Consider the following 288,358-nt stretch of genomic DNA (forward strand, 5'->3'; position numbering starts at 1 on the left):
CAACAGCTCTCTGGAGCCTTCTGGTTTCTGATTCTGGCATCTCACAGCAGAAACCAGAGCACAGTCACTGCTCTTCAACACATAAAAACAGCAGCATGAACTGTTGTAAACAAAGCTTAACCCACAGAGAAAAAAGACCATTTAATAAGAACATACTGGCAAAAATCTGTCTTAAAAAGAAGTTGAAACCAGGTAGTAAATTCATTAGTGGAATGGGGACCGCAACACAGTTGTCTGCAATTGTAACAGATTTGAAGATTCACAACGTGACATTTTGCATGTGATCTTTAATGTTCAAACAGTAACAACTGCTACTTTTAAATTAGGGTTACAATACCCAAAACTTTCAGTGGAGAGGCATTGCAACAGCTGAGATGCAGAAACATATTTCTTCCAAAAGCAAAAGGTTTTTAACTGAGGACTGCAAACACCTAGCCACTTGTGTAACTCTGCCTAAGTATGATGCAGTTCAGGTTCTTCTACAAACATGTCAGTTTTAGTGTTTGGGGGGCGCAAAGGCTTTGCAATCAACACCTGAAGAGAAAAAGAAGTAGGAAAGAGAAGAGTACAGGAAAGATGGGCAGTGATGGAGCTCTTGTCTTGTGTGCTCGGGTGCAGAAACTTGTAAAGATGTAAAACTGATATGAAAACCTCACACAAGACTGGTATGCTTTTATGACCATAAGCCTCCCTTACAATCAAGTTGATGAGTGGTAAATATTCACCAGCTTGGGAGCTGGCAGGATGATCACAACATCAAGTCTCCTGTGCACCACTGCTATTCAAGGTGCCTGCAATGCAAATACTTGCTCACCTACATCACAGATGAGCATCATCTCTGGGATTCATAGGAGGGGAATGACTTAATTTGGAATTTCTCTTTATAGAGAAGCTTAGAGGCAGCACAGGGTATGGAGAAGAGCACCCTTTTCGGAGGCAAATTGTAGGTAGGTAAGATCTGAGCTATAGCTTATTTGCTTAGTAGGGTAACTCCTGAAGTCCCACCCTGCATTTGAATCAGATAAGCCACTGCATCCATTCCTGTTGAGACACATGAGCTGGGGCTCAGTCAAAACAGACACAAGTGATTCTCTCAGGATCCGTGGAGACTGAATCATCCTACTGTGCTATATGCCATCTTTCATGGCACCATGCTATTAGCCCCTCAAAGATCAGTTCTTACGTAACTGAATGACAGGGAAAGGGAGAAGAAAAATCTTGCTGTACTAAGAAATCCTCCAAGGGACTTCTATGGCAGCAGAAACCTTGGGATGGGACAGACCTGCAAGATCTGAGAGATGGTGCAGAGCAGAGGGGACAGATAACCTGAGGGGAGAGGAACACCACAACTCACAAGGAACGTACAGCATTGCATGTTGACCCCATTCCATCTTCTAGCAGAGTTCTCTTACACATCTGGAGATTCCACCTTCTTAGCCTGGCTTTCTGTGCAGAAGGGTAAGTTGACCCGAGTAGGTATATCAGGATTTGACTTGCCAGGCTCCTCAGGATGAAAAGCTTGTTTCTGTCTTATTTTGATACAACCCAGGCAGTTATACTTAGTATGCGAACTCAGGGAGGGGAAAAAATTATTTACCCATTCTAAATACACGCATTCAGCATTGCCATGTAATTAATTTTTTTCTATAGTAGGTGACTGGTTTCATTAACATCACTGTTTCAAAAAGAAGTGTACCATAAATACATAAGAATTTTAGTGCTCATGAAAAAATACCTTTCATCCTTAGAGACTGAAATCTTTTGCCTCCAGAATTACAGCAGGGGCAACAGAGGTGATGACAGCACAGATTCATCTCTGCCACCCCAACCATATGTCTAACCCAGTCCTGACTGCAAGACAGCCCTTCTGGAGTCACAGTCAGGTGAGCTCTAGGAAGAATCAGGTTAGGTTCCTCCTCTTCGTCCCATCTTTGACCACATTGCTGAGGAACAAGATGAAGATAACACAACTAAATCTCACTAAGCCACATTACAGCTGTCAAATGTCACTAAGTATCCTATACTGGACATACTGGATTTGATTACTGTTACACAGAGACTTGAGCGTCTGTAAGAAGTTCTAGGCTTGCCTGCAGGCCATTTATTATATGGATAGGACAATCTGCTTCTGTGGTTAGCTAAAGGAAGAACCTCCAAAATATGAAAACAAACTGTCAGGATTTTGCAACAATGTATACAAGAGTCTTTTAAATAGAATACACAGTGGTCAGATTTTATACACTAAGTTCTTAAAGTAAAAAAAAAAACAACCTCCACATAGACAGATGTGTCAAGAGCTGGGGGTTGATCCAGGCAGAAGTTTGTCATTAAATAAATGCAGACAAACCAACAAACAGAACATCAACAGGAAAACCAACAAAATCAGCACAGTCGTCGTCTGCATGTCTCCAGGCTGGGCCTGCTCCAGTCCAGGTTAGCAAAGTCCAAACACAGGCTTGTGAACCAGGGCATGTACTTGCACCTTTCATTTTTCAAGACAGTGCCCACGTGTGTGCGTGGGGAGCAGATCAGGTAGAGAGCACACCTGTCTCGCTAGGGGTACCTGGACTGCGCTCCTGCCAGCAGTCCTCCTTTGAGTCACCTCCCATTCTCTCTGCCACAGCATCTTTGTGCGAAGACAGAAGGAACGAGCATGGGCAAAGCCACTGCTGATAGTCCTCAAAAGATCTTGCACTCGTTAATGGAGAAGAGCTTCCGCCTGTTCTGCCTCTTGGCTTGATTGACTGCTGTCCGCACAGCGTACTCAAACACCTGCTGCACGCCCCGGTTGCTGAGGGCAGAGCACTCCAAATAGCCTTTGGCTCGCACGTCCTGGGCAAGCCGCTTCCCATCTATCGGGCTGATGCAGGAGGAACTGTAGGGCCCTGTGTCACGCTGGTCAGTCTGAGTACCCACCACCAAAACAGGAATGCGGGGCAAATGGCTACGGATCTCACCGATCCATTTGTTCCTCAGGTTCAGAAAGGAATTGTGGTTTGCCACCGAGTAGCACATTAATACCACATCTGCCTGTTGGTATGAGAGGGGGCGAATGCCTTTGAAGGCATCACTGCCGGATGTGTCCCAAAGACCTAGGCTAATCTGTGTACCATCCATGAAGACATCCACGCCAGTGTTCTCATACACGGTGGGTCTGTAGTCATCTGGAAAAGTCTCAGAAGTGAAACGTACCAAGAGAGATGTTTTCCCCACTGCAGAGTCTCCCACCAGCACACACTTGATTGAATCCAGCATTTTGTTAATGCCCAGGGCCAAGAGCACCGTCTCCGTGCAGCAGGAGTGAGATGGAGAGATGCAGTGGTCTCAGAGGCTTTCTAGATAACTTCCATTTGGTGAGAAACCATTCAAATCTCTTTACTTCTCAAGACTTGATTGTGCCGCTTGAGTCTAAAATCCCCTTTTCTCCCACACGGCTCTGTGGTGCTGTCGATTTTAATTCTTCAGTGAGTCAAATGATGTTTCTAGAAGAGTAAAAATAAAATGTAACATTTATAACCCACAGAGAACAAACAATTCTTCAAGATAAAGATGCCCAGACACGTCTTTGGACAGCCATGGGGAGTACCCCACATCGAGGATGCTGAACCTTACCGCTCCCTCTCAGCCGGCTGCGTGTGCAACAGCCATTCACGTAAAGAACATTCTTGCTGCTCCACAGGGGCTAACAGTCCTATTGTCTCTGTCACTCTCCACTGATGCCAACTATTTTTTCCCTCTAATTGTCTAAAAACCTAATCAAATCAATTTAACTTTGGTATAACTGCTACTAACCTGTTTTCAGTGAGACATTTCCTGCCTCCAGCTTCCACCAAGACTGACAGAATCCTGAATTCCTCTCAACTAATCGGTCCAAATTCCCTTGAAAATGTACACATGCTGTCTAGAGGTAGTCAAGAGAAAAAAAGCCATTCACTAACCAACCAGACTATTGCAGCAATCCTATAATGAACAGTAACACAGAACCACTTGTGACAACGAGGAAGCAAAAACTTTAAGTGTGAGTCTCAAGCAACACGAACCTTAACAGTTTTCAAAAGCAATGAAGGCTTCACAGCAAAACTACAAAAAAGTTCAAATTTTTTCTTATTAATCACTTTCAACAAGCAAGAAGCACAAGCCAGAGAAAGCTATGCCACCAGTGCTTACTCCAAACAATTTTGTTCGAAGGGGACACAGCTGTCCTGACATTTACTCTGTTGTAAAACTGAACTGAGAGTGCCTCTTCAGACTATGTAATTGCTTTTGAGTTCTTGCCAGCATTCAGTCAAATTTTCCTATTTTGAAAGCATTTCCCCACTAGCTGTGTGCAAGATTCACTGCTCGCACAGGGCAACACACAAGATGCTATGAAAATCAGTAACTGCAAAACTGAAGGCAAATTAGTTCTGCTCAATAAAAGTAACTAAGAGACATATTACAGCATGATTCCAAAATGTTGTGTGTATATTATACAAATAATATAATTCTGTCTCCTTCATATATGAAAAGAGAAGTCACAGCTTGAGGTTATTTGCCCAGAATTAAGTGATGGCCACAAAAAGCATATATTCTATGTTACCATAATGTTCTTCAGTTTCACCACCCTACACCCCCACCCCCCATATTTCTAGTACACTCACAGCTCTGGCTTACTCCACAAAAGGGAATAACAAAGGAAGAGAAAAGCACTATACAAGCTTAAAGAGAACATTCTACAGGCACTGACAACTGCTGCTGGCAACTCCCCTGCTTTCCTTTTGCAGTGAGGCAGCATCCTACCTCCTCTCATGCTGCCGGCACACCTGCATCTCTCCCACCCGATGCACCAGCTGAAAGAAGATGTGTCAGCGGCTTGGCCAGAGCCTGTTGTTTTATAGAGGTGGCACCAAGCCTGTGGGCAGTCCTCGTGTGTACTTGAGTTACGGGTATCTAGAGGAGTCATTGCAACAGATGGTGCTTCCTGGTCTGCCAGCGCGGCTGTGCTCTCACCATCTCAGCTCGTTTCTAGGAAGTGGGATGGAGGCTGAGGCCGCTTCGTGGCATTCCTGGCTGCCGGGAAACAAGCTGCTCCATTAATTTAAGATTTGGTGGCAGCAACTGGAAATTTGCTTTTAAACATTCAGTAGGTCTCTCCTTCTCCGTTCCCCAAACAAGCTCTCAGGGGAATTAAACAGGGTATTTACAAAATACATCTATGAAAAATTCAAAAAGTATATGCAGGATACACAGTCCGATTACTTAAATGCATCGTCATCTTTCCTTCAGCGTATTCTACTTCAAAATTGTGTCAGCAGCACAGTTTGAAAACACCACAATTCACCACAAACCAGTGGTGTATGATTCAGACAAATCCTGCATGCTCCCAGGAGAAAGTTAGCAAGTATCAAGTCTCCTTTTCAGAATAAACATTTCTTTGGTGTAAATAGTCCTTAATGCCTTCAGGCTCACTATTTCATGTATATTTGAACATGGAGGGGAAGTAAGGATGTCCGAAGCATGACTTTTGCCAGAACAGAAAAAGACAGATGGTACTCAGCTTGGTGATCACCAGGTCTTATTATGTTGGCTATCTTGAAAGAAAGTAAATAAATCATTAAAGACTGAAAAAGAAATTAAGGACTAGTGAATATGACTAGCCAACACACACACAATAACAAAAGCTGAAATATTCCACCATGACAGTGGAGAATTGTTTTCAAAGCAAATTATGTTGTTCTACAATTCATTAATGAATAAAAATTAACGGTATATAACAAGGTCCATATTCTGGTCCTGTGGGTAGATTGCAGTCAGTGGTCCTGATCTTACTTTTGTTCACAGCCATGTGGAGTTCATGTGCCTCCATATATAGCTGGGACTACATATGTGAATACTGAAGATGTATTTTTAATTATGCACATAACCTGTCCCTGCTGCAGCCTGAGGGTAAGAGCTGTATCATTGTATTAAGATAATTATGCAAGTTCACCTCAATTAATGTAAAATTATTTAGATTAAACATCAATAGAAAACAATGTCCTTTAAAAGACAGGCCAGTACTGGGCACTTTTACACCTCAGTATACATCCAGTTGTGTAAATATTTGCAAAAGCTTTGGTTTCTTTCTCTCCTATTATATGCTATCATCTTGATCTGACAGTACAGCATGGCACGCTCATTAAAAGACTACACAAAATCTTCTGATCACAGATGGTTCAGTGCAAGCTGCCAGTGGTTTCTTTTTCCAAAAAAATATTTGCTTTTCCGAATTTCACTAACTTTATGAAGTCCATTTTGGATCTGGAATTCCAGATATAAACCTGTATCTTCTTTTACACTACTTTGGTTTATGTTTTAATCACTGGTAACAATAGAAGATTTTATTTGAATAATAATATTATAAAAGCTCTAACCTTATTAAGTATAAGATTATATGTCTAGTTCTGATACAATCATTCTGAATAGTGACCTTTAATAAACTTTGGGATTAACCTCAAAGAAAATTCTTGCACAGTATTAGATAGAGCGCTGCGTTTTCAACTGTATCACGTTGTCTGTGTAACTAATGGAACATTTATTTTCTTGTTCCCTCTGTTCATGAGAAGCCATACAACAGCCGCTCTCTGGGCACTGCCTGTCCTGCACCTCAGCAATCTCATGCAAGTAAATGCCTCACACTAGATCATGGCTGAATGTGACGCTGTTACCAGCCTGTAATGCAAGGGGATGGGAGGAGGAATGCAGCAGCACTAAACTCTTTGCAGATGGAGGATTCCCATGAATATGTGGAGGAAACCCATGAAAAACTAATCTAGTATTTGTTGAAACAATTCTACTAACAAAGGGAAGCAGGACTGCTTGTATCAGAGGAGGTAAGTTTATCAACTGAACCAAACAGGATTTTCACTTATGCCAGGAATGTCTTTGGCATCTACTATAAGATCACTGTGAGCATGGCTCACTAGGACTAAACATCTGCAGGGGATGAACAGTGTCTTACGATAGGGGAAAATAAACTCAGGAACGTCTAATTTCAAAACCTGTCTCGGATATTGATAGTGCACCCTCAGTTAAGATGGGATTTGAAAGGAATTAGCTCATACGTAAACAAACCATGCAGGCTTTTTAAATCAGGCAGTCACAAAGTGCTTCAGAGCGTTCAAGCAATTAACATGCTAACTATTATTGCCATTATCCGGTCCCTACCACAATTACATCTCAGTGCAGTTCCTGTTGATATCAGGATAAGAGCAAGCTAATTTTTCAGTTTGAGCACTGTGTATACTAGCTCTTGAAGAGACCTGACATTGAGAGGAAATAAGAATATTTATGCTAATAAAAAAAGTTCAGAACCACTGGAGGGACTTCCACTTGCTGGGCAGTGCATATATTTTCTTTGCCTGCCTACATTACACCAGTAAGTCCCACCTCACGCAGAGGTGGGGTCTGCAAAACAGTGCCTGCAGTTCTTCTTGGTTGTGTTGATTGTAATCGCTGCTCTTTCTAACTGCACCACAGACACATAAAAACTCTCCATGCATCTCTTAGAGGCTGTCAGGGAGAGGAAGGAGACATGGAAACTACACCCAATGACCGGAACAGTGTGCAGCTTTACACCTTCAACTCTGTGGGTGCAGTCAGCACTGCAGGGCACAGACAGGGCCTAGGAACAACTCCTGCGAACAAAAGGAGAGGGAAGAGGAGGAGAAGGAAGACCGACAAGAAATCAAGACGGGGCAGAGGTGCTGTTGCCTGGTTAGGGGCAGCACCCAGAAGATGCAGCAGGGAGAAAACTGGCCTCTGTCATGGAGACACCATGGCCATTGTGGATCCAGTCTGGATGCTCAGCTAGATCACCAGGTTGCCAAGTCCATGCCACCTTGTTTTCAACTCTGTGGATGAGTTGTACTTGCTCCATTCAGACACAAACCTCCAGGACTGCTGCACGAGCCTTTGCTGCCACAGCACAGGGCTCCTGAAAACAAATACATCGGCCGTAGTCCATCTGGAGACTGCAGCTGGTCTGCAAGAAAATGGCCCCTCGCTGCGAAGTTTCCTGTCACGTGTTCATTAAGCTGATGCTCTGATATTTGCCTTAGCTGCTTCCGGGTTTTTAAACTCATTTTAAGATGGTTTTGATCTACAGCACCAAGTGGCCCTGTCTTGCCAGTCTAGGAAACAGCCTCCCACTGCCTCAGACAGTGTCAGTGTTTCAGTCTGCAGGGGCATTCAGTGCTGGTACCACTGCCGTGAAGGAGAACTGGCTCACAGCCCATACCTCTGCCAGGTGCTGCATCTTTTCCCCAAACTGCTCCACCAAAAAATCTGCATTCAACTCATTCACTTTCCAAGCATGCTACCACAGGGGACATCTTTATCCTCTGGCCCAAGAGCAAGATGGCAGGTTATTTCAGATTCAGCCGTCTGGTATATTTACAATACTGATGGATTAATTGCCAGATGATCTCTCAACGTGTTTTTATATTTTCAAGAATTAAGAGGATGCCTAGAAGTTTGGATGCATGCTTTTATAAGGTATTTTATCCTTAAGAACAATCATACCTGCAATAGCTTCCTAAAATTAGAAAAGCAAACAACACTTAATGAACCCATATTTTCAAAGCCAGGATGTCTTGTCATCTCAAAGACAATCTTCTTCCAGCATTTAAAAAAACTGCAGACATAACAACATAGAAACTTGTCTTTCAATCCCTTATTTACAGAACTGAAATCCTGTTCTTGTTTTAAAATTTCAGTGCTTTGCTTTGAAAAAACCACAAAACTAAATTATTTTTTTGAATTTCTAATTTATGAAGTATAAAGAAAATGGAAAACCACTTTCATAGAAGCATTTGCAAAGTATCACTTCTGGATCAAGACAAGAAAATTTAAACCTTAGTTTCCTTCTTTGGCAGTTTTAACAACTGAAATTGAAGAAAAGGATTTATGATCAAATATTCAGTCATCCTGCCAACCTTATTATTAGCAACGGAACTCAAGTCATCAGATTTAAAGGAAATTCCCTCATATTGAGACTGTGGAATCTTGCTATAAAGTAACAACTAATACAGACCAATGTTATTTACAAGATGAAATGAGATGTGAAGTCCTAGTAAAGGGATGAAAGCTTTCTGTATAAGAAAATACATATTTACACATGCTTACGCACTGCACATACACATAAAGCAGTATAATGCAATATCTTAAATAAAAAGTTGCTAGTTTATTACTTTGGTAATAGTATCTACAATGAATATATATAAGCAATGGATAATGGCATGTCAAAAGATCTATTCAATTTACTACAGTCACTGAGAACTATTTAACTCTCATTTTAATCATCTGATTAGGTAAAAGAAATATTTAGCTACAAGAACCCTTTAGCTGTGACTAATCACACCTTGATCCAGCTACTTACAAATTAAACATGAACACAAATCATTAGAACCGCTCCAAAACCTAACAAAAAGTCTGTAGGACTGTCATGCATTGATCCTAAATTCAATAGAAGTCAATGAGATCTTGCAGTGCTAAGTACCTGCTTCAAAATTCAGGCCATGAGTCTGAAGCCATTTTTCTCCACATGCTTATGGCATGACGTGGTAAATTACAGACTATGTGGTATTCGCGGCACTATGGGTCATTTTCAAAAGTGACCCATTTTCAGTATAAATGTCGCATCCTCTCCAAATTAAAATTTGGGTAAATCGAGTGTAGGAAAGCAACAGCTCATGTGCTGTTCTCAGTCTGATCCAGTATCTTCCAAAGTCAGCAGCATGTCATGCCCAAAGCTTGTGCTTACAGAGCATTTCCCTTCTGCAAGATACTGGGTATGTCACCTTTATTTCCCACCCTGCCCTGTGGTAATTTTTCTTCTCTGCTCTTAAACAGAAAAGAATTTCTCCTTGAATCTCACCACAGATGCAACCATACATGGAGCAGCTGGTGTGCAAATGCCACACGTGTGTATGTTCAAGCACAGAAGTTCATCAACCATCTGTCTGCGTTCCCTCGTAGTCTCTGGTTTTGTACACACATCCATACACACACACACACATATATATATATACGTATATATATATATATATTCATCACTGACACAGAACTGCTTTTGGGTCCAGATGGTGATACAAATACACTTGCAGATGAACATGGATGAAGTGCTACGCACTGACTATAGTGCTATCACATGTACCTATGCAAGGTCGCTCTGCCTATCAGAATGGACTCACAATTAAAAAGCAAATTTCCACCAAAGTCTAACTGCACTGTAGCCAAACAGAAGGACTGGTATTACAAAATGCATTATATTTAAGTAACTGACTTCAATGAGACTACTCTGTGTGTAGAATTATTCACATGTGGAAATGTTTGCAGCCTTGGGCCCCAAACCACCTCAAACTTTTGATGCCACATCCTCTTTTAACACAGTTCACCTTTCTTGAAGTTTGAGACAAACCAAAAAGGCACTTAAAACATATTTTTGTGGATTTTTTTTTTTACAGGTTTAACTCTTCAAAACCTCCCCAGAGTTTTTTTGGCTGACAAATTGCAAAGTACTCTTTTATTTACAGCCTTCAATAATGATTGTGTTCCAGGAAGCCTAGCCCTTTCTCTGTTTTTGTCTAGGCTTTTTTTTTAACCATCTGCAGATACAGGTATAATCATCATGAAGTATCAATTTCCCTTTCATACACAACTAATACTTTTTAGTTTTAAATAAGCATTTGTAATTTCTTGCAGAATGATGCATTATTTACTAGAATGAATGCATAGAAGTGTATATGCATGTACACACAAAAAATTATTGAAAATAAATCAGCATAGATTTAAAAACAACTATTTCAATAATGAATCTTTAAATTAATGTACAAAAAATGTGACATCCATATGTACATGCATGTGTGTTTGTATGTCTAGATACATATAAAGACGTGTGTATATGTATATATTCATCCATTTGCAAAAGACTTTGCTACAGATTGCTATAAAAAACAGATACATATTCAGGGCAAGATATCTTACCATCATTTGAAAACCTGCATATATAATTTGTGTCAAAGAATGGGTGCATTATTAAAATTACCATGGTCTTTAAATTACTTTATTTCTACATTATGGGTATGATGTGTATTTGCATACACATGAGCAGAAATGACTGCTGTGCTAAATCTGCATTTGCAATAACCTAGGTATATAACTGATAAACAAAGTCTTACACATATAAATAAATTACATAGTCACACATTGTAAACAATTATATTTCTACTGTGTATGCAGCTGTTCAATTTTTTAGATGCATCTTTACAATATGTTATGAAGATTTATTATTAAGAAGATGCATGGATTTAGATTAAATCTCACAGATGCATAACATGGTAAAATGTTAAAACTAACAATCCAGCAACTCCATGTATGCACTTGCATTTGCAGGCAAAAGGGCTTCCTCTTTCAGAGCCTGTGTCAAGCCCACCCCAGTGGAGAGGGCTGACTTCTGCGTGGTTCGGCTCTAACCTGGGGTAGGACTGCACTCCCCTCCTTTGTTTGCACAGTACCTGATCTTCTTGACTGGGTCCCTTAAAACACTACCAAGTAATCAATATTAAGTGTAGCTAAAAGCTAATATATGAAGAATACAGGTGATACAACACCCTTCTCTGTGCTAAAAAAATTGTTCTACCATTTCTCCACTGCCCTCCATAGATCCCTATTTCAGAGGTATATTCAGGTTTGACTTTGCTCTGGTTTTATAAAATGCCTACCGCAAAATAAGGAGATTGTCAAGCCCAGATCTTCTCCCCCTGAGTTCAGGGGGAGGAGAAGGAGGTTCTCCATGTTCATTAAGTTATATATTTACTTAAGTTTTATTTCAGTGGGAGTTAAAAGGCGGATGAGGAAAATATTGGTTAGAATGTAATGAGCCAGTGTTTGATAAAAGATTATTTTTGCATGTTTTGCAATAAGAATAAAATTTGTTGAATGTATAGGTGTTTTGTGCAGCAAATAATGATGTTTTCGTTGATCAAGCAATTCACATGTAATTGTAGTGACTTCTTGCTAAAAAATACTGTTGTTTTTTTTTATTTGGGAAGAATGCATACTTGTTTCATGTCACTTGTTTCATGTTCAGTTTTGCTGTGATGAATATTAAACCTTGCATTACTGAGCAAAGCTAGTAAAGTAGCACAACAAATAATTTGGTTGGTTGTTTTATAATGCTGAGAAACTGGCTGATAATTTTAGCTTTTCCCCTTAGAATTGCCAGCAATAAAAAGCTTTTTCTTGCCTCTGTAGGCATTAGACTGTTTAAAATCACAGTCTAGATTTCAGCCAGAGAGAAACTGCCATCAGTTAAGTTTATTCTTACATTTTGTGTGTGCATGAACGTACATTAAAATGTTAAAAATTTGGAGAGCTCACTTGGAAATAATTTCAATCACTTTGCAAGAAGAGTGTGTGATACAAAACATACGATTACCATAGTTTTTCCTGCATTTGTTGATTTAAGGTCTTTATCCTTTCGATTTTTTTTAAAAATTAGAAAAGGAGTTGCCTTCCACAATCTATCGCACAACTCAGTTCATGCACTGTATCTGGCACAAGGATAAAATAAGAGTTAATATGTATTTACAAGACAGGTAGGAAAATATTTTTTCTCTCTATGTAGCCTCCCTAGAATTCCTTAATTCCTTGTATTAAATTAAATTAAACATAATAAATGGGCATGCGTACTTGCCTACATCAAATTGCCTATGTCCTCTGCACAGCTGTGATTAAAGCTCCATTTCAAATGAAAGTGCTGTCAAGATTTCTGGGTTTTTTTCTGGAATTAGCACAAGTTATACCTGGTGGTTCAGATTTTGCATTGACTTCTATCTTACACCAACCATATGCCTGAGCAAAATAGGTATTTCAGGACCTGTTTTCCTTTACTTTTCTCCAATTCTGGTATAACCTTAATCTCTTGTCATTTTTATATAAAACATATAATACTGCAGACAGCACTGGCTCATATGGAATAGCTTAAGAGGAGAAAAGCCTCTACTCCTTACCACCAAAGGTAATATATAAATCCTTCTCACTCATTCTTCAGCTTGGTATTTTGAAGAGCCATTTCAGATACTTAAAGCTGACACCTATTTGGCTTTCAGGTGGTTTAAAGATCATGCAAATCCCCACACTACGGTAAATCTTAATGCAAAGTTTCTGGTTTTTTAGTGGGAAGCATAGAAAGTTTTCCTTGATTTTCTTGATTTTTACATATTTTGCATTAAGATCATCACACATACAAAAAGAGAGATATTTCAGGAGAGCTATGTTTGAACATTCCAAGAACATTTCCCGTGCTTTATTTTTGATTGAAACTCGGAGATATTTTGCCCAACAGCTTTTCATCCAGAATAAAAACTCCACTGAAATATACATGAATTTAAAAAACTGCATTTAAACTGATGGAAACAAAAGAAATCACACGCGGCATTTTAAAGACAAGTTTTATAATTATTTTTCTAATGAGAAAAACGCAAGCACACAGATAATGAGAGGAAGTTAATAGATAATTCAGTATGTCATTACTTCAATAACTTTCAACTCTAAAGACTTTACCAATTTTTAAAGACAGTCATTTAATGAAAAAATAAAAAAGGCAAGCTGCAAACTCTGTGTCCACTGGCATGACTATCAGCAAAAGGAAATGGTTTTCTTGCAAAAATGAGAGGTTTCATACTCTAATGACCACATGCACAGGAGACAACCAAAACAGACTCCTAACTCCATAGGGGTCTTGGTCTCACACTTCTATATTAGGAGAGCCAGTCTCATCTGTAGTTTGACATAAACCGGGATAACCTGCAAAAGCAACTCACTGTCACTCATGAGGAAAAGAGGTATCACCAAATGGTACAACAGCCTCAAACGGGGCAAGTGTCAGTTATTGAGATTGTTATTCCACACTCACACTGGTGTGTTACAAGTGGCACCATGCACAGTACGTAACCACAGCCCTTCGTGCCAGCTTCTGCCAGGAGAGGTGATTCATTCGCTTTCCGGCACATGCTGGGTCTTTCCTGTACGATAGGTGACCATGGCCCCCTGTTAGGGAAACCCCCAAACCATAGCAGAATCCTCATGTGGTTTCCAGCGGGTTCAGGTAAAGAAAAGCATGCCAAATTCAGACCCACCCTCATCCCTTAGGAATTCACACTACTTTTTGGCTTCTGTAACCAAAAACCAAATGTGATTCCTTGTGCAAAAGAACTGTGACGGAGACACGGCAGCAAGCCATTGTGCAGGGTGGGAAAGATCAAAGAATCTGCAACAAACACCAGGCACAGCCACAAGCGGGGCTAGGCACAAGCAAATACTCCTGTACTCGCTCTGCGAGGAACACATGCACACAGTAAGTGTTCAGACCGCGTTCCCAGCTATCCTTCAGCTGCTGTGCCAGCCGTGACGGCGATCCTCCATCACAGCCTCCAGCAGAATGTGACTGCTGGGACCGATGCTCCCTACTACTTTGGCAGCTGCTCATTTTAGACCCAATACATCAAGGTTTTGTACCCATGACTTCCAGTACTCACGCTTACTGCTGCATTACAGAAGTTTTGCTGGCTCCCCTTCTACTGTAGACTGACGCTTTTGGTGGATTAGGAAGGTTTTCCAGTTCTTCACTGACATAAGAATTGAAGCACAACTAAATTCTGCTATGCGCATATGAAATGTATTATGGAGAAGAGCTAACGGTAGGTTACAGCCTACAAATTCTGTTGTTACATCCCATTGGTGTATTTGTGCGATCCTGTCCAGTATTTTAAAACCATAATGCTTTAATAGTGGGCTTGAGACAGCTGCAGACAACTTTATTTCTTAATTACTGCACTGGGGTTATCCCAAGACATTTTTCAGCTGTAAGCTGTGCTTATAGCATGGAAACATTTGAAAACTGATTTAATAAAACTACACGCCACTGGCCAAAAAGTGAGAATCTAATTCAGAAATTATGTTAAGCCGTGTAGCGTGATGCCTGAAACGTCACATTAAGACTTTGAAAAAGGCAAGTTTCACAGTTACTTCTTTTATTTCTTTTCCATAATCAAAAGCATTATAAAAACCCTGCAATTTTTCAAGTTATGGTCAATGCCAAATCAAATTAATCACTTGAATGTTGCATGGAGTAACATTCAACCGCTTCTTAATGAAAACTACAGAATCACAGCACCAACATTTTACAAAGAAAACTGGGGGTGTTTCCTTTAGAGAGAGGAGGTATTTTTCATTGAAAATCCTTTTCATTCAAAGCTCCCAACCCAGCTATTGCTATGCATCTAGAGCTGCACAGCAAAAGTAAGAGGAGAAACAGCAGAAGCTCTTCTCCCTGCCTGGACGTCCTCTCAACTGGTTATCAGAAAGTGTCACCGAGAAAAGCTCCTCGGGAGCTTCTGCTAGTGTAGATTGACTGCTCTGCAAGACAGGCCAGAGGCACAGCCTGCAAGACCGCCACCACAATTTCTGCTCGTTTTCTATGCGCTCTGGGTATACTGCAAAGCATCCACTTACAGCTTTAAGGATTTATATGGCTTGTCCCTCACTGTATGAGAGATTGCCTCCCTGATATCACTGGCACTGCCAGCTGTTACCAGCTGATGTGACTTCAGCATCAGTCTCTCAGTTCCTGGGTTAATGCAGCAGGGAGTGTGCTTTCATCCCCAAATTAACACTCACAGTGAAGCAGCTGAGCCAGAATCTGTTAAACTTCTACATATAAACACTTCCTTGAGAAAGCTGGTCACCCAGCTGGAAAAGCATTTTTAGTAGCTATCTGGAAGTATAGCTCCAACTTCATGGTTTTACTGTGCTGTGTGTTGATACAGGGACTGTCCTCTGATATAGGCAATCATGTGAGGCCTGATGCTCTTCTGCCATGAGACCATCTCACACTGCTTTGGCATGGTGAAATTCCCTTAAAATGGGATTAAATGACAGCAATTTACAGCCACTTTGCACTGCCAATGGACTATGAATTTGTGTCTTGCTATACATGAAAATCAAGTCCATTTTTAAAATTTTAATTCTTTGCTCTGGAACTTAGTAAGTACAGATCACTTATAAAACCAAGAATCTCTATACATACAAAACTACCGTTTTTCCTGGTTTGCAGTACCTAATCTAGTGAATATAAGGCTTGGTATTATGCCCTAGCAAGGCCTGCTCCCTCAGCTTTGTAGGAACCAAAGATGGGGCTTTTCTACCCTGCGGTTACTGCCCCAGTCTCAAACGTGGCATTCACATCGAGTCTGTACCCACTTTCTCTGGACTTGCATGATACATCTTCAGATCTGTCTATGAAAAATGAGACTAAAACCCATTCTAAAGTTGAGTAAGTATACGTGTATGTTTTTTTCTACTGGAACATTTGTAAACACCCACTGATGTAAATGGGGTTTGGAAATATGAAATACAAAGCAGTACAATGCAATGCACTATCCCACCTTATTCTGACAGCAGCAGCAGCAGACAGGCCTGTACTGATACCAAAAAAACGCTGACAGATGTGCCCAGTAACACCTAACTAATTTCACGTACCCTACCTTTTTCCTCTGCAAGTATTTTCTTCAGGATAAATCCCATGTTAAAGCTGGCCTCCTCCAGATGCCAGGCCCCACTCCCACCCCACCCATAGGCAGAAACACAGCTGAAAGAAGTTAGAAAATCTTAAAGCCACATTCAGATTTTTTGCAGGGACCCATGTCAGAGGGATGGTTTCAGCCTGAATGTGTTTCCTCCTCATTCACCTTTTAGATTAACTGCCTCTGTCTGGCAATGTGACAAGACCATACCACCACCACTAGAGCATTGTAAGATGCAGGTTTGGTAAGCAGAATCTAGAAATGGTTGTGCACAGATACGCACACATGCACACAAACACATACTGCTCTCTGAGGGTTTCCCACACCATGAGCATGCCATGGTTGGCTCAGAAAGCAGCGGAGAAGAAGCCATGGGGGTGAGATGAAAGCAAAGAATTACAGCCATGCCCATTTAGATGGCAAACAGCCCTTCCATCTCAGAAGGTGGCAGAGACGTTTGGTAGACCTAGTGGAGCCAGACAGCTGCTGGAGCCAGAGCCCGTGACAGATATGTTGGCAAATTAAAAATACTTTGAATCTCACTTCAATCCTAACAACCTAAATTTCACCTTTCTCAAAGTCTCACAATAAAATCTTCACTTAATTTGCTTGGGAACATTTAAGATGAAGCAGAACAGTTTTCTCATAACCATGATGTACTTCGCAAATGGGGAAGAAAGCCATCCTTTGAGGTGTTGCAGGTTTACACATGCCTATCTTTCCTGGGTTCATAGTTTATACGACAGCAAAGGGGGTCAGAATCAGACCCGCCATCTTCAGAGTAATTCCCATATTATCTCTTTTTTCTTACATCAGTTAACGTGGAAAATACTGGTGTGGTGCAGCCCATCACACCCCTCTTCCTACTTTTATACACGGCCTTTTTATACTGAAGTGGAAACAAGCTCTGGAACAAATAAAAATCCAGGAGATACACAACCTGGGGCAGGATTAAATCAGTGTTTAACAGGATATCACAGTATTTAACAGATGGTATTAAAAGTTAAATTGATTATGTGAATCAATTTCCCAAATTTATTAATAAAACTAAAACTAAAGGTACTGAATTTGATTCAGAATATCAATTCACGTTAAGACTTCTAGAAAAAACAGAAAATGCAGAGAACTCACCAGATGTAGGAAGCTGAAAGCGGCTGTTGGAAATAAACGTTATGGAAGACAACTATTCTAGACGAGATAGGGGAAGAAAAAAAGTGGCGTTCTCTGTTCTTGGCTTTTTCAGATGGACTTCTTTTTAGCAGATTAGAACAATTTTATTATTGAGAAGAAAAAAAAAAACCCAACCAAACGAAAAACCAACCCACAACTCAATAGGTAACCAGAGACCACTGCACAAACAGGCCAAAGGAGTCCTGGCGACTGGGTCTAGCTCACCCGGAGGCAGCAGTAACAGCAGACCCAGATAGTGTGACGAGGAACAGCCGAGTGGTTTAGGGTAAGTCAGCTTCCTGGTGAGCGCTCCTCAGCCCTGCCTGTGTGGGTTTTGTTGTGGGCTGGTGTATGAGTGCATATGTCTCTCTCTCTTCGGTGACTATGAGAGCAAATGTAAAAACCTTGAAGATGGGGGAGGGGAGCAAAACATGCAGGCTGCAGAAAGCTTTCCCTCTGCAGTTTGCCGCTCTTACAGCCACCTCCTCTCTGCTGCAGTGGCTAATGGCATAGTGCAGCCCGGCAGCACCTATATGTGCTAGAAAAGGAGCAGATGGACAACGGCCTGGCAGTGCTACATGTAATTCACATTCCAGTAGCATGAACAAGACTTGGGATATTTTTATACAAGCTGTAATATGGCCCTGCCTTTAAAAAAAAAGAGAGCATACACGTTTAGTTGATCTTGTACAAAACCCAAGGCAGGGACTTTTGGGCTGATTCAGCATTGGTTTATAGGGATCTGTTGTAATTCACTGAGGATTCCCCAGTAGCTTAGTTAGGATTGACCTGTATCATTTTACTAGCATGCACGTCCCTTCTTCTGCCAGCACAAGGAGGCTGAGCAAGAGAAGGGACCACAGGCACGGAGACTCCCACCTTTCCCAGTATAGACAATTTGAGCTAGCCAGATTCTCATCACTTCCAGCTTTCCTACTACAACACTGAAAGGAAAGCTCTGATGATAGTTTCAGGATTTCAAACCCCAGGTCTATGGTCTATACCCCAGGAGCTGTAAGCACAAGAGATTGTCCGCTTTTGATGATCAGGCAATCAGACTGCAGGGAGTACATTCCTGTCCCATACTCCTGAAGCAGCCCAGGAGCCCTGGCACAGCAGGAGAGCTGCCCCAGAGCCAAACACCAAGGGCCCTGATAAACAGCTCAGCGGGATGTCTGTTCCTCAGTCAGAGGCATGAGCAGTGGGCTCCCCTGAAGCCTTGAAAGGGGCCCCAGAGGCAGAGAAATGGAACCCAAGTCCTCTTCAGAAAATATTTCAGGCTCGGTGAAGCCATTTCAGAACACCTCTAGCCACAAAGCTGTAGGGCTGGGCTGCCTGATCCAGATCTAAAGCCATGCATTTTTGTTCCTTGCATGATGGGAACTCTCTAAAGACAGCTAATGAATTTGTCCACATTAACATTATGACAGCACAATCCATCCCAGGATAAAGTCACATCACTTCCAAGAATGATTTAAAAAGAACAAAATAAGGCAAAAAGGACACAAAAAGATAATTTATGTTAGATGAAAGGCAAACATAAAAAATAGAAATAGCTGCTGAAAAAATATAACCTGTGTAAACCACTGTAAACCTTCTGATACGATGCTTGAAGAACAGCGCTGCACAGTTAGGCTGGGGAATCAATTTGTTTCTTTTCCCTATGAAATGAAATTAATTCAGTTAATTATCAACAGGCATGAAGATAAGGAAGGGTGGCTTACAGAAGGTATTTTTGGAATACTATCTTCTTAAAAGCTTCGGTTTACCTTTCAGTTTGAGACAAGATTTTGGATAAGGGGCTTCAGTGCATCATCAGTTTAAGTGAGAACTTGTGTTACTTAATTTTCACATTAAACGCCTATTCTGTTTTTAACCAGGTTTGGGTTTCCCAATACCAGTGCATGCAATCAGGCAATAAGTTTCCATTGCGATTATGGTAATCAGACACCCAAACATTCTGAAATGTTTCCACCTGAATGCTGTGGCTTGTCAGAAGTAGAGAAATAAATACCGTTCACAAATTATGTTGATATAAAAGTCTTCAGTAACCATCACCCGTTTTAGGTCTGCTACAGATAGCAGCTGCTTACAAACGCAGCTAGCCTTTTCTGTTTTGTGCTGCAGACTAATCCAGATGTGAGGCCATCTGGCTAAGCAGTTTGCATTTTGGATAAAGAGCGCATCCATCTATAAAATACTTCACAAACAACTTTTGAATCAAGTGAACTCAGCAAAAAAACCAAGACAGTAGAAGAAGAAACATGTCCTAACATGTCTTGATTGACATCCATTTCCCTCCTCTGTGCTTCCTAGAGCATCTTGATCCAATAACTTCCCAAAAATGGTTGAACATGAGATTTATTTTTGTTTCTTCCATTCTTTTGGGGTTTTTTGAATGAAAGTTTGATACCTTTCTTAGGAATGCACATGCTTCATGACTTCACTTCATAGTGACCTGGAACTCCATGAAGACACCTTCAGCTGCAAACTTTCTGTACAACACATAGGCAATTCCAGAGTTAGGTGTAATGTTGCAGCCTGACACATTTCTCTTGATCCTTGGGTGTTGCTTTTTTCTTTCTTACTGCAGTTTTTCTGCTCCTTTTCACCTCTTCATGCTGTGCAATGAAGGGGAACATCTGGCTGTGAGAGAATATTGTTAATACATTAAAAAATTCATTGCTTCTCCTTTTTTTTAAGCTCAGTATGAGTCATTATCTGGGACTTTCAGAAACAAACACTTTGTTGTGGAAAATATTTATGGGGTAGAGTGGAGGGTTGCAAATTATTTTTGCATTGAAAATAAATTGACAGCAAAAAATAGTCTTAAACCCCAAGTAACTCAGGATTTATGACCAATCATGTAAAAATAATATTATCCAGGGTTTGTCATGTAAAGACATGGGCTGGTTTACAATGAAAGGTCACATTTGTTTCTTAATCCACTGATTTCTGCCTCACTTGGAGAAATCAGCAGGCTGCTGATGTTAGGAAGGGATATGAGATCAAGGAAGGAAGCTGTCCCCCCTGCCTGATTTCCTTTTGTTCTTAGATTTGCTCTGATTCTGGTCAAATAGTATGGTATGTGCAATGCTCAGGAAGTAAACCATGACACTCTTGATACACATTGCATTCAGCCCTACAGGCCTGTCTTCTGTTCTAGATGATCATTATATTATACAAAATAAAGCTAATTGTTGCTTACGTCTAGGCACTGCACCAGAGGTATAAACAACACATGAAGTATGCTTATTTTGTTAAAAGAGAGACTAATATTTTTTTTGTTAACATTTTCAAAAGGAACCAGGAAAAATTTATACGGTCAGGATGCCAGCTGTGTGTCAGGAAAACTGGGATGTGGCTCTTTGCTTTCCCTTGGGTTCTTGGGCAATACAGGGGAAACGAGGTAGATTGCCCAGGGTTCAGCCTGGGGGCGAGAGCATTCCCTTCCCAGGCATAGATACTTCAGAGAAAGGGAAGCATCCTCACAGCATGGTGGAGAGCATTGCTGAAGGCTCTAAAGCAGGCCAGGCACAGCAACTTCTGAAGCATTACTCATTGTCAAAGAACTAAATCTGAAAGAGGAAATGAAAATACAGTTTAAGAAGCAGTTCCTATATGGATTTTGGTAGAACTCTCACACTATTAATTACTTTGCCTTGATGAATTTAGGCTATGGTTCTTCAGCAAGCTGACACAGTGGTTAAACACCTCTTGGTATTGGTATTGCAGTGGCACAAACAGAAGCATCTGATGATAAAACAGAATCCAAAACCTAGCATGATGCAGGTTCCTGATACATTGTGTGGGAAGAACTAGAGGTCCTCAGAGGGTGAGTCAAAGCCCTCCAGCATACTGAGGCTGGAGCATGCCTGACAGAGAAGCCTAAATGCACGAGCATGCCTGAAACGTCACCTCCTCCCCATAGATTCTCCTGCCTCCCTCCTGAGTTACAAGGTTCAACCCTCAACTTGGCTTATCTTGAGCCCCTTCGCCAGGCTTGCCTCTTCCCTGAGACATGCCAAAGGAGCCAACACAGCTCTGGCACAGAGGGATTGGTGATATGCTGCAGGCAGGGAGCCAGGGCCACAGCTGCAGATCCCCACTGCTGTGAGCATGGGCTCCACGACAGCTAGGTACCACCTCCAGCCACCTTTTCTGCTGGTTGCCATCCTGCACCTGGCAGGGCCATTAGGAGGCAGAGGGGCAGCCACAGCCCAGGCACTGCTTGCATACCTAGCAGGTAGAGCTGACCAAGGAGCACGTCCATCCACCCTGCAAAAGCAGATCCGTCCCCCCTGTAATGTGGAAATGGAGCTGCCTCCAGTGACATGCTTGCCTATGCTTCAGGTGGCCACAGAGCAGTCCTCCAGCTACCCCTGCCCCAGGGGGTTTGGCCCTGGGCCACCCAGTCTCTGGGTGCAAAGGGTGCTGAGATGGGCACAGAGCACTGACTGACTCAGCCCTAGGCTCGCCTGAGCAGCACGGACCTCTCAGGCCCAAAACACAGAACCCTGAGTTGTGCAAACAACGACCAAACTTGGGGTTGGTGCTAACATTTGGGTGTGGGCATCTGTGTTTATCCAGCCTCTTCTCAAGACTGATATAGCCCTGCTCCGTACATTAAACCCATACACTTGTGCAGACGAGGCAGGCAGAGATTTCCTCACTTTCTGAGACCACAGCCTTCTGCAGTCTTAACTACTCCTCACTGCTTTTGTGTTTTCCTGCTGTGTATGGGTTACTGATTAGCTATTTCTCTGGAACAGAGATCAGGTTGTCCGCAAAGTATGCTGTGTGACAAAACTAACATTTACACACTTCTTTTTTCTTGGTATCTGACAAGCAGAAACCAGTGTGCTAACTTCCTAGCGCAATTCCTCCCGTGACGCCAGTGCAGCACTGTCGGTCAGGACAATGTATGGGAAGTGCTTTCCTCCAGGGCAATATGAAAACTTACTTCCCTTTTCTCGAAAGGAAGCACACTTAGGAACTGCACTGCAGGTTACTTAATTCCCCCAGCTCTCATTCTGAGACAGTCTAGCATAAAAGCAGTCACACCGCTGAGAAGAAATTAAATTTTCTCCCCCAAAATCAGGTATTAATTCCCAAAACACCCACCCACCCAACTGAGGGAACAAGAGTTCCTCTGCCTTTGCCTACTGTTGGGTTTTTTTGCCGGAGCTCTTGGGAGGTGTTCGCAGCCTCAAGGAGCCCAGGGTGGCCGTGCTGCCCTGGAGCTGGCAGGGAGAGGGCAAGAGCACACAGGCAGGCTGGCTGCGGCCGGGAGGCAGAGACCAGGGCTGCAGGGCAGGCAGAGGGGAGTCAGGCAGGAGCCGGCAGGGAGGGCAGGGGGCAGCAGGGCCAGCAGGGAGGGCAGGGGCCGGCAGGCAGGGCAGGCCCCACTAGCAGCCCTGGGGTCCGAGGGGCAGCCCTTTCCTGCCGGCAAACACTTCCACACTCACAGCGTGCAAGCGCACATCTGCTTCTGTACATCGTCTGACTTTCGCAATTTTCTCTCTCCCCACGGACATCCACACTTCCTTCCCCCATCTGGATTTAATGCAAAAATAATCCCAGTGCCTTTGCTGAAACCACGGAGGAGGCTCCAGTGGTTTCTTTGTGAAATCGCACATAACCTGAGGCTGCTCCATGGCTTCAGGGCCAGGTCAGCTCCCACCCTCGTCCCCAGCCTCGCCCAGGGGTCAGGGCAGCCCAGGTGCTCCCAGCGCTGCTCTTCCCCAGGCAAGGAAATGCTGACGGAGGCCAGAAGCACTGAGGAAACGCAGGTTCCTCCTTTCATTCTGCCTAGGAGGGCAGAGACCCGAGCTCTGCCACAGCAGGGAAGTGGCGGAGGAAGCAGCTTTTCTCACCAGCCCCACCGCAATGCAGCCCCAGGCCAGGCCCCGCCACCTGCCCGCCTGGGGGTCCCCCTTCCCTGCTTCCCCAGCAGCCCCCTGAGCACCGCACCCCAGGAATCCACAGCTCAGGGCAGCTGGGCTCCTGCGCCCCGGGGAACCACCAGCAACACCAGTGCCCAGCACGCACCTCACCAACCTCCCTGGGCACCCACCCACAGCGAGCAGGGCCAGGAGCTGCCCCCTGCCCTCTCCCCAGGGGCTGCTCCAGCCCCAGCCCCGCTCCAGGCACAGCCTCCTTATTTCTGCCGTCTGTACATCAGCCTCGTCGGGGAAAGAAATGCCAGCACAAACTGGGCCTCCTGCCCCAGCAAAGCCAGAAGCCATCAGAGTTCCTCATGGGAAAATCAACAAAATGAAGGCAGCAGCTGTTTCTATTTTGAAAATACGCTTTTCCCCACTTCCTCCTGTTTTGAAGAAGGAGATGGGGATAGTCACAACCATGCAGCCTCAGGTTCCCTGCTTCACCGGCCAGTTTCTCCTTTCTAGTGCATGAACATGGAGATGTTTCCCCAGAAGAAGCCTCAGAGCAGAAGCCTGACATAGATGCCCTGAGTCACTCCCCAGGGGTCTCTGGTGGAAGCCCCCCCTGTCAGCCAGGGCGTACCATCCCTCCAGAGACATTCTGTTCTCTCTGCAGTATATCATGTTAGCCGCTTTACGTGACTATCTTGAAAAATGCCAGAAAGCTGAAGCTCCCAGTCACCTGTGGCTTGCCTATATGGCACTGCAAGACAGTGAAAGGGGATAATCTGGAAAGGCAAGAAGGACACATAAGCAAAAGAGACTACTTTTACCCTGACTTAGAGGTGGGAATCCAAAGCAGTGCCTTGAGAGTTGGCCAACATAGAGCAAACACTGTTACACAGAGCTCCCACAGCCCGACTTGACAGGATTCCATTTACAAACCAAATTGATTAAACGTCTGGCACAGGCAGAGACTTCCCATTGCAGGATGCAATCCTGTCCAGTGTGTACAACCAGCCATGGATCTGTAAGAAGGAAGTGCGTCCTTCTTACAGAGAGTTACCCTCAAGATAACACAAAAATAATAATGATCCATACAGTTGCTTACCAAGCTTGTAGAAAGAACAATCATCATAGCAGCACTGCCACACTCAGATGTCCTACTGCCCAAAGAAGTTTGCAGATATCACATCCTGATCACACAGAGGAAATGCAACAGCATTTAGTATTCTTACTATTATTTCAGCACTCCCAGAGTCATGTAAGACATCTCCTGAACCGTATGAAAAAACGTTCCCTACTCACAAGGAGTACATAAATCTAGTTTTAGACCCAACACCATGACAGAGGACACAAAACAGCTTAGGACAATAGGCAGGAAAGCAAGATGGTGGCTTTTATCCTGTGCTACCCTTCAGTCCTTTCTGTTTCTGCAGCTTGGGTTAAGAGCAGAAGGGTCCCCGGCCGTGGGGACCTCTGGTGGCACTGGGGATACACGGCTGCCTTTTCCAAACCCTGAAGTGGCAGGGATTGCCTACATGTCCATCGTGGAATGGATGCCAAAAGCTCCATTTGTTCACCAAGAAGCTATCAAAACTGCAAGTCCTCCCCACCCCCAAGGTCTGCGACCCAGCTTTTGTCTCAGTCAAGACAAAGATCTGTAGCATACTTAAAGTATGAAAGCTACATAAATAAAAGTTAAAAGAAAACCCAAAACCTGAACACGGTACAAAACAAGTCGCTCACAGGATGTTGTGCCCTATCTACTACACTTAATTCAGCAAGACCGCTGAATGGTGCATCCCAGCAGCTGCTTTGATACGCTGGTTTGGATATATCAGCATGGCTCTGCTGGAGCTGAGGGAAATGTGCTGCCCCATCTGTGCATGGTACCTTACTACATGGTCCTGCAGCACCCCAGGGTCTCCTGAACACCTCTGCCATCACACACCACCTTTCCCTATCAGCTTTTGCAAGTCCCTTCTAGTGCTTGCCAGCCTCCCAGTTCACAGGCATGCCCCTGCTCTGTGCCACAACCCATCCTGCGGCATAAAGCCCCTCACGCTGCAATAGGCCTTTCCTCTTCGTCACAGCAGTCTCTGGGTACGGGTCTGAATCCAGTAGCCAGGCTTCCCACAGCTCTTTCAGGGCCTGTGACTGCACCTGGCAACGTGCCCCCTCAGATGTGGCCCACCCACATGCCTCCATAGATCTTCCCCACAAGATTCTTACAGCTTACAGAGTATGTCCATGCCCCGTAGATTCCCTCCCCGTCTCCCTGATGTATGGTGTATTTTCCATTGAGGTGTGGGAGAGAAAGGCTGAAGACCTGATTCAGTGTTCCAAGGGCTCTCCAGCACTCAGGGCCTAACAGGGCAGACCAGCCCAGGAGGAGGTAAAGACTCCTGGATCCTCTGAAGGTCCTAACTGTCATTCAGGACAAAGACAGGCCCTGTTTATGGGAAAGACTCTCCGGGCTAATCCTCAAGACAGCACCTCCCAGCTCCATACCATGTAGAAGCCACTCAGCTTATAGGAATAAAGGAACTTTATCTCCTGACCTATCCCACAAAATTAATGGTGGCAACTAATGAGAAGCCACTGCTAGCCCAGCCAGGCCCCATGATGCAGAAAGTCAAGCAACATCAAGAGGGTCCTTCCCCATGAGGGTTTTCAAGAAGATTCTGTGCCACCAGCAACACCCACAGTAGCACAGGACTTCACCAAACAGCACAATGCCTTTGTGCCAGTCTCCAAGCATCCAGACAACTGAAATACAAAAAACACCACAAGGCAGCTAAAGGAGAACCCCCAGAATTATCGATCTCAAATCTGAGTGCAAAACTGAACTCGTCTTGCCCATCTTTAGCACAGAGCAGCAAGTATATTTTGAAAACAAACTCTACCCCACCCATCTATAAAGAAGGAAAAAACGTTACCAAAACAATACTCCAAATACAGTATTCTCTCTCTGAGGAAGAAATGAACAGCACGTGATGTGTAATAACATCCTTTAGTGGGTGTCAGAGAAACAGCAGCGCTGGTAGAGGGCACAGTAAAAGCTGCCGCCGCAATCACTCTATGACATTGGCAAGGGCACCACCTATTGTCAAGCTGCCCAACGCATTCCACCAGCCGACTTTCATGATTTGGGCTGAAAATTTCTGTTGCCTCAAGCAGTATTTTTATTTTACCACACTTGACTTTTCAGCCTTAAAGTTCAAATAATTTCCATAAGTAAGGACAGACTAAAATACTCTGTTTCTCGTATTTAAATAGGAAGAAGGACTCCTAGAAATCCCCAGAGTGCCGTCAGGGAGCAAACTCCCAGCTACAAGCAGACAGGAGCCCAGAGCTAGCCCAGCACACAGAGGAAATAAGGGCGTGAACTGGAATAGAAGCTGGTGAATCAGGATGGACTGCTCCAGGAAAGGCAGGAGTTAGGCTGGGTCTTTCCACACCTGCGAACTGCTGTCCTGCCTCCAGAGAGAAGCCAAGTCCAGTAGCAGTACCTCCACTTCATAACACGGCAATTTGAGAGACTGATCGCTAAGCTGGATGTTGAGCCACACAGCCAGAGCAGGGAGTCCTGCCAATTCTGTGGTCCAGTAGCTGTGGCTCAGAATCAGCCATGTCAGATCTAAGCCAGCATCTGCCAAGCTTTCATGTGCTCCCAAAACCCGTTTTCTCTGCTCTCCTGAACAGCTTATTAGTTATAGAGCTTTGCTGTGCAAATGCACAAACCCGGCTTGTTTCTGCAGTCCACCCATGCCACAAGGCAACGAAGTCATAGGAATGAAAGGCAGTTATCCTCAACCTGAGCTAACAAAATAAGCTGGACTCTAGCCAGCATTTTGCTCTCACATGTCTTTCCACACTTCAGGAACATGGCACAGGAGTATCTGCACTTCATCTGCATAGAGCAGGCTTGGGAAAAGCCAGGCTTACTAGCTCTGAATCCACAATAACAGCAACTATGCTTCCTCAGGATCCGACCTGCCACTGCCCCTAACCTAAGGAGTCTTGCTACATGAGGTTTCCCCAGAACGCTTCCCTCCCCCAAACTTTCATCCTTACAGTGGTCACACCTGCCCCTCCCTTTGACATACACCACTGCCCTCACTCTCCCACAAAATAAGCTAGGCCTGAACAGCATCTCTTCACCCTCTTCAGACCAAACACCCCACACAGCCCCCCCGAAACTATGACCCTCATTTTCAGTGATGTGGGCATTCAGCTTTCACTTGCAACATTTAAAATCAGGCCACAAATCTGTTCCTTTTTACACCTGCAGATGGTATCCTGAAGTCATAAAATCACAGAATCATTTATTTAGGTTGGAAAAGACCTTTAAGATCATCAAGGCAAGTGGCTTTCATGCAGAACCCCAGACTACTATTTGACAAAATTTGATTCAAGCTGAAATGTAGTCATCCAAGGAAAGACAGAAGCCTATTAACTGTGGCAAAAATCCTTTATTAAACTAGATTTTGTAAACTCCTTTTCACATTAGAAATTTTAAATGCAAATTACAAAACTGTATTTCATTAAAAAATGAAAGTTATAGTTAACAGCAAAATTACAACTTCATACAGATTAAAAAAATCTTTTTATTTTAATTTAAAAATAGACACTGATATCTTCCAATGTACTGGTCCTAACAGCTTTTACAGCTGGTAGCTGCAATGCTAGCTCTCTTCACATGCATATTCACATACAGTCATTTAAACCTCTGCACAGTTTATTTAGCTAAAATAGCATGAACAGTTGGGCTTTGGTTGGGTTTTCTGTGAGGGTTTTTTAAGAGAACATGATACCTTGGGAATTGTGGTAAGTCAATGAACTCTTCTTTGTTATGGTGTTCATACTCTGTCCTCTCCCCAGCTCTGCAAAGAGGGCAATATTCTGGAAATGTGAATTGCATTTGAAGACGTAAGCATCAGTAATGTAAAGTCTATGTATAATTTCACATATTACATTTATGATGATCCTTCTTTGCCATTATAAACAATGAAATTATTCTCGTCTACCCAACATATTTTGTGGCAAGATTAAATAACAATTCAGTTACATTTCATGTCCTCAAGTAAAAACTTCTACAATGTGTTCTGCTAAGCATGTAAAGATCTTTCCTGATGTCGTACGTGTTCACAACAGTGATATTCCAGATGTTCTAGGTTATGACTAGAGCATTTGGACATTGTTTAAACAGGGATTCCCAAGTCACAACGGTTTCCAACAGCCACAAAAAAATGCCAGTTAAACTTTGCCTGAGATGTCCCTTCAACAGACCTACAAAAACATCAAGTTGAATAAAATTGTACCACGTACTATTAAAAGCAAAAGCCAAAGTCACTGAAGTATTTTCAAGATATCTTGAAATATTTTTTTTAAAAATCGCTTTTGCCCTACTACTTTCACAATCAGCTGAAATATATTTTTAAACACATACTTAGGAAAACAACTGTCTTCATTGCACCTCTCAGCCTTTTTTTTTTCTTTACTGTAAGATTACTCATTAATGCCAGCACAAGCATTAAATTTTGTATTAATAAAAGATAATTTTCCTAAATTAAAAATTGGGGTAGATGTTAAAACGTTTTGTAAAAAAGAAACGAAAAGTCACATATTAAAGGCTACTAGTCACCACAACCACACGCTGTTGAAGAATAGAATAAAAAGTGGTACACAAAAGTAGGTATTGAACAGTCACACATTATTTCAGAGTGCTGGTGGCAATACTGCTAAGTGTTACTTTAATTAAAAGTATACGATGATACAGAATTTACACAGTACCTCAGGATTCTCACTGATGTAACTGTAAAAGACATCAGAAAGGCTGCAATTTCTGCAATGTAACCTACTTTGAAATACCATTTTGAAACAATTATACTTGATAGAATTCATCCCACTATATATTATAAAAAAGTCAAAGAAATACAAGAAGTCCAGTGGGTTCTTTCTGGACAGTTTGGCAAGTAGCTGAAGGCATGGAGGTCCCTATTAATAAAAGTCTACTTTCTTTCTCTCTGTGGACTGATCTGCTGCATTCTGTACCCAGCTCAGCACAGCTTCTAAGCACATGCTTAAGATTCTATAGAAGGAGAAAATATAATGAGCTCAGCTTTTTTCAAGTTGGAACTTCCATGCCTCACCTTGAGTTGCTGAAGCTGACAGAGGTTCTGCCGCTAACTTCAATACCGGCAAGAATGGTTCTGCCTATGTTACAATTTTAAGTCACTGTCTTCCATCAAAGTTCAGCCTCTAATCAAAACAATTTCTACTAGGCGAATGATCAACCTATAGCCAGATAGGCTATTCAGAGTACCTTAGTGAACCTCAACCTGCACCCAAAAGGACAACGGAGAGAGGGAGAGAGAGTACTCCAAATTGGTCTTAAGCTATGTAATCCTCTGGTGACTTTGACGGACTGAAGAAAACAAACTCTCCTAAGTAATGGGTGGGGCTGAGGTTTTGCCCTGAACATTTTTTATGCATTTATCCAAACTGGACCAAGAGAAAAAACAGTATGGAAGGACACTGAACCTCGGTGGGAACAGCTTCTTTTCGGAAGTCCTAGCCCTCTTCCCGAGTCTGCTTATGCACTTTTAATGGTTGTCTTTTGAACTGAAATCTAAGCTGTCTTTGTCCATGTTGGGAATGGTGTGAAGGTCCCCTCCCGAAACAACCAGAAGAGTTGGTACTTCCCTGTTTACAAGCACATCACTGTAGGGCTTGGGCACCGAGCAGCTCAACGCAACACTTCTGAGCATACACCGAGACCTTTTCTGGGCAACTCAGCCACCCAGACCAACCAACAGGGACTACACTGTAAAGAGCTGCACCTCCATTTGTTATGAACAGTAGCCCTAAGGAAAACCTGTTCAGTGGTCCAAAAGAAAGATCCTAGCCCCGCTGAGGCAATTCTAGCACCTGCAGCCCTGGCCAGCTGATAGTCTGGAACTGCTGCCTCAATCCAAGTGCCCAAATAACATCTCAGACCATTTTAGGCACTGTCACAGAGGATGGAGCATGGGCCTCACCACACAGGACACTGTGTGCCGACAGAAACAGCTCTGCTAGTGCTGTTTGGGGAGCACAGATGTTTTTGCATTTCACTCACTGGTTACCAGAACAGCCAAGAGAGGAAGAAAATAACACAAGACATAATTCAGATGAACTAAGTATCCACAAAAAATAACCTTATTATGACAGCCCACCATTCCAGTAAGAGTCCCTTTGATTATTCAAGCCATTCTTCCACTGGAATTCACCATGTACAGATCATTGTATCTATTGAAGCATGACAAACTCATTCTTAAGGCTACCATACATTGCATTCACTGTGTTGCAGTAAATATGGATATTCAGGAAATATGTCTTTCAGTTTGTCAGCAACTTATACAGACACATTTTCAAGTGAAACCTATTTCTGTGCACAGCTTTTCTCACAGAAGTTCCTCGCTTATTGCTACACATGCACATAAATGGCAGAACTTGCACTCACATATGGGTTCATATGCAAATTCTATGTGCATGTTGAGCCTGGATAAAATTTACTGCAAAAGTGGTTTAAAATGAAGAAACCAATACTGTCCCATTAAGCCCTGACCTATTAATATTATTCCTAATACACAATTCTTATCAGTTCTGAAAAAGCCTTACAACAAAAATGTGTATGCCTTTCAAGAGGCAAAGATGTAAATGAAAGTAATAACGCAATCTAGAAGATATTTCTATTAAAAAACTGTTCTGATTGCTTACTGGAAACATCTGACAAAGTACAGATGTTTATATTTCATTGAGGGGGGTGTCATTCGGGATTTCCCCCCCCCCGCACACAAGTATTTCTAGATGCTGATGCAACACCACCACCACCAGAATAACTTCTGTACTCCCAAGATCTTCCAGTTAGGCAATTGCTACTGTAGTATCAGCATTCGCTTTCATGTTAAAAATACATTTTAAATGTCTCATAGACAATCATATTTTCTACAAGGAAATCACCACGTTTAATACACACAGAATGAAGACACATCACTACTGGACACCTGTAAAGTGAAACAGTACTCAATTTGCTCCATTTAAAAAGCCGTAAAGGAAGAAACACTTTTAATCTGGTAGATATTGAAAAAAGTAAGGGAATTTCCTGCAAAATCACAGTATTAACTATGTGTAAGTAGCGACTGAACTACAGCACTGTTATTTTTCCCTTTAACAGGTCACAGTAAGTCTGCAAAATTACCACACAGCTGGTCTTGATGCACAGTCCCTTATATGCAACTTCCATCATTATCAGGAGAAATATAGAATGGAATAAGGACAATTGAACTGGTCGACCCATCACAAAATAACCCCTAAAAAGACATCAAACTTTTGAAGAAACCTGGAAAAATTTAGCACTCAGTTGTAACTGGATTTGAAATATCAGTAGTTGCCGAAGTCCCATCTTTACTGTGCCCTTCTGAAGGGTTTAGCGCAAAGCTCTGAATCACAAGATAATTTCTTACAAGTACTATGTTTTAAAAGCACAAAATCCACAGCAATTGATGTGTGAGGGTCAAAATACATAGACTGGGTATGCTGAAAAGATAGTTATATTTAAAAATTGTACCTTAACTTCCCTTTAAAACATCATATACTGCTCAGCAGAATTCTTAATCTGCATTTCTGAGACTTCAAATCCTGTGTCTTCTTTTGCAGGTTCAAAAAAGGATCCACTCCACACAAAAATTTTCTTGGAAACACACTGACAAAAGCACTTGCTGTAAATTCGAGATCATTTCTAATAAAATATCATCCTTTAAAACAATTACAAAATACTATTGCAGTTGTTCAAAAAGTTTTTAGCTGTAATCGACACCTCAGTTGCTACATTCTTCTTCTCTTCTCAACAACCCTTCAATTCAGCATGACTTTCAGGCAGCCTGGTTTTATTTCTGTGAACCTGCGATAGAAGAAAAGATGAAGCTTCAACATGAAAGCTACATACAATGCCATCTCCTCCTTCAACCCTCATCAAACATATTGAAAGTGATAAGGTTCTCAGTCAAGTATGTGTGCATGTGAGAATCATGGAAATCAGCATCATGTCCTTTGGATGCAACAGTGAAGGAGGATTTTACAAGGTCTGGACAGGCGAAGAGCTGGAAACAGCAGGAACTACAAAAGAAGATTCAAGGCGTGGGTGGAAAAAAAAAAAAAGCTGTCCAATATTCTTGGGTTATATTCATTCTGCTCCTCTTTTCCTGCTCCCCTTTCATTCCCTCTTTCAAAACAGACTTTCTCCCTTGTCTTCTGCAGAAAGTAAAAAGGAAACAGGAAGGGAAATCTTCACTATTTCCAAGTCCCACTTTCGCAGTCACCTTCATACACTCCTTTAAAGAAAAAGCAGCAAACACACTGATGCTAGCCCAGACTTGCTAAATTACTGTCCCACATAAGAAGCTGAGTGCTAAAGCAGGTATTAGAGACCAATAAAAAGCAGGATTAACAACTTTTCACAGTAAAGCTGGTGACCTTGAGTGGAAATATGTAATTAAACTGTGTAAGCTAAGTTTAATTCATAGTGTTTTCATCTATCTCAGAGGAAAGGACCTAATATTTAATAGGTGCCCCATGTAAGATGGTATTGTGTCACACAATTGCATTGGATTTATGAAACAGCAGAACTACTTTAATCTGAAACAGCAGACCTGCCTTAATCTGTTTAGTAGTTTAACAGTACTCTAGAACTAACTTAAATTTTCAGTTAATTAAACACGGGTTAAGAAAAAATGTATCAGTAACAAAAATCTAAACTCACCTGAAGTTGTGGTTTGTGAGGTATCTGATAGCTGCTGGTCTGATGCGAGCAACTCCTCCCTGACTATGGCTTCCTCTTCCCGTGATCACACAGAGATATGGTTTACCACCAGTCTGCTGGTACTCTGTAACAGCACGGATCATAACGGTTAAAATTTTCCCTCAGCAGAGACTTCACATTCAGTACAACCTTTCCAACCATTCTTCTGAAAACTCTCACTAGTGATTTAGAACATTGCTTTCCATGTTGGCTATGCATCTTTTACATAAACATAGACATTTTTCCCCTCTTCTGAAAAAGATATTCTGAAAAAAATATAATCAAGCTTTTTAAAACTATATTGCTTGCAATATGCATGTTGCGATGATCACAAAATCCTTCTAATTTCATAGCAGCTTCACTGTTTCTATCATCTAATCTTCACTTGGAATTTACATCCTGTGATGTCAATTAAAATGAGAAAATAAAGAGGTGGGTGTAATTTAGGTAAATTTTAAGTGACACTTCTTTCTGCTGTTTCATGCTTCATCTTAAATTAATGTGAATATAAGAAATAACGTTCTATTGGATAAAGAAAAGAAGAAGGAAAATATAAATCCACACAGTTTTTGACATTTAAATCACACTTATTTGGACTAACTTCTGCTATGTTGGAACACGTGAATCAACAGATGAACATTATCACATGAGCTTTAGTAGGGTGTCTAGCCCTAATAACAAAAGAAAATGCTCTTCTCCCAGAGATCACAGAAACCTAAATTGACTAAGAGTTTGAAAAAGGATGAAAAATATAAATTAAACTGGATTCTACAACAAGCCAAGATTTGTCAGTTCAAGATTATCAGTTCACATGGCATCTTTCCTCAGCTACCTACCCCCGCTCCTTGCTTAACTTTATTTGGGTTTTATATTAGTTTACTGTTAGTTCTGCCAGCACTAAGTGCCCACTATTGATCCCTTTGTCATGTACGCCACTGAAATTAATTTTTTTTTTTAGATTTAGGTGAATGGGCTGAACAGAGAGCCCCTACCATCATTCCAAGACTCCTGATGCAAGCGCAGCTCAGGAAATTTAGCTCTAAAAAGCATTGGGTTACAGCTTAAAGTATACAAACATCATCTTAGGAAAAGCACAAGATAATTAAATTGCATTATCTCTGATGTATACTGAAAGAAAAGGATTATTGAAGGCTCTGCTGAACACTTTTGTTTCTACTGTGTGGAGTAGCTGTTTCAAAAAACTAGGTTTGTGCAGTGGTACCTTGCGTAAGAAATATTTCTTATAAAAGCATTCCCAGTATGCTTAAATTTATAAGGTAAACTAATAACACAGAAAATGTATCTTTTTACAGCAAGAACACTCATGAAGTATTTGAACACTCCACTGGGAGAAAAAACAGGCCCTCAAGCAAAACTGCACAAAATGACATTTATGGAAGCAGTAGTATCCTGATCTCAAGAGATCCTGCTGACAAATTGATACAGAAGTTACTGATAGCTCAAATCACACGCTTTCATGTCAAAGTTGAAGACAATATAATCATCGTGGTTAGAATTCCAGGATAATGATTCTTCTTTAAAGATTAAAAAAGCAACATAGTTCTGACAAAGCAATGCAAAGATGACACTAATGTCTGCATTACCACCTCTGTTAAAATGCCAGGAAGGATTGATCAAGTCTTCAGTAAAGAAAAATAAAAGTAAAGGATAAATGAGAAGGAAAAAGAAGATATACAAAGAAGCATGGGGGAGGGGGGCAGGGCGCAAGACAGAGAACAAAATGAATCATTGTCATGTCAAAGAAAAACAATTCCATGGAGGAACTTTGAAAATAAAAACAATAAAAAAGCCAGTGGTTTTCCCATGTTATTAAATTACATTCAGTCCATCCGATATTGCCATGTATTGTGATTTCTTATTAGAAAATTAGGAGAATAACTTTTAGGGGGCAAGAATTACTAGCTTAATCCTACCTTCACTTTTTTCATGCAGCACTCTGGACAACTGATTCACAGCTTCATCCACATGGAGACCATGCAGATCCAACACATTCATAGGCAACAAGGAAGTATTTACTTTCTCAAAGATTTGCACAGCAGCAGCATGGTTGGCTTCCTTCATCTTCTGCTCATGAAGGCGACCCTTTATTCATAAGCACAGCAACTATTACATACCAAGACATAATCTAACATATATAACATAATCCACACTGGTCACTGGGTTCAAAATGACAGTACTGGCAAGGTGCTTTTAGCTCACAGTTTGAAGTAGTAAAATTTATAATCATGACAGAACTTCTGGAAGAGGCTCAGCGAGACCTATTCACAAGGAAATTTCAAGAAATCTGTTCTTAAGAAACTACTCAAAGCTGGCACAAAGAAGAAATTATAACAAAAGCTTTACAAGAAAGAAAAAAAGGCAGAAAAGGCACAAAACCATAAGGTCTGTACATAAGCTAAAAAGTTAAAACTCCATGCTGATTTTCAGACTTATTATCCTAAGAACAGAATTCTACCTTCTGCAAGTACTTGCCAAAAATTTAATGAAACGTTGTCAGAGAAACTTCCCATCAGCCCAGGAAAAACCTGCTAGGTGTTACAGTTGAGGTTAATTCTTCTGAACCTATTCCCTAAAAATCAGACAAGCCAATGGCAAACACTTTTTTTTTTTTTTTTTAAATAGTTGCCCATTATCTCTGCTAGTATTTTTGACAGACCTTTTATGACTGACAAGGTCAGTACAGTCCCTATTGGAATTAGGAGCAAAGAGAAGTACAGGGTTATTCACATTACGCAGTGAACAAACACCAGCTATTTCCCATGAACCTTGCAGTGATAGCACCTGAGGGACTGAAACAACAAATCATGTCTTTGAAGATCTGCAGGCACATTCTGAAAAGGAATGGAAGACTTAACTCCAGGTATTGGACTGACAAGGGCTCAAGAGAATAGAAGTGACAGTCTGTCTTACACTTTCTTAAAATGGCTCATCTGAAGTGTGTTAGTGTCAGACCAGAGACACCAGCCCCGTAAGTCTCACTTGCAGAGGATTCCCAAGACAGGCTAAGGCCACCAAGCACAAAGTATTTTTCATTAATAAAGATAGCTTAGCCTTTCTATTACCTAAAATAAAATATATCATAAATTTCCAGATTGTACTCATTGTTATGGCTAAAAACAAAAGCAAGACAGTAAGTAAGAAATTAGATTGCTATTTAAAATCATGCAGGCCTTTGTTTAGAATCTCTCCAAACTTCAAGAATATATAAATCAAGGACATGAGGAGTTCATTACTGTCCTGGTTTTGGACAAGGACAATAAAGACCAATAATATTTCCTACATGCATAGTCACAGTCTAAACATTTAGAGTGATACGTTACACCAATTGTGTGAAAGCTTTTTTAAGATAGTAAGCAAATTTGAGTGATTCATTCTTATATTTATGTTCTCTCAAAATGCAATTCATAATCTAGAATTAAATGCTTCTATAACGTGAATTCTAACCAAAATTTTGTATGTTATTAGATCAGGGAAAAGCGACAGCCTTTGAAGATATTTGTAACAGAAATTTTTAAGAGTAAATGGAAGGATCTTCTGTGAAAGCACCAAAAAAACAATGTACAGGAATGGTTACAAGAACAGTTGATACTTATAATCAAGAACATGATCAACAGCAACAACCAACAGTAACTAAGCCGGTATACACAGAGAAATGTGCTAGAATCAAGACCAGAGAGTCTGTGCCCCAAGGCCAGAGCACGCAAGACTGATCAGCAACAGATCTATGCTCCAAAACCAGATGGATGGCGATAAGCATGGCATAGAATACTACACCTTGTTTATCTCAACTCAAGGCAGACTGTAGCCATACAGTCAGAATGAGGAAGCAAAGACCGCAGGCAGCCATCTTGCCCAAGACTCATGGAGGATGAAGCAAACAAGATTCTGAAGCAAAAGATCACATCTTAATACCTGTCTCACTCCTAAAAAGTACAAAGGACACGTCTAAAAACACTTCATCACCAGTTAAGAGGAAACCATGGGACATATGGTGGATTCAAAAATTGATGTTTGCTGCAGTCCATGTCACATGAGTGAGCCTGGCCAGACCACACGGACACAATTCTTGGTGCTTCACAAATATGTGGATGTGGGAGTAAGATCTATGAGAAAATGACTGCGTGTGACTGAGCACTGTATCGCCTTTCATGAGGTCTCGCACTGAATTTGGTTACATTAGTTTCCTGTATCAGTACCATTACTAGTGAAAGGGAGTTTGGTTCTGAGGTGATACTCAATATAAGGCTTACACAGGGAACAATAATTAAGCAAATTTATCAACTCTAGTAGGCACAATGTTTTTCTTATCGCTTCCAATTCAGTATTTAAGTACCTCTCTAAATTCAGGCAAAAAGCACAACATGTGCATTCACCTACCTGATGTGCATAAAATACTGCCACAGGCTTCATACCCATGCGGTAGGCCTCCCCAGCCTTTTTCAAACATTCCTGTCTCTTTTGCTGGTGACAAAAAGCTTCTGCTCTTAAATCATCATATTGTGGATACTCAAATTCTTGAAATATTTCACTCAGAGGATCATCCTCTTCCTTACTTTTTTTCACCTGTAGGAATTTGCAATGTTGAAACTAAGTATGAATTGTAGGATGCATTCATTAACATAGCTTTGGATATGTTTGGAACTAATATTTAAAAAAAAAAAAAACCAAACATAAAAATACCTTTTTCTCCCGGTTCTTTGCAGCACTGTAGGAAGAAACAATTTCATTTTGCTGAATACTTTCTTGAGCTATAACTGTTTTTACAGGATCTGCCTCCAGAACACAGTTCAGAAACTGCTCAGTTTGTTCTAAAGAGTAGCTGTAAAGGATAAGTAAAATCTGTGACTTTACAAATAGATTAATAGCTGCTACATTTATTAAAATTCATATTACAAACCTTGATATTGTTACAAAAAGAGATGACAATGGAAATAAAGCACTGGAATGGAATTTTCCACCTTACTACAGAAAGGCTTGCAGACCTACTGGCCTGCATTACTGGCATCTACATACATACAGTCTTGGTTGACTGAAACATAATTCAGGGGCACTTGAATATTAAATGGACAATGAAATACTAAAGTAAATTGCATCCTACCTTAATCAAACAGACCTTAGTTTAGAAGCAAGCACTGCTTTTTGGGCTGGATAAATTACCTCATCTCAAATCTTCTCTAGCCAGGCTTAGACAGTACAAACTGGTTTAAAACTAGCTCAGTTTTCTGAAACCATTATGCAGGAAAATCCTTGTATTTCCAGAAAGATTTGTTAATTAATTTAATGAAATGAGAATAGAACATCAATTGCCATCAGATTTCTAATAAGCCCTTTCTTCTTTCTTTTTCTTGCTGTTCAGTAAGCACACAAGAGGAAGACTGATCAAAAGTAAAGATAGATTTTGGGAAAGGAAACACTATGACAAGAATTTAGAATGTGAAAAACAAGAGATGGTGAAATGTTTGAGCTATAGAAATGGATGAAGAACATATTTTAAACATCCCATAAGGAAGAGTTTTGATAACCAGAACAAGCAGAAAGACTGACAAGCAGATGTGAAAACTCACATATAGAGACAGACATTCAATTGACCAAGGATGAAAAAAGAATTTTCTCTTGGAAAAAAAATTTCAGTTCTCAGGAACTTGGATTTAAGGTGATAGCTACATAAGCCAGAAATACAATGCAGAACATAGAGAATGTCAGCAGGAAGAGATGGAGAGATGGTTCATTCCTTCAAAGCTGCTGTAGTAACCAGCAAAGTACTCACAGCTACCATCAGGTAATAGTAGTTTTCCTCTTAGGCAAACGCCATTTTCTGTGAACCCACTATTACCACTCCCACTAATTTCTTCTACTTCACTTAAAACACAGCTCTAGATCAAATATGCAGTTCCACTGACAGTCAGTCAGAGGTCAACAGCCAGAGACATCCTTCTAATGAGAAACCCGTCTACTCCAAAAAAAAAAAAAAGTCTACACAGAATTTTTATACCCTTTTTTGGCTTTTAAGACCAGCTAGTTTTGCCTTTATTTATATCTACAAAAAGTGTGCCTGTTTGGAAAAAGCCATTCTTTATCAGTATCTTAAGACAGTAAATGTACACTGTAGAGTATTACTGAGTACCGTTTTTACAAAGAACTTCAAAGATTTCTTACTTGTTGTCCTTGAAGACATCCATTAAGAAATTTTGATTAATAGTTGGAAACATCTCAAAAAGTTGTTTCTCCTTTAGTTTAGCAGCACAGTCTTTTCTAGCCATAGAAGAAATACGATTCTACCCAGAAGACAAAGGAAAAGTATTACACGTTCTTGATTAGAACAAAACACAGGAACAGTGGAGCCAATGCAACTTTTCTGTTATTTGTTAAGATTTAAAAAGTATCTACTCGGCAGGTATGCACCCACAGCAATGACAATATGCCAATATCAACCTGCCTCACTGATTTATGAGAATAAAGTAGGGACAGGTGAGTTGTTTTATACACCACTGCAGTACTCTGCGGTGATTTGAAGTGACTCAGCTGGAACTCCCTCATAACTTGGAAAAAGCAACAAATTTTTTTATGAGGAACTGCAGTTTTGGAATGCATTTCCTGCTAGTCTATATAGTCCAATGCTAAGCTTGTGCAAAGTCCACCTCTCTATATTGCAGGCCTAGGGCTGAAACAACATTTTATTATTAAACAGCATAGGCAATTTTGTGTTGGTGTATCTGCAGTTGTACTGTAATAAATATTCCTATTTGTGAAGTCATGCTGAGAAGAAAACATAATTATAGCCCAGAATAAATCAGACTGATCATTCCAACACTCAGATTTAAAAAAAAAAAAAAAAGTAGTGGCCAAAAGAAAGCCAAGCTCCACGAATCCAAACTGAAAATAAAGCTGCAGACATCACAGTTGTTATTATCAGTAAGCCACATACATGCAGTTCAAGGAAAGAATGGCTTGTGGATTCTTTCTAAGTACAGGCTAATCCATCCAACTTTCTATACAAGTACAAACAAAGCTCCTCTTTTTTAGGACAGCTACTTATCAAAGACAATTACAAGTAAAAATGCCTGTTCCGAAAAACTGCCGGCAGCAGAGGGCAGTGTTATGTACACACCAACCAGACGGGGTATGGGAACTGTATGAAAGATACAGAATTAACAAAAATCTTTTTTAAAGTTACTGTTTTCTGACAAGTGGGTACAGAAACCTGTTTGAGATTAACCTCAAGTACTTCTTTTAATGTCTCATCTGTTAGGAATGTTGAGGGTTCTCCTTACAAAAAATATTGAAATGAATTCAATCCACTGCTAAACAAACAAGGCATGGAGCTAATTAGGAACTTTTTTGATATCACTTTCCCAGTAGATCCTTGTTTTCAGTAAGCAATCAAAAAAAAAAAAATTCAACCAAACACAAATGCTAACCTGTATAGTGAAATGCACCATGATCTGTTTGTGAAACAATAAAAATATTACATTTTAAAATTAGATTTACATTTTTAAAACAGAAACATCTACCACAAGCAAACTCCTGTATCACAGTAATCAACAATACTACTTTGCATGCATTTGTCTCTACGAATTCAGGCTGTAATCAGCAGCACAAAGCCGAGTCACCAGATAAGACATAGCCTGTTTCATTAACAGTTAAAAAATACAAACTACATAAAAAACTGATGCTATCCATACCAGGTCTTGTTTCTCCTGCATAGCTTTTTCTTCGGAAATTATTTGTCTGAGAGAAACTTTCTGAATCTGAGCATTCCAGTGATCCATAAAAGGAAAAACATCTGATGATGCTGGTTTTTTAGTCTGTATGTCATTACATGAGCCTGAAGCTCCACTCATTTTTTTCTTCTGTATTTTACTGTTTGCATTCTGAGATAACAGCATTTCCGAGTCGTCTGTATTTATCTGTTGAATCACAGTAGGACCTTCAAAATCAATAAAAATGAGGTGACAAATAAAACTATTATTATCTTATTTATGCAAGTGAAGACAAAATAATTAAGGTAAGTTTTTCAACCTAGATAGTTTGGGCATTGTTAAAACAATATTATTAATGCTAAAACAGAAAACAACACACTGTTTTCATCTTCCTCACTTTTATTTTCTGAAAACTATCTTGTCATCTTTATCTGTTTTTTAGAACAAAAGCAAAACCATCACACTCACCAAATTTTCAACTGCCAAGACATATCTTACAGCTGTAAACTACTTGCACATACATTAGGTGGGGAGGTTTGTTTACTTTTTTAAGGGAATTATTGACTCATGAGTTTACATGTTTACCTGCCTTTCCTCTACGCTTAAGGACAGATGCTTAACAATCCGTTTACGCTACAAGTTAATACTAACAGCACTGTTTGGTCATGCGAGTGGAGAGTTTGCAATCCAAGTCTTCACCCAGGTCCCATGCAAGAGTAGTGGGGTTCTGCTGTAAAGGGACATTTCTTCTGGGAGCTGAATGAAAACTGGATTGCCAAAGGTTTTAACACATTTTAAACAAAGCATACATCTTCCTGCCAAATCAGTTCTTCTGACAAGGACAAACAGTGTGTGAATGTTGTATTCCTCACCTCCTTCCCTCACCTACAAAAACCTGACTCTACTAGTAATTCTCTGGCTCCACCTTTTCTTGCCACAGAGATTACAGAAGTCCCACCGAACAGCAATCTGATCCAGTCAGGACTTTCTTTTTAAGTTCTCTGAAGTAGACAAAATGACAGGCTTTTTGCTTGCATCTACCTGGGACCAGTGATTCTGCTTATAATTAACTTTCCCACACACACCCCTCCATAAGAGAACAGTAAATAGAACCAAGGACAATAAGTAAAAGCTTAGCTTAATAAATTAATCCATCATTTTTTAATAGAATATTTGCAACTTCTGAAGTTTCAAAGAAATATTTTTTATAACAAAAATTAAGTATTTTTACAGTTAAGAGAAAACTTTAACATACCTGCTGCAAACAACTTAGATGATTCATCTCTCCTCTGACGCTTCTAAAAAAATAGTAAACCACCATATTATAAGCAAGCTATAAATTTTGCAGTGAGACTTCCTAAGTGTTATCTTCTAAGTAAACCAGCTTCAAAATAATGTCTCACAGTATTTCTCAAAGATTGGATATTTAAAAATAAATATATTTAAGAAAAATAATTATGAAGTGAAGTTAAGAAGATAAAACTATCTTTCCAAAAACAGATCAAACCAGAGGAACCTGCCCCACTGCTAAGATTTCATAACCTTAATTAAATAAACCAAACACAAATTTGGCCGAAAAGCATTCAGTTTCATAAGGGTATGAAGGAACGGAGGTTAGAGAACTCTTCTCAACAAATGTACATGGAAATGTTTTGAATACATAATTATTCATAAAGAACTCTTCTTACGTGTCTAGAAGTCAATAATGATTTTTGGCCAGTGGAATTTTTGATTAATCTTGTAGTGAAATTGTGCATAATGATCCTTCTTTTTTAAGAATCTTGGTTGCATGATGAGACATTCATGACATGCAGTTTCTTCATCCCTTAAACTGTCTCTCAACAGAGCTGATGATTATGACACACTGATATACTCCAAATATTTCATAAACTGCTCTTGTATTTTATCATTCTTCTTGCAAAGATACTTATATCTTACACATTTAGACCAACACATAAGGAGACAAATACTCTGACAAAGTGCAAGCATGCCACACCACATATGTAAGCAAGAAATCTACTAACCAGAATAGATTCTTTCCATTTTTCATGAATCACTTTTGCCAAATTCAGATCAATATGAACCACACAATCCTCAACAGTTAGTGATCCTTAGGGAAGAAAGAAAATATATTCATAAAGGGTTCCATTAAAACTTATCTATGCAAAAAAAAGTACAGTAGCCTAGACTTATTAATTTGAATTTTGGTGATTTTGCATGAACTGTCATGCCTAAGAAAAACTTGAGCAATTTCCAAATTAAAAAAATAAAAAAATCATTCCACACAGAACTCATTAATCTGGTGTTCAAAAACTCAGAAAATACAGGAAAAAACAAGTACCATTAATTGTATCTTGTTGAAATATGACTACCTGAACAACTACAGGCTTTGTTCTCTTTTCCATTTTTCTAGCAGAACCTTCTTTTACAAACCCACTGTTAATTTACAATTTCATTTGTGAAACTGTGATTCCCCCCATTTTATTACAACCCACATGCAACTGCTTTTATGTAACACAACATACTTGCCACTGCCCAAACAGAAGTCACATCCCTCCTTTCAAACACACAAACACAGAGAAGCAAACTCCAAGTATCCCCTCTAATGAAAGGAAAGGTCAGGAATTATCAAGGTGTCATAAGGGTACATCTAAAAGATCTTTCTGATACTGTTTCTCACCCTTTCAAAAATAAAAAGGTAAGTACATATGTATCAAATAAAAAGGCAGGGCATATGTCAGACACAATGAAACACCCTTCTGCTATCAAAAACAAACTTTTTTTTTGGAGGAGGAGGAGGTAGGCATGGAAGTAAAGAGGCCAGCAGTCAAACCCACCCATAAATCAGGGTTTCACATCAGGTAATCTTCAGGAGAAAAGAGAAAAATGGGGGGAAAAAAAAGGGGGAGGGGGGGTAGAGAACAAGCAAGCTATATATCCTTTGTGTTTTCTTTTCCTCCTTTTTCTAAGAGTCTTTAACTTTTGTGATACACGTTCAAGCTACTTATGGCTTCCTTCATCATACTCTCTCAGCAGACTAGTCTGTTTTCATCTCCTAAGTATAGCCACACTTCTCTCTAAACCATTCATCTTCTCCTTTCCTAATTTAACTAATGCCTAAAGGTTTCTTTCTTTTTCCCTAACCAGTCAAAAATTTCACCTTCCTCACTACCTTAACATCCCTTCAGAGTCTGAATATAGGCTCAAAGGCCTGTTGCTCAAATTGCAAACAAGCCAATATATTTTCTTATGGTTTTAAAGTATTTGCATGTACAAAAAGACAAAGGCAGAATGTAGCACTACTGCATTTATATTTTATGGCATGCTTAGTTCAGTTCCATTTTTGGATTAACAACAGCAAACAACAGTATCACGAGGAGTTGTGCAAATCTGTTCCCTAAAAATCAAGCAGGAACGGAAAGAAGCACAGGCAAAGGAATAAAGGTTTTCTTACCCAAACTGAGTTTTTTCATAAAAATATGGATATAATTATGCTTGTACCTGCATCAATGCCAACAGGCCCAAATATTTCTTTCAGTTGAAGTGCCAGTTCAGGAGGTAATGTTAGTTCTAGGCAATCTATATTGAAGGCTGCATGTGATGCTGGTATACAGCTTTGTGTCTTGGCTTTAGCTTCATCCCAGCTTGGAGTTTCAACTTCTCCTTTACCACACACCTTCCCGGAACTCCCCTGGGTTTCTTTATCCACCTCCAGTTCTTTGTCATTCCTAGGACCGACCAAAGGTGCATGATCCATTTCCAGTAAGGAAGCAGTCACTTGTTCTGCACTGCTCACTGAAGGGTTACTGCCACTTTCGTTATTTAATACAAATTTCAGATTAGTAGAAGTTGTGCTAGGATCATGAGGCAAAGTCACAGGTATACAGAAACCTGCATCAAGTTGTGAGACTGATGGCTTATTTATAGTTTCTTCAACAGGACTCTCAGACTCTATCTTCTGCTTTCCTGAAACAGACAGCTCAATGACTACTGCTGCTGAGCTGCCTGCATCAGTTCTAGGGGCTGCATCTCCAGAATTCAGTTCTGACAAATCATTCCATGAAGCAGCAGTCAACGAGTCACAGACATCATTGTCTGTCACAGTTGCCATGGTAGCATTTTCTGCAGTGCTCAGTGATGAGCTCTTGTCTTCTGAAGGCTCAGAGATACAACCAGCCCCAATTCTTTGTGGCATTTGTTGGCAGTCTTTGAGATTCTCACCATACTTTGTACTTGCCTTGGAATCAAGGTCTGCGACAACTGGCCCAGCTTCTCTAACTTGAAAGCATTCAGCATCAACATCTTTGCATAACTTTTCATCAGAGTCTAACAGCAGACCTGTGGCCCAGACTATGTCTTTGTTACATCTTTCATACAGATCTTTCAGAGCTTCAAATGGAACAGACTCAAAGAGCTTACATAGCATATTTAGCTTTTCAGACTCATCAATATTGGTAAATTCACTTTCTTCCACTAATGTACTTTTATCATACATAACTCGATAGGGTATTTTTTCCTGAGAATTTGAGGCATTATCTATACCTTTCGGTTTGAAGCCATCAAGCCTGCCATGCAATACTTTGGCAGTCTCAGGAAAAAACATTTTCTTTTCTAATCTCCACAGAAGAGCAAAGTCCTGTGATTCAGTCTGCGAATAACGACTACATAAGCATGCATCCTGATTCTTTTCTGCTGCATTAAGTATAGAGAAGTGTTCCTCTTCTTTGGGCTGGGGCAAATTGTTGTTTGTAAAAGTGAGTGCTAATTTGTGATGTTTCCTCATTCTTTTACTTTGCTGGGGTTTTTTCTCACCTATTGTTTCACTAGCTACTGTTTCAGATTGGTACATATGCAAACTTGTATCTGGTTGCTCTGCGGTATTCATAGGTGTCCCACGAAGCACATCTACAGTCTCAAGAGCATTTCTATTAATGTCACCTTCAGTACTTCGACCTTCATCGGACTGATTTAGACTTGTCTTTCTCACTCTCCTTGACCTTTGTTGTCTCTGTTCTAATGAGCCTGACACAGGCCAATGTCCTACCATTTGCAGTTCCAGAGTAACTTTATCTGAACTAACAGAGGAACAGCTAGAGGCTAGATTTTCTTCTTCATGTTCTTTTTCAACAGTACAGGTCCCAGGCACACCCACTTGCTCTTTACCTAACTCAGGATGCTGCTGACTGGAAGTTTTATGTTCTTTATCACTCTTCAGAGAAGATTTTTCTAGTCTTCTAGCTCTTTTGACTCTCTGTCCCATTGTTTGTTCTACAGGCCAGTCACCCAGAAAGTTTAGTAGTTCTGGTTTTCCTGACGTGTCAAAAGCTGAACTGCTTGGTTCCACTGTGTTACTACTTTGTGTTGATTTTGGTTCCATACATATTTCATGAGACTCTTCAGCTTCAGCTTGAACGTTGAGAATGTTATCACTGTGCTCCTCAATTCCTCCTGTATGCAAGCACACTGTCTCTTTAGTTGAGTTCACATCAATCTCATCCACTTGTGTTTCCGTATTTTTTTCTGGTTTTTCCCCCTTTTCTTCTTTCTTCTTCAAGGGCAGTTCTTTTTCTATACAACCTGACAAATAATCATCCAGGTCATCTAGAACAGTGCTGTTCTCAGAATTGTGTTCCACTGAGTTATTTTCTGTTTCTTTTTCCTCTTTCTGAAAACATTCAGAATCACAGTTACTTTCTAATGTTAAAGAAGTCCTGGGAAAAGTTTTATTATCTTCAGCTAATTCAAGAGGCTCCACATCAGAAACTAAAGAGTTTTCTTCCTTTACCTCAGAACGTGCCTCTCTCTTTCTGAAAGACAAATTGGAATGAAAGATAAACCCATTTCAAACCTTCTTTAAGCACTTGTCCACATTTTTTATTTTAGCTTGGCTATTTAATATTTTCAAATTACAGACCAGAAACCATCTTTTAGGACACTAATCATCCAGCTGGAGAACTTCAGTGAGAGGAAAACAAATTTAAGACAAGTTAGCTCTAACCTCAACACTCCTTTATAAAAAATGAGCTAAGCAAAGCAGAACTTTCCTTGCTAAGTATCCATTTTTTACTTCAGCATATGGCTAAGAATACTTTCTCAGGCATCTATTTTCCCCCATTCCCAGCATTCAGTTATGTACCGAAGGACTCTGCTGCTGGACATTTCCTCCTTCAGATCAGCAAATGTGGTAAATATGCTTCTATTTAATGACTGTTGCTCTCTCCTGATGGCTCAATGCTAAAGTCAGTCTAGAAAACAGCTAGGAGAATGTGTGCCATTTCTTTTCATACCATTTCTCACAACCAACTACATTCCATTATCAATGCCCACCTCATTTCAAATACATTAAGCATGCAAAAACCAAATTAAATAGCAACAACAATAAAATCTGATTTTCTATGCATTATTATAATGCATATACAGCATTGTTCAGATTAGCCACTACCAAATAGTTGTGTATACAAACAAAATAAATCTAGACAAGTCTAAATTAAATATACTGGAGAGCAAGTAGATAACTCATTACTACTGCATGAAGAATCCACCTTCTACCACAAAGACATCATCTAACACCAACACACAAACTCAGAAAAAGCAATGTGCTTGTATTTGGGACTACATTCTTCTGAAAAGCATTTCATAAATTTTAGAAGCTTTTTATCTACAACATACACCCAACAGCACATTTCTAAGGTAAGAGAAAGTCAATGAAGATTTTCTTATTGTAAAGTAACACACAGACACACTAGAAGGTTTTCAAAAAACATTGGAAAGTTGACAAGATCCCTTGACTGCTTATTTCTAGAAATCCTGAAATTCTTAAAAATGAAAAATTAAGAACACTAGGTAGTGTATTTCTTTTTATTATTTAACTGATTTTTATAATGCATTCATCACTGTTCAACATTATTATCCAGGTTCTATTGCTATGAGGTTTGAATTTTTAGCCTTTTATTTAAGACTACAAAGCTAGTAAAAGAATCTAACCTATGGCTTTCCTCCTGACAAGGACCTTCACTCCAGCCAGCAGCTTCCGATTTGTCTGGGACTGAAGAACCCAATATTGAACTAACAGTAAGGCAGCATTCGTATCGTTCCAACATACTTCTGATCTTTTCTTTAGATACACCATGAATGTTTCGCCTATGAATTTAAAAAAAAAAAAAGCAAACATCGAAAAAGAAACATTTCAGATTTGTATTTTACAGTGAGAATACACATTCTCTAAAAGAGAATAATTTAGTAAGTTTACAGGAAGACTAACCAGAGAATTCAGGGGGCCAGGGCAAAAGCTGTCAAACAGCAGTTCTTTGCCTGCCAGTGCACTAAGGCATTCCAAACAGGTTATCTCAGACAAATTGCTGCTCCACTTGACTTCTCCACCCCACCTGGTGGCCCTATTCTGCAATAGGATGTTTTCCTTAAAACTAAAATCTAAAACTACCAATAATGCATCTTCTTCAAATAACTACCAGAAACACACCACATCAAATCCTGACAGTGATGCAGGATATTAAACCAGGTATGGAAGATTTCTGAATTCAGTCTTCCTCCTCTGGTTTTGCCAAACTAAGAACTCCTCAAGCCTTGAGGAAAACCTATTTGCCTATTTGGATACACTTTGGCTAGAAATTTTCACTGACGCTGTTAAACACCGACTAGTAGTACACTCTGCAGCAGTTCCATCCAGAACAAGTGGATCCTTCTAAGGATGGCAAAACAGAAATTGAAGGAGAAAATGTTTAAGTTCTATTTTAGGAAAGAAAATCCTCTTCCTTACCTCACTTGAAAAGTGGCCAACCTTAAGTTAAGCATGCAAATTCAGATGAAAACAGATATTTTGAATACAAATTAGGAATACAAAATAACTTACGTTCAAAGTGACCTCCAGAGGCCACATACTCTGAGGAGGTACGGCTAAAGCACATTCTCTAGAGATTGTCAAATTTTGAATATCCCTAATGACTAGAAGTCTACAAACTCTCTGGGCAAACCCTTTCAGTGCCTGACCACCCTCAAAGTAAGTTTTGGGGGTTTATTTTATGTAATCAAAATATACAAAGTTCCAACTTGCTTATGTTTGTTTTGTCCTATCCCTCCACAATTCTCAGAAGAGATCTTTTTAGTCTTCTCTATAATCTCTCAAAAGGTAGCTGAAGACAACAATACGATCCTTCCTTAAGAGTTCTCTTCTTAAGTCTGAACAAACTACTGTTGATCAATTCAGTATCATCTGCAAATCTGCTGAGAGTTCACTGTGTCCCAACACCCAAGTCATAAAAAGGACATTAAACAGTAGTGGCCCTTAGTATCCATCCTAGAGAGACATCAGCCTCCTCTTCTTCGACTTTGAACCACACTGATCATACCCTTTGAAATGGCATCCAGCCGATCTTCTAGGTACCTTATTATTCCCTTACACAAGGTTTACATCTTGCCTATTTTGGCTTTAAGTAATGGCTCTATGACTGTGTAAAAGGTTCTGCTAAAGAAAAGGTAAACAGTGAGGGAGAAGCACAGGGGTTTGTCCCTCTCAGGCCATGAGATGCTGATTGCCTCACACTCAGTCATAGTAGAAACATTCCAAGTAGGGCAACAGACCATCCAGATGCAAAACTAGCCACAACCTGACAGCATTTTTGCAACCTCAGGAACCCAAAGAGTCACTGTACCTTAAATGCAAAGTAACTGCAATCATGAAAACATCACATAGTATCTATTTCTAATAGTATCTTTTGTATGTAATTAGAATAAAGTGACAGGGAAAAAAAATCTCATAATACATATAAAATCCCACAAAAGTTAATACTGTAGGGAAAAACATTATTAAAAAGCTACTTACTATCACAGAAATCTTGACTGATATCTTGCTACTTCACCAGCCACTGTACTGATACCTTTTTAAAAATCACAGTTTATAGACTGTGAAAGATACACAATCTAATATGAAATTTTCCTTCACATTCTTACCTTTCAAGTTCTTTTGGTTTAAACTTCCACCAAGTGTCTGGTTCTCGAAACATGACTTTATATTTGAACTGCTGAGCCTGAATAAAACAGATTAAAAAACAGAACAAGCCATTTCACCCATTTCATATTTCTATGAAAAAGCACACCTATATAGCCTGCTTCTTTTAATGCTGGTGGGGTTTTTTTATTTTTCATAACCAATTAAACATTGAAGTAACATACTTCCGTTCAGTGTTTCGTTTGTGATTATATAAATGGAGATTTTTAAAAACATGTATGTTTTTGTATTTACTGTAAAATTAATGTGTGCCATGATCACAGAAAAAAAGTCACTGTGTCATCCCTTTAAATGTTCGGCATTCTTGACTCAGAGAAGGTAGAACATCTCCTCTTCCCAAGTACAGTACGCATGTGCCTCTTTTCTCAAGACAGAGAAAAGCTCACTGCTTACATTCAGAGCTAACCAGATGCGAGCCAGTTCCAAAACAAGCAACTCAGTTCCATTAACACAGCTACTGTGGACAGCCTTCCTGCCACATGGGGAACTTGACAGGGTTGCAAGTAGCTGGTCCTTATATGGTCCAGTCTCATCATGACAGAAAAGGAGCCCGAAGTCTAATCAGGAGAAACACTGTGAGTACCGTGCCATTTCTCTCCATTCCTGTTTTCAGGAAAAATTCTTACCACCTTACCAAACCCTGCACTTCCTGGAAGAACTTTTATTGTATCTTTATTTCAGTATACAGCAAAATCAAAAATTAAATTGTGAAAGAACTGTTAATCTGACAATTGTTAATAAATGCAAGAATAATAAAATAAAAAAAATATTAATAAAAATTATCTGTGTTAAGACCCACTGTTCAGTATCCATTACCACATGCAGCACATGTAGAGCATCTGCAGTTCTACGTACGACACACTGATTTATTTCTATACTATGGTAGGAGAAATTCCAGATGTACTTTATAATATTACTTCCAAAATATTATTAAATATTATTTCTGTTAATCAAACAATGCAACTCTATAAGCATAAAAAATACTAAAACTACCAACCAAAATGGCGAATGATCAACAGCAAAGTAAGAGCTAGAGTCTAAAAGTGCTGATGCCCATTTCAAAACTATTAAGCTAGAAGCTGAGAAGCTCCAGAAAACTGAAGTATGAGAAATCTGTAACAGTTCACCAAGTTCTTTCAATCATTGAATGTAACTTCTGAAGTTAAGCATGGATTGCATTTACTTAGTACTAAATAAAAGCAGATCACTTTTAGTCACTAAATAAAAGCACTACACTACTAAAATAAAATAGTGCAGGTGTATTATATTGATTACATCACTTCAATAAAATTTAAGTAAATCTGCATAACTTCAAGCAAGCTAGAAACATTTGATAACTCTAGCCCTCCAGCTGGTCAGCTGGTATCTGTCTCTGTCATATTTAGGATGAAATTAAGACTGAGTTTTCAAGTTTCATGGAGCATCAAGCATCACTCTTATTAATTAGTGCTGATTATATTTTAACAGTAGCTTATAATTTGACTGATCATATAAAAGAGGAACATAATTCAGTTTCCCCAACGATATTTATTTTTGCTCCCAAGTGCAAAGCACTTGGCTTTATCAGTTGGAAATTAGGCCAGGTCAATACTCAAGGAGTGCACAGAATATGACACTGGGTAATATGATTCCATGTACTGTTTTGGGTTTTTTTTAATCTTCAGACTTCCTGGTGGAATAACAGCTAGACTGAGAAAGACAATCTCATTTTAAAACATATGTTGCTGCCATGCTGGTCAATAATCCCTTTTACATTGATCAAATTGTAATACTAACCAAAGAAACATAAGGCTTCATCTCCCATGCTTGTATGTTTGTGTTGTCTATTATTATAGGAGAGATTCTCATTTCAAATGCTTCTTTGGCTGAAAGACACACATGTACAAAAGAATGTGATGTAGTTAATTTCATTATAATAGGGTGGAAACATAACATTTATACTAATTCTCTAAATTTGTAGTATTTTTTAAAGTAGACAGTCCATAATGATTAACCACTGTGTAAAGAACTCTTGCCACAGCTTGATCTGTTTTGAGGCCCTCTTTTTATTTTAGAAATCCCAACCACCCCCCGGTAAAGCTACTGAGATATGGCATTAATTCTTTTGAATTAACGTATGTATGATAGTCAAGGAATGAAAATGCAAATGTAAAATGCACCAAGATGACTAATCAATCAGTAAATTAAACTACAAAAAAAAAAGCTACATGATCACCTTAAAGTGGACTTCTTTGTTGCATACAAAATTCTTGGCTTTATAACAGTCTTAAGATTAGTCCACTCTGTAAACTGCATAAAATATGAAAAATCAAAATAATTATTGTAATTTAAATACACAGTAATGAAAAGTTTAGAATCACTAGCTTTGAGATGCAGCACCATGTTTCTGTAGATATGTTACAATGCATCTGAACAATCAAAGTTATTGTTGAATCACACATTTGTTATTAACACATTTCTCCACTGGTTCAAAATTTGACAGTAGAAAAGTGATCATGGTTCAAATTCAGCAACTAAAAGCTTAAAAAAAAAAGTTGTGCTATGGTGAGCTTAACAGAAGTCACTATCAAAAAATACACCGATTATGGAAAGGGAAAAAAAATATTATTGTTTTCCTCCTATAATTTTGTTTTAAATTTGCCAACAATTTAGTGCTCAAGAGAAAAAAAAATAACCAAGAGCAGGAAAATATCTGTGTAAGTATTATTTGTATCAACATCCTTGTTACTTATCACATATGCATATATAATGGCTCATCTCAAAAGAAAAATTTCTGGGAGATGGTATAGATTACCACTCCAGAAATGGGACACAACCCAAAATACATACCATGACAAAATCTGAAGACAAGGACACTGGGATTTTTAATTGCAAAATACACAATGGACAGATGACTTCTGAGTTTGTGCTCATACTCTTTTTACACACATGTATTAAAAAATACTTCTATGATGGGATAAATGCTTGTCCTGTGACACAGGCATTACAAGACAGGCAGCCTTTTAAACAGCACACAAGCATTGAACTGTAAATAAGCAAGCTAATCCCTTATTTATTTCTCACCTCGCTTCCTGTTCCAGTCATGCGCTTCCCCTAAGCAATCAGGATCATAATGGTATTGTCCATGTTTATAGAAGTAATCATCAGTACTAAGAATGATTCCGCCTGGGTTATCCTCAAGCAACGCTCTGTGAAAGATCAAGAAGTACATAGTTTTTTCGCCCATTCTCCCCAGCCCTGATACCTGCTACCATACAAAAATGCATTTAGACTCTGGCACAAAACCATGACTATTTGGAATGGAAGCAGAAAATTTAGGTAAAGGAAAAAATATCACCCTCCAGGGAAAGATGATCTATAGTAATTTCCCTCCTTTTCCAAAGGCTGAGGATATCTAGGGGAAAGAGCTGACAGAAGTTCCCTACAAGTCTCATTTCAGAACAAGGGAGGTATTTCTCCATCTACATCTAGTGACATACTTTCACACTGACAAATACACATACGGTCTTAACTGCACCAAATATTTCAAGTGCCAGTCAAAGGAGTCTATGTTCAATCTAGGCTTTTGGAGAGTTGGAAAAGAAACCAAAAACTCAACCCAAGCCACTCCATGTGTACTACTTACACAAAAGAATTCCAACAGTAGAAGGGGAATTTCTGCCTACAAAGTAACTGACATAGCTCTACCCACTCCGTTGGAAGGAAACACCCAAAATGAGCAGGGACTGGAAGAACACAGCACACCTAATACTACTGCAGTGATCCTCTGCTGACATAAACCCCTTCAGTCAGGAACAGAAGTTAAAGCTAACCCCTCCTATTTCAATTTCCACTAGAGGTCGAAGAGGTGCAAGCAACTCAGGCCTCTGCAATTATTGTTACTCATCATGCTGCATGTACCACATAGCTGGTAATTAGGGTGTAAGCACAACTATTTACACATGTCAGAAAATTGCCTCTGCCTGCACTAAATCCTTTACACAATTAAGCAATTTCTTTTAGAAGCTCACAATATAGATGTTCTACCTTGCCAAATATGATTTTCCTGATCCTGGAACACCTCTGAGAAGAACAAGTACTTGACCTATAAGGTGCATCTTTTTTCTCATCATGTGACAAACAGGTGGCTGCTGTGCTTGCAAGAGGTTCAATTTTGAGTTTCTATCTTGATTTCCCCATACCTTCAGAGAAGGGTTGCTATCCCAGGCATTTGAAACCACTGGAGAGGAAAAACAAAGTCCTCTTTCCAATGTCCTATAGTCTGAAACACGTCTCCACTGCCCTGGACTGACAGCCACAGGAGTTACAAAACTGTGACTTCCACTGGATGGATAAAACACAGGAGCCATGAGATTCCAGTGTTGTTGAGGCTGACATGACAGTGTAGAAAAATTTAAGTTACAACCCTGCTGAGTTTGCTGAAAATCTGAAGGTTTTGATGTTTTGAAACTGGATGTTTCAGGAGAGACATACACCTCCGGTGGAGAACTGCTCTGGTGACTGTTAAAAGCAGTCACTATCACTTCATGCTGTTCCATGCACCCTGAATTAGGATTTCCAGTGGCAGTTACTCCCAGTTCCAGAGGTTTTTGTGAAGACTGACCAGAAGCAGCAGTCACACTTTTTTGATCCAAAACAGTATCTTGTGTCTGATCAGGACTTCCATATGATACTTCTCCATTCAATTGTTTATAGACTTTTGAAGCTACACCATGCTGAACTTGTATTTCTGAAAAATCAGAATCTTCCAAGATCTGTGCAGAAGTGTCTGATGCAGCTGGTGAGCTTGTCTGGACACTCAGCTGACTCACTGGTGGCTGAGAGCAGCAGAAGTTTTCTGAAACCTCATTATTTGTCCCTGTTTGCTGTGGAAAAAGTAGGGCATTGCAACCTGAATCAGATTTTTCCCACTCAGGAAATTGATTAAAGCCATCGTGTTCCACAGAGTGCTTATGTACTATTTGGTCATTTGTAGGATTAGGCAATTCATCACTCGAGCTGTATCTCTGAAAGGCATTTTCTATTAAGGAATCCAGTTCTTCAGTCAGCTGCACATCAGGTGACAGGACCTTTTCTATTGCTTCTTCAGAATTATTTTGTTCTCCAGTACTTTCCCCCATTGTTTCATTTCCAACAGATCTTTGCTGATTAACGAGAGCTAGCGATGATGCTACTGAATCAAAACCCAAGGTTTTTGAAGATGCTACTCCTTTGGCATGAGTGGACAGCTCTAGCAGATAATCCATAGCGTTTTCTACTGTTGAATAAGGTAAAAAGAATAAAGCATGGACAACTGAACAAACACAAGCTGATAAATACTCGTTAATGTAAAAAAAAATGCGTTTACATCACAACTAGCGAAACAACCAAAAGACAGTTCACCAATTCATCTTTTAACGCACCTGCAACTCCTTTGATCTGTTTCTCATCAGAAGTAAAGGCAGAACTCAATACAAACATATTGCAAAATAATAACCTAATAAGCATAAAAATTACTAAGGAAACAAGTGTCTAAAAATTATTACATATAACTGGAAAAAATACCAGAACTGGGTGTTTAAATGGATACTTATTTCTAACCAATCTCATATAGGTGAAATAGTGTAAAATGAACTGAAAAAGTCTGCTACTGAGGACTAAAGAGATAAAAGTATGCAAAATACATGCATTATGGCTAGGTCCAATTGAAAATGTCGTATCTAATATAGCCAGAAAAATGCAGTATCTGTATTAATTCTTTGTAAAGCCACTAAATGGAGTATAGGTTGCCTGCGATCAACATGAACAAAATGAAGACTTGGCACAAGTACCATCTGAGGCCTAAAACTAAGCTTCTGTTTTCCTAAAAGACAGTGTAGCAGGAAGCCTAAGTCCAATTCTTTCTGCACATGTTAAATAAAATCTTCCTTGTCCTTCCATCTTCCCTGCTATATGACAGCAATTTATTACTACTCATATGAAAAGATGCTAATCTTTCAAATTTTAAACTACTGTTAATAGTACATAATAATGAACTCAGTGTGTTTACTGAATTCTCCAGTAACCTTCTACATAAATCTGTTACTTTGATAAATATAAATCTTATTGAGTTCAAAGCACGAATCAGCAATTCCATCAATTTCAATTTTAAAAGGAACAACAATCACAGAAACATGAGAGCTATTACATTATAAACTCCATACAATTTAAGGTAAAAACGGCAATAACAGCAGTCCTTTTAATGGCTACCTAGCTTTCATACATATTAAAAAAATGCCAAACTCTGCCCTCTTTGCAAACATTCTTAGAAAAATCTCAGCTAATTACACCTGATCATATAAACACAGATTGATTAAAATGCTCTATATGTGACTTATTCCCCTGCTAAATAACTCCTCGGATGTTTCTATCCAGCATCTCATCCATTACTTTTATTACAAGCAAATGAACTTATATACAGAACTTTAAAACTACAAAAGCATAGGAAGGACCGGGCACAGACATGAGAACAGTCCACCAGGAGAGGTAGATAGGTAGTTTGGCAGAATACAGGGGAAGAAACATAGTCCTAGCAAGGCTACAGAGAATTCAACATGACAAACACAATTTATCCTACAAAAACTAATCCTCAGTGGAGATGACAAGATTACAGAGCAAAACAGAAAGTAAAACAAAAGCTCAACTCAAGTATTTAAGGAATTACTGATACGTATTATTGATACACCAGAAGGCTGCACTGCCATTCAGCGAGACCTGGGCAGGGTAGAGAGGAGCCTAATGAAGTTCAACAGGGGCGAGTGTAAGGTCCTTCATCTAGGAAGGAATAACCCCATGTGCCAGTACAGGCTAGGGATTGACCTGCTGGAAGGCAGTTCTGCAGAGAAGGACCTGGGAGTTCTGGGGGACAGCAAGTTGCCCATGAGCCAGCAGTGTGCCCTGGTGGCCAAGGAGGCCAGTGGGGTCCTGGGGGGCATTAGGAGGAGCATGGCCAGCAGGTCGAGGGAGGTGATTCTGCCCCTCTGCTCTGCCCTGGTGAGGCCACACCTGGAGTGCTGTATCCAGTTCTCAGCTCCCCAGTCCAACAGAGACAGGGAATGGCTGGAGAGGGTCCAGCAGAAGACTATGAAGATGATCAGGGGACTGGAACATCTCCCTGGTGAGGAAAGGCTGAGACTGCTGGGCCTGTGTAGTTTAGAGAAGGGAAGACTGAGAGGGGATCTTACCAGTGCATACAAATATCTTAAGGGTGAATGTCAGGATGATGGGGCCAGGCTCTTTTCAGTGGTGCCCAGGGGCAATGGGCACAAACTGCAGCAACAGAAGTTCCATCTGAGTAGAGGAAGAACTTCTTTACTTTGAAGGTGACAGAACACTGGAACAGGCTGCCCAGAGAAGGTGTGGAGTCTCCTTCTCTGGAGACATCCAAAACCCACCTGGATGCAACTGTGCAACCTGCTTTAGGAGAATGTGCTTTAGCAGGGGGCTGGACTAGATGATCTCCAGAGGTCCCTTCCAACCCTGACTATGCTGTAATTCTGTGAAAAGCAAATTTTGCCAGGACCAGTGTCCATTATCTTAAAAAATTGTGATCTAGAACATAAAATACCCCTCCTGCAGAACAGTTAACACATCTAGGAGATACAGACACTAATCACAAAAAAAAGATTCTCACAACTCTACCGCTGCCTGCTCTGTGTCACTGAATAAGCCACTTAAACTGTACCTCCATTTATGGAGCACAGTGCTACTGCAAATTACCAGCCTCACCAAAACACTGTCAAACCTGAAGAATCTTGCATGGAAAGAGCTATAAAATTTCAAAATATTATGACTCACCTACTCATTAAAAGCTCAACTCACAAATATGCTTGCAACACCCACACCAACTTTTCTGGAGTCACCCTAGTTAAAAGCTGTCTGCGCATGGAACACAACTGTAATGCCAACTGTACCTTATTTACCTTTAAAATCACATTCAGACAGAACCATATAAACCACACTGGGATCTAGGTCAGAAAACATTTCCGACATGCTGTTGAAGAGCTCTTCCTTATTGACACTATGCACTGCTTGTGACACTGAGTGGCTAGAGTCCCCTTGGGATACAGCAACAGCAGTTCTGTCAGAACTGCCAATCTTCCGAGAAGGACTTCCACCAGTTTTCCTTTTCCGTGGCATTTTGTTTTCTAAAAATCAGCTTGCTTTTTGTTTGAGTTTGTTGACATGAGGCTGAGACCACCAAGCTCAGAAATCACAAAAACCCTCTTGTAACCGGGCTGCACATAACAGAAATAGCAGACCTGGGAAAAAAAGAGAACAGAGAAATTTTCGTAAAATACACAGTCACATTTCCACATCTCCTATTTAGATAGCTAAAAAGATCAAAAAAAATACATAAGCATCCAGGAAAACATTTTCTAGAAGGCTGCCTTTCTTCTTTTTAAATGGCTGAGAGCTAAATAGCAGCCTTATTTCCCAACTAACTAGATACTGAATCTGTGTCTGGAAGAGAGAACAAATAAAATGGAGTTTAAAAGAAAAATCCAGAAAAGTAAAGGAATCAATGCAAGGCTGCCAGTTCACAAATACTCCTCTGCTAACACCTACTGATGACCAGTTAACATTATGGAACACTTATATTTTTAAAATTCAGATTTCTTTCTCCTCTTATATAAGTACTGGAAAATAGACATCTCCAAATCTTCCAGAAGTTCTTCATGACTTTCCCACCCCCATGATTTTTTTCAAGAATAAACAGCTGGGGTTCTTCAACATTCAAACACTGGCACAGGTTGCTCAGAGAAGCTGTGGAGTTTCCAACCATGCAGATTCTCAAAACCTGACTGAACATGACTCTGAACAGCCTGTTTCAGGTGACCCTGCTTGAGTAGGTGAGTTGAACCACATGACTTCCGAAAGTGTGTTCCGACCTCAGCATATGTGGGGATTTTTTTAATTGTTAAAAACACCTTACAGCTTTAAGCACCATTAAACAGGAAAAGACTTCTGTCCACCACCCCCACCTTCTGCCATAAAGCCTTTGAATACATCTAGTTAAAACATTATGGAATCTGTAACAACTGCAATTACTGCATTAATCTTGTATAGAAAAGGAAAGTAATTATTAATTGAAGTACAAGCACAGAGTATGGCATGGTCTCACTTTTTTCTTTATATCAAATAACACAAAAGCTCTGTTGTGTTCTAGTGATGCTCATAATAAACTAATTTATAATTTTTACAAATAATAATTCAGAGGACTAGCAAACCCTGCTAACGCTCAGAATCTGGTTAATTACAGCACAGAGTCACTATGTAGCGATAAAGTTACTGTGTAGGTCATAAAATACTATATAAAGATTATTTTGCCAGTGATGACCAATTCAACTTGTGCAGATAAATCAACAGCAACACTTCCAAGTTCACTTAGTTCTTCCCTCCTTGTATCACTGGCACAAAAATGATGATGCCAGATCAGACAGCACTTCTCCATTATTCTCTAGCGACCTCGTCCAGCAACGACGAAAAGTATCGTTTAGAAGAGGGTGGACTGCTACGTTCCCAAGTCATAGATATTTACCTAAGAAGAACAGACAATTCCAGGATCCCAGAAGTTCCTACCATATGTATATAGACCTTAAACAGACAAATGAGACAGAAGTCTGAACAATGAAGTAGTAAAGGAAGTCTGAAATGTGCAAGGAAAACAGAACACAGGAAAAGGAAGAGGTCAACTTCCAAAAACAAAGGAGAAATGACAGTGGAACATGCTAGTTAGCTAGGCTGAGCTGGGACAATTGCAGCTGTTTTTTCCATTATACTTTTTTTGGTTCACCTCTCTGATTAGACATCCTTACACCATTCTTCACTGTCACAAAAGAAGTATTCAAGCAAAAAAATTTTTAAAAAATTATAGCAAGTCACATTTTCCAAACTTGAATTTCTAATTGATTCATCCTCCAGCCAGAAAAGAAAGGTTGAGACTTCACTTCACACAATGTGTCAGTGCTAAAAAATGCGATTGTTCCTCAACTAAAACAAATTCAGTGACAAAAAAAAATTCCTGCAAGGAAGGTATTCATGCACCTTGACATTACTGAGCACCAAGAGACTTTAAGCAGAACACTCCAAGTGTTGTCAATGTTTTAATCCAGCTCTCTTACAACAATCAATCCCGTAAGGACCTCCTGCTGAAAACACATGCTCTGTAGCTGTGATTTTAACAATCAATTGCCTTACACTGGGAAGGTCATATGTTATAGTGAAGTATTTCCTGCATTAGCCTGTGTATCCCACTGTATATTAGGATACTTTAACGACCTAGTGAAGCCACACACTTGTGTGTCTGCATGAATCTCAGTCAGTGAATTTACAGTACATTGCTTCAGGATTATTGAGGCCTAAACTGCTTGTTGCAATTAATCACAAAAGGAAAAAGAAGGCAGAAGAGAAAAAGACATCAGTCACCTCAGAACTTACACACAGGTCAAAACCTTGGTGACTCCTGCTACATCCATGTGTGCTACGGCAATGCACAGATCCACATTTTGTTCCATCTTTCCAACTAAAGCTTTAGTAAAATTGTAGAAACTGTTAAACCTACCAAAAACATAGGTCAGCATTGCCCAGGATTTCATTTAAACAAGGTATTTACTATGGCCAGTGTTGTAGACAGATATTTTCACAGAATCTCCTTTATCTATCACAATATTTTCAATGAAACTCCAGGACAGATTCCTGGGCGGTATCTTCCGTTGATATTACCAAGCACAATGGAAGTATACAAAAATAGATGCCTGCACACATACAAAGCAAACTGTACTGTATTACATAAGAGAAAACACTGACACGCTCAACTGAAAGGAGTAATTTTCACTTGCTTTTAGGAGCATGCCTTGAACTTTACCGGCGATTTTATCTAGGGACTTGCCTTTTCAGGTATTCAAGTTTCTCTTTTTGAAAATCAGTTTACTGTGAAAGAGGAAATAATTTTGACTAGCCAGACCTGCACACCAGCTATATTCATTGGCTCTGGACAACATAAATTAATCAGTCTGTAGTTTGCTGTGGATGAGGGTTGTTCCCCCCGCCCCCCAGATGAAAATGGAGTTGTAATAACATAATGATTTATAAGAGCAGCGCTGTGCTGAACACACTGAAAGGGAATTCTAGACAATTAGCCAGAGGCTGCAATATACTCGGAGGTTCACTAGTGAGTTCTGGGTACTGCCGTTCGACACACATGCAATTAAGAGCCAACAGCTGTTTCATTTCAGCACTGATGAAAAACAATACTCCTGTGGCAGTCTCAACTTCACCTTTAAAAACAATGCAAAACAAAATCCATGAGCACCTCCTGACTCATAATTCTTCAGAAATACACATCTCCAGACATTAAGGATCTCCTCCCAATGTAATTCAACTGCCACATACAAGCACATGTACAAAAATCTGCCCGCATGAAAACTACCTTCCAAATTAAGCAATCTTACAAATAAAAGAGATATTAAGCTACCAGCATTCTCTACAAAATAAGATAATTTTCAAACCCTACCAACCTAGAAAAGAAAAAGCAGACTTGTCAGATCAGGGTACTTTAATGTCATCATCTTTCTAGCTGACCAGACTTTATTCCTGATAGATTATGAGCCTCAGATGTTGCCTGTTTCTGTACTGCTACCCCTAAGAAGCTGGATACATGCATCACAGACATTCTGCAGGCAGAGATCAGCATCCATTACAGGCAAGCCAGTCTTTACAGAAGGCTTTACAGAAACAGGCAGGCACTGACAAAATCAACCTAATATAACACATTTTTCTTTTCTGTTTGACAGACAGAACAATGAAGTGTAGAGAAGTGGCCGACCTGGCACAGCAAGAGGATGGACCAAGACCTCAAGTTTCAATCCCAGCTTCTTACTAACAATATTCAAAACTTTCCTTTCCAGTGAAAGGAAAACCAATTGTTTCATAAACTAGTTGTAAGACTATGTTTATAATTCCCTAGCAGAAAGAAACATGACCAATGTTTCTAATAAATGCAAAGTGTCCGTCAATTATACAGATGAGGAAAAATATGCAAGTTCCCACCCACTCACCCTCAACTTTTGAACTCTTATACCTAAAGTGATAAACTAACTGAGGCAGCATTACAGGCTTAGGAAAATATACATGAAAATTTTTCCATAAATCATGGAGTGAATTTACATCACTGTACTTACTGCAAAGGAATTCCCTTGCAGACACCTTTCCAAAAGGTTCCATTTTATTTTCATTAATACAACTGTCCGTAGAATAAATTAATCCAACATAGCAGGAATGTAATGGTCATCCTGGTCAGACTCCTCAACATTAAGGGGAAAAAGTGTAAATAAAAAACCCCTCCAGGCTCTAACACAGGCAAAGCAAACTGTAACTTTAAATGTAACTTGAACATAATTGTAAGTTGTCTTTAGAAAAATTCGAAGTGTACTCTTTCATATGACACAATCTAAAGAATTCAAAAAATACAAACGATCCAAACAAAAAACCACAGGGGAAAAAAAAAATCCCCTAGACCCTCAAAACTAAATCTGCTGGTTTTAATAAGATTTCATTTATGTTAGGAAATAGCTGCTAACATAGACTTGTCATACATAAGCCATCATATTGCTAACCACTACTGTTATATCAGCAAATTTGCTGTGAAAAATTATCCTAGAACTCTGAAGAACTAAAAAAACAAATGCATTTTCTAAAATTAAGCTAAAAGGCATAAGTCACGTTTATGCTGAAGCTACATCAAATTTGTCCAGCTAAACATCTTATTTTCCAAAGCTAGAAACTCCCCCCTGGTTTCTAAGAACTGCTATATACTGTTGTATTTTTACAAGAACAGACAAAACCAAAAGCTAACAGACAAAGATAAAACAGTATCAGGCACCATCTTACTGTTCTAACATTTCTGGAAAAACAGTAAGTCTCAGGCTTGAGACATCCATTGCTGTTTCATTTTCAGCGTAACATGAAAATGTATATGCAGTTTCTGAATAAACATCTAATGAAGGCCTGTCACATCTCCTACATCTTTTACACTAGGGTGTCTTCTTAGAAACCACACATGGTAGCTTGGCATTTTCAAGATGCATCAAAATTCTCGAGTAGAGTGGACTGACTGCAAGTCCTATTACACATATGAACTCAAGCATAGGAAGAGAAGGAAACAGGTAGTATTCAAGAAGAGACAGAACACAGAATAAAGGAAGAAATAAAGGAAGAAATATTCTAAACTTTTTAAGTGAGTTAGTTGATATTGAGGTCAGCAACAAAGCTCTTCAAATCAGAGCTACTGCACTGGGAAACAATCAGCAGTAAACATAATTTTCCAAAGTCCTTATGAGAACTTATTTTTTAAGCAAACAGACCAGAAACATATTCTAACTACAATTCAAGGTTTACTAAAAGCATTCAGCAGCACAGGAATTCCTGGCTGAACTGTGATCAAGTTCAAATGACAAATAAGTTAATAAACATTACTTCTTTTCCTTCTTTAAGGACAAAGGAAGTCTCCAGCCTTGACACAATGTAACATTCAACCAATATCACCAAAGCTGCCTGATTTATATGTATTCTCAGATTCCTCTGATCAATTTAAAGAAGTTAATGCCATAGATACAGAAGAGGTTGGTTTAAGGGTTGGGGTTTTTTTATTTTGGTTGGGGTTTGGAATTTTTAAACATATTTTTAATTTCAAACTACATAAAATATTTAGAATATAATGTTCATTTGAATCTTCTGGCTTTTAAAACACACACACACACATATACTGACATGCTGGAGAGACTGGGAAAAAAAGCACCTGTATTTGTAATTCAAATAAAATAGTAATGGCATAGAACTTACATTTTCAGCTTCACCGAGTTGCCCCGCAATGGGTGCCTTCTCATCTTTCCGAAACCACCACTGATGGCACATCTATTAAAGATATGCTGTTAAAAAATACAACACACTCTTCTGTCAGGAAACCATATTTTCAAACATACAAATCAGATGTCAGCAGAAGTGGATGCTCCCTCCTGACAAAGAAATGATCAGAACACAAATTAAAATTGATGTTTTACACCACACAACTTTAAGCAAGTTTTAACACCGAGTAATACACATAATTGGTTTTAGTACATTAAGTACAGCTGACATTTTACTGACAAAGTACCCAACACGCCAAGTTGAGCTCAAATGTAAGTTTTCCTGAGGATAAGAATACCTACTTGATTTCAACTACTGATTTCTCATCCAAAAAAGCTGACTTACATCAGGTAAAGAAATAACATAATGGCAGCAAAATTAGTTAGGAATAAAAGTAAGCTTCCTCACTTGTCATCCCACTTGGTTCTTCACCACAGTTCTTAACCATCTTGAAAAGGTCTACATATCCATGCTGGTCAAGAAAAGATTCGTTCCATCACGTGGGGAATTAGGCAAATAAAACCTGGTACATCAAAATCAGAATATGTTACTTACACCACTAATTTGCAATGTCTTACTGATGCTAAAAAACTGCAGTGCTGTTCACTGAAGTGGCTACTAACTCCTAATCCACTGCATACATACCAAAGAAGTTAGGTCTATTCAAAGCCTGACTTAATTCTAATGTACGTACTAGTCTAGAGCTCACTTTCCTGAAAACAGTCTTGTGCTTTGAATCCTGTTAAAATAAACTGGGGGGAAAAAATCCAAACCCACATACATATGTGGGCATACACACCTAAATCAGGTAAAGAACTTGGAACAAATATTCTGTAGCACTCCTAACATGGCACGTTGATGGCTCAATTACTTCATAGCAGTCCTCACAAGAGACTGAGAAACCAGTCTCCTACTTTTCATCTAACCTCATTCCACTGCTCCAAAGCATTAAGAATTGCCATCAAAACTGCAGAGCACATCACGTAAGCAAGAACTTCAAGATGAGAATCCAAATTTACAAAGTAAAGGACAGATTGCAGGCAGAGAATGCTATCTACCCCACTCTCAACCATGTTGCTTCACAGAAAACACACCAGAAAAGGCTGAAAAGCCATTCAGAAGTTTTATAGAACATTTAACCTCTGAATATAAATTCAACCTAGAACACAACAGAAATGCTGAAGTGTACCTGATAACACTGTAATGCTACATTACTTCCACTGCTCAGATTTCTGCTTTCCGAATCAGGCTCTACTAACACACACGAAAATACAAAGGTTATTTCCAGATTTGCTCACTTGCACTTTGAAGTCTCATAAATGGAACAAAACAATTAAGTATTTAAATACAAGCACAAGAGAAAAAAAGCAGCCAAAAAAATCAAACAGACCCAATCATTGCACTCTCTAGCTGTATTTACAAAACAAGAAGCTTTTCTTTCTGGACATCTGAGCCCCCTCTCTAAAAAACAGAAGGTAAAAAAGGGAAGAAAAAAGGAAATGGCTTCCAGCAGATTTTTCTCAATAAGCGTTAAGAGTAGCAAAGGAGACAGTTTGGGAGCCTTTTGCATTTTTCCATTTCTGCCAGCAGTCAGCAACTGAACAGGCCACCTAAATGCTCTGTTATTTAATGTGAAAATCTATACCCAGCTAGAGACAAAGTGCTTTTAAAAACATTTCAAGCAGCTTTTCTGCTTTTTTGCTTCATCCACTCTGCTATTCCCACTGATTGTTCCAAGGGCTTTGGCTTTTTCAACAATTTTAACTAAGGTCCTCTTTTTCACATCAAATTCCATCAAAGTGCAAGTCACTGACATATATGTCTCAATACACTTGCTTTAGGCAATCTGTTCTGCCAGGAGTTTTTTCCACTTTTGTGATTTTTAAGCCTTGTGTATGGCCTGGACCAGAGACAGATTCTTTTGAAGCAGCTGCAAAAAATAAATCTTGCTTTGAGTACAAAACAAAAACTTTGTCCAAATACACACACAGTTCAAGAGTACAAAACCAGCACAAACTCCTCCAAAGTAGATGCTTAGTAAGTAAATAAAACTTTTAGGAACATCAGAGCCCTATTCGCTAGGAATGACTCAAAAGCTCTTCTCCACATGCCACATCACAAGTCAACCTGCAGTGACAGTCAGGTGGTGTTTTACAGGTGACAGAAGCTGTCAAACTCCACAACACAAGGTTTCCTTTTAAGCCAGGAAGCTGCTCTTGCTAGGGGCCCTCCATTCAGGTGAGCACAAGCTCCCAGACAGGCAGATCTCCTGCAGCATACACAAGATTAAAGCAGAAAGGCAGTAGTAGGGAGCCACCAGTAAGCGCATTCTCCAGCACCAGCTCTGCTTGATAAGTACTACTTTCGTACTCGGTTTCCTTTTGCTGTGTCCTGAAGGTCAAAGCTTGGGACGCAGCAAGAAAGTAAGCGGCACTGGGATTATGGAGTGTGCAAACACACAGCCCAACAAGCTAGAAAAATCAACAAGCAGCTGTTTTCCTTGTTTAGGTAGAGAGGGTTGTTGCTTGTATTTGGGGTTTTTTGCAGCAAATAATATGAGTATCTGCAAAATGTCTTACCAGCCCTAAGAGAGCTTAGACATACCACATCCTTTTATAGCTTCTCTCCCACGTTCTTTAGTAGCCTCGCATACAGCTCACAGCCCTACTTGAGCATGCTGAACTAAAGGTTACACATGCCCATGCCCGCGCCAAACTCAGCTTTGAGGAGAGGTCTTCCAGGAAACAGAACACGCAGGCTACCTGGGCTGTCTGTCCCCAGTGCAGACTCCACACAGCTGCTTCACTGTGACCTATGTCCAGCCCCCAGAGCAATGTAACAGGCTGCAATGAAGAAGACCAGATTTGTGGTTATGGTGGTCCTTCCACAATCAGTACTACTGCTTAAGATTGTATTCCCACTCCACATTCTAAAACAGCTAGAGAGAGAGATTTGGAAAGAGAAAAAGAGAATTCCTGCCAGCTGGAGCTGTGACTTGCCCACACCATGTTTCTAGAGACCCTGTCCAAAAGTCAGCCTGAAGGGCAGTGAATAAAAGTAACACATCTCTGCAGAATTACAGTTCCTTAGCACAACAGTATTTCTTTTCACATACTCCCCAGATGAACTTTCATACCTCACTCTGAAAAAAACCCATAAAGAAAGCTGTGCCTGTCAAGACTTGGTGCCTCTGTGAGTTGCTGGAAATAGCTTGTAATCTTTTATAAACGGCAACTCTGGCAATATCTAGCTAAGAAGCTATGATATAGTCTAATGCACAAAATATTCGAGGCTTATAAAAAAAAGGAAAATAAAACATTACAAAGCTGAGCAAGACTGTCCTAACAAGGTTAATTTTCATACTGCTGTATTACTGTTTTCTGTTTCTTCAGAATTTTGGGGTGGGTTTTTTTCTGTGACTGAGATGAGACCTGGCCAAAGGATGAGCATTTATTTGAGTTCTTGGAAAGCCAGCAAAAGGACAGCAGCAAGGGTGAGGACTGGTTCCATCAAGATGAGATACTGTAAAAGAGGACTATTACTGAAGATCACAGGTGATGCTTATTATCATGGACACACACACGCAGGCAGCATTATGGAGGAAAGAAAAGCAGAACATTAAAACAACACCTATTTAGCGTTTTCTGCACTGGCAGCAGTTAGGGCTAGCAATAAATGCAAATGCTACCTTCCCAAATATTGGTTTGCTTTAGCTGTTGATGCAAATGAAGACAGGTTTACTTTTTTCTTAAAGATGACGCTGCAACTCTAACACGACTGGGCTGCAATGCTACCAGATCTTGGTTCTGGAGCTTCCACATAACAAAGGCTTCTCAGCTGCACACCTTTCCCTTGTGTGTGATAGAACAATTCAAAGCAGCACTGTCTGGCCAGCTTTCAGCAGTATAATCTCCTCCTACCTGAAGGTCTGCTTAAGACCTTCAAGTCCCTGATGCATATACAGTGCTGCACTCTGGTGATCCCCAGCTGCCACTTCGCTCCAAACAGCCTTACAGTTCTCAGTTCTGTGACTCTGAATGAAGGTTTGCTGCACACTGCAACAAAGCTGAAGCACAAGAATCTTTTCAACTGCAGCATGGGCTCAAATACAGAAACAAAATGAAGATGCATTCAGGTTTGCAGAAAGCACTCGCAAGAACAGGAGACTGAAGAGAAATCATGACTACCAGAGCATCGGACCTGAAGGTGCGCTGGAACATAAAGCAGATTTTTCACCATGGTGCTATCTATCAAGTAGTGAGCTCAGAGCAGTAGTGGCCACATCAGGAAGCTGAGTCGTCAGGTTGAAAAGAGACATAAAGCAGTTTGTGAACTTTGCTGATTGTCCACATACAAGAGCAACATGAGAACCGCTCCAGAATTTCCCAAACAGGAACACAGTACGACATAATACACTTCACCAACTTACACCAATTCAAGTTGCATTATACAATTATAATTTTAAAAAGAATGCAAGAAACCATATTACATAAAGAAAGCAAGACAGGAATGAGCTTATTTATGTAGACATCCCAAATATGGGGGGGGGGGTGTGGGGGGGCAGGGAATCACATATCAGGGCCTATGCTGGAAACTACATTGCACAGACCTACCAGGCCAAACTTCATATGTTCAAGTGCACTTACACTGCTGAAGCCACTAAACCAGCTGAACACAGCGCACACACAGCCATTACACAGCTATTAACAAGATAATAAATATTTTGAGCTTAAGGTAAACCACAGATAGATGGATGACCTCATCCTGATCTATGTACTCCAAGCTTACAGCCTTCAAATGACTGTCATTACTTACTTGACACAGACTTAAACCTGTCATTTACCTTCAGAAGGTAGTTCACATGACTTCACCTCCTAATAGTGTAAAAAACATGAGCAAGGTCCACTTAAATAGTTTTAAATGGTGATTTAACACAGGCAATTTTTGAGATGGAACACAGATCAGTTACATAAACCAACCCACTGGTAGATTAAAAAACCCAGTGGAATCATGAGTGAAAAACTTAACCTTTTCCATAATGATGGCTGTATTCAGGAGAAAATATCAGTGTATAACTTTATTTTCTGAGAGGCAATGTGACAGCTAATTAACACCCCATTGACATTTTTATAGTAGCAGAGCCTCTATAAGAAAAACAAAGGCAACAACTTCCTAAAACTCAAGGACTAAAAATTCAGAAACTTTTACCAGAGCTGAATTCACATGCATCAGAACTCTGTTTAAAATAATAATTAGACCAATTACACTGGCCATTTAGCATATACTACAGATCAGTACACAGGTAGGAGTGAAAGACAAGAGACCACACAACACCTTGGAACTAGAACCCTCCGAAGTCCCTATTACAGCATATTTATACACTAATTCAAGACAACATAATGCTCTTTTATGTGACAATCCATCTATATCACTAAAGTGAAACAGCTGTACAGCTGTAAGCATACCAGGGATGTTTCCTAATACCATGTCTAGGCTAACAGTTTTATCAGGTACTACTGCACTTTCACATTCCTTAACACACAGATCCTTACTTCCCTCTACATCAGTGCCTTCCCCTGCTGAAATGCCTTAATATCAATAAAAGACAGGAAAGAGTTCTTTAAAAAAAAAAAAAAAAAGAAAGAAAAAAAAGAAAAAAGTAAACAAGACCACCAAAAAAAAATACAACTCCACAGTTAAAACCAAAACAAAAGCTCAACAGGGGAAAGCCGACAAGGAATTAAATTATAGGCTTAATAAATTAAAGGATTTCTAAGGTGTGCTTTGATGCTGTTGAACTTCCTTCACAAGCTCTTCACATAATCCATAGGAACAGAAACTAATGCAGCTGCAAAGTGCTGCAAACACACGACAAGCAAGCCCTGCCCTTGCCGTGGTGACTCTACCCAGCTAAATCAGGGATAAAACTCTCATGCTTACAAATGTATACCATACTTCAATTTTTCTGCATTTCTGTAATTTGCTTCAGGTTCATCTCAACCTTTGGCTCTCCAATCACATCCCAAGATGTATTAGCTAAAGCTTTTATTGCAGTGAAGGTGAAATGGATGAAAAGCCACCTGATGATCTTCTCTGTTCTTTACCTCAAATACCCAAAATACTTCTGGAAGTTTTTTTAAGTTCCATATGAATTATTCTCATCTTTTCACAAGGTCCTACTGAAAGACCTGAGATGCATGCTAAACTTTATCAAGATGCTGTATAAAAACGTTTTAAGTGTCTCTTAAGAATCGAACTGTTCTTAGTCATTTAGAACAAGAGTTAAGAGAAGTAATAATAAATATGGGGAAGTGACTCCTTTGAAGTCAGCCTCCTCTTAGGTCCCAGTGACCTTATGGCACCTGATCAGCAGAACTCCAGATCGTGTCCAAAGCACGTGTCAATACTACCCTACGGACACAAATAACCACACCATAAACATGTTTCAGCAAGTTCACAACTGTTCAAAACGAACCCCTTAAAAGTACAAACATTTTTTTCATTTCTTTTTGCACGGAGTGAACTTATATCGCGGAGCTTCGCGAGATGCTTTTAAGGCTGACGGCCGCTCCACATCACTTGCTGGGGACAAACGGGCGAGGCATTCCCACCGACCCGCCAGCCCCGACCTCGCCTCCAGCAGCCGGTGCCGCCGCACAGGCCGCGGCTGCCGGCGGGGCAGGGCAGGCCGGGCCGCGGCCCTCCCAGGCTGCTCCAGCCGTGGGCCCACAGGAAGGCCCCTGCGCAGGGCAGTCCCGAGCGGCGGCCTCAGTCCGGCGGCGCAGGGACCCACGGGCCGCCAGCGAGGAGGCTGCCCCGGCCCCTTCCCCGCGCAGGGCGGCTGCTAGCGGGGGCCCAACACCCGCGGCGAGCCCCCGGCTGGCGGGCGGGCCCCGCCGCGCAGCACCCGCCCCGCTGCCTCCCCTCCCACCCGCTGGCAACTCCTCTACAGTGACGCTTAAGGACGGGCCCCTCAGCGCCACCAGGCCCGCCGCGACGCGGGTACGCATCCAGGGGTGCCTCCGCGCAGCCACCAGCGCGGGAAGGCTGCCCGCAGCCGCCGGGGGAGCCGGCTGCCTCCCCGCCCCCGAGATGGCGGAGGCCGCGGCGAACAGCGCCGGGCCCCGCGCCCTATCGGGAGCAGGGGGAGGGCGAGACTCCTCCCTGGTCCCGCCGCTCCGCGCCAGACCCCGCCGGCCTTTACCTCCCGCCGCTCGGCTCGCTCGCTTCCGCCGCCGGCGGACGCAGGGTCTGGAGAGCTGCGCGGCGGCGGGGGAGGCTCCGGGGGAGCGCGCGCTGCGGCGACACAGTGCCGCTCTCCGTCCGGCCGGGGAAGGACAGCCCGGGAGGAGGCTCCGCGCCGCGCCGCCCCCCACACGGCCGGGGCCCACAGCGCCGCCCTGGCCGCTCCCGCCTCTGCGCGCCTCGCCCGGCTGCACCGCCGCCGCCGCCGCGGGGACCGGGCCTGCGGGGGGCGGAGGCAGCGGCCGCTCCCCGCCTCGGGTGTCCCGCGCGGCTGAGGCGGGAGGGCGGGAACTGCTGGCGGGGCTCTGCCTCAGGCCTCCTGCGGGGTATCGCCGGGCCCGGCCCCCCGGCAAAGGGGCCGCTTCGGAAGGAAAGGGAGAGGAAACGCGGGAGCGGGGCAGGGGCGGGGGCTGCCGCCTCCCACCAGCCGAGGGCCGGCTGAGGGCAGCTCAGCTCCCCGGGGGACGGCCCTCGCCGCCTGTCCCAGTGTTTACCGGTACAAGCTGACTGCCGGTACAGCTCCGCGCGTTCACCTTCGGGAAGGGCGACTGCTCTGCCGGTACGGGAAGCCCCGGGTGGCACGGCAGAGCCTGCCTGTAGGGGGCATATCGGTGGTGACAGGGCGTCGGCGAGTTCAGCAAACAACTGCCCATGGCGGAGGCCAAGAAAAGCCAAGTGACAGGTTTCAAACTTGTAACAAAAAGGACAAATGTCTCATTTCGTGTGCGGCTGCCCGGTTTTACTAAGCAATTTCTAACTCGCAGCAGAAGAGAGGGCTCCTGCAATCCAGAATGATGCAGTGGATCTGCGGGCTGATGCGGGAGGAGAAACCCCTGCGGCGGGCAGAGGAGTTTTTTGGGAAGCCGAGTTGAGCCTGGCGAGACCTGGCATCAGCGATTGCTGTGGAGGTTGTGAGCTGCAACTGAAGAATCAGGGAGCAGCTGGTTAGGAGAGGGCTTCGCTATCTGCAACAAGCAGTGGACATTTGATGGAGATGTGCAATGGAACATTATGGAAAGATGGAAGGGAGACATGCTCCTGACAGACTGAGATGCTGATAAGTAGTTCTTAAATTAGAACTGCTGTGAAGCCACCATGATGGGAACTAGGTACCTGAATGAGTTTTGCATTTATCAACAAACACAAGAAAGCTCTTAAAAGTAAAAACATAAAAAAAAAAAAAGCCAACCCAGCACTCGAGGAGGTTCTACTGGGAAGCTTTTCTGTAATTTTATAGAAGTGTGCTGATCTCAGAAATGTCACTGTTAAGTAACGGGCATTAAAGTGTATTTGGAAAATTACCGATGACATTTACCCATTACCAATTTCTAAGAATAGGTCTTCATTACATAGCCCATAGGCATCCTTGTCAGCTCTGTCTCCCTGCCTGTCCTAGCAAGATAATAAGCAGGGCCTTCACTTCTTCACACTTGTTCATTCGATTCCCAGAAGGAAATGGGTGCCTTCCTACGCCCCATTGTCTTGAGATACCTCCTTGCCATCTGTATTCAACCGTCTCCCCTTAGGGCACAATGCCTCAGGAGAACGGTGGCTGGAGGTGTCCCGTTGTGATTTTCCTAGCGAACAGAATCAACGACACTCCTGTGAAAGGGGAGAAGCATTTCCCCCCGAGGGGAGTAAGGTTGTCTCCTAGCCCTAAGGTCCCTCACATTGTGTTTCATCCCCATTAAAGAACGAGGCGGCACCCCCGACCTTCATTTGTCCGTCATTCTCCTTCAGAGAGGGAAACGAGAAGTGGCCTTCAGCAGCCTACTAAAGCGCTGCCTATTTGGCACCTAATCTTAAATGCTTCGCAAGAACAACCAAGAAGTCACGGACAGCTTTGTGCCTCAGTCACTCGTAGTCCCACTGCAGCTTCTTTCTGGGTCCTGGAGAGTCCTTCCCTCAGCCACCAGGGCCAACCTGTTTCCATTAGAGATGCAGCTTTAGAATTGATGTCAATAAAGAATAAGTAAGTGCAAAAATTACAGCGAGTTTTAAGGTGAATTAACTATGCGTGGGTAGCTCACTGTAGCTGTTCTGTGAAAGCTGCAGAAGGGTGCTCAGACTAGTTTCTCTAGAGCTTGTAGGGATCACAGTCTCAAAGTGTTGCCTATTTGGTAGCACAGCAACAGGAAGGTAAATAGGTTTTATATGTAGAATTGTATATATTTTGCAGTAAAAGTAACTTTAGAAGTTTTGAAATTAGTATTCAAAGCATTTAATGTTTTATGAATTAAATTGATTTAGGCATTGCTAATTTGCTTGTCGCTTTGCTGGTTTAGTGCTTATCTTGTAGTTCTATCGTATGCAATGTTTAAATAAACAAGGACAAACATTTACATTTCTAACACAATACATAAAACGTATACATACTTATCCACAGGATGTGCTGGCAAGTGTCAAAAAAACTGTTTCTGGCCACGACTTACAAAAGGAAAAGAAATAATTACTCAATACACTGAAACTGTACATGTCCAAAAATCTGGAGGAAAAGCCTTGATCAGAATTTGTGTGTGCATGTGGTGTCAAGTGATGCTTTCACTCATGTACCAGGAACTGTTTCCTTACTTCATGTGCTCAGTGTCTGGACAAGTATAAGAAACAAAATCGTTTTTCTTTAAGGGTGTGATGCTGGTAATGTGTTAATCATAGGTTTGGAAAAATAGGTCATGTAAATTCCAGTCTAATGACTGCATCTTTATATTTTTAAGGTTGCCAAAAAAGAGGAAGAGAGAGGTTTTCATTACACTTAAGTCTGATAGCCTCCATTAAACTGCACTGCTACTGGGGTGTTGCTGCTGGCACTTGATGCATGAAACTATGTTCTTTGCCAGTTGTACATATTACAGTATTTGACACCATGAAAATGCCAGACTAATTTGGGTACTGGCAGATTTCTCACTACCACAGTTAATGCTTTAAATAGGGATTTTGGTATCTAGATAATTATAATCACTGTAATAGAGGTTCTTTCAAGTATGTGTGGTTTTGGGGGGGGGGGGTTTGAGTACTCACATAACTTTTTCAAATATAACACAATAACCACTTATTATCTGCTACTGTTTTGGGGTGGGTTTTTTTCATTCTTTTGTCTCTCCTTATGTCTACAAGTTGGCTTGCTTTTACTTGGAGTGGTTTGAACCTATAGCATGTAATCTGTGCTGTTTGGCTCAAGTGTTTAGTCTGGTCTTCTCTGAATGCTTTAACAACAGATTTTCCATTTTAGCTTCTACAATGCTACCTTCTCAAAGTGGAAAAAAGACTTTACCGTGTTGTTGCTTATTAATGCATATTTAATGCATATTGCATTAAAATAGTATTATTACCAGAGTTGGGCCATAAAAAAAAGGACGTCAGTCCCTTTTAATGTTTCTTATTATATACAGCTTAAGTCTGCTCAGCAAATTGTGATTTCCTTTCTTATATGCTCAATTTGTCTTTGAGGGTCTACAGTTAAAAAGATTAGATCACATTTTGATTTGCAGGAACAATTTGCAGCTAAACTTATGGTTTAATGAACATTCTGGTGTGGCAAGAAGATATATTTAATTTTGTCCATTTTACAGACTTCTACTTACAGTAACATGTTGAATATACAATAATAAATACTGTAGGAAAATGCCTGAGAAATTAGGGTGCGTTAAAAATTCATGCCTGCCTGTAGTAAATCTTTACAGTATCTTAACAGAAACTTGAGATACAGTTTTTATCATTATTCAGAATTTTAGTTTGGGCCATTAATATATACAGTCAAAGCCCAAAATTATCATGAGTTTTTCCTTCCTTCAGAGAGGAGAGATGAAAAGAGCTCTCATCTAGTTCCTGCAGAAACCATTTTCATAAAACTTGATTCAGTCCCTCCATGCTATAACCTTTCACTTCCTAACGAGACTGCAACATTCTGTTGCCACCTTCAGGTTTCATTTACCATTGGGGGAAATAAAAAGTGTTAGCTTTTCCCTTTTTTTTATTTTTTAATAGATTTACCTTAATGCTGATTTAAGATGTTTAACTTCACTTCTTCAAATGACTGTGTCTCCAGTTAATATTACTTTGTCCGTGATATTGGAGTTTGTGTTCCTACAAAAGATAACTCTTCCCCCAGCCAGAATTTGATTTCCGAAGTAAAAATTTAATTCCTTAAGTTAAAAAAAAAAAAAAAAAGCGGGGGCAGGGGGGGAAGGAAGGATAGAAATGTTAGAAAAATAAATGTTTGCACACTAACTCACATAACTGTCTCTTTCTTCCACCCCTCTCCAGATTAGTCAAATGCACGGTGATTTGTGGTGGTTTAGCTCCATAAAGGAACTCCACATCTGGCTTCTATACTTGAAATATATTGATCTTCTGTTCCATATAGCTATTGGTTCTGTAGAAACAGTATCACTGCAGTAATGCTAGTTAGTGCATATGTGCATTTTTTCATTCCAAATAGTACACCTTTATTACAACTAAATTAAAATAATGTCTTAATTCCCTTTATGCAGAGTTCTATTTCAGCATTATTTTAAATGGGGAAAAAGTAGTATTTAGATGCAGCAAAAATCTATCTCATGGAGCATTTTTTGCCCACTTAAGACAACAGCAAAAATTCTGCTGATTTCAATAGGATCACATTTTCAGGTGAGCAAGTCACTAATTCCAGCATTACCACTAATGAATTGAGAAGTTACTTAAGAAATCAGTACTTTGATTTGCCAATGTGTCAGTAAACTATCAAAGTAGTTTATAAGGTTACTGCTGAAAGTTAATAGTTCTAATTTTTTTAATTCTCATTTAAAGGCATTCTTAAGCAGCGTATTACTAATCTTCATTTAAAGTACTTGTATTTCAGTGAGATGCTCCAGATACATTACAAAACAGTTATAACATTTCCTTATTATACCTATTATACTAAACATCACCAGAATATACAAACTACAAATATGACTGGGTTTTTGGAAAGCAGATGCAGAGGGATGATGACAATTACTGCCGTAATCTAAGAAGTAAAGAATTCTACTTAATTGTGTCTTCTCAGCAGGCAAAGAATGAGGTCATACTTGTATAGCTGACAGAAGCCTCATTGCTACAAGGCCCTTCTGAATTTGGAATAGGCTCACACTTCAGTTTTGATTTGTGATGAATCTAATTCCTTTATTGGATGTTCTCTGCTATGCTGTTTTTATCAATCTGATACGTCAATTTTCATGGATATCAAAAATCCATCCTGATCTGTTTAAAATGCAGAAAGGAAAAACAAATTATGTTTAATATGCCTCCTTGGCATGCGATAAAAAGTATTAAGCTGACTTCAATTGTAACTGTCATGGTTTTATCTGTTGAATACACTGCCTCTGTTTTTAAAAAAAACTGCAATGATCCTATCCCATGGCAAATTTAATATCAGAGATGTTAGAGATCAGTGTATTTAAGACATGGTGTAAGAACAAGGCTAGTGGAAAAACTGCATTATCTGTATTATTGTAAAAATGTCAGATTTAATTTATATCACTGCAGTAATTAGACCAAGCTTAAGAGAAAAAAAATGAATCATGTTTGACACTTCTGTAACTTTTACCACCACCAAAATGAAATCGACAGCTATGGGGGATCCACTTTATACGTCAGTTAGCTGACATCACTTCTGAAACAAAATGCAACAGCTGTTTAACTACAACATGCAATACCACAGAGTAGGTTAATGGTTACTATCTAGTTTAAATTGTAGGACCTCTGTAAGCAGGATGCTGTTATCTGAACTGGAATTTCAAGAGGATGTGAAGGTTTACTTACTGTTTTTAAAAAAACAGTTGTTGTAAGCTGATCAGTAAAGAGGACATTTCCAAGGAACGGTATCATTAATGGCCTCCATTCATTGGTAAAGCCAGGGCTGTAAGAACAAAACTGCCCCAGGACTGAAAATCTCCAGGTTTCTAATGTGCAAGGTAACTGCCTTCAGGCAGTTGTTGTTAAGAACAGCTGCAGAAGAAATTGTAACTGTGATTGATTTTGAACTGGGCTAAAATTTTCTAGGTTAAGACAGAACTAACATCATTCAAGAATCTGCAGTGAGTCTTCAGCGTTTTATTTTCTTTGGCAAGCTTCTCCTGGGATATCTTACCTAGAGTCAAATCCCTCACATAAGTGATAGGTACTGAATCTGAATCATCCTGTGTTAAGACTTCGTCTTCACTAAGGAAAAAATTGAGCAGAGGCTGAAAGAGAAAAAAGTTCGTTTCTTTTAATTGGAACAATATAACATGTATTAGACACTTAAAATAAACTTATGTTCCTACCTGTTTAATGTCACCATGACAGCATGTAAAAAGTACAAATTACCTTACTCGTATCAGGATTTTATCACATTAAGGTATTCTGTATCACCTAAAGTAATTGTTTTCCTTAGAACAAAACAGATGCATTTCCTCAAATATATTAATTCCCAAGTTTACTTAACGTGACCAAGTCATGCTGAGATGCAGAATTGAACACTCAAAACCAAAAATTTATTGAAGAAGTCAGTCTGACATAAAAAAAAGGAAAAAAACCTATCGGTTATTCTTTTCTTTTGACTATGTAATACTATTTCAAATAAAAATTTGGCTTTTAGTTTATATATTTTCAAATTGTACGGGGTTTGTGATGTTAAAGGTTATCAGTCCATTTCATTTTACTAAAATACTGGAGGCAGCGGGGAAATAATTACAACTTTTCAGTGATTCTAAATAAAACCCAATACTTCCATTGTACTGGAAGTTTTTAGGATGCCTACTGTTTGCTCTGATTTAGAAATTTTAAAATGTTAAAACATTGGACTTTGCCGCAGAATGGAATTTCTAAGTAAATCTAATGTTAAGTATGAGCCAAATTTTAGGCAAGTTTCAATCATCTATTAATGTCACTTGAATGAACAAATGCTTTTACCTGACAAGACAGACTCTACTCTATTGTCTGTACAATTCATTTACCAGAAGTTAATTGCTTGCCAATCATAACTGATTTACAAATCCATTTACCTCACAATGACTGGCCTTCAATTAACAGATGATTAAAACAATGTAAAAATCTATTTTATTTCTTTCCCCAAAGAGTTTCATAGAGGTCTTATCTCCAAGTACATATCCTATCCAGACCTCCAAAATTTTACCGAATTTTCTAATACCACAACTCAATGGTTTCAAAATTCTATTATATATACGTATCTTGCAGGTATCCTGCTTAGTGTCCATTTTCCTCAGTCACCATTTGCTACACAAAAGCTGGGTAGCTACAGCAACCCCTGTGCTTGACGTCTGTCGCAAACATCTGCAAATTACTCCAAATGCTTATAAAAATAGATTAGGGAACTTACTGTGGTTTAAACTCACTAGCACTGATTTATGAATTAAATTTCACGAACCAGTTTCTGAACTTGAATCACTTGTATACTGCGTGTCTTATGTTAAAACAAGAAGCCAAGGAGATAGGGGAAGGGAGCAGGGACTGATGTGCATTTAAAAACAGTTGTATAGACTACCTCTTTTTTTTTTTTTTTTAATAAAGGAAATCCTTTCTTCAGTATGTTATTCTTTGTAACTGTCATGATAGAACCTAATTATTGAGATACGAAACCAACTCCATGGGTATTTGGTCGCTGCTGAATGGCAAATAAGGCTGCCTTTTGCTTTCCTGTAAATTGTGACTCCCCCCCACCCTTAAAATCCACCTATCACTTCTACTTTTTAACATTTCACACCCTCTGTCACTGGAAATGGGGCTACATTCCTTCCCAGTGAATAACACCAGCAACAAAAGAAACTCAAACTTAGAAAGCTGCAGGCAGCAAAGGACCATCTCACAGTTTCAGAGAAAAAATGACAGTCACTCCTTGTAATAGAACAGTCTATAGTTTCTGATTTGTTTGAAGACTAGGTGAAAACTAGTTAGCTGGACCTGCCAAATTTATGACAATTCCAAGTTCAGAGAACTAGAGACTCGGATCTTAATACAAGCTCCACTCCACCCTGCCCTAGCTCCTGACATTCAAATTGGTATCTGTAACCAGATTTAGCTCACACACACAATTCAGGATGGAGCTGAGATAATGTAATTTGGATCTGAGACCATCTACAATAGATGACTTAAAAAACCCAACCCAAACAAAAACCTGAAAACAGTTGATACAACCAGCAGGAAAACATGTTTAAGCTTTCTTCAAATAGATGGTCAAACACTGAACTCTTTCAATTACTTTATTCCTCTGTTTACATTTTCCAAAATCCAGAAGAAAGAACACACTAACTTCAAAGAACACTGAAATGGGAGTAATTAATATTTTCAATTTCTGAGGTATGATTTCTTCTTCTGTACAGTGGTGATGGTTAGGAGAGAACAATGTATACCTCAAAATCAAGTAAGTATTTTATCTTTACATCAGTGTTATGAACTTGCCTATTTCCCAGGTACAAAAAATACACTATATGTACTACACAGTACTGAAGAGTAGAAAATGAAAAAGTTAAATACTCAGCAAAACAAATTGCCAATTTTTCCCTCATTCATACACATGTTGGTAATTATTTTCCTCAACAGCATTAAACAGTTTGTGACTGATGACCCTTAAAGGCAAATGTTTTTGGGCTCTCCTAATTGTTGCTGGTTATACATCTACTTTTCAAATTCAGCAGTGATCAAAGATGCATACAAGTAAATCCCTATCTGGATTATGTTTAAACCTAAGGACTGAATTAGAAAACAAACAACATCCATAATGTAAGCTTGTTTCATTTACCTTTCAACACTCTACACTGTCAGGTTTACCCCTTTGTGGATGGCAAGTTGTGTCTCTCCCAAGTGCAACTGCAGACACTGTCACATACATGTTCTTCCCCAGGCTCAGCAAGAAGACATTTACTAACTATGACAGCATCAAAACACAAGGCAGAACATGTGCATGCGGAAACAAAAGCTCCCAATATATTTTGATGTAGCTCTCCAGTTGACCTGGAACTCCCCTTCAAATGTAAACAGGGGGCAAAAGAAATACACAACAATCTCCTTTTTAACTTTGAACTTTAAAACCATGCTGTTTTTAAAAAATCTTCTTGCAAGTGTGTTCAGCTAGTTTCAGAAAAGATTATTTTTGTACCTTCCGAATAAGCAAAGCCAAAACCAAATTCAAAAGGAGCCTTAATATTAAGTAAATAAGAACTGCAGGTGTAACTAGTTTTAAGATATATAACAGAACATACAATCATATTGTTCTCAGAATTTGATTTCTCCAGTTCAGCTTGATTTTGGAAAAACTGTACTTATGATCACAAATAGATATTTAAAATATCCTTGCAATTCATTCAGGGCTATGTCTTTCACCTTCTTTTACTCTGCAATTTTTGCTTGCTTACGTGAAACTCCCTACATTCTCAACCAGCTGCAGATTCTCTACTACGTATTCATTTTTGCTCCTCCCATTTCTCCTGTTCATTCATACATTTCTTGTGTTCCCATTTCTCATATCTGACAACAGACCAAGGGACAAACCTTTTAAAAAGGAGCAGAGAGACAAACACCAAAATAAGGATTTGGTAAGACAGACGAAGTATTATTGCAAATTTGCTTAAATTCAGGAAACTATAAAGCCCTTGGGTTTTTTTTATTTACGTCAGTGTGTACTTCCTTTAGTATTATTTCTTCCTTGCTCTATGAAGCTGCTACCTTAGGGGATTTAAGGATTTATTGCTACATAATTTTTTTCTCCCCTAGAAGTAATATTGTTCTGTTCTCTCTTACTATATTCAGAATCTGAAAGACTTGTCGACATATTTTTTCATTTACATCTTTTTTACTATGAAGCTGTGTGAGAGAACATAATAGTTACAGTTTTTGAAGAAGGATACAAGCCTAACAGAGCGCATCCAGGCAGTGTCAAGCTAAAGGATACTGAAAATGAGTGAAAAAAATGGTTCACTCAAGTTTTCTTCTCCATGTGCTGGATTAGAGGTAGCTGCTGAGCAGATCTTAAAGGAAGTTTAAAAAATATTGATTAAACATTGATCAATGGTATTCTGTAAGCAAAAACTGAGTAGATCTAAAGTAGTGACTTAAAATGTTCACACGTTGGCTCAAAAGTCTTTGTCTTTTTAATAGTCTCAGATAAAGGAAGTTTACTATTTTAGCATGCTGTGCTTCCCTGAAAATACAAAGTATTAGGTATAAGTGTTCAGTGTCTGGAAGATAAAAGGAACAGTACAGAGATGTACTTAAGAAAGCAAGTGTTTATGTGCTTGATACAGTGTAGTTATAGTCTATTACACAGAGTACACATGAGCTGCCTTGCCAAATTCAGATAGGATATAAATAGTGGTATTAGATGTTGGTGAAATTGTAAGTGGATATGTATCAGTCTACTTTACAAGCAGTAATCCCTCTGCTGGCATTTAATATCATCACCTTCAGTGAACACTTTACCGTCATGGACTTTTTTATATTCCATCATGGAGAATTTTGGTTAGAAATCTGAGTATTGTGAACACATCTTTTGTATTACTAAGCACATTTATCAAGACTATGGATTTCTTATTTCTGTATTTGCTCTTGCCTTGTCTAGCCTACTTCTGACTTTGTTTACTCAATACCTGATATCCTGTCCTCTCTTCAGACACCAATTCATTGTCTGCTTTGCTAAATACCCATTCAAGTACTGGTTCAAATAACCTTAGTTATCTTCTCTGCTGCCAGGTACCTTCAATATAAGAAAACCATCCACTGATACTAAGTATTCCCTGTTGTTGGTTCTTGGATCACTATGTTCTCAGTGTGCTCCTCCGTCATGCTGGCTGATGACCTGCATGGATGCAAACGCCCAGTGCATTAATTGAAGCAGAATCATAAGGATGAAGTGACTGGAACTGCAACAATCCAAAGAAGTAATTTTATTTTTTTTTTTAAATTTAAATGCAAATTGTTCTTTACAAGGGTTTGACATTCCAATTTTGATATTCAAGTTCCCAAATGGTGTAGTGGTGTAATGTTTTAATGATTATCCCCTCAAGCCATTCATAAAACACATTGATCATTAGTTGCTTTCCTAGCAACATAAACCTGTATGATCAACATATTTCCTGACTTTGTTCAAAGGCAAACTGTAATGATTCTATTGCTCACAGAGTCATACCCAAACACTTTGATGCTTCCCTGAGTTTGATAAATCCAACCCCTTTTTAAGCCTCTGAGTAGTACACCACATACCTATCCATCATCGTGAAATGATCCCATCATTACAGTACAGCTCTGAAACTGCACAGCCATTCATCAAACACCTTTCTTTGACCATAATGGTAAATTCCAAGTTCATATTAATTTGTAAAGTTTCATATCATTCTTTTCTTTACTGTGAGCAGCAGACATTATATCTGTGAAAGAATTAGGAACAGCATCATCATAAATACGATCAATACTTTTCTCGAAGGAGTCTCTTAATCAGAATTTGTTAGTACCACACATGTTCTCACTTTTTAACAGATCACAGAACAGGTCTCATCTAATGGGGCAGAGGGAAAGACTCTGGTCATACTGTCTCCCTTCCAGTAGGTAGCTGCCATGGGCTAAATATATTACCAAACTTTCCCAGTTTCCGCCGTGGTATTTCCTCTAAGCAGTCCCACATACTCAGTAGTTCCCCAAATCTGCCTTGTTATTTGAAAAAATACCAAGCAAACATAAAAAGCCATATGTACTATTATAACTACAGGTAACTGCAGATTTCCTTGTAGCCTGGCTCAGGGAAAAAAAAATCTAGGAAGGACTTTACAGAATGGAAAAGCTGAATTTGAAAGGGACTCCTTTTAACTGACCTACCATTGACAACATAATGCTTTTTGTCACAACTGCTTCTGCTGTACAGCAAGTATTAGAGAACCACTAAAAGGCTAATGAAAAATATAGGCTATTCTTGAGTGTGCCATAAATAAAATAACTTCACTTAATTAATAAAAATAGAATATAAGCTAACTTCATGCTTAATAGTCTAGCTACAGAGACTGTTCATAAATTCAGTTACCTGGGATCAAATTTATCCAGTCACAACCCACCCAATAGAAACTGGAAAAATTTGAAAAATAACTGATCCATCCATAGCTTCCCTATAAAAGCCTGAAAAAAACATTTCACCTCAAAAGTAGCAAGATTTGCCTGGTAAAACGTTTAATTTCTGCTGTAGCAACTTATGAATGTGACTTCTGAGAAATTATTGATAGTGACAGAAAGAAAATTGAAGCTTTTGAGATGTGGTGCAAGCAAAGTCTCTTGCATATCTCCTGGACAGAAAAGATGATAAATGCTCATATTAAATATATTACTGGAGAAAAGTAGACTTGGTTGTCAGAAATGAATAGGTGTAAATGTATGTGCTTTGGACACATCAGGAGTAGAGATGGAAATAACCTTGAGAATGTACTTATGGAGTGAATGTTGACAAGCCATCATAATAGAGAGCAGCTAGGAAGGAGTGGGATAGATAACACACAGTAGGCTGCTGTGACTTTAGTTTCTGAATGCTCAAAACTAGCAAGAGATCAAGGAGGCTTCTAAAAATCCTATGAAATCACCAATGTGCAGGTGCCAATAAATTAATTTTACTTCACTTGCAAGCACAGAAAACAAATGCAATTGTTCTGTCAATACAGTATTTTACAAATTACAAGTGTATTTGCAAGTATATATTTTTTCACAATGGCTTAAATATATTGACAATGACAATCCTTGTCATTTCTGAACATGCCTTGATACCACAAAAGCCCAGTGGCAAGTATAACTGTCTCTGCAAGTATAGCTGTCTCTGAAGAATAGCCACAAGCAGGTTGAAAGCTGGTGGGTAAGAATTAGAGACGGAGGCAACAAAGGGAACCTTGTGCCTGATCAAGGGGAGCCTATTGACAAAGGCTTCTTACTCCAGCTTCAGGAGGCATCGTGCTCACAGGCTCTCATCCTGCTGCAGGACTTCAACTACCCCGACATCCACTGGAAAATAGCATGCCAATCTGTTGGTAACCCAGAGGCTCCTGGAATGCCTTGAGGATTACTTCTTAAGCCAGGTAATAAACTGCCCTACCAGAAAGGATGCAATACTGGACCTGATGGTCACCAATGCAAGTGAGCTAATCGGTGATGCCAAGATTAGAGGCAGCCTGGGCTGCAGTGATCATGCCCTGGTGGAGTTTGCAGTCCTGAGGGATATGGGTCAGGCAAAGCCAGAACCATGAATTTTTGGAAAGCAACCTTCCAACCATTCAAGGAATTAGTCAATACGACCCCCTGGGAAACTGCCCTCAGGGACAAGGGAGCAGAACAGAGCTGTCAGATCTTTAAGGACACTTTCCACAAAGCGCAAGAGTTCTTGATCCCCAGGTGTAAGATATCAGGCAGGGAAGGCAAGAGACTGGCATGGCTGAATCCAGACCTGCTGGTCAAACTGAAAGGCAAGAAGGGAATGTGTAGACAGTGGAAGCAGGGTCAGGTATCCTGGAAAAAGTATAGGGACGCTGCCCAGTTGTGTAGGGATAGGCTCAGGAAGGCCAAGGTGCAGATGGACCTGAACTTGGCAAGGGATGCAAAGAATAAGAAGAGCTTCTACAGGTATGGCAGCCACAAAAGCAAGGTCAAAGAAAGTGTACCTCCCTGATGAGCAAGACTGGCAAGCTGTTAACAACAAACAAGAAGAAGGCTGAAGTACTCAGCAACTTTACTGCCACAGTCTTCACTGGCAACCTCTCTTCTCACACCTCTTGAGTGGATGGACTGTAAGACAGGGACTGGGGGAGCAAAGTCCCTCCCACTGTGAGAGAAGATCAGTTTCGTGACCACCCAAGTAAGTAACCTGAACATACATACATCTATGGGACCTGATTGATGAGATGCATCCCAGAGCCCTGAGGGAATTGGTTGATGTAGTTGCCAAGCCACTCTCCATGATATTTGAAAAGTCATGGCAGTCAGGTGAAATCCCTGGTGACTGGAAAAAGCGATGCATTGCACCCATTTTTAAAAAAAGTAGAAAGGAGGACCCTGAGAACTACTGACCTGTCAACCTCACATCTGTACCTGCAAAGGTCATGGAACCGATCTTCCTAGAAGCTATGCTAAGGCACACGTAGGACAGAGACGTGATTTGAGACAACCAGCATGGCCTCACCAAGGGCAAGTGATCCCTGACCAACCTCACGGCATGGCGTTCTATGATGGAGTGAAAATAGTGACCAGCAGGTTGAAGGAGGTGATTCTCCCCCTTTACTCTGCTCTCATGAGACCCCACCTGGAGCACTGTGTTCAGCTCTGGGCCCCTCCAACTTAAGAAGGACACGGACCTGTTGGAATGAGTCCAGAGGAGGGCCACAAAGGTGATCAGAGGGCTGGAGCACCTCTCCTATGAAGACAGGCTGGGAGACTTGGGGTTGTTCAGCCTGGAGAAGGGAAGGCCTTGGAGAGACCTTATTGTGGCCTTCCGGTACCTAAAGGGGGCTTATAACAAAGGTGGGGACACACTTTTTAGCAGGGTCTGTAGCGATAGGACAAGGGGTGATAGTTTTAAACTGAAAGAAGGTAGATTTAGATCAGACGTAAGGAAGGAATACTCCGTGATGAGGGCGATGAGACACTGGAATAGGTTTCCCAGAGAGGTGGTAGATGCCCCATCCCTGGAAACTTTCAAGGTCAGGTTAGATGAGCAACCTGATCTAGTTGGAGATGTCCCTGCTCACTGCAGGGCGGCTGGACTATATGACCTTTAAAGGTCCTTTCCACCCCAAACTATTCTACAATTCTATGACAACTAACCCTATCTCCAAACATTACTCAGAATAATGACATTTTCGGACAGCACAGGAGAAAGCCCTCCTTACCAAAACCAGAGCAAAATAATATTTAGCGAGATTATGTCTAGGGATCAGTTTCAAAGGAGTGTATCACCCATATAGTGTTTGGTCCTTCCCTTTATTCAGAACTGGTAATACTCCATGAAAGGTCAGCAAGCTGTGGGACTCCTGTCTTTGAAGGAAGTACTTCGTGTCTCCACCTGATTGTCTTCTTGAGGTAATACAAGTCCTCCACCCTCTTACAGGTTTTGCTTTGTCAATGTAGGACATGGGAGAAACATGTAAGTCCCTGGTTTTGGGACAAAACACACTTCTTGGTGTATTCTTAGATGAGAGTAATTTCACTGCCAACACTCTCTGGCATGGGACACTTCTGGAGCTTTTTATGGCAATGCACATTGTGAAGAAACCCATTTTTGTCCTACATTAACTTACAACAGATGTAAAGTACATCAATTCTTTTATAAAAATAGGTAGTTAAAACAATTAGGTGCTGTTGTCAAAGATATGTTACACTGCAAAGTTTTAATTAGAAACCTCAGGGATATCCCTGAAGATCCAGTGCAGCAAACTTAATATATTTTTAACTGAAGGAGCCAAGTGCAACTGCATGGGTGAGAGAATCAACAAAGAGGAGAGACAACCAGAAACAAGGAGTAATACCAAAGTCAAAAAGTTGAGAGAAAACTTCCGTGCAAAACTGAAGACTAGGAATTATTTTCCAGTGTTTGGTTATTACTGAGTTCAGAAGAACTGGTGTATTGCAGGGAAAAATGTGTATCATTGTCAAAATAAATAGGCTTTCATAATGAGGAAAAAAAAAGCATTCATGATTAGGAAGCAACTGGCGAGAAAGCAACCTGCTAGGTACCAAAAATGGCTAAATGCTAGAGCTGAAAACAAGTAATTAAGCTTCCCCCCCCCCCCCCCGACCTGTTTTGAGTGTGACTTAAAAAATTCAATAGCGAAGGACCACGCTCCACCACCTGGTTCTGCAAAGCAGACGCTTTCAAGAGCATAGCTATTATTAGGAAGACAAGTGCTTTCCTAACCCACCAGATAGGATTTCTTACTTGTCTGCCCAGCTGACTGACAGATATGACATATTCTGCAGTTCCTGACACACTGTTGTGTCTTAATACAACTATTTAGTTCTTGGTCATTACTACTATCCATGCTTACAGTACTAACAAAGACCTTAGGGCAACCATTAAGCTGTTCCTGAAAACATGTGTGCATAGCTTAATTTAATCAACATGAATTAAAGGATTTTCTGTGCTTAAAGGAATCACTCCATACTCTCTTCTGCCTCACCTGAAAGCCATTTTGTTCTGAAAACCTTGTGCTGTGTTATTTCCTCTACTAGTAAACTCACCACATTCTCCTTTTCTTGGCATTTTCCTCTAACCTCTCCTGATATGATGCAGAGAAAGCAGCACCCTGCAAGCCTGCCTCACAAGAGTGTTCAGCACCCTTTATTTCAGTCTGCTTATAAATTACATTTGTAATGGTAATCTAATATATATTAAGAAACAAACAAATAACAAACAGATTGGAGTAAATACATTCCAATAAAAACAATGGGAGTAAAAGTAAATAAATTCCAACAGAAATCTGTCCTGGTAGGAACTCAATAAGATCTGAGCAAAGACTAAAGGACTGGGTCTTATTATTAGACAGAGCCATCCATTAAAACTCAAGGGATCATGTGAACCTGGCTACAGCTGTACAAGAAGCAGAGTTCAAGTCAGATCTCAGCTGCCTGCTTAAATTAGAAGGGTGAAGGTCAAACAAGCAAAGGCAACAAACCAGACACTCGCAGCTGTAATCATATCTGCAAGCAGATTTCAGGACTATTCAGATTAAGAGTACCACAGGTCAGATTATCTGAAGCTTTTATGTTAGCACATTCTGAAAATGCCACAAATATATTCAAGCTAATTGGCAGTTAAGTGTTCATTCATACATCCCTTAATTGGGTGTGATATCAGAACCACACGTTTTGTTTTAGCCCTTTAGAATTTCAAATGGTGTAGAAGTACAAATCCTGCTGCTCCTCTTCTGAGAGATGGGACCATTGCCTAATCATCCCATGATTACAGAATTTGCACCTACTCTCTCAACCACTTTGCGGATCGCAATTTGTCCAAGACTCATTCAAAACACCATATATCTGAGTAACAGTGTCCAAATTAATGGCTATCCTGAAAGTGCTCTGACAGTTTTATACCAATACGCTGGCAAAATACTCCTGCTGTGGGCCTAGAGTGCATCTGTAAGGTTATGTTGATACCAGAACTTACAGTCAGACAGCAAATTATAGCAGGAATTGAACAGCCTACCAGCAGAGACTGCACCTACGTTTAATGGCTAAGGACTCCCAACAACATTGACACTGAGGAGTGGTCAAAGTTTCCATAGTGCTGACTAATCACTACCTGTGAAAGCAGAAATCTATGTGAACCTCTCCTAGATACTCAGCTTTCTACTGATGTATTTCAGGACTTTTTCTGTATTATGCTGCAGATACAAGTTCCCAAGGATTAAAAATCTGTGAACACTACTCCACAGTAATTTCTAACTTCACTATTTATCTGAAGTCTGCAAGAAGAGAAAGTTATCTTGGTCTACAATCATGAGTACTCCAGTGTAGGGCTTCACAAACAACTTGCTCACAATGAAATACAATTTTAATTGAATGAGCAAACTGGCTGGCACTTTCAAGTGAAAACTTCGAACTGTCACATCTAACTATGAGTTAGTTTCAATGTACAAATACCTTAGAATGCAAGAGTTACTCTTCTGGAGAAAATAAAAGTGACTACAAGTGCATACTAGAGGCTCTGTACTGTGTTTGTCATTAGACTAAAAGCCAGTTGTGGGAGTGCAGCCCTTTACCTCTTCATTCTTATTCCTACTTCATGACTTGTTGTATAAAAATTTCTAGGTAAAGATGGTGTCTGTGAAAAACTTGTAACCACAAGATTACAAGAAAATATTATGACATCGTAGGTCCTATTAATGATATACATAAAATACTGCTTTTCACTAACAATGAAATAATACTTGAAAATAAACAAAAACCAGGAAGTTCAGAGACTTAGGTGAAATTTCTAGAATATAACACCCGTAGCAATACTTCAATTCTGCCCAAAGAGAAGTCTGCCTAACATCTTCCTAGCTTTATGCTTGGGTCATAAAAAACCTCAGGAAAGGTCACTTTAGATTTATTTCTTGCATCATTTTTACTAACTTACATTCTCTCTTTTTCTGTTTTAATTGAAGACCACTCATATAGATGTTTGATACATACTTTCTTTTTTTAGTTACAGAATAATCTTCTAGGATTTGCTTCTGATTTATTGTGTTAATACAAGTGTATTAAAAATAGGGAATCTATCCCAGATTAGTTGTTTATATTAGTCATCTGATTTGGGAAGCAAAGTACCTAATATAACAAGTGTAAAGTTAAAACCTCCAAATTCATTAAAATACAGTAGTTCTGATAGTACATATTATTTAGCGACAGAGTTGATAGCTAGTCTGGTACTTCAGCTCTAAGGCAAATCTAAATGGCCACTGAAGTTTGGATTAGGAAAAGGATTAAATGCTTGATGTTGGCCTTATTTGTTTATTAAATCAGCACAACCTTGTTAAAATTGAACTGTGTATCCCACTTTTACAGTCACCTGTCCATTGAGAACACCCCAATCCATCGATCCTTATGCCTGGACAGAATCATTTTATCTAAGCCTGGACACAGAACCTGATTTAAATGCTTTGTCTGGGAACACCCTTCTGGGTTTCCAAATCAATATCAGATACCCTGAGTGTTTCTTGCAACTCTCAGCCTATAACCCTTCTGAGCGGGTTTCACAGAGGCTATGGAGGTTCAAGGCTTTAAGTCCCCTAGGACAACACTGCAGTGAGACAAGGAACACAGGTGCAGGAGAGCAATTTCTTACCCACGTGCTATTACACCAGAAGTAGCACCAGAGAACTCCTCAGTCTTTGTGTGTTTTCCTCCCACACTTTGTAAATCTGGAATTTGGCATACTTCACCATAATCTGATTTACCCCTTTCCATCCCCTCAGCCTCCTGCATCTCTACTGGGTGACTGGCAGGCCATGCCAGCCCCCCTGCTGGGCCCCTGCAAGGCCCATCACACATGCACAGCTCCTATGGAAAAACCCATCCCTCCATGCAGATTGGTCCCAGCCTCCTGCCTTTAATTTGGCTCTATAGAAAATTTGTTAAGAGATTTTCAAAACTGAGACAAATGATGCTTTTAGCTGGTTCGAGTAACCAAGAATAGTCAGCTGATCATCCTAAATTAGTCTTCATCAGTTAAAAGTCATCTTCTTTCAGTTGTCATGCACCTTCTCTGAGCAGGGCGAGCATCTGGAAAACACATTATAGCCACCTATACTCAGACATGCAGGGCACATAATGCAGATTCAAAACAGACAGATATATCCCACTTTGCTACTGACTTTCCAGACATACCCCATCTCTTCGAAATATGGAAGATTATTAAATTACAAATACATTTTGCACGAAAGGATTTCCTGAGCTGGCTAGCGAGGACTCCCTCAGTCTGCATGTTCAAGCTTCTCCTGAAGATTTATAACTAAATTAACGTTTGAGAAACGCATCTGCCAACAACGAGGAAGAAAAATTTGGACGTCGAGGCCGCTCTCGCTCTTCCCCCACCGCCTGCCTGCAGCAAGGCCGCCCGCCCCTGCCCGCCACAGCGCCCGTGCCACCCCGCACACCGCTGCCCCCGTGTCCCGATGTACCACGCCGGCCAGGCCTCGCCACCCGGTGGGACCAGGCAGACGAGACCAGCGCAGCCATGAGCAGCCCGGCTCCGTGAAAAAGCACAAACATGCCGCTCCCCCTCCCGCACACGGCGCTGCCGCCCTGCAGCCGGGAACCCGGCGGCCCCCTCCCCGGCGCCATCCCGGCAGCCGGCCTCACGCCGCCCAGGCATCGCCCTCGCAGCCGGCCGGCGCCCGCTCCGCCGCCCAGGAGCAGCGCCCCACGGGGTCGGCGCTGGGCCGGAGAGCGGCCCTCAGGCCGCCGCCCGCCCGGCCCGGCCGCTCCGGGGGTTTTGGCGCCAAGCGGGAGGCAGCGCTGCTGCGGCCGTGCCCGGCACTGCCCGCCGCCGCCCTGCGAGGAGCTCGGCGAGGTTAGAGACTTACTGGCCGGCCTCGCCCCTGCCCCGGGGCTGGGGCTGGGGGATCCTGGCTGGGCGGCGCTGCGGGCCCGGCCCCAGGCCCGAGGGCGGGCGGGCAAGGGGAGGGGGGCGGCGCGGAGCCTCCTCCCGGGCTGTTCTTCCCCGGCCGGACGGAGAGCGGCACTGTGTCCCCGCGGCGCACGCTCCGCCGGAGCCTCCCCCTTCTCCCCAGCCACCGCCGCCGCTGCCGCCACCGAGCAGCTTCCCCCTCCCCCCACCCCTCCCCGACCAGGAGCCGCCGCCGCACCGCGGAGCAGGGAGGCGGCGGGAGCAGCGAGGGCAGCGGCCGGCGGGGGTGGCGGAGAAGCAGCGAGGACCACCCGGCACGGAGGCTACTCAATGCTGCACCTTCCGGAGCTGCATGAGGTAAAGGCGGCTCCGGGTCCCGCTTCCCTCCGTCCCCGCTCCCCCCCTTTCCGTCGCCCGCGGCCGGCGGGGGTGTGTGCGCGGAGCCGGGGGGTTGGGGGGCTCTTTGTGGGCCCGGCCGGGTGCGGGGCGGCGGAGCGAGGAGGGGCTGCGGGGCGAGGGGCTGAGGGGACATGAAGTTGCGGGAACAAATGGAAAGTGGAGAGTGGCCTGGCCCCCTCCCCGGGGGGGCTCCCGCCGCCGCGGGGGGGCCGGGCGGGGGGCTCGGCGCCGGGCGGGGGGGGCCGGCGGGGGTGTTTTGTTTGCGCTCGCCGCCGCCTCCCTCCCTCCCTCCCCCCTCTCCTGTTGGTTTCTCTGCCTCCTGATAGTTTTGAGGCCTAACTGTTTAGGCCTCGTCTCCCGGCTCCGGGGCCGGCGTGCCGGCTCCGGGGCCCTCCCCGGGGCCGGGAATCGCACCGCCTGGCCCCCCTTCGGGGCGTAGCGGGCCCTCGGCCCCGGGGCATCCTTCGATCGAGCCCGAAATTTCGTCGTAAAACCGTCAGCTCCGAACTATTGGTGTTGGGCTGGAGCAGCCCCGCAATGAAAGGAGGCGCCGGAGGGGAATGGAGGGGCTGGAGTTGCGGGGGGTGGCGGCGGCGGCGGTCAGGGCCTCGCTCCAGCGCGCCTGGGGCGGGAGGATGCGGCGGGGGCAGCGGCGGGGGGCGCAGCCGGCGGGGTGATCAGCGGGGCCTTCTGCGAATTGAGGGTGAGAAATGGAAAAAGAGGGTTAGAAAGTCGTTTCCATTCTGCTGAACTTTTGTTTTCTGACCGATAGAGGCCGGTAGAGGACTGTGGAGAAGGAAAGTTTATAACCAGCAGCACCAGGATGGACTTCCCTGCTACCCAACCAAAACCTGCTGCCGATGGTAAAATCATCTACTATCCTCCTGGAGTGAAGGAGATTACGGATAAAATTACCAACGATGAGGTGGTTAAACGGTTAAAGGTGAGCAATCCTGATCACCACCCCCTTCCCTGCAACTTTTGCTTCTTAAGAGAAACATTTCATCACTGGAAATGAGAATTTCCAGGGTTTCCTTGTCACAGTTGAAATGTCTCCTTCTTACCTGCAGATCCTGCTTTTCTATAAAAGAGGAGTAATTTTTGTAATTCGTGGCAGTACTTCTGTGAGCTCCCTCAAAGCCAGAGTTGATATGTTAAACTGCTAATTTGTACGTGAAATACATCCACAGTTTTGGGGAGGGTCTGAAGTGGAATCATAAGTAATAATTGCAGGATATGTTACTGATAATTTTTGTTGGTAAGCTCGAAGGCTTTTGGGGGTTCCAGCGCCTTGAGCAAACGTAGTTGAGCGGCAGAAACAAGTAGAGCTAGCTAAGGGTGTTCTTGACTGAAAAGATAGCACTGTTTACAAACAGCAAAGATGAATTTCTGGAGTGTGTAGGTTAATTTTGAAATTGTTTAATATGTAAAACCTGCCTCAGATTTTGCAATTTGATATAACACATAGAGTTTCTTTCCTATTCAGTATAACTGGTGCTTGGTAAAGTTACTAAATTTTCCTAAGCAAAAGGGACAGTTACAAAAACATCTTTGCTTGCTTGACAGCATCCTGGGGGACTGTGAGGCTTACCTCTGTGTTTTATTGGGGTTTTATTCCTTTTTTCCACTGGAAACATGAAATACTACAGTGATACAGTAGCATTATTTCTTAACTCTATGCTGAAACCAGAGAAGTTGAGCATCGATCAAATATTGGCACAGCTGGTTTGTTAACGCCATGGTCTTTGGACCAGAAAGTTGTTGTAACCTAGGATTTGGTCCTGTGCCCAGGTGAAGATGTAGTAATAATTTTTCAGAGATTGGAATAATTCTCTCATCTGTTGATCTGTGTCCCATCACAACAGTGACCCCGCAAAGACTGAAAAATAGAAATCACAGTCTTGTATAGTCAGTACATCGAAAAAATCTCTTACCTATAAATGTGAAGAGAATATAGGCTTTGTGCTTTGCTTTCAAAGCAACAAAGCACATGTCAGTTGTTTCTTTGAAAATGAGCCTTGTTGTCCAATTACAGTTTTGCGAATTATTGAATGGACAAGTCCAGTCTAGTATTTTCGAAACTCCAGTGGAATATTGCCAGTTACAGGAGAAGATCCTAGAGTTTTGATTGTTTGGACAGAGACCTTGAATAAAAGTCCGTGTGGAACGGGGAGGAGTGCAGTTTTGAGGTGCTCATTGAAACAGGTATATTATTTTGTCCCTGTTGGAGAACTTGCAGTGGTGAGCTATGCCATTCTTAGATAACAGACATGTTTTGCTGAATTCATGTGTGTGTGTTGGACATAATTTTCAGGCTAAAAGCAGATTTTTTAATGAACTACTGTTAAGGAATTCAGACGACCTTAAGACCATAGGCAAACTTTAAATGGGAACAAATATTTTGCTAGTGGACCTACCATCACTGAAACAACAGAGAAAGATTTTTCTTATCTTACTGGTACTGCTTAATCTGAGTTTGAGGATTTTTTTTGGTCAGATATTAACTTCACTGAAGCATCAAGAAAATTGGAAGTATTGTACAGTTTCGAACTAAACCAACAAGTATTTTACTCTTTATGTTTTTGTATAGACATATATAATCTTTATTTATGAAATCCATGCTTTTTATCTAATCTTATCATATATATAATATATATACCTATATATATCATATAATACATACTTGATCTATGAAACCAAATTCATTCTGGCATGTGGAATATTATGATGATGCAGTGCTTGGGATGGAAATGCTTGGAAAAGTTTTGTTCACTTAAAAGTTAAGTTTCCACAACTTTAAATATGACTGAGTGATAAAAGCCACCTTTAGCAGAATGTACAAATTCAGGCATGAATCAGCCCTTGAAACTAGTGGGTTTGCCACCTTCTTGGCCATGCGTGATCTAAAGATGCTCTGTGTGTCTTACAGAAGATGCGTGTGTAACTTGGTGTTTTGGCCACCAGGCTTTGGGTCATGTCCTGCAAATTTTTGTACTTTTAGCTTATTGAAGTCATGGTCAACTTAATTGGTTACAAATTTGTGTCCTTATTAGCAACTTTTCTGATACCGCATCTGTATTTTTGTGTCCAAACCTCTTCTTGTAATGAAGGCTTTTCATATTATTGGAACTTGAGACATTCTGGGCACCTGTCCCAGAGTGCCTGAGCAGCAGCTTTTGTGCCAAGGACTTTTAAAAAGAATGTTTTTCTATCCTTTCCCTCTTTCTGCTTGGGGTTGTGGGTAATAAAATGTAGGCCAGATTCTTTTACAGTGTTTTGATATATCTGTATGGTAACATTAGCACTGTCCTGAAAATGGAAGAGTACTGAGGGTGACGTAGAAAGGAAAAGCCTCTGGATTGCATATGTATAATGAATGAAACACCAGTTCAGGTGCTTTAATGGAGTCAAAGGGGATTTCTGGTGTGTTAGATTACATTGATGGGTTGATGCCTTCTTAGAGTGGGACAGTATGTGATGTATAATTTCAGCTATTGAAGAAGTGATTTTAACTGGTTTGCTATGGTTGGGGACAAGTGGCAGTTTAATAGATCCAAGTAAGTTTAATCTAATTGTGCAGCTAGCATGTAGCAGAGTTGAGGCTTACTGTACTTTGACTAGAAAATAATTTTTTTTTTGCTTGTTTTTTGTTTCTCTGTACAGTGCATCTTTTCAAGTAATGTAGTGATTGGTTTCAGGACAGTCAGATGGTTGTCAATTTAGTAAGGCTTGTGGGGAGAGGTAATAACTTTTATTTAAACAGGTGACAGAAGTGGAAAACAACAAACAATTCTAAGGCACCAAGTAGTCCTTTAGTTCCAAAATCTATCCAGCAACTAAATACAAGTTGAGAACAATTGTATTAGCAATATGTTTTTTCCTGTAAGATAGTTGAAGGAAGTTTTAGAAACTCATAGAGAAGCTTTGCAGCAAAGTGGATACTGACTATTAACATTTTTTTCAAATTGACTGTATTTTACTGCCTTGTCAAATTCCAGACTTGTATACTGTTGTCAGTAAACTATTACATCTCAGATACCACTTTCTTTGTCACAAGAGAATATTTTGATGTCATTGATGTAGAACCTTGTAATAATTATTAATAAGATCAATAGTAGTGTACTTAATTGTCAGGTATGCTAAAAATAGCTCCACGAATCCAAAATGCATAGAGACTGACTTTCTCAGAGACTTGACTTTGTAGGCAAAACCAGAACTGAAAAGAAGTGGCTTGCTCTGCTGCTTGTCCCAGCCTCTGTTGTGTACCTTATCTACAAGCATTTGCTTTGCTGCGTGCCAAAATGGATGGGTAAACAGATCTGGGTTAAAACTTAGGAGGAAAAAGACCCCAAAAGCCAGACCTATGTTAATTTTAGTCTGAATAATTTTTGCCTGATTTATCCTGAGAGTTCACAAATACTTGTGCCAGCACAGCGGGGGAAAAGCAACTTCCTTTTGTGGCACTCCTGCCTTAGAGTGTTGAAGGAACTTCAGAGTCAATTTGAACATAAAAGTTTGCAAATGTTGACTTCTGAGATAGAGATGAGGACTTCTGTATGTTTCTGCAAAACCACCTCACCTGCTAGATATTTTTTTTTTTTTAGTAAAAGAAATAATGCATCATGACAAGTTCAGGTATAGCTTTGTACCAACAACTATACAGTTTGGTAAAGTGTATGACAAGTCTGTAGAAAAAAAGAAAACATTTACGGTGCAGCATTTTCTTTTACCTATAGATATCGGTGTAAGCAGCACTAATCCATAAAATCTGTAAAAAGCACATTTAATCAGACACTAAAGATACAAAAGTACCCCACCCCACCCCCAGGAAAAAGGGTGTTTCTGAAACCTTCCAAAGGAAAAGGAGTGATAAACTAGTTGCAACATAGAGATTTTTAACAAAGGTTTAAGACAGTGTAAAACCCTGTTTTTGTGAAATTAAGAGTTTCATAGGTTAGAATTTATTGAGGGCAATGTAGTTCTTTATCAAAGCTGGGGTTAGTATTCTGGGTTTTTCGGGGGGGGGGGAGGTGCAGGGCGGGCAGGGTGCTTGTGTTAGTTTTGGGGAGTGATTTTTCTTTTGTTTCTCAGCCAGTCCAGCACTCTTGTTGCTTTTCCCATGGTGATAGTCTGGCAAGGCATTTTCTGTGAAAGTTTCTTTTGATTTCCACATATACCTTTCTACCCTCTCTCCCCAGTTTTCCCCCTGCCACCCAACCCCAAGGCCTAGCTTGTGATCACCTGGAGAAGACACACTCTTGGTGTGTCTTGAGATTTTCCTTATCTTGTCCCGTGGCATTTCTTAGGTTTTGGCTATGTATTAGTGCCAGAGAGAAACAAACACTTGCTTTCCTTCTTCCCATTGTCTTTTTGCATATTGCTCTGGTTATTAAATGTTGGCCTCTTTGTTGCTGGGCCTGTTGCATCTTTGTCTTTGGAAGATTATCCTCATGTCACTAGAAATAGTTAATGCTAATAATTTATCATATTACACACAGGTGAGTTTTAAGCATCTGTTATATAATGGTAAAATTGAGAAAGGTTGGTTGTATTTTCTACTTAAATGTTTTGGAGTAGGCTGGAGGTATGTGAGAGGGAAGAAAAGGTTGCTCTTCGCTCATCCTGATACTTTTGCAGAAATTAATGGATGTTCTCTGAGATTGTGTAGTTAGATGCACCTTTGATGTGACCTGGCTATGCTTAGGTAGTTATTTAGAACAGAACTAAAAAATACAGATTTATTATCCTGGAGAAGAAAATCTATGTGTGAGGGGAAAGGTGTACATATTAAGTATGTTGGATTGTACTAGTTAATAAATACAATTTGCTGGCAAGACTTGGTGACATGGGTATTTTCATGGGTGAAACCTCTGACTTGCATGTACTTACATGCTTATATTTAAAAATTCTAATCAGTTTTGTGGAGGTCATATAGCCAGGTTACAGAAGTGATCCACAGTTAATTATTCTAACAATTCTAAAACTTCCATTAATTGTATTTAACTGCAGACTGCCGTTTAGTGTTCTTGAGCTTTGCTGGCCACATAAGCCTAAAGCCAAATTTCTAATTTGATTTTGCTCATAGTTTAATCTTTTTAATTAGTTTGACTCTTGCAACAATCAAGTTTTCCATTAACTGGGACAGGCCGCTAGTCAAAGAAGAAATCTTGTCCTGTTTTTTTTTTTTTCAATGGAACATAGCTGTTTGCTTTGTAAATGTCCCAATTTCATTAATCTTTAGAGAAATAGACCATGTAAGCTCACCCAGTTCACCCAGATGTTACTGAATTTCAAATTGACTGATGATGAGACCCTTTTGGTTTTGTATCTGATTTTAACAAAATTTTATTTTGTTACAAGTGCATCAGTAATTAACATACAATTTCACATGTATGATACTATTTTAATGGTTTCCCAGCAACAATAAGATAAATATATAGTGAAATAAAAGAAGTCCCAATTTGAAAGGGGGAAAAAACAGAGGTTGCTAAACCAGGAATGATAACTTCTGATGACTGACCACCAAAATGGATGAGTTCAGAAGTCCTTATGCCCTTGTTTATTCCATCATAAACCTGAAATAATTAGTTTTATTCTTGTGCTAATGCTTTTTTGTGAGGTGAGTACATCATGTTAATTGCAGTTCAAAAGATCGGGAACTGAAGAGCCACTGAAAAGGAAAAAACCAAACCCAAACACAAAAAAAGACAAGCTGGCTTCATATGCCTGATCTGGCATTTCTAAAATGTGACTTGTGCATTCTGCTACACTTTACATGTTCAGACCACAAGTTCCTATAGAAACTTTTGTAATAGGTGGAGGCTAGGGTGAGAGTCTTCAGACTAAACTTTTAAAACACGGCATAGAATATTCCTTTCCTGCAATATTTCCCTTCAGTTACAGTCTTCCAGCTTCAATAAATAAGAAAGATGGCCTTTGAGTAATACGCTCCTCTACCAAATAACCTTGATTAACTTCAGAGCAAGTCCTTTCTGTGGACTGAACCAAGTAATGGCTTCAGGTTTTTGGTTGAGGTTGGGTTTTGTGTGTTTTGTTTTTGTTTGTTTGTTTGTTTGTTTTTTAAGGAGAGGGAGGAAAGGAGGGTATGTAATCACTTACCAAATACTGTAACGTCAGGATTGAGCAGGTTGACTAGAGATTTGAGAATTATAGGATTATACTTGGAAAAGAGGTGAATAAGATAAAAGCATATAAAATAATAAATGACAGCAGATGAGGAATTTCTGATTTTGCCCCCCTCTCCTGAAGAAAGAGCATTCATTGAAATTGAAACTTAAGCAGTTGTTAAAGGTTACATATTTCTCAGAGTCATACTGGAAGGTTGCAGCAGACCACAGCTGAATTGATTTTTGATGTTGTCTTTAGTATAAGTGACATACTTCGATATGTCACTTCAGGTGGGTGTGCCTGTCAGTATGTATTTTTATGGTATAATGTGGGAGACTTTTTGTGTATTCAGATATTTTAAATAAAGTTTGGTTGCAAAATCCTTGACACATCAGTGCATTTTTATGAGAAGTTTGTATGCCTAAGTTTGCAAAACAGCAGGAGCCGTAGCTGTGCTCGGAGACTCATAAATGAAGTGTTAATCTCACAACAGTGCTATGAAATGAAAAAAAAAATATCCCTTGGTTTGCAGACAGTAATGTGGAGATGATTGATGGGAAGGGGTATGAAACATCATCTGAGGTTACTTTTCTTCCTTGTCCACTTGTGAATCAATTAATATTATTTTGCTTAATGCCTATGTGCATCTTTTGCTACCAGAAAGAAAATCAGACAAAATAAATAGCAGGTAATTCATTCACAGTACACATTATAGCCATTTTAGTAGTTACAGAAACCAAACTTTTGTCTAGTCCACAATCTATGTTAAACATTCTTCATATATGATTTTTTTTTTTAGACTGCAATATCTTTTTAATCACTATTGTTACCTAGAAATCTAAACCACATGCCTATTATTGGTGTCATTCAAAGCAATGTGTGTTTGCTGGCTCTGCAGCTGCAGTAAACTAATGAACTGTATTCCCACTGCTGTGCTGACATCAGAATTTGGCTGTTGCAAAGATGTCTTAAGCATGATGAAGTACTGTTAAAGGTAAACAAAGATGAAATTGGCACAAAGTATGTTCCTGCTTAGAAATGAAGGTTGAAAATTTTGTGGTACCTAGGTAGCATGGGATATCCTATACATATGTTTTATTTATGTGAGACAGATGATACATACTTATCTGATGGAGCTGTCAGAGCTGCAGTGTTAGGATCAGTTTTGCAGCCATGGTGTGGAGAAAAATCCATTCAAATTAACTGTGAAGACTGCTCAGCCTTTTTAATGTCTTAGTTATTCTCCAGTGAGTTCCCATTTCTTTCCAGTTGTTCAGTTATATTACCTAATCTTAATGGTACTCTGTTGTCTTACATGAATAGAGCCTGTCACCTTTTGCTGAAACACTGTTTGGTAGTCATTAGCAATTATAGGCCTTACACTGTTTTAGTGTTGCATTCTAATACCTCATGGTAGAAAGTATGACATCTGTCTCCAGGAGATTTATCAAAACTTTCCAAACTGTTGAAGCAGAGAAAAAGTTTTGTACTGGCAGAATGCATTCATAAGCATTAAAGAGACATATGCCTTTTTGATTTAAAAATACTTTTTTAAACTGATACAGACACTGAAGATGAAAGAGAAGGAGAAAGAACATTTTAAAAGAAGTTTGCATAAATAAAATATTTCTGGAGTCTTCCCTCACCCCTTTCTTTGCTTGGCTACAGCACCTGAAAAATGCACATTTGTGTCGTTTTTTTTTTTTTAAAAAAGTAGTTATGTTGCTGTTCAGTAGAATTAGCATTTGCTTTGCAGTCATTAAAGAATACCATTTCCTCTGCAGTTGTACTCTCTGCTTTCTTACGGCCTTCTATGGAAATAACCTGATTGACCATCAGGGAATAGCTTCAGATCTGCAGGAGATCTGCACATTTACAATATTATTTTTTTTACATTGTATAACTTACAATCTTTGAACTGTTCTATCACCACATCTAACACAAGAGATGAACTTCAAACTTGTTGTTATTATGAAAATCTCATTACTGTAGTTTTAAGTGCCTGAGAATCAGCCTCTCAAAAATTGAAAGAAAACATATTTGTGTTTTTCATTTTGTATATGTGATAGTGCTTTGTCTGGGCAAATGTGTTTAGCTTGCTTTTCTAATGAAAAAAGGTTTTATCTGGTCAGCCGCTCAAATTTCTTTGCTGCTGATCTTTCTTGAAGTTACTTTAGTTCAGAACTTGCTGACAGTAGGGCAAGGGTTTCAGAGATGCAAGATTTGTCTAATTGGTGCGAAGCAGAATAAGAGACATCAGAGTTCTGTTTATAGAAAGGAAAATGGACCAGCACTGTTAAACATTTCAAAAGGCAGCAGCCCTTATGCTAGCTGGAATAAATTCAACTAATTCTGACATGGGTGTTTCGAATGCTATAGGGAATGTGCTGCCCACCCACCCCACCCGCCCTGCTCCAGCTCTCCAGGCACGGCACCCAGAAGGAGGTGGGCAGGTAGTGCAGGAGGATGAGAGTGAGGAGTGCAGAAGGGAGTGAGTTGGCAGCGCTCTTAGAGAACGGTGATGGGCAACAGATTTGTTGGAAACCAGCCATCATTAATTTTGCTGCTTATGGTAAAATTCATTTCATATAGCAGCAGTAAATGAGGTGAAAAGCTAAAATAAAGCACACAAACTTTTAAATACTTTCTCAACCCACAGACTAGTAGAGGGCTGTGCATGGTATTTGAAAATATTACTATTTTTTTAACTTTAAAGTGGTGGGGGTTTAATAGCTACAAAGGATTCCTACGTTCCTTGATCATCTTGATGGAAACTGCTTATGTGATGCACTAGTAGCTAAAAATCTCAAAAGATGATCACTAGGTTCTTTAGTTAATGTTTTCTATAGTATTTTTCTTAAATAATTTTGTTTTTTCTGTTTATTTTGGCTGCTTAGAATCATGATGATGGTACAAATGCTGAAGCAAAATCTGTGTAGTGAAAACTTAGTTGAACTTAGCAGGTGCCCAGTATAAAGAAAATGTGCAGTTTGAGCCTTATGATGATGCCATAGTGTGGATGTGAAAAGTTTTTTAAAATATGTTGTTCTTTTGGAAAAAAACCGAAACTGATTGACGTTACTGGTGTTACCAATGTGATGAAAGGAAAATACTGTTTGATATTTCCCCTTAAAACTACCTTCAGATGGATTTGAGTAGTCAAAGTAGGGTAAATCCTGTTGTTTTGATACAATTTTGTGTTTTAATTGTGTTCTCTTCTGTTACTATTTGAAAATATATGCATGTACTTAATTATCCAAAATGCAATAATGGTTCTCTGTAGTAAACTCATTATTGAATTTTAATCAAACCATAGTCGTAATTTAGTAAGGAATTACTGGAAATTAAATTCTGAGGAATATAAGAATTGTTACCTTCATGTGATTTAAAATAAAAAAAAAATGCTTGGTCACTTAACTCACACACTCTGACTGTGGTGCCTTTCTCTAGGCTTTAGTCCTGATGTCCTAGTCAGTCAGAAAGGATATAATTTTTCTTTAAAAACTTTGTTTACATGAAACAGTGGAGAAGAATCATTCAGAAATTTTGTCCCTTCATTCGTACAGTTGTGCAACATATTGTAGAATAAATGAAGAAAAGTTTAATTCTTAAGCTGTTGCAGTAATAAGAACGAAACAAAGTAAACTTGATACTTTTGATGGTAGAAACAGAATTCAGCAATCTGGGGGGAGGTGGAGAAGGTTGCCCTCCGTGTTTGTTTTTGGACCACTGGCTCGCTCTGAGCTCTGAATTACCGCACAGTTAACATTCATTCACTTACAAAGCAAAACAAAGAAATGCAAGGCAACTTTAAAGCTTTTTGCTGAAAATACATGTTTATTTAAATACCTTATTCAGTCATCCTTTGTAAATGTAATTGGCATGTGTCACTATTTCTGAAAAACTTCTAATCCTTCTCTAAAGTTCCCACTTCTGCTATCACCAGTAAAATTCCAGTGGCAAGAAAGGAAGTATTTGCTTGTGTGAAGTCAGTAAATGAGGGTCTAGTAGTTGCATTTGTGAACTGTTAGTGACAGTTTTTTTCTTTAAAAATGTATGTAGAATATGAAAGTAGGCATAACTCTGAAGTCTAAGGGAAATTGGGAAATCTGGAAATAAGATTTCAGCTCTGTACCAGTTGGAACTGGTAGTCTAGACTGCTGTAAAATCAGGAGAGTTCTGCTTTAGGAAATGGGAGGGTTCATCAAGTACAAAACCTGTATCTTTGTAGAATATATACACATCGGTACAACCGGCAGTAGGTCAGTAGAAAGCCTAATAAGTTGTAAAGTCTTTTTGAACTGGGAGTGAAAACAAAGGCTGTGTTTCTAAATCTCAGCTGAGAAAGCAGGGATGGTGCGTTATGCTTTCCAAAATTAACGCTTTTTCAGTCCTAGCCTTTGTTTCCCTTTTAAAGGTTAAAACACCTTCAGTCAGATTGAAAAGTAAAAAGGCTGCCATTTAATTTTGTTTCATTTTGAAAGCTTTACGTATTGTTCTTAGTTTAGCTTCTTGAGCACATTGGACCATCCTGGTCTCAGTTGAATTTGCTAAGCAGATTAGAGCATAGTCATCCTAGAGTAGCAGCTCTGTGTGCCACTCCATTTCTGATGCTAAAATTGGATTTTGATACTCAGATACACAGGTGAGGATGGAGTTCTCCACTCTATTTTATCTGGCAATGAAGCTGGTTTGAGAGACTTCTTCAGGGACTCTTACACTGTCTCTGCCTCCTGAGAAATCATACTGTGGAGCTGTGCCCTAATTTGCACTGTCTTGAGACTCTTCAGAGTCATTCTGACTTTAGCCTGTACGTGGGTTGTGAGGACTTCCAGTTTCTGTATACTCTCTGATTGAACGCCTGTCAACACTTTGGTTAAAAGCCTAGCATCATGCAACATCATAAAATTAATTTTAAAACTAGCCTCAAAATTTTAGAAATAAGAAAAATACTAATTGTTAGCATTTTTGGAGGATTTGTTTAGAGTTTTCCCGCTGCTTTTCATCATCTTTGTCAATCTTCTGCTTGAAAACAGAACTATGGGCAAAAATAATTTCATCAGGAAAGGTGAAAAGGTGGCTTGGTAAGTAATGGAAGGTTAGTTCTGCAGAGAATTGGGAGTCAGTTTAGTAATCTGACCTGACCCACGTAGCAGGTATTTTAACATAGTCAGAAGCAAGTTAGTTTATTTAAACATTAAAAAATGCAAGTCCTTTTTATGGAGTGCCAGAATTGTGTTTTGGAAACTTGTCATCCTGACGCCATTGTACCTGACTACTTCTGCGGAAGGAAACAATTATCTTCACTGCTGCCGCCATTGCTGTTGAGGGAGAATAATGATTCAAAGCTGTTTGTCTTAACTGAGTTGGGAACACTCTCAAAGTCATTGAAACAAAGTTTGATAAGAGTAAGAGGAGAAAAGTAAAAAATGGAGGCACATGGTGATTGTAGGCAAGGAGGGGAACGGTAGTATGGTTGGAAAGGATGGAGTTGCTACACAGTAGCTGGAGGATTGCTGGGAATCAAAAGCTGGTGTGCTTCACCCTACTGCAATGTGTGGAAGCACATGCACCAAAACCAGCACTTTGAGCCAGTGAAGTACTCTTGCTTGCTTGTGGGCCATCTTTTTACACACACCAGCCCAGGTGTGTCTGTGGCCTGCAGGATACTGGATTGTGGAAGTGATCCTATTAAAAAACTTTTTTTCCCCCCCCAGGTTAGTTTTCATTTGGATCAATGTGACTTATGCAGACTCACCTACTACCCCCTCCTTCTGTTGGCAGAAGCTGTATGGTGGTCATGGGGTAGTAGAACCGTTACTTGCTGTGAGCTTAATTTGGAACACTGTATTCATTGAGTTTGACCTTATTAAAACAACTTAAAGATCCACTAAACTGCACTCTTTAAGATTGGGCTGAGGCAGTCCCACCCTCCTCTGTGCATTTATATAGCCGTGTAGTGGGCTGGGTCAAGAAGCGGATCTGTCTGAAAAGTAACGTGGCCAGAAAAAGGGATTTCTCAGTAACATCACTCATCAGTTGCATGCGTGCTGGAGTAATAGACAGACAGGTCTGACAGATTTGGGTTGACCCTAAGAAACACTACAAACCCCTACCCCAGTTTGGTGAAGCAGTATCTGTGTACAAAATTGTGTCCCATGTTTCTTAGATCTGCAAATGTACGTGCAGTGAATGATGTGCTACACTTACACGTCTGAAAAAGAAACTAAGGTACACAGGAGAATGTTCTCTGGCTGGAAACAATTGAAATCAGTGCCATGTTTATACGCAAATGCATGGATTGTGCTGGTGCCAGTAATTTTGAAGTAATGTGGATGTTGTAGAATCCACAATGAATTTTCTAATGCTTTAGCTGATAGCTGCTGTAATGGATCATCCCATTCATCCTAATACGTGATTGCTTTCATTGGACTTCAGAATTGGTGTGATAATAGTGAGAGGTACTTATGTACACTTCTTTCTCTAGGAATGTTTGATTTCCTCTTTTTTTTCCCCTTACTGTCATTCCCATTTGTGCAAAAGAAAAAATTTGAAGTTTCCGTGTTTTTCAGGCCTCTGTAAGCCTGATGGCTCACAGTTCTGTACCAGTATTATCATTAGAGATGTGGTGTTTGATGTTTAGACTGGTCTTTTCCTGTTTTGAAGTCCAAACTACTGAGTCTTGTGCTGTGACTTGAACTAGAGTAGGCAGTACAGGCCAGTGCTTGCAAACAGATTTGTCTTCATGCCAGCTTTCATTCTTATTTTTTTCCCCTCCTAATGCCTGCTGTAGTTGATTGTTCTTTATACAACAAGTTGTGCTAACTTAAGGATGTGTATCTGTCTATAGGGGAATATGTGTGTGCATACCTACACATATATGGAAATGAGTCTTATTTTCAGGTAATCACACATTCACAAAAAATTGTACTACTCAGCAGATGGGCATCATAAATGGCTTTCTCCGCTACCCCCCACCAAGCATGGACTGATAAAATGCAAGCGGTAGAATCTTTTTTTGTGTTATCCCAAAGCCAGCATTATTAACACTCCGCAGGGCTCATAGCAGGAGCAGACCATGAGTTTGCTGTTTCACATGAAGCTCTTCCAGAATTATTCAGAGAAAGTGAAAAATCTTCTTCTTTAAGTGTTACTGTTTAACTCGTATTTCATACACTTCAGGGCCTGAGAATTGTGCAGAATATATTGTTAAGGATTCCTTGATAGGCCAGAAATCTGGCTACTGTTGAAAAATGTTTGAATGTAATTTTGTTTATTTGAAGAGACAGTGTTTACCAGGCAGTAGCTTGCTCTTCTGTGGTGGTGTATGCATTGAAATTCTGTAGTTGTCAAACTTCAGCCAACCTTATTCCCAATCAATGAGAAATTTGCCCATAGTAATTTGTATATGGAAACTTCTGTGAAAATAGCTGCATGGGAATATTGCCAGAAACTGCTGGATGAATTTGTATGGATGATTTTGATTATACAAATCCTCACTTTGAAATAATTCGATTTCAACTCATGTATTGAGTGTGTGGGTTTGTGGCTTCTTGTTTTTAGTTGTTCCATTCTGTAGTATTATTAAATTAAACCTTTATTTGTAATGTTCAATTCGGAAACCTTCAAAATAATGTTTAAGGAATGAATCTATGGCACCGATCAGTAGTATATTGGGATTCCTGGGGTTTGGTCTTTTTGTTTGTAAATAAATTCTGGAGACCTTAAGTGAGTCTTCATTCAAAATCTCTCATTATCTTTCAAGTCTTTGATGGTATATGAAAAAAGATTGTGAGTAACTGATACCGTTCTTGGCCAATGGGTCAAATGTTCAGAGGCTTGACCAAGACAAGAGAAGCTTGGGTGCATTGATTCTATATAATAATGATGTTGCAAAGGGAAGCTAGATGGAGGCTTAATACCAATTTTACTGTAAACTGACTTTGCAGTTTCTTAATTCAGAGCAGAATACATGCAAAGCTGTCATACTGAAAATGAGGGAGGAAGATGTTCTGGTTTTCCTGGGCTTCTCTGAGATCGCTGACTAGGAGATACTGCTTTCTCACCCAAGAGAAGTGATAAGCATACAGGATACAAAATGCTTCACTTAGAAGAGTGTATTCAGTTATGGAAAACTACTGTGTCTACTACTTGGCCTCTCAATACCTGACTCTCCCAAGAATCACTTGTCTTCTGAAGTCCTCCTTTTGACATCTGAAAGCAGCTCCTAAAGCAAATTCAAACAAATGTTGTAGATGCAGTGTCAACTGTGTGCAGGTGGCTGCTACCTGATTTGAATGTTACCCCTTGATTTTGCCACTATCCTGTGTGTGAACAGAGTGAGCTCTGGGAAAAGACATAGGCTTAGTTAAAGTTGAGCAAGGCACTGCTCTCAGGTGACCATCAGGAAGCATTTTTCTCCATCCTTCAGTTTCCTTTGCTGGATGTTTCCCTTTAGCACTTCTTTTTGGTCCTTAGTACAGGGCAGTGCTTAACCACTAGTGAGGAAAGTGCCAGTAGTAGCATCTGGGAGTAACAGCTTCTGGCCTCTCTGCTTAGCTAGGAATTTCAGCCCTATCCAAATTACACTTATTTACTCTGCTCTCAACATCTGGAACAGGATTGTATGATTAATTTTACCATGAATGTGTCAGTATTTTGGGACTGTCTAATACAAATACTGAAGCATTTTCCTCAATAGAAGTTACTTGGGCAGCAACTTGTTCTTGTCTCCTCCTACGCTAATTTCCCATGAAGTTCATAGTCAAGTAGTAGGTCTCAGCCCTTTTCTTTAAGGTGCTAAATGGCTTCAGCTTAATGCCTGAATTTTAGGCACTAAAGATTAGAGCTCTTCTCTCCTGGCATAAATCTTAGCCAACAACATTTTTAGGATGTTCAATGAACTCCTGCAGCTATTGAAGGCTGTTGCAAATCTCTAAAATCTGTAGGCCAAAGTGCACTTCTGAAGTCTTCCTTTCTTGCTATGAATATGCATTGTGGAGTGTTTTGATTTCAAACTACAAAAACACCACCACCGATTCAATCAGAATAAAATACGGCACTGTTACATTTTTCTTTTCAGGATGGAAAGGTGAGAGAACAAACATATCTAGATACGTTCCACAGGTTTTTTTGGTAAACCATTTCAGTATGCTGCTGACCTGCATGCTCTGATCTGAGGGAGATTTAAAAAAAAACTAAACCAAAACACAGAAAACCCCCAGAAGAACAACCTACAGAAGATGAATGAAACTGAGTTTCATCCTGTTTTGGCATTTGAAAGTAAAAGCAATGGAACTTCATCTATTTTAAGTCTTGTGTATGCAAGCCTAAGACAAACATAAGAACTTTATACGGGATTCAGAAACAGAAGGCAGTAACTATATAGTCTAGAAAGCTTTTAGTTAAAAGTTAAATTTTGTGCTTACGTAATGTCCCACGTATGCTTAAGAAGAATGAAGTGGTCTATTTTGACAATCACCTGGTCAACTAGTTGTCATTCTCCTGCAGAATTTGTATGTGGGAGAGATCTGTTGTGTCCTTCTATAGATAACACTTCCCCTCCTTTTTCCCATTTTCCCAATCATTCTTTTTAATATTTTTTTTTATATTTTTAGCTGCTTTTTAAATCTTCAGCATATGCATGTGGACTGCTGTTCTGAGGTCACTGCAGGTGAGCAAGTGAAGTTGAATCTTTGGTCTATTTTTGAGTCAGAGAAACAAAAACAAAGATAATTTTTAAACCAACAAGCCATTATTTTTGCTTGTGGCTTCAGGCCACTTCAGTGCAGTACTCTTGATCATGTGTGTGCTTTATGTGTTCTGGGCAGTCATAATTTTTTAGGCTGAGGCTTGCTGTCTTCTCTGTAAGCTTTTCAGGTTTGTCTTTGGCACTGTCTCTTCATTTCAGATGCAGACATTTGTGAAATGACCAAATCCTCTGCCAGTGGGTACCAAATTGATGTTCATCCTTGGGGTAGGTTAGTATTGTTTCAGGTGTCTGATCTTATAAAGGGAATCAGATTCATCTTCCAGCTATTTCAAGTGAGGACAAAATTTATTCAGTGTTGCAGTGTATGCACTGTCTTGAGACAGGGCTATTGTTGTATTGGTAGATTTATTGAATAAGTTTAAATAACTGTACTGTGAGACTCTTAGAAACTGTAAGATTTATTGGGTAACAGAATACTTTAATGAAGTATTAAACTAGGTATTAAAGTAATTTTAGGGGCATAACCTCAAGAAGTGGATTGACTTTTACATTGTTCTGTACTCTTGGGGCTGAAATTTCTCAGATTTTGTCATGAAGAGGCTGAGTGATTTTTCTAGATGAACATGACAAAGCATTTTGCAAATACAGAGCTGCTGTGCCTCAAGTGCTTTTTTAAGAATGCCAGACCTTCAAAAATTTTCTGTGATTTCTCTTTTAGGCATTCTTTATGAGAATGTTGCTGGCAGCTATTTAAATGATACTTAGTGCTTGGAGGTTCCTGATTTCAGCAACATAGTTTAGTGAAGTGTTATTTTCATCTAAATTCAGCATGGTTAATTTTGAGACTGAATTTATATAGTGTATTTAAATAAATAAAATAAACATATAAATAGTGTATATTTTAATAAAAATGGTATACAAGGACTTTTCAGCCTGTAACTTTGAGAAGTCTGCCTGATTTGAGTTCTTCCTTGCATAGTTATATATTTGGATTTTTTTTGCTGAAACTCCCATGTGTTTTCTTAGATAATGGAATCGTTACGCTAATTAGAAAACTTCAAAATAAAGCAGAAGTGAATGTAAAGGTTAAAATGTGAAAATGCTGCACAGTGCACGTCATGTGAGTAGACTCACCAAGAATGGTCTGGGGAGTCTGTCTAATGGTGAATACCTGATGTCTGTGGTAGGAATGGTCATACCATGAAGTCTTCATCTGCAATCTGTTTCTTGCAAAGAAAGGAAATTGCAGTGTACTGTCTGATATTTGTGGCATCCGTATTTCACTAATAAAAGTTTTAGTATAAGAAGTCTACTTACTGGGACTTCTTAAAACAAGTCAGACGTGTTTTGAAAACATTCTAAAAAACAACAAAAAATGCCTTGCATTAACACTTTATCTGATATATTGCCTGCTTCTTCCCTTAGCAACATCAGTAGCTATAAAACTGTGTGATTACATATGTGGAATGTTGAGGGACAGGAACGGCAGATACAGGCATACTCTAGTTATCCACAGGGCAAGAATTCGATGGAACTGATAGAAAAAATAATTGCAGAACTCTCGGTTACTTAAAGCTCATAAAATATTAGAGGAGAATTCCCAGACAAGACTTCATTAGCCTGAAATCAGAGTAACTGCAGGAAATCAACAAAGCCACCACAGCTGGTGGTGACAGAGGTGACATGTTATCCTTTAAAATAGTATTGCTACTGCAGAAAGCTATAGTAGAGCTCTGTAAAAGCAGTAATTTGATCTTTTTCTTTAATTAGGTAAAAAAAGTCTTTGTTTTGGAAATAGAATACGTAATTTGGATGGGGAATAATTTTTTATCAACTCAGTGTTGCTATATGGCTTGGAAATATTACTAGAATGTTTAGCAAAGTTAGAGTCAAGTGAAAACATAGTCTGGTGACTGGTGATTGTGTGTAAATATCAAGATTCAACAAATAAAAATGGATATGAGACATACAGATGAATGGGGAAAAGTCTGGGATTTTTCTATCTTCCTTTCTTTTCCTCAGTATCCTCCCTTTGCCTCTTCCATTTTTATTTTTTCTTGGACAAACAATGCATCTCACTCCCATACCCAGATTGGACAAATCTACGTTCTTGTGTGAAATACTGTATCATAAAATGAACAGTAAAAACATTAAAAATTGCATTTTAAATAATGTCATGTAAAGTTCTCCAAAATGCTTTCTGTGAATAATATATTCAATTTGAAATATTTCCACACTTTTAATACTGATTTCTTATGACGGTATGATTAATTATAATGGTCATATTATAAGTTGAATTTATTGAAGACTTTTCATATTGTTCTTTGCTACCTGCATTATAATAAAATACATAGGCTTGTCATATTCATTTTCCAGGCTTATTTTTCAGAAACTGAATATCCTACACATAATCATTATGTCTTTAGCATCATCCTGTTGCTGAGCACTGTGTATTTGACTTCCATATCCTTACATCAGCAATATTGGTGCCTTTTGTTCTCATTTAAAAGAGAACTTTAAAAATGGAAAACTGCTTTAAAATATTTTTTCATTCTTTTAACACATATCAGAAATCAGTCTTTATTACTAGGGATACTTGTCATTATTCAAAGTAAAATAATTTAAACTTATTAAATGAATTCTACCAATACAGTACTTTTCATGCACAAGCATTGAACAAGACATGATTTTCTTCTTCCTTATTAAAGAATTAAATAAGATTTATAGCCAGGAAACACTCCAGATATGTTTCAGGTCCAGTTTTCCATGCACCAGTTTTTTTCCTGTGCTTTAAGAATTTCCAGAAACTTTTTTTTAATTGGGCTACTTAAAAGTAAAAGGAAATCACCAACCACACACAGAGTAAGCAATGTCTGCATTTTGCCTTCAGTCCATTCTAGAGTGCCCTATTTTTGATCCTGGTAGCTGCCTAAAGAGATAACTTCTTTGGTGTGTGTTAATAATAGAGAAATTAGCGCTCAACAGGTAGCAAAATGTTCTGGTAAAACAGTGCCTCATTGGAGAAAGGTAATTTGTCTGAATAGAAATTCTTTGTGGAAGTGTGTCTGGTTTGGTAGGTGTGGTAGCTGCTATGCCACCAGCTTCTGGCTGGAGTTTGTGGCGGTGAGATGAACAGGATGTCCATGTTGGCCACTGCCTCTGGGGAGCAGGTTCTGATTTGATGTGCCATTGGTTAGGGTTTTTTTGTTATTGTTGCTGATTTGTAGTATTAGTTTTGATTGTGAAACATTAAAACTTTTTACAGTTTTACAGTTCTGATTTTGTCCAGCCTTTCATATATGAATGGAAACCCACATCTTCTGCATTCTTGATAATAGCTGTTAATGACAGTCCTGTATTAAGGCTCCAGTAGATGACACACATGTAGACAAAATTTTTCAGTGCAGCTTTATCACTAGATACAGGTTTGTATTGGGGTTTCACATGATTTGCCTCCTAATGTTCGGTCGTAAGGCTCAGCGGAATCTAGCTTCTGAAGAAACCAGAAAATGAATGCCATGGCTGAAATGTGTTTTCTTGTTCACCTTGATACCTTCCTATGCTACTGAGTATGATGGTATTATGTGTAATTGCCAGTCATTGAACAAGTTCCATGAAAGAAATTTTAATTTCTTTCTGCTCTTACTATTGCATACTGTGCAATCGGAGCTAGAGATCAAGGTACAAATACTTTGCATAATTTTCTGCTTCAGTAGGTATGGTGAGTTTTCAACTCACCACACTTTACAAGATTGCTGAAATAGAAAAACTCTTTTCTTAGAATAAAATACTTTTTTTGTGTGTCTCATTTTTTTCATTGTGTTGGAACACAGCAGCAAAGAGTACGATGTGCTTTGTGTGCCGCCTTCTTCTTCTGGATGACTGAGTCAGGGAGACTGTATGGTGTACCACAGGATGCACCTGCACATGGTGTAGAAAAAGACATGGATATAGTCTTTAAAATGTCAGTATTGCTGAAAGCATAGCCCTCTAGTTGTGTTTCAATGTGAAACTCTTAGTACATTATTTTGTTGTGAGAACTGAGCCTAAATATTCACTTGAAAGTGAATCCTTACAGTCAATTCACAGTAGAAATGAAAATGCCATTGTTGTTCTTGTCCAGCGGCACCTTTTCTTTGGAAGAGGAAATGAATCATCACACAGCAGTGAGCTGGTTATAAAGAATCCTCTCTCTCACATCTGGAGGCGATTATCAAAGTATTTGGGAAACTTCATATGGAAACAGAAACTCCTTCACCGTGGGGAATATGCTTTTAAGAATTTTTTGGTTTTGCCCCAGCCATATATAACACTTGCTAGTATACCTAGGGGAAAAGGGCTATTTTATGAAATGCTTCTAACTGATGATGTCTTGAATTATCATTAGAATGTTTAAAGAATAAGCTCTTTTTAGTCCCTCTGCAAATACTCTTTTGTTATGTATCTATGTATGTGGAAGCAAAGTTTATGAGAACTTAGAAGACTTTCAGTGTTTCAATTTATGAGCCTTCTTTAGAGTACTTAAACAATTGTTAGATTTTGGCAGGAAAATTGGAAAGAATATTGTTACAGATCTTTCCAATAATAAAGACTAGATACTGCTGAAGACTGAATTTCTTTAAAAAAATAAAATTAAAACTAGTGCTGTGGCAGCAGACTCAAATCATGGATGTGTAAGAGATGGTGACTAGCATGAGTACAAAGAGATAATGTGCTGATAAATGTATACTGTCTCTTCTCGTTATCTGAGAAGAAATATATGCACATTGTTAAAATGTGTGGTTTGATTCACAGTATTATAGCTCGTGTCATAGAAAAATTGTGTGAAATAGTTTAAAACTAGGATAACAAAAAAAAAAAAAAGATTTCCATATGGTAAGGCCAAACTAGCAATATTTCTTAATGTTTCTTTAAAGCAGTTTTAAAAGGTCTTGGCTTCAGAAGTCAAGTGTTGTCATGCATCAAAAGCTGACTGTAAACAAAAAGTAGATTAAAAAATAATTTCTGTAATGATGAGCCATACAGTGACCTAAGGTTAGATAGTACTCTGCACTCTTGAAAACTTTTTAGCTGTTTGGGAAACAGAAAACAGGGTTAGGTGAGTTGGTTTGGTTGATCACAACCAAGGAAGACTTCACAGAATTCCTATTTAGTCAAATAATTTAAGTGAGTGGCGTGAATCCAGTGGAAGGCTGTAGACTTACTGTCAGTAAAATCAAGGTGAGGGATATAGTGAGAGAAAAAAAACCCTACTTGCCAACTTTAGGAAGTTGTAAAGGACTAAGTCAGGGAAGATCGGTGCATCAGTCTAGGCGGTCAGTGAAATGTTTCACTAAACAGCTTCTGTTCAAAAATCTAACAGAACTTAATGCTGGGTAAAAAGCCCAATGGTAAACACTATGGATGTTATGCATTGGTTGTATAAATTAGGCATGTGTGCTTGTTTGAATACTGTGTGATTGTGCTCTGTGCAGTGTGGCAGTTCCAGTGAACCTTTGCCTCCAAAGGTATGAGATGAGGATGTGATGAGAACAGTAAGAACCTGGAATGCAAAGTAAAAGTGCTGGCTTAGGAAGGCAAGTGGGGAACCCCTGCTGTCTCAGTCATGATACAAAACCAGGAAATATATAATTAAATTAAAACGAATAAATCAATTGATATCATTGCGTACAAGTTCTGGAAATTACTGTAACAGCATGTTTCTGAGATCTTGAATTTGAAATGATCAGCGGTCATATCTTAGGCCAGTTTCTAATGAATAGAGGTAAACATAAATTTTCTGGGGGACCAGTAGGATTTTAATTTAGCTGCCCATGTCAGGTTTCATATGCTTGCCACTATTAAGGTTAAGAAATTGTGTTACTATCAGTTTGGTTTTTAAGAGTTCAGGTACTGGAAGGCTAAATTCTTTCCTCCCTGGTCTTGGCCATTGAATTCTATCTACCTTCCATTCTACTGACTCTGGAAGTTTTCATGTCGTCTGTGATCTAACTATGCCTGTCAGAATAAGTCCTGGACAGTTTTCTGAGGTGGTTTTCAGTCAGGTTAGTAAGTTAATGACCCATGGAGTTACTCAACAAGTGTTGAGGCCAGCGTAAAGTAGGCAGTGGCACTGCATGGCTAGATGCATGACAGGGTGAGTAATGGGAAAGGGATAAGGAGGTGGTGGCAGCAGGTAGGTAGTTAAACTGGATCTCCATGTCATGTGGAACCAAAATCATAGGTACTGGGAGAGGTTTTGAACTGTATGATACTGTGACTCCTGGTTGGCAAATAAGTCTGAATTTCTGTCTGTGCTTCCTCCTCCTTCAGTGTTTTTTATCCTGTCAGTGTGTACAGAACTGCAAGAAAGATAGTACTGCAGCCAGCTGGTTTTAAGGGAAGTTCTGTTAAATTCCAGGCCGTTAAAGCCGATAATCTACTTTCTCCTTAATTACAAATTTTAACATCTTCAGAAAAAACCAAAACCACAGCCTGTTTTGGTGGAGTGGGTTGGGCTCTTTTATTTTATTTTAATAGCTTAAAATAGCGACTATTTCCAAAGAGAGGAGAGATGAAAAAGATCTTACATTGTTACAACAGCAGATATGAATGAACTTACAAGATATTCTTACATGAAACATGGTGGTACCTGCTTAAAGACAAAATAGACTTGGCTTTGAAATACCATTTGGCTTGCAGGAAGCAGCACCTTCATATTATTACATATAGCAGTGAAGAAACTGAGGTTGTATAAAAATGGTTTTGAATCTTCCTGATCTTCCTACAACAAAAACTTTAAGTCAATGATACTGTCTAAAATACTCAATTCTGAACAAGAGGTTATATTTTGTCAAAGCTGTACTGATAAGGAAGGGCATGTAGGTTTTTTTTTTTGCACATCACAAATCTGATTTTTCCTATGGGCTTGTTCATGACCAAAGAGTACAAGATCTATCACATGCAGGGATAACAGCATTAGGATTGTCTTTTGCTGGGCAGGAAGGACACAGTTTTACTTCCTTTTGTGCTGTTGTAATCTTAGGAAGTATACTTTTTTTGCAGCCTTTCCTTGCAGCAGTCCATACAAGTTGCTGTAATCAAAATGTCAATGTTACGTGACTGATTTTGTGGGGCAAAGTATTATGCCACTGTTTAAATAGCATGTTCTAATTTGTGCTATAAAAGACGTCTTGGATTAATGCATCTTATTTTTCTCATTTTATAGCCTTTTTGACCCTGTCTGTTGCATTTATGTTACTTGAGGAATCTTCTAGATTTACAGCAGAACTGGAATTCTGCTGTGTGTTAATTACAGAGGTACAACATGTGGGTAATTGTACAACCTGTCTCCCAAATTGGTAACAATACTTGTCCAATTTGATTATGATGCTGTATGTGTGGTGTAGTTATGTTCATTATGGGGTTACTTTAAAATGCGTGCATCAAGGAAGTTACTTCAAATAATTCGTGAACCGCTCAGTATACTGTTTTTATTACAAGTAGTAGTTAGTCTTTCTGCTTTTTCATATGTCAGATTAATTTAACATCTGGAAGATAGTCTCAGAGTTGCTCAATGCAAGTAAAGTAATAGAGAACATGCCATTTTACCAATGTGAAGATAGTGGTAAATTACAAGTCTGTGACTGGCAGTTGTCTGAATCTCCAAAGAAAAGCCCAGTGTAGGTAAGTCCCCAGGAGAAGAACAGCCAGTTAAACAGTTTGCCTAGTCAGAGGGGAATTACTGTACAGGTTACCATTGCTGTTCCTGCATAAGCTTTACATCTCTTGTGATACAGCTGAGTCACATCTAGAAATGCTGATCATTGGCTTCGCTTGGTGAGCAGGGTATAAAGAAGGAAGCAAATAGTCTTTGCCCTGAAGAGCATACAATATGTTTCGTATAATCTTTTGTTCAACTTTTTTTTTTTTCAGAGCCAGTTAACTCTCTCATCAGAGAGTATAGATTAGATAGAATTTGTCGTAGAAATTGGACAATAAAATTTATCTTTCAGGGGTTACTAACAGTGCCAGGAATGGAGTGCTACTTTTTGTTTTACTAATGACAACAGCAAAACTTCACAAAAATGCATCAGCTCCTTTCCAGTTCATTTTTTTTTTCTGTGATTCACATATCATGGAATGGTTTGGGTTGGAAGGGATCTTAAAGATCACCCAAGTTCCAACACCTTCCACTAGACTAGACGATGCTCAAAGACCCATCTGACCTAGCCTTGAACACTTCCAGGGATGGGGCATCCACAACTTCTCTGGGCAACCTGTTCCAGTGTCTCACCATCCTCACAATAAAGTATTTCTTCCTAATATCTAATCAAATATACCTTCTTTTGTTTAAAAGCTGTTACCCCTTGCCTTATCGCTACAGACCCTGCTAAAAAAAGTCTGTCCCCATCTTTCTTATAAGCCCCCTTTAAGCACTGAAAGGCCACAATAAGGTCTCTCCAAGGCCTTCCCTTCTCCAGGATGAACAACCCCAACTCTCTCAGCCTGTCTTCATAGGAGAGGTGCTCCAGTACTCTGATAGCCTTTGTGGCCCTCCTCTGGACTCGTTCCAACAGGTCCATGTCTTTCTTAAGTTGGGGGCCCCCACAGCTGGATGCCATACTCCAGGTGAGATCTCACAAGAGCAGAGTGGAAGAAGAAAATCACCTCCTTCAACTGCTGGTCAGGCTTCTTTTGGTGCAGCCCACGATACTGTTGGCTTTCTGGGTTGCAAGTGCGCATTGCCAGGCTGTGCTGAGCTTCTTACCAACCAGTGCCTCCAAGTCCTTCAAGGCTGCTCCTAATCCAGTCTCCACCCAGCCTGTGTTTGTGCTTGGGATTGCCCTGACCCATGTGCAAGACCTTGCACTTGGCCTTGTTGTGAGGTTTGCTCAGGCCCGCCTGTCAAGGTCCCTCTGGCTGTTAGCACTTCCCTCTAGAGTATCAACCACACCACACAGCTTGGTGGTGTTGGTGGACTTGCTGAGGGTGTACTCGATCCCACTGTCTATGTCACCAACAGATATGTTAAACAGCACCAGTCCCAATGCTGATCCCTGAGGAGCGCCACTCATCATCTGTCTCCACTTGGATGTTGAACCGTTATCTGCACCTCTTTGAGTGTGACCATCCAGCCAGTTCCTTATCCACTGAGTCATCCATCTGTCAAATCCATGTGTCTCCAATTTAGAGACAAGGGTGTCATGTGGGAGAGTGTGAGAAGTGTCACGTGCTTTGCACAATCCAGGTAGATGACATCAGTTGCTCTTCCCTTATCCACCAATGCTGTAACCCCGTTGTAGAAGGCCACCAAATTTGTCAGGCACAGTTTGCTTTCAGTGAAGCTGTGTTGGCTGTTCACCAATCACCTCCTTGTTTTCCGTGTGCCTTAGTATAGATTCCAGAAGGATCTGTTCCATGATCTTGTCAGACACCAAAGTGAGACGGACTGGCCTATAGTTCCCTGCGTTTTCCTTTTCCCCCTTTTTAAAAATGGAGGTGATGTTTCCCTTTTCCAGTCCATGGGAACTTTACCAGATGGCCACGACTTCTCAAATATGGTGAAAAGTGGCTTAGCCACTTCATCCGCCAGTTCCCTCAGGACCCACAGATGCATCTCATCAGGTCCCATGGAATTGTACACCTTAAAGTTCCTTAGATGGTCTCAAACCTGATCTTCTCCTACAGCAGGCAGTTCTTCATTCTCCCAGTCCCTGCCTTTGCCTTCTGTGGCTTGGGTGGTGTGGTTGGAGCACTCCCTGGTGAAGACTGAAGCAAAAAAAGTCGTGAGTACCTCATCCTTTTCCACATCCCAGGTAACCAGGTCACCCTTTTTCCACTGGAGAGGGCTTAAGTTTTTCCCAGTCTTCCTTTTATCACTGATGTACCTATGGAAGCTTTTCTTGTTACCCTTGATGTCCCTGGACAGATTTAATTCAACGAGGTCTTTAGCTTTCCTAACTCAAATATGGCCTTTTCCTCATTTGTACATCTACTTCTTTCTTGCAAAGGCTGATAAATGTGGGCCGTAAAAAGGAGATGGCCACAAAGCAAAACTCCGTGAGAGGATAGTGTTCCAGAGTGTAGGATTCCACGGTCAGAAAGCAGCCCCAGTTCTCAGGTTGGAGATGCTGCTGGCCCATTTCTTGCACGCTTCTACCTGAAGTCTTTTTTCAATGCATACATGACAGACACTCCTGTATTTAAGGCATGTTAAGAGTTATTTTATTTGGCTGTTATTTCGGTAGATTAAGCAAACCAGTCTTGTAAACATTTCCTTACAAGAGAAGGCTTTTGAGACTCCTTTGGTAGCGCCCTTCTGTACCTTTCCCATTTTGAATTCATTATTTTTAATCAGTGAGGGTAATCATATATAAGTGATGTGTTTCAAATCAGCATTTAGTATTTTTAGTGTTTCATGAGTTGTATTGCTGTTTTTTCCTTTCCTTGACTGGAAATACTACTTCTGTCATATCCTGCAATTGCATTTCCATTGTTTTCATGCTCATAGCCTGTTGGCTCATAATCTTTTTACAGTTGCTCAATAAATGTCCATCTTTTCTCCTCTCCTGTTGTTTCCAGCTGATAAGCTCTTAATAGCATAAGTTCTTGGTTTTAAGCACTAAGCATACAACCATTGTAGCCATGATTGATTTTTGGTATTTCTGTTCTTCTCATATAATACCCTGTCCTCTACTGCCCGTCCCTAACTGTTGGTCATTACGTGCCATTCCTACTTCTTTACCACTGTTGTTTATGGAAACAGAAAATAGGGTCAACTATAACATCCTTCTCCACCAATAAATTCATTCAGGTCCAAAAGCTCCTTTTCAGTTGAACACTTTAGGAAGGGGCTACACTGTTGGGCTAAGTTTCATTTCTTCCAATATCCTCAGTTTCCATGTGGCTCAGTGTGATGCTGCTCTTGACACTCAGACAAATTGCCTGTCATGTTCTTTCTTGTCTAGAGTGTTGATTATCTTATCAAAGGAAGTTTATCATGTCAGCAAAGTAATTCCCTTCTTATGTGCTAGCTGTTTTTCTTGACTTCTGTGTTTATTTAGCCTTTCGAAATTAGGTTTGTATTATAAAATTCTGTTGATACTAGCTTGTTGGATGTGTTGGCAGCATCTTCTTTCTTGGTTAGGTTAACATTTGCTAATTTTTAGTCAGTTGGTATCCTCCTTGTTTAATAAGTGTTAGTGTGGAGGTTTTTTTGGTTGTTGTTGGTTTGTGGGGTTTTTGTTTTGTTTTAAAGGAAAGCAAACAAAGCTTGTGTTGCTAAGTTTGTGATTTCATTTGTCAGGTATTTAAAGATTCTGAAATAACAATCATCTGGTCCTTCTGATTTGAGTATTTTGAGATCTTTTATTTTTATTTCTATCGACACAGTAATATCCATTTTTCCATGTTTGTTTGGTGGTTCCAGCTGATAGGTAGGACTATATCTAAGGAAGAAAGACTTTTCATCCTAAATTTGCACCATGTAGAAGTATTTTTTTCCAAATACACATTTTGCTATGTTTTACAATTAGGTCTCAGTCAAAGAATATAATGATTGTTAATAGATAATGGCAAGGGTCATCCATGATACTACTTAAACCGTGTGTGTGTGTGTAAAAGTGCTCTGATGACAAAATTGCAGCATTTGGGTGTACTTGGATTTCAGCCGTCTCTTGGCATCTCTCACTGAGCTATCCAAGATCTTTAAGACTCAGCTGGGCTCACATCAATTTGGGGAAGTTTTACTTCGAAATATCTTTTGTGTTTAATCTTAAAACTGAAGTGAACTTCTAATATTATTCCTATAACAATAAATGGTATCAAATTCTCTCAATTGTTAAATTTCTTCTGTGGATTGCAAGGTGAATTTTTAAATACTTTTAAAAACTTTCCCTAGTCTTCTTTCATGCCATGGGTGGTTAAAGGTTGCTTCTTTGGAATACTATGAATAAGCTGTTGTAAGAGCAGTAAAACATGCAGCCTGCACCCACCTTCCCCGTGCTGTAACTAGCTTGGAGGTTTGTGTTTGTCCTGCCAGCTGCAGCAAGACTTTCCTAGATCTGCTGGCTGCTTTTGAGTATTTTCTTTGTCTACACCAATTACCCTGTCTCTTTGTCTCTGTATAGATCTCCTCCCTTTAATACTGGAATCATCAGTATGTTTCAGCAGTAGCTGTTTCCTGATCTGACAAAACATGGACGTAAATTTATGTGGTCAATAAACGCAAACCAGGATCTGAACAGCAGAAGTTAGTATTCCTGTTCTGAGGTGTAGGTCTTGCACAAGAGCCACATGCAGCTGAGTCACATAAGGGCAAGCTACCATGCTGATTTGCTGTCTTTGAAAACAGGCTGCATGTAAACTGCATGTGAGGTGTGGGCAGACTCTGAACAACGCTTTGGCAACCTCTGGTGTATATTTCAATGCAGTTGAAAGGCTAATGTGCTCGGAAGAAGCTGCAGGTAGAGTAGCCTCACCCACCTGGTTTTGGGCATCTAGTTACACAGAGCTGCTTTCGTGGTCAGCACAGAGAATTCCAGGGCAAAACCGAGCTGATGCCTGTAGGTGTCATTATAGACATCTGTGCTTCCATTCAGTTGTGGCCTGCATTTCTCTCCAGGCGGTGAGAGGGTAGCCCAGAGTGACTGGTTTGCACAGTGCATGTTTTTATGCTGTCGGGTAAACATCTCCCCCAAAGCTTTAAATTCTTGAATTTTCAGTATGTTTTTAATGTACTATAAGAGTGACTTAGCAGTTTTAGTTTAACTGTTCTCACTAGTTTGAATGAAGGTTTTTGCATTTCTGTATAGTCTCCAGTGTTACAGAGCGTTTCGCTTGCATGTTTGCAGAGCCTGGGAGAGTAAAATCTTGGTCTGGTAATTAGAATTTGAAGGTACTATGGTAAAAATGGCAATAATGGAAATTTCAAGAGTAATTTTAACACTTCTTATTTTTGCAAGCTAACCGGAGTACCAGTATGTGATAACATAATGGGGATGCAATAAATCAAAAGCACTGCAGAATGAATTTAATTGGAAATGTGAAATGTGAATAGCTGTATTTGCTAGCAGTTAGTGTTTAAAATGAGTGCTTAGTTGTTCGGAAAACAATGATGTTACATTAATATGTTTAAATAATACTGTTCTGTCTCCTGCTTTTTGCAGAAAGGACAGTAACAATTTTCTGTTAGTCTGTTAGTAAGTTTGTAGGGTTTTATATAAATAAATATTGGTACTGTAAGTAGGGTTGTTTCGACTTGTACAGCAAGTCTTCAGTTAGAAAATCATACAGCAATTCGAAAAAGTAGTGAGTTCCTGTTACTGTTTAATCACTTCTTCCTGCAATAAAAACTGGCTTAGCATGATAATAATTAATAACAAACTCTGAAATAACAATTTGAAACTGCTAGAGGAATACTTATGTAATGGTTGAATCAAAACTTTGAGAAATGGAAGCTCCTTTTAGACCTAAAATGAAAACCTTAATACAAAGAGGAATTGGAGTGGGGTTTTAGTTGTTTTGGGGTTTGGTTTTTGTTGCAATTAGAGCAATAGTAGTTAGGATGGATCAGATGACATGTTAATGTAATCTGCTTTAGTGGAACAAAAGATTTTCTTAGCATGCAGATCCTTGGGAAAAAAAATAATTGTACTAAAATCTGTCTGGCAGTAGCAATACCGGTCTCCTCTCTACAATTGGTGGGTTTTCTGTTTGGGTGTTTTCGTTTTTTTTCTTCCATCAGGTTCAATGAAATGTTAACCACAGTCAAATTTTTGGGGGCTTGCTTGCTTTGTTGTATTCCTTCACTGTTGCATTTACATACATCACTAGTTACATGAATGGTTTCCGGTTTGGGTTTAAAAATAATTTGAAACCTTAAATAATTTGGACCTTTAGTCTTTTTGTATATGTAGAGTTTATTTCAGGCTTTCAGCTTCATTAGCAGATTCTTTTAATAGATAATTTCTAGCTGTCACAATTAATACTAGTATTGCAGTGGTATGGCGAAAAATTTTAACTGTGAAAATCTTTCTGAACCAATTATGAGCAGTTCTTCTGAAGATGTTTTAACTTCTAAATAAGATGTTACCAATATTTATTAGGCATCATGCAACTTGCATACAGCTGCTTTTTTTTTTTTTCTTTCTCCCTGAAACGCCTCTGAAAAAGCTCATAATTTGTAACAGGAAATGTAATGGAGTTATGGGAAATGTACAAAGGGTAGGAATTATGACTACAATACAATTTAAGAAAGATTCTGAGAAGGACTGGATTAAATATGCTTAACTTTACATGTTAATTTTCCTATTGATTCTGTGTATTCCAAGTAACACCAATCCCAGGTGATAAAAACTAACTTCTGTGTCAGATCTTAACACAGAAAATAACTTGCAGTATATCGCCATTTTGTTTCTTTGTGTTATGAACCTATATGTGAACTATAGGCCTAGACCAAGACCTCATTGAGATGCAGTATAAACACGGGGGAAGGAAGGGAAGGTAGTTCATGTCATAGGGGAAACAAGACAACACATGGCTGTGGAGAGAAAGACAGGAGTACCCCAGGAAGTCATGGAGCTGTTATTGATCAGTGTGCAGTACTTCAGGATATGCGGTTCTATTATGAGTAAGTGATTTTATCAAATTTGCAGTGTCTTGTACTTCTAAAGACTCAAGTTGCTCTCTGATGGTTGCTTGATGACTAATTTTTCAGTTGTACTGGGAACAAAAGTACCAGTCCTGTAACTGGTAAAATTTTAAGCAAGTTCTTGACTTTCCAGTGAGTATGAAGAGCCAGACATATATTGCATTTAATATTTGGACATTTTTTCTTTCTTCTATTTTAACAGTTAATCTTATATGTAGATCAGCAGGAATTTGGAAATAATTATTGTAAGTAATCAGTGCCAATAACTGCTTGGCTATAGAGACTTCTCCCAGGCTGTAGGATTTTAGATATAGTTAATTGCATGTATTCAAGAAAAGTATAGAATTATTTTGTTGAACTACGATGGCAACCCAACAAATTTATGGATTTGTACTTAAATGCAAGTCTTTATTAATTCCCTTTCTCAAATCTTGTGTGTCCTGCCACTAGCAAGAATTTAATGTCATGCTTTTAACCATGGAATAGCTCTGTGTAGTTTGTTTATCTATTCCTTTCATTATTTACATTATGCTATAGGTGTACCCCATACACATATTACTTCTATTGCTTTGGTATCTGGGATCCTAGATAAAGATCAAGATAGTATTCTGTTTATTTTTTGCGTGCTGTAGACAAAACGTCATGCACCAAAGACTTTATTATATAACAAAAGACAGCACACAAATACAAGCAGATCTGGGACTATAAAGAAACAATGGAGGAAACATAGATCAGTACGTTAAATCACAGTTACAGCTTGCCAATGGCCCAATTACTGCCCGAATGCTATTTTATAATAGAAATCTCAAGGAGTGCTTTGCATGGAAATAGAATGAGGTTTTATGGATATTTGCTGGCAGTTCTTTCTGAATACAAGAGCAATGTAGGAAAATCCATAAGGCTGGTGTGTTTTCAAACAGGCGAGACGGTGTTAAAGACTAATTTCATTAGTTTAATCCCATAATATCTTAACATTTTGTTAACAAATGGGAGAGTTGCATGAGTTTTCACAGCACCATCCTGCCTTACCTTATATGAATATAAGAATCTGAAAAGAGATCTGAATCTAGGAGGGTGTATTCTGGTTACGAATTTTATGATATGCATAGGGAGAAAGGAGATGGGGCTTATGGGAAAGATCAAAAGGTCACTTACAGTTTATCTATAAAATTGGTAAAATGGCTGGAAGGAACTTTAGTGGGGCAAGTTTACATGGTACAGATGCAGTTTACCATCAGTCTCTAGGTAGTATCCACAGATCTTTTAGTCATTTCTACCCTGTTCTTAAAGCCTTCAGTAACAGTTATCTGAATCCCACGCTGCAGATAAAGGCTGTTATTCCTTATCGTGCCACTACCAGAGAGGGTGTTAATGTGGGGTTTTTGGTTTTGGTGTGGTAGTGGGGGTTTTTGAGTGGTTGAAGTTCTAGTTTTTTGGGTTTTCTTCTCTTTTTGTTGGTTTGTTGTTTTTTTGGTTTGGTTTGGTTGTTTTTTTATGAATAATCTTTTCTTATTGAAAGAATCTGTTTTGTTTTCTTTAATTCTGGTATCTAGGAAGGACAGGTGATGTGTGGTGCTATAACAGACAGGCCTGTGCTGTCAATAGAGGAATGGTTTATTCCTTTCAGCTAGCGCTTCAAAATAGAGTTCAACAATATTTTTAGGGGACCAGGCCAATGCAGGTAGAATTTGGATTTTTATGGGCTGTGGCTGTAAAGTTCTCTTTTATTCTGTTTCTGGGTTTGTTTTTTCTCCGCTCTGTTCCTTTCTTGATTTTTGGTTTTGCTGTAAGGAAATGTACATGAAGGAACGTACATTTGTAGGAACTGAGGAGTTTTAAGTAACATACTGTAGGAAAGGTTCCTGTCAAACATTTATGTTAATTTATAAGATCTACTGAGTTTAAAACTGGGTTCCAAATCTCAGGGAGGATGTAAAGCTGAAAGACAGTGTTTTCATGTTGGAAGCGGGGGCATGCTTAATAATGGAGGAACAACCTTAGTACCAGTTGAATGACACAATAACAAAGGAATTGTGATAAGACTAAGAGATGTGTTTATTAGCTGTGTGGGTTCAGTCTTCTCTTGTGTTTTGATGTTAATATTTTAGTGGTGAAGTTAACCCATCAAGATCTATCATTCTGTATTTTCTCTTACATCTCTTACTGCGTGTGTGTAATAGGTATACTAAATCCTACTGGTATGCAGTATGGCTGTCCTTCAGAGTTTTAACTCCTAAGGATGCTCAAGTGACATGGAGGAACGGGACACTTGATTTTAGCTAAGGTCATACTACGAATCTGTGGTACATCTGGTTCTGTGCTGACATCCTTATCCTTTAACAAACCCTGTTCCAAAAGTTAAACTTGCAACTTCTTTGTTTCTTCACACTAAATTTTCACTTTCAGTTTTGCCAGATAGTTATGTTGAGAAGTTTCAATTAACTGGGACTCTATAATAATTAAAAATAAACACTTTTGGTGGCATTTCGTACGAATTAGTAGTTCATAGCTGCACCAGGAGAAACAAGGAAGCCATGTAGTTGATTTCTTTTTCATTATGTAGGTAAGGCTATAGATGTAGTTTTGACGATACAGAAATAATAGATCTGCAGCATTAGACATATTTTACATCAGGGATTAAATTCTTAATCTGGTGTCTAGTTTGTTTAAACCAGATAAAAGGATTGTGCATATGTAACGTAGTTCTTGAACTCTGTGCCTTGATACAGGCAGAGTGTAAGACTGGACTCCTAGGCTCCTCTCAAGCCTTGGCATAGCTCTTAAAGCAGCTGCATTATACTGGGGCCTGTATGTTAGACAAGATGGCTTGCAGCCCCTCACACTGTCTATACTGAGGCAAGTCTTCACTTTGAAGTGATCTGGGACTGCTTTGATGAAGAGATGCTGCCATCTCCAACCTCATCAGTGTGCAGCAGTTTCTGTGCTGCACCTAAGGTTAAGATTGGCAAAATAAGCAGAGGTGCAAAGCATTTTTCAGTGTCTTAATTTAAAATACCAAATTCAGTAAGCTTTTAAGTATCAGATTAACACTTTTTCTGATGTTTCTCCTACCAAAACAGTTTTAGTACTGTCATTGTGCAGTGGAACGTGTACTGATAGCACTGCATCCATTTAGAAAGTATTGTTCAGTAGCTAGGAATAAAAGTAGAAAGCACTGAAACTAATTTTTTTTTCTCCTGTGTTTTTCAGATGGTGGTAAAAACTTTCATGGATATGGACCAGGACTCAGAGGATGAGAAGCAACAGTATCTCCCATTAGCCTTGCACCTTGCATCTGAATTCTTCCTCAGGAATCCCAATAAAGATGTGCGCCTCCTTGTAGCATGTTGCTTGGCTGATATCTTTCGTATCTATGCTCCTGAAGCTCCATATACTTCCCATGACAAACTTAAGGTAAAAATGCTTTATAAAATAAAGGCTTTCTTTCTACCTCATTCTCTTACTGAGGAAAAAAAGCCACCACCACTCCAAAAAGATAAACAAACCCAAAACCAAACAAAAAAAAGCCAACTGAAAAAAATTTTTTACTCACATTTAGGCTGATATTCAGTTTTATTAAAGAGATGTTGCTTTAGTCCTGTGAGTCAGTATAGTACTTTGAAAGGCCAGAGATGTGTAAAGGAAGTCGATAATTAGTATGTCTTGTTAGTGATAGCTTTGTGTCAGGGCCTAAAAAAGACAGAGTAATGTTCTCATATCATGAGTTTGTAAGTGTGGGTAGATGTCACTACTAAAGGGTTGTATTTTTATTCTCTGCTGAATCAAGCTTGTAAACATTTTATTGTTTTTTGACAGGACATATTCTTGTTTATTACAAGACAATTAAAAGGCTTGGAGGACACGAAGAGCCCTCAATTTAACAGATACTTTTACTTGTTAGAGGTAACACAGTAATTGTAAATTTCAGTATATGATATTTGCTTGTAAGCCTAAGAAATGTAATCAGTCTTTTTCCAGATGAGCCAGTATGTTTGGGAAACTTCTTTTATTCTGTAAATCACACCAAACTCATTAAAGTTCAATGAATTGATTCTTTTAGTAGTTATAATTCTGTTTGCATTTAATAAGTTCATGCAGCCTATAGTTGAGGACATGTTAAAATGATTGGTATTTATTAACATTAAACCTCTTTATCTTACAATTCTGTACGTTGATATTTGTATCATGCACACTTAAGGTTATATTACCTCATCAAGAGAGCATTTCAAATGCTGATTAAAATGCAAATTGCTTATATTGATGATGGGAGAAGCATATAAGATACTTGTTTAAACACATTAGAAAAGCCTACTCTTGACAAGAAGTGTGGGGGTTTTATCAGTGTGCATTTAGGAAAAGTATCTTGTTTGTAAACCTTTTATTGATGTTTAAAACTGCATTGTTTCATAGCATGAAGAAAAAATCTAGAAACACGGAGTTACGATAACAACAGTTTCTGTCAATCTGTTTTGATATACAAGAAATGAGATTATTCTATATTTAGGTTTTTTTCTGGTTGTATATTGCAAAACCCCTTTGTAATAAGATTTCTTTATATGCACAGCAAATATCCAGTCTCCTTCCCCAAAGGATTTACTGTCCTTTATATAATATTTTTCCTTAAATAATAAAAAAAAAAGTAACTAATGTGATTATTTTTATGTGACTTAATATGAAGTTGTAATATCCTGAATATCCTATTTTTGTTTTAGAATTTAGCTTGGGTTAAATCTTACAACATCTGCTTTGAGTTGGAAGATTGCAATGAAATTTTTATTCAGCTTTTTAGGACTCTTTTTTCAGTTATCAAGTAAGTTGAATTGCTTCAATTATATTAAAATGTCAAAATATCATCAGTTTTGGGGGTAGGCTGAATCCTTGCATAATCTACAAATACAGATGTCTGAACAGAACAAGTCTTTATTCCTCCAAACAAGGAGATACAGGGAAAGAAAAATCAGTGCAAATTTCTGAAAATATGGAGGGGTGTGTGTCTAAAAGCAGATGTGTTTTAAAATTTCTTGTCCACGTTACAATGACATACTTCATTTTTGACTCATTTACCTACATTTGCATTTCCATGGTTGTTGTTTTCTTCTTTTTTGATTTGTTTAACTTCTTAAAGCAAAGCTAGCGTGTTCTAGGTTTGTGAAGCTTTCTATAAGAAAGGAAAGGCACAAAATAGTTTGTGAATGTGGAGAGTGTATGGGAGGGCAAGCTGGACAGCTTCAGACATTTTTTCTTAACAGTACTGTTAGTATTCATCAGGTCTGAAAATTAGTATTGATAATATTCTTTATCATCTTAGTAATAGCCACAACCAGAAGGTACAAATGCATATGCTGGATTTGATGAGTTCTATCATCATGGAAGGCGATGGAGTAACTCAGGAGCTGCTGGACTCGATTTTGATTAACCTCATTCCTGCACACAAGGTCTGCAAAATAAAATATTATAGTAGTATACCATTATAACAGTTTTTACTGCCTTTTGCTTGTTGTTTATCTCTCCACACATTTCAGCAGTCACGACTGCTTTTTTTTTTCTCCCCAGCCTTGTAACAGTGGATTGACAATTTCTTTTGGGAATCAATTTGGTGATGTTCATTAGCTGTGTCTAGATTATTTAGTATCAAGAGATTCTGCCTGCTTGCTACCTCAGGAACTCTGTACTGAAACAAAAATAAAGTATTTTCAAGCAAATGTAATAGGAAAACATTATATCTTAAAGGTTGTGGGTTGTTGATTGGTTTGGATTTTGGGTTGTTTGCATTTTTTTCGTTGAAAAGATATTGGGGTTTTATTGGGTGGGGCTGTTTAGGGGTAGTGGTGGTGATTTGTTTGAAAAAAAAAAAAGGGGGGGGGTGGGGGCACAATGACACGGGGGTCACGGGGAAGACTTCCACAAGACTTCTGTGGTGACTTGCTGCTTGCCTCAGCTTGCCAGTAACTCCCTAGTTGTTTCCCCCTGCAGTGTCTTTCCCCCTTAAACTTTCATTTTAATAAAACCAAATTATTACCTGAAGTGTAGTGCTTCCCCCCCCAGCCTTTTTATTTAGTTGCTTTTAGTGCTCCATATTCTTTTATGGGTTCCATAAGCTTTCTGCTCTTTGCAGAGTTCAGCATCCCTTTCGCTCACTTATAAGTGACATGCCCCCCCATCCTGGAGCAGTCTTATGTGAGCCCCTCCTAGCAGATTGGTGCAGTCATGCAGGTGTTGTCTCAGCCTCATCTATGCAGCTACTTCGACAGGTTTTTCAGTCTCCCCCTTTACAGTCAGCTTCGTGAAGTGCCATTGATGCTGTCTGTCCGGTTTCATTGTGTGACTTACTGTCTGGTCACTGGGTCTGCAGTTGAGCTTTTGAACTACCTTTACCGTAATGGCTAAATAAACTGGAAGGCACAACAAAGGCAACTCCCTTAGCTGTGAAATCAGGGGAAGTGAGAGGTAGGCTGCTGTTGGCCTGCATTGACCAAGAAAATTCCTTTGCTAAAACACTTGTGCTTCTTACTGAAAATTGCATGAGCCTACAGTAAATGAACTGTGCTTTGATTACCAAGTATGTGTTTCTGTTTGTTCATGTATTAGTTTAAAATAATGACAAAATTAAGGCAGCTCCATCCATGACTACATAATTAAAGTTAAATTAGCACATAAGAGCAGAGATTATTACTTTGGTTACCTAGAGAGGGGGAATTCATGGAAATGTATAGCACAGGAATGACTAAGCCTTGGCCATTGTCATTTAGCTGTGAGATCTCGGCAATGGGTACATAAAAGTATCTATCATCTGAGGTTAGTTTGCATTCCTTCTGTTGTGACCATGAGATGGGAATATCATTCTGTCAACTCATTTTTATTGACAGCAACGAGATGATGTCTTTTATTAAAACTGCTAACAGGAAGGGAGGGCTCTTATTCAGAACAATGGGAAAAGAGTAGTTTTGAAAACACGCTGTTCTTTGTAAGTTGTTTCTAATCAGTTATAGGCAGTAGAGATCAGGAGTGGAATAGAGGGGTGGAGATGTGTGTCAGGTGCTGGGTGATGCTGTTAACAATGGTGAGCGTTGCTCTGAGGACGCAAAGACCTGGTGTAAACCTTGTACAATGGAACAGTGTGTTGTGACTACTTGGTGTAGGCAAAGTAAAAATGGACATGATCCTTTAGCATTAACATTGTTAGCTTAATCATTTAATTTTACCTAGTGAAGGAAATGCTCAAGCAAGGCTCTGATAGAGGGAGGTAAACTTGGTGTAAATATTAGGTTGTACTGTATATTTATAATCTCTTAGAGGACTGGTGGCCAGTCCTTATGGGTCTTGGCCATCATGACTGAGCAAATAATATGCTGCGGTCACTGCTCAGTGTCAGACTTCGGTCAGTGTTTTGGTCTGCATTAACCTGTTTGTTTCCTATAACAACAAAACTTAAACTACTGTTTTACCATGGTAGTTTTAAAAAACCCCAAAAAACAAGAACCCACAGAAAGTTCTTTTGTCTGCTCTGCCTAGCAGAGTTTGACTGTGGTAATTATGTTCTTTCATGAACAGATCTCCTAGGAAATTCTGTGATTATATTAATTGTTTCTCCTTATGTGTATAAATCAGAAAGCACAGTTTATTTTCTTGTAGAGAACATGTAATAACAATGCTTGTTTGTCTGTGCAAAGCAATTGAATACTAGTCATTCTCTGCTGTGAAATAATAAAAGTATCAGTGTGGCTAGACGATTGCACTTTCGTCTTTGTAAAGGAGCTGAAATACATGGTTTGGATAATGTATTATATTCCTTTCTGGATTTTGGTGGGGTTTTTTGTTTGTTTGAATTATTTTTATTTGTTAGTTTTGTTTTTTAACCTCTTCCATTTGTAAGACAATATTGCAGTAAAAAAGAGCAAAACATACGAGTACCTGGATTTGACATGGAGTCTACCACAGCATCTAAATTATATTCATTTGTATATCCATTTTTAGTAAAGTGGCTTTACTGTACATTGTTCTCTGTGTGTGTGCTAATGTGGCTCTCCTATAGTGAATCCAGGTTTTCAGTGGCAGTGTGGCATTTCATGTTTTGCTCAGACCACATAGGACATCAAACTAGTTCTTTTTGTTGACTTTAAAGCCAGTGATATTTAGTAAATATTTTTCTTCACAATCTATCAAGGTTATTCCTTAAAAACATATATTTCATATATTTAAAATCAGTATTTTCTTATGCATCCTCCACAGTATAACCAATCCAGATCTTCAAGGCTTCTTTTGTCCCTTAAGAGATTGATTAATTGTTTATTGATTAATAGTTGGGGGTTTTTATCAAGATATATGTCTTTTCTAGTTTGTTTTGGTGTTTGGTTCTTCAGGGGTTTTGGGGTTCTGGTTTGATTGTGGGTTTTGGGTTGGGTTTTTTTTTTGTGTATGTATGTGGTGTCGGTTTGGGTTTTGTGTGGTGTATATTTATTTTTTTTAGCGCTGGTGAGCCTGTGTAGGGGAAAAAACCCAACACAATGTCATTGAGAGAAATCTTTGAAACTGTATTGAAGATCCAAATAAAATATATTTTCTGTATGAGGTTGGCAGTCCTCTAGTTTAATACAGGCATACCGGCCAACAAGTTTGGAGAGAAGCTGTGCTGGTTTGATTTTGAGAAGAGTTTATACGTACCAGTCTGTCTTCTTTAATGAGACATCAGTTTAGTGCTGTAGTGACTGAGGAGGTACTTGTTTGAGCCCTTGGCCATTTGTTTTGCTTCACTACCAGTTGATGAACTATCTTTTGGTTTGTCATCTCATTAGCTAAAAGAGCATGAGGGAGTCATTCTCAATGTAGACTTGCCAAATACTGTCTTTCCAAGAATCAGTCATCCTTAGGCTTTAACTGTGTTGTGTCTGCAGTCATTTGTAATTTTCAGGGCAATCAGCTAAAAGACCTGCCTTTTGGGGTTTTTGTGTGTGGCTTTTTCTTCCCCCCCTCCATGCTGCATTAATCCCTAGATGAGATGAGATACTGCATATTGGATTTTGTGCAGATTTGGACAGTCACATTTTTCAGATGTGCAGTTACATTCTTATCTTGCTCAAGGATAATAAAAACGATGTTCAGATTTGTTATGTTGCAATCAAATGTTCATTTGAAAAGTTTGCATCTGACTGTCCAAGTGTAAGTGCTTTTGGTAGGCTATCACAGACCAGACAGTACAGTCCATGGAGAAGTCCGTGCACAGTTTTACCATTTAGAAAAAGCTGACATTTGCTACAAGGTGTACCTTCAATGAGTATGTGAAGGGGAAACAAAACCATATTTAAATAGTAAGTTGGTTTAGTTCATTTTTCAGTGGCAAAATTTGGTGCATATTAATTATCAAAGTGTGGAGGTGTGATGATGTTTCTTCAAGTTTTTTAATGTGATTGCATGGGAAAACTATAGATATGAATACAATGCTAAAGGTAACAATTGGAGTGATAAAGTCTTAGAAGAAGTGATGGTTTTGGGTTCAATTTCTCTTAAGTGTATGGAAAAAAGTTTTAGGATTTTTCTGGGTCTGTAGTTGTGGAATTAACATAACTGAACTTAGCTTTGAAAACAAATAAGTTCATGGTAAAACATATCTTTCTAAATTCATGGTCTTTTAAGGTTGGGAGAGCAAATTAATCTGAAATAGTTTGTATTATTAAAATTTTATTATTATATCTTCTTTATTTCAGAACCTTAATAAACAAGCATTTGATCTTGCAAAAGTCCTGTTGAAAAGGACCGTCCAGACCATTGAACCATGTATTGCCAATGTATGTAAATTAATTAATCCATGTTACCTACAAGTAACAAGTATTCTTTGCACATTTTGTAATGCAGCTACAAGAATAACATTTTCCAAATAGGATATTAGCTTGGTGTTGAAGAAGTATGCAAGGTGTTTCAAATAAGTGAAGAGGAAATTAATTTTTACCCATCTCAGTCTAAAGCTAAGCCTAAATCTAGGCTGTTAAAATAGGTGACTGCCAAAAAAATCCTGTTGCAACAAAAAGAATTGTTAGTGTTTCGTATGTCCAGCAATGAGACAGCCTCATTTCATACCAAGCTTTAGGATGAAGCATTTCAAACAACCAGCTTTTTACTAGATTTTTTTCATCCTAAACTTGTTTTAGTCATAAAGACTAAAAGAAATGAGCTTTTTATAAGGCTTCCTTCTACTAGAATTCCCTTTGTTGAATGTCAGTGTTGTATGTTCTACCTCTTAAAATAGCTACTACAGTCTTGCGGAGGCTGTAGTCTGGTCCATTCTGTTGCCTTTCGTTGGTGCTGAAGCCAATAGAATTCTTGAAAGTCAGAGTAGTTTAAAAAGGGAATTAGGCAAATTCATAAAAGATTAATCAGTGAGTAAAAGCTCAAGAATCTCACTAACAAGTGCTGCTTTCCAATTCCTCTGTTACTTCAAAGTTTTTGCAACTAGTTATAGCTGGAAACAGGATAGTCCATAGAATGACCTTTGAGTTGGTCCTACTTTCTTATTCAAGTGTGTAATAGCTTTGTAGCATTTGCACTGCTCAAATAATACCAATATTAACCCACAGTATCTAATAGGAAGTATATCAAGCTTATTAAAATTTAACAAATCCAAAAGAAATCATTCCTATTTTGGGCTGCTGTGTTTTGGTTTATGTTAGTTTGCTAGCAGCCTTGGTACGTTACTGTCAAATACCACAAGACATATCATAAAGTCATCTGACATTCTTTAAAATTAATTAAAAGTAGAGAAGCTTCCTTTTCAACATTTGATGGCCTTCAGTTTGGATTGTTTTTAAATTATAAGAAAAGTTAAAATGAGATACTAAATTTCTCCCCTCGATTTCTACTGGATGAATATACATTTTAAATTAACAATTGTTTTATTAATTTTTCTGGTGAGATGGTTACTGATATTTTAAATTGTGAAATCACTATGAATTAAGCAATCCTGATGGAAGCAATAGAACTGAACTATGAAGAATGTTTGTTTGTAATTTGTTTGAGACAAAACTAAGGGTGAAATGCTTTGATGTAGTGAAAAAATGTTCATTGAATACCTTCCATTAGAATTAGAATATTAATGATGCTAAATTAAAACACTTTTTTAAAATAGTGTTTGCATTAATGAAGGAAAATCTGCTAAATTATAGTGTTTGTATTCTAGTTTTTTAACCAGGTTCTGGTACTGGGAAAGTCTTCAGTAAGTGACTTATCAGAACACGTATTTGACTTGATACAAGAGCTTTTTGCCATAGATCCTCATTTACTGCTGTCTGTCATGCCACAGCTTGAATTCAAGCTGAAGGTAGGTTACAATGTAGCTTTGGACAAGTAATAAAATTTGTGTGGCTATTAAGAGTGTAGAGGTGTAGAATTTTAAATAAGTGTTCTACTGGAGGGATAAAAATTTCATATTTAACACTTTATTTTAAAGAGAAATGTAGTATTAAAGGAAGGACACTGGAAAGTTGTATACAATTGTGTGCTTTCTGTGCTTGCAAACTTATATTTGCACACAATATATAGTAATTATAATGATAAATTCATATGATCTAATGCAAAAGTTATATGTACTTAGTCTTTGGATTTCACTTGAAATTTATAAAGTAATTAGGCTGTGTTGACTTCTCAAGAAATGCAAGTGAGTCAGCTTTAGTATTGATTTGCAGAATTTTCTGAAATAATGTTTTAATAATAGAGGGATATTTTTTTAATATTTTCTCAGATTTATCATAATCAGCTAACAAGTCAGCTGACTTCTTTTGACTCCTTGGAAATAGCTAACATTCTGATTTGGGGGTTTGGGTTCTTATAAATTAAAAAGCCCTTTGTCTTCCATAAGATTGTAAGTAGACAAAATAAATAATTTTATGCCTGTGCATGTATATGTAGGGTGTGGTGGCAACTAACAAAAATAACCAAGATGTAGGTACTTGGTGAAATTTCTTATATCTTTTATTAGTGCACATGTATTTATAACACCTTAATTGGTGTCTTTTCCACACACATGAAATAGTCTGATGAGTATGTTTTAAAAAAGAAATAAGATCGTTCATTTTTTAATTTGTTAAGGATGTATGTTATTCAAACTACTGTGCGTGAGGTTTTTATTCCTGGAAGAGAAGACGTTTTCAAAGCACAGCCATCTCTTCAATAGCTGTAATATGTTAACTTAATAGGTATTTTTATATTTTTACTCATATTCATCTAATACTCTAATTAGGGAGACTGAGGATATCAGAAATTATTTCAAACTCACTTTTTATTATAACTTATAAAAGCAGAAGGAAAAGGAAGCCAGAAATTATTATTAAGATGTTACAGATAATGATTTACAGTTCCTCTCTCATGTTTTGATTTTTAGAGCAATGATGGAGAAGAACGTTTGGCTGTTGTTCGACTTCTGGCTAAACTCTTTGGCTCCAAAGATTCTGATCTGGCCACACAGAATCGTCCTCTTTGGCAGTGCTTTCTTGGGCGGTAAGAGAAATGGGGATAGAATTCCAAATTTCTATTCTTTTTGTTCTGAATTTACTCATAGTATTACATTTTTCGTTGTGTTTTTAGAGGATGTAGCTGTATTTGAACAAGTTCTTTTGTTAAATCTTCGAAGCGGAGAATTGCATACAGTTAGTTTTTAGAATGAAGAAGCCTGAAGGACTGCTGCTATATTTGTGTCAGCTATGGGAATATAGGTTAGATAGACAACACACTACATAGCAGAAATTACACAAGAGAGATGCTAGCATTGTCTGAAATTTCATATTATTCAGCTATATCTGCAACTATATCTGTTTTATTTGGCATTTACCTCTTTGAATGAAGAGATATTTCCTTTTGAGCAAATACAGGAATAGGACTTTTTTAATAAGTGAATGTTTTAAGATGGCACATGTTATATGGTGATTTATGTTTTTATAGTTTTTTTTATATATACACATATGCATGCACACGGTTGACAGAGTATGGAGAATTATGTTCAAAAGTCAATGGACAAAATCCACTTGGTCAACTTTTCCACCCGTATATAGCGTATTTATCCTTTAATTTTAGTCCTAACTTAATTTCACAGGAAATAACATAAAAATTTGTGTAAGGTACATTATGGAGATAAATTCAAAGCATTTCTATTGTATTATTTTCCATATAAAACTATTCTAATATTTAATGGAACATACTATCAACACATGTTACTACATAGAGAATAATCTTGATTTGCAAGGCTAATTAAAAAATAACATTCATCATCTTCTGTCCCTCTAGGTTCAATGATATCCATGTCCCTGTGAGATTAGAGAGTGTGAAATTCGCCAGTCATTGTTTAATGAACCATCCAGACTTAGCAAAAGACCTCACTGGTGAGATGCTCATACAGGGGTTTAGAATAATTTAAGAAATGAGCAGGGAAGAATGTAATTATTTCTGTACATAGCAGTATAGTTCTAAAATGTATCAAGTCCAGTGCACAATGCTGGATGGAAGAGCTAACTACCGGGTAATAGCTTTCTGCTGAAGACAAGGACTAGTTATTAGAGAGGAGTGCATGGCATTGTGTGGGCTTTGTCAGAGTGAGTCTTTAAGAAGCTACCCATCGCAGAATGAGCTTTAAAGTGATTTCAGATTCTAATGAAACTTTTGGCAAGTAAAAGCAAATATTGGTGCAACATCTTGATTTATTTTTAAAAACAGCGTGTTCTGCAATACTCTCTTCCATTGAGTTTAGAAAATGCTATTGTGCTGATCTAAATGGTGAAGTTTCTTCCTTCACTTCAGCATTAAAATAAACTATGAGTACAATTTCAGGCTTAACTGAAAATACTGTTCTTTTTTTATGCAAGCTAACCTACAGCAATTGTCAGTATTTTTCATTTATTATTTAACTTCTTAGTTCTTTGGGAATGAGAGACTCTGCTCTTCTTATTTCTTCTCACTGTCCCACCCACCCCTTATTTTCAGCTTATAATCAAACTCACCCCTTATAATCAGCTTTATTTCACTTGATTACTTGTTGCAAATGAGATTATTGTAAAAGCTATTCACTTTTATATTCTTCTAATATTTACAGTTATATAATTGTTTTATATTTAACATAGAAAATGCTGGAACAGATGTTTCCTGTAGGCAGTTATATGTAGATATACATGTTATAGATTATATGGCTGTGATATGTGATTGACATTCAGTTGTTTTAACTTTAATAAATCGTAATACATCATATCTACATAAAAAACCCAAGCTTTTCCTGTTTCTGATTGTAACAGAGTATTTGAAGGTTAGATCCCATGACCCAGAAGAAGCCATTCGACATGATGTTATTGTTACAATTATTACTGCGGGCAAGAGAGACCTTTCTTTAGTCAATGACCAGCTGCTTGGCTTTGTAAGGGAAAGAACGCTAGACAAACGGGTAAGTTTTAATTTTATTTTCAGGAATAGCTGCTTCTAAGATAATTTGGTAAAAGTAAAATGAAAAAAACAAAGCCACAGAATCTTAGAGTTGACTATTTAACTAGAATGCTGTGAGGAAAAAGTAATTTTCTTACCAGAACATCTTAATGTAGCTTCCATATTATAGAGGCACCAATCAAGCAATGTCAAGCAAATAAGGTCATTGACTTGTGAGGAACACATTCATATTGTAAGAACATAAGAATTTAGGCCAAAGGTCTCTATAGCCTAATGGTATAATTTTTATAGTGGTCAGGTTTGGCTTCCATTAATGTGTGATTTAAGGGTTTCTTAAATCTGCTTGATTGTGTTCATCATAGCTTTCAATGGAACTTTATTTCCTTAATTTATCAAGTTCTTTCTTGAACTTATTTGTACTTTATAAGCATCCATGGCATCTGCATCAGTAAATTCAAGTTTAATGCATATGTGGAAAAAGTAACTTCACTTGTTTGTTTTAAACTTCGCTGAAAATTTCACTGGATATCTCATAGTTCTTGCTTTATAATAAATATTCTTTGACCCACTTACAATTAGTAAGTATGTATCCTGTGTCTTGTCACTCCTTTGGTTTCTGAGCTAAAGAATCACCTGATTAACTTCCACATAAATTGATTATTGCATGCTTATAATCATTCTTGTCTGGTTATTCTGTATCCTATTAGAACCAAGGTGGCCAGACTCAGCCATGGTGTTCAAGGTGTGCACTATGTTGTGTACATACTTTATGATAATTTTTTTATTATTCTTTAACATTCTCTCTTTTACACTATTTCTGAGCACTGAGCTGACATTTTCAGAAAACATCTGTGTTGACTTCAGTATCTTTCCTGAATAATTTTATATGCTGTGCTGCCTACTGCTATACATGCAGAGTTAATGCAGGTGGAAAAACCCGGCCTTAGTCTGAATTTCTTTCATTTCATATTGTAACAACTCAGTAGCATGACATTTTTCTGTAGTTCTTCATTGTAATGTTAGATCTGACTACCTCAGTAAATTTTATACACACTGTTCAGTTAATTTTCTAATATTTTTTCATATTGTTTTCTTCTGCCTCCATCAGTAAGTTCCCTTTGTTCCCTTCATTGTGAAAAAGTCATTTATTTGCACCCATTGTCCCCTCTCTCTTAATTAATAATTAATTCACAACAGGATTTTTATTTTAAGGTCCTCTGGTATGAGACTGTTGGAAACTTTTTGGATCCTAATGCATTTTATTGATATACTTACAGATCTGCTAAAACTTATTTTTTCTTAGACAAGACTTCCCATTATGTAAAGTGTAATGACTCATTCCCATAACTTCATTTTTCAGCAGTGTCTGCTCTTTGTTGTTGTTACTGTTTTGTTTCAACCTGTTTGCCCATTGAAAATCAGATGTTCTGGTGAGTGGCACTCTGTTCCTCTTGGGATCCTTTGGTTTCTTTCACATTTGCTGTGTTCAGTCTGTTAATTGACAGATTGCAGTCACAGAATAGTTAGTATTTGGTGTACCATTTCTAAATTCCTGTAGAAGTCATGGATGGGATACCACCTGGTCTTGATGATTTTTTCTGCTCATTTTATTTATTTTGTTTTAAAATGTCTTCTAATGGCACTTTAAGAAACCAGACCTCTCTCCTGGAATAAATCTTATCATTCGGCCGTACAAAAGTGTTTGGAGGGCTTCCTGCTTCTGGAGGCTTTGCTGAAGATGTTTAATTAGTATGCTTTTAATAATTTGGTTCTGAAACTTTTGCCGTGCTTCAGCAAGGTTTTACCTTCAACTTGCCAGAGCTTATACTCTTTCCTGTTTATGCTCTATCGGATGTGGCTCCATGCTCTTTGGAGGGTGATGTTTTCATAGCAGACTTCACTGTGCTGTGTAGCCATGTTGATTTTGTTGTTGTTCCTTTTTGAATAGGGGGCATCCTCTCTATAAACTATGTCATCTAGCTAGTTACTTTAATTATTTTAAAAGATTTTTTTTCTTTTTTATGTTCCCCTTTTAAAATAAGAATGTTACTGTCGTGGATTTTGAGAAAAGGATGTCGTCTTTGCACAGAAAGAAATACTGATTTTCAGTATGTTCACTATTATAAAGAAGCTCTTCAATTAGTTGTACCTGCAGCTTGACCTTGCACATTTCTCAGGAATGATTAAGACCACCTTCCTTCTTTTTCAGCCATTCAACAAACATATCCAAAAAGTCATTGATGAGATCTAAAAACTTCTAGTGCAACCACCAGTTTGCACTGGGACTTCCACCTGATCAGAATGGGATGATTGTTACTGTCTTCTGCATGGTGCCTGTTCTCCTTTAGCATGTTGCTGTCAGTAAGAGGCAGTCAGTTGTACAGCTGTAATACTCATTTCTAGGGAGCTAGGGATTTTCAGTTCATACAGCCTTAAACCCAGTGTGGTGTTTCTTAATGTTCCTAATGTGTTTGACTCAGTGATTTCACACCAGTCTTAGGTTTGATGATTGCATTTCAAGGTTAGGTGCCTTTTCAGGCACTCATCAGTGAAGAATAACTTCACCTCTAGATGATATTGTTCTTATAAAAATCTCTGGAGAGAGCTTTAATGAAAATACATCGTCAGGAGAAGTGGAGATAGAGGTTAGACTAGAAATGATGACAACAACAACTTAGCATTTGAAGTAGACCTTAACAATATAGCATGTCTTTGTAAATAGAATTAATGTTATAAACTGAATATCAAGGACATGTAAACTTGCAGTTTGGTTTGGTGTTTTGTTTTTTTTTTTTTACGTTTTTTCTCCCATTTGGGAGAGTTGTATTGATGTGCCCATGTAATTCATGTAATTGCCTTTTATGTTTTCTGTGTAGGATTTTTCAGTTCCAGACATAGTGCATTATACCTATTTTAATAGAGTTCTTTAAAGCAAAAGAATAATTATCTTCTGCTGACTGTATTTACCCCTTGTAGCCAGGTTTCTGTTGGATAAATCTACTGCAAACTCTAAAATGATCGTTGATCCATTTGACTACATCTAATTCTTTTCAAGTCTGTATCAATGAATATACGTATTATTATAAAAAGGATACTTGTCCAACAGGAAAAGGATGAAGTAAAATGTGGATTGTTTAAACACACCGATCTGTCTTTTCTGTCTTGTTTCTTTAACAATGTGAAAATTTAAATAATGCTGTTACGCCATTTATGTGATACGTTTTTTCTCCTGACCATATTCTTACAGTATTAGTAAAGATGGCCTGATGACTTTTCTAGGATAAAATTTCTTGGTTAAAAGACAGTACTACTTGTTTAAAAAAACATCCTTAGCTAACTCTAACTGTATAGGCATTTGTACAATGATTACAGCTATTAAAAAACAAAAAAAACCCAACCCCAAACAAACCTCACCACCACCTGTTGTTTTCAAATCCATTTTTACTGGTCCAGTTGAAAAAGTAAGTCTGGGAAAAAACGCTCCCCAAAAACTGGAATCCAGTCTTTGGTAAGAGTTGTGGTGAGGAATTTTTCATTGGAGCACTGTCTCTAGAGTCTTTCCAGTGTCTTCACTTTTCAGAATAATTAGTTTCAGGAGACATTTAAAAAAAATCTAAAAGTTTTTTTTAATTTTATTTAAAGTTTCTAAAAATGGTTCAGGTACTTTTCCTTTATATTGGAGTAACCTTAAGAATCTGAAAGTTAGAGGAGAGCTTTGACAGCTGACTTCTGCTCCTATTTCTCCCAGCAGCTTTTGTGGTCTAGAGACTTAGTCCCTTCGTGAGAACAGACTTTGAAGTCAAAAACTATAGAATGAGGAGCCATAGGAACAGAGTCCCATGTTCTGTTTCTCTTTATGCATTTTTCTGCAGCTGTTAGTTTTAACACCTCCTCTGTGTGTAGTAAAAACCATTGTGGCTTTTTCCATGTGAAGGAGAAAAATTTTAAGATGTTAATATTCTTAGCTCTATGGAATAGGTTAGCTATTCCAACAGGTAAGGGATTGTCTTGAACTTTCACTAACAGGTTGGTTTTTTTTTTTAACTCAGCCCAGTAATCTTCACTGAAGAAGTTTAATTATAAAGCTAGCTAACCAAGGAAGCCAAGACCATCTAAATTCTTTTGTTAATTAAATCAGGATAGTACCTCTGTTAGCTGTGCTTATTGATCAGCTCCCTTTGAAACTGATCATTACGTTCCCCTTTATTTTCATTTGCCTTCATCTTTTACCTGACTGTATGCTCTTTGAGGTTTAATTCTCACTAGCACCTTACTCTTTTTTTTTTTTTTTTTTTTTTTTTTTTTTTTTTTTTTTTAATCTTGGGGTTTGGGTTTTTTTCCTACCTGTATCGCCTGTTCAGTGACTTGCCTTCATAGAGTATCAAAGCCTTCTGTAAGGGATTCTGTCCAGTGCCTCCCATCTTCTGCCTGAAACTGCCTTTCTGCATGCTCTGACCTCTATACTCTACAGCAGTTTCAGTGGTCGGAAATCTATTGGCAGTCCAAACCTCCTTTCCTTGTAACCCATTGTTAAGTACTCTGCTTTCATTTTAGGCTTAAATTTTCTAGAATCATTTGTGGCAAACATTCTCTGTTGTCTTCTGACAATAGTTTTGCCATCCTTCCTGTCTCATGTAGGAGATCTGATGAAGCTATCACTTGCATTGGAGGTGTATATCTGAACACAGAAAAATACTAATACATTTTCTAAAAATGTTTCTTTTTCAGACCTCTTTTCTTTAAATTGTGTCAACAAATTCCTGTAGAGACGTTAAACAATAACATCTGTTTATATGAACATTTTTTCTTTTGTGAAAACATTATATACTGTCAAAGTCATTACTATCTTGACCTGTTACTTGTGGGTTTTAATATTTAAGAATATGTAACAAAATACAATATCTTTTTTTTAACCTTCTTGATATAAATTACTCAAACAGCTAGTGGTGTCTGAGGCTGTTTTGCTGACGTAAGCCATACTATCTTTTAGATTTTTCTTCTGTTTCAAGAAAAGGAAGTCACTCAATAAAATTAAGAGATTAAATGTGCAATATCTCAGTGTTATTAAAACAAGTCCTCAGTTTAACAAGATTGAAGAAGTTATGTGCCTTGTGAATAATAGTATCTACATTTATGCTCTATAGGGTGAAATTATTTGAGCGGTTTTAGTGCTTGGAATTCAAGGCCAAAATTGGCATCTAGTGTGTTCTTGAAGAAATTCTTTCAGTTTGAATTTCATGCATTTCTTTTAAATGGTGAGGGCATACAAGTTTCTTCTGAGGCTGTCTGTGTAAATCATTCAGAGGGAGACACTATTCTCTCTAAATTATTCATTGGCCTGTTCTGGTATGATTCCTCCCACAAGTCAGTGTAGGAGAGTTTATGGATCTTGTCTTAAAGTGTTTAATAATGGCACGTCCTGTTTACATGAGGGGATACAGTAGTGACCACAGAAAGCAAGAATTAGAAACTGGGAACTCCCCCATCTGTGGATGTTGTAGTCTGGCTTTTTTCTGAATCCCTGGAGTCTTACAGCAATTACTTCGAGGATTTAGCATAAAGGGCCTCTTCCACTGTCCTGGAAAGTGGCCCAGGTTCAAGCCCTAGCAGGTTTAGCTAGGCCTAAGCTCCAGCTCTCCCATTACTAGACAAGGTTGCTATAAGACAGTGTAATGCCGTGGGGAGAAAGAAGGCTGCCACTGCTAGTTGGTGTCTGTCTCCAAATAGGTAAGTCTTCCAAATCCTGGCTCAAGAAGGCGCTTATTCAGGCGTAAGTGTTAAGCTGTACTTGACTTTTTTTTTTATACTGACTAGCTCCCATATTTTCTTAGCTCAGCACAGAGACACAAACAATACTTAATCTGCATAGTACAGGGGAAAAAACCCTTAAAAATTCCATTTAAAGGATCTGAACAGCATTTTTCAGCTTTCAAAGTGTCTAAATATAGGCGGTTGGAATGTGGCTATTTCTTTCACTTGTCTTTCTACTTCTTTACTGTATTTTGTGTATATTTGATATTTATTTACCAAAACCACTTCCCCACCTCCTTTTCCTTTCTTCCTCCTCAAGTGGCGAGTAAGAAAAGAAGCTATGATGGGTCTTGCCCAGCTATACAAGAAGTATTGTCTTCATGCCGAGGCTGGAAAAGATGCTGCAGAGAAAGTGAGCTGGATAAAGGATAAACTTTTGCACATATATTATCAAAATAGCATTGATGACAAGTGAGTCAACCTAAGCCTTCCTAATTTGAGTTGTATAGCGATAAGAGATAATCTGAAAATACATGCTTATCTTGAGAAAGCTGTTATATGACATACTGTATTTGTGGGTTTAAGTATGATATATTCAATTAATAATCATTAAGACATGTAATAAGATATTCAAGATGGTTACATTATGTGTTCATGTATTTATTCTGTTTGATGGAACTAATCTGTGGTGATAGTAGATTGTCAGTAACTGAGTACTGCATAGAAAGAAATTGTCAAATTTTGCATTTACCCATTTCTTGTTTGCCTTTACTACTTTCCAGAGACTGGCATGTTAAAATCCATTATATATGAGCAACGTGCATGTACTGCACCACAGTATATGCACAGACATCTCTTTTTGGTATGCTGTGTAGAAATGGACCGTTTAGGTAGAACAAAAGTTGGAGAGATATCAGGGGTGCTTCCACTGTTGTCTGTCTTTCCTGTTTTGTCACTCAGCCCCTTTAATTTTTGAAATAGCATGTGGCTTAGAGAAAAGTATTTTGGCCAAGCTTCTGGAAGATAGTTTTCAACTCTCACTACTAATTCTTTGTTTTCCTCAAGTCTCCTTGATCTTTTAAGACAGAGTCTATTCAATCCTTTAAACACACAAGCATAGTTCACAATTAGCCAGCTCTGGCCTGTTCTCATTCCATGGTGAGGGAGGAGGATAAAAAGGAACGGTGAATAGCTGACTGAGCCTTGGAGTATTTTCTATTGTGTGCATGGGATAACATTAGTTCTTTCAAACAGGTAGTAGTGCGGTATCACACAATATTCAGGCATGAAGTGGAATAGAACAAACTTTCTCAACACATCTCACTCAGTCACTTGATGTTTTTGATGTTACTTGACTACTGATGTGCACGTCTACTCAAGGCTGAGAGCTTCTAATCATAAGAACTGCCGGTCAGCTGCATACTCTGGGCTGCTTTTTTTTTTTACAACAAATGTATAGGGAATGAAATAAAATAACCAAACCTTAAACACTGCCCTGTTACCCACTGTTGATAAGCTAGCCAGTGACTTTTCTCGCAGGAGAAATACGTGTCCCAGAGGTATTCCCTATTTGTAACTGATGTGGACCAGGGAAGGCATGATACAGTCTCGCCATTTGTATTGACAGCTTTTCTAGAACCTGTATCTGTAGTAGAGACATGGGCTAGAGCAATGTTCATAAATTAGTAAGACAGATGTGATGCCTCCAGTCTCCTAGTATGTTAAACAGAGATGGAGTCACCTGAGATCTGAAGATCCTGTTCCCCAAGCAATATAGTTTTTGGAGTCATCAGAAATAAAATACATGTTTAAAGGGAGAAAGTGAACTTTTCTTCAGTACTAACAGGATGCCTTGAGGTAGTTGTATCCATATTCATGATCATCCTTTTATGTCTCTGCCTTGACATCATGTCTCTTGGAATTTTCTTTGAGCATAAATAAGGTGTGTTTTACCTGTGCTGCCTTCTATGGTCTTTGTACAAGGCACTCACAGAGTACTTACTAGGAATCATAGTGACAAAATCTGTGAATTGAAACGCACAAAATATTTGTCCATAAATAGTAAATTGTATAGCTGAACATTGTGCACAGCTCTCATTGCTATGGATTAAATTAATGTCTGAATGTTCTTTCATTTGGGGGGAGCTATAAATAGATGAACTGTACAGTCATCTTTTTAGTTCTGGTTTTGTATTTTACATAAAACTTAATGTATTGCTGTTTTTTAAAAAAGATAATTAGACAATATTTTTGCTGGTTTGGTTTGCTCTCACTTAGTTTTCCTTTTGCTGCTTTTGTTGTATGTTTTGGTGTTCCTTTGTCTGCACCTTTTTAGTGCTGACTTTTAGCTTCTGTATTAGATGACTGAGTAGTTTCAAATGTTTTGCTTTTTTCTGAAGTAGTACAGTTTTATCTTGACCTTTCCTTTGAGGATACTTCAGGTTTCACTTTTTCTCTTCCTCGAGGTATATTCTTGTATCCTTTCTTCTTTATTTGGGCTTCTTACTCTCTGTATCCCTTTCTGTTATCTATGAGAGTAAACAAAGGGAGATTCTCAGAGCCTAAAGAAAAAAGATCATTTGGATGGTGACAAATAAAGCAATTTTACTCCCTTAGAGGTGAAAATGAAAGGACATGCAAAAGCTCCCAAGAAGCAGTTCTTGCTAATCTTTCTATCAAAGACCACTACTTTTTTCTTCTCTGCTGAAAAATCTAGTTCCAGTGACTTCCAGTATTTCTTGTTCTTTCAGCTTGTCTGAAAAGTATCACCACTTTTGGAACCGTACAGCTTTTATCTATTCTTTTCCTGCAGATTACTGGTAGAGAAAATCTTTGCTCAGTATCTTGTTCCACACAATTTGGAAACAGAAGAGCGAATGAAGTGTTTGTACTATTTGTATGCTAGCTTGGATCCAAATGCTGTCAAGTGAGTATAGTTTGCATTCAGCAAATACTTGACTTCCAACATCTATATTGTCTAACTTGTACTATCAGGATTTCAATAAAAATATAAGTAATTGATGCTTGGCATCATTTGCAAGTAGTGTTTCAAAACGTTTCCCTTTGTATATGCAAACTCTACACATCCATTAGACAAAGACGTTCCTTGATATTTGAGAAGAGTGGTTTTATCTGTTCGTTTTTATCCAGTGATAACAATGCAGAGTTAAAAATGTGCCAGGAATGACTTACAGGTTTGCTCTATATTAAGGTCCACGACGAAGACACCTATAACTAAATTCTGTTTGATAGTGGCCTGTTCTATTTTGAAAATGTTATTTTCAAGATAAGACATGCTCTGGCTGTCCTGCATATGTGAAATTGTTCCAAGTAGAATAGTAAGAGAGGTGATATTCTATAAAAAGAAAAAATGGGTTCCACATTGTTTGGAATTGGTATTTCTAATATTTGGTAGGTTTTGATTGTATCTAGCAGGTGTATTTTAAGACAAATAAATAAACAATCTTGTTTACCAATACATCCAACGTGTTCTTGTCATGAGCAAAATGGTGAGCTTTTCTTTTCTGGTTTTGCACTTTTGCAGAGCACTGAATGAGATGTGGAAGTGCCAGAACATGCTAAGGAGTCACGTACGAGAATTACTAGACTTGCATAAGCAGCCCACTGTACGGTTTTGAAAATATTAATACTTTATCCAGTGGACCTGTTAGACTAATTTACTGGGTGTTTTTAATTCTATATTATTTGTTCAGTATGACTTTATTATTCTGTTGATTTCCATATGTAGACAATGTTCCGTTCTCATTAGGTAAAGTTGCTTTTCAGTAATGCTTAAAGGTTTATATGGCCTCCTTATGTTTACCATTATTTTATAGTACTGGTCAATAAATTTGGAAAAAAAATATTTAAAATTCTAAGGTTTTTATTTAATTTTGACAGGCCTATTTTGTTTCTCATTTTAGAACTTACTTTGAGAATGGAATATATTGTAACATGAAAGCAATGATTTCTTGTTTGTTTGAAAACAAAAGTTTTTAAGTATCTATACTAGATTTAACTTACAAGCATATCTTCAAAATAGCAGAAACTTAGAATGGCATTGCTTTGGGGTTTTGGTGTTGCAGTGGGCTTGGGAGAACTGTTTGGGGTTTTTTTTTGAGGTCTTTTCCCAACAATTGATTTTGATAAATTATGTGAATTAGTGAATTTTTGCAGTTCTTTGATATTGCAAGATTTTTTCCCCCTTTTCCTGTGTGTATAAGCTGCTAATGATACTGTTACACTGTTCTAGTGTTTATTCTTAAAACAAAACCAGAAAATGTAAGATTACAGAGTAGAATGTAGTGCTGCAGAAGAACTTACAGATCAGCTTAAAGGTATATTTTATAAAGGAGATGTGGCTGATTTGTTTGTTTTTGCTGTTGTCCTCAGTCAGAAGCAAACAGTGCTGCCATGTTTGGAAAGCTGATGACCATAGCAAGTAAGTGTTAGTAAGTTCTATAAACAGTTATTACAGCATTCCTGGAAATTGTGTCTTTGTGAATTATGGCATACTGAAGAGGCAAACTTATCTTATGTTAAATTGTGTTTAATCGTACAGAAAATCTTCCCGATCCTGGAAAAGCACAAGATTTTGTGAAGAAATTCAATCAAGTTCTAGGTGATGATGAGAAACTTCGATCTCAGCTTGAACTGTTAATTAGCCCTACGTGTTCTTGTAAACAAGCAGATGTCTGTGTGGTAAGGGAATGGAAAAACAAGCTTTTATACCTTAAATATTTGTGCTTAGAACAGTTATTTGGAGTTAATGGTCTCATTTGATACCTAAATATGGTTATTATATATTTCCAATTTTCATAAAATGACTTTTTGGTTAATCTGTCGTGATTATGGAAAATATAATTTATGATCGTCATCTTGCTTCCTAAGAAAGCATTAGCTTTATTCCTTCCTGAGATTAAGAACATCAAGCATAAAAGTCTAAAAGACTAATACATATTTTTTAGTATTTTATTTCAAGTCTCTCTTATGGTAAGGTTCCTAAACTGCCTTCTGACACTGATGAAATGTCTTCTGAGTACCAGCAGCCAATTTTTCTTCCCAGAATGTTATTTTGAGGTCAGTCTTTCTCTCATCCATTTAACCTCTTCGATGAAAATATGCATCTTAATATCAATTCAGACTTTTCCAGAGACTTACACATTGTGCCAATAATCACAGATTTTTTTTTCTTCATTACGGTCCCAAAATAAAGTAAGCAATTTCATTGACAGAAATCACAATAGAGAGCATCAACAAACAAACAGGCTTCTTGGGTATTGTCTGATGGCACTGCATGAAATTGCCTAGGAAAGGGACCTTCAGACTTAGTTCCTAACCACTTGATGTAGAGAGTATGTCTCCTAAACTAGTAAATTTTGCACTTTGGGAATGCAGTGATGCAATTTCAAGGAGAAGGTTTCTGCCCTCTTCATGAGGACAATTCAGCATAACAGAACAATTTCCTAGTTTGTAGGGTCTGCAGCACCCAACCATTTAGGAGAAGGAAGGTCAAGAAGTCGTTCGTTTTGAGAAATTTTTAGAGATACCTGTTCCAAACAAAAAATATCTTCTTATCCACCTTTTGCTGGGTTAGCAGATGAATGTAATGTTCATGACATTTGGGGCATTCAGAGGGGTAAACCAGATTTTTTTGGATCCAAAACATTCATAGGAAAGTATATAAGCTCTGAACATCTGTAGTAGCCAAGGTAGTGTTGTGCTTCTGCACATCTGCAGTGGTACAGTTTTTCATGCAATTTTTTCATTATTGCTTATGAAATCTCACATATACAAAATGGTTACCTACAGATTTATAAATTATTCTTGTCAATGTAGATACTTCAGTTCTGTCTATGTTGCACTTAGCTCTCCCTTCATTCTTTTTGAATCTGGCCTGAAGAAGCTCTGAAGAACTCTCATAAGAAACCTAAATGCATCTTACATTTAAATACTTTGGTAAAATATGTCTACTTTCAATATAATGTGATAAAGAAAGATTTTGAGATAAAAACAGCCCCCCTTAAAATATGTCTCACTGATTAGGTAGACAATCTCTGTGGTTAAAAGTAGCTGCTAAATTTAGCTTATTCAACATGCTTAAGTAGTAAGTAATATGAGTATAATTCTTGTTTGTATCTAACATTCTTGTAGAGAGAGATAGCCCGGAAACTTGCAAATCCTAAGCAGCCAACAAATCCTTTTCTGGAAATGGTCAAATTTCTTTTGGAAAGAATTGCCCCTGTACATATTGACTCAGAAGCCATTAGGTAAGTTTGAAAGATCATACTAACTCAGGAATAAAGATTACTTAAATGACCAAAGAAGAAGTGTTTTCTTGGGATTTAGATTAGTCTGTCCTAGCACTAAATGTGCTTCTTTTTTTAAAAAATATATTTATGTAGATGTCTTCATTTCCAGCAGTGTAGAGAATGCAGGGGTTTTTTGATACTTCTTTGCAGTGCGGTCTGCAAATGATTTTAAAAATATTGTTCCCAGTGAAACTGCTATTTGTGGGGCTTAAGGTGAAACTTATGATCATTATTTTCACATAGTTAACTGCAACACAGTCTTCCATATAGTAGTTGAATTAATTAACTTCTGTGGGATTGTGCAAGAGAATGTTTGGATTTCTTTTGAGACTTGTCTGGCAACCTAATTACATTCTGAAACTCATGCAACTATGTGTTGATCTCTGCTGCCAACATGGCGGGGTGGGGGTGTGTTTGTTTTGGTTGTGTTTTTTCCTGAAAAATTAATTTTGCAGAAAGCTAAGTCAGAAGGAAAATGAATAATGAAATAGCTTGATTAACCCCCCCACACACACAAACAAACAAGAACTAAACACCACAACACCTCCCCCAACAATGGACTGTTGCTTTCCCTTCATTTGTTGTCAAAAACACATAATCTGGCTCCTATCTCCAGCCTTTAACATTGTACATCGTACCATTCATTTGTTTTTTTCTTTTTGTATCTCTTACTTCAGTGCACTAGTAAAACTAATGAATAAATCCATAGAGGGGACAGCTGATGATGAAGAGGAGGGTGTAAGTCCTGATACTGCTATTCGTGCAGGACTTGAACTTCTCAAGGTAATCTACATTTATGCATCTATAGTTTGTAATAGAAGGGACAAAAGTGGTGTGACTAAGGAATTAATATTAGCAGGGTTTAGTAGTTATTTTTTAGTTAATTACTTTCTTAATGTATAGAAGTGTTTGGTTATTGATACTTAACTTGAGAAAGGAATAATGAAATAATGGTTTTTTGGAAGAACTATGTTTTGAAAAGGGTGCCAAGGGTTGAAATATGCCCATTAAAGTAGAAATTGGTTTCTGCTTGGGGAAGTCATATACAAGAAGGTGCAGAGGGGTAAAGTGAGAGGAAGAGAAATGAGGAAATTAGGAAAGGCATGTTCTTTGGGGCCTGTATGATACTGGAAGGAAAGCAAGCAATAAACTCAAGAGCCAAGCTATGTAGTGGTGATGAGAAATGGCTGGGGGAGAAAGAAGGATTTGAGATAACTGGAAAACATCTGTGGTGGATTTGGCAGCTCACTAATGAGACTTTATTTTCAATATGTTACAAAAGGTCAGTATAAAAATAGGAGGGAATGGAGGGGAAGGTTACATAAAGTGAGAGTTTTCACAACTGTCAGTGAACGAGGTGGAGTTTATGGGGAGATAGTACACCAAATTTGGTAATGGCAACCGTGGTAGAAATAGTTATTCAGAAGTATGCAAAGAAGTAGTGTCTACTAATGTAGCTCAGAAAAAAATCTGCAAAGGTTGAAGATTTTGTTGCTGTGATGTGGATATCTTTGAGAACATTATTTTACACATTGATACTTACAGAAATAGGCAACTGATCAAAGAAACCAGGATAAGAGAAATCCAAAGAATACACAAAATACACACAACTTCTCATTGTTCTGCCTACCTTATGTTATTTGAACTTTACTACACTTAATTTAATTTTGTTTTGGAATAACCTTTTGTTCTGTCTTGTCCTGCCTTGAATCTCTGCACACTTAGTTTCTTTTTGACATTCCTCCTATTTCACAGAATGTGTTATATTTCATTAACTTTAGATTAAAAGGTCAGTAATCTATGTTCAGTTTGTAGACATCTTAACTGACCTTCTTGATTCCCTTTCTGCTAGGGACAGTAGCTTCTGGAGAAATTAAGATTTCAGTTCATTTAAATTAAGTTGAAAAAAGCATTCTTAAGTAGATTGGAATATAAATGAATACTTGTGAATATCAGTTCATTTTAATAAATAATTCTACATATTCAAATAATATAGTATCTTATAAAATATTCCTAGGAGGGGAGGACCTGAAGAACAAAGCACAGGTGAATTTATTTGAAAATGCCTGTATCACCTTCTTCAAAATGCAGTTACTGAATGTAATAATCTCATATGAGCATGTAGTAGCTATTTGTTAAAGGTAATGCTCATAAACAGCCATAATTTTGTTTTTCTGATGATTCCTTTACCGTGAACAAATACACCTTTTGTTTTAATGTGTATCTACAGGTTCTGTCCTTTACACATCCTACCTCGTTCCACTCTGCAGAGACCTATGAGTCTCTGCTGCAGTGCCTCAGGATGGAAGATGATAAGGTAGCTGAGGCAGCCATACAGATTTTCAGAAACACGGGTCACAAAATAGAAACAGACTTGCCACAGATAAGATCGTGAGTGCCTTTCTTTACATGCTGTTTTTCATACCTGGAATTCTGCCTCTTGATAGTTTATTCAATATGTTACTTTTCGAAAGTAAAAAATTACTTTATAGTCTTGTAAATATGAACAGCTTCTCTTCCATAATTTGTATTTCTTCACTACCTTTCTGTCTCTTCATTTTTAAATTCTGTGTTCTTGCAATGTTTGTGTATTTGTTGAAGATGCTAGGTATTTCTTTAAAATCTTCTTACAATAGACACATTAAAAACAACTTGTAGCATGTCTCCCAGGTTACAAAATAAGCAACAGCAAAGATACAGTGAAGATTTAATTCCGTTGGCATCATTTCCACTCATACCTGTCCTTCACACAATTTTTTTATCTTTGTAAGGAACAAAAATATAATCTGTAATGGTTAACAGCTCTGTTTGTTATGAAACAAGTTGGGAAATAAGATCCAAGCAGACATGAATTTCTAACAAAGAATAATGGGCTCTCTCTAAGTCATCATTATGCAATTCATGCTGTAGCTGCTGATTAAAGCTGCGTGATCTACTGAGTATTCACAGACTATTTAAAACCTTGTGGGTAACATCTAAAACCTTAAAATTAGCCTGTTAGTAACTAACTAATCCAGGTTATAGCATGGGTTTCAAGTTCTCATGCATTGAAATACACTCTCAGATACTACCATGCTAAAATGCATACCAGTGTACACCTTAAATTCTCAGTGAATTGAAGATGTAAGCTTAGTGATTCTTCTGGATTTGAATCAGATTTTGGGCAAAAGACAAATGTTACAAGTTCACATATGAGACGCCTTTTAAGATGCTTGTAGGGCGAAGAGAAGGAAAAGCCCAGCAATTCCCATTGTCAGTATGGTTCCTAGTATATCCCAGTTGTCTGCAGTTCACTACGAGAGTTTAGTCAAGACTGTGCACTGCTATGTGTCATCTTCTGTTGAAGGAACGGGTATTGCTGACATTTCTTCCGGCTTCATACCTTACCCAGATACTGCTGAAGTATGGACAGTCTCAAATAACTTAAAAATATAACTGTCAAATGGAGGTCTAGCCCTTGGCATGTTTTGCAAGCAGGTCAGCTTAAAGTTCTGAAAACCAAAACCAGGTCAGTGTTTACACTGATGCAAATAAAAAGTCATCTGAGGACAAGTAGATGTTCCAAATTTCATATATTCAGAAATCTTTATCATACATGAAAGATTTGATAGAATCAGCCAGATAGTTTGTTTCAAGTGACCTGTTTTGTTTTGTTTCTTTTAAACCACTTGTGTGAGCAGGCTGCCTGCTGTCCTTTGAAGTGTTCACCAGCAGTAGCCCAAGTTTTTCCTTGTATAGAAATTGAATTGGTTTGTGCACCAGTTCATGGACAAGGACTGCCAGACTCTAGAGTCTGGTAGGAACATTGGCCATGCTCAAAGATGTAGGCAGGTGAAGGTGCGTACAAACATGTCAGGTTTCACCTTTTTCAGATTTATGTCAGTTGGGGTGTGATGAAGTGTGGTTTGTAACTGATGCACCAGTGCTTGGCAAAGGCCCTTTAACGTACATGTACTTATGCTACAAAAACTGTAGGTTAGGTGTTGAAGCTTACTTTAATGGTAAGTTCTACTGAATTCTTTGCTATTTTGGTTCTTATTTAATCCAGTTTGTGGAATCTTAGCAGGTTTGAGAAGAGACATTATCCTACTTTAGGATACTGTTAACATTTTTCTAGGGGTCTTTGGTTTGGTTTTGGGTTTTGTGTGGCTTTTGAGGGAAATGTTTGAGACTTCATTCTTTCAACCCTGCAAGCTCTTCTTCCACTTCCTGTTCCTGATTTTGATTACGTAGAATGTGTCAATGAAGGCTGGATGCTAAATAATCCATGCAGTGAATGCTGTACTGTTACTGAGCCTTTCAAGAAAGCAAGGAATTTTTTTCAGATGTTTCCATCAGATGCTGTCTAGGCAATTCTGTTTTCTTGTGGCAGTTGTTGGGTCAGTTGCATGGTAAACCTCATGAGTTAGTGTCTCGGGTGATGGCCTCTCAGAGAACAGGCCCACCTTCCAAAGCTCTTTCAGGAGTGGAAGTGAACAGTCTGACTAACCTTGACCTGATCTCTGAAGTGGCTTCTGCCTTGCTCTTTCCTTTGATGGACTCTGATCAGCAGATAGATTTTAGGGGATTCAAATGCAAGAACTCAGAACAAAGCAGTTGTTCACTTGAGTATACATTGCAATTAAAGCCCACAGTTAAAAAAGTAAAGACCTATAAACAGATTGATGTTTAGTGGTTATTCCTAGCTTTCATAGATTTTCTTCAGCCCTGTCACTTCCAAGCTTGGATAACAAGCTCTCATGGTTTAACCCCAGCCGGCAACCCAGCACCATGCAGCCACTTGCTCACTCCCCCCACACCCAGAGGGATGGGGAGAAGAATCAGAAAGGAATGTAAAACTCAAGGGTTGAGATAAGAACAATTTAATAGGTAAAGCGAAAGCTGTGCATGCAGGCAGAGCAAAGCAAGGAATTCATTCAGCACTTCCCATGGGCAGGCAGGTGTTCAGCCATCCCCAGGAGAGCAGGGCTCCATCATGCGTAATGGTTCCTCAGGAAGACAAACGCCATAATGCCAAATGTCCCCCCCTTCCTCCTCCTTCCTCCAGTTTATATACTCGGCATGACGTCATATGGAATGGAATATCCCTTTGGCTAGCTTGGGTCAGCTCTCATGGCTGTGCCCCCTCCCCATTTCCGATGCCCCTCCAACCCTCTCGCTGGCAGGGCCCAAGAAACCCAAAAGTCCTTGATTTAGTATAAATATCACCCAGCAACACCTAAAACCATTGGTGTGCTATCAACATTGTTCTCACATCAGAGCCAAAACACAGCACTGTACTAGCTACTACGAAGAAAACTAACTCTGTCCCAGCTGAAACCAGGACACAAGCCCAGGAGTTTACCCTAGCTGAACCTGTCAGGTTCCCTCCACCTTATATTTGGCTTCCTAAACAGCCTTATTTTGATCGTTATTTTCTTTCATGTTTTATTTTTCCCTGTGGGCTTTTTTCTGCTTAAATGTGTACAGTCAGATGTTCAACAAGTATTACTAAATACAATTCCATCCTGCTTTTCACTTTATGATTATGATCTTTCCTGATCAGACTTCAAAGGAATGCTTGATTTATAAGATGGTGAGGATGGATTTGTTTAGGTGAAGAGCTTTATTTTTTTGTAGACTGCAAATTGCATTTTGAAGTATTTTGTTTAATGTTCACAGAACACTAATTCCGATTTTGCATCAGAAAGCAAAAAGAGGCACTCCTCATCAGGCAAAACAAGCTGTTCACTGTATACATGCCATATTTTCAAATAAAGAAGTGCAACTTGCACAGATCTTTGAGGTATGTCTTGCTTTTTTGTTTTTAAGATTTGTTTCTGCTGTTCTTAATTGATACTAGTAATTAACATTAATTCATACTGTTTATTAACAGATAACAATTTATGAGGTCAGGAAGCCTACAGGTGCATGGTAGTCAAGATAAGTCACAAATTTTACGATAGCAAATTATTAATGCTTGTGCCTTACAGTCATGATTTTTTAATATTCTTGTGTCTGATAGTTAAGGCATTCCTTTTTGTCTACACATAAAAGTTAGGGGAAAATAAGCTAAATACGCTGGAATGATCCACACTGAATCCCATGAGGACACACTTAGCAGATGTTAAATGAGAGATAACGTCCTCTACTTTCAAACTATTAAATTACCATGCTTTAAGGTCATTGTACATACAGTACTTTTTCACTGAGGAAGTTAGTGCAGAATAACTCCTTGACTGTAAGCTCAGACATTAGCTTACTGCTCACTTACTGCTTGCTTAGACAAGTTGTAAAGCAAAAAGTCACCTTATACAGAGCAAAGAGGTTACTACTTTTTACTGTAATCTCTTAAATAATAACACTATTAATCTGCAGTTGTAAAAAATCTTAGGTTCTTAATCTTGGCTGTTGGAACCTATGCATAATTCAGAAGTGTGCAGAGCTTTGAATTAAGCTTACAGAGTTTGATCTGTGCTTAGACTTCTGTGAGAGTGCATGTTCTGTCCTTAATACCAGAATATGATGTGAGAGTGCTGGGTAATAGAGCAGCACGGAATTATCCTGGTGGCTTACATTTTTATTAGCCATCAGAATTTCCCTTCCAAGTGTCTGGTGGTTTACAAGGTTTTTTTACCTGCTATTATTTTCTGCCATTTGCAGTTATGATTCCGGTTTTCACAACTCCTGAATAGAATTGAGTCAGAGTTTTTCCCATGTCTCCGAGGTTTGAATGTGTTTCATTGCTAAAACAGGAAGAGAATATAAAATTTGTTTTGCCCTTAGCTCCTGTGAAATTTTTGGTTGCTCTGTTAATTAGGAAATCACATTCTTTCTCCATTTTGATTTGCTAACTTTATTAATTCTTACGGAAAAACTGAAATTCATCAGCAATCCAGCAGTAAAATTATTTTTAGGTATGCTAGCTTACTTATCTGTAGTTGGATTTTAAATAGGTTTTGGGTTTTTTGTTTTTGCTTCCTCAGCCTCTTAGTAGAAGTTTGAATGCTGATGTACCAGAACAACTTATAACTCCATTAGTCTCATTGGGTCATATTTCTATGTTGGCTCCAGACCAGTTTGCTTCTCCAATGAAATCTGTTGTTGCAAATTTCATTGTGAAAGATCTCCTTATGAATGACAGGGTAAGGCTTTCTTTTTTTAAGTCTTTACTATTCTGTTTGTCTGTTATTAACTCTGTGGGGAATAGAGCTATTTTGTTAAATGAGTCAATAAAGGAATGTTCTAGAAATGGCTAGTACAGTGATAATTGCATTATAAAAGATCTTTGTGTGAAAGAAAGCTTAGTCCGTAGCTTTTTCCATTTTTACTTCTGCTTTTTCTGTATGGGTTGAACCAGTTCTTAAACTCACATGAATGTCTATAGTCAACAGGTGAGAAAAATGGAAAATTGTGGTCTCCAGATGAAGAAGTTTCTCCAGAAGTACTAGCAAAGGTGAATGATCTGCTGTTAGTACTAATGTGTATATTTGAGATTTAAAACTTTCTTTTTTCCAAGTCCTATAATGGGGGGTATTAGAATAAATCCCTTTGAGTACTCTTGACAAGTCTCCTTAGATTATGCAATAATCTGGATTTTTTTGGATTATACATGCAGTTATAAAACTGGTAGAACTATGCATTTTGGTGTCCTCACTTACCAATATTAAATATGCTGAATGTTGAGAAAATTAAGAGATTCAAAAGTTTTAGTTTTCCTTACAGGTAAAGTAATTTGACTTTATTGACTGTAAACAGACTTGAAATAAATGGAAATCCTGATGAATTTTATTCATTCATCTTTATAGGCTATTTACTGTGAATCTGATTATGGCCATTTATAGAAATGTTTATCCAGTTGCTCTTATTTTTAATCATGTAGTAAGTATCCTGCATCTTCTAGATGCACTTGTGGGAAGGCACTGAACCATAGCTGAAATGTCCTGATGTCACAAAGACTGCTACTTCCTTCCGTACTCTGTAAATATTTACTGCTTCATTCCGTTCCTTTAATAGTGTATCAGCTCTAATATATAGGGGTCTGTGGAAATTTCAGTTTGACCGCAGTAGGTTTTAGTGCTGTATCAACTTCAGGAAGTAAGCTCATTGTGGATTTGTTCACATTTGATAGGTGCAAGCAATTAAACTTTTGGTACGCTGGCTGTTGGGTATGAAGAACAACCAGTCAAAATCTGCAAATTCAACGCTCCGGTTATTATCAGCTATGCTCGTCAGTGAAGGAGACTTGACAGAACAGAAGCGAATTAGGTCAGATTTTGTTTCTTTCAGGCTTGCATCAATTTTGTTGTAGAATTTAACAGAATATTAATTCTTTTGGAACTTTTTTTAGAATATTAAGGTAAGCACAGTGTTGGCTAATGGGATGGTAAAACCAGAACTGGTTGGAATTCTTTAATATTAGGAGTGGAATGGCAATATAAAAATATGCTTGATACTCCCTCTTTCTTGTAATTTGCTAACAATCTAACTCAGAACCCTGTAGTTATCTTGATAGTAAAAGACATTTTAGAGAGTAAAAGACCTGCAGGAGTGTCTTTGAAAACAATTGAGTGATGAGATTTAACACACTTAGGAGTTGGGTGATCTTGGGTGAAGCTTCTTCATTCCAAGAGTGAGGTAACCTCATCTTCATTCTGAGTGTGAGGGAAGGGAAGAGAACATCTGTGGCAAAAGTGCTGCTTCCATTTAGACAGTGATACAAAACCAAGAAATTTGACTCTTCTCATTTTGCTATTTTACTGCAATTAAGTTTTTTGTGGGGAAAGCAGAGCACCCTATTTTGACAAATGTGGATGGGTTAATTTAGCTTGATCTGAAGCTATAGAACTGTGGTCTGGTCTGACAGAAAACCCTTAATATCTCGTTGATGTGTAAAAAAAAAAAAAGTGACATGCAAGTAATTTAAGGATAGTTATGTGAGTTGTGGTTTTATTTCTTTTCCATTTTTTATCTCATGTTTGTGTAGTAAATCGGATATGTCTCGACTGCGATTAGCTGCTGGTAGTGCAATAATGAAGCTTGCACAGGAACCCTGTTACCATGAAATAATTACCCCAGAACAGTTCCAGCTCTGTGCACTTGTCATTAATGTAAGTAACTGCATTTGAATTGAAGTGACTCTTAATTGAGTTCAGAGTCCTTACATCTGAGCTTTTGTTGCTGCTACACTGAGTATTTTCTATTCCTCACAGCTTTCAAAAGTTACTGAAATTTCAAATATTTATTTTGCTGCACCTGTTGATATTTTAAAAATGTCTCCTCAAAATTCCACCTTGAATGCCTTTTTTTTTTTTTTTTTTTTTTTTTAAGATCAAGATTTTTATAGTTGCACTCTTATGTTTTGTTTTGCTATAGGATGAGTGCTACCAAGTGAGGCAGATATTTGCCCAGAAGCTGCATAAGGCACTTGTGAAATTACTTCTCCCTTTGGAATATATGGCAATCTTTGCTCTGTGTGCCAAAGATCCTGTGAAAGAGAGAAGAGCACATGCCAGACAGTGCTTGCTCAAAAACATCAGTATACGAAGAGAATATATTAAACAGAATCCTATGGCTAACGGTTAGTATTTCAGTAAAATTGTTAAGAATACAATAGTCAAATAAATTGGAAGGAGTAATCATTAAAACTTAAGCAAATTGCTTTTTGTAAAGAAACACTGTGTAAGTAATTTGTTTCCTCATCTTTGCATTTGACACATTCAAATCTAAATTTACTTAATTTAGCATTAGCATAAACCATAAAATACTTATCTGTACATTGCTGAGAATTACACATGTAAAATACAATGCTGTTATTGTGGTAGTTGTTTTGCTCAAAAAATAAAATTTTGTTTTCTGATATTTTAGGTTTTATAACCTTCTTTCTAAAGTTAGACCAAGTATTTTTGTAGTAGCAGAACTCGTTCATTTATTTTTAATGATTCATTAAAAGTAAAATTTTTAGGAAGAAAATGCAAGTTTAAATTTTACAGTCCGTATTTGAAAAAGTAATACTTTGAAAAAGTGTTTATTGTGATGCAAGTGTGTGTGTAATATAGAGGTTATTTATGATTTTTTTGTTTCTCTAGAAAAATTGCTGTCCTTGCTGCCTGAATATGTGGTACCATATATGATTCACTTACTGGCACATGATCCAGATTTCACAAAACCTCAGGATGTTGATCAGCTTCGTGATGTCAAAGAGTAAGTGTCAAATGATTCTAGAATTCTTACCCTGAGAATTTTTCTGTGCTTGGGAAAAACTCATTAGGAAGAGGAACTCTTTGTTTTATCAGCAATATTTTTCAAAACAGTGATGTTGGAAACGTGTAACACTTTAACCAAGGGAAGAAGACATCAACAACTGCTTAGGAGTATATTCCAAAAGCCCAAATGGTAGCCTGTAGGTCACACCATAGTATACCGATTTCAGTGAGTTGTCTAGGCTTCTTCTAAAGTGAGGTAATGGTTTTAGATTCTTGTATTTGTATATCTGTAGAATTTCCTAACACACTTAAGAAATGCCAAGTAATGTCAGTTCAAATGTTTTGGAACTTACTAAATACAGAGCTTCTCCAAGACTTGAAAACATAATGCCACTGATGCTGGGTCAGAGTCCTGCTTCACTGGAAACGTACTTTTTTCTTTTTTTCAATTCTCTCCTATGCAAGTTTACTAAAATTCATGCTAAGTTTGCTGCTGACTTATCATTTGCACTATACATCTACAGTGCAGGCTTAGTGCTTCTTAATATATTCGACACAGACTATTGTACAGAAGCCTGTCATACAGAAGCTTGTTCTGTACTGTTTCCAGTTTGAGACCATCTTGTATGCCTTACCTATCCATACCTTAAATATAACTTTTGTATTCCTTTGTGTCTTGTCATGAATTCTAAAAAACTGTTAAATTTTAACACTTTTTATGTTAAAGCATCCTCCCTCAGCTTTGGGTTTAGTGTTTTGGTTTTTTCTTGTATTTATTTTTGGTGGAACTGTGAGCTATATTGTTTTGGTATTACGAAGGCATGTGTAACCACATAGTGCAGTATACGTCATCAGAAAAGCAGTTCATTCTTGGCACAAATAGAACAGTTCACATCTTAATTCTTTTTGCACCTTCACCTGTGAGAGTCCAAGTCTGATTCTTTCTCTACATGAAAAACTTAATTTGTTCTGATCTTTGAGTTTACTTGACTTGTACCTGCTCAGAACCTGAAGTCAGCGAAAACTTTTTACCTAATTATCAAGTCTACATTTTGTCCCAGGACTCCCTGTTCCTGGCAACATCTGAAAGCATCCTCCAGTGTGTACTTTATCCAAAATGCATGGAACAAGTTCTGATTCACAGTCGTCAAGTTAATACGTTCTCTCAGAAGTGCTTTCGAGTGCACAGAGCTGTTTTGGACACCCCTTGTATAGCTTTCCTCCCTTGTGTTTGTCACGGGCTGGCTGAGCTAGCTAGAGAGGACTGCTCCAAACAAAGAAATACTCTGTACAGGAATTTTGGCAGGAGTACTTCTCTGAAGACTCTCCTGAGATAAATGCAAAACATTTTTCTCATAAAATGTAATACAGTGTTTCTTTCAAGAGTGCTGAGAGCCATAGTGTTCACTTTAAAGTGTTAACATAGATGCTTGTAAACTTGGAAAAGCAGGCTGGCAGTGTGTTTTGTACTTGTCTCCCTAGTTTGTCTTGGTTTTACGTGTCCCGAGTACATTCACTAAAGTAAATACATGCTTAGCAAGTTCCTTAACCAAAATCTGTGATATTTATTCTTACAAAGCTTTTAAAGTTTGTCCTACAGAGATGTGTTTGGGTTTGGTTTTTGTCTTGGGACAGTGTCTTTTACTTCAGAATTCATATTCCAAAAATACTGAAATGGATACAGAGAATGAACTTACTTTATATGATTGTGTTCCTCTAGGCGCATATCTTTTTTTCTACATGAAATTCCACTGTTGTTCTGGAAAGGTCTTGTCCAGGGTTGGTAATGACTTACTTAATTTGTTGACTTAGTGAAGAAATCAAGCTATTGAAGATGACATATGTTAACTGGAATTACCAGAGTAAAATTTGTCCTCAATAATAATCTTTGGATGACACAGGGTTTTGGAGAAGTTGGGTCAGTGTGGTATGTTATCAGTCCTGCATTCATCCCATTTAAGTTCTCGAGAATAGTGAATAGATGGATGTAAAGATATCTAACAGATTTATTTACTGTAGCTTTTGTAGCTCTTGGGTGCAAGTCAGGATATAGACATCTTACTTTATTTGAACTCTGGGTAACTATTTAAGTGTTTTGACAGAGCACAGCCCTCTCTGAGTTTGAGAGACATGTTCCTTCATCTCTTGCATTACAATCTTTTTAATTTCTATCAGTTAAGAAGATTGGGGCTTTTGTGGACAGGGAATTCTAATGTTCAGTCATCCTGTTTTTCTAGTTTTTTATTAGCCTCTTTCTACAAGGTAATCCCCCTTCCAGAGCTTCAGAATTAAATTAGCTACTGGCAAAGTCTGCATTTCTCAGACCCACCCGTATGTCTTTCCCAACTATTATTTTACCATATTAACGCTGTTGTTGACCCTCTAGCCATGTGGAGCTGTGAAGCTTGATAGCAAGTGGTGGAAAAACTAGTTGTGTTTTATATCATAACTGAAAAGTTCTTAAAACAAACTTTTAGCCATAATATAATGGGTTCTCCCTATAAATAAACTGGATTTAAAGAAAACTGGAAAAGCTGACTATATTATCTCTATCTGTAAGGATTTCTCTTCCTCCCATATGGACATTAGCAAGAATCTGACCTGATCATTTTTGTATGTCCTCTCCTATTTGAATTCCAGTATTAAACCACATACCGTGGGTATCTGTGTTGCCAGCAGTATGATTTGTTCAAGCCCATTTTGAGTGTGGTCATGGTACATTGTTGATAGGATCATAGACATAGCCCAAGGTAGTGATTATAGAATTTCATCTAGATGATGGTAGCACCTGAATTCTTGCTTCTATTCATATTTGGAAGAGTAAAATGTTGATTGGTTGGACAGTGTTTACAGATATAAGTAGCCCATTAATTTGGCAGATTTATTCTGAAGAGTGCAATTAAGACTGTGTGTTAAAGGTCTAGACTGTTTACACATTCAGATCACGCTGTTTATGTCCTCAAATTGATTGTGGTTTCTTAAGAAAAAGTATAGCTGATGAATTTTTTTTTTAAGACATTGCTATATGTGGGAGCTGCAGTATAAAAACTGGGATGTAATTACTTGTGGGTTCATGGCTTTTTAGGTGCCTGTGGTTCATGCTTGAAGTCTTAATGACAAAGAATGAGAACAATAGCCATGCCTTCATGAAAAAGATGGCAGAAAACATCAAGCTCACCCGAGATGCTCAGTCTCCTGATGAGCCAAAGGCCAATGAAGTAAGAAGTGCAGTTCAGATAAGTGTTGGGTGATGGGATGAGGGTTTCACAAGCAGTGGATGAACAGGATTTGCAGGAAATTTGAAAGCAGTAACTCAGAAGTTTTTATGGTCTTTTAGAGTGTTAATTGCGAGCATTGTATGTTGTCAGTCTCATTCTTTAAAAGCCTTGCTGACCTTATCCAGCACACAATACCTAATGAAGTTAATAAACAAAATTTGTTAAATATACCTGTTGCTGCCTGCCTGCCTTTTTTTAACTCCTACTGCCTGGTTTCCCAACGTAAGTATCTTCTGCTGTTGGAGGAGGAAATACTGTATTATGGCTACTGTTAAACCTATTAAGTTTCTAGCAGAGATGGGAAGCTCTTGTTTGGGTAAGAGCTTCTACTGTACAGTATAGGCATGTAAAGTATTACTAGTTTTTATTAAATAGTATCATATGAAAAATGCGGAGTTCTGTATGTATTTGAAGAGTCAACAGTATGGTTAGTGATGTAATTACAAAATATGTCCTTAGTGGTTATTTTAACACATAAATTAAACTTCTTAGAGAACTGCATTCTCTGTACACTGTAAAAACAGAATTCCTAAAGCATGCTTTCCTTTTTTTCTTCAGAAACTTTATACAGTATGTGATGTAGCACTATGTGTAATCAACAGCAAAAGTGCTTTGTGCAATGCAGATTCACCGAAGGACCCTGTATTGCCAACCAAATTTTTTACGCAACCTGAAAAGGTAAATTTATTAATTTAATCTCCAAAGTGAAAAGGGGGAGTACTTTGATTTCTGTAATTGATAGCTGGTTATCTCCCTAACATAATATCATGGAGTGGGAAAATGCATATATTTTATCCTCAGCAATTAAATTCTGTAATGTCAGCTGTATGCTATGCTATCTATGTATTCTGAACATGTGCCAGAAATGTTTGTAACCAGGTGAGAGATAACTAGAATAAATACTGATATTTAGCATGTATCGTTAGATCATTTGGTTGAAGTATTTTACAAGTGCATCTGAATATATGAGAATATATGTATATTCTGACTGTATCTGATTTAGAATGCAAAGCAGACGAAAAAGAAAGAGGAAATATTTTTTTATGTTATGCGTGGTATGTTTATATTTGATAATAGCCATTTGGCTCTTTTGTTTGCTGTACAAGTTGGTCCTATTATTGCCTAGTAAGAGTCTTGGTGAGTGTAGCTCTACTGTCAGTAATGAGGTATACTTCTAAAAAGTGTAAGTGGAACCAAAGTAATTCTCTGAACCAGACCTGATGGTTTTTCTCAGTGTCTTAGACTGTTAATTAACAGCTTTTCCAGAGTCTGTTTAAGCAAAACTTTATTTAATTGTGAAATGGCTGATGCCATGGTAACTGTGAGCTGTTGTCTGTGATAGCTACCTGCATTCAGATACAGTGTTTTGGTTTGTGTAAGCTGTACTAAGAGTGACACAGGTAACAACTTTCAACTTGTTCAGAGAAAAGAGCACCCATTCTCCTCTCCTTGGAATTCCTATTAAAATGATGCAAGTGGAAAAAACAGGGAGGGCAGTTTTGCTTCATTTCAAACGATTTATGTCATTCAATATGGAAAAATGTTAATCCCAACTTCAGGTATGGCATACTGTCATTCATTAATGCTCGTTCAGTAATGGAGGAAATCTCCTCCAAAATACTAGTTTGACATGTATTTATTAGGTTGATTCATTTGTCGGCAGGTTGTATGGTGTGAAATACCTGTAGCACTACAAACTAGTAGCATCTAGTTTGAGAAGTCAGTCATGTATATATAAAAAACTAGCAAGATTGAGAGATCAAACACAACCTTTTCTATTTTATTTTTATACAGGATTTCTGCAATGACAGGAATTACATTTCAGAAGAGACAAGGGTTCTTCTTTTGACAGGAAAGGTACTGTATTTTGACAAGTTACAATTCTTTGAATATTACTTAGGGCTTTTTCAATGTCCTGGACTGCTGTAGTTTAAAAATGGTATTAAGAATTTGTGTAAAATAATCTGTGAATCTTTTATTTGATGGCATAATTAGTGCCTTTAAAATACTACCTGGTGAGTACACAACACCAGGATTGTTACCTATGCACTGAGGCATAGGTTCCTTATTAACTGCATTTTTTCACATAAGTACAGGTTTCTCCATTATTCAGGTAAGTGTGGCATAATGTTACGATGCAGATACTGAATTGTGACAGTGCCAGCATTGGAGGCCTTAAATTTTCAGTCTTAATATTTTTAATATAGCTGTTAATGCTGTTAAATTCAACTGCATACATCTGCATCCTCTTGAATGTCTCATTTTATTTCAGATGTAATTTGGCTGATGCCTTCACAGGGGAGAGAAAATACTAGGGGTTGTTTTTTTTCTTCGCGAGGGGTGGGGTGGGGGTGACAGGCACACCCACAAAAAATAATAAAAACCAGAACCTATTTTTATACCTTTTACCATTAGCTGTCCATTCTTGGGATTCTGAAACTGTCTTTCTTAGGTTCTGGTTAAATTATGTTAGAATGCTTTGTAGTCTAGCTCAAAAAATTAGCAGGTCTTTTTTTCTTGAGCATAGCGAAAGAATGCTGGCTGACCTGTAAAATATAAAAATCCTGAGAACAGTGGAAATCATGGTTTAAATTAAATTTAATGTGCATTTATTCATTTTCATGTTCTGTGTTTTATGAACTGTTACTGCATTCATTTCTGAAGTCTTCAGTTAGGGCATAGTTTGTTCTAATTGTTCATTGTAAGAGTAGAGACAAATGACCACTTTCTAAATAGTCTAAGCATATCATTTGCTTCTTCACACACTGTTTTTTCATTTATACAAGAAGTTTCCATTATCAAAGCAGTTCATACGGGTGAGGTTTGCTCAGTTGGCAGAATCCTGCCTCTCCTTACTTCATGTTCACCGTGTGACACCAGCTTGGATGCTACTCGGTGAGCTGGGTTGGAGTTACGTTAGAGAGGGAGGAGGCAGATGGAAGACAGTCACCTTTAGCAGCAGCCCAGTACCAGACTGGTGCTCTAAATATCCTCAGAAGGTGGTACTGTCTACTGCCGTAATTGTTTCACCTTTGTCAACATTCAAGTACAATGAATGAAGCATTTGAAACAAGTTTAGCTGGGTATGTAAACTTAGTACATTTCTCTTTTGATAAGGCATTCAGCAATGTAGACTAAAGTTATGTCTTAACTAAAAAAATCTTGCTGGTGTAAGACAGGCTTCTCTCCTGAATTCTGTTAAAACAGTTAGATTTGAGGAGGAGGGATGTCCCATACCAAGCTAGTATTATTTATTTAATTTTCAATGTTCTGAGAGGACAAACATTATTCCGCGCTCTAATAGAAGACACAGACACATGCTTCTTTTTTCTGCCTTCTTCCATTTCAGAAAATGCAGATGTGCAAGGATACCCCACTGACTCTGAACAATGGTCCTTTTTTTTGGCTTGATACTGTGTTTTCAGAGGGACCGATACAACACGATTAGGGAGAGCGTGCAAGTCTAGCCATGTTCTGCAGTACATGCCCCTTCTTATTCCCCCAGCATTCATAATTTTTATAATGGGATGCGAGACTCTGCATCTGTGCCTGTTGGTTTTGATATCTGCTTATGGACTTGTTCCCAAATTTATCTGCTCTGGTTTTGAACCTCCCCATGCTCTGCCTTCACAATCTCTTAATGGAGGTAGATGCCAGAAATTTGCAACCTGCTGGCTGCCCTTTCTCTCACAAACACTTTTCTCTCTCCTATTAGCTGTGCCGAATGCTTCCCACTTTTTATAGAATACAGAATCATAGAATCGTTTAGGTTAGGAAAGACCTTTAAGATTATAGAGTCCACCACTAAACCATGTCCCTGAGCACCACATCTATACATCTTTTAAATGCCTCCAGGGATGGTGATGCAACCATTTCTCTGTTCAATGCTTGTCCACCCTTTTGGTGAAGAAATTTTTCCCAATATCCAATCTAAACTTCCCCTGGTGCAACTCGAGGCCATTTCCTTTTGTCCTATCGCTTGTTACTTGGGAGAAGAGACTGACACCCACCTCACCACAGCCTCCTTTCAGGGAGCTGTAGAGAGCAGTAAGGTCTCCCCTGAGTCTCCTCCGCTGCAGACTAAACAATCCCAGCTCCCTCAGCTGCTCCTCATAAGAACTGTTATGTAGTCTCTTCACCAGCTTTGTTGCCCTTCTTTGGACATGCAATAAATTGAGTTACTTGGTAAACTGAGCAAATAGAATATTACAAGAATAATACGTTAAAATAAATGTGCAGTATTAGCACTAGGATGATGCAGCTACTGAACATGTGCTCAGTAACAGGCCATTCCTGTTGAGATCATTGCTTTTTTTCTTTTTATTTGCTAGCCAGATGTTTTCCAGTATCTGTGGTATCTCTCTCCTGCCTGCTCCCTTATAATTTCCACACATGGGGATTACTTTTCTTGTGGGAATGTCTTAATAAGTTAGCTTGGTCTCTGAGGAAATGTAAAATTACGTGAAGAATGTGACACACCAGTTATGAAAACTTCTTTGACTCCTCCCCAGAGACAAAATAAAAAACTTCCTGCTGCCTACCCAGCCTGACCAAATCAGTCAACGAGCACCAGCCGTAGCAAGTTCTAAAATACCATCGCTGTATCAGAGGACCCTAGAATAGATAGTGTTAAATATTTTTACACTAGTTTTCTGTATCAAAGTGTACACATTTCCTAATGTTGTAGTGAACCTAATTCTGCATTACGTTTTGGAAAGCCTTTCCCAGAGGTGCTTTGCTTTGCAGTTATAGGATGTTAGAATCATTGAATATCTCAAGTTGGAAGGGACTCCTAAGGGTCATAAAGTCCAACTCCCTGCTCCTCAGAGGATTACTTAAAACTAAACCATATGACTAAGAACATCTTCCAGATGCTCCTTGAACTCTGACAGGTTTGGTTGTGCAGCCACTTCCCTGGGCACCGTTTCAGTAAGCAATTACCCTCTCAATGAAGAACCTTTTCCCAATGTCCAGTCTGAACTTCGGATGCAGTTTCATACCATTTTCTCATGTCCCGGCTGGTCACCAGAGAGAGAACAGCACCTCCCCCTCCGCTGCCCCCCTTGAGGAGATTGTAGTCTGCGATGAGGTCACCCCTCAGCCTTTTCTTCTCCAGGCTGAACAAACCAAGTGACCTCAGCCATTCCTTGTAAAGTTTGTCCTCAAAGCCTTTCACCATCTTGGTCACCCTCTTTTGGACACACTCTTAATAGTCTGATGTCCTTTTTATATTGAGGCACCCAAAACTGCACATGGTATTCGAGGTGGGGCTGCACCAGTGCAGTGTAGAGTGGGACAGTTACCTCCCTTGACCAGCTGGTTATGCTGTGTTTGATGCACCCCAAGACACAGTTGACCCTTTTGGCTGCCAGGGCACACTGTTGACTCATATTCAACTTGCCATTAACCCAGATCCTCAGATCTCTTTCTGGAGGACTGCTCTCCAGCCTCTCATCCCCCAGTTTGTATGTGTAACCAGGATTACCCTGTCGCAGGTGGAGAATCAGGCACTTGCTCTTGTTAAATTTCATATGATTGGTGATTTTCCAACTCTCTGGTCTATGCAGATACCTCTGTAAGGCTTCTCTACCCTCAAGTGAGTCCACAGCTCCTCCTAGTTTAGTATCATCAGCAAACTTATTTAATGTACATTCAACTCCTGCAGCTAGATCATTTATAAAAATATTAAAAGAGCACTGGCCCTAAAATTGAGCCTTGGGGAACCCCACTGGTGACTGACTACCAGCCTGATGTAACCCCATTTACTATAACCCTTTGAGCCTGACCTGTCAGCCAGTTGCTCACCCAACATACTACGGACTTGTCTAGCTGTGTGCTGGATGAACTGTCCAGAAGGATACTGTGAGAGGCCGTGTCAAAAGCTTTGCTAAAATCCAAAACCACCATGTCTGCTGGTTTCCTTTGGCCAGCTAGATGGGTGACCTTGTCATAAAAGAAAATTAAGTTGGTTAAGCATGACTTTCACGTTGTAAACCTGTGCTGGCTATGACCAATGACTGCATTGTGTCTCAAGTGTTTTTCTGTAACTCCCAGAATAACCTTCTCCATAGTTTTACCAGGCACTGAAATGAGACTGACAGGCCTGTCATTACCAGAGTCTTCCTTCTTACCCTTCTTGAAAACTGGGGAACATTTGCCAGCTTCCAATTGACTGGGACCTCTCCAGACTCCCAAGGCCATTGAAAAAGAATGGAGGGAGGTCCCACAGTGACATCAGCCAGCTCATTCAGTACCCCGGGATGAATCCCATCAGGCCCCATAAATTTATGTGCATCCAGCTGGAGCAGCAAGTCACAAACAAGTTCAGGGTCAGCTGGGAGTTTATCGTCCCCTCAGTCATGGTCTTCCAATGCAGCACTCTGGGGGTCCCAGGGAAGCAATGATGGGCTTCAGTAGCCCCAAGTTTGCTCTCCCCATATGCAGGCTTGAAGTTTTGTTGGCAGTTTTTCTCCTGTTGCCAACAGTTTGAAACTCAACTATTACGTGGTCACTGTGACCAAGAACAGTCACCAATCACCACTTCACAAGTCCTTCTCTGTTCACAAAAAACAAATCTAGGAGGGCATCTTTCCTAGTGGGCTCCCTTAGTACCTACACCAAGAAGTTACCTTCAACATGGTTCAGAAATTTCTTGGACCTGTTTGTCTCCACTGTACGATATTCCCAGCTGATGTCTGGGGTGTTAAAGTCACCCATAAGGACAAGGGCAGTTATCTAGAGAGATCCCTTAATTCCTTGTAGAATAATTCATTGGTGGTGTCATCCTGGCTGGGTGGTTGATGGTAGACTCCCACTACATCATCTGCTTTATTTACTGTCGTCTTCATCCTTACCAAGAGGCTCTCAACTATGTTGAGACTGAAAGAAAATCGCCACATCCTTTCAGTCCTCTAACATTACCAACATTCTGGCTTTTGTTGAGACTTCTAGAGCTGTTGAGTCTTCAAAGCATGAGAGAGAGCAAGGCAATGGGTGAAGTGCTGTTAAATTATAAGAAATAAAAGTAGAGTAGACTGTTTTTTAAGTAGAGATGAGGTCTGTAGCTCTAGACCAATGACGTCATGACTGAGACTGTTAATCGAGAAAAAGTATATTAAAATACTTAAGAAAATATTTTAAAAACTAAATATGTGTCTGAAGTACCTATTTTTTAATATTTAAACATTTTCTTCTAGCCAAAACCAACTGGTGTATTAGGTACGGTAAACAAACCATTATCTGCAACTGGAAGGAGACCATATATTAGAACTACAGGATCAGAGACTGGAAGTAATATCAGTGTAAACTCTGAGCTGAGCTCTTCTGCAGGAAACAGATCACGGTACAGGAGTTTGAAATTTCTTTTGTCGCCTTTTTACTTCATGTTCTGCAGTGTGCTTGCGTGTTTTAGGACAGGACATGCTTTGATGTGCGTGCCTGTGTGTTTGAAGAGTGTCTTATCTACTTCAAAAAAATACAGTAGTTCTCTATAGGTAAAATCTCCATCTTTGCTTTTTGTTTTGTTTTTTTTTTTTAGTAGAAAAACATTCAGTACAGTGTTTAGGTGTGGCCTGTGTGTAATTACATAAAACACAACAGAAGAGACACTATACTGTCTGAAATTTTGGTCATTAACATTCATAATATTTTTACATCAGAAAATGTATCAATTGAAGAGACCAGCCATAATTAATACTAAACAGATTTTTGCAACTCACACATTTTTGATGTATAAATTAGGATTAATCCTAATTGGTAACAAGAAACATTTTTGATGTAGATGAAATATTCTGACCTATTTAATATTAAGAACAAGCTTGCTGAAGAGGACCAGGATCTCAGTGGAGAGATGCAACATATGATTGTAGTATTCGGTCTTTCTTTTAGTAAGTGTCAATTTTGTGTGGATCCAGAGTTTTTAGATTTGTCTTCAGTCTGGAGAAACAGTTTACACTTTCAAATTTTAAGATTGTATAATTTATTTTGGAATTGATTAACTGGCTAAGAGAAAGGGTTGAGGGAAGTAGAGAAAGTCACCTGTCATTGCTACAATTCATAAGGCTGAAGAGCAGCCTAATTCAGTTCAGAATTTGTGTTGTAAGTGTGCATGATACCTGCTGTAATAATCTTGTTTATTTATTTCTTTAACTATTTTGTTTTTAAAATAATTGTATGCTTGTGTAAATTAACATGAAGCTTGAGCATTGCTGGTCTTTATTTTTCTTTGCTACCTTTGCCAGTGTGGGCTTTTTCTATCAGGGAAAAAGAACACAGCCTTGTTTAGAGCATTGGTCTTAAGTTTGCAAAAAGAATCATAATGGCATTGTGTCTGTGATAAGGGATTTGGCTCAGTGACAAGCCAACACCTTTCAGATCTTTCCCAGTTCTCAGAAAGAAGATGTAAGTGTGGACTCGGGCAAATTCAACTCTTTATAATTCAGCCTGTGTTGGTTTTTTTTTATTATTTTTAAAATAATTGCAGACATTTTTCTTCTGCTGTTCTGTATATTTTGGTTTTATTTTGTCTTCAATTATGCTACCAGGGAACAAAGTTCGGATATATCAGAAACTGGAGTCAGTGAAAATGATGAAAATCCTGTAAGGATTATTTCAGTCACACCAGCAAAGACAGAACCTGTGAAAAACAAGGTACGTCTGGGGATTTTATGGACTGTATCTCTAATAAGCTTGGCATTGGACGTTTATTCAGCGTGCATCAGTGCAGGTGGTCTCTGAGGAACTGGTAATGTCTGATTTCATTTCAAGTAGTTATATCACTTTCCTAGCCCAATATTTTCTAGACCATTCTAGACCCATTATTTTCAAAACTACTGTTTATTTTATCCAGAGTAATTAATAGAGCTCACGTGCTCAAAAATAGCACAGGCAAACTGGAAGGGACTTCCTTCTTGTTTTTAAAAGATTCCCACCTTTATTCTGTGTTTTCCAGTATAAATAACAGTAAGGCTGTGATTCAGAGTGAAGGCTGACACCTGTAGCTTTAACTGAAGATACTGCCGGGAAAATTTCAAGCGGTCCTTTAGCATGAAATATGTATCTGACTTTTGGATTGTGTCACAACTGAAGTATTATTTAAACTTTGAGGATTGTTAATGCTTTCCCCCTTTCCATTAGAGACAGAGAAGATCATGCATAAATCATCATGATTTTTCAACTTCTAAAGCATAACAGTTGCATGTAGTTTAACAAAGGTAAATGTGAAGTCCTGCATCTGGGGTAGATTAAACTTAAGCAACAGTACAGTGTGCTGGAATCTGCCTGGCTGGGGTGTAGGCCGGCTGACAAGGACATGGGGGGACCATCACGGTGGACAACCAGTGGAGCATGAATCAGCAGCATGCCTTGGCAGCAGTGAGGGCAAGCTGGGCCCTGGGCTGCAATCAGCAAGAGTATAGCAAGCAGATTGAGGGATGTGATTATTCCACCCTATTTGGCATTCATTAGGCTAACCTGGAATACTGAGTCCAGAATACTGTGTCCTGCCCAGTTCAACACAGATTGAAAAACTGGAGAGAGCTTTGCAGAGGGTGGCCAAGATGATTTAAAGGCTTAGAGGAGTTGTCGTATGAAGAAAGGTTGAAAGACTTGGGTTTCTTCAGCCTATAGGGTAGAAGCCTTGGGGGAATCTAATCAGTCTTTCAATATCTGAAAGGTATTTGTGGAGAAGATTGAAGTACTCTTTTTCTCAAGGCTGCATGGTGACAGGACAGAAGGCTACAGGCAGAAGTTACTTCAGGGGAAATTCCATCTGGATGCAAGCAAAAATTTTTTTTTAAATCTGCATTGTGAGGAAAATTAAAGACTGGAATAGGTTGCTCAGAAAAGTGGTGGAATGTCGCTGTTCACGGCTTGGCTTGTCAGGGGCCCTGGATAACCCGAGGCCCTGCTTTCAACAGAAGGTTTGACCAGATGATTTCCAGAAGTCAGTTCCAACCTAGATGATTCTGTGATTCTAAAATTAAAAATAGATTTTTGTAATGATTGTGGGGATACATAAATGGTTCATGCTGTACATGTTTTAAGAAGTTATGTGTCTACTCAGTCTTTTTTGATTAGGTGAAATCGGAGTAATAAGCAGGTGTTTTGGATTTGTATCATCACATCTCTTTCTTAATCTTTTAAAACACAACATCCATGTGATATTCACACCTGTAAGTTAATGAAGAAGAAAAAAATCTTCCCCGACTTTCAATGTGTGATTCCTTTTTTGGTTCTATTTCCCCAAAGTAGGGTTCTTCTGAAAAGTTAGAGAAGTTAGGCAAAGCATTTATGAAATAAATCTTCAAAAAAGCTTTGTAGTTTACCTGTAAATTTCTTAGGAATAGCTAAAAAAAATAAAATAAAAAAAAAAAAATGTGCATGTATTGAAGTAAAAATCATTTGCTGTACCAGAATCATTACTCTTGCTCCTCAGTTCTCTCCTGTCAGTTGTTAAAGAGGCAGTAAAAAGAGCTTGTCCAGATGAACAGTCATGGAAGTGGCTGAGTTTTATTAGTTTTACTGTAATCTCACTTTTAAGCAACTTTAGATACATTGGGTGCAGATATTAATGTTATACCCAATGTAGAAAATCTTTTTGCAAGGTTGATGTCTGAAATCCCATTTAGTAAAACTTTTTACTAGGTCTAAGACCATGTGATGTATTTTTATAAGAACACATACTGTTTGATAAGGTTATGTTTCTGTCGGAGGGAGGTAACAATTTGAGTTTGCCTTTAGGAATCTCTTTTTTTCTTCACATTCAATATTTTTATTTTCTAGGAGATTAATTCTGATCAGGCTACACAAGGAAACAGCACTGAACGAGGGAAAAAAAGAACAGCAACAGCATCTGGAACTGAGAATATTCATCAAAAAACAGAAGAAAAAAATGTAGATGAAACAGGACCATCACTCGCAGCAAAAACCAGGAGAGGGCGTCCACCCAAACCTGAACCTCAGGGTACCACTGCAAAAAATGAGGAAACAAATAAACCACCTGTCAGGGGAAGGAAAAGGGCAGCAGTCAGTCAAGAAAGTCCAGGGAGTTTAGAGGCAGGTAATGCCAAAGCACCAAAACAGCAAGACACAGCAAAAAAGCCTGCAGCAGCACAGAGGCAAATTGATCTACAAAGGTAAGAATAAATAAATAATAAAATGCATGGGTCAGGTGGGCCTTTCCTGTGTCAAGATAAATCCTGAATTTACAAGTATAGCAGATCTAACATAGTTAAAGGGCACGACTAAACCACAGTGATTTATAAACACCATGGTCCGACATATATTGTGTTGTGTTCTGTTTTTCAAAGTAAGTACCAGGGCAGCTGGAATTGGAGAGATGAATTTACTTGGTCAGAACAGGATAATCTAGCCTGTTTTCACCAAATTGTATTTTACTAGCATGGCTACGTAAAAGAACCAAGAGTTGAAGGTGTTTCGGTGCATTCATTTATGCCAGGTACACTGGAATTTGGGTGCTCTGCTCCGCTTCAGTTCATTTATAATAAAGGCTTGAAAATTGACCATCTTTAATGAACAGAACAAATTGTAATTCCAGCTGTAATTCTTTTCTGATATTTTGGGTTTATGCTTGTTTAATATTAACAGTATTTCAATATATGTTTTAAGTAAATCAAAAGGAGAATTTGGAACTGTGTAAACTACAAAACAGCTCTTGGATGATGATTTATTTTTCTTTAGTGTTTCAGTGTGTTGATTTTATTTGCAATATAAACAAACCACAAATGCACATAAACACTGAGAAATTTGTTTAGCTGAATCTGATACAATAATAATTTTAATGCAGAAGTGTCCAAAATTGTAGAGCTATAAGATAAGGTCAGCAAGCCAGTGTGCTAGAAGGACTCTCAAATGGATTTAAAGGAAGAAAGAATCAGTGAAATGGTCTCTTTCAAGAGATTTTGTAAATTGAAGATCTTGCAGAGAACTTCAATCAAAAAGAATTACCTTTTCCTCTCACAGCAAGATTCGTACACCAGTAAATTGTGCAGTCTTTCAAGACAGTAGTAGTTGTATGCTGCATTGCAATGCTTGTTTTATACATCAGATTTCTTTGAGTCTTCATAACAAATTGCACTATCCATAGCCTTCAATAAGCAACCTGTATCAGATAGCTTCTTGAAAATATGTAATACCTCAGTGTTTCTTGGAAAAAAATACCAAAACATTGTTAACATTTTTCAGAAGCCAGGTGCTTGGAAGTGATGGAGATTCACTGTTGGAGATAGAGTCAAGTCCAGAATATTCCCAAAATGCAATGGATCTTTTTAAGGCCTGTGGGAGCAGCCAGGAAGATACTGAGGATACAGAGATAGCAGAGGGAGGCTTCCTTAAGGTGTAGCAGGCATCTTATATAGGACAATTCTGTTTTTTCTATTGTCGCTTATACAGCAAGGAATCAAAAAAAATGTGTCTGTCTTCCAGAGAAATGTATGTAAAAATAGCCGTGTCTGAAAGGATATTTTTTTTCCTCTTAAGCAGACATGTACAAGTTACTGTAAATATTTGAAAAACATTTGAAGTAGTGCTTGTTCTTAAGTAAGACAGGCTAATTTTATAAACCTGTGTAATTAAATAGTTAATTAGAACAAGTTACCATTCTTACTCTGTTTCAAGTGAAAGCTATGGATAAATGTATTTCTTTATGCTGAAAAAACATTACTCGGTGATGAAATTATTGTTATTCAACTTGTGTATTTCCTAGTTTATCAGGAAGTTGTGCTATACAGTAAGGAAATTCAGAAATATTCAATTAATTATGTAATTGCTGAGTAGATAAAAGATGGAGTGGGAAGAATCACAGTGTAAAGAGTGCAAAAGCTAAAATGTGAACAATATAGGTAGGATTTTGATTCAGAATCAATTGTAATTTCCATGTCCTCACAATTAACTTCTATTTCCTTTTTCCCCCAAAAAAGGTAAAAAGAAAACTTGCTCGAAAAGGGAGGAAATGAAGGCCAAATAAAGGCATGCTCCAAGCTTCTGCAAAAACTAGGATTCAGAAATTTCCTGTACAGGAACTGAAATTACTTCAAAACACAACAGCTTTCAGCTCTGAAACCAGAAGGAAAACTATGCTTCCCTTTCACACAAAATTAATCCTTCTCAATGGAAATGTAAAGCAGAAACTCTTGAGAAAGAGGCTAAAAGCATCTGTACTTATTTCCCCAGAGACTTTTTTTATGAAAAGTCAATAATTAAGCAAATTGCTTAACACTTGGTTCCAGTTCCTGCATTCTGGAGTTTAAAAGTGTATTTACACCATTAATTTCCATGCTGCATTTTTTATTTTAAAGAAAGTCAGAGGAGGTCCTTACACTGACATTGAAAATTCATGATCCTAGAGCCAGGTATTTCCCATGTTTCACAGAAAAAGTAGAAGTCTACTGAATGGATTTTAAACAAGACTAGAGGAAAAAAAAAAAACCCACAAAAAGTCTTTTTGCTTTACTTTTGGAGACTGTTTTATGTATAATTCTTTCTGCCTGCCTACTTTTCTGCAAAAATAAGATGTACAGATTTCAGTTCCCTGCTATGAAAAGTCATGTGGTGGCAATTTTATAAATGTTGCTTTCTGATTTTTATCAGAGTGGGAAAGTAATCATTTAAAATTATTATTAATTCGCAAGTAGACATTTCATTTTTAATTTTCCCTCCGTTTTAGTTTAATATAATTTGCAATAAATGTACATATTGATGTTTGTTTTATAAAAACATATATCACTTTTAAGTGTTTTTACTCCTGCGGTTCTGTTGGAATATTCTAAATTTTACAGGAGTAAAGACAGTCCAGCATTTGATTTTATAATGTTTGTCACCAGATTTTTATTATTGATGTAAAGAAAAAAAAAAATCAATTTTTAAAAATAGTTGGACTTTGGCAGCTTTGTAAGGAAAGTTGGAAATGTTTAGGATTGCTCTCAATTTTAAGCATTGTGCTGATTGGAAGTAAGTCTGTTTTGCATTTTGTCTTCCTGTCCAGGCTCATTTTTTAATGTTTCTTTTAGAAGATTGTTGCATCAATATTATGTTTCCTGGCATTGTTCAGCATAGATACAGTGTACACTTTTATGTACACACGATCATATTTAAGTTTGTTGCATAAAATAAACGCTTCTAGGTGTCATGTGGCAGTCTTTTTTTTTTTTTTTTTTCTTTTTTTTTTCTTTCACAGAAAACTACTTGCTATATCTGTGCATGGTCTTGGGTGTTCATAGATATAGGGTATTGAGCAAAGAAGTTTTAAGATGTTTTACTGCAGACAGTTCCATAGTTTAAAAGATAAGGTTTTTTAGGTGAAGTTACAGTGCTTTATCTCGTGAAGTTACATGGGAAGAAGGAGGTTGGTCAGCAGAGTGAAGGTGAACAGTTCACTTTGTTCCCTGTGCCTCAATTCCCCTTTTCTCTTCTGCAAATTGTTTTGAAATCCCTTGATTCATTGTAGAAGAGCTGGATGCTGTTGACCTCAGTGAAGGATTAGTTGCTCTCCTAAAATGTGTAGGGCGCGGCTGTGTGCTGTTAAACAATGGCTAACTCTATTGAGTGTTTAGTGGTGTTACAGTTATTTTTCCGCTGTAACAGAGAAAACCAGACTCTTCATGAAGCAGTATATGCAACTTTTCTAAAGCAGTCTGTGATGGTTTGACTTGAAGGATTTGAAATGCTTTTGACAAAGGAAGACTGGGAGATTTTAAAAGCATTTAATTACACATCTGTCAGGGTTTTGATTTCTAAAACTGAAATAATTTCACAAGATGGATTTACTGATCATAATGCAGTTTCTTTTTAGTGCTGTGGTCCAGTACTTCCCACACACAAAAGTTACAGTATTCTGGTTTAAACCAATTTTAAAATGTTTTTGTTAAAAGTTTTTAGGTGCTACCTAAAAAAGAAAGTCTCTTTTGGAAATGATCTCTGGTACCTCGTGGTGTGCCTCTAACAATGATTTGAAATCTGGACTTGACAGATCTTGCAAATATTCAGAATTGTTGTGAAAAGCATTGATGTGAAGTGCATAATTGGTGGGGGGGGTTTGTGGGGTGTCCCATTGTGTGTCTTTCCCCCCCGCCCCCCCCCCCCTTTCTTTTTGGATCGGTTTAAACATCAACTTACTCAGGGAATCCTCACAGAATAATTTAGGTTAGAAGGGATTTCTGGAGGTTCAGTGCCATGCTCAGAGTTTTTAGGGGCGCACCTGAGTTACTTCTGTATGTGGATTATCAGTATAGTCAAAGAAAATAAGTACATTCATGTAGCGAGTTATGCTGGGCGTAAATGGCTGTGTACAGAAAGAGCAGAAATGCAGTGTACAGGCTATAGGAGAGGCCTGCTGGCGGTGGCCTGCTGGTTTCTTTTCAGAACTTGCCCCAGATGAGGCTACCTACAGCACTTCCATGCCTATCCCCCACCGCTCCCCCACCAGCGCCCTGAGAGCACCCATGGCACAGCTCAGAGTTATCTCAGGATGGACATCTTTCTGGAAGAACAGTATCCCCTAAGGCCGGGGGTCATTACAGCAGTCTTGCTTGTGCTAGCAAGTAGTTGGAACCGTCAGCCTTTATAACAAATACAGGGAATTGCAGGCATGATTTTTATATATATATAAATTTATGCATTGCTAGTACTTCTTCTTAGGCTTTAAAGATAAGATCTATTAAAAAGTAATCAGTATAAAACCGGAATTGAGGGCAAATTATTCCAGAGAAAGGTGGGTGTTCGTACTTGGCTATATGTGAGGTTTTGAGTATTTTATGTAAGAATGGGAATTCTTTCATTGTAATAAGAAAAGTGGTGCTCAGAGTTTTTCACTTGTTAATGTGTGATAAAGAATAAAAGGAAGCCAGGTGAAACCCAGTCTTTATGGCTTTTTATCCAGTGTAGGATTTAAAGGTGCTGAGGTTTCACATTCTGTTACATAGTTAGAGCTAAGTTCTCACCATCTTTAAGTTCCCATCCTCATAAAAGTGTGGCTTTGTTTCTTAGCAGACATACATTTATTTCTGTTCCTTTGTGTCCTCTGATGCCTGGACTGCACAGCTTTTGTAACAGTAAGACAGGAAGGCGGTTCTGAGAACTTGCTTTGTAACGCACCAAATTAAGCCTTTACCACTTAACAAAATCAAATCTGAATAGTTGTTTTAGACAATTAATGTTCCCTAGAGCAATCTTAAACAGGAAAATAATATGCATTACAAATCTTCTCTGCACGTGCTGACAAGCCTTTAAGTTCTAGAATTGATACTTACCTAAAACATACTTCCAGCCATTAGATACTTGGCATATGTTGTTGAACCAAGTTCAACTTCAGACTGGCATTAGAGTTTCAAGTTAACTGATGGGGCTGTCACAGCTGAACTGGCCTCTCTAAAGATCTGAAAAGATTTGGGATTACCAAGCATTTGCAATACACAGGAAATTTGCTGCTTTAAGAAACCATCCATATGGATCCTAGTTTGCTTGCGTGTGTGCTCCATTACTCTATTGGTTGGTTTGTGCACAGAAATCAAGTCCCAAACGGGCCCTCAAGGAAGTAGCCCAAACTACAGAAGCTGGACGATGGAGCCTACTTGCCAGCCAGGCTGCAGGTGTGCATAGTTGATAACCGAGCTTTAGTCACAGAGTAGCTGGTCTCAGCCCAAGGAATTGTATCTCAGCACGGGAACACATTTGCATAGGGAGCAGCAAAGTGTTAAACGGGAGTTAGCCAAGTCCTTCTGTACAGCAGCACTTGATAGGTCCCGCAAAGCCTTTCACTGCTTACATTTCTGACAAGGAAGGAATCATCCTGCTGGTGACTACTCCAGGTACTTAAACGGTCAGAGGGAAACTCGAATAGTAAGATAAAATATTCCTAAACTTCAAAGGCCAAGAGCAGCTTTCATTCCTTAAAGAGTTTTTTAGCCTGGTGTCCCCTCGATCCATTTGCCTTGGTTCCTGGAAGGTTGCAAACAAGATTGGACTTCCTCAGGAGGAGAACCTGGAAGTCCTGGTGCAGTAGCAGAGGTGATGGCTCACAGCCATCTCCCTTCCCTGCTGCACAGCCCGGGTCAGGAGAGTAGATCCAAAATTTCTTATTCCTGTAGTTTTACCACATGAGAGACGAAAGGGGGTGAGCAACCCAATTTCTCTCTTTGATCTCACACTCTCTGATCTGCTGTTTCTAGAAGAAGGTGGCCAGTCCCATGGCTCACATCAGATTCCTTAGCATCAAGTCACTGGTGACCTGCAGGATGACTGCTTCCACAAACATGAATCACTAGAATACGTTAACATTCCAAGTAGGAACATCTCTCACTCAAGGCAAGTTCCCAGCCTTATTTTCTGTAGTCTGAAAGGAAATGAACAAGTTGTTGGCATTTGCAGATGCTTGTAAAGAAATGAGTGGAACCACAGCAAAAGGTCGTTTCAGGCTGGTTCCAGTTCAGATAACCTCCTCACTCAGGCTGCAAGAGCCAAAGCAGCAGCCGCGCTTACTGCGCCTGAATGCAGCCAGCATCACGTGCTTCAAGGCCACATGAGCGTGTTCCAGCGCCCTGCTGTCACTCGCGGCGCTTGACACAAACTGCACATGAAGAATTACTGGAATGACTGCCTGCAGCAGGCAGCATGTGGTACCATTGCCCTGGAAGAAGAAGTCCTGCCAACCTGACAAGAAGACCTTTCTGACCTGCAACAGAGCATCTGCTCTGTTTTTCTGCCTAGTAAAAGTAATGAAAAACTTTTATCAAGGAACTGTCTGACTGCAATAGCTGGGTGTCGCAAGCCAACAGGAGGAAGAGTCAGGACTCATGGTGACCCCTGTAGCTTTGGCAAGAAATGGTTCTAAGAAGGCGTTCAACTTTGAACCTGGTGGATTCATCACCAGCTGTGCAGCTGGATCCCCAGTCAGCGGAGCTGAGACACTGTGCTGCCCATGGATGAGTCCCGTGTTACCCGATGAGGAGAGGCAGCCAGCAGGAGACACATCCGCTTTTCAGTGTGAGCAAGCTAAGTTGTAGCTTGCTGAAGTCATGCTGGCAGCAGCGTAGTCTGAGCAGCGTGTCAGTTGAGGCAAGAAGCATGACCAAGTAAGTCTTTGTACACCAAGTGTCCTCCTCCCGTGACTAGACTATCAACAGCCACAAGAGCTCAGGGGTGTGTTCATAACACTGCGAGGCTAGCATGCTCCAGAAAAAGAAATACACTTTTTCCTCCTTAAGTTCAGGCATTTAATTCTCCTCTCGCTGCCCTGGAAGCAGATTGATCTATGTTGACCTTGATGCACCAAGGCTTCTGAAGCAAGAGCTGGCAGGTGATCATGGCTGGGTGGCTTTGGTGTCGAGTCTGATTGCTGTAAAGCAGGTGGGTTATCACTGCGTGCTCTAGAAACTCCATAGGCGGTAACCTCATTTCTTACCTTGGCACGACGCTGATGCAACAGCCGGCGTCTGACTGGGCAGTGGGCGCCCAGTCTGGCCCTGTACTCCAAGGGAGGCTGGGATGCTCGGAATACCTTCCTCGGCAGTATGAGTGAAAACTCAAGATACAGTTTGCTTTGTCATATGTTCAGGTGCATCTGCCTCATCTGTCCCGGTGCTGCCCCCAGGCCAGAAACAGGGTGGGCTGATGCTAGCAGCAGAGGTCTGAGCCATCTGTCTTCTCACGGGAGGTTTACTGCCTCCACAGCACGTGCAGGGTGCCCTGCGTGGGCGCTGTGCTGCTCCTGGCTGCCCACAGACAGCTCTTCTCCGCTTCCTGCAAAACTGCCCAGGTAATTCGCGCCATCACCTCTTAGCTGCTTCCTTCCCTGAATCTTCCCAGGAAAGGAGAGAGCGAGCCGTAATCTGCATAAATCGTTCTGGGTGGTGGCAGAAGCCATCACTGTTCATCCTTCCTCATGCCGTTACACCAGGATGGGATCTGGGCAGAGAAGCCACTCTGCAGACGCGGGGAGTGGCCGTGACCACACTAGCTCTGTACCCGTCCTTGGCACCCTTTCCCATCCCCTTTTCTCAGCCTTCTGGCCACAGTACATCGCTTCCCGGCTGGCTGTTCTTCAGGGTCGTCTTTGCTGTATCCGTCCATGCTTGTGTATTGCATCTTCTGCATTACCATCTCACTTCCCTCTACACGAGCTTAGCTCCTAGCACAAAACGATTTGGGGAGAAAGAGGACTCTCTGCTGTGGCTCATTTCTGATGCTTCTGGGGGGGATGCGTTCATAGTTTATCAGGTTCTGCTTCAGTAACAAGATTTTAAACTCTGCTTTTCCCACCAGGACTCTCCATGTTCGGAGTAGGTGTCCTCCCTAATTCAGCACAGGTTACTGCTTTACTTGCTCCCTTCATCAAGTGGGGAGTTGCTTCTCACGGCACACCTGCCACGGACTGCACCCCTGCTGTGAGCCACAGGCAGCTCCTGAGCTGCCTGGGACTCAGTCAACATGCGCTGAATGGCCAAATCTTTTAAATGCTTTCAGGAATTTTCTTGTCATCTGGACTATTACAAGCTATCGCAGGAGATCCGGCATTCCCCCACCCAGCAGCAGTGTATTTTTAATCCCTTCTGGTTGCCACAGCCCCTCACACCATGAGCCCCTCACAGACTGTACATACCCCGGTCATGGTGGCATTCACAGTCCTGTTGTCTCTGGCTTTCCAGGTTTCAAAGGTACCTTCCCGGTAAGATCATCCATCACAGTATATCCATGTGTATAAATACCTAAATGGGCGATTTTCATTCGCAGTGAACACACAGACACCTGTGCTTGGAGGTATATCCCTAGAGAAACGGGTGGTTGATCGATTGATTTGGGTCAGAGTCCTCTGAAATGATGGTGATTGGGTCCATTGAGCGTTACTTGAGCTTGGCCTTCTATATACAAAGTCATGGCCGGAGCTTCACCTCACAGCAGGATCTTTTGCCTCTCATTTTCTGTTCCTGCCGGTCCTGGGAGCTCTCTTGCCATGGCAGTGGTTCCTAACACCAAGTTCAACGTGTCAGTGGTGCTCAGGTCTGGTAAGGACGGCGAGGGAACAAGGCAAGGGCTTTTTTGTATAATCTCCTGCAGCCTTCGGGCACCAACCCTGCCTGTGCACCAACGCAGCAGATGTTACCAAACATCCAAGTAGGATGATGGAGGGAGCTTTGGCCTACTTAAAAAAAAAAAAGAATTAAAACAATATATGTATTTTATTACAGTTCAGGCTGGCAGCAGCTCCTTAATGTCCAAGCTGCTGGCTGCATGGCAGAAGCTGTTGGTGTAGCAGAGCCGAGATGGCAGGACGCTGTCATGGACTGGCACGAGCGGCGCTGCGGGGACGTGTAGCCCGTAGGGGTGAGGCTCAGCCTACAAACAGCTGCATCTTGGTGGGCATCTACCCCCTGGTCTGGGCTGCTGGGGTTTGGGGCTTGTCTGGGCCTGGTGTGGAGCTGGCTGGGGTCACGGTGCTGGAGCAGACCTGTGGCCTCCCTCATCACCTCGCACAGAGGAAGAGCCCCGAGCTGCCTTCACAAATGACTTGAGGCAGGGCAGCACCTAACGCCTGCCGTGCAGCACCATGTGGTTTGTAAGGGCCTAAATGGGCAACTGCTTATTTGCTTAAGCCACTGATGCTCTTGGCAGCGTTTGTAGCCACTTGAATTGCCGGGCACCTGGTTAGACCCTGGTCCTGAACCACCACCTGGTGCTGGGGGCACAAGCCTGACCTGACCCATAGCAGAAATGCGAAGATGTGCCTCTTCCAGGAGAGCAGAGGGCTGGAAGGGACCCTGGGAAGATTTTCCTGTTTCCAAGCCAAACTTACTCCAAACCAATTAATACCAACCTGACATCACGCCTCTTGTGTGTGACCTGGCCACTGAGAAATGCCCATCACTGCAACCACCCGCATTCCTCCCCCGTGCCCTGTTCCCACCGGGGCCTGGGGAAGTTCACACACAGGATTAATTTCTCAAGAGCTGTCTCTTTAACAGTAAAAGCCATAAATGTGAGGGGGTTTCATTCCATTTGAACTGACGGCTTCAAATCATTTAAACCACTTCCTGCACAGATAAACTACCTCGCATCCAACACGGCTTCTCGCCGTGACATGAGAACACGTTGGCCACCGCTGCCAAGGACAGCTGGGACCCACTCCACGGCTGGTGTTCGTTCTTCAGCCTTGCATGCAAAGAAATACAAACCCGTGGTGATGACATGATTTCCAGTGCTTGTTCTTTGTTAAAAAATAATAAGATGCTTACCTACCAGGCTATACCCAACTGCAGCATGAAATGGGACCAGCCGGTTCTAGGCCTCTTTTTTGAAGCAAAATCCACCTTAGAGCGTAACTGGCTCATCCTTTCTTGGGCTGTAAGCAGCCAGGTGTTGCTGCTCTGAGAAAGCCACCCTTGGACCCAGCTCTGCACCCAGGCAGTGGGCATGTGGCTGAAATGGGGACACAGCCAGCTTTGCCCCAAGACAGGCAAGGGCTGCTCCCACAACCCAGCAACATGGCTCCGCCACCAGGAACTGCCCAAACCTCTCAGACAGGATCTGCAGGAGCCTCGGCTGCTTGCCACCTATCATGTTCTCAACATGCCAGCTGAGAAGAGTCATTCTGGGCAAGATGGAGGAAGGGAAGCAACCAGGGCAGGCAAAGCAAGGCGCTGCTGTGCACAGTCCCCGTTCCCACCCGCTGCAGGAGCAGGGGCCCCAAGCCTGTGCCCTGCGCCACGCCTGCAAGCAAAGGCAGCTGCACACCAAGGACTGGGGCTGCTAAAGGATTGGGTGGCTCTCACATCAGCACAAACCAGCTTCTCTCTCACCTTCCCCCCACCCCCAGCAACACCAGGCTCGTTTTTCCCCCCTCACCATCCCAGCCCATGACTCTTTTATTTTACACCAGGCTGTCACAAACCCACCTGAAGACTTCATGTATTTCAACACAAAGCAGCCACCAAGTGAAGCAATGTAATTTATTTGACATTATACCAGACGCGGGTGCTCCAGATCCAGACTTGACCTTAAAACAACTTAAAATCCTGGATTTGCTGTATTGGCAGTATCTGTTACCTGCCTGAGAGCCAAACGTGTCAGTATTACAGCTATTGAAACAGAAAATTAAGTACAGGAGAAGTCGAGCCAGTAAGCACTATCGGTCCATTTCAACTGCGAACTCGCTTCCAGTTTTGGGGTGCCAGAAGAAATGACAACGCTGTCAGCCAACTTTGAGGGTATTTCAGTATACAGGAGCTCTCAGTTACTCACGTCATAGTAACATCTAACTACAAGAAGAAGGGAATATGGATTATTTTTTTTTCCCTCCCTAAATCAACAGGCAGGGTAAGAGAAGCAGCCCTCCCCCCCAGCAGAGCGGCTGGGGCATGCTCCTTCTCCCTCACATCTCTTCGTAAATCAGGTACCACAATGCAACACAGCTCCCGATGACAGTAAATTTAAACAAAACAATCCCCCTTACACGACTGTTTTTAACGCTGTACAACTGTGCATCTGGTAGAGCCTGCCTCAAAACCTGCCCAGGGACACACACACACAGAGGTAGTTGGGACACAGACCTGGAACAGATGATCACAACCAGCTCCACAGCAAACTCACCACTCAGCTCTGGCTGGGCAGACACTGCCGTCTGAACAGCCTTACTCCGTTCCGCTAACACTGACAAACTCCAAACAAGAGAACTGCGCGTACTGGTGGCAAACGAATCCACAGGCGTCATCTCAACCAGGTTGTTCCACAGCTGAGAAAGAGGGCAGTGTTATTACCCAACAGGCTGTCCCCTTCCCAAGTAAGAACCAACTGCAGTTTATACGAAATAGTTTAAAACGCACAAAGATGAAATTAAATGAGTGGTGCTGGAAAACCCATAGAACATTTTTTCCTCTGCAAGTTACTGATTTTTGTATCTTCAGACACAGCTTTGAAAGGAGACACAAGGTGCTGTATATGTACATATATTTCTTAGGTTATCACATAAGGCAGTCCTAGTTGAAATAACGCACGCTTTCATTACACAGCTTATATTTACACATCTTTCTTTTTCAAAATTTTAAGTGTGCATCATGAAAATGATCATCCCTTTCTCCCTTGTTACTGACATGGAGGCAGTATACCCTGTAGTATCAGAACAATTCAAATTACCAGAAATAAAATGAAAACTGTTTTCAGGGAAACATGCATTTATTGTTAAGCATTCCCAGTGAAAATCAACATCTTTTAAAATGTGTTTATTTAAAAAATCATTTGTGTACAAAAGTGTTTGTGTAGTTTTTATTTTCAAGACAAAAAACACTGATGCTGCATTCCAGCCCACCCGCTCCTCCTGTACAGGTAGCCTGATGCTCAGGAACCAAACACTGATGCTGTATTTTTTTTCTTGGTGATTTTTTTTTTTTTCTTTTTAAATTAGAGAAGTCAGAATTTAGGATGGAAAAGGCAAGTGAAAAGCAGGGTTCTTCAACAGTTGACATCAGCATTTGTATGATGACAGCCTCCTTCAGACACCACAACAGAGCACCAGCAGCTGCCGCAAATCGTAAAATGGACAAGTACAGCATTTTCACAGTACATTTCCTCATCTGTGGAGTCATATGTCTTAACTTACATTACCGATGAATGGCTCAGCACCATAAGCAATCGGCTAGCTATTTTGATGCCTACAAAGCAGGTAACAGCAGAGAAGGAACATCACATCACAGTACAGTGCAAATGATTTTCACGAGTTTGTCCAGTGAGAACAAATCTGAAGTCGAGTTGCTACCTACAGAGCACTGCAGCTGGAATAACCAAGCAAGAAGCAAAATGCGTTAACGACAGTTGGTCTTGCGAGTCTAACGATGAATCAGCGTCTTGACACCAATGCCACAAATGGGAACAGCAAGATACATGGTTTGCTGATGGGTCTGGAACAGATCAGAAAACTTATCAAGCAAGAAGGGACTGCCCCTTTGCCTAGCCGTAGGAGAAAGCTGCGCCTGGAAAACGAGGACAGTTAACAGTGGAAGCATCGATATGGTCTTCCCAGAAAAAGCTTTAGGCACCCAACAAGCACCTTGACTCTCATGCTTCGGTTCTGCAGTGCAACAGATGGTACGGTGAAATGCTCTTTTGCTACCTATTGTTGAGCCAACTGCTCATAAAAACCATACAAAACCAACCGCCTGATCACAGATCGGTGGCCGCGCTTATTGAGATGCTTCTCATCAACTCTACCAACAAGACACAGCAGGAGAGGACACCTCACTTTCTTGTTGCATCTGCTCATCAGCCGACATGAAGTAAACCTAACTTTCACTGCTAAATTATTTAACGTTACCCCCTTCGGGCAAGCCTCTGGTCTAAGCACTAGCTTTTGTTGGTATTTAGGAAGCAAGCGAGGGACATGCACACAGGCAGGTTTCCCCTTGAGCTGAAAATGGAACACTTTGCCTTCACAGCGTTATCACCAATGCGGCAAACAAGAACTCTTGCCTGAAACCACGTCTTGACTTCCCACCCCCCCTCCTCTTCCCCCTTCCCCGATTCAATACACAATCTATATGCTCTGAAGTGCCTAGTCTGATTCACAGCTGTTAAGCTTAAATTTGCATAGTTTAAATGTTTCTGTTACCCACACCATGTAACGCAGAATTGGCATTACAAGGTAAGCTTCTTTCTGGCTATTTAATTCATCCTTTCAGACAACAACAAGAGATCCTATATTCCTTACGTAAGTGTTCCAATACAAATTTACTTGGAAAACAGTTAAGTACAATGATAACAAAAAAAAAAACCCCAAGACCTATTCCTACACCACTGGTACCTAATTGCTCAGATAAACACTACCAAACCAATTATAATCAAGGCCCCATGTTCTCTGTGGCAAGCTTTTTTTTTAAAAAAGAAGAAAGTTTGGAATATGCAGAATGAATAGCACTAAGTGCCACATCTTTCCAGAAGGATATGTTCCTAAGTTTTTGTCTCTGAAATGTACCAGTTTGTCATACCGAGAACACAGCTTGTTTGCAGAAGCAACGGGAGGAAGCTGTGAATTTGGCGAGTGGGGGTGGGATACAGTGAGGGCTTTTGGCACTCACGGGAAAACGGAGCCTCTTGGCCACAGGAAAGGGCATTTCTCTACCTTTGAACAAAGCCATGCTTTTCTTTTTGCGGAACTGGACGAGGAACAGTTTCTTGTTCCCACCAACAAACCAAACAAGGGATAAACCACTTTGCTGGATGCATGTTAAAACGTTCAGCAACGAAATCCGATCGATGCTCAGGCAATCAGGTAATCGTCATTGCCAGTATCTTGTTTAGAAAAATGGGGCCATTTAGACTTCAAGATTACTGTCTCGAGCAGTCTTCTTACATGATAAGAGGAAGACAACGCAGGATTTATTTGTACTTAGAAAGCAACTGTACCCATGTTTTAAGTTCCTGTCTTCGGAAAGTGGGAAATGTGCAGCCTGAGTCCACAGCTGGAGGGGACTGCACGACAACCCCACACCTGCGAACGCACAGGGCCCTGAATATAGCAATGTTCAGTCATACAAAAAACAGAACTACCATTTTGTATGTACAAACTCACAATGATAAACAGAACACTAACAGCAAAATTCCTAGGGCTCAGCCCCAGCTGCAGTTAAACTAACCTCGTACAACATTATCCCTATATTCAACTGATAATTACCAAGAATACAAAAACATTCCTTATAAAGGACTTGCATGTCAAAATTCAGAGGGACTTCAGACCACAGATGTCTCCTTAATGCTGGGTCACATTTCCTTCCCAGCTCACTTCTTGAGAAGCTTCCCTCCTGCCAGCACCCGAGCTAGCATTAAGGTATCTGCTACCAAGCACACGGGTGGAGGGCAAAAGCCAACATCCAACATCTATACACAAGGGGAAAGGGCAAGATGAGTGTTTTGCAGTAGAGAAGAAAATGAGGTAACTTCATGAGCGAAGTAAAACTTAACAGGGCACTGTTTCAGAGGTGACCGTGCTCACCTAAGAACCATTTCCTCTTTTCTCCCCCTCCCCCTTTCCCAGCCTCCTTTATCCCTTTCCATACTGTTTGAAAAACCTGCTATTCATAGGAGACTAATCTTACCAAAAGACACATTCAGAAGCCCATAACTGAGAAGTTTGATGTCCCCGACAATGATTTTCCAAGTTCTTTCTTTTGATAAATAGCAGCGAAGAACAAGGGAAAGTAGTCAGCAATTTATAAATTACCACCAGGGTTTAAAAAAAAAAAAAAAAAAAAAGGTGTTGATGTAATCAAGAAGTTCTTAGCCTGTATAACAGAAAAGACAGCGACTTGAGATTAACACAAGTGGCATTTTGCCATAGTTTCCTACCATCCCTGGTTTTCACCTAGCAAACCAGCTGAACAGTAGCAGCTTCTTGTTAAAAAAAAAATATAAATAAATATAAGGAAAGACAAAACAACTCGTTTCCTTTGGCATCATTGCAAATGATCTACACTAACTCAAGAAAACCCAAGAAAACTGACCACTGACTATACCTTAAAAAGCAGTAAGTATAAAGACTAAGCAAATGCATTTAGTATTGCACTGATATGAGTTCAAAGTATTTACTGTCTGTGCCCCGGAGTATTTTAAGTTTGGAAACATCAGACAGAGCAGTACGGGGAACATCCCTGAACTAGCTAGGTCTCTACACCCCTGTTTTCTGGTTCTGTTCCCCTAACACTATGCTCCAGATATTTAACAGATACACTGATGTTCCCGATTTCCTCTAGTATGTTTTATAAAACAGACTGTCTATGAAGCGTGAAACTATTTCAACTTGTACTTCATGGCTACAGAAAAACCCCAGACAGACATATATTTCCCCACCCCGCTAATCCACAGTTTAGGAGAAAACAGAGTCATGGAAAAGATGACTTATACAGTACTCCATTATCCACAACCCCCACACTCTCTAGTCTGAGGATTTCTCTGAACTTCCTTGTCAGATATACTCTCAAAAGTTAGCATCATATTCAAAAAGACATTACAGCTCTCTTTAAATAGATGTACTAGTGTTTGAAGTTGCAAAACTAATAATTTTCAAGCTTTTGCACTCAGGAGGAAATGTCATTTTAATACGAATAAGACGACTGACTGTATGTACAAGCCAAGATAAGATTTCAGTTCTTGTTTATCAGAAACATCAATCCAAAAGAAAGCTAAATTGAGAACACACTTCTACTTCTATGTGCATTTGAAGTATGTACAGTGAAAACACCAACACAGCCTCCATGTGTCAACTAGAGAAAAATGCAAGCAAGGATGAATTTTAAAGTACCTGGTAAACAATCCTTAAATCGAAGCCCAAAATAAAGCTAGAAAACCGCTGCAAAAAACAGCTGATTGCATCATATCAAGTACTCGAAGAAAAAAAATTTTTAATTCTCAGTACACTAGAGTATCAGCTTTTTCCTCCTTCAAACCCAGTGAAATCATATTATCCAGAATGTACTGAAGAACATTTTACATCTATTTAAGACAAAAAAAAAGGAAAGAAAACCAGCTCCATCTTTTTGTGCTATATCGAGGCATACTCTTTATAAGATTGTGTTGTGTAGAAAACATGATAGATGAAAATCATTACTGATAATTCAAAATATATTTTTTAAAAGGGGAGCCTAGACTACTGTAAATGGCACACATAATACCCACAGATGACGGAACATAATTTAGTGAGGATATTCAGCTGTATGATGTAAGGGAGAGGATAATCAGGTTTCCCAATTAATAAGCTAGAAAGAAACCGGTTCTGAATAGGTCACCATTTGGAACTTTGGGTAAGTCTTGAAAATCTTTCAGGAAAAAAGTTACAAGAACAATCGAGTATTTCAATGGTGCTCTCTTCAGCGACCCTACCTAATATGTCTATTAAGTACAAGCATGCAAATATAGGTCAATCCACAGGCACATAGGATCCATGTTAAAAACAGTAAGATAGCTGTGATGAGTGGCACCAACAATTCTGATGATTAACACTCAAAAATGTTGCTTTCTGAATTACTAAATCAAAATCCTGAAGCAAGTTCCTGCTAGTCTTCGTCACACTGCTAAACACTAAAGTAGGCATGTTTTTCCCCCATTATCTTAGCTGAGCTCAAAGAATTTTTACAATATTTAGTAAGAAAAAAAATTAAAGTATTTCCCCTTTTTAAATTTACACAGATGTTTAATTAGCTTTATTTACAGAGCGTTTTTTTTCAGTCTCCAATAGTGCCTAGACAGCATCATCAGGCAAGAGTGCCAGTTTTAAAAGAGAATCTATATAGAATCCTAAAAATAACAGATGGTGATGCTCCTCCAGAAGGGGCAAGCTGGACTACTGAAGCAGCTCTCTCTACATGGCTCAGTTACTCAGGAGTAATTCTGTTGCAGTCTCTACATCCCATGATTTTGAAGACAAGGCCACTATTACTGCATTCTGCAATGAAAAGACAAAAGCAATGATTTTTTTCAGTGTGTGAACCTGCAGCTCTGAGAAGTGGCAAGAAAATTCACAGATTGATCAGAACATTAGTTTACCATTTGCTCAATTTTAACTAAGAAGTTATAGAAAAATTGTTTGCAAAAAGGCAGGGGTAGCTCACAAGATTTACTAATAACATAGTATTTTAAAACTCTGATCCTTAAAAATAATTAGCAAAACAGAATGATTAGACCTACAAAAGGTCACGGATGTAGCAAGTCTTACTTTAGTATACTACTGACTCCTTGTATTTATATACATATACTTGCCCTGCCCCTACTGAAAAATATTGAGGTTATATATACTTACCCTATCAAAGCCCATAGCACAAAGGTTTTCTATTTTTTTGGTGTATTCTGGACTAGAAACTGGTGCTCCAGCATACACATGTGCCCAAAGTCGAGCTGTCTGTTTAAACATTTCTGGATTTTGTTTGTACTACACAAAAGAGAGAAGGGGGAGAAGGAGAAAGTTAAATCAACTCAGCAATCCAACCAAAAAGCAAGATGATGTGGCAGATTGCAATCCATCACTCTTTATACAGTATCTTCAACAGTGTTTCACACTGATCATGCTGCTATTTTTGAAATGAAATTTGGACGTAAGGATTACACATAGAGTAGACCTATGCAAGCGTTTGCCTTAATGCATTTGCCTTTAAGTTAAATCACACACAATAGGTATTTTATGTGTACAATCAGGTACTGCTCTCAATTGCACTGATCAAAAGAAAATTAGCTATGTTTACCACAGCTACTGAAAATTTACATTCAGCATGGCAGAGCACAAATTACCCCTCTGTTAACATCTCCTGAATGTACATAACTGCATACTATTCTAATGTTTTTCTTAATCGCTTGAAAATATGCCCGGTTTTATACACTTCAAGTAGGTCTACAGTTTCTCACTCAGGGCTGACATTTTACTACCAGGCTTCCTCCTGAGAATAAGGATATTGATAGTGTACATGACAAAAGAAGAGCTGAAAAACGGGTGAGCAGGTGCAAAAAGCTAAGAAGCTTCAACTCTTTCCATGCAAGCTATTATTTGCCAGAAAAAAAAAAGACACACGGTACATAAATATTATTTTGCACCAATCCCATCACTAACAAGTAACAGAACAGACCTTATCACAGAGAATTTTCAGCCTGCACCAAGAACTCAAAAGCCAAGAAAGCAGGTCACCTGCCATAAACTGTACTTAAGAAAAGCAAGATGAGTTTCCCATTTTAGCAATTTTCATACATAGTATCAAGCTTTTTTCTATTTTTTTTTTAAAAGACTCTTTCCCTTAATCATTACACTTTTGAAAAACGTAGGTATTGTCATCTCTAGATATATAATAAATTTTAGCACTAAATAATAAGACAAGATATCGGGAAATCTATTATTCAAATATTTAGGTATACTTAAGGACAGAAACAGGGCTGATTATCAAAGCTTTTTATTAATACATGAAAACAACTATTAAGTCTATAAAGCACTGACAAAGTGAAAACAGTACTTTTTACCGTTGTACATTTCATTTTCTCTCTCCTACACATACAACTACACTGCACAGTGTGCTTTGTACACCTCCCACTAATTCTGCTCCAAATGAAGTAATTTGTACATTTACTACCTGTTTATTAATGGCATTAAAACAAACATGGGAGACAATTTATTGTTGGAAATAACTCTGTGTGTTCTAAATACAGCAGTCTGTAATAAATTTCTTTGGTTGTAATGACTAGAAAAGAGGAAGGAGTAAGTTAAGCATCAGTAGCATCCTGACACACTATATTCTACTCTTAAGAGATCTTCCCCCAGTTTTAGTTGTTTATTTTTTAAATATTTTTGAGAACACTGCTAAGCATAAAAAGCAACCAGCTGAAGTGCAAGAATTAGTCATAACTGCATTTTATTCAGAACTAGGTGTCAGTGTTCTATAATTAAAACTCCTTTACTTAGGTACCCGTAAATATCTAGCTTCTCACTGAATTGAGAAAAGCCTAAAGGCACCTTTTACTGATGTCTCTCTGTTAGGAATCTGAGATAGTTAAAATTGCTGTACTTTAAAAAAACCCAGCAACTAACTGAAGTAGTTTTGACACCAGACAGCTGGTGTCTGAAAATGCTGCCGTTATTCAAACAGGAACTCTCCCTGGGATTCAGCCCAAGAGCTTGTAGGACACTGCCATTTACCTGGACAGCTTAGTAGTCTAACACATAGCTTAGTAAACTAACATAATGAAAAATAAGTATGGAGGATAAACAAATTCACAAGGAATTTTTTTTTTGGGTGGTGGTAGTGTTAGAACAAATCTAAACTAAGAAGGATGCCACCACCAAATAAAACACATATGAAGGAACTGGGTGCTTTCATGCAGGTATTTGCAGGGAACAGGAGAAACTGAATTCTCCCCACATCAGCCATGCCACAGTCCCACTGGTCACATACCCTCATGAAGTTCTTTGCCTGAGAAAAAACTCTTTCCAGCTCAAGCGCTCCTAGAGACTGTTATGATTCCCCCACAGAATTCTACCATCAGGGCTAGAAAGGGAAACGCTATTCTTGTTCTTTGTAAAAAGGGAAAAAGTGGTTTTGTTTAATAGCATGTGACAGCAAGTGCATGCATCTGGCAAGAAAAACCAGTGCAGGGACATGCCTGGTGGCCTTGCTGGCCTTTGCAACAATGCTCCCTGCGCAGAGCAATTCAGTCTGACAGCACTGTTCAGGGACATTTGTTCAGAGCAGCCTTACAGTACTGCAGAATCCCACACGCAAGCCCTTCTGTACTTACTACTGACTATAGCAGTAACAAACAGCTCTCCTCCACCCAGTCCTGCAATGGGCTACCTCCGATTTCCGTGTTCCCCTCCAAATCCTAACAGGTTTGATAAACCGCTAACCTATCGTCCCACAGAGATTTTTAGAGGGAAGGAGTACACACTACCCTGAAGGGTCCTGACTTCCAGGATATATAGATGAAACGGATGCTGGAAGAACCTTATACTCGCTTTGTTCTGTTGCTACCAACAGCCTTACTAGCAGTCGATGGGGAAGCCAGGCCTTTACTCTCTCTCTCTCTCTCTCTCCCTCCCTGCACCCCTACCCCCCCTCAAGTACGAAGGAAAAGAACATGCCATACTTGGAATTTTGTTGAAAACTGTTGGACTATTAAGTTATGGAATGACTGTTCCTGTCTTTCATCAACACTTTAAACAGATCCATGTCAGTCCTGGTATGGCATAAGACTCAACTGACATTGTATTACTTTTTACAGGTTATTGCTACTGTCTGAAAAGTAACGATCCCTGTGATTATAGAATTCTACTGATACCAATTCAACCAGTGACTAAAACGGTTATCCCAAGTACTTACAAAGGTAAAATACACAGGATGCTTCATTCAGAGAACAGGCAAAAGTAATTCACGTAAAGCCATTATTCATAAAATTTTGACATTAAACAAATAGAGTGCTCAACAATATTCATATTAATCTGGAAGAGGAGTTACATCCCAAACCAAATCCAATGAACGCCACCAAATTAAAACACATTTTAAACTAATTTAAACAACATTGCTTTTCTTACGCTAGAAGACTTAGATTTTAAGAGGCAAGTTGTACTGGAATTCATTTTACTATGCTGTTATCTCCTGACACTTCTGACAAGCTAAATAAGGAACAAAACTAACAAAATAAACTTCCTGACACTGAAAAATAACTGCTGCTTCCTCTGGAATCCAAACAGTAAAGAGCACAAAACACTGTAGTAACTCACACTTAGTTGTAAAGGAAATTTCCAATGAATTCTTCAAAATCTTTATCTCCCCCAAGGTTTGGGACCTAATTTGAGTTAGCAAAGGTTACAGAAGTGTTACAAATTCACAGCCAACCGAGTATCTTACCTGGTTTGCCACTACTGCATCCTGTGGATCATCTGGTTCTGCAGCTGCCAACAACGCTTGCAGTGATAACAACACCGTCCTTAGAGTCATTGCTGCTGCCCTAAAACAAAAAAATTTCAAAATGACTTTACCAAATCCCAAGCCTGTACTCACCTTTGCTCCTGTACTAGTATCACAGAAGACACAAGAGTATGTGTACAGATTGTAAGTCTAAGAATAGTAACTTTAAACTGCTGCGGCTTATAGGTATTACAATACCACTCCATAGATATATTTAAATAGGGTTTTAAATGAGGACTTTCTTATTAACAATGCTTTTGGACAATACAGTCCTTGACCTACACATTTGACCATGCCCACTGAACAGAATTTTTTTCAGATGAAAAAAAATAATAAAAAGGCAATTCAAGTTGGTGTCATTCTTCCTTACTACCAGTAACAGCACCTTATGTAAGGTCTAGGTACTCAACTGGTAGCCCACGTGTGCTCCCTCTGCTGGCATTCTTCATAGCAAAATAGCATATACAGAAATAGCGACCTGTGTTTTAAATACTTGTAACAGATAAATAATTTTATATACTAGATATCTTCTGCATTGATCAGTTTTAATACGATTTTTTTTTTTTCAACAAAATTCAACCATTTACATAGTGAATTACTACTATAATAAAAGGGTTTGGCTATTACAGAATGTGCAGTTGAAAATATTATCTCAGCTTCCTCTCATTTCAACCTGACATGACTGTCAGAAGCAGGAAAACATCCTGTAGTCATGATGATGCTGTAAAGTCACTCTTTTGCCCCTGTGAAAGAACCCTGTTGAAGGTAGCGTAGTTCTAGAGTTGGAACTTCTAAAGTTCCAAGATCTCATAATTTATCTTGATTTCAGAAGTATACCTAGAGCAAAAGACTTCAATAATATAGTAAAAGTAGAGGTATGAAATTGTTATACACTGTAAATCTGGAAAGCTGTAACATTTTAAATACACAGATTAATTAGATTTTGACCACGAGTACTCTCTCTGATCTACCATTTCAGCAGGCACACACTGGAAACCAAATAAAGACCCCAGTGAATCTGTGAAAGTTCAGTATTTCAGTGGATTTGAAGGAGTTCAGTAGCTCTTAATTGCTGTGGGGAAGGCACAGACAGATGTTCAAGCCAAAACACAGAACTGCTTACTCTGCTTAAGTACTAGTAGAAAGGTAAGTGGGTAAATGTGACATCTTAGGTTTGAGCAAAATGGTTATGGCACATGAAATGTCAGAGGAAAGTTGTGAAATGTAGGCATCCAGTTTCTTACAGACAAACCATTCAAGTTTCAGTCAACAGAAAATGGTTTCTTCTTTTCAGAAGACTGAAAGTAAACACAGGGAGTCTGTTAGAGTAGGTGTGGAACAGTTTGACCAGAACATCCAGATACAAAGGAAACAAGTTTGCAAGTCTATTCCCAGTTTCACATTTCAGAAATATATGTATTTTCCAGTAATTTATGTATTTTCTAGTACCAAGGCATTGTATTGAGATACTCCAGTACAGTATGCAGATGAACAAAGAATAGATGCTTGTAAAACGGAGGTACATCTGTGACACGTCAATATTATATTCCTAGACGATTACATTTACAGCTTTCCTGCTATGCCACTAACTATTCAAATATGGCATTTCTTCCCTAATTGTTTCTAATTCTAGAAGATTTTTTCCTAGAAACTTTTTTTTTAGCTTGATAATCATCACTGAGTTTTAACAGTGCAGTGTTCTACATCAAAACGCAAGTGAGAAACATCCCAAGTGACAGAGATTTTAATTAGCACATATTGTCTCATTCCAACTGCTACATCAGCTTCAAGTCCCTCAAGCTGAACTTTGGAGGCTTAAATCTTCAAAAAACCCTCATGCTTTTAGATCTGAATTCTACATATAATTCTCCTTTTCCAAACCTACTACTTAATAACTAAACTCCACCCTTGCACACCACCCCACCACACCTCCCAAATTTCAGATTCTCTTCCAGTTAAATTTAAGTATTTCAGGTTCCAAGCCAAAGAATGTTTCTTTAAATCACAAAGCTGGGGATTAACTACTAAGATCATATTTAATCAGATGAAGAACACCTAGTCACTGAAACATACCCTCAGTTGTGTGATGACAGCCTGGTTAACACAGTAAACTAAAGAGTAATAAACATCTTGTTTTTCCACACCTAAATCACACACACAAAAACTTCAGTGAAATAACATAGCAATATTTTTGCTTTACATGTACCTATGCTATTTTACTCTCGTAATTTCTGTTCTTTGCAATCCTTATTGGTTTATACAGTCTTGAAATTAATCTATTTAATGTATGCATTGATGACAGTTCACAGTGGTCTCTGCTAATACCAAATGAGTGTAATGCAACATGTTTACTATTTTGGCATTCAGGTGTCACAGAATGCTAAGTCTTTCAGGCATTACTATGCTCAAATGGATTTAACCCTTTTTATTTTTATGCAGTGAATTTGAGGAACTACCACATCAACAATACACACTATAAAAGCTCAAGTATTTTTTCCCAGTTAAGGAATTCTATTATGCTAGTTAGTGGAGTTTTAAAGATAGACTTAACACGAAATATCTATCAGCTATAACTAATACCACAATAACCTTCAAAAAATGCAAGCTGTTCTGCACCTTCTTTTACAGAAATCCTTCTACTTTAGAAACATCTGAAAACACTGCCATTATTTAAAGTAGAGAAGACGACAGGAAAGGGGTTGTGGCCCCTTGCATTGCTTTTACATGCAATTTACTTCCATTTATGCTGTATCTTCTAGGAGTGGAAAAGATACCTTGGGGAGCAGAGGGCATTACTAAGGACCAAATTTGCCATGGATGTCTAGAACACAAGTTCTGTGCTGGCTCTAGCTGGCTCTGGCTTTCCAAGCTGCTAGGCCCTTTCAGCCCTGTTCATCTGTTATGTTTGTAGATTTTTATATATAGCATACTGAGACGTGAACTTCTGTTCTGACATTCCAATTTCAAAATGAGTAGTATAAATAAATACCTCATCCATTTGGATATGCAGATGGCTATATGCTCAGAAAACTCAAAACTCCAAAATAATAAGGTTATAGACAAGCCAAGTTTAGTTACATACGTAGAAAGGTTTAAAAATGTAGTTTACAACTTATTTTCAAGTCCCATGTCTCAAAGTGGCTTTCACATCTCACGCATAAAAAGACAAAGTCTTCACTGGACAGAAATATTTAAAGAAGTAAGCCCTCAAATCATAAAAGAAAACCTGTTACAGCTTCACCTGCTGTCAGTATTGACAAAAGGAAATTAAAGTTTGTGATTAATGGTAAAAAAATCTGACATATTTCATACAACTATTGTATACTCATATAATATTTTCTACCTTTAGGACACCAATTAGTTTTCCACATCAAAGAAAGTAAGAAAGGCTTGTTATTTTCTAAGTAGCTTAGTCTTAAGTTTTCAGACATAAATGAAAATTCCCAGAAGAAACTGGAGGGACAGCTAAAAATAGATTCTCATTTCCCAAGTACCTTAAAAAGCTCTTCTTCCTTCCCATTACCTTATTTTGGGAGAATAAAGTGAATGGAGATGACTGCCCAGAACTACGTGTATAGACACTAGTAAGACAAGACATGTTCCTCATCAGCAAAAAGCAAAACCAATTCTCATCACCAGTTTTGGAGGAGAATCTGGGCTGATAGTGACACAAAACTAAAAACCCAACACATACCCCCAGACAACGTCCTCACAAGCTGAGAAGAATGTGCTGGGGGGGGGGGGGGGGGCGGCGGGAGTGGAAGAGTTGTATTCTCCTTAAAATGAACTTCCAGTGGAAAAATACATGCCTTTAACATTTTCTAGTGCTCCTCAAGGGTTTATTTTTTCTAGAATAGAATCCTGAAAAAAATAGATTTCCAGCTCTTCTCACATTTGAAGTTTATTTCTAGGTGTGGATTTATGTGCAACATCTCATGGAGTTCAACCAATCCCCTTTGGTAACCCAAGCTAGCTGCATGCTTGGGGTTTAGGTTTTTTCTCTCCTCCTTGCCAAAGGCAAGGTTTGGTTTCACTCCTGTCAGACTTCTGTCTAATCTGTTTTTAACTGGAGCCTCACAAGATTTTTTCTGAAAATCTATTTTAGTTGTTTCGCCATGCTGGATATTCTGCATACTAAAATGGCTTTCCAAACTTTCACTGCAGGTTGTATTTGCTTAGACCATCATTCTTTTTACTTCACTTTGGATTTTTCCCATGGTTCCCATCTTCCTTGGAATACAACAGTCAAAGTGAAGACACTACTCCAGTGGAAGCCTGACCAATCATAAATAAAAAGCAGACAGCTTGTATCATGAGTTTTGCAGGTAAAACTTTCTACATCCCAACACCCTATTTGCCTTGCATATGACAGCACAGGCCCCCGTTTTCTCCTAAGGTTTACAATAACCCTTGACTCCCACCCCCATTTCAAAATGCTGCCGCCTAGCCGCTATGCAGGCTTGCAAGTTTGACACCTACAAAATGCGAGGAAAGACCAGTAACATCTACCAGTGAGCTGCGGAGAGCTCACTACAGGGAAGCACTGTCCCTCTGAGAACTTCAAACTAGGAGCCTCCACCCAGAGATCCTATCCAAAACCAAGGCTTTCTATAGGCATTACATTTGTTAAACAGCAAGGGAAACCTGGACTGAACCAGAACAAAGAAAGCTGATAGATGTTTTATTCGCCTACACTTTTTTTTTTTTTTTTTAAGGTAATATCCTGGGGCATTTACATTAAAAAAAGAGCACCCCTAGTTTGGGTTAATATAGTGATAATCTTAAGAAGCACAGCAAGCCAGCTGTACCCAGCATGCCTGAGGTAAGAAATCTCTTACCTTTCAACGAGCTGAAAGAGTCCTAAAGAAGATTATGAAACACTGCCAATTTTTCTTCTTCATATTTAAAGGCTAAGTGATTTTCCATTTAGCATGTTTTTACTTATGTTCTGTACATGTCTATCTGGAAACAACCTTGCCGGTTACTCGGAGAGGTAACCCAGCAGAACAGCAGGAACAGCTGCAGCCAGCACATTGGTGCTCCACTCTGTCAACAAACATGGCTACTGAGAACAGTTTATTATTTAAATACAGTCTGCAATATTTATTCTATTTGTAAAATAACTAAGCTTGTTAATCCAAGAGAAAAGCTCTGGGAACTTGTACCAAAGGTTTATGGAATCTGGAAGAAGGGAGGAAAAGAATAAAGCCTTTGAGTGGAAGCCTGTTGTATAGTTACTATTTACAGGAGAAATACAAGAATGGGCACCCGTTAGGGAAAGAAAAATAATAATAGAATAGCTTTGACATAGTGCTGGGGTGGGGAAGACAGCCTACTCACTGAAGAGTTCCCCCAAACAATACTAATATTCTCTGCATTTTTCTCAAAGCTTTAAGGAAGTTCAGGCTCAAACACCCTGAACAAAAACCAGCAGGTTCAGATACCCAAGAAAATTTTATTACAACAAGCTGGCTGTTGCTTATTATATATCTATTTTTTATATATATATATATATATATAATATATATCTATTAAAAATAATAATCTCTGCATCTCAACTAAAGCTGAAGCATGAATCCTCCAGTACAGCCAGTATGAAAAAGATATTCTTATTAATTTTTATTTTGACTGTGTCACAGTTTAAACCACAGCCTGCAACTAAATACCAAACGGTTGCATGCTCACTCCCCTTGCTCTCCACCCCCTGCCCCAGTGGGGAGAAGAATCAGAAAAAGGTAAAACCTGTGGGTTAAGTAAGAACAGCTTGAAGTAAAGTAAGAAAGAATGAAAAAGGAGACAACAAAAAGAGACACAAATAAAACCCAAGAAAAACAAGTGATGCACAGTACAGTTGCTCACCACCCACTGACCGATGGGTGCCAGTCCCCAAGCAGCGATCAGCAGCCCCTGGCCAACTCCCCCCACTTTATACACCAAGCAAGACATTCTATGGTATGGAATATCCCTTTGGCTAGTTCGGGTCAGCTGTCGCAGCTCTGCTCCCTCCTGGCTTCTTGTGCATCTCCTCAGCGGCAGAGCATGGGAAACTGAAAAGGCCTTGTCTTAAGAGTAAGCACTGCTCAGCAACAACTAAACCATCAGTGTGTTATCAACATTATTCTCACACTAAATCCAAAACACAGCACTGTACCAGCTACTAGGAAGAAAATGAACTCTATCTCAGCCAAAACCAGGACAGACTGTCAAAACCACAAGAGCCAAGACTTTTTTGTAGCCATACACACAGACAAAACACAATCACTTCGTGATCACTGCTCAAGGGATTTATGCAGAACTGCTTTCAAGTAATTTAGTTCTCAGGTTTCAATGAACATCACTAGATATATTTTATATCCAAGTATAAAATTTTGAGACAGAATACTAACCTGGAAGATAAATATAGGCTACGGTAAATGAAACCACATAACAAAAGTCATACCAGATCAGCATAAACAGTACTCCTACAAAATCATACTCCTATTTTAATTCAACCAGCCAACAGTAGCTGTTTTGCAAACAAACCGGCGTAACAGGTATTTACAAATCTAAACGTGATGAAAATCCACAGCTGCAAAGAGTTTCAGCATCAAGCATATAGCGTGGGGAGAAAGAATACCATTAGACTTATAAAAAAAAAGAATCATTTAAAGGCATTACTTTGCAAACTGATAAAACCTCCTGCCAATATGCAGAACAATACCTTAAATACGCTCATTAAAATAGAAAATCATTATCATAGCATGGGTGAGTAGGAAAGGGACTTTTTTGTAAACTGTACAAACACATTAAAATCTTTGTATTTGTATTCACCATATAAATGTGTACTTTATCAGTTTATTAACTCTTTAAGAAATCCCACTAAGTCCCACAGGCCCAAATTCTGTCCCTCAACTCCCACTGACCCCACTGAAAGACATAGATATGCATAGGAATTTGAGAATTACATTTGAACACAGCAACAAGAGCAGCATTATTCAGTTAAGAGCATTACAAGTCAATGAAGCGGCACTTCAGAAACAGAGCTTGTTACTAAAAGATTTGACAAGAGAGACTGTGAAGCTAAATACATTTTCTAAGAACACAGCCATTAGAATATTTCAGAATCGCATTTGCCCCATTTACCTTTCAATACCTGGTGAAATCCATCAAATATTAAATTATCCAGGTTGAGGGGGTGTTGCTTGGGTTCTTTGTTTGCTTTCTAATGAAGCTATCATTTTATTCAAACCACTGTCCAACCTACATATGCAGAAAACTTACACGGTCATGTGGGCATTTCTCAGTGTAAACAGCATATATGGAATAACAATAAACAAACTGTTTAAATAATATTAACCATTCATGTGGCTCAGGAAGTTTTAGGAAGCTACTCATAAAAAAATTCTTATCACAATACTGAAATTCTTCAAACAAGAAAGGATGGAGGTAGCCACAACAGTTTTCTCCAAAGGACCTGAAGCTTTCCAAGCACTTCAACAATGTCAAGTGATTTTCATTTACCATCCTACAATTGAAAAAAACAAAACTTACCAAGAACACCACTAGAAAATGAAGGGATCACTACATTAATAATCATTTGAAAACAGGATTATATTGTATAGGAAGCCTCCCACCACCAGCAACAAATTCTGTGAAATTCTTTTCTTAGAGTTTCCAAATGAAGACAGTGTTTCAAAGGAAATGTTTAACAGTATATAAGTGGCATAATATTCATGCTCCCTGTGCCAGCTGGTTTAAATACACAGAAGGCAAGATCTTGTTCCAATACTCTTATTTTACATACAAATCTTGGTGAGAAAAGGTATTAACTTTTTTTTTTTTGTCAGGCAGAACCAAGACACAGAATTAAGTTATCTGTACAAGATCTAAATTTCAAAGACTACAAGAACACAAGTCAAATGTCCTCTCCTGTTCTTCCTTTCCAAATCTCAATTGTTTAAAAATAATTGAGTTTAGAGTACAATCTCCCAGGAAACCGAACTTGCACAGTTAAAGAGTCATTAATCTCCAGCAGAACTGTAGGGTAGTATGAATAACTAGGTGCAGGTACAAAAGTGCACTGGCTTTACTGATAAAAATCACACCACGTACCATGGCATGTATATTGAAAATTCTACTACCTGAAAGAACATCAAGTGCTCCAAGACTATAAGACAAAACATTCAGTTCCAGAAAAAGGCAACAGCTTACGATTATTATGAAATTGTTTTAGTAATTTACACTATCCTGTGCCACATGATTTGCATAATCTTCTCACTCTGTAGAACATCAATACACTGGATGAGTCACCTTGCAAGACCTCAGCTCAAGCTTTCTGCCCTAGAGTTTCTCTTTCAAACCCAACTGATGTCTGCTTGGCCAATAGCAGTCTTGATGAAGTTGTTGAATTTACAAGCATTTGCAGCTTGTACAGATTAGATAGTGATATTATCTGGTGGGGAATTACAGTCCTATTCTTTTGGGGGAGACATGGAAGAAAATAACAAAGATTAATTCCATTCATGTTAGATACCATGTCTATCATTATAATTGGTGCATAGGACCTTCAAACCACGTGAAGTCAATCCTTGGAAAAACAAATGAACAATGACTTCAGCTGTTACAGTTTGGACATTTACAGGTCTATTCCACAGATTTTGGCTATTAAAACTTTTTCAGTAACAAGTAATCAAAAGACAGCAACTGACCAGCAACTAAAAGTCAAAAGATTTACAGAGGTGCAAATGATCAGTATTATCAGTGACAACCATGAGACAGAATCAGTACAGCCAGTCTCTTCTTCTCCCTTTTCTATTGCTGACCTGTTACCTTTTATACTCCCAGACTCACTTCACACATTGTTTTAGCTCTCTCAGAACTAATTTTATTTGGAAGCAGAAGGCAAGAATGATAATGAAGATAAGCACTTGGGGTTTTTTCTGCTTACACCTCTGGAAGCTGAAAGGACAAAATTCAGAAGGCAGTAAGTAGCATTTGTTAATGGAAAAGAACTACATAAACAACAATAAAAAAATAACTCCTACAAAAACACCCAGAACAACAACAATGAAGTGTTTACCCAAACCCTAGTGTAAACATTTTTGGAAAAGCTCTCTATGCATATAATATCTACTCAGTACTTTCCAAAAATCACCACGCAATCGTTTCATTTGCATCTTTTCAACTCAAAATACTACAGTGAAGTATTGTAAGCTTTAAGAACATCTCAAAAAACAAACACAAAGCGAAAAAGCAACATAAGCTGTTGCTTCCTATCCAGGACACTGGAGTATTTGATTTTGCACATTTAAATCCATATGGAATCTTACCATTGATCTTTCAGAATATCCAAACAAATGGCCCCAGTGACTGAGCTAATATTAGGATGCCATATTTTGGTGATAAACCGCACCTACAAAACAAGACAATTTTAAAAACCAAAAATGGTTATTAAATGCAGTATATTAAGTAAACATTTAAAATACACTATTCCTAATAATGTTATAAATAAATGCTAATTTAGGACATAGCAAGCTAAAAACCAGAAATAAGGCATATGATACCACTTATTTCAGGAGGCTTCAAGTTTGCAAGGCCATTTGTTAGACAGCACCTTACTTTACTCAAAAACATAATGGACATCAAATTCATCCCTAACTGCTTTTACATACACTGTCATATGTGTGTATATCCCTGCATCACACAAAGCTGTTTAGAAATATCCTCCAGTAGTATCAGTGTTTCAACATAAGCAGACTGTCAAATACAGACTTAAAAATGGACTTTCTAGCATTTACAAAGTGAGACAAGTCCCTAAACTCTTAACGTAGGCATGGGATCTCACCGTTCAGCTAAATTGCTGGTAGCTACAGAAGAATTACAAAAAATTTCCTTGGCGGATGCCACCACTTCTACAACAGTCTCATTACCCATACACAGAAACCTCTTCAAACAACTAAACCTTAATTAAGTTACAATTATTCTTCTTTGCTGTTGAAAGTATCAAGTCCTGGCATTCATTCATTGATCATGTGCACATTTTTTCAGTAAAATCAAGTGTATGCATGCTCATAAAGCATAATTAAAATCAGTTTCATTTTGGTTTTTTTTAAAGACAGAGTTAAAAGCAGCATTTTCTTTTAAGAGTCTCAAAACCCAAAGCTGTCCTCTGAAAGGAATATATACACACCTTTAGAAATTTCTCCTTCATTTTCTTCAAACACCTCATTTCAAGTTGCACTTTAACTGCCTTCTAGTGACTTTGACCTATCTCTGTTTCTCATTTCTACCTCCTCAACCCAAAACTCTTCACAAACATCTTACATGCAGCACAGAACTTTCAACTTTGCCCCTGATCTGCAAGCAATTCAGTGCAGAGAACACATTATTTGTCAGGCACTACAGCAAAAGACTGTACATCCAGGGCTATAATAAAATCAGTGCAATCATGGTGTATAAATTGGCAAGACCATAACAGTTTTGCTTTTCAGCACAGAAAATCAGAGATCACCACTCTGAAAAACATAAAAAGCCATGTAAATACTAGGTAATTTCTCATAGTGAATGACGGGTAACAATGGCTGTCAAAGCACATACTGAACGAGATAAAGAAATCCTTCGGATGAAAGGCAGGGCTAGACACAAAGCAAAAAGGCCTCCAATTCAAGACTCCAGACTCAGCAGTACTATGCTACAGTGCACTGAGCTTCTAACAGCTGTCTATAAACTTCAGAAACGGAAACCACCAAACCCTAAAGCAGCAACTAAACCATGGTCCACAGACCCATCTTTCAGCATCTACGAACTGTTTCAGTTCTCCTTATTTTAGCTCCCTCCAGAACACATGCAGATGAAAGAACTGAAACCAACGGACATTTCATTAGGACTTTCTTTCACTCTAGCCTCAAGCAAGTCATTCAAAGGACAAAAGCCAAGGAGCTACGAGCTACTGGCACTTCTCCCTTCCTCCTCTTCTCTAGTTTCTTCCCAGTATTACATACCAGGGTGAAAATAATCAGTATCTAGGACACATTCATAGTTCAAAGACATCTTTCAGGCAAACGGAAAACCAATCAAGAAGCAGCGTCAGACAACTCAGGAGTCTGCTGATTCATCAGAAGCCACTGAAGAGTGCACTAAATCAGGACATGGGAATATACAGTTGCCACTGCACGTGGCTGGAGAGAGCACTGTTCAGATTGATCCATTTAGAATAGAAGCAGAATCACAAGTTTTATACAAACCTTCAATGGAGTTGCAGTAAGACCATTATATTTCTCTATTGGTTCAAGTCACACAACTGTACACCTCACTATTTCATTATTAGTAGAAACTTGGTAGGTTACAGCCAAGACTACTAAATATAAGTTATGGAGCCCAAGAAATTAAAAGAATCAATATTTATTTACTACAGCATTTCTTCAACGATACTGAGGGGGAGGGAAGGCAGTTTTACTTCATGTAGAGACTATGGCTATTTGAAAACTGTATTTCTCTTGCCAAAAGAAATTACTTGAGGGTCAATAATAAGGCACAAGCTCCTCCCCAGAATTTGCCAGTTTGTACTTCTAGGAATAATCAGAGTGTACTTCTGATCGGACACAGCTATTCATTCTGCATTATTTCTACCTAAATAGGACAGCTCCAATGCCTTTCTAGAGAATAAAAGAAAAATGGAACACGGGTACTACAAAGAGGCTATACATGCAAGCAAATCAATAAGAATACTCAAAACCAACTTGTTAGCCAAATTATTCTACTCAAAAAAAGTGTTTACAGTACCTTAGGAGGATTAAACGGATATGTTTCTGGAATTTTTATTTCTAGTTGATACCTCCCACCTGCAAAAGACAACAAGTTAGAAAGTAAAAACAAAAACAACATTACTCAAGCTTAGTCTTTCACGACAATGAATTTTACTTTTCTAAATGGGTAAGTTTTCAAGTAACTCAAATTTACTCAGAAGTATTAGCTAGAAGATACTTCTAAATGTCATACATTTTGTAAATAAATGCATATAAAGTCAATTTAATAAAGCTGTATTTGCTTATGCAAATCAGAATCTGTATTTCTTTGGTATATTATATGTACATTCTCCTACAGTTTCTCATTTCCAGTGTTGTAATTTCCATAATCTATTTCCATAAAATGCATCAAAATGTGAACAAACATCCCCCCAAACAGATGAAGCAACAGGCCACAGAACACTCAGGCTGAACACAGGGTATTATATTATTTTGACTCTCTTCTGATACCTCACACCAATAAATCTCAAAATTACACAACTGAAAATGACTGTATTTCATTTTTCATTTTCTGGAACTCACCATTCAACTAAGTCATTTAAGAAAAGCTCCCATGCTTTGGGGGAGAAAAATAAAATAATGAAGGAGGCTCCAATGTTACTTCTGCTATGTTCTACATTACTGTCTGAAGCAGTTAACTTCTACTCCAACTCTGCAAACACTGACATACTCCTACTATTAATATAGTTTGTAGGATTACAGCATGCAATAAAGGATAGTATGAGCACGGCAGACACAACCACCTTCTACTGCCCTTTTCTAAACTTCTCATTTTTCTCTCCCCATTACAATATTATTACCTGTGTCTATTTCAATTACAGTTTTGTTAACATTCAAGTTTACTATCAATCCTGATGTCTTCTAGAGCAATCTCAAACTATCTCTGCCTGCTTACTGAAAATCATTTGCCAGGCAGTAGTTTAATAACAGAAAGAACACAGTATAACAAAACATTTAACACAATTTAAACTTTTTTACTTAGAAACTGAAAGCAATTCTCACTTCCAATTTTTCTCCTCATCCTACTGCTGTTCTTTGAGAAAGAAACCTTTTCCCTTATTCAATACACTTTGTTACCATTTATAAATTCCTTGAATTAAAGTTGAAGAAGCTGCAAACTATTTCCTTTGGGACTTCAAGAGTGATTTACTCTGTTCAAATCACTCTATACAAAACCAACTCTCAAGTAGCCTCAATAGAGGCAGCAAGTTTCACATGTGGGAAAAACCACTCAAAGGAATACTCTGAACAGTTACAGTCTATGGCACCTTTTAATCTGTGCCAAAACGCACATTAGCAGCTAGTAATAGCTCTCACTTTTAAAGTGTAATTCAGTCTAATACATGACACCTGAAACTGGTTAATATCAGTTTGGCATTTTACACTACCTTCCACAGCTGTTCTTTCCGACTTAAATACTACAGTACTAACTTGAGAAGATATTATAGAAAATACAACAGAAGGCAGGCAAATAAATCCAAATTTGTAATAGTCAATGTTTAAGTTGATGGCTTGTCTGCTTACGGGACAGCACAGGCGAAATATTTTTGAAGATGTACATCAGCAACAGACCTTAAGTAAGTTTGCTTTTCCTTTTGTCTGAATTGAAGCATAATTCAGCAGCATTTTTTCCTAAGAAACAGAACAATTACACTGTTGCTGGATTGCAAAAATTCACCAGTCCCTGTATGATTTTACTGCCCTCCATTTTGTACGGTAATATAAAACCTATCCTTAGCTATTACCATTTCTTCTGCTTACCATGAAAACTTGTCTTTACAAGACAGACTATTACAGCCTTCTGCATAACAGGCTATTCAGCCACCAATTTTTTCCACCTGGAACGCACAAGTCCAAAAGATTTTAAAACTGCAGGGACTACTGTATAAATGTATCATCGTGCACTGAAGTTTACAGTTCAAAATATATGCTTTAAGACAAACTGAATAAATCTGGATATTAATTTCCTTAATACTACATTTAAAATACAAGTGAATAACATTAACTCCTTCATGCCAGTATTTCTGCAGATTTTTTTTTAAAAGGTGTATGCATACGTATGGCTTTTTCATAGCTATTTAATACTTGATTGAATTAAATAGTAATTGCAGAATATCCCTTCTGTACTCCTACTATAACATGTCTCACAACAGAGAGAGAGAGTAGTTTTAACTATTTTCCTTGAAGAAATACCCTATTACAAATTTTACAGTTACTGTGGCTCAAACTTGGCTTGAAATTTATACCATGATTACACATCCACTAATCTAGACTTTCAAAAGGTCCTCTCTCCAGACCTACATGTTTTAACATGGAATGCAGATGTGTTTCCATTTACGTTGTGCCTTGCAATATTCTGATAACTGATCAATATGAGTTGACACCGACAGAAAAATAAAAGCTGTAAAATTTGTCAACAACAGATGGCATTCTTCCTCTCAGTCATAACTCAAACTGAAGTCCTGACATCACCTATAAAAGAATTCTGCAGCAGCAGTTTGTTTTCAGATACCTCACCAACTGTGTTCAACAACAAACAGTAGTGTTCTTTTGCTTCACAATGGCCCTAGAATTCCCTCCTGTGTCACAGAATTGTCTGACCTGAACTACTGCATTAATTAGTTTTTCTTCATAAAGCACTTCCTGCTGTGTCATTGTTCAGACTATAGATGACAGGATTACTGCATTAGTCAAAAAATGTAAGCTACATACACTGCCAAGACCTTCATAATTACATACAGGAATAAATGCATGTAACTATGACACAGAAATATTAACATTCCAAAGTAAATTATTCAAGTGTCAGGAAACACCAGAAACTGGGGTGCTGTAACCTTCATTTTGCTCTTGGTGCATATGCCTTCTAGACTAAAGCAAGCATACGATCATACTATTTTTTCATGGGCTCCCTCCCATAATCACAGTACACGATAGTTTTAGCCCCCCAAAAGGTATATTTACAATATCCTCATCATTAAATGTACTCATATGTAAGTATGCATGCATTTCACATCAACAAACTCCACACTAAATACATACTGCTGATTTTTGTTAGCAGGATATGCTGAATATTGAACACACAGTGCTCAGCTTTTGAAAATTTGGTCCAGCTGAATTATCCAGCATTACACAGAACCCAGTTCTCCAGACAGACGTTCAAATCTTTTTTTACCCTCTTTATGAACTGCTATACAGTTTTTAACTTGACATATGAATACATCTTTCATTTCGAATAACTCAATTTGTTCTCCAAAAAAGGGCCATTTTATTAGCTGAGGTAGTGCTGACCTGGAGGGGGGCAGGGGGGAAGGCAAGCCATACAAACCAACTCGCCTGAGGATTAACTCTGAATGTAAAAAAAAACACCACCACCAAAACCCCACAAAACATCACCCTCCCCCTCACCATTGAAATGTTTCCCAGTATCCAATTAACTTAATTTTGCAATATTTGTATTGTATTTGCAATAATTGTATATAGGACTTGGTTTTACAAGAGCAACTATATTTGCAAAAAAAACCCCAACTGTTACACTTAACAGAATGATCCACTTCCAAACAGGTCACCAGTACAACAATGTATTTCAGATCCATGGCATAGTTCTCCTTCTAAATTGAAGGCACATGTTATAACCAGAAGAAATTACCTTCTTTTAGACATTGTCCTCTGTCAGCTAAACACTACTGGCTGATGAGATGAGGACAGAGATGATGGGGGAAAGTGTAGGGGCACAGGCAGGGACCTGCCGTTACTTGCTGGACAGCAGAGGAACTCTGGGACTCAAGCTCTGGAGGGAAGCATCCTTACCATTACAAATGCTTCTGCTTTTCTGTTCTCTCATTTCCAGGCTAATTTCCTTTCTCCTCAGCTTCTGACACCTTTTTACACCTGCCCAATATTCTCCAGTGTCAATATTCTCTGTGTCAGGCTGTTTACTCATCTTTTATCTGCCCTGGGCCCTGGGAGCGGTGGGGCAACACAGGCACTGGGGAGACTCTCCCTGCTCTCAAGTCCAATGCTGCTGCACCAGCAGCTCCTAGTCCAGAGAAGCAAATTACAAGGGATGTCCTCCTTAGCAAAGGTGCAACAACCAAATTTTTCCATCAGTAGTCACTAACACTTTCAAGTGCATATACACCTACACAACAATTTTCAGATATTTACCCATTTGATGAGAATTTAATTTTCAAAATAATGACAAATGGCACGTGTCTGGTCTCCGGGCAATACTCAGGTCCCAGTCTTGGCTCCAAGGCATAGAGCAACTACAGCAACTGGAAACTTACAAAATTGTTTTCATTTCCAACAAAACAATTTATTTGCCTGTAACACTCCTTGAAACTTTTTTTTACTGGAAGTTCAAAGAGAAAAAGCATAGATCATAGAATGGCTTGAGTTGGAAGGGACCTTTAAAGATCATCCAGTTCCAACCCTCCTGCCAGGGGCAGGGACACCTTCCAGTAGATCAGGTTGCTCAAAGACCCATCCAGCCTGGCCTTGAACACTTCCAGGGATGGGGCATCCACAACTTCTCTGGGCAACCTGTTATAAATCCTCGTTTGTCACCAAGGAACTTCAACAGAAGTTAAAGTAGCCTGCCTGCTCCCTATGTATTACATAAAAGCAGAAAGTTTACAAGTACCAGCACTATTGAGTAATTTGGTGTCTCTGACCAAATAGGCTATATTAGCTTCTGTCAAAGCTTCAATATGTAGTAAGTTATCTTGCTTTTTCCAGACTGAAGAGATGCACAATTACTGATATCAGCTTTAATAAACAAGAAAGCTGATAAGGTGTCATTTTTTTTAAAAGAGCTATAGACATGAAGTTCTCCTATATGGTCATCCTCCCCCAGTATAAATTAAGTATTTGGACCCATGGATGCCTAGAGAGTAATCCCAAATTTAACTTGCAATGGCATCTCTCCTTGAGGAAAAGGCAACATGTTTTTGAATGACCACCACCTTAGATCACAGAAACACATGTACAGTTAACATTAGATTCTAAAGCTCCATTTCCTGATGCTTCATGACTAGGGAGCTTAAACTATCAAGAATGTAAACAAACAACTAGAAGTCAAAATTGTACCAATTACACTGCACAACTTATACCTGTAAATTAACTCTTGATATGGGACAGTCTATCCTACTGTAGAACAGATCCGTCTTCAGGCAACACCAAAGTTGAATTGAGATATTTTTCAAGCTTAGAATTCGTATTAAAAAAAAAAAAAAAAAATCAGACTATTTTAAAACATGTAGGTCTACACTTTTATGCTGTAAATTAATTTTTACAAACAAAGCATCCCAAGACACATGATGCGAAGCGTACAATGACTGCATACACAAAAACATTACTTGCCTTCATATGGTGTGTCCGGAGGTCCTGCTATTTCTCCTCTTAATTCTGTAAAATTCTCATCTACAAGATCTACTTTAATTTGATTTTTGCTCGTCTTAAAAATAAACAGAGAAACAGAGAATCATAAGTAAACATTTGACATACAGAATTCCCCCAAAAATGATATTTTAAATTTTTAGAATAGTTGTTCAAAATAAATAAATAAAAATCTTAAAATATAGTAACCTAAATTAAATAGCTGTCTTCCAGTTGGTTACTTCATGAAAAATAGACTATTTGTGAAACATTTGAAATTTAAATAATATTATTTAATACTATCACTAAAATAAGCAAAGTAACTCAACAATGTAATAGCTAACACTTAAGTTGATTACATTTTTGGAAGACCATGATCTTTCAAATCAGCTATTAATTTTACATATCGTAGACTATAAAATTAAATTGACCAAGTTACACATAGTTTTTTTTTTCTTGTTTAGAGCAATGTAATTAGTAATAGACACGATTGTAATCTTCACTGGAATAAAGACCTCCCCAAATGGAGCATTCACTATTTTTAAACAATATGATGATCTAAACAGAATACTGTAGTCTTGCTTAAGATCATATTTATCTTTAATATTTAGCTGTAAGGTACAATTTATTTATACACTTGAATTTCACTGTCACCTCCTCAACATTTTCACACCCCATATCGACTTGCCTACAAATTAAAAACACTGTATTTTGATACTGAAAAAAACATATGTTTTCCAGAAATCAATTCTCAGAAGTGTTTAGCCAGAGCTACTCATTTCATTGAATTTGCTTTCCAGGTCCAAAGAGCAGCATTAGTGAAATTCCAGGCAGTAACTTTTTTGGTGGGATGAAAAGCAAAATGTCCTTCTAGAAAGATACCATAAAGGTTTTAGAGGTAAGTAATTACAGATTTGTCCATTCTGCTACTTCTGTATACCATGCTCAACTGACTGCAATACAGATTTCCTGAATCCTATGTTATTTTTTTCCAAGAATGCACAGCATCTTCCCAGATCCATTAAAACTCTTTCAACTAGTTCTAAACCAAAGAGCCTTGTGCAGCTGCACTTCTCCCTCAGAGCAAACCTGGTTGCTGACAGTTATGAGAAACAAGTTAAGTCTGATAAAGCTGATGGCTGCCATCAACTGGTTCTTGTATCTACCAATGCTCTGAACTGTGAGGGACACAATTCTCTGAAAAACAGCTAGAAGATTACCTCTATTTCCTTCCTGTAAATGTTCTACAGATTCAGGCTCCGCTACCACCAACACCAAGGATGCTCTTCTTACCAGAGATGCTCACAGATATAAAAAAACCCAAATAAGTAAAGTTTCACCATGCAGAAGATAGTGAACTTCTTCATGAACTACTAATTTACCCGATTAGAAGTTCCACTAAATTAATCTGTAGCAGGTTTACATGGCAAGGTTTTGGTAGCAAGGGGGGCTATAAAGGTGGCTTCCGTGAGAAGATGCCAGAAGCTTCCCCCCATGCCCAACAGAGCCAGTGCCAGCTGGCTCCAAGGCAGATCCTCCACCGCCAAGGCCAAGCCCATCAGTGACAGTGGTAGCCCCTCTGGGATAGCATATTAAAGGGGGGGGTGGGGGGGGGGAGAGAAAGAAAAAATATCTGCACCTGCAGGAAAGAGGAGTGAGACCATGTGAGAGAAACAGCCCTGCAGCCCCCAGCTCAGTGCAGGAGGGCAGGGGCGACTCCAGGTGCCAGAGCAGGGGTTCCCCAGCAGCCCATGGTGAAGCCCACGGCGGGGCAGGCTGTGCCCCTCAGCCCATGGAGGCTAACGGTGGAGCAGATACCCACCTGCAGCCCGGGGAGGGACCCACCCCAGAGCAGGTGGGTACCTGAAGCAGGCTGTGACACGGTGGGAAGCCCGCGCTGGAGCAGGCTCCTGGCAGGACCTGTGGCCCCATGGAGAGAGGAGCCCAGCCTGGAGCAGCATTGCTGGCAGAACCTGTGACCCCATGGGAGACCCCCGCTGGAGCAGTCTGTTCCTGAAGGACTGCACCCCGTAGAAAGGACCCACACTGGAGCAGTGTGTGAAGAACCGCAGCCTGTGGGAAGGACTCACGTGGAGAAGCTCATGGAGAAGCAACTGTCTCCCATGGGAGGGACCCCACACTGGAGTGGGGGAACAGTGTGAGGAGGAAGGAGCAGCAGAAGCAACACGTGATGAACTGACTGTAACCCCCATTCCCCATCCCTCTGTGCTGCTCCAGCGGAGGAGGTGGAGAAATTGGGAATTGAGTTAAGCCCAGGAAGAAGGGAGGGGTGAGGGGAAGGTGTTTTTTCCCCGACTGGAACGGTAATAAATTAAACTAATTTCCCCAAGCCGAATATGTTTTGCCTGTGACTGTTACTTAGTGCCAAGTGATCTCCCTGTCCCTATCTTGACCCACGAGCCTTCCATCATATTTTCTCTCCCCTGTCCAGTTGAGGAAGCGAGTGATAGAGGGGCTTTGGTGGGCACCTGGCATTCATCAAGGGTCAAACCACCACATAATCCAATGGTGATCTGGGAGCTTTTTACATCTATAGTGACACAAATTTGTCTTAAACTTGGGTAAAAATCCTTCAACGCACACAAATGAGACAGCACCTGCAACAGCATAGTTGAGGCCAACTACTGCACTTCAAAGAAAAAAAGATTCAACCATGCTACAAATTAACAATGCACCACACACCTCCAAAATCAACAGCCAGTTTAATAAATACTAAATGTAATGGTTCTGTTTTACTAATTTTAGCTTTTTGTTTTAAGTTCAGCATCAGATCTTGTGTTGTCCTTCATGACAATAGCTAAGACATCAGAGAAAGGAAATTATCCATATAATAGACGAAATTATGTTTAACGTATTTCAGATTTACTTCCTTTCATGCTACTGTTCATGTAAGTTGTCTGACCAGAGAGCAACTACAACACTTTCAAAGCTTTGTTTCCATAAAACTGAGCAGCAGCAGGACAGACTGTCCCAGCAAGACAGCCTCCACCAACAGCCAGGCACTGTAAGAAATCCAAACTGAATCCAAACTCAGTCACTGGGAACACATTCCTTTTGCAAGTTTTCCAACTCCCCTTTTAAGTTTGTTGCGCTCACTATTCCAACCGGCAGCTCATTCCACAACCTCACAATCGGTACAAGCTTTCTAATCTACAATTTAGGTAAAGTTACAATCTAGTTACATCCACCTGTGACAGCATTGTGTCCCAGCTTCAACAAATTTCTTCGCACCCAGTATTTATTCCCCTCACTAAACACATGGTATTCATACAGATCTCCCTTTTCAGATTTAATTTTGCTTTAAACAAGCCGAAATTTTAATCCTGACACACTGGTTATTTTTTTTTTTTTTTTTACATCCCACAATCACCTAACTAGCCCTACATAAGTTAAGATAACGTTTCAGAATCAGTGCCACAAACGCTCTGTTGCACTCACTGAAAATACATCACAAGCAACATAACTTAAGATCAAATTTGCCATCTTCTGTGGCAATGTGACACAAGGCTTAGATGAAGTGACAAAGTCCCAGCAAGGCTTCCTATGGAACTTTTGGCCTCTTCAGTGACTGCACTGTGCTTCCTCAGAGGTACTGTCCCTGTGCATTACCTCATAGCTCACAAAGTAGCACATCAGTCTTATAACCAATACAGTTAACGAGTCACCAAGACTACCTGCTCCAGTAATGCAGGTCTATTCTGGATCTCCTGCTCTCCCTCTGCCAACTTCACCTGGTAACCTCAAAGCTGACAGCAGTTGTTGTTGTTCTTTGCAAATAAACTCCTAACTTTCCATCCTGAGGACTGAAGCAACAGTAAAAGGGATTAATTTCAATGATACAATCTATGGTTAACCCATGCTGCAGCTTGCTTAATTTTCTGCTTAGCATTTTACTTTTCTTCAGTGCCCTGCACACAGTTGTAACAGCCTGGGTATTCACCTTCATATTCAATTTCAATTAGTACCACACGAGCTGTTTTTCATAACAAATCCTTCCTGACTCCACAAATCTGGTAAAACCCAAACAAACAAAAACTCTGTTGCTAAGCTCAGTCTCTTTCAAGAGTCAGTGATCCTGGTTCCTCCATTCGAGTTGACTGCTTTTTTGACTACAGCTATAGCTATCTCCCACTCTTATTTTCTTTGTACAGAACCTTGGGGGGAAATGGCAGGCTATATTACACTGTTTCAGTGTAAAGATTAAATTAATTTCAGGTTCATACTTAAATTCTACCATGTCTTCCACATAACAAATGCATTTTTTTATTTACGTAGCTGACAAACCTTTTGCATGATATTCTGATAGACTTTTCAAGGTGCAACTCAGCTTGACCTTGCCAGTTCTTGCTTTTTCCTTCATCCCTGGAGCAATAACTAATATTTAACTGTAGTGAAATGATTATTCATCCAATTAAATCTGGAGTGTCTTCCTACAGTATTTCCCCTTAATGAGGATCACATAGGATAAAATTACTTAATTTTAGCAGCTTTAACAGAATAAATCCCCAGCCTCCACAGTAATCACCTGAGTGTCTCAAAAACATTACCAACAGCAGAGTTCTCCAAAAGCGTGCCTCTGACACCAATGATCTTAGCACAGAATTTATGAATCAACTTGTGACCTCACAAGTTGATTTTCCCAGAAGCAGTTCTTCTACTAAGACCTCATTATGCTTCCATACCAAGTCTAACATAGCATCACCTCCTGTTGATTCAGTAACAATTTGCTGACTAAATGGCTGGGCTAGCAATTTCTGAAATAGGAGCCATGCCATCACTAGCAGCGTTTATTTCTGTAATCTTAAAAGAAGTCAAATTCTGTAACAATACAATTCCCAGTAGTATTTCTCACCAACATGAAAACACTCCACTGACACCAAAATCCTTTACTAGGAATCTACAAGTCCAACATTACAGAACCTCCAGCAGAACTTCCCACCATCACACCTGAAAATTATTTTGATCAAGACTGATATAAAAAAAAAAGGAGTGTTAATGCAAAGTATTACATAATGCACGATGACATTCCCTCATCTTTCTTTTTTCATATTCCAGTTAGATTATGCATAGCCTTTTTTTCCTTTTTAAATGTATCCCCTGCTTCACACTAGGGGTCTAGTCAAAAGATTTGTCATCTTTTAGATCATCCCAACTGCTGAGACTCTTTCTGCACTGCTATAGTCATGCCTACCTGATTTTATTGTGCCTTGTGGAGATTAAACACAAGCATGGAGATTAAACTAAAAGCATGAGGCAGAAAAGTTGGGGAAAATTCATATAAGGCACTTTCATCCATTACAAAAGCCTTATCTCTAAAAAGAAACCCAAATGAATCAATCCTTCATGAAGAGTCATTCTGTGAGCATCTCCTGAAGACTGGACATTCAATCACATTTATCACAGTAGCTACTGATCAATAGTATTTTGACTTGTCTTTGCCTGCCTCCTCATTGAAAAAAAATATCCAGAATTACACTATCTCATTTTGTATCTTCCTTGTACAGAACACACAACCCACTCCAGAAACTTCCAACAGTAAATTCTGCCACTGTTACGACTTTATCAAACACATCTCCTTCACTTCTACTGAAGTCCTCTTAGAAAGCAGCTCCAGACCTTGTAATATTAGTCTCAGCAGACAACAAGCTCTTCTGTTACTTTTATTCACCATAATCTACAGGCCTTAACACAAAGTCCCTCAGAGAGGCCTACCGCCTTTCTGCAGTTCATTCACCCTTCCTCCTGAACCTTCCATACCATTGCCTCCTCTCTTCTCCAACTGCCTTTTAAAAAACCCTTTTACTTATGTGTCAGTCACGGCTTGTTATTCTCTTCTCTAGTCCAGTACCTCCCACACTGAAAAAATCAAAGTTTTCCTTCACAGAAAATAAAAAGCTAGAAGAGAGCCAACACAAAACTGTAACATATCAACACCACAGGAGCACATTAAGACACGATCATAAAAACTGCACTGTTGTTCTAAACATTTGTTTTCCACATATAAAATACTACTTACTACATTAAAAAAAAATTACATATTCCAAGTTCTATCTTGAGATAAATCTACTTCATGAAGACTGAAGGTACATGAAATGACTAAGTAGGAATTACAGGTGCATTGGAATTTTTTTATGCTAAAAAGCCTCCAAATTCCAGTTATTTTGATAAGTAAGCTGTCAGAAAAAAGTTAACATCAAGTAATCAGCATAAAAATGCCTATTATCAGAGCTGGCAACGTATGGATAGATACCGGTACATTTAACAAAAAATGCAGGAGTAACACATTTCTAATTTTTTTATTATTATTATTACATAGTCAGCAGTTTTTTACATCTATGTTGAACCTCCTCAAGCAGAAGGAAAAAAATGAAACCCCCAAACCCCAAAAGTCCTTCACACTTCTGTGTCATCCATAGCTGCAAAACACATTATAAACTTAAAACCAGATGATGAGGACTTACAAAAAAGAAATTTCAAGTAAGGTTATTGGAGAACTAATCAGCTCTACTTATCCCCCCACAACATTATCTTAACATTAGACCTTTGATCCCTGCATCATAATATTTCTCTAAAGAAATTTAACAGGCCAAATTCTCCACTACACATCCATTAGCATCTATACCATGGTTTACACTGTTGTGGTCAGAAAAAAAAAAAGGAAAGAAATTATGTTTATTAGCAGTATTAATAGCTTTGATTCAGCACATTACTTTCTTAAAAAGAATAAAGTAGTGTCAAAATTAATTATTACTTGTACGTTCTAAGTGTATCTGTCTCACCTTACACATTCAGATGCCACGTGCAAAAATTCCTATCAAGTATCTTTGGGTATAAATGCCAAGATGGTAAACAAAGATTTATAAAAACAAAAAACACCACACACTATACCAAAAAAACCACCCTAGTTTAAATAGAATTAGATTTTGAATTTAAAACCCAATGGTCACTTTTGAATAACTCTGTGCATGCAAAAACAAAAAAAACCAAAAGCAAAACCACCCACAAAATCCTGCTATTCACCACAGCAATTCACTATCTACAGCTGTTGATTTTATAGGTCCTATAACGTGATTTTCCTCCATCTTAAGGGGAACAGTCTGTACCAAGGTACTGCTGTTTTCTGTTAATTTACCTTGGGTTTACAGAAAATAACTCATAGAAAACTCTAGAAACATATGTATACAAAAAACCAGTCAAAATCCAACAGAAAAACCCTGACCTGAAAAGACAATCATAACTGACAAATGATACATACAGATAAACAAGCCCAGCTGCAGTAAGAGCAGCTAAATATTAAAACTCTGTAACCATTGAGGGCTTTAAGACTAGCAACTAACACAGGAAGAAAAACAGTTTTAAGAAGCAACAAAAATGTTAGAAGAACTTTGTAGCGGGTTTACATGGCAAGGTTTTCGTAGCAAGGGGGCTATAAAGGTGGCTTCCGTGAGAAGATGCCAGAAGCTTCCCCCCATGCCCAACAGAGCCAGTGCCAGCTGGCTCCAAGGCAGATCCTCCACCGCCAAGGCCAAGCCCATCAGTGACAGTGGTAGCCCCTCTGGGATAGCATATTAAAGGGGGGGGTGGGGGGGGGGGAGAGAAAGAAAAAATATCTGCACCTGCAGGAAAGAGGAGTGAGACCATGTGAGAGAAACAGCCCTGCAGCCCCCAGCTCAGTGCAGGAGGGCAGGGGCGACTCCAGGTGCCAGAGCAGGGGTTCCCCAGCAGCCCATGGTGAAGCCCACGGCGGGGCAGGCTGTGCCCCTCAGCCCATGGAGGCTAACGGTGGAGCAGATACCCACCTGCAGCCCGGGGAGGGACCCACCCCAGAGCAGGTGGGTACCTGAAGCAGGCTGTGACACGGTGGGAAGCCCGCGCTGGAGCAGGCTCCTGGCAGGACCTGTGGCCCCATGGAGAGAGGAGCCCAGCCTGGAGCAGCATTGCTGGCAGAACCTGTGACCCCATGGGAGACCCCCGCTGGAGCAGTCTGTTCCTGAAGGACTGCACCCCGTAGAAAGGACCCACACTGGAGCAGTGTGTGAAGAACCGCAGCCTGTGGGAAGGACTCACGTGGAGAAGCTCATGGAGAAGTAACTGTCTCCCATGGGAGGGACCCCACACTGGAGTGGGGGAACAGTGTGAGGAGGAAGGAGCAGCAGAAGCAACATGTGATGAACTGACTGTAACCCCCATTCCCCATCCCTCTGTGCTGCTCCAGCGGAGGAGGTGGAGAAATTGGGAATTGAGTTAAGCCCAGGAAGAAGGGAGGGGTGAGGGGAAGGTGTTTTTTCCCCGACTGGAACGGTAATAAATTAAACTAATTTCCCCAAGCCGAATATGTTTTGCCTGTGACTGTTACTTAGTGCCAAGTGATCTCCCTGTCCCTATCTTGACCCACGAGCCTTCCATCATATTTTCTCTCCCCTGTCCAGTTGAGGAAGCGAGTGATAGAGGGGCTTTGGTGGGCACCTGGCATTCATCAAGGGTCAGGTCAAACCACCACAAATGTACATGCCAAGTTTTCAGCAAAGACTAAGGAATTCTTTTGAAAAAGTTCTCCAGATCTTTCTGAACCAAGGACAAAGTCCACTAGTTTGCAAGGGAGGCCATGTGTTTAAAAGCTGATGTTTTCTATCACTAATTATTTCCCAGCCACACCAAGGAAAAAAATATTACTTTTTTATTCATTGTTCTGACAGAATTTTTAATTGATTCCTTTATGAGACAAATGGGCAATAAACACTTTTTAACCTCCCTAAAATATAGCCAAAATTTTGTTACCACTTTAATACAGCTACAATTTACAAATGTAAAGTAGGTACTTTGAACATCCAAACATTTTATACTGATGCTATTAAGGATCAATATTTAATAAGCTAAATTAAGTAAAAAACACTTCACCCTGGTCTGAAACCATGCTAGTGAAATTAAACTGTGGTACTATTAAGTTACTAGTGTCTTCTAAATCTCTTCTTACCTTCCCCCCATTTTATATTCTACCACAACAGTCCTACTCTATACCAAAATCTGGCATGAATATATCTCAAGTGAGTTACAGAAAAAGTTAATTTGCTAGCATAATGAAATCAACAGAACTCGGTTTTTGCCAAAGACCATGAGTACTCTGAGTCAACATAAGTGTTGAGCAGAAAACACCAACCTTTCAGCAGCAGTTTACTACATTAAACAATTACTCAAATTAGTAACTTAAACATCAAGACTAAGTTCATTCTTATCCTATTTATTAACCCTTTGCAAATACGTGGATAATTATTCAAAGAAATTTTGTTTTGTCATAATTATCACCTTATTTTTAACCCTCTCAACTTAGTCCAAGTGATTCAGCTCTCTCCCCTTCACTGGTATGCCAGAAAGGTCCATCCTAACAAAAGCTCACCTCTTAGGCTACTGTTTAAGTCCACTACCAGCCTCTCCGCTCATCTCCATGGCCTTACTTCTTTTCAAACTAACACTCCACCTTCTTAACCCTTTGCTACCCCAAAGCAGTTCAGGATAAGTACATGGCATCCACTTAGCTCACCCTTTTGCAATAAACAGGAAAAAGCAAAAAGGCAGGATATATCACTTTACTAGGAAGCAAAGTGCAGGACGCACTCCAGCTTAAAAGCCAGAATCAAGCGCGTCTCCAGAGCCTGAGCTTTTTATTAAGAAGAGAAGCAGAAATGTCATATAATTGCCACAGTCGTGGCTGTGAAATATATGCACTGCACCATCAGTTGAGATCAGCAGATCACATTTGCTTTTTTTAAAGACAGCGTTCTTGCTGACCATCAAAACATAGAGCAACGCTCATTTGTGGAACCATCAAATATTTGGGGCAGGGCAAGGAGAAGAAAGGAAACAAATCTGTCTAAAGCACATAAAAGAGCAGTTTTCCTAGATACCAAAAGGTCAATACAAAGAAATGCGTTTTCTTAAAAGGCTCTCACATTCTTTGACCCTACTATCAACTTCAGTCTTTAAGTTCTTCCATATTTCACATTCTATTTCACCTCACTGTATTATACATTATCATAATGTATGTTTTCTAGTTATGCATGTTTTATTAAAAATATGTCAGATTATTTTTGCATACCAATTTTTTCATTTAATACATCTTGCTAAGATTCTTTAGAATATCTTAGTAAGAGATGAAACATGCACCAACCTTAAAATTCTCTATCACTACACATGTTTACATACAAGAAAAGTACTGAGAGGGTTTGGTTTCTTCCTGTCAGAACACAGGACATCTCAAATATTAAAACTTTCTTCATTTTGCAAGAGTTAGACCTGGAGCATCACTGAGTTTTAGTAAAACTTTTTTATTTAAGGTATCTAAAAACCTATTCTTGCTAACGTTCAGCCGTTAAAACGTCACTACCAAAAAACATAGGAGACTGTACTTCCACAGCAACTTAAGCCAATGTAACAGCTGTCAACGTCCTACTTTCCTCCCGCGCCTGGCAGAACTAACATAAAGGAGGGGGCAGGATTTTGTGCAAGCATTCATACAACTGCACAGCAAACATAGGAAGTAAAACTACCTTAGTTCTTTCATTTCAACCCAATTCCCCAACCTGATTCACCACACATATTGCAAGTAAGAGAAGAAGCACCAAAGTGAGGAGACCAGGCTGCAGGAGTGTGACACTGCTTCTCGGCACTGCCTTAGGACAACTTAAAAGAATTTTGAAACTTCAGCTCTAGTGTCTGTCTAAACTATTTCTGACAAAATCACTGCGCCAGTCACAGACACGCTGAGATGTAACTGACAGAGGTATGCTGGCATAAGCCCTAAGTGCAGTTATACAATCATTGCTTGTCTCACCAAGGGATAGAGTGGTTAAACTGGTAAAGCTATGCCATGAAAGCTGTGTATATAACAGCAGTCTTACACTGCCATAGTGGCGTAAGGGCTCCTACACAGTCATAGGCTATGTCTAACCATGCAAGATATTTACAGTACCTAGGGGCATTAATCATGGGCAGCAGGTGCCTGACCCTAATCTGAGTGCCACTAGAGATACTCCACATCAGCATGGGCACAGTGCAAGGGACTCAGGTTCTGGGTAACCCTATTCAGGAAAGCCTAAATGAACAAGAAATTTTGCAGAAATGCAAGATGCATTTTTCTTATCTTTTTTTGCAGTTTGTCTGATTCAAACCAACCGAAAACCCCTGCAGATAAAGTATGGTTCAAACTGATTATTAAAGCATACTTTGAGTTAGTCATTCTACATAAACACACAAAACCAACTTGATGCAGACTCTGCAGTCAATTCTCCAAGTCTACCCTACTGAGGTTGCTAGTAATTCTACATATAAAAGGAATCACAGGATTCAGCTCATTTTAAATTGATTATGCTAATTCACTTGCAGTCCCAGCATTTGAAGACTTGCAGAAATAGCTCAGAACACTTTTTCTGTACTAGCTTCCCATATGGACACCCTTATTCCAAAGTGGAAGGGCTTACCTAAACACCCTGAAGGCTCTAAGAGTTTGCAGAAAGGGAGCAAATACAGCACAGGTATCATGATTTGCAACTACCACAGCTACATTGTTTCAGAATAGCCTCCTGTTTACATATATCCTAACATAGCAAAAACCTAAAAAAAACCCCTTCTCACAGTTCACTTTCACCTAAAAATAAAAAGCAATATATATTTGGCTTGAACTAACTACCTATTTAAGTAAAACAGACTAATGCATTTGTGGGTTTGGCTCTCCCCTTCATAAAACACTGCACAAATTTATTTTAGAATCTGAAGTCATGTCACCTTAAACCTTGACTTTGGAAAGTAACTAGACTTATACAATCACTAGTTCATTAGTCTTTCCCAATGAACTGTTGATCTTACTGGCTAATAATGAATAGAAACAATGAAATAATGAACACAAATTAGCTTCCTAAAGGATAGCCCCTATTAGCATCGCAACAGAAGAATGATAGGCAGTATGAGCTCAGCTCTCTTAGACATAAGCATAGCCAAACTGGAGTTACACCATACGACTGACTGAGCTTTATGGCATCCAATAAAGCGTAAGTGCTGAATGAAGCTTCTTCTGTAGTCAGGCATATTCACAACATTGTTCTCCTGTGTGGAGACTTCAAAGACTAGAAAGGACCCATCCATGACCTTAATACAATTATCTCGCAACAAACTAAAATAACAGACACAGATCTGGCCCTCTTAAAAGGTTATTTTTTGCTGCTCACAGAAGTATTTTATTTATTATGCAGATACTATTTTATGAGACACTCATTGCAAGCATATTCAAGTGCTCCCAATTCAAATATTACAAGTATTAATACTGATACAATCTGAAGGGGAACTGCTAAGTAAGACAGGAGTGCAAAAGTGGACTACATCCCTGGAGTACCTTACAGAATGCTATTTCTCAAAATTCAGATACTGCCATAGGAGGACTAAATTGCCTGTTTTCCTTATCTAAATTGCAGCAAAGTTTTACCTCGTTTGTCAGAGATAAAAAGATAGCCTGCATAGTAAAGATAAAGTTTAACCAAAAGCATTTTTACTATGTAATACCAGCAGCAATTATTAGTGTAAAAGTGATGAAGTACAGTAATAACAAAAATCCTTACTAGGATTATGAAACAAGCTAGAAACCATTTAACAGGTGAATAAATTAATAACTACACTAAGTACTTGCACTACTTTAACAAGTTTAATGCAAATGAAAGACTATTAGACAACTCAAGGTCAGACTGTTAACCAGCACTTTCTCGCAGTTATAGTTACAAAAATTTACTATGATGAAATGTTAGCTTTATTTCAGTTTCATACTGAGTAAAGTGAACTAACCTTAGGACTCGTACACTTCTTTCCTATCAAAGCCAAACTCCTGGAAACAAGCACAGAAAAATGAATGGGAGACTGGGAAGATTAAAGGATTGGCTGATTCCTACTGTCCCTTAGGTCCATAAAGAGTTGTGGTCAGAGGGTACCATATGGTAGCTGCAGCCTAACCACTAATCCTAAACTGACTAGCTCAGCCCTGTAACCAGCGACTGCTCTATTTCCTCACGTTTTTAAGAGATTACCAAAACCAACCAAGTGAGCCTGACTCCAACAGAGACCAAGTTTTTTTCTATTTTCCACTTACTCCCAAAATCCTTGGGATTCTGACAACTGCCAAGTAGACTATCCACTAGAAATCTGGATTCAACTGGACACACGTTAACACAAAAAAATGCCATTAACCAAGCACAGGAATAAGCAATAGCTCTTGCCTTCCCTGCACAAATATTCCCACTAGCAATACTTGGCCAACTCACAGGTTTGATCAAATGATCACTAACATTATATGTTAAGTGTTTTGAATCACAGATTTAAATAATATTCATAATACTAGTACTTATTAGTATCTACATAATACCAGTCTTAAAAGTGCAATGATATTATATTCATAGAATTTGAAAAACAGCTACATGGTTCAGATAAACAGGTGTAAAACTACAAGTCAGAAAGACCACGTCAGAAGGAAGAACAATAAGCAGTTTTCTTAGAAGTGCCTAGAAAATGCATTTCCTTTTGAACCAACTATTCTTTAATTACCAAAATAGTGACTTTTGGACAAACTCATTTGAAGACAAAGATCTACAGATGCATTCTGCATTACTTTCCAGTACAATCTAGAAGATATAACCAAACACATCATAAACAGAACTAAGAAAACCAAAGGTGCACAGTAATGGTGTTTCAGTATCCTTTTCACACAATTACAGGGTCTAAACCTTGTCTTGCCTAAGATCGTAGGCATGGCTTGAAATATGTAGTAGATAAAATTCTTTTTGGCAATGTACAAACCATCTCACAACTACTTTAAAGTTAAGGTAATCTTCATATTTCAGAGAAATACAAATTAAAGAAGCATTATGGATCTCATATTTGTCCTACCTTCAGAGTTCCAACCCAGAACCTGTTCAACCTAAAAACCCTGACAGCTTTGCATTTACCAGAAAAACCCAGTCTCTGATTTGAAGAGGAAGAGGATTCACTATTGTTTTATAATAGCAGAAACCTCTGAACTGAAATTAAAATTCTTCGGTTTGTTTACAGGGGAAAGTTTTGCCAGGTATGGCAATAGAGTTGGAGCCTCTGTACATTTTCTTTCACAAGCAGAAAAAACGCAGTAATTAAACAGACTTGTGCTAGAAATACAGAATAATGTAGGAAGAGACAACAGGTGGCCTCTAGTCCCACCTCCTGTTCAAAGTGGGTCCAATAAGAGCAGGTTGCTCAAGAATTTGTTGAGTTTTGAACATCTCCATGGATAGAGATTCCACAGTCTCACTGGTCAACCTGTTTAAATGTTTGACTACTATCATTGTAATTTTTTTTCCAGTGTCTAGTCAGAGTTTTCTACATTCGAGCTTGTGTCTGTTGCCTCTCATGCTGTCCTTGTACACTTCTGAGACAAGCCTGGCTCTTCTCCAGAGCCTCTCATAGGTATTTATGGATGACAGTAAGATGTCCCTTTGAACAGTTCTCTCAACAACTTCAGTTCTCTCACCCTCTCCTCACACATCACAGGCTGCAGCCTGTTAACCCACCTGGTGTTCTGCTGAGCTCACTCCCGTATATCAATGTCCTACACTGCAAAGCCCAGAATTGGGACACAGTACACCAGATACAATCTCATAAGCATGGAATAAAGGTGAAGAATCACTTCTCGCAACCCACTGACTACATTTTTCCTAACGCAACCCAGTACATGATTGGGCTGCTTTGCTACAGAAGCACTGCTGAATCATATTCCACTTGCTCTCCACTAGGTCACACAGGTCTTTTTCTGTTAGTCTGTTGTTTCCAGACAGTCTCCAAGTCTGTATGTACTGACGATGCATGGCATTACTTCCTCACAGATGCAGGACTTGGTATATACCTCTGTTGAACTTCAAAAGGTTCCCACCAGCTCATTCATTTCTCCAGCCTACTAAGATCCCCTTGCACAGCAGCCCTGCACTCCAATGCACTGACACCCCACCACCACTTTTTTATCATATGCAAGCATTCTAAGAGGCAGAACATTATTATATCGGTACCAATATAATAATGTCAGTTTAAAAGTTTATCTTCACACCTTTTTTAACTTTACGCCTTTAAAAGCATGCATACTAGGCATGTTCCAGCTTTATTCGCACTAACAGTCCCAACTGTACTCACTAAACCTCTACTTACTTCAATGAGACCATTCTTACAAATCAAAAGTTAAGCACATGTATCAGCAGAAAATGGACACTTAAAAAAAATTTAAAAAATCTGTTGCCAACTCAGGAGCCACAACAGAAGACATCTCATTCTTATACATCTGCACTGGTTCTACATGATAGATGGGAAAAAAAAACAAGCATCCACAATTTCCAGCAGTCCCTTCCAGTAACACTAGGGCACAATTACTAATAAAAAGTTTCCATCTTCATCAATTCAACTTCCAGCACCCAAGACTGCTTAAATATAAACAAGACAATGTAATGAAGTTTTTCTGAGCCTGAAGATTAAGTGCTTATGGCTTTTCCAAAAAGCAAGAAAATTTCAGGGAAGCCACTTAGCTTCTTACTATGAATTCACACAAATCATAAGACCACTACGGGCAATGATAAAAGCAAAGACCAGAGCCACTCACTAGAACTCTAAAAGCTTAAGAGACGTGGTATGGCAGCCTACCATTACCTTTCCCTTCTCCCTTTCTCCTGTAAATCACAAAGACACATAGCAGACTCCAAAACAAAATACTCACTTCCTTCTTGGAAATAAGTACTTCAAATGATGCCATTAACCTACTGCCTCCACTTGAACGCTATTTTGGTTCAAGCAAGTTACAAGTTTCAACTGCTACTTCAGGTATCTGCTCATGCAGATATTCATATTCTGTAAGTGCTGCTGAGTTTAATTTATTCTCAGCTCTATCTGGGTTTACTACCCATACAAATAAACCTCTGCCTCTTGATATTTGTAAGAGAAGAACATTTTGTGGTAGAGATACCAGCATCTCTCTTCTTGCTAGGAGGAACCTATGTTTCCCAGTGTGTTACCTTCAGTACCAGAGTAGTAGTTTCCCTCTAAGGTATCTATTAGCCTCTGACTTAGAAATGGCCAGAAAACATCTTACATTTCTACATGATAACAGAAATTGGATGGCAAATTAAACATTGAATCCTCCAATGGTAGCATCGTATAATTTCTCTAAAGTGTAACACTGATGCTCTATCAAAATATGAAAACAAGCCACACACTGTTTAACATACCTGATGAGCTACAACCACTTTTCAGTATCAGTCTTTAAGTGACCACACGATTTTTTGACATGCTTCTATTCATTGTTAAATGCCAGAGAAATTATTCCTCTCATAAGATAGCTGACTATAAACAACGATAAGGTAAGAGTTTGGCTATCGATTGCAGCATTCCAGTAACTCTATTCTGAAATAATACCAGCTAACCTTCCAATGCTTCTCCCACTTATCAAAAGTGAGATTACATTCTCCCTCCATCTATTTATTGGTTTCTCCATCACGACGCAGCCTCATACTTTTGTTCAAAATATGTTTTGCGGCTTTAAAATTTCAGCCCATAAAACCAAGAAGATCACAGATTAATGAAATGACAGAACAAGAAAAGAGATTAAGTTCAGCAACTGATGCCTCGCCTAGACTAGGATTTGGAGTATGATCTGATTTAATGTATTGCTTACTCATTTTAGAATTTTAATACAAGCATAGTACAGTACCCTTAACACATATGTAACCAGTCAAGCTACGACCCAGACTAACTTAAAAACTTCATCTTTGTTAAAGATGCAGTACTCAATCCACCTTAGAATTTTAAAACTTTTTCTACACTCAAAAGCAGTAAGTTTTATTTAAATCATACTTTGGAGAGCACTCCTGACAAAGAAATTGTTGTTAGTTTCATCTGTTTAATTCAAATATTAATGAGATCTAAAGTTACAAGACTCCAATTTCTTCTAACTAACTTAAGTTAATGTGTAGGGCTTATAAAACTAGAAATAAGTGGTTTTGCTCTGCTTGCTTTATTATCTTGCTCAAGTATGAAAAGACTTTAAATGCTTTTTCAAAATACACAAGAAACCCCAGGCTCAAAAAAAATTTTAAAAATCAAAAATCCCTCATCTCTTATCGGTAAAGCAGGGAGCAAGATAAGTCTAAAAATCACATTTTAGTGATTTCCCAGAAATGCCATTTAAGTCAAGGAAACAAAGTGCTAAGTAATACGAAAAGTATATTTAGCCATATGAATAGCAAGGATCCATAGCTCCTTATCCATAGCAAGGATAAACACAATTTTCAGAGCTCTTTCTTGTCATGGCTTAACTTTCATCTGGCAACTAATTACAACACAGTCACACGCACATACACACACACACCCGTCCCCCCACAGTGGGATATGGAGGAAAATCAGGAAAAGGTAAAAACTGTGGGTTGAGATAAGAACAGTTTAAAAATTGAAATAAAGTAAATAATAAGAATGAAAATGGAGGCAACAAAAAGAGACAAAAAAACGCCAAGACCGACAAGTGATGCACAGTACAGTTGCTCATCACCTGCTGAACAATGCCCAGCCAGTCGCTGAGCAGCAAGTGGCAGCCCCTGGCCAACTCCCCCCACTTTATATACCAAGCATGATGTTCTGTGGTATGGAGTATCCCTTTGGCTATTTGGGTCAGCTGTCCTGGCTCTGCTCCCTCCTGGCTTCTTGTGCACCGCCTTACCAGCAGAGCATGGGAAACTGAAAAGTCCTTAACTTAGGGTAAGCACTGCTCAGCGACAACTAAACCATCACTGTGTTATCAACATTATTCTCACACTAAATCCAAAACACAGCATATTGTACCAGCTACTAGGAAGAAAAGGAAATCTATCCCAGCTGAAATCAGGACATTTCTTCCCTGATATTTAGAAGTGAAATTTGGTGCTTCCAATACATACTTCAGACGCAGAAGAAATTAATTGCCATCCAGCTGCTCCCTTTCAAAAACATTTCTGGTTCCACCACTCTATTTCAGACCAAAGGCGAGTACTAGAAGACGACAGAGAACAAACTTGCTATGTACTTTTTCCAAGTGTGCCTGCCCCCTCCCCCAGGCATTTGTGCTCATAGAGCATCTGTAGGAAACAGAGGGGCTGCTCTTCATGTTCAGGTGTAGCTCAAAGCATCAACTCGGGCATAACTGAAGTGTAAATAATATGAGCCACTTTGCCTTCAGAGCAGGACTTAAAACTCCTAAATAACAAATTCAGCATCACCATTCATGAAAAAGCCTGGTGTTTTTTTTAAAGAAACAAGGTTTCATATTCATTTTAGTACACAAATCACAGAAGAAAACATTTTTTCCTCTGTGATTTGCAGTACTTATACCTCCATTCACCATCTCACTCCATATGTTTTCATGCTCTGTGATACTGACGCCATAGTCTGACTGCCTTTGAATGTACAAACATTCACAAAAAACCTTTGCAACTTAAGACAACATTCAAGACAGAGGAGTTAGTGTAGTATGTAAACAGCAATTTTATACATACTGTTACATCACTATAACACTTATACATAGCTTGCTGATGGCAGGAAAAAAGAAATATCAAACTCCTCTGTACTGCAATCTTAAAATGCCATAATTTTAGTTTCAAAAGTATTATGGTCTTATTTCTGGGAAGTTTTAGGCAGTTTAAAGGTTATTTCATAAAACTGTATTTCCAACATTCTGTACTGAGCCCTTCAATGCATAGACTAAACAAACAGGAATAGTGAAGACTATGCTCACTAGACCCAACCTTTAGAGTAAGAAAATTTAGCATGGATCTCCCCCAAAACCTACCTAAGTTAAGGTGTCTTTTTTTCCTACATAAAGGGTCTTGAAGCCTTTAGACAGCACTTTCAGATACAGACTTCTGTGTTCCCACAACATCGGCTGTTTATGCAGGATACATGGTCTAGATTTGCTAGGTATAAAGGTATCCACCTAGAAATTTCTCTTAGTCTATTATGTGATCCTATATTCGCTGCGCAATAGCTTGGTGAAATCAGCCTGGGCTCTGAAGGCAGCTGTAAAACAAGGCCCTTACATTTTTCTAGGGCCTAGCTCAAGCTACATACCAACAATGCTGTTAAGCACACACTTCGTTTAAAAGCACATCAACTACTCCTACCCTAAACGTGTTTTCCTTAAGTCATTAGTACCTTTCAAAAATTACCCTCTCAATTTTCTTCCTCTGTGGATATGTCCAGCTTTAAGAGTTACATGTTCGCGTTAATATTTCACAAGCATCCAACCTGCAACATCATCCCAAGTAGGACAACAATGATGACACAACCATTAAAGCCTATCTGGCTGACATCCACCAACTCAGACACAGACACAGCAAAAGCTGTATTGATGCAACCCTGCAAACGCTGCAACGTTTTCCCCCAAACTGACCAGAACTTCTTTAACGCCCCCCTGAGAGCAGTCAGCTGCTCTTACTGACCCCACATACCTCAGGACATACTGTTCAGGAAACAGGTAACATGACTGAAACGAGTGAGGCTTTAAAAGCATCCCCCTGAAGGTGAGTAAGCCTGCAGTGGGGTAAAGGAAGTTCTGCATTAAAGTACCCTAAATAAGGGATTTACTTACAAGCCTTTGGAAGAAAAAAACCATAAAAATTAAAACCATACTCCACAGCCTCAGGCCCCGGCTGGCCGGCGGGGTGAGTTAGAGGGACGGCGTGAGCTCCCGCCCCCCTGCTGCATCACCTCCCGGCCCGCACGGAGCAGCCTCGCCCCGGCGGGGAGGCGCGTGGGCTTGGCCGCGCGCGGGCGGCGGCACTCACGCGCGTGCGGGGGGACGCGGGAGGGCGCGAGGCGGCAGGCCCCACCCCGCCTCGCCGCCTCCGGCCTGGCGGCGCGATCCCGGTTAACAGCCGCCCGCCGCAGGCGGCGGGGACCCTCGCCCGAGGCCGGCCTGCCTGCCTGCCTGCCCGCCCGCCCTCCTCGGGCCGCGCCGGCCGCCGCTGCGCTTCCTGCGCTCGGGCCGCCGGCTCCGCTCCCTCCTCGGGCCGCCGGCGGCTCCCGCTGGGGGAGGGGCTCCGCGGCCCCCTCCTCCCCCCTCCCAGCGGCTGGCGGGTCCCGTCTCCCCGGGAATCGCCATTCCCCTCCCCGAGGCCGTGGGACGGGCCCACCCCCAGCGCGGGGAGGTGGGGCCGAGGGGGAAGCGGGGTCCCCACACAGGCCGGCGGGGCGCCCGCACCTTCCCCCGCTGCCCACAGACACACACACACACACACACATACACACACAAGGGTGGCGGCAGCATGGAGGGGGGAGAGGCTCTGACCTCCTCGCTCTTCAGCACCTCCTTGAACTCCCGCTTGATCCTCTGCACCGCGATGTTAGCCATCTCCGCAGCGGACACCCACTCGCCGCCGCCTCCGAGCCGGGCCCAGCGAGCTCCGCCGCCGCTCTCGCTGGATAACTCCCGGCCCCACCAAAATGGCGCCCGCGCCGAGCATGCGCGCTAGGGCAGGCGGCTCTGCCGCCGCCGCCGCTCAGGAGGGGCCGGCGTGTGTGCGGAGCGGAGCGGGCATCGGTGCTCCCCGACGGTGGGGGTCGAGTGCTGGCCGGTGGGGGTGGCGGCCGGCGCTCTCCGCCTCCTCCTCTCTGCTGCCCCCGAGGGCAGGGTGCTGCCACCACTTGAGGAGGCGCGGGGGTCTCGGTCCGCACGCTGCCCGCCCCGGGAGACACCTGCCTGCCTCCTGCCACTGCTGGCCGTGTCACGGGCCGGGCGGGCTCTCGGGGGCGCCTGGCGAGGACGTGAAGAGAAGCGCCTGCAAGCAGAGCCCTGCCGCTTCCCCCCCGCCGCTGGCGGGCCCCGGGGCCGCGCTGAAGCGGTTGTGCTTTCGTGGCTCCCGCGGGCAGCGCGGCCCCGCCGACCTCCCCGGCCCGGCCCTGTGTCCGCAGCGCGCAGCAGGCGGGAGCCCTGAGGCACCGGGCCGGGGAGGGGGGTGAAGGAGTGCCCTCGGAGTGCTAGGTCGGCAGCTGGCTGGGTCAGGGTGGGGGTCCGAGGTAGCTGGGGCGAAGTCTGAGGTGTCCCTGAGGAAACAGCTGGGTCAAGGAGCAGCTGACATGTCTTCTGGTGAAGTCCCTGAGCAAAAATAGTTGGGGGGTGGGGGGGTGTTGGGTGTTCAGATGTCTTGAGGATCTACTCGACCTGCCCATACAACAGTTCCAATCTATTTTCCCCCCAGCCCTTATGCTCGCCAGAGAAAACTGCAGTTCTTTACACATCTCTGTCCTGGCGCAGCTCCTTGTCCTCTTCCCACCCTCACCCTTCTTTGGAGACGCTGCTGCTTCCTCGCATGGGACTGGGGGCAACTTCAGGCCCAGCAGGCCCAGGAGCAGGCAAGCCTGAGGAGGCAGGGTAAGGAACTGTTTCTTTTTATGGATTCTGCTACAATATTTTAAAAGTAGAGTAAAAGGTGAATGTCAGTCCTGTCTAATAGACTGTTAGATTTTATTACAGAAGAAACAGGGCCAGCCACAGATGTTGCTCCCTCTAGAAAATTGAAATAGGATACCATCCTTGCTAACCTGAGGTATACAAAATACAGTGTGGTATGGAAAAGCACAGATAGATTTTCAGAGGGGAGCATTTACAACCGTTGTTCATTCAGGAACATAGAGGCCTTCAAGACATTAAGGTCTGTAGAAAGATTTTATAGTGCCTGCTAACAGTGCACTGCAGAACAGTGTACAATATAGACATCCTAACAAATGTCTATTTCTCATATGGCTGTCATCTGCAAGTGCTGTTTATTTCTCTCCATCAGTATACACAGCATTTTGACTATTATATACACAGTAAAGAAAGTATAGGCCCAACCGATTAAAAAAATAAAATCTGGCAACTATGTACAGATGCATATAGTCCTTTTTCTGTGTGTGGTTACTCCTCCCCTGTGGTTTGACTGGAAAAAGTCCATTTTCCTGCAGAAATGTTGTAACATGCATCTGTTCATTGAATTAGGTCTTCTTCAGACCAAAACTTGCTTTTAATGCAATGCATAATGCAGTTTTTCAGCTGAGGTTTTCAGTACCTTTTTGAGAAGGACCATTTTGCATTAGGCCTGATTTCTTTTTAATGAATTCAAGTGTGATCTTGGGCCTTCATAATAATTTAGACATCTAAGTCCCACTGATTTGTCTAAAGTTCCTTTTGAGGATGTAGACCGTAACTTCTCTGGGCCTTAGGCTCTCACCTGTAAAATAAGGGTAATAACTCCTCTCTGCCTCTTAGAGCTCATAGATGAAAGTTTATGGTGTGCTGAGCTCCTATTTGTCACTATAGACAAAAATTATAAAAGTAGTACATAAAATCACTGGGTTAAATGCCTCATGTTTTTTCAGACAGCTTGTAGAAAGAAGCTGAGCTACTAATATTCAGATTTTGCTCTGAATGACCTTTATAAAGTGTCAGAATCCTGTGTTCCTGTGCATATGCTTGTATGTTACAGGTAGTAGACATCCAGTAACAGCCATAGTAAAGGGCAATGATTTTGCTTGGTTTGTATCTAGATGCATTTTCATGTGCTCATTTGGATTACAAATACCAGAGTTTGTTACTGCAAAAAGCAAATCAAATTAATATAAATTACTGTATCTCCTTTCCTTAGTATACCCCACTCCTTTCCTTTGTCCTTAAATAGGCATCTTTCACTTACGTCACAGCTGTTTCATATTCAGCATATACTGTGTTAATTTTCGCTTTGGTAAAAGACAGATACAGATAGAAAGGCTTTTGGGGGAGTAGGACAGAGTAGTGGCAAATTTTGCCAGGATTAAAATGCTGCATAAAAATCAGTACCTTATGTAATCAGCATGCTGGGGTTATCATTGTATGCCTTCTATACTGTTTTATGCTTTACTATAGTTTACTGTTTTACAGAAGACTCTGCAGCATTTTAGGCCAGAATAGGACCATAGATAGACTAGCAGTCTTTGAATAGGGGTTTTGGTTTGGTTTAAGGTTTGTTTGTTTTTTTGGTTTGGTTTGGGTTTTTTTTTCTGTTTTGTGTGAAATAGAATCTTTAGAAAAAATGAGAACTTAGCCTCTCTGTGTGATTTCAGCAACTTCCACATCTGACTAAACAATATATTTTATTGTAATATTGTCCTGTGTCTATCCTCTGAATTAAGTTCTTTTTAGTTGTTCACTCTTAGAAAAATTGATCCACAAAATATAAAACTATAGTCTGTTGAACGTAGTCAGCTCACTTTCTGAATTAGAAAATTTTGTAGTATATCTAATTCCAGGAGATAGTTCTTTCATTGATCCCATCATCAATTTAGCCTTATACCAAACAGTTCTTTCAATAGCAGCTTTCACAAACTGGCTGCAAATTGGTCTATATTTTTGCCTGTTGGAGCTGATCATAACTAATAGAGTGGGAGATACAATTCTGGGTATTCATGCATTGTTTAGTGTGTTTGGCATATTGCTTTGAAACACTTCAGGAAGTGAGAGCAAGAAATATGGTGTCTTAAATTATGTTCAAACTATGTAAGATTACTGCATGAGGAAAGTTTATAGGATCAGTGCCTGTAAAGTAAGATCAGTGGCTGTAAGGCCTCAGCCCAAGCTCCCAATATAGAAAGGTTGCCAATATTCACTAGCCAACGCTAGGATAACCAACCATCCTAAACACTATATAATTTCCCATGTAATATGGGAAATATTACCTATCCTACAACCTATATATAGGAAAAGTTCCCCACATTTTCATGGAAAAGTGGCCATTGTTCATGCACAAGTTGTACATGTTGGACTCGCTGTACTTACAATAGAGTCACTGTGTGCGTGGTTCATCTGACTGAGACTGTGGATGCCTCCCTACCCCAAGTATACTGCCTGGGGACGGCAAGATGCTTATGACGGTACCAAGTATGATTAAATTGCTGTTCTTCAAGTTAAGATTCTTGGTGATCTTTTTCCTCATTTCCATATTTTCCTAATTTTATTCTGTTCATATCAATAGGATGTTTTTCTATTGGAATTGCTCAGAGAGAATTTGGAATTATTGAGATTGTTCCCTGCGATTAGAAGAAAATGCCATTTTCAAGACTATAACTTTATAGCATGCTACATTCTGTTCCTCTTTTGCTGCTTTGTGTCTTGCATAACAAGACTTCCCGCCTCCTCATCTTGGCCTCTTTAGTTTAGAAAAATAAAAAATGTCATGCTTGATCTTCTCTCTTTGTTGCTGGAGGATTTCTTATTGGAGGGGAGAGCTGTCTCAAGAGATCTGTATATTGATTCCAAACACTTTAGAAACAGGGGTTGAACCTGTAACATATTTTTAGTTCTTATTTTACTTATTTCATGAGGCATCCATATGAGGATTAACTTTAGATGGTGTGTACTTTGCATTTAAATGTTCATATACTAATTTATAATAATGCTTTATTTAACAAAAATCAGCATAAATAGTATCCATGAAACTAGGTTATTTTAAAATTTAACCCTCATTTTCCACCAAAATTACACCTACAGCTCTCTTTCTGTCATCCCAGCTTTTAACAGAGAGGCCTACATGCCAGAGGTTGTCTTTTTTTATCTGCGTCTCATTTAGCACATTTTGGAGACTACGAATAAATTTAGCCTGCACGTTTATTGTCTGTCATATTGTGTTCTTGTTGTGGCAGCATCTGGATGTCTCAACTCATTCCGAAGATTAGCTTTATCATAAAAATAACTTAACTGGTTGTGCAAGTTGACCGAGTTTTAAGATGTCATCTTAACTTTCCTGTTCCTCCTATATGTGTCCACGTCCGGTTGCGTGGACAGGTGTAAGAGTGCCCTCTCCTGGGTGGAACAGAGCAGATGGGCTCGCTCATGTGAGACGGATCCCCCTATTGAGGAGCTCTTCGCCTTGGAAAGAGTTCATGGCACTGCTACTGCCTTGCCCAGACTTTCCTGTAAAGGTAATGAGGAAGAACTTGTAGGAGTTCTGCAGGCAGAAATACCTAAAACAGTAAAACAGAAATTGTTCGGTGCTCCTGCTAGAGAGAGGGGAGGTATTTGCTCACGATGTCTGCACTTTCCAAACCGTGTTTTTCATGTCATTAGCAGCTTAAATATATATGCTGATAAAGGCAGTAAGTTTGCTAACTAAATTTACATCAGAGTCATCTGAAGTCATTTAGTTTGAATTAATATGATGCAATTCATCTTAGTGGAGTTAGATCAGAAATCAAATCAGCTATTGATTTTACATCAATTATGGCTTAAACAAGATTTAGCAAAGTTTTCACTAAACAATGCATGCGCAGAAATTTTTGGTAGTTTAATAATAACACCCTATTTTTCTTTGCTTGTTAAGGGCTTTTATGAGAAATTGACAGGACACCCTGGACTTTTTATTAATTTGCTGACCTGGCAATGTCTTCTAAATTAGTGTTACATCTGAACCTGATGTTTTTGGTAGGAAAACCTACCATTTAAGTCTGTTAAGCCTGCCTTTAAGTCTGTTAGGAAAATTATTGGTCTTTTTAAACTTCCACGTCTTTGTGGAGGAGCGATTTTCAACTGGTGATATATACACATTGGGGTCTAGGGGCCTTTCTTATGGGTTCATGAGAGGCAAAAAAAAAAAACAAAAAGACAAAAAGCAACTTCAGTTGTGAGATAGTTCTTGTAATTCTGCAGGAGGTCCCAGGTTTATTAATATTCTTAATGTAAAGGCACATACCTTGAAAAAATTTGGCATTAGCAGACTGAAAAATTAATTACAGGGAACTAAAAGCATTTCTTATAAAGGAAAAGGTGTAAAGGTCTGCTTTTTTCTTCCTGTTACAAGAAGAAGATAGCAATCTTTTCGAGGGTCCTTTCAAAATGAAAGTAAGCTGGGAAATACAGAAATAGAATTCACAACCTAACATGGCTATTATTATTAGTTTCATGAGTATTAGACTTAAAAGGGAAGAGAGGCTTTGGCCAATAGTACAAAGCATATAGTCACCATGCTACATTGCTGGTATATTGTTTTCCACTCAGAAACATTTTCTACCCTGAGTGAAGTATTTGAAGTATTTTAAGAATTTTGTATCACCATCTATTAATGTAATAACTTACAGTACATTATCAAATCTATGCAACTTTCATTGATAGGTACAAATGGATAGGTACAAAAGGGACTTAGAGCTGCCTTAAAAGGGCAGCTGGACAGCTCTTCCTGGCCAGCTGGACATCATCTTCTCACGTCCTTAGGATTAAGTAGTAGCTCCTTCTATTTTAAATGACTATAGAGGCTGAAATCAGATTCAAGCAGGTGCTCAGCAAACCTCCGTTTTGTAAACGTCCTCAGGACTGTAGTGTATAGGACCTTGAAGCTGGAAGCTTAAATTTGTTATTCAATGCAGTGGCAGCCAGGGAAGTACCTAAATGCATTGAGTAAGTAAGAGAGAAGATAAAATGGCAGTAATATTTTTGAATGATTGCTTGGGGATGAAGTTAGAGTTTCTCGTTAGGAGAGTTGAGCTTAGAATTAGACCTGGAACAGCAAATTGTTGTGAAGCGTTAACTGAATTTGGGAGTCCAGAATAAATAAAAATAAAGTCACTTTCTGTTAGAGGAAAAGTAAATGCAGTCACAGCCTAATTTCACAGCATTGGTAGTGGTCTTTAATTGCTAAAATATTTTCATATTCCTGACACTGTAGATAACCTAACTGCTGGAAAGCTCATTGTGTACAAAGTGGTCCAACTGACAGCGTGCAGATCAAATTTGGTCTCCAGGATGCTTCTACCTGGCTTCCTGCCTTTTCCTTTGAGGAGACAGGCAACACTTATTCAGGGAGTGTATTTGCAAACTGTCTTCCTACATCACTGCTGTGCCTTCTTGGGAGAAAAGGATGAGACTGGACACCTTTTTCTCTTCATGTATGTAATCTGAGTCATAGAGCCATCAATGCAGGCTGCAGAGGGGTATATGCAGGATCAAGCTGGAGGCGATAGGGCTGTACAGTACGTGTGGTCCCAACTCAAAAGCTTTCCAGCTATAAGAAAATATGGATTAAAGATATGAATAACAACAGTATAATACAAGAATATATATAGTAAAATCAGAAATCTACTAGAATCCAAACCACAGAGAGAACATACTCCAGTATACTTTACATCATCAATTGTTAGGAATCCCTTCAATGGCCTCTCTGTTTCGTAAAGCACAAGATGTTTTAGAATTCTGTGAGGTAGAAAAAGTATAATTCCTTTTAATAAAAAAGAAACCAGGAGCTCTTGAATTCAGCTATTATTGCTTGATCTAGCAATTCTGGGACTCTGAAGCTTTTTGAAACTTCTAACTAGAATTTGAAGTGATTTCCAGTGATGGCCATCTTGCTAAACTACAGTATAATCTGTCATGATGGGCACCAAATCCACAGCTGATGGAAGTCTTTTGGAACTGTCTACAATAAAAATTTACAAAACAGTGAAATTTGTCAGACATCATCCAGAAAGAGCTCAACCATGACAGATGGGTAATTTATCAAGCTGTATGGCTGTTGATACCATCCTAAAATATCTGTATTTTGGAGACTGGAACAATTTTGTATTAGGCAAAGAGCCCCTTTTCTATTTATCTTACTACAGTTAAATAATAATTTAGGGCTAAATCATTAAGTCTAAATCACTAGTCACTGTTTAGACCACAGTCATATAAAAAGTTAATTGAACTGCATTTGTAGTCATAGAAACCATTAAGGACCAATTCAAGAATACAAATTAAGACAAGATGTTGCTGTTTTCCTAACCCAATTGTCTCCAGTTTGGCCATGTGGCTAGAAAGAACGTAGGATCTGGCAAGTTACTAGAGGAGAAGATTAAGGATAAAGCCAGGTTAAACAAACAAGTCTCAAATAGTGTTCTGTTTATGTATTGAGTAATGTACGGTTTCCCTGAACACAGCAGAAGCAAGCAATTTCTCTGGTCTTTGGATCTCTCTCTGGCACACAATGTTTCACGGAAAAGGATCTAGAAAATCCCTACTGTTCTGTGTGTCTTTCTCTTCAGCAGTAGCATATGCCTTTGTTTAGGTGGAAGATCTAGTTTAGAGGTAAGGAGTTTCTTGTCTTGTACCATTTTTCTCAAATGAGGGGTAGCAATTATAGTAGTTTCAGTGAAGTATAACCCATCTCATAAAATACCCTGTTACAGCTTTCCCATCTTCCTGACAGAGTGCAAAAAAGATCACATGGTAAATTGAAAGTTGTTGCCTTTTAAAAGGTAGTATTTTAGACTGTCTCTTTCTTTCTCCAATTAGAGGTTAGTCATGCTGGGAGGTATTCAGTCATGCTGTATGATTGTCTCTCAGGGCTTTGTAGATCCTAACTCTTCGTCCTAGGAATGTTTTGTTGTTACGCTGTTGGTCCCTTCCCCAAACGTACAACAGACGTAAAAGATACTGACACTGAATAAAGTGTATATATTTAGTGTCTTCCTGCACAGATATTTCTAGGTGTCTTACTATCCCTGTATTTTAATATCACCCATCCCAAACAATTTTACTCCCACTGAAACTGTGGTGAAAGTGCTCTGAGCTTTGTTCCTGGGTTCTGTTTTGAGTGGCACAGTCAAGGTTGGAAGGGACCTCTCAAGATCATCTAGTCTACCCCTATTGTTAAAGCAGCATCAGCCAGGGCAGGCTGCCCAGCAGCATCATGTCCATTTGGGTTTTGAATGTCTCTAAGGATGGAGGCACCACAACCTTTCTGGGCAACCTCTGCCACTGCTCAACCACCATCAGAGTAAGGAAATGTTTTCTTATGTTCAGTTGGAATGTTATGTTGTTTCAGTTTGTGCCTAGTGCTCTTGCCTTGTCACTGGGGTCCACTGAGAAGAATCTTAACTCCCTCAGTAGTTTCTCTACAGAGGAGTTGGACTCCTGCTGTAATATGGCAGTGGCTTCAAATCTTTCCATCTTTTTTTCAGTAATTACTTCCAGTTTTAGAGACTACATCTATGTCCAATTTTGACCTTAGTAGCTTAACACAAGCTAACCACGAGAACCCATTTAAACACTGAAAATGTAAATTCACACTCTTGAACACCAAAATGTTTTCCCTTAATATGTGCAGTGGTTTTGCAAAATTTGTAAATTTTGAAATGTAAGTTGAATAATACAGAATTCTTTTTTTTTTTCCTGACCTGACAGTGTTATCAAGTTCTGTAAATCCTAATTTTCTTTCCTATACTAAATCACTTTTAGGGTTTACAGGTCCTGCTCAACAGGTTTGACATACTGCAGCAAACATCCAGCTGCATCATACCACATCCTCAAACAGCAAATGTGCACAAAGCTAAATCCTTTGCATTATGTTCACACACAGATCTTGGCCAGCTGAGAAAGCAGTCACTTCTAGTTCACTTGTCAATACTGGTGTTCTAAGATTCAAAATTAAAAAAACATGGTTAAATGTGCTACAGAAAGCAGAGTATCACTTAGAGTGATAACAGATCAGATTCTTTTCCAACCATTTGATTTATTCTCTGTAGTCCATACAGAGATGCTGCCACGTTTTATGTGATAGAATCCTGATCTCCAAGGACTGGCTGGTATAGTTATGCCTTTTGATACACCTCCTCAGTGATGAGTAAAATACCTTTTCTCTTTGTTCTCTCTTTTTTCTTGGTAAATAATGCCTTGGCTTTTTAAAGGTTGGCTACTTTTAAATTTCAATCACATACTGTGTGCTTAATACCAGCTGCAAAACTGCACATATTCATTTCAGATCAGAGTAATTCCCAGTTCCTGACCAGAAAAGTTTAACTCCTTGCTGCTTCTTAGTTAGATGTAGTAAAGTGTTCCAAAAAACTCTTTTGGGATCTTATTTTCATTTCCTTCTCTCACATTTTCTTCTGTGCTAACATTCATCAAATATACTGGCTTGTATTTTGTGCCTGTGGTTCGTCTATTAGATATGGCTTCTTCTATTAGATGTTCACTTGAAAAGTGAAGAGGGATTCATTTTTATTTCAAGTCTGTGAGAACTGTAACAGTTGAGGGCTCTGACTCATGTTCAGAGACTGAATGCTGTAATGGCTCTGAACATAGAGAGAGGGTGACATGAGATGTGTTTTTCCCAAGTGGCAGCAATTTTCAGATGAATATAGCAATGTTAGCTGCTGGTAAGTTTATGGCTGTGAACTACAGTTGCTTAAGAAGCAGTTCACACTGTTTCTTATCTTTTCTTTGCAAGAAAGCCATCGCAATTGTGCAGCTGCTATTATGGTTTCTGCCCCAGAGGAAAAAAACAATTTGTTATGATTATACCAGTGTCGGTTTGCTTAGACCACATTTTTAGACAGGATTTCCCAAAGTATTTGCAAAACATGTTCCTGACACTGATTGCATAATTATCAATCACAATGGAATTTAGTAGCCCTTTGTCTCGTTAACTTGTAACTTGTGTGGTTACTGAGAACTTATTATTCTAATACTACATATCACAGGTAAATTTCAGCCTAGTTCAGATAGTATATCTTTACCAGTGAGTGTTATCATTAACAATTCAGTGGTTCAGATCTTAATCCTCTATTTTTAAATGTTTTTTGCAAGCCTGATCTTGAGAGGGTCCCAGTTGGCCTGCTTGCATTTCATTGTTACTCTAACTAACTAGTCGATATTCCAGTTAAGTGTAAAAAAGTCCTTGTCATCCCCCAGCTTCAGATTTCCTTCCTCCATTTCCTAGTTTTGGAAACTTCACTGGGCAGCTGTGATCTGGCAGCATTGCAGCAATCCTTTATGATCATTTCCCCTGGACTGTGGCTAATTTATCTCGAAGCCTGTGTTGGTATGTTAATGATTCAGGAGCACAAAAGCCTTCCATAGATCCATTTCAGTAGTGTTTTTTCTTTCTTCTGAGCCATATTTTTTCTGTGAGTCCTGACAGCTTAGGTTGTGGTTGGACGTTCATTAAGCTTGTATCTGTATGTTGACAGAAAATCTGGCAGTATAAATTTGGTTCAGCCGTGATCTCATAACTAAATTTCTGTTAAATTAACCTAAGTACACAATATATTCTTTGTGCCAGCTAATTCACGGGGCTGCTGCCTGCTATCACAAAATGCTTTGCAATTCTCTAATGCTTAGTGAGATGCCAGCCCAGCTGAATTCTAGGAATGTTTGTGAGCAACTTTTCTGAGGACTTGGCTTCTTTTTCCAAAATTAGATCCCTCTTTCCAGAACCCCAGTGTTGGTGCCAAAAGGCCACTCCTACTTTGCTAGTGCAAGGGTAGTTTATAATCTTTCCTTTCCACTTCCTGGATGCCATTTTCAGACTAAGCTGCAGCCATCTTTCAAGTGGCTCTTCAGTACCAAAATTCACAGTAGATTCATGTACTTCTGGGAATAGCGTTATCTACTTATTATGGACTGCATACAAGAAAAGAGGGAGCAGACAGAAAAGGAGTTACATTAAGAGTATTTGCCCCACTTCTAGGTTATTTTTCAGATCTGGTGAAACTGAATTTCAGGTGAAGAACTTGCACTCCAGAAAACAATGCAATGCCTAGTGGCATGAGGTGTGCAGCAAAGATGAGAATAACATCAGCAGAAAGAGAACTTCAGACTGGGAAAAGTAAAGTTCTTGGGTATCTGTAAACAAGCTCATCTGTTATTTGGCAAGTTAGATCACCAACATGACTCCTGCTTTTCCGTTGCCTATCAGGACAGAAAAGGTGAAAGCTAGCAGTGTGATGTGGAGCGTGATGTCTGCCTGTTGCTTTATCAAGTGCCCAATCCACACTACTTTCAGATGACGGATGTAAAGAATGTCATAGTAAGTTCTGCTCAACTCCCACCCTCCTCTTTTGTACATGGTTATTGGTGGAAGGAACATTACCATCCTCTGCCCTTCAAGCAGAGTTGTTTTCATAGTTTTATCTTGGCAGTGGGTGGCACAATTCTTTCTAGTGTGCCAGAATCATGGAATTTACTATTCTGTCCTTGTTACTAGCTTATCTTGAATGCATCTCATGCCTTTGTTCATAAAGTACCCTAAGTCATCACTGTTTTCATCATAGTTTGACTGCCAGAAAGGAGACTTCATAGAGTGAGTCTGAAAACAGCCTCCATAGTAGGATCTCGTTTTGCTGCTGTATCGTGCACTAAATTTTTGAGTGTAATAGGGAGCAGATGGCTGAAGCCTGGGAGTAGGAAGCTGAGATAGAACCAGTGCCTGCTATGGCTTGTTCATTTGCCCGTGGGAACCAGGAGGGCCAAATTCTGAGGAATGCTCTGGCAGAATGTTTTATGCAAAATACCTAGCTACTTTCTGCTTATATATATGTACTTGCTGATTTGAAAGCAGTAAGTTTACACATTGTTTCTCCTGTTCCTGGTCTCTACTTTCTATAGATCCTATTGCCTCCCCCTTTTCCTTGACAGTTCATACTCTGAAGTTTCATCCACAAGGATCAGCCTTTCACAAACCCATCCTTCACTAGGTCCATTGGCTTCCCATATTTCCAAGAATGCCAATGGAAACATATATGTTGAACAAAGAAAAATGATCAGAAAAATAATTGCTATTTTGCTGTCAATAAGGCAATACAAATAATGCAGAATACAATACTGGAAAAAAGCTCAGCTTTTCACTGAGACCAGTTGTGTAAAACTATGTACAGATATGCAGAACTTGGCAGTAACAACATGGGGGAAAGAAACAGGAGTAGGGAGGGGGAGCTGCTTGCTGTGAGTGCCTGCATCTCATCCAGAGGGCTGGCTGGCTGGCCAGATAGTGCTGTCTGCATGCCTCATCAAGGGACAATTTCAAGAGATTACCAGACACGATGCGAGTTTCTGGAAGGGGCAATGTGAGAAATGAGCCAGAAAGATGTGATGCTTTGAGTTTTGAGAAGGGTCCATCTGATTCAAAGTAAGAGAGAAAGATGTCACAGGTCTAGCTGTAAGTGCCATCATTGCATACTGCTTTCTTGTAGATTGCTCAGTCATCATCCCCATGAGCTCCTGCCTCTCCTTTACAGATTCCTTGCAGGTTCATATTATTCCTGACAAGGCATCTGAGACTGCCTGTCCAGCTCACTTAGTCTTGCCCTTCAAGTTCTAGGATTGTTCAAATTCAGTTACTCCAAGAATCAATCGCTCTGAGACTCTTCTTAGTTTCAATAGTTGGCCCAAGTATGCCTGCCATCCTTTTAGCAACAGCAGGCTGTTTGAATTTACCCACAGGCAAGAAAAAACAGAAGTGTTTCATGTTCCTGCCTCAGCTTGACAGGAGGAACCTTCCTCTCCACTACTGTGTGGTTGCCAGTTGTGGTGCTCTCCTATCTTCTTTGAGCCAGGACTAGTGGTAAGCTGTGTCTGTTTGGGGGATTTCAGGATCTCCGATCCATTTTCTAGAACAATGGCTGTGTGCACAGACAGGCAAGTCTGCTTAATGGTGTTGGGAAGCTGCCTCTGCTAGCTTCTAGAATGGCTTGTTCCCTGATGAAGGTTTAGGAGGATGGCCAAGGGAGAGGTGGGAGATGCAGTTAACAGTTGATCGTTCTGCTTATGACCACCCTCTGACACCGTTGTTTTGGATAACTTTGTGTTTGGCCGGGACAGCCCCTCTATACTTCAAGCCTTGATGTTGCTGATATTCTTGCTGCACTCTAAATTCCTGGACAGGCTGTCAAGAAGCCTGTTCTCCCAGGAAGAATTGTAGGGTTGTAGTTTCATATCTCCAAATTAAAGATATTATTTTACCATCCTTAGTGCCTCGCCAGAGGTTCTGCTCCCTGGACTGAGGGAGGCAAGATGGCATGAGCTCTGTGTAGCTTAGCTTTTTTGTGTAATGGCCTGGCTTTGTCTCAGTGCATTGATTCACTTTTCAGTATTGCCACTGTTTAGGCGGGTGCTAACACAAGAGAAAGGGCTGAAACATGGGACAGGAGAGGCAAGATCCTCACCAAGACAGGACTGCATGGGATGGCTAGACAAAGATAGCCTGCCTGCTGCCTCTCAGGAAGTGGAATGGTTATGTCCAGGGCCAGCCCTGAAGGAACAGAATTAGCCTACCTGCGCCTTACAGGGAGAGGTGGCTCTGCACACCAACAATGGCTGGATGTGCAAGGCTGCCAACTGGCAATGCACCCGAGACTCAGCAGAGTAACATAGGCTTGACACCGAAGGCTAGGAAAAAAGCTTTCAGAAAAAAACCCTGTAGCCATGAAAGGAGGCTTGAAAGCCCTGTGACAACAGCAAAGAGTGATGAGAACAGCCAAGCTTGGCCCTGTCTGTGGACCACAGCAGACTGTATGAGGCGCTGGTGCCACGAGGAGGTACTGACTTGTGAGAACTTGTAACTTCCATCCAACCTTCACGTCTCACTGTAATGGCAGCATCAACCCTGTTTTCTGTGGCTCGGAGGAGGTAAGCCACCCCTGGAAATATTGGACAAATTTTCTTCCCTGTGTAATCCCCATGGCATTATGGCATGGTATCACTGTTCCCAGGACAGGATGCGGTCCATCTTTCCCTATGGGAGCATGACACCTTGCTTCTTAGGCTCAGGTGAACCTAGTTGGCTGACATTAGAAGCCTGATCTGAAATTTTCCTTTCTAACTTCATTCCACAGCATCCAAATGCATATTTTGAGAGTTGCTTTAATTGCAGAGTAGTCTTGTGAGTCACGAGCTCGGAAACAGGCTTTGGATTTCTAGGTAAGGAACTATGCTGTGAATTCCTTCTTACTTCGGGGATGATGGGGGTGTGGGGGGGGGGAGTGGGCAAGCAACGTGAGCGACCCTGTTTCTGGCGGGGGTGCAGAGCCCTGACCGCGGGGGCTGTGGCAGACCCACACACACACCAGGTCCCAGGGGAGCTCCTTTCCGTGTGTATTCTCAGCGCTGACCTACGGGGGCTTCGCTGGCAATGCCACCACCCGGCACGCCGGGCTGCCGCGGCCGCGCATCCTCCCGCCCGCGCAGCGCCCGAGAGGGCCGCGGCCGCCCCTGCCCGGCCAGCGGGCCCTGAGGCGGCGCGGCGCAGGCAGCCGCGGGGCTCCGGTGCCGGGCTGGCAGCCGCCCCGCGGAGGGCCGGGCCGGGCCGCGGCAGGGCGTGCGCGGGGGGCGGGGGCGGGAGCCGCGCGGCACCGCCCCGGCCCCGCCGCCGGGAGCCGGCAGATCCGGGTCTCGTGGCGCGGGCTGACGTGTGAGCCGGCCCGAAGCAGCGGGGCCGAGCCGCGGGGCCGCCTCTGCCAGCCCGGCCGCCCTGCCGCTGCCCTGCCGCTGCTCCGCCGCCTCCCACGCCGCGCGGCCCGCCGCAGCCCTCCGCGCCCCGCGACGGCGGCCAGAGCACGGTGAGCGGGGGGAGCCGCGGCCGGGGGCCTCCGCGGCGGCGACGGGGAGGGCGCGGGCCGGCCGCGTCTAGGCAGAGCCGGGCGGGTTTCCGCGGCCACCCCCGCCCGTCCCGGAGCGGGGCGGCCCGCGGGTGGCCACGGCGCGGGCTGCAGGGGTAACTTCGAGCCTGTTGAAGTACGGAAGCGACCCCGCTGCCCGGCGCTTCGCCCGGTGCCCGGAAAGGTAAACACCGGGAGAGCTCGAGCCGTGCCGCTCGTTAATAGGCGGCGCTTTTCTTTTTACAAACCAGTGAAACGTCCGCTCGTCGTCCTCACAGCTGGGCTGGTTTGGGTTTTTCGGGTTGTTGGGGTTTTCAGTGCAAAGTGGCAGTCTTCTCTCGTTTATTGGTAGGTTTTGGGGTTTTTTTAAGGATCTCATTCTGATACTTTGAGCTGAAGGGATTTCGATTTCTCTCTTTAAAGAAGCTGCAAGTGGCATGCTGACCCCAGAGTATGTGCTCCCAGGCTGCTCCCCGCTGTTTGAAAAGCGTGTGCAACTACAGTGGGAGAAATTGAACAATGTCTTGTGAAAGATAATCTCGGGAAAAGGACAACATCATGCTGTCATTAATTTATTAAAGAGAGGATTCTGGCCAGGAACTCTTCGCGTGTGTGCTCCAAGATGTGATTTGTAGCAGATTATAGTGGGGAAGGGGTATAGTGGCCTAAAAGATGACAAGAGATTGTCCATGGTCATTCCTCTGCAGTGGTCACCATGCCAGGTTTCCCAGATGTCTTGCCCTGCAGCTCAGCTGCTGCCTTCCACAGCAGTTCTGAGGCCTCAGCTAAGCACTACTTCTACAAGAATGTGGCACGTGACCTGCATCAAAAACTTTTGTTTCCTGGCAAACACCTGTTTGTCTAGTCAGTCTTCAGAATTGTCTTTTAAATTATAGATTTCTGGGTGTAGGGACTGTTTGTTTGTGTTGTATACTGGCTGAACATCTATGTCTATGAATATAGATAAGTCTTGAAAACAATCTGCAGTTTTTAGAGGTGAGGACATCAAACTTTTTTGGTCTTAATAGCTTATTATGTTAATATTATTAGTGTGTGTACTGGGGAAGGTGCGTATCTGCAGTGAACATTAGTAGGTTACATCTTAGAAGTCTTTACGTGCTTAGCTATTAGATTACTACCCACCTTTACTCATTTCTGTTACTTCCCAAAAGGAGACATCAAGTTAAAAAAAATAAATAATAAAAAAAAAATCTTACTTTTGATTTCATCCTATATATAGTGAGAGTGAATAAATCCTTGGTAATTTCATCTAATTCTTGTGACCTGTCAAGATGAAAGAAATGAAGTTATTGTTGTTGATGATTGATTTAAAAAGGTGACCCTGTCACTGACAACACAGCTTTAAATAGTAGAAGCAGTTGGCAAAATAATAGTGATTGTAATGTTAGCAGTACATTAGTTAGTTCAGTCCTGAGTGGTGTTCCTTCCTCTGCCTCTGAGATGGGCGAGTCCAACCTCTTTGGTTCTTTTTGCCCTGTTTTGTCAAACAGGAGATTTACAACTTTTGCCTAACTCGAGAGTGATATGAATTTCTGTATTTTAAGTAGTTAAGATCATTTTGTATGAGGTGCTAAACAAGTGCAAAGCCATGCTGGATGTGTTACTGGTCATTCCACAAAGTATTGTCACATGTGCTTCTCTGGCAGGCAGGGACATCCCTGACCCACTCGGGACTGTAAACCAAGAGGTTCTGCTTTAGAACTGAGGTGGTGGTAGCAGCTATTCTGTAGCTCTGGGTGGATCTTATTTTAGCCTAGCTGGATGTTACTTTGCTAATTATAGAAACAAATACAATAGACATGGTTCTATGATATTCCTTATACCATGCACGTTGTGACGGTTTTGCAGCACCTTAATCAAACCATAATCAAGTCTGCTAAGTCCGAAGTGCATGACCCAGTTACATGGGCAACGTTCTGCAGTCCATGTTCTTCCCTCATTCTGAGAGAAAACTAAGAATAATATACTTGTTAAAGAAGTAGTCTACGTAAAACCAATTTCAAAATGCATTATGGTTTTAATCACTTTGTAATTATTGTACCTGCTTTCAAAAGGTCAGTATTTGAGTTTAGAGAAAGTTAGTTTTGAACTGACTAATTGTTTTATTATTAACGCCTCAATTTGTACTTTCATATATTTAGACTTCAGAATTAGTGATGTGTGACTGTTATTTGCATAAAAGATGTGTAATAAAACAGAGTTTAGTTTCAGAATTTTCCCTCCTAGGTATTTTAGGTACTTGACATATATTCTTAAAGACCAAATTTTGTCTCTGCTGAAGTTCATCATAGCAGAATTGAGCCTAACAACATCATGAGTCTTCACAGGGCCAGTACAATGAAAACAGCAAGATCCTCTTTATCTTCTTAGAAGTGTGTATGAATGGAGAAGGTGTGCTGTGCCCTGGCGATACCAAGTATCAGATTCTTACTGTGTATGTTTTGAACATTTATCAGATTACTCATCACAACAAATACAAAAATATTTTGACAGATGCATTTAAAAAAATGGATGTCATCTGCCCATATTCTGCTTGGGAAGTAAATCAGAGAGCTTGTGAGCCTGCTTTGCATACATGCTATTACATACATGCTTTGCATGCATGCATTTACATACATGCTGTTACACTTGATGTTAAGCACACTTTCTATTTTAACTTCCTAGGTTATAGATACAATTTATTAATTCATAAAGATATATCTAATTGCTAATGAGGCACTTGATTCTGCAAGACATTGAGTACTTGGTGGAAGATCCAAGTGCTCCCAAGTCCTCTATAAGTACAGAGGAAGCTAAGGAAACTTTGTAAGATTACCCCATAGAGCTAAATCTTGCAATCCTTGTTCAGGTTAAAAAAAAAAAAAAAAAAAAAAAAAAAGTCTTTCCCCAGAACAGCTCCTTCAGCTTCTGTGCCTTGATTCACCTTGAGCTAGCTTCCCCAGTTCCCAAGGAGCCTCATTTGAAGAAAAGACTCTTTAGCTCCTCATTATGAAGGAATACAGTCAGGGATATGAGGAGGATTAGTTTTAGTCTTAGTCTTACTTCTGGTGGACCTTAGGAGCAGTGTGGTCCTATCCTCCTCTTTCCATCTTATCACTTGCTCCACAATATTGACTGGGGCAAGCAGGAGGTCCCTTAGTGCTGCTTGATATGGCTTTTCATGAAACACTTGAAGATGCTTGGAGAGCAGCCTCTGGCATGATTGAGTGGTTGTACATGTGCATGGTTATTAATTGAACAAATACGCTTCAGAGGCTTTAGTCAAAGTATCTAGCTGGTATTTTTACAGATAATGGAGCAAATTAGTCCCATTTGGGTGGAAACAGATAGAATTACACTTGATAAAAGTTTTCCTCATTAAGATTAGTTCTGATTCTTCTGCAGCTTTGCATGCATTAAAAAACATGGCTTTCTGGAGCTAAATATAGTTTCATTCGTACTTTATAAAACTGCTAGACAAATGTCAGACCCAAAGCACTGAGCTCTCCTAGGAAAGAAAAGATTTTATCAGAAGGAACAGAAAAGCTGTACAAAAATGTAGCACCAAACATTTACATGATATAAGCAGCTGCAATGCTTTATTTGTTGAATCTTTTCAAATACAGTCCTCTCTCTAGTAATAGAGCTTTGGTCTTTTTTGTTCATATATTCACATTATATATTTGTATATTTCCAGCTAGTTAATCATGACAGCTTTATTTTTAGCAAGGCAATATTTTTAGAGAACTTGATAAAATAATTTATGTCAGTTTTCATACGTTAAAGAGTTCGTTTAGGGAAAAAACAGCTGTCCAAATGGAATTACATGAAGATATGAAGGAAAGTTGGGCGTTAGCTCTTCAAATAGTTGAACTAAATCAAGTGTGAAACAAAGTTTCCTGGTGCCAGGGGCCTTAGTTTAACAAGAATTCAAGTGCAAGTGGTTACAGCGTTGTTAGAGGCTCATCATTTTCATATCTAGGTGAGACTGATTAGATGGCACCTGTCATTAAGCACCACTATTTGAAAATACTAGATAAAGCTTTTATCAGAGAGCTCCATGAAATACGGAAATATTCTTATACATAGACTTCTCTTGAGCCATGGAGATTGTCAGATGCTTCCAATTTCAAGTTAGTATGTAGAACAAAAGTGTCTAAAGTCGAAAAAGGCCTTCTTTCCTGTGGGAAAACTGTGGAGCTGAAGGTGAGATGTGTGCTGCAAACTAATCCTGATCTTGTGAAATAGTACCATAGATTTTCCTTGTGCAAATTAATGTAATAGATTTTAAAATCTATTGCTAGTAGGTGCAGGGGAGCCTTGTGCAATTTGCATAGCACTTTCCTTCTGATAATCTAAACTAGTCTGGGAGCCTGCTGAATTAGATGGATGTTATTCTCCGGTAAAAACTGGGTCATCTTTTAGCTAAACATATGTAAATAACCAAGCCCAGAAATCCTGTTAATTGCTACAGATTCCCTCTGGTATAAGTACTGATTAAAAATATTATAATTGATAAGCTTCAGACTGTTTACTGCAGGTATGTAGAAAACCTCATTCAACTTCCCTTGAAGTCAAAGACAGGCACCCGCTAGCTTCAGATAAAATTTGATCTGGCCTAAAGGGGTTAGGAGTAGGGCTGCCAGGGAATAGAGCTGCTTTCATCTGAAAATTGAAAATCCTGCTATCTTTCTCAGCATGCTGCTACCCTGCTAAATCTGTTTGCTCAGTGGCAACTTATTAGAAACATATGTCATCTCTGGAGGAAAAAATAATGAAAATATTCCAAAGAATTTCAGTATAATTTTGTGTTTGTATGTGATTGGAGTAACATTAAGGAATAGTGTGTTTTTACAGTTTTAAGGATTTAGTATGATATTTTATAATCCAAACAATTGTGTTCTTAATAAACAAGTCTTAAAAAACTTAATAGCTCATGGTTTAGCGCTACACTTGTTGGCTCAATATAGTGGAAAAACTTTCATTATATTGTTTTGAAACTGTACATTTTTGTAAAGAAGTGAATAAGATAAGTTTTTAATGTTTATTTTTGCAAAGAGATGAAATGTCTAAAAGTCTCCAAATGGTTGACCCTTCAAAGAAATTACTTCAAAATAATGAGTTATTGCAGGCCACCTGAGCTGTGGTAACTGTCTGGATGCTCACGTGTAGCTCAGGGCAGCTCTGAAGTGGCTCAGTTTAACCTTTTTCTCTTATGGGCTAAGCAAAGTCGTGTTCGCTCACTGTTCCCATGGGCTAAGAGTGTGTGTGTGGACTGTTGCCACAGCTCAGCTGGTATGCAGTGGTTTTGTTACACCATGGTATTTTGTTCATGAGTTTGTTCTGAGTTTCACTGGGCAAACTTTAAAGTTGGATCTACTTCGAGCTTTCAGGCTGCTTTGGTACATTTGAGCATTTTAATCGTAATTTTGATTCATAATTCTTGGAATCTGTTTTATGGATAGGTTACATAGTTTGTTATGGGGACGTATTCTTTTTCCGTACTTAATCTTTTGAAGTAAATTATTAGTTTTGTATTATGAAGCCCAAAAGTTAAGTGCAAAACATCTCTGGGGTGGGGTAACCAACAGCAACGTTGGTTTCCCTGTTCTGCTTGCATGGGGAGGCTAGTATGAGATGTCTCCTCTGCCATTTTTTGTCTGCGGGCAGTACCCTTTATTTCTGTTTCCCTGCAAAAGTCTGCTCCCTGGAAAGGCCAGCTCCTCTTTTGGGCGTGACCACTTGTTCAGGATCGGGCCTGCCAAAACATTGCAATACAAGCCTGTAGCCCTGGTTGGCACGGCACAGCATGGGTGTCCTCTCACTGCTGGTGCAGAAGTGCTTTTGGCAGGGGTTTCAGATTCGGTATGTCTTGCTCCAGCAGCAGTGCATCGCTCGTACAGCTGCAGGGGTGCTGAATTTAGGAGATTGGCAATTGTTGCTGGGGAATGGGAAAAGGAATGTTGATACGAGCAGTGGGGCAGTCTGTAGCGCCAGAGCCACTAACCAAAAGCAGGAGAATAAGCAGATTTGCCTAGGAGCTGGCTCTTCTACTTACCACTCAAGTGGAAAATCCCGTTAAAGTCAATGAGAGTTCTTGCCTTACTGAAGGCCACAGGAGAGGGCTCCCAGTTTGCTCTGTAATCTGATTGAAATACATTGTATTAGTAATTTTACAGAGGATAGCCCACCCTTGTGCATTAACACATGTCAAACAAAGTGATTAAATAGCCTTTAGTCATTCAGTACAATAGGAATAATTTTGTTGTCCTAGACCATTGTCACAGCCTGCTACACTAGAAATGTTAAAGTAAAGCTGAAGCATTTACTTAGCAGAAAGAGGGTATTATTCTTGGACAATGTTCTGTGTCATTGACATCTTCTCTTAATTAGCTTTCATATTGCAAGAGATTTCTTCCAGAAAAATGTCATCATTTTAACAAAAGGATGACCAAATGCTGACAGCTGGAGTTTGGCAATAACATTCTGTATCAAATATCAGTAAATGAATTCTAAAATAGCTGGACTGCTTTTTTGTCCATGACTGGATGTGCATAATTAGCTCCTTTTCAAGTGTTTTGCCCAGAGGAAATGTTAAGCCACCTGCATGGAAATAAGTAAATAGCTTTTTTTAATCTTGGTGGGTTTTATTTAGCTCCCTTGGGGAGTTCAGTTTTGATCACTGACATCAGCCTTACACCCTTAAAGCCTGGAATCTATCTCGCTCTCTTCACATACTGGGGACTGCCCATGAAAAGGAGGATGGGAAACAGTACTGGAACAGTGTGGGGGGTTTAATGTGTGGGTTCTTGTCCTCTGAGAGATGTACTTCACGCTGATGAACCTTACTTAAACTGAAGGAAGCATCTGTGACATCTTCTGTATTTCCCTGATATACCCTTGTGTTGAACTGATGCATCTCAGGTCACCTGCTCTCGATGTTGTGGTGGTCACACAGAGGTGGATGAGGGCTGTGGGGACAAGGGATGTACCAGTACTGCAGCAGTCTTGTGGGACCATCAGAAAAAAACATCAGGCAAGTCTTTAGCGCACTTCTCAGTTCTGAGCCTGTCCCTGCTCAGAAGCTCCTTCCCTGATTTTGGCATGTCACTATAGTATCCTTCAGTGGCTGGCTCAGCATTTCTTAGTTTCTTTGTCTTTGCTTCTATTTTTAAGGAATTGTTTTGTATTAAATTAGCATTTGTAAGAAGTACCAGATGGATGACACTGGAAAATTAATTCATAATTTACTTAGCAAATTATTTGTGGGACAGTAGTAAAGTTACCCACTAGTATGCCTTGAGCAGGATGTGGCTGGTGAGCAGTCCTCTTGTGGAGCTCCTACTGGTCTTGATATCTCTGTTGAAACCAACAAGAACAGCACCAGTTGCATACATCTGTGTGCATGGTTAGGCACTGACTTTCCGGTGAGGGAAGGAACTGGCTTAGCTTGATCTGCATGGAAAAGTTAATCTTAGATCTTGTTAATTATCCTGAGAAAAGTTGTAGTGCAAAAATACACTTGCCAACTCATTAGGCTACAGCTGGAAGTCCAGGGAGATGTGCTGATGCTTTCAAGTATAAAATCAGCTGCTTTCTTCCCCTGCCCCCTGGAATTATAGGGAAAGTGAAAAGGAGAGCTCTGAAAGTGTTGCTATGTCTAAGAACCCATTTGGGGTTATTGTATCAGCCATCAAAATTATTGCAGCTCTTTTCCCTAGAAAAGCTACATGGATGATCTGAACTGGGACAATTAGTTGAAGAAAGCTGTAATTGGAGCCACACTTCACTGTGGCAGCACTCCTCCTGGCAGGACCCACATTTATATCCTGCTTTTGCTGCCCAGTCAGACAGCTGGTTTTCTTTTGTCCTGAAAACTCAATTTTATGCCCAGGAGGAGGCCTGGTCATCAATAGTCCTCTAGAGGTCTGTGACCTTGCAGAACTAGATCCACTGAAGCCAAAGGGAGTGCTGGTATTTGTTTCAGTAAAAGTAGGATCGAGCTGTAAGCGTGTGATAGTTGATGGGAGAGAGCTTCTTTTGCCTTGTTTGTAAAAGAGGTTTAAAATTACCATTATAAAAATGCCAAGAATAATGTTGCAGTGTTTCAGACTGAAGTTCTAGGAGGGAATATTTACATGAACTTTCTAAATTACAGTAACAGCGGATAACAGATCCTTGGAATGTTTTAATTAGTGTCAATTTGTGTACAAGATTACTCTTTATTTACAGATTCTATTTATAGCCTCGTTTGAACAGAGGAAGTTGCTTTGTAAAAGAAGTTTCCGTAGAAAACTTAAAGCTTGTTTTTGCCAGCTCCATAACTCTTACAACTTAAAACTCTTGTATAAAAAAATGCAGACCACCTCCACTGGTTACTCATGCCAGGCCTTCGGCTTCTAGATTAATTTTTAGTGCAGTGTCCTCCCCCCTTGCCTTAGATTCATGCATCCATTAACTTCAGACAGAACAGCAGTTATTATTTTAAGTTACTGCTTATTTTTCTCTTTATTTTCTCCCTGTTTCTGTAGTTCCTTTTGTGATATTTCTTCCCTATTTAGCTACAAACACTTCTGCTTTCTTATACTGTACTGTAGTTTTATCCTGTGATTAGTTATTCCCTTCCTTTGCTTTATTATGGCTCTGTTACCATTTCTGCCTTGTTCCTCCTTTATACTGCTCTGGTGGAGAAAATGTGCTGTATTTCAGGTAGTAGCAGTGTAAAAAAACTAGAAATATCACAAAGATCTCTGCAGGTTAAATCAGTCAGTCCTGTCTATACATATCTCTGGTTTGTTTGTTTTTTAAGTGAGAAACCCCAAATCCATGCATGTTAATTTCTCCCCTCTATACTTTAACCCAGTCTGAAGAGAAACTTGTTGCAGAAATCAATGGATAAAATTCCCTGACCTGTCTTATGAAGTTTAGCTGTAAAACTGAAATAATAGGAGGTCAAATAGGCTAGTGAGTTGGATGTAGGTGGTTCATCAAAAGACTAACAAAACACTCAGGATTCTGTGGGATGCTGGATGTACATGTACAAAAATTATAGATGATAGAAATCAACAGGAAGATATGGTATGTAAGAAATACAGAAAATTCTGAGTTTAGGATTCACTTGATTTTAATGTTTAGGCTCCTCTTGTTTGCTTGGTCACTAGTAAGCAACATTGCCCTACTGCAGATACCTTTATGTATTATTTTACTGTATACCTAATTGATGTTGAATTGGATTTTGTGTGACTAGGCAGGGCTCTAGGTGACTAGGTGAGCCCAGTCCCTAGAAGAGGCAGGATTAAAAACAGATTTTTGTGTAACCGCTTGTACCAGAAGCATTTTGAATTGCCCAGTAAAGAGTCAGCTGAGATGCCAGTTGCCCCTGGAGTACTAATGGTGCCCAGGGGGACAGAGTGGCCAAGGAGGGGGAAAAAAAAAAATCCTATAAAAGCAGTGATGAGATGCTTTATGAGAAGCTGATCATAGCAGTCTCTTCTTGCTCTAACTGAAACAAATTTCCACTCCCTTGGTTAATGGGTACTGTGGTCACATAGCTGCAGTTTCTCTGGGACAGGACTTCATATGCAGGATTGCAAGGGTGTTATGCTACTCAAGGCCAATGTGCAGGATGTTTTACATGCTAGAAGAGAATACTTGGAGGTGGGTAATATTATACAGAAGAACCAAACTTGGGGTATGCTATGAAGAAAATTAATTACTGAACAGGTCAGGTATTGTAAGAAAACATGGATACTAAGATTAAGTGCAGGTAAAAAGGCAAGAGAACAAATCCTTCTTATGGAAAGCTGGATAGGAGATCATGGAAGAGTATAGGAAAGAGGGTTTCTGCCTCTGACAGTAAGATAAAAATGAACATTTTATCTTTGGGGCAATGAATTGTTCATGCTTTGTGTATAGCTTTTGCTATTTTAGCCCTTTATAATTTTTCAGAATGCGTGCAGAGGCATAACAAGTCATTTGCTTTCTTTCTACATTTTTATTTTAAATTCTATGCATATTTTCATTTGTTCTGCCACACTTCTCTCAAACTGAATCACAGAATCACAGAATGATCAGGCTTGGAAGGGACCTCTGGAGATCATCTAGTCCAAGCCCTTGGTAAAGCAGGTTCACCTAGAGCAGGTTGCAGAGTCGTGTCCAGGTGAGTTCTGAGCTCAAAAGCAGATTTAACTTTATGGCTTGTTAGAAATATTTGACAATTGTGCTTTGAGTTATTGCAGTTGGCTGAAAAACAGTAACAAGGAGCTGAAGAGGGTTTTATAGCTCTTCAAATTAATGTGGAAAGATTCTGTTACTTGTCTGCTGTGCTGTGAGGTATTTTGCTCCCAAGGATTTTTTACCTTCAATCTTCAAGAAAATAGCATCACAGCCAAAATAGTTCTTAGCAGAGGAAATCTTCATCCATTGTATGTATTGTGTATATGATAGTCTATATTTTAAAAGTCCCTGGATCCAGGAAAGATAAGAGTTAAAGGGCTTAGAGGTTTTGATGCTGAAGATGCTAGGTTTAGTCCATGATAAATCTGCTGTGACTCTGATTTATGTATCATACAGAGTGAGTGTTTCTTTGAATACTGAAATCACAAATATTTTTACACCTCCTTTATACCAAGAAGTAGAGATTACCAGTATGTGCACTTTGATTATCTTGCTAATCAGCATCACGTTGGAGTCACATTGGAGGGCATCCAGCACATGAAAAATTGACAAAACTTCTTGTTTGCCTTTATGCTAGAAAGGAATTCAGTTTCGCAATGATTAGGGTGGAGAAGCAAAGTATAATTTCAGTCTCCCAGAGCTCACCAGCTGCATGCTATTTACTCAGGAGAGGTGTTGCTGAATTGGGAAATAATGTACAGTCATTGCAATAATTTAAAATACAGAAGAGTCTCCAGGTACAAAAAAACAATCAGATTGTAGCCATAAAGATTGCTTTTCTGATAGTAGAGTGTATAAAATATAGTACACAGCTGTAGGGCTGGCATTGGGGAAGATAATAAAAGAAGAAACAATTTGCAATAATTACTATAACTGAGTGCTATATTTTTAAATCATGAGAGACTAGAAATATTTTTCAATATGGCTTCATTGCCTACAATTTCAAATAGATGCTCAAGTCAAAAGGTAATGGTGGATCAGAGACCATCCTCCACTTTACTCCCGAATTATAGTAATTCTGTCTCTGATTACAGTATTTTAATTTCAGTAGTACTCTTTATGATTGCCTCTGTGGGCCTCTTTACACTAGAAAGGTCGTATTGACTCTTTGATGGTACATCATATTTGTCCACGTTTACTAATTCTCTCTTTTATTATGCTCTCTATCAGTTTGCTTAGTCTAGAGGCCATAATATATACCTTCCCAGCTGTTAACAGTGAGAGCTTTGGCATATTTACCAAATGTATCTTCCAGCTGTTTGTAAACCCTATGAATTAAATACTGTACTAGCAGTAATATGGCCAACCCAAAATACAGTAATTTTAAGTAGAGTAAAAGTAACTCAGAGTACTTGCAGGTATTAGACATCATAGCCTTACCAATTGCTGTGGTCTTACCAGTTGCTCTATAAATTTCAAGAAAAACACAGTAGCAATAAAAAGAAAACATACAGAAAAATAAGTAAAATAAAACTACAAGCTTTTCTTTTCTTTCTCTGGGTCATGAGGAAGAGAACAGAGCACATCCTCCCATTTTCTGCGATAGACCGTAGAACAACTCTATTTGCAAAAGGTGGAGAGCTGGTGTGACTCACAGCAAAGAGGTCAGAGCTGGGCAGAACAAGTTAGCCGCTGACGTGAGATCAGACAATTGGAAGTGCTGGGAGGCAGGCAGGAAGCACATTGCAATTCTGGAACAGATTTTTGATACAAACAGGCTGCTGAAGAGCACACAGTGGAGCCAAGGAATCCTGCTCTGTGATATATAAAAGTACTAGTCTCTTACTACCAAATCTTAGAAAGGTCACAAAACATTGATAAACTTAAGGATCTGATTACACAGCCTAGTTGATATTTAGTACTTTATACATTCAAAGTGTGTTACAAATAATACAGTTATTAAGCCAAAAATGCTTTAATGAGGAATATGGACATGAGAGTGTCAGTTTGCAAGTGCAAATCATCGTATAGCATGGAGTGGGTGTCTCTTCTTTATAACTGGTCAGCCACATAGAAAATCTGTTTCCTTCAGTTCCCAGCAAAAAACAATAGCATAGAGGGGATTAGTTAGCTGTTGGTTTGGTTTTAAGTAGTAAAATAACCCAAGTTTAGCAACTGTATCAGGGGAAAACCTAATGCTGTTCCCAGAATAGATGGTCCATCTTCAGTCCTTTGCCAATGAAAGAGGTTGTCAGAGGCTTGGAGGAAGGGAAGATAGAGGATGATTCCTTTCAGCCTCATGTGAATGTGAGAAAGCTTGTAAGGGATCTTTTGTTGAAAGTTTGGGTGGCGTTTTACTTGGTGACATGTGTTCTTCTTTATTTTTAGCTCATTAAGGTAATTTTTCCTGTACAATTCAGATGTCTTAGGGTAAATTCCTTCTAGCACACCTCCACTTAAATGTTGTATGACAGATTATTTTCCCCTGTTTATTGTCTGGTTTTTTTCAGTTGTATGCTCTACAAAGAATGTTTGCCTGGTTTTGTTCTGATGACTCTTACCTGATGTTTCGATTTCTTGTAGTCATATATACACACTCCTCTGTTAATTGCTGTGACATTATTATGTGTTACTGACTCCTAAATTCTTTCCAGTTACAACGAAATATTCTTTTGCAACTTTCCTGGTTCAAATACCTTCTTTTGGATGTTAGCATTGTGTCCAGAGACACCATTTTGCACTATTTAGCAATCAGTGCTTTTACGGGTTCCTCGTGCTAAGATAGTTTTAGAAAGGCTCTTCTGGATGATGTTGGCTATCATCCAGGGAGCTTGTGTAGTTAAAAAATTTCTTCTATTGCTGTCATGCAGTTCTACTGGTTCTGCAATAATATCATGAAAGTTAGTGTAGTAGCTTTATAATTAACTCTCAAAAAGAATCATTGGAGCATCTCCTGTGATCTCCTGTATATTGGAGAACATTATATCTAAACCTGGGTGCTTCTGTACTTTACTCAATAACCTGTATCTGACTGAAGCACATCTGAATGGATTGAGAGATGGGAAATCCACCCCTTCTTTGGCAGTTTGTTGCACTGATCGGTTACTGTAATGATAAAATTGTATGCCTTGCTTCTCTTTTGAATTTGGTTGATTACAGCTTCCGGTCATTGGTTCTTGATGACCTGTTCATTGAAAAACTTCTCAATACTCAGGTTTATTTTTCTATGCAAAGGTACTTGTATGCTACATAATCAAGTAATCTCTGTTGTCTTTTCACTACATTGCCAGATTACTCTTCCTTAGTGTCTAGGCAAAGAACTTTTCCTCCACCCCTTCAGTATAATTTTTTTTTAACTCTTTTTCCAGTTTCCAGTATTCTTTTTTAAAAAGTGGAGACCCTAGCAGATTAAGGGCACTGATGTTCAAGCTGTAATGAAGACATGGATATCTCTTACCTTCTTTTACTATCTGGCTGTCTCCACCACAGCAGAGGGTAGTACAGAAGAGTGGTAGGCATTGACAGAGGAAGGACTTCTGAAATGCTTTTGCTTTTTTCCGTCTCTCTCCATTCATGAAGATACCTTATAGCCATATGGGTTATTTCTCTTTCTCCTAGTGAAGATAAAACATTAAAATGCTTATGTGTGATCAAGACTTAAGTTTTTATAGCTTACAGATGAAGAGCACATCTGTTGATTCAGCACACCCTTATCAAATGGCTGCCATCTTCATAAACTACTTGTTTTAGGAAGTTGAAGTGTTGTATCTGCTTTATGCTGCTGCATTTGTTAAGCTTGCCAGCTATTCTCACATTAGTGCCCCAGTGCAGGCAACACAAACAGTCTGAATCCAGCTTTATTGCTGCTAAGTTAACATAAATATTTTGAAGGTATTATTATGCAGAACTGATCTAATACATCATAAGAGGCCTCATTCAAGAGTAATTAATCCCTGAGTTGACCAGAAGGATAGAAATGCCTTGCAATCTGTTACCCATTTTGACCATCAATTAAGTCACTGAGGAAGTTATTGTTAAATAGTAAAGATATACTTGTATATGCTTGACACGTGTGGTGTAAGTGGTTTTAGCAGGTGAATAACCTAGAATTGATTCCCTACCATGTCCATTACAGCGTCTTTGAACTTTCTGTATTGCTAAGTGAATGACCTACTTCTTTGATCTAAAATTAGTCTGTGTAGCTCCATTTTTAAAGTGTTTCCAAGTACATCCACTTTTGTACCCCTGCTGCTTGCTTTCATTATACAACAAGGATGATTGTTTCTCCCTTTAGCAAAGAACTTACTGGGTTTTAAATTATTTTCCTGTACATTGATCCAGAGGGAGAATGCCAGCAGTTTGTTAGGGTTTAGGAGTACATATTCCCCTGACTTTTCAAATTGTGTGCGTACACTTAAGAGTCCCACTGTGCAGATGAGAGACCAGAATTTAATCTTTGTGGTTCTTGTTTGTGAGGATGTATTTCATTGTGGTATGTGGGGAAAAAAACAGGGGGGAGACACAAATTCTTGTAAAAAAATTATTTGGTGCTCAAAGGAAGCCTGTGTGAGGCACTGCTTTCAGCAGCATCAAAATGTAACTGCACATACCTTCTTCATTCATGCTGCCAAATGAATAATAGGATTACCCTGCTTTGTTTTGCTTTTTCACCCTGGCATTAAATGAACTGAAACTTGATGTGTGAGTCTGGAAAATAAGGTCAGTTGAAAAAGAGTTCATTGTCCTTTTATTCTCACCCTTCTTAGGTGTTCACAGACAAGTCAGGTTTATCCAGAGAGCCATGGCAGAAGGTGGATTTGATCCTTGTGAATGCATTTGCTCACATGAACATGCAATGAGAAGACTGATTAATCTGGTAAGGATAACATGAAAATATTTGGAAGGGTGGTAATTCAGCTCTTGCAGGTTTTCAGTTACTGATGCTTTTGATTCTACTTCTTTGGTTGTATGTACAGCTCAAATCTGTGTATCTGACTTTCTGATGAGCTTTTGAATAGTTGATGCAGATGATCGCTTTCTGTTTATTTCCCAGGGCTGCATTTTGACAGTATTGACAGTGTTTCTATTGAAATGTTTCTCTGTAGCCCTTTTTTGGTCTGCATCAAAACAAAGAAACTGTCGTGCAAATTCTTTCAGTTCAAGGAGATACCCCACACAGGAAGTTCCACATACTTATATGGCAAGATAACAATGTCTAAATTTTTAAACCTTTAAAAAATTCTGAAGTTGAGAACCCAGTGATTTTGAGTTCTGAGTTCTGTTTCTTGCGATGTCATTGGTATGGTTGAGCAACCTCAAGCAAATTATTTTACATTGCTGCAACTGTGACCTGTAAAATAGCAAGGATTCTTTGCTTCTGACTAGAACTCAGTTCATGTCCATTGAAGAAAAAGTTACAAAGTGCTCTTTTTTTTTTTCCCTAAGTAAAAGTGTAAATTTTTTAAAAATAATACTAAAATTTGTGAATTGTCAGTGAACTTGATTACTAGTCTAATTTGGTTAAATACCTTTAAGATCACATTGTACATCAGCTTCATTTGATGTACTTCCCCTTGTTGATTTTTCATAAATTCGCTTTTATCCCATTTTCTGTCTTAGGCGCTAAATTAATGTCTTTTTAAGTGACTACATCAGCCACTCAAGGCAGTATGTGTGAAGAGCAGCCTCTCTAGGATCAGGCCCTTCTTCAACAAGTTTCTTATCAATATTTTAGGAAGGTTATGAAGAAAACATGGCATCCAATAGCCTATGATAAGAGTAGGGCTGCTGTGTAAGTCTCCAAAGAATGTATGTCCAGGAATAAGAAATCAGTTTATGTGCTTGCCTTTCAAAATAAAACCACTCCTACATGCATGCATCCGCAAAAGAACAAACTTATTTAAAATAGTACTTTGCAAGAAGTATATAGCTTGTTCTTGCAAATGTGTGGGTTGCACTCATATAGCCCTGCCTCACTCTGAGCATAAAATCCTCAGTGTCCACACTGTATTGGCCTTGGAGTGTATTGTTACATTATCTCATCTGGAGTGCCAGGGTAAGAACCTAAAGCCAGGCAGATGCTGTATTTGTGTGTGGTCTCAAGGAGCTTGGCTGACCCCATTTTCCAGAACTTCTCTGCTCATGCATGTCTGTGCTGCAGAACATATGACATTGTGTTCTCACATTGCACCCCTGGGCCTGTGCACACAGAAAGCCTCCTCAGAAACACACAGGCCACCCTGGGAGCCAAAATACCCCAGACCAGGCTCTCGCAGTGGGAGGGCTATATCAGTGGCAGAATTGTTGAGGGTGGAAGGGACTTCAGGAGGTCATCTAGGCTGACCTCCTGCTCAAAGCAGGATCAACAGTGAATTCAGACCAGGTCATTCAGGGTTTTTATTCCAGCTGAGTCTTGAAAACCTTCAAGGAGAGCAATTCTGCAGCCTCTTTGGGCAACCTGCTCCAATGTTTGACAATCCTTGTGGTAGGGAACTTTTTCTGTCCACTGTTCTAGTATCGAACCCTCTGCCATACAATACTATGAAGAGCCTTTCCCTGTCCTCTCAGTAACCTCCTTGTAAGTCCTGGGGCTGCAGTTAGATCTACCCAAAACAAGCCCAGCTCCCTCAGCCTCTCCTTACAGGGCAGATGTTCCAGGCCCTGGTGACACCCTGCTGAATTCACTTAAGTCTTGTATAGGGGAGCTGGAGACTGGATGTAGTATTCCAGATACAGGTTTATGATGCTGAGTACAGGTGTTTGATCGCATCCTTCAACCTACTCATGCACTGTTTAAAGGTCAGTGCTGCTGGCCCAAGGGTGTAGAAAATGGAGGCTTCTGTGGAGAACATTTGTCTCTTCTGTGGAGCCTTTACATCAGGGCCCAGCCATCCTAGCTCATGCTTCCCAGTTAGAGGTGCAATTTCCAAATCTTTTGAGCTGTCTCTGCTACCCCCATATGGACACTCATACACATACTCTTTCCCAAGAAGGATTTTCTTCTTGACCTCAACATGACATTTGTGCCGTGTTCCACAGTTGTGTTGATTTCCAGACCTTGAGGCATCTTGACACATGCTAAAGTGGTGACAAAGGAACCGCCAGGACCAAGCTTCAGGAAGTTGGGAGGGAGAAAGGAGGATGTATGTTGGCTGCCCTTTCCTCTGAGGTTTGTCAGATGCAAATCTGAACCAGTACGGTTCATAATTTCAATCCCCATTCAGCATTTTTATCTTTTCCTTTTCTGCTAGAAGATACTGTCAAGCAATGGCACCAGTTAACAAGTCCTTTTTATGTTGTGGTTGGAGAGTTCTGAGTATGAATGAGATAGGTGAGTTGTGTCCAAAGTCAGAAGAAGTGGCACAAAGGTCTGTAATATTTTGTTCCTGGGCCGCTCCATGCAGTGTAAGGTGGGTGAAAATAGATTGTCTGGAGGAACACTGGTTCCTGCATTGCGAACGTAAACAGAGCACATCATAGACGCACACTCCTGGGCAGCCATGAAGACCAGTCTAACAGTGTTCCTGTGTAGTTGCAGGAATGGAGTTTATTGCTCAGTGTCCAGCTTCCAGAAAGATCATACCAATTAGCATTTGAAACTGTGAGGAATAAGGGGAAATGCCAGATTTCATCTATCCTAAAAAGTAAAACAGATGCTCCTAAATATTTATAAGAGCAAATCACTAGCTGGGATAATTCAGCAGAATCTAGAAAGGAAAAGTCTCAAAAGTCTCAGTCAGCAACCAGACTGTCCTCAAGTAACCTACTGCATGATTTTAGCAGGAGAGTTGCTAGACCTTCATTATTGCATCTGTAATTTCTATGCTTCATTAAGAGTTTGCTTTCTAAGCTGCTGTTTTGCCACTCAGTCTTACATGACATCAGCACACAGGAATTTTACTATTTGTTTTAAAAGGAACTGGGACATTGTTCTCAAAGTTGAACACCACAAGTGTCAATTACCTCTAAAAGTTGGATCCTCACAACCTTTACTCCATTGCAATACAAGGAAGCTAGGCAATCTGCAGTTGTTTGGCCTGTGGGGTAAAAAATATATCCAAACACACTGTATACCCAGAATAGTTCCCTATACCTGCTTAATTGCTGATTTTTTTTAAACCTAGAGAGACATAAAACACACCAGAGTACATTTGAATAGTGGTATAGCTGTGAATACTTGCCAGGATTTTGGAGCAAATTGTATAACAAGGTGGTTGCAATTATCTCCAGACCAAGCATTGTAAATCCAAAATTTACAGAATTAAGATAAAATTTAACAGAACAACAATGTAATTATAAGAGAGGTCGAGGTGTGGAAATGTACTTTCAGGACTCTTCAGTCCAGTAATGAAATTGTGCAAAAACCCCATGATTGACATAGACTGTAACTTGCATTTGGGTTAATGTAAACTAATTTTTATGAACTAATTTGTTTATACCTGTATACATCAACGCTGATAAGAATTACGGCTTCTGCTAATGAAGAAGGCATGATGTATTCAGTCATGGCTATTACATGTAGAGTTAAAAATACATATTGAAATACACAAGACTTCTGTTAGAGTTAACTGTATGGGAAATTTGAATGACACTGCTATTCCAAGGTCAGGAGGAGGTCAGAAAGTCTGGCTGTGCAACCTGAAGTTCTCATTTTAATTCCCAACATATTACTTTTAATTTCTAATTTAATTGCTGTATTTACGTTGAAATTCTTAGAAAATGTGTTTGGCATTCAAAGTACAATTTGTGGATGAATATATTCCATTTTTTGCATATAGTTTAAATCTCTACTTGAAATGCAGACTTCAGTTAGTCTTGTCATTACAATTAATGCTTATACAATGAAAAAACAAAAGCCATTCCACTTAAACTCTTCTGTATTAGCAACACTACAGAAAATCACAAACAAGAAAGCTGTTTGTTTTTAAAAAGCCTAATTCTTATTTAGCTATGTGGCTTGATTATTTTTCTGTAATTAATTTTGCCTAAGCAGGGTTTTGTTGACTTTTTTTTCTTCTTAACTCGTAATACTATGAATAATTTATAGACAGTAGACAGTGGACTGTGTATCTCTAATGCACATGATATTTTTAAAAGTTTTTTTCCTGCTTGTTAGGTTAACTGAGAGATACTGTTCATACCCGCAGAACTTTGTATATACATAAGTGGCCTTGAATTCTCTTATGCTGAATGTTCTATCGTTTTCCTGAAGTGGATTGCTCAGAGTTCTGCTTGGTGTCAAAATATGAACATTTTGCACATGTAAACTTCTGTAGTATGGCCACTGTAAATAGTAAGCAAATATTATGATTTTCAAATATCCCTAGCAAACAATAGAAATCTAAATTCTTTGTGACTTCATAAATATCATTTCTAGTATGTAATACCCATGGCAACATCTGTTGTGATTTGGTGGTGTTGCGTAACAGTTTGACTATTTACTCTATGGATATAGCAGATAATCGGGAACTTCCATAAGAGGAAGTAAGCATAGAAGAAAAACACCACAAGACTTTCGATCCACTACAGATACACAAGAGTTGTCAAAAGACAATGATAGCTTGTATGGCTTTATCTCCTGTTCAGTCTCCTCCAACTGCAAAACTTATTTTGGCAAGAAGAGCCAAAGTTCAAGAATGAAGAGCAACAAATGACATGAAGTACTTTAATGGGGACACTCTGTCAGACAAGGGGCCAGTTGTTTGGAAGAGTCATGGTGAAGAACTTTCTGTGGTATCCAGAGGAAATGGTTCCTGTCTTAGTTGTGGCAGAAGACAACAAATCTTTAGATAAGAATGATGTTATACTTAAACCTTTTTATTTCCCTTTTTTCACTTCTTTTGTAAAATAAAAATCTGATTGCACTATGTTACTCCTCTGGACTTCAATGCTCTCTGAGTAAGCATGGCTGATCCATAGAGTGTTTTAGCCCATGTCTCAATTCAAGCCTGAAAATTAGACTGAAAACAGCGTGTGTGGTGCCGGGGGATACTCATACATAGAGCATCTTTCTTGAAGCCTGAGACATGTGTATGACTACGTAAAGTGGCTAGAAATGTCAAAGCAAGCCAGTAGTGCACATAGCTTTGTGTGATGTGAACGTCCTTCCCCCCCTCCTTGTGATGCAGTATTATTTACTTTACAGAAACTGTAACTTCAGAATCCCCTCATACTAGTTTCTATGAAAATGATCAATATGTTCTTTGAGCCAAAACATTTATAGTTCTGTAATGCAAAAGGACCCATTTGATGAACTGCCAGCAGTTACACTGCAGAGATTTCATGGCCTTACAAACCTCTGTGGGAATTACAACCTTGTGTTTTGTTCTTATGTAGCGAATTGCAAAGCAATGGCCTATTTCTAGTTATGTTGCTATATCAGAAGGCTTGAATGGCTCAAAAACCCTGGGGGATACAAAGCAAATAATTCTTTATTTTAATCTCTCTTGTGTTTTGAGGTGTCACTAGATTTTCATAGCAAAAATTGCAAATTCTCAAACTATTTCAAGACAATTGGTTCAAACACTCTTTTGTCAACCAAGTTTCCACATACTTGTCTTGGCCAGGACATTTTAGAGTCTTACTGTTATAGACTGGCATAGTCTGGAATAGTATCCATGAATCTTGGCTGAGGGAGACGTTGTGCAAACAGCACAGAATAAACACAGATGACTGGAATAGATGTGTTGTGTGCTGCAAATGGTTGAAAATGCTCTCAAAATTGTCAGCATGGCTAAGCCAAACTTGAGCAGTCCCTCAGGCAACCAGCAAAAGTGAGTTAACCTAGTGACATGGCCCTCTACTGAAAGCACAGCAGAACGATACCGAATACGTTTGTGATAATTTAAAGTGACCTTCTAAATATAGAGGTTGCCCTGGAGACTTCTTACACATGTTCCACAGCATTTGCCTTCTAATTATTATTTTTTTTAATAGCAGTTCCTACTGCTTCCAGTCTATAGCCCTTCTTAGCCAACCCCCCCAAGAGCAGGAAATTGCATTTTTCTCTCACTTTTCCCTTTTTTTCTTGGTGTTCAAACTGGTTCAAAAAGGACCTTTCTTAACAGCTGAACCTTAGGTTGCTTATTAAGGCAAAGAAGCTATCATGCTGAGATACAGGGGGAAAGGCTTGATGCACCTCCTAAGGCGCTGAGCCAAAAGAATAAACACAAGGTTGGAGTGGCAGGGTGTGAGCCTGTTCCTGAGCACTCTTGCTCCACTGACTTCCATTTCCCCACCTTCACTGGGTGCTCAAGGTGCTGCTGTTGTACAGGTTAAGCGCCCAAAACTATGTTGCAGAATTCATGCACTGCTAACGACCTTTAACTTAGAAACTAGTTCTGGATCAAGCAGTGTAAATGGAGACTATTTTCTAGACAGGTAATGGTTGTTTGGGAAAAAAAAAAACCCCAAACCATTAAAAATTGTGTCCACTCAGGTCTATGTCCCATGGACACCATTTTTACCTGTAAGGAGTTAGGTATCAGGACTTAACTGACCGTTGAAGGGGCCTGTCATTCTTTGCATTTCCTATTCCTGAGCTTTGTAGTATGCTGGAAGCTGCTGCTTCTTCACCAGTATATGCATTTTTATATGTGTGTATATATATATATGTAAAAAACAGGCTCAGTCGAACCTCATGATTGTCTCAAAGCATGCATAGTGTGACAGCATTGCAAGCAATGTAGAAAATTATGCATTGAAAATTATGTCAGCTTGATATTGCAGAAGTGATTAATAGCTACAACCTGTATTATGAATGGCTGAACTCCGATGATCAGAGCTGTTTGTAGCCATCTCATTTGAGGAAAAAGGAGAAAATTTGCTTTTTCTCTCCAGCTATATGTGGATCTAATCAACACTTAGAGCAAACTGTAGTTATTTGTTGGAACTCCTAGTTCTAAACCTTTTCCTCAAGGCTTTCTACATGGAAGTACCCTTTTCACTTGCTAATATGCATCATTTTGCAGAAGATACCCAACTGTTTGGTCAAAAACCCCACAAGTACTCCGTTTTGGGGGTTTCTGTATGAGTTTGCTAATCTTGAGAGCTCTGTGTATATGGAGCATGAATATTTTCAGATGCCTCTGTAGTAATACTGTGTAATATTTGATCTCATCCATTTGTTGTCGAGTATTTCACGTAGTCAGAGGTGCTGTGAGCTCCTTGTAATGATCCTGACTATCACATAGCTTCATCTTCTTTTCCCTTACTCTCCCTGTTCTGCTAATTCATTCTGCTTTGCATTCACTAAAAGCAGGATGCCAGTGATATCCCAGGTCCTCAAGGCCAGCAAAATTATAAAATTAAGTACAAATAAAAGTAATGGAATTGTAGGGAAGTGTGGGAAGGGGGATCTTGACACCAAGGGGAAACAGCAGTCTCAGGAGAAATGAGAAAATAAAGAGAAGAATGCATTCTTGCCTGAATCAGGCTCCTATTTGCACAGTGGTCCCTCTGACTTTCTTATCTGCTGCATCTTCCTCCATAAAATTTAATGTATTTCAGTATGAATGTTAATGTTCTTCCCTCTGTCCTAAGTGGCTGGTGGGTTTGGGGTCTTACAGATCAGTTTGTAATCTAGGAATATTCTGAAAGGTACTAACCATCCTTCTCTCTCGTTTTCCATGGGAGAGAAAATTACTTGTCACCTCAGAGGACCTAACTCCATATTTTTATTGCAGACTGTTATTCTGTACTTGTATGAACAATCATTTATTTTATTTTAATTCTTCAGATGCCCATAGAAAACATAGGAGTGGGGAAGGTAGTGTTCACTTTTTCCTTGTTTGTTCCTCTATGAGAAGCTAATGTAGTTTAAATGACAATTCAATTCCTTCAATATACCCTCTTTTCCCCTTATTTTTCTCTTATTTCTCTTGGCCAGCTTGTAGCAGAGTAATGCATGTAGGTGTCATTTTTTGCATCTTTAAATCTGAACTCTATGGATAAAGCTACAATTCAATCTGCAACCTGGCTTGTATTCAGGATTGGCCTATCCTACCACAGCAATTTATTTATCATGTTGTTTACTAAATCGTTTATATACTTTGGACAGAACAGGTGTGGCTGCCAACAAAGCTTAAACAATTATTTCATTACCCAGAAGCATGAGAACACAATCAGGAGTATACTATGGTGTTGTCATCTTCTGGCATCATTGGAGGAATGTTAAAAAAGAAGAAGCAAAAAAAAGCAGAGCTTACAACTGGTCTAAATTGCAAAAAAGTATTTTCACAAGGGATGATATTTTGCCCTGTTATCCCATAAAATTTTCTATCAACAGCCTTTATGATTCCATTCCACTTTAAATTTACTTTTATTCATGGGATAAATGACCATATCAAGTTACTTATTTGTCCTTGCTTTCCTACTTACCTATCCTTTTCTTTTCATTGCCCCATTATCCTTTTCTGCTCCCTCCTCTTTGTACCTAATTGATCTGTTTTTCACACATCTCTCTGGGCTTTCTTCCATCACAATTTTTGTATGGAGGTCTTTTCTTGACCTGGTTCATGAACTTGCTAATTTTTCATTCATGTCTTTTCTGAGGACTTATTTCTGCTTTGAGCTGTCTCAAAAGTTACTGTAAAAGGAAATTATTTTAATTATCCCTACATAAATTATTTACTTTCATCTCATCTACCATTCACAGTAGACTTCACTGATTATTGCACTGTGTTCCTGCCAGTAGTCCTGTTGTTCTTGTTACCTCTTTATTACACTATTTCTGGAGTTGGAAAGTGGATAGGGATTATGCAATTATTTCTTCTGAAAAATGACAGACTGCTGAGCTGTGTATTTGCATGCTTTGTCTTTTTTAACTCTTAAATAATACACTTAACTCTTAAAAAGTATTCGTACTGGATAGGAACTCTTAATCTTTTTTCAGGCCAGATGCTATTGACTTAAAAAAAAAAAGTTGTCTGACCAGCGATTGCAGGACCAGTCCCAGGGCTTGTGAGACTGTTGAATTCTGGGGCAGCAAACTCTGAAAACTCATCTGAAGAGTTTCAGGAAACTCCTCTGAAGAGGAAGCAAGAGAGTTGACACAAGAACGAGTTACTGTGAAGGTAGAAGTCTGAATTTCCTTCTCCACAGTAGCTACTTGTGATAAGCAGTAAATGCAGAGTAGTTTAATGTCTTTCATGGGAAGACTGAAATGATCCCGGTGGCTGAGGTCACTGTATTGGAAAAAAAAGTTCTCTGTTTAGCTAGATGAAGCTGTTTCACTGGGCTTACTATTTCACTTGACCCGTGATTTTGTGAAGTAGCTTAACATGCAGTAAAAGTTCACACTCTGTTTTCACCACGCTGTTGCATGTTTGTGTGCCCATAGTAAGTTTGCACATGAAAAAGTAGAGACTTAGCGACTTCACAAAAAAGTTTCCAGGGGGTGATTGCAGTGTCCCTTTACTGTGAATGTTCATGTTTTGTTCACAGCCAGGGATTGTGAAAAGTGATTGCTCTCATTGCTAAAAACTGCACAGAGTAGGCTGTCAGAACATGCAGCTGTTGTAAGAGTAGCAGCAGGATGGTCAGGGCTCAGGTGTGCTTGATGGGTAGATGCTGTTGATCCACAAGATGGCATGTTAAAGATGGTGTCAGAGGAGCAGGATCTAAACACTGTTGTGTTAGTGTGAACGAGGGCTGAAAGCTGTCTTTAGAAAGAAGATGAAAAAGAAGGAAGAGCTATTTCAGACTGGAACTAGGAGCCATTTGAAATGTGCTCTTTTTATTTTTGCAGTGCAAAATTTGAGTGCCCCGGGGAAAGAATGAGGAAAAGCCCTTTTCTGCCTTACCACTAGAAGTAACTCAGTTTCTTTTTTTCTTAGCATTGTGTTGGGTTTACTTTCAAAATACATCGGTAAGTGGATACTGATTTGGTGTAATTCAGCCACTGGTGCCTCCCAGTTCCAAGAAATTATTAGGGGCTTCATAGAAACCAAATACTTGTATTGGCCAAGAATTCTTGTGGTTTGGGGATTATTAATTTAAATTGTTTTAAGTAAAGCTAATCAAGATTTTAAGTGTACTTGGAGGGAACTAAAGTTCACAGTTGTATTTTAAATAATGCACGTTTATAATTAGTATTTTTACTTGTATTGCCTGCAAGTTTGCAGTGCATTAAAACTGAAAATTTTGAAGCCTTTTTAGCTCCCTTTTAGCTTTTATACTGTTTACAATTTGTGTTTACTTCCTTTTGGACAATAAAAGATAAATTAGTTCATATTTTGGCTCACATGCACTAAGTCATTTATTGTATTTGGATGACAAACTAAAGAAGATATAATCCTCTTAATTTAAATGTTAAAAAAAAATTACTGTAAATATTCAGTTTTGCAACATTTTTCACTCTCCTTCTTTTGAATTAAGTCCTGATGTTTCACACATCTAATTTCTGTGTTTTTTAAGGGTCTGTTGCAGAATATACTGAAAAACATGAAAAGGCTGTTGCTGACTTGAGCAGGTGCCCAATCAGGCAGTCAACTATTAATCTCCCACTAACTTCACATTTTTGACAGCACAAGGATCTCTGAAATATGAATAAAACCAAAACCACCATTAATAACAATTGCTTTTAAGTATGTAAGAGTTAATGTATTCAAAGAATTGCTTCTCTGTTCAGATTTTCTCATCAGCTCTGTAGTGTTCCTCGTCTGGAAAACACTGGGTGTGTTAGAAAAGCCTTTCTGAGGGTTTTGTTGAAAAGAGGGAAGGTCTGATTCAACTTTTTACTATTATTCTACAAACTTTCATCTGAACTCCCCCTCCACATCAGAATAGAAAATCTGAATACAAAGGACTATTTATTTCTAGTCCCTGATAATTGCTCTTTTTTCAATTACCTGACGATTAAGTGTCTCACATTCAATTTTTTTCCACCAGTTGCTATGTTCCTTAAGGGTGTCGTTATCAAGAGAGAGCTAATTGGTAGAAGGAGCATTCTTGTTTCAGCAAAAGCCATTACCTTTCCCAGCCATTCGGCTTATGTAAGCATTTCATACATGTACCAGAATCGTTTCTCATCTTTTGACTAATTGAGTGACCTCAAGGGATCAGATTTGTATTGGGTTACAGATTGAGGAACTAGTTCACCCAAGTGAATTGAGAAAAAACTCTTTTTACTTCTGCTCATTTTCAGTCATCTGCCATGTTTCATCCCAGGAGAACAGTATGCAGCCTGTCACTGAGCTGTTATAAACAGATTTGTTACCTGGCTCCTACAGAGCCATCCTAGAGCTTCTGCTCATGGATTACTGAGGTTTTGCATGGGCTTGTGGTCAGGAGGGAAGTGAGCATGGGAAGATATTTGAGTGTGTTTTTTGTCATGTGATCTATGTCTTCTTAAACCCTGTTTGAGTCTATGGGTGGTCCGGTTCTGACAGTCTTCTCCAGAACAAGTATTTTTTGTAAGGAATTTTTATATTACCTGGAATAGTTAAGAAATATTTGTAATGCTGGATATGAATGTAGCAGAGACTATGAAGTGTAATATTTTTTAGATGGGATCTTTAAATCTGCATGATTAAATGATTATGTATTGTTTTCAGTTTAGAGGAATTTCATTGAGATATTGAAAGAATGTATTTTTTTCATACTTTTCGAACTGTTCCACAACATAATTTGAGGTTTCTAAACCTGCTTTGTACATCTAGTTTCTAAATCCCCATGAAAAAAATGGAGTATTTGTTGTTCAAGCCCTCTGGAAAGCACAGACCCATTATCAGACAAAGTACAGTTGGCTCTCTACTTTGTAAAGGTTCCTCTGTACGTTGTTCCTCCATACATATGCAGACTTTTCTCCATCTTGGCAGGTTGTAATCTAAGAGCACTTTTTCAGCAGAGGTCTGTAGAGCAACTCCTAATGGTATTTTTCTTAAGACTGCTTGCTTACTTTGATGAATATTTCCACCATTGCTGTTTCCAGTAGTACTTTTAATTCTAAGGTCTTGGAGCCTGTCCTTCTTTTGAGAAGTCACCAGGGATGCCCGCAGGATAAAACTCAGTATCTGAGTGCACCCTCTGGGCACTCGGGGATTTAATACATACTGTGTGTTAACTAGGTGGCCTTCCTACATCAGCAGCATTACCAGACAGTGTGTAGACTTTTCATGAAAAAAATGGTCAAGGTGATAGTGAATGACAAAACATGGTGTGATCATGATCACTGCTGGGACCACCTTTCAAGAAAGGCATAGCTGTAGCCAGAACATCTTTCTGCTGTTAAACAAGCTTCTCTGGTGGTTAACGTATTCCTGTCAGTCAAAGCTGGAGCTCCATAAATTTTTTTTGTGTGGTAGGAGTTGAAGTCCGTCTGTAGGCAGGTGAAGGAACAGGATGTTAACAGCAACAAAAAGTACATGTGCCATTTATTGAGATGGGTTTTATGGAAATGTGAATTGCATGGTTTAAAAAAGTTGTATTTGGATAGTGTAACACTTAAAGGATAACTAATACTGTGCCTAGAACGCCCCAAGGCAGTGTTGCCTATCTGAACAAGCTAGGTAAGCTGTATGAGTACTAGCCATCCTGGGGACAGTGGGATAACTAGATGCTATATGCTTGTATGATGTTTTTGATCATATACTCATTTTAATTCTAGGCATCATTCCGTGTTGAAGAATAGCTGTAAACTGTGTTTTACAGAGTAGGGATTATAAATTAAGGCCCCTCCAGAATTAACCCATATGCAAACAGAAGATAATTATGTTGCCAGTCTCTTTAAAATGTGGGTATAGCAATATCCAGTTTTCCCAGTTCATGAATCTCTGTGTCAGATATTCCAAATTGATACTCTGGCTAACGTAAAACCTCCCCTTTGAGAATGACTTCCGAAGTTTGAAAATAAAGTGAGCTTTTACTTCTGTATGAGAAGGGCAGGAAATATGCATAGTTTGAGATACTTTTTTTTTTAGTAAGGTAAGTAGAAGTATTTTGTTTGAATTTCCTCTGCTGTTGTTTTTAACTATAGAAATAGCTGAAAGGTTAAACACAGCCTTTCCAGTTCTTCCTAAGGAAATTCTTTCTAGTCTCAGTAAATTTGCTAGGAGATCTTTATATATCAATGGAAGAATGAATGTGATCAATCTCCAATTATATTTTTTTCTTTCTTGAGTGCGTCAGTCATTGAAAATCACTATGATAAAGGAAGAAGCTTAGACTTTTCCAGATGTCTTCCTCCTTTGATTGCTTATCTGTTTCCTTGATGTGCTTTGCATAATATTATGACTACACACAGCAAATCAGTTATGACAATACAAGGGGAAATTAGGTTTGTAGAAATTACTCATGTATTTCTTTCATAAGAAACATCATCTTTTCTCCTCTTTTACATTTGTATATTTACACTGATAATAAACAGATTAGAAGTGTTGGGATTTGTGACACCACTGTGACATAAAACCTGTCAAAAAACAAATGTCAGTTCTAACCAAGGCATTATAACAAGTCTGTACTTTTCAAAACCTTTGTAATTAATCTGCGTTGTTTACCTAAGCAGAGGATAGAACCTGTTTCCATAGTACAGCAGATTAAATCCCATCCATTTAACCTCTCTGTGCCTGAGAAAGAATGTGATATTTGTATTTCTTTTTTGAGTCTCTCATCTGTAAAATAGTTATACTGATTTGCAGGTTAGCCAGTGTTGACTCTTCTTGCAGTTAGCAAGCTTACCTAGTCTGTAAATGCAAATAGTCATTACAGTTGCTAAAAGCATTTTAAATTTTACCCATCAGTAAAGAGAAAATACAGTAAAATACATCTTAAAATCTGCTTTTAAAAAAAGATCTTAGGTGGAAGAAATAGTAAGTGCTAAATTTAAATATTGAAATTTAATCTGGCTTTTCTGTGTGTAACCATTATCACAGTCTGCTCATTTATTGTTATGTAATCACAGAGTATTTTAATAGTATTTGATCTAGACAACAGTAGGAACACCTATACATTATAAATCCCAAAATGTGTGTAGAGAGTATATCTGTATATGACAATGTCTATATCGCTGCAGATTTTTAACTTGAATTTTAAAAGGCATTCAGTGACTGTGACCTCTGTGGAAGCAATAATACTATAGTCAGGTGATTTAAAGGTGTTAATGTAAATAGTGTTCAGAAACTACCTCTGTACCTGGGATTCACACACCATAAGCCAAATAAATGCAATGCAGTAAAGGATCAGTTATAACCTTCCTTATCTTGAACTTGTGCTCTGACATTATACTAAATCATGATTTCCGTAAAAGCTGACTGAGCCTTATTGCTAAGTATCATGCCTTTCTTTTTTTGTTTCAGCTGAGACAATCCCAGTCATACTGCACAGACACAGAATGCCTTCAGGAATGTGAGTAACTACTGAGATCAGGTGCATGGAAGTAAAACAAACAGTAGTAATTAAAATATAGTCTGACCGGTCTTTAAAACGCAGCAGTTGATTTAATGTTATAGGGACACCCTACATTAAATCAAATACTACAGTACTAAAAGTGTTATGTGGGGGAGGTAATTTCTGAGAATCTGTATTGCTGATGAACATTTATAAATTGGAAGCATTGTATGGAAGCAGCAATGGTCAGAGGGCTGTAGGTATCAGTATGCCAGTGTGACCACTGATCAGGCCCCAAGCATTACTGAATCTTACCATTAGCCTCCAAATAGGATGATTTCAATTTTTCCCTAAGGAGAAAATTTGGAGGGGGCTTTATTTGTTCTCCTTACAGTTATAGCGGCCTAAACCAGTGAAGAGTGGATAGGGCTGAGTGACTTCAACTGTTGGTACCGTGAACCCTCTACTCTGCTGTGAGGGAGAGGAGATTCCCCACCAGCTCTGACTGATAAGTTGACATACACTGTGACTTGCATTTCTGTTGACTTAGCGACTGTGTAGTTAATGAAGCAGGGGACTGCTGTGTACACTTCCTTGAAATTTGCTGTGAAATACATCAAAAAACCCTCTCCCAAACAGTGAGCATTACTATGACAGTCAAACGTTGCCAGCATCTACAGAGAAGCGTAGCTGTGCAGAGGTTATGCAGTCACGTAAGCTTGTCCTGAGGTGCTCTGTTTACATTTTCCATGGTCTAGAGGGAGCATTGCCAAATGTTTATAAATAAAAATGAAATGGATCTGGTTTTCCTATATTGCTTTACCAACTGAGCATATGAACTCACTCAATTAGCCTGCATCAGGACTACTGTAATGCTTGGATGGAGCCAGGAACACCTGAGCAGTGTTCCTGGAAGCGAGAGCTGCTGCTGCCTGTGTCTTCTACAGGTCTAGGAGCAGCGAGCCAAGATCTCCAGGATCTTGGGGAGAGAGTACGCCTTTGTTCAGTCTCCTGTTCTTATCTCTTCACTCCCCAGTAAAACGTGTTTAGAGATGGCCATCTAGCTTGGACTTGCACTGTGCCTTCCCGATTCATTCAGAGCTATGAGCTTTCCCAGATAACCCCTGAAACAAGAGTACATCTGCCATAACAGTGCTGCTGGCTTTACTCTTTCTTTATGGTCTTTCCAAGTTACGCCGTGTGTCTGTGACTTCCAGCACCTCTCTTGTCCCAAATGCATCTGTCCTAGGGCAGACTTTTTAGTCTTCCACACCTTAGGCTTCTGTGTCTGGTTGTTTTTTTATTATTATTATTTAATACAGTCAATGCAGAAGACAGAAAGAGGCAGGTGACAGGAGACAGAATATTTTCTGTATTATAAGTAGGTACAGACGGGCTGTGCAGCTTTCTGAGTTTTAGTCTGCAGACAGAACCAAGTGATGGTAGGTCATTCTCACTCAAGCCTTGGGAGACTTGGTTCATCAATATTTATGAAGGTCTTAGGCTAGAGACTGTATAAATGGGTAAGTTCTGTCATGTGTGGGCACAAAGCTTGTAGGATAGCTTTCACGATACCAAGCTACAGTAGAGTGGGGATGTGAATGGTTTGGGGCAAATAGTTTTCCATCCTGAAAGAGATCATTGCAGTAACTGTGCAGATGCAAGCAATTTGGCAGCAATTGTTCCAAACCAGTGGTTTGTTTCAAAAACCGAAGCAAAAATTATAGACTAAATCCTCTCCTGCATTGTTATATTGCCTTAAATTTAGTTCCCACAAAGGTATTTTTCTGCTGATGCAATGACAGCAATGACTGGCTGTTGGTCAAATTATTTTGTGATGCTTCTGTGATTCTGTGCTTGGGCCAATATGAGCTCTGTAAGACTCCCAGGAGTCAAAGGCAAAAATAAACAGATTGAGTCTGGAGAAGCTTCTAGAGATGTTTTCAGAGACATATTAAAACAATTCTGGGCCAGTCTTCTCTCTATTGCTTCATCCTGTTCTGATGAGGTATACCACGATGAGCTTATGTTTGAGGTGGGTCTCCTTTTCCCTAGGTCCCACAGCTCCACTTCCTGTTACTTGCTGACTTTGATTCCTCATTTCGAGACCTCACTATGAAGAAGCTTGTTTCACTCCCACCCATTTGCTCATTCCCAGGATTTGGTCTTCCTTCTGAAAGCACAGCTGGGAATATTGTCATACACAGATTCTTAAGTTGCAAGGCTGTGGAATAACTGATGAGATGTATGTGGTTTTGTTTTGGAAGATGTCAGGGCTGTGGTTCAGCCAGTGTCACAGCAGCGTCATGTGCTGTGCCGTTGCTACCAGCTGGAAGTTCTCAGAAACACCCTGTGTTGGTTCTTCCTGAGCACACTTTGTTTTTTCAACCCCTGGTTTCGGATCTTTTTTTTTATTTTTGGAGCCAGATCAAAGCAGTAGCACCAAGGCTCCGTCATTTGCATTTTTGTGTTATTAGCTCTAAATTCTTATTTATGGTTGTTGGCCCCATTATATTGTAGTGACTACCCTGCAGAGAGTTTCCTGCTAGGGTCAGGACCAGTGCTTTTGGATTTGTACTCCTACATACAAGAGGATATGAGCACCACTTCAGAGAGCATTTGGGCACTCTGCGTGATGGCTCTTCTGCTGATTCTGTCAGAATATCTGCTATGACAGTAAAGCATGTATCAGAGTCTGATAACTGTTCCCTCCATTTTAGTGGGTGACTTGGAGAAAAAGGGCTGCAAGTTTTGAATATGCAACACATTTAATATTCTGTTGGGATTGTTTATGCTCAGCAAATCAAAAGATCTTACAGTTCCTGTTGAAATGAGGAATAAGAGCAGTAATTCTTCTCTGAATTTTGTCTAATGCGAGTGCAGCAGGGAAGATTTCTCTGAAGTGTGTGGCAATTGCAACATCAGTGGTTCATCCAGACCGAGGAGGATCCCAGCTGGTACTGAGCTGCTCTGTTGGCTGGTGGCCCTTCACAGTCAGCCTTCCATGTCAAAGGAAATGAGGAGCTACTGCCTGAGTTTTTTTCTCTGTTCTAGCAATTCCCAGATGTTGTGACCTGGATTTACCACATTCATATTTTCAACACTATTCTCAGTACTCTGCTAGCTTGTAATATAGTCAGAGATGACTGTCTCAAATGTCATCTACTCCCAGATTTTTATGTATTTTAAAATGAATGCATATGTGTGATTCATCTTGAGTTGTACTCATGGAGGGCAGTCACAGCAGCGTAACCTAACAGCATGAAATGTCTGCCAACGCTTCCCTCCCTTTTCTGGTAATTCCCTTCTCCCTTCCTCCACTCAAGTCGTCTTTGGCTTTCTTCAGTTTCCTTATCCCTGCCTTTGAAAGTGTCAGCTGGCAGGGATTATCTGCTGAAGGTCCTACAGGTTCTTGCCTTTCCTCACGATTCATCTGAAAGATAACTTCTCTTCATACAGTTTCCTGCCTCTCTTTCACAGGACAGGCAAGAATAAAAACACCATGAAAAGAAGGCACAAATCAGAGAGCATGTTGTTGCCTTTCCATATGCAGATGTTATACAGTAAAAAGCTGAAGATCCAAAAGGAGGTATTTCTATCATGACAGGGCATACAAAAAGCACCACATGGAATATACTTTTACAGTAAAAGAAATGCAATCTTTCCTCTTTAGGGTACAATCTCGCTCTGAATGAAAAATACCACTTCAAGAGGAGAACTAAGTTCCTGTAAGGAGTATTTCACAAAGACATTTATTAATTTTAATATTGTATTCTTGAGATTTTAGTTGCACGGTCGGGAGGTGGTTGACCTTTCATCTTTAGAAATTATTTTTACCAAACTCATAATTTTAGTAGCTTCATCTGCCTTCTAGTAGAACATTAAATGAGGTGGCAAACATCTGTCACAGAAGACTTTTTTTTCCCTTCCCATTTCTCTTCAGGAGGAGACTAGTTTATGTGACCTAGTCTCTGTTTCTATAGGAAAAAGCAAGTCAAAGAACTGTATCTCGTACATGGAGCAACAGATAGGATTCACCATAATCATTAGCTCCCATGGACGTTCATCCCAAATTATCAGACCAGCTCCTCAGAAAGCTTTCCCCTGCACAGAGATAATTCAGCCATGGTATAAACAAATTCCAGGTAACCACAGGGACAGAACTGCTCACAGGCTTCATTCAGAAGTGCATGGATGTATAGGTATGCTGAGCTGAGGGGACCAGATACTCTGAAAATAAAGATCTTGAGCTGGATTTGGTGTTGTGTGGAAAGGCAGGTTAGAGGCTGTAAGCTTCGTGTCACTCAGTGATACAGGAATATGTACTGCTACATTCTGTACCTCCCAGCACTGGAGACTAATAAACAGATCCATCCATCAGAATGGGTGGTGGCATATTCATCTGTGAGGTCAGAACAGGGCAATCTTGTATCTATCTGGAAATACTGGAAAATATCACCCACAGGTGCTCTTACAGGATAGCCTTTGTTCTTCAAGGAATCAAAAACCCACGTCTAGATTAGCTGCAAAAATATCAATTATAGGTAAAAGCACTGTGGCTGTGAACTCTTAAAAATAAGATATTTTTTTTCTTCTGCCCATCAGCAGTTGATCTTCACTCAACTGTTCTTTATCCATAAGCTGGTCTTACCTGATTATTTTGTGATCTTGATGATGGAGGTCTTTGTAGCAAAAGATTGTTGCCTTCCATGTATTATTGCTCCCAGTAGCTTCTTGTCTGTTCTCTTGATTTGTGATGCAAAGCTTTGAAAAGTGTGATTCACCTCAGCTATGTGAGATTTTACTTATCCTCATCTCCTTCTGTTAAGATGTTAAAGTAACAGATTCTGAAATATCTCGCATCCTTAGTAAAACACATGGTCATTTGTGAGAGATGTGGGTTTAACAGTTCTTGAATAGTGTAAACAGTGTTGTGGCTGTTTTGATATCTGGCATGCTTTGAGTAGGTAGTACAGGGCCAAGCTATGTTGAATCAGCTGCTGTCTTGCTTAACTTAGTTTAGAACGTTTCAGCACATTTGGTTCCATCTAAACTGTATTACAACACAGGCTGAAAGAAATTGTCTTTTGCATGAATGTTTATGGTTTCCCTCTATGGTTCCTTCTGCTCCCTTCCTTGATCTGTAGCATGAGCTGACCTAGCAGCGTTTACTTACCCTAACTATTGTTTAACCACTGACCTTAAGTGCATTATGGTTCAGCAAAAATTCCCAAAGGCAGTCTGACTGTTCTCTGTTTCTCTGCATTGTATGGGGAATCCAGTGTAACAGGTGATCTCAGTTTTCAGTGTTCTACTGTACACATGTGCCAAAGCAGGTACCTAAGGCTGTCTTACGTGCTGATGAAGGTAATCTTAGGGTAGCTATTAACGTTGCCTGGAAGCCCCAAAATAAAGCAGTTGTCCTTTTCATGCGGAATTATATGTTAGTTTACTGGACTGCATATATAAAGCTCATCCAAGATTTAAAATATTGATATATGATGTTGATAAACAATAGTATTTTCCTTCAGCGTAATTGCAGATCTGAACTCTTACCTGCACAATTTCATATGCTTTCTGAACCAATTATATGACAGTTTAATGAATTAATGAAAGGCTGTAGCATTCTCATTTATTTTCTTTGCACTGTAACTTCTCCTCGTGTACAGCACCATTTGTTCACTCAGATCTGCGAAAGAATTGGCACCTGTAATTGTATATACTTACAATCGTAAAATTCTTCTACATTAGCCACATCCCAAGTTTTGAAATGTCTGTATTTGGGACATTTAAAAGGTAAGAGCTGTATGACAGTTTCTGTTGCTTATACATATTAAGAGTGGTATTTGTGCTGTGAGAAGCATGAACTTCTATAATACAGGTTTTTTTCTTCTTTTTTTGAGTACATGTGATGTTGGTAAAGAACATCAGTCCAACAGCCCCAACTCATACAGTCTTAATTCACAGAACAGCAAAGTTGTGAATGGCATAGCTGTAAGCTTCCCCACAGTGCCCCTTTGCTGTGTTATGAACAAACCATTTTAACAGAAGAGCCTCTGTTAAAAATGCTACTCATTATGACAGTGATGAGGGTGGGTTTTTGATATCGGCATTAACCTTCAAGAAAAATACTCCAGCAGCTCACTGGGTGTAAATTAGCTTGCAAATGTTAAATAAGAACAGCTTCCAACCAATACTGAATCCAGACTTGACTCCATACCAGGATCCAAATGAGCTGAGGCAACTGAAAAATCTGACAGATACAAGTGTGTCTGTGGAATGCCCCTGGATGTTAAAGTTTTCAACTTGATGAATAAAATAGAACAGCTCTTCTCTTTCTGAAGGTTATTCATTATAGCTTTGTATTAATTGTTCTGCATTAATTGATCATCTAGATTATTAACAAAGATATTAGGTCTTTAGATACTATTGTAAATGGAGCCATTTAAGTACCATTGGTAATAAACTATACATTGATTAATACTTCAGCTGACAACATTAGTTACAGTTTGATTATTTGAAATTATGTTTCAGAGGAGAAAAGTTGTTTTCAAATGTGCAGATATTTGCAAGAGTTTCTTGATCCAAAAAGACTTAACCAGCCATCTCCAGTCTGAGGGAATCTTCTCAGTTTTATTTCCATACTTTGATGTCTCAGCCATTGGGAACTAGGAATGTATGAAAATTAGATGTAAAATTTTTATATTGTATTCCTGGGCTTCACTTTTTCATGTATCTCCTCAGCATTTTTTCCCCTTCTGACGGATACGTTTTCCTTGATGCTATCAGAAATACCATGTGACCTGGATGATCAGTCACAGACATCTAGCTTGTTGATACACTTGTTTGAACAAACTCTCAATAAAATAACTTAAGAGTAGCAAACAAAATCATAACCATTAGTTTGCTCCCTTCTTGCTAGACTTAGCATGTTTTCTTTCTGGGGGTCTAACAATAGAGTCCAAGCTTTCATCTTTTTAGTCTTTTATTTGTTAGAGGCAAAAACAGATGGGTTTTTTGCCCACATAAATATATTTTTCATCAAGTTTGATTTCTTAAACACAAAGGGTGTGTTTCTCATCTCCAGTCCATTAGAAGTTAATGTGAACTAAGAAATATTCATGATAATTCTGAGAATTCCAGCGAAATCTTATGAAACAGATTCTCATTTCAGGTTTTTTTTGTGAGAGTTACGTTGCATTTGTGTTTTCACCTTGGGGAAAGAACTCTGCTGTCACTCTGTGCTATAACTTGAGTTTTCCTTGTCTGTAGTGCCAGGACCAAATTCTTCCAGTGACAATGGCATCAGCTTTGCCATGATAATGATGGCCTGGGTGGTGATTGCACTTGTCTTGTTCTTACTGAGACCTAGTAATCTGAGAGGATCCAACACAGCCGGAAAGCCAACCAGCCCACATAATGTAAGTGCATCTTCAAGTACCCTGTAGAGAGACTTTACAAGAGCTTAGATGTGTTTTGTTTTAATACAGACTATCTTACAGTCATTTTTCCCCTTTATTTTCTTGGAACCCCATTAACGATGAAAATCAGTAAAACCAAAGGGAAAGCAGAATCACAAAGGCCAATTGTGAGGCCTGCCGTGGGATGGAGTAGGTATGAGTGACTAAGTGTGGGTCCTAATGTCCTCTGGACACTGGCTGTCCCTGGTTAAAACTGCCTCCTGCCTTCTTATGTACAAGCTTTAAATCACAGGTTTAAGAGAAGTCGGTAAACAAAATTACATCATGAAACTAGGAAAGTGATCTTTGCCCAAGATGTGGGATCATAGAAAAATCCCTGTTGCAGAAAACAGTGTTGTTCTCTGATGCTCATTTACTCTTGAGTATTGAAAGAGATGCTGAAAGATCTTAAAAGAAAGCACAATGTAACTCTTCTGAGTTCTTTTATTGCTAAATCCTCTTCCATGAAGCACTGTTTCTAATCCTGAATGTGGCTTTTTTCTTTCTTTTCCTGCTTCCTTCCTTCCCTCTAGGGGCAAGAACCACCAGCCCCACCGGTGGACTAGAGCGTTCACTATTGGAAAATTTCAGCAGCTAAAACCTTGCACGACCAAATGAACGAAGTGACCAGATTACTCCTAAACCCCGCTCAATACTGTTTTCTTTTCTCATTTATATAGAGAAGAATTATTATTCAGCAGTTATCTTCATTAACTGCTTTTAGCAACTACAATTTTAAGTTAATTTTTGCTTTGTGTGTTATTACAAATCCTAGTAGATTGTAATTTGAATAATGATAAGGCATTGCAGGGGTTTTTTGGTTTTTACTGTGGACATTCCACTCAGTCTCTTTCTGTTACAGTGATCTTAATTTCTTTGCAGTGATTTCTGATGTGCATTGAAAGAAACAGAAAATCCCTGTACATCTATAATAATGAAGGTTACTGACCTTTCTTCAGATTAATCCGTATTTTTTTCTCCACTATACTTCTCAGAGTTATATTACGGTTGCAACTATTAGCTTAGTTATGGTGAGAAATTGAAATTATTTCATACTTGCCCTGGTTCAGAGCAGCTTTTAGTCTGGCCTTTGGACCCCTAACTTAGTTTTCAGTGTTGTTGGCAAAAGCACGGCTTGTCCAGTAGAATTATACTCTGTGTGCGTGCATGCACACATAAGCGAATGTGATAATTGTCACTGTCAAAGCTTTGACATATATATTGGGAACTTTACACAAAAGAATATACCACCAAAAAATAATTTAATCTTGTTCATTAATAAATGATATATCTTGTTCAATATATTGTCAAAAAATATATTCCAAAACCAGATTTGTTTACTTATAGACTTCATGAAAAGAGACATTTAGTGAAAAGAACTTGGTAGAATTTTCTGTCTTGATATAGTCTTTTAATACTCAGTATCTTAACAAGTTCTTAGCCATGATGTAATTAATGTATATTGGACAAGATGAAATCATACCAAGAGGTTACCAAGGTTATCAACTTTTGGTCTACCAAAACATATACTGGATATTCAGGTTTTTTCACCTGTATGTTATCAGCAATTCTTAACATTTCATTCTTGTCTACTGGTTGTAATTGTAGAATAACAGACTTGCAGGTGACTACATATGGCATGTATTTTCCCTCTAATATTTGTGTGTATGTGTGGTGTGTTTATGTGTGCGTATGTGTGGCTGTGCACGTACCTGTGCACATCTCCCATTGTAGAAAATGGGAACAACTTTTTTAATGTACATTAATTTAAGAACATTTTAAAGATGTACAGAAAAGCAACACTGTATATTTTTCTTGATCAATTTGAAAAATTGATGAGAATAATGTAAAGAACATTTTTATGTTACCAACATGAAGCTTCTTTCCGTAAAGGTCAGTAGAACAGACATATGGGAATTCAAAGCCTTACTCTACAAACCTTTATTTCATGGGGACTTTAGTTACGGAGCTGAAGGGACTGTTGAGATGCGTAAAGGTTTGTATTAACAGGCTCTAACAAAAATCTCACATCAGATCCCATGGATGACAGACGCAGGGTTTTCCTCCTCAGGGTAAATGGTGGGCCAGCTAAGCCTCCTTGCAAAGGTACAGTGCAGACCTGAAGAAAGGCTTCTGTAATTTGATGTAATCGCCCTTTGAATTTTTGTGGAATAGCGTGCTTCCAAGCATAGCAGCACATGTGAAAAATGAAAAAAAAAACATTAAAAATGAAGAAGATTGGGCCAGGTGCTCTCAGTGACATCGGCGCAGTGCCATGTAAAGTGATGGTGCTGCAGCAGGGAAGCTGAGAGAATTTGTCCTGTTATGTCTAATGGTGTACAGGCCACAAACACTGTGTAAAGATGTCACTGGGACGAGCAGTCTGACTGTGCTTGCTTTTTGCCTTCCATGTACGTTTATGTTTCGGATACTGTTTTGAACAAGTAATACAGCATCATTTTGTTGAACCAACAAGGAAATATATATGTATCTCCTACACTGACCTTTTCTCCAAGGATTTTTGGCCAGAATTCTTCACTATCAGATGCATAAAACAGGCTTCCGATTGATCAAAAAGCCAGCTGAAACAGGCTTCATTTCAGACGGAGTGCCACTCCTCATCCTATTGGAAATTGGTGAGATTTACAGCAGATGCTCCTCACTTCCGAGGATCCATCTTGCTTTACTTAAATGTCTGTGTATGTATTTATAAAACTCACCATGTGCACCCAGCTCTAACAGTCTTGGCAGATGAACTTTTTTTTGAGAGTAATGTGTTTTACATTTAAATGAAGTGTCTTTGCTTGAAATTCCTCTAAGTAATTGTCCCAGTGATTTTATACATGTATGCTTTCCTCATGTAAATTGCTATTTTAAATTTTCTATGTAAAAGAAAAAACATTGGAAATATTTTATTGTAAAATGTACTAAAGAGCCAGGCCACTATCCCACGTCAAAATGTATGCCTTTTAAATTCAGATACTCTCTCCAAGATACACCCTTCAGATCACCACTCTTAATTTAAAAAAAAGTAACTAATTGTAGGACTGTATTTTGCCACTCTTATTTATGTTAAATAGTGCCTTACTCATCAAGTAGTTGCACTGAAGTTTGTGGGACTACTCTGA

The 288,358-nt window shown here is 39.4% G+C and overlaps 5 protein-coding genes and 1 long non-coding RNA gene across 27 annotated transcripts in view; 2 read left to right on the plus strand and 4 right to left on the minus strand.

The window, feature by feature from the left end:
- Positions 1-270: 270 nt before the first annotated feature.
- RHOH (ras homolog family member H) lies at positions 271-24,855 on the minus strand. 6 transcript variants are annotated; one of them, XM_055796850.1, is made up of 3 exons: positions 24,771-24,855; positions 20,188-20,420; positions 271-3,482 (listed from the first exon to the last, which is right to left on the minus strand). In XM_055796850.1, the coding sequence occupies exon 3, from the start codon at positions 3,253-3,255 to the stop codon at positions 2,680-2,682; it is 576 nt and encodes a 191-aa protein (XP_055652825.1). In that variant the 5' UTR covers positions 3,256-3,482; positions 20,188-20,420; positions 24,771-24,855; the 3' UTR covers positions 271-2,679. The 6 variants fall into 6 exon arrangements, with proteins under 6 accessions (XP_055652825.1, XP_027650899.1, XP_055652827.1 ...); XM_027795098.2 differs by lacking the exons at positions 20,188-20,420; positions 24,771-24,855 and adding an exon at positions 17,736-18,153; XM_055796852.1 differs by lacking the exons at positions 20,188-20,420; positions 24,771-24,855 and adding an exon at positions 16,566-17,263.
- A 3,267-nt stretch (positions 24,856-28,122) lies between these two features.
- N4BP2 (NEDD4 binding protein 2) lies at positions 28,123-72,155 on the minus strand. 6 transcript variants are annotated; one of them, XM_055796974.1, is made up of 20 exons: positions 71,380-72,154; positions 64,584-64,698; positions 64,113-64,285; positions 59,812-59,867; positions 58,193-58,531; positions 54,279-55,509; positions 53,316-53,440; positions 52,029-52,117; positions 50,195-50,271; positions 48,212-48,367; positions 44,729-47,034; positions 43,252-43,337; positions 42,483-42,525; positions 41,210-41,454; positions 39,684-39,802; positions 38,208-38,346; positions 37,905-38,090; positions 35,441-35,609; positions 33,468-33,591; positions 28,123-32,609 (listed from the first exon to the last, which is right to left on the minus strand). In XM_055796974.1, the coding sequence occupies exons 5-20, from the start codon at positions 58,407-58,409 to the stop codon at positions 32,564-32,566; spliced, it is 5,358 nt and encodes a 1,785-aa protein (XP_055652949.1). In that variant the 5' UTR covers positions 58,410-58,531; positions 59,812-59,867; positions 64,113-64,285; positions 64,584-64,698; positions 71,380-72,154; the 3' UTR covers positions 28,123-32,563. The 6 variants fall into 6 exon arrangements, with proteins under 6 accessions (XP_055652949.1, XP_055652951.1, XP_055652948.1 ...); XM_055796976.1 differs by lacking the exon at positions 59,812-59,867 and having other exon boundaries at positions 54,279-55,506; positions 71,380-72,155; XM_055796973.1 differs by lacking the exon at positions 59,812-59,867.
- A 91-nt stretch (positions 72,156-72,246) lies between these two features.
- Positions 72,247-91,450, minus strand: LOC129783892 (uncharacterized). Of its 4 annotated transcripts, XR_008745982.1 has the most exons (4): positions 82,632-91,450; positions 82,126-82,227; positions 75,411-75,503; positions 72,247-73,343 (listed from the first exon to the last, which is right to left on the minus strand). It is a non-coding gene; the product is annotated as an uncharacterized LOC129783892 (long non-coding RNA). The 4 variants fall into 4 exon arrangements; XR_008745983.1 differs by lacking the exon at positions 75,411-75,503; XR_008745981.1 differs by having other exon boundaries at positions 82,126-91,450.
- Positions 91,451-91,498: 48 nt separating this feature from the next.
- On the plus strand, positions 91,499-177,450 carry PDS5A (PDS5 cohesin associated factor A). 2 transcript variants are annotated; one of them, XM_055796979.1, is made up of 34 exons: positions 91,499-91,857; positions 92,672-92,842; positions 126,582-126,785; positions 127,188-127,274; positions 128,084-128,181; positions 128,680-128,806; positions 133,073-133,153; positions 134,539-134,679; positions 135,739-135,854; positions 136,638-136,732; positions 137,636-137,781; positions 143,851-144,002; positions 146,344-146,457; positions 147,076-147,157; positions 147,924-147,972; positions 148,093-148,232; positions 149,685-149,800; positions 150,520-150,625; positions 152,073-152,233; positions 155,504-155,627; positions 156,808-156,966; positions 157,209-157,277; positions 157,953-158,089; positions 158,808-158,931; positions 159,197-159,401; positions 159,910-160,024; positions 163,112-163,244; positions 163,863-163,982; positions 165,099-165,161; positions 170,501-170,646; positions 171,848-171,953; positions 174,087-174,439; positions 175,509-175,659; positions 176,243-177,450. In XM_055796979.1, the coding sequence occupies exons 1-34, from the start codon at positions 91,831-91,833 to the stop codon at positions 176,276-176,278; spliced, it is 4,254 nt and encodes a 1,417-aa protein (XP_055652954.1). In that variant the 5' UTR covers positions 91,499-91,830; the 3' UTR covers positions 176,279-177,450. The 2 variants fall into 2 exon arrangements, with proteins under 2 accessions (XP_055652954.1, XP_055652953.1); XM_055796978.1 differs by lacking the exon at positions 175,509-175,659 and having other exon boundaries at positions 91,587-91,857.
- Positions 177,451-190,372: 12,922 nt separating this feature from the next.
- On the minus strand, positions 190,373-233,405 carry UBE2K (ubiquitin conjugating enzyme E2 K). Of its 4 annotated transcripts, XM_027794988.2 has the most exons (9): positions 233,270-233,400; positions 232,431-232,512; positions 225,739-225,778; positions 212,878-212,971; positions 207,494-207,552; positions 205,042-205,124; positions 195,674-195,773; positions 192,091-192,219; positions 190,373-191,736 (listed from the first exon to the last, which is right to left on the minus strand). In XM_027794988.2, the coding sequence occupies exons 2-9, from the start codon at positions 232,490-232,492 to the stop codon at positions 191,662-191,664; spliced, it is 642 nt and encodes a 213-aa protein (XP_027650789.1). In that variant the 5' UTR covers positions 232,493-232,512; positions 233,270-233,400; the 3' UTR covers positions 190,373-191,661. The 4 variants fall into 4 exon arrangements, with proteins under 4 accessions (XP_027650789.1, XP_005243254.1, XP_027650791.1 ...); XM_005243197.4 differs by lacking the exons at positions 225,739-225,778; positions 232,431-232,512 and having other exon boundaries at positions 233,270-233,405; XM_027794990.2 differs by lacking the exons at positions 225,739-225,778; positions 233,270-233,400 and having other exon boundaries at positions 232,431-232,493.
- Positions 233,406-233,421: 16 nt separating this feature from the next.
- Positions 233,422-288,358, plus strand: part of SMIM14 (small integral membrane protein 14) — a 55,510-nt gene continuing 573 nt past the window's right edge. Inside the window, exons 1-5 of one of the 5 annotated variants that reach the window (XM_055797771.1) lie at positions 233,422-233,534; positions 234,180-234,352; positions 263,214-263,323; positions 277,740-277,809; positions 285,043-285,178. In XM_055797771.1, the coding sequence (XP_055653746.1) occupies positions 233,425-233,534; positions 234,180-234,352; positions 263,214-263,323; positions 277,740-277,796 (450 nt within the window). In that variant the 5' untranslated portion in view covers positions 233,422-233,424 and the 3' untranslated portion in view covers positions 277,797-277,809; positions 285,043-285,178. Of the gene's footprint in view, positions 233,535-234,179; positions 234,353-248,096; positions 248,293-248,347; positions 248,516-263,213; positions 263,324-277,739; positions 277,810-285,042; positions 285,192-285,763 lie in introns of those variants that run through there. The other 4 variants (XM_027795008.2, XM_055797773.1, XM_005243200.4 and 1 more) reach the window with 4 other exon arrangements.

The sequence above is a fragment of the Falco peregrinus genome, chromosome 2 (genome assembly GCF_023634155.1).
Source record: "Falco peregrinus isolate bFalPer1 chromosome 2, bFalPer1.pri, whole genome shotgun sequence".
NCBI classification, from domain to species: Eukaryota; Metazoa; Chordata; class Aves; order Falconiformes; family Falconidae; genus Falco; species Falco peregrinus.

Bases quoted from the DNA above. Each gene is read 5' to 3' on its own strand.
- RHOH (XM_055796850.1), bottom strand. From the start codon at position 3,255: ATGCTGGATTCAATCAAGTGTGTGCTGGTGGGAGACTCTGCAGTGGGG.
- N4BP2 (XM_055796975.1), bottom strand. From the start codon at position 58,409: ATGCCACGGAAAAGGAAAACTGGTGGAAGTCCTTCTCGGAAGATTGGC. The intron at 38,347-39,683 runs GTAAGAAATCTT...TATCCTTTACAG, and splicing joins GATGTCTTCAAGGACAACAA to CTACTCTTTAGAACAAACTG. The intron at 35,610-37,904 runs GTAGGTGAATGC...TTATGAATAAAG, and splicing joins CAGTATTTTATGCACATCAG to GGTCGCCTTCATGAGCAGAA.
- PDS5A (XM_055796979.1), top strand. From the start codon at position 91,831: ATGCTGCACCTTCCGGAGCTGCATGAG. The intron at 160,025-163,111 runs GTAAGTGTCAAA...ATGGCTTTTTAG, and splicing joins CAGCTTCGTGATGTCAAAGA to GTGCCTGTGGTTCATGCTTG. The intron at 163,983-165,098 runs GTAAATTTATTA...ATTTTTATACAG, and splicing joins TTTTTACGCAACCTGAAAAG to GATTTCTGCAATGACAGGAA.
- UBE2K (XM_027794988.2), bottom strand. From the start codon at position 232,492: ATGCTTTTAAAGCCTCACTCGTTTCAGTCATGTTACCTGTTTCCTGAA. The intron at 212,972-225,738 runs GTTAGTTCACTT...TTTATTTTTAAG, and splicing joins AGAAGTGTACGAGTCCTAAG to ACGAGCAAAAATCAAATTAA. The intron at 195,774-205,041 runs GTAAGATTCCAT...TTTTTGTTTTAG, and splicing joins GATATTCTGAAAGATCAATG to GGCAGCAGCAATGACTCTAA.